This window comes from Delphinapterus leucas, chromosome 7, assembly GCF_059928025.1.
Source record: "Delphinapterus leucas isolate spDelLeu-1000000601 "Yukka" chromosome 7, BTC_Dleu_Yukka2, whole genome shotgun sequence".
Lineage (NCBI taxonomy): Eukaryota > Metazoa > Chordata > Mammalia > Artiodactyla > Monodontidae > Delphinapterus > Delphinapterus leucas.
Window position 1 is genome coordinate 35,770,575 of NC_143135.1, and position 287,089 is coordinate 36,057,663.

Consider the following 287,089-nt stretch of genomic DNA (forward strand, 5'->3'; position numbering starts at 1 on the left):
TAAATTCAGCTCACCTTTGTCCTACTACATCTTCCCAAGGCTTCCCACTCTTCATCAAACCTAACATAAAAACACTCAGGTTTAATTGTTTCTTAAGGTCTTCATTTACTTCCTTATGAAGGCTTGTGTGTCTCATAAAAACTTGTATTAAATACATTCATATGCTTTCCTCTTGTTACTCTGTCTTTTGTTACAGAAGTCTCAGTTGAGAACTTAAAATGGTAGAGGAAAAAAGAGGTTTTCCTCCCTATACCATTTATCTCAGTCTGGAAGAACTGGGAAGCCTTCAAGCTCACGGTGGTAGATAAATGTTTTCCAAAATTCTAATTTTAGCTTAAAAACTTGAAACTAGCAACAAATTCTATCAGTTGTCTTATTTGAAGTGGTAAGTTCACTTTTTTCTTTTGCAGGACAATGTCATAGTTTGTCATTCTTTCAAGTAAAAATGATGTTCTGTGAAAAAGGTGACTGGTTCAGCTCACAACTCAATCACACAACTGCTTTTCCTGCAGACAAATATTGTTACTGTAGTATGCAATAAAAGTGCTTTATTAGTATCATATAGAATTTAAAAAGACATGTACTCAAGGGTCAAGATTTAATGAAATTAATATTTTTTACAGCTTCATGAGGACATTTTAATGAGAGCATGTGGTAGTGAAGAATACAGTGACTACTAGTATAGTTTGGTACTTTGATTTGTGCTAGGGGCCCAGCAATTTTACCCACAATTGCTTTCGCACCATTAGTGTAAATATTAATACAGTGAAAAAGGCAAACACTGTCTTAGTACTATTGCAAAAACAGTTTTGATCTCCTGGACTTCCTGTAAGAGGTTTTTTTGGAGTCACTAGGGGTGTGTTGACCACATTTTGAGAACCAGTGATCGAGATGAAAGATGATAGCAGTTTGGACCAGCGTGGCAGGAGTGGAAGTAGTGAGATCTATTCTGGTTCTGGCTGTATTTTGAAGGAAGATTCTATAAGATTTGCTGCCCAGCTTGGATGTGGAGTGAAAGAAAGGGGTCAAGTTTTCTGGCCTGAGCTACTGCTGAAAGATGAAGTTCCATTACTGAGATGGAGGAAGACAGCAGGGTTTGGGGAAGATCAGAAATTCAGTTTTGAATGTTAATTTTGAGATGCCCATGAGATACCTAGAGACGTCATCTGAGCAGCTGGATACAGACTGCAGTGGAAGAAAGATGGCTGGAGATACACATTTAGATATTGGTATTTAAAACCATAAGACTTGATGAAATCACCAAGGGAGGGAAGATGGACAGAAAAGAGATCCCAGGACCAAGGTGCCAACATGTCAAAGGTGAAGAGAAAGCCAACAAAAGAAACTGAAGAGTGGCCAAGGAGGAAGGAGGGAAAGCCAAGCCCAGCATTTCCAGGAGAGGGATCATCGGCATTGAGTACTGCTAGTAAGGCAAGTAAAATGAGGGCTGAGAACTGGTCACTGGAATCAGCAACATGTTCACTGGTGACCTTGGAGTAGTTTCAATGGAGTTGTGGAGGCAGAAGTTCTGGTGAGAGTGGGCTCAAGAAAGATTTTTATACAAATGTTCACAGCAGCTTTATTCTTAACAGCTTCAACCTGGAAACAGTCTAAGTGTTCGACAACAGGTGAATGGATAAACAAATGAGCAGAATCCCATTTATACAGTGGAATAGTATCCAGTAATAAAAAAATAGACTACTGACACATATCAACATGGATGAATCTCAAAAAACACTGTGCTGAAAGAAGCTGGAAATGAAAGAGTACATACTACATGATTCCATTTATATGAAGTTCTAAACCAGGCAAAACAAATTTATATTGATAGAAGTCTGATTAGTGTTTGCCCAGGGAGGAGAGTAGGGCTAAGTATTGACTGCAAAGTGGCACACGGAAACTTTCTGCTGTGAAGGAAACGTTCTAAATATTAATAGAATGCTGATTATATGCATACATTTGTCAAAACTCATTATACTGTATAGTTAAAAATAATGGGAAGAGACAAAACAGTGAACATCAACAGGTCTTTCTGAGTGGCCTCAATGTAAAGGGGAAACTACAATAGTGACACAACAGCAGGAGGGAGAAGTGGAGTTGAAATGTTTTTTAACGTAGGATAAATAATAGCCTATTTGTATGTTGATCACAGAGCAGTAAAGGGAAAACCTGATGACACAGGGGAGACATGCAGAAACAGTGCTTATAATGATGGATTATGGATTTTAAGGTGGGCAAAGTGGGAAATGTACACATGAAGAGGTGAGGGACAGTGAAAATGTGATCTGTATCAGTGGATTTTGGTCTTGGTGCAGTTGCAGGATTACTGGAATTAGGATACTAAAGAGAGTGAGCATAAAAGATAGGTAGTGAGAATGATACTTAATATTGAGATTGAAGCTGTAGTTTACCGACCCTGAGGTAGACAATGCTTGACTTCAGCTATCTTACTTACCCTGCCTTTCATAACGGATTGAAACTATATGACAGTACTGCATACTTGATATATATTTTTGAGATATTCCACTACACAGGAAAATCTGAACACCTGGACGTTTTGGGTATGTTATGGCCTAGAAGCTTACCAAATGGCCAGTGGAAGCCAAGTGGCACCTCATCCTGTTTTAATTTTTCCTGTTGAATGATCTTAGCTGTACTGTTACCCTGCTTCCTCCACTTGATAGCCTGATTGGTGAGATTAGTCTAGACTGATCTCAAATCAGCAATGTCACACAATACATTCTAAATATTCCTTTTTAAGGAGTGATAGAGGTAGGGACTTCCTTGGTGGTCCAGTGGTAAAGAATCAGCCTTACAACGCAGGGGAGGCGGGTTCCATCCCTGGTCAGAGAACTAAGATCCCACATGCCGCAGGGCAACTAAGCCCGCACGCCACAACTACCGAGCTTGCGCGCCTCAACTAGACAGCCTGCGTGCTGCCAACTACAGAGCCCATGCACTCTGGACCCCGCGCACCACAACTACAGAGCTCACACACCCTGGAGCCTGTGTGCCATAACTAGAGAAGAGAAAACCCGCTTGTCACAACTACAGAGAAGCCCGCACACTGCAACAAAGAGCCCACGTGCCGCAACGAAGGATCCGGCACGCCTCAACTAAGATCCCGCGTGCCACAACTAAGACCCGATGCAGCCAAAATATAAGTAAAATAAATAAATAATAAACAAATCTTTAAAAAAAAAAAAAAGAAGTGACAGGTAGAATGCTGCGAGACACAGGTGAACCAGACTGTTAATCTAGACTAAGTGATAAGAAAGCAAATAATTCTGTGTAGCCTTACCCTCCTCCCCAAACAGAAATTATTTCAAAGTTACCTGACAGCTCTCTGATTCATTCTAAAGTGTGTTCCTAGCAGTTGAGGCTACGTATTAACCACCTTCACTGTGCAACCACTGTACATTCTCAGCTGTTTTCTTGGAACATTCCTTTCAAAATGCTCTTTTTAGAAAATACTGCTCTACTAAACAGAGATGACTAATCGTGTGAACCCCACACATTACAAAATTACAATGTTAGTTTTCACAAAGGAAAATAGGAGAAAAATGTATTTTCTTAATGGGAATAAGATCCTTGGGACAGAGCAAACTGCTAACCATAAATGCCCATCTGCCACAGCATGAAAGAAAATTGCATTTATCACTGTAAGGGCTATAAAGTACTTACTTTCTACAACAGTTTAATGGCTGAAGTTCTAATCAAAGAGTTAATATTTGGACTCTCACATCTCATAAGATGTTTAGTTACACAAATTAGAATGTTCCAGCCTGGAAAGGCTAACTGAAAAGAACAGAGATCCACTAACTATGGTTGGACTACTTATAACCAATAGAAGAAAATCAGTAGAGCCACTGGGTGAAAATCCCCTAAAAATCAAACACGAGTTTTAATAAGAAATCATTTTTGAGAAGTACTCTTTTAAATAGTAGAAAGTATCTGTTATGCACTTATAAAAAAGAAAAAAGTAAATTTTGGTTACTTTAAAAATAAATAAATTAAATAAATAAATAAATAAAATAAATAAAATAAATCTTACGGGCTTATTTTTGTTTTACCATCCCACCCTACTCAATTTGTATGTGAAGCCATTCCAGACAAAAATTTAAAGTACTCTGTGCTATGTTATCAGCACTACACATTTCCAGTAATGGTCTGAATTCAAATCATGGTGAAAACAAGCTAACTAGTTTAGCCCAGTGACAAGAGAAATCATGCTTATGAAGGAAGACTTAGACTAAGATCTGAAATATCATAATTTGAAGGGGTTATTCTTCCCATTGCTATAAGTCCAATTTTCTAATAAAGACCAAAAGACAATTTCTTTTTGATACAGTTTTTCCTACATTAAATATGAATTTCTGTTGTAATCTTCCCACACACGTACTAGTGTAGTATTTGATGAGGTTGACAATTCACAAACTGATCTAATGTCGATGTCATATATTCTTTGGAAGGGGTCCCTGTCTGTATGATGATGATAATTAATATCACCTAGCATGTATTGACTGTTTTCTATGTGCCAGGCACTGATCTAAGTATCAACAGTTGAAATGTATCAGTTTATGAATTGGCAACATTCACGGAGGGGGAGAGAGGTTAAGGAACCTAAGATTACACAGGAAGTAAGAGCTGCAGCCAAGGCCTGAACTGGCTCCAGAGCTCATGCTTCTCAACACTTAACTATGCTGCCTTGTGTGTGTCTTGTTTTGAAAAAGAACCAGCTGGTGAACTGAAAAGAAGCATGTGACCCACTTCTCCTTAAAATTTCCGTTATCTTAAAAATGATTCCTTTGTTAAGACTTGTTTTAAATGCTTCTGATTTTATAAAAGGCTTTAATATATTGAAATGTCACTTTATAATGCTAATAGTTGTTGTATACATTTAATTGAATGTTTTCTGTTCTGCGCTTCAAACTGAGTCAATAATTGTAAATGACACAATTGTATAGAGTGATATAAGTATATTAACAGTTACATGTTTAAATTGCACATAAATCTAGTTTGAAAAAAGTATTAGTAAATAAGTACATATTTATCCCAATCTTTAAAAACTTTTATGAAACCTAGGGTAAATGCATTGAAACTAGATTTCCTGGGCAATACTAGAAAACTATATGACTCAAGAATATTTGCAAAGAGAGAAGAAGCTAAAAAATGAGAACAGAATTATGTGGCAATCAACTAAGCTGTCTTCAAATACAATTTGTGTGGTCCTGTTTCCATATTTTAGTCCCTTATGCTTGCTCTTTTAATGTATTATAGCCTGATATTCTAGCAAATACAATTAAAACTACTCCTCAGAAAGGAAATCTGCAATAAAATATGTAATACCTTGTACACAGTTACTAGTTTAATAAAACAACATCCAAATAACTAATCAATTACCAGTATTTAAAATTTATAGTAAGAAACTTATTTAAAACAACAAAAGACTATCTCTGTTCCAAATTTAGGCCAATTTAAATGACTTTCAATACAGGCAAACTCAATGTAGGGGTTACATTTGGTTAAATCTCACTGACCAGACTTCCAAGAATGTGATTATGGCGGTGGATCACCAGGATCAGGCAGTGCCCTCCTTAGCTGCATCCTCAGATTCCTGCTTCTCTCCTACTGAGGAGGCTCAGGAAAGGACCCATCATCCATGTGCTCACATAAAACCCTCCCTCCCCTCCCTCTCCACCCCTCCCCTACAACAAAAACTGCAAAGTAGTGCTTTTGTGGCCTTTTCACTGGAGACCATAAGTTTGAGTTGAATTATCCAATGTGAGGGTCACAATGAGAGACCGTGGATCTTTGTTATTCTTGTGCACTGTGATCTTTCCTTTCAAGGCTTCACCTATAGAAGAAAGGCAAAAAGAGTGTTTCAGAATTCAAGGAATACAGTGTAGCAGAAAAGTAAGAGTAGACCTAGTATTGCTCTTTTTTGGTGTGAAATGTTTCACTAATTTTTTTTTAACTTAAAATTTTTTAGGGCAATTTTACGTTAAATTTTTGAACAAAACAGATCTAACTTACGCAGCACAAGTGTCAAATGCTTGTGAAAGAGTAAGCAAAACTACAGTGGTCACTGCAGGGTTGGGGGCTGTGTTACTGGACTCCTCAATATGAGCCCTTATGGTGTGTCCTGGGCATAAAAAAAAAAGACATGGCCCCTGCCCTCAAAGAGTTCATGGTCAAGGGTGAAGCGAAATAGCTACATTAACAATTATACAACAGGTATGTGTCTAAAGTGTGCTGGAGGTGAGGATTGGGGATCCTCAGAAGGCAGTAAAAGGCAAAGCTTCACACGAATTAATGGATGAATTAATGAGGACTAAAGTCAAGGTTACCTTAACGAGTGTACATGGAGCAGCTTTTAAGGAAGAGAAAACACATATAGAGAGCCCTTGGTGAATGGCATTTTGGGGAAATGAAAATTACAGCTGCGAAAATTTACATGTGTATTTTATAGAGGCACATGACAAGGCTGTTGGCCTTTAAGGTACTCACACCGTAAACGTAAAACAGAGCTTACACAGATGAAAGAATGAACACAAAAAATACAAGGCAAAGAATGATTCCCTAAAAACTTATCCTGTATGCTCCAAATTTTGTTTCACTCCAAAATGGAATTATATCTATGTGCTTTTCTGATTATAGATACTTCTCATTTTAAGTTTTTTCATTTATTTACCAACAGCCATTTAAAAATAAAAACAAGATTGTTAAGTTGTAACTGATCACCATTCCTTGCTTTAATAAGAGTAAAATCACAGCAAATACTATCAGGTATAGCTTTGAAAATCTGGATGGATACAGTGAGGCTCCATATAAAATGATTGTGGAATCTATATAAAACCATCAAAATACTGAATCAATATCTTATTTTAAAAAACGCTGCAAATCAAATCCCCCACATTAAGGGCTAAAGAATCTGAATGCTTTTCAATATGATAGTGAAATAACACAGTAAAACACAGCAGAACCACCTCATAGTTATACTTCAGAGTATAAAGATTCCATTACTGATACATTCTACACAGCCTGTAAAAAAGGCAAGGCTTATATAGTTTAATACAAAATTAAGGAATTAGAGTAATGGAAAAAATAATGTGGCCCAAGATGCAGTCTATGTAACCTAATATAACAGTGATTTTACGTGTGGGTGTTATGTTAATACGTACATCTGGCTTTCTTTGGCTTCTATATCTGACCTATTCCTCTATATTACTAAGAAAATGAAAAAAAAACTACATCACACGCCAAGCTCATCAATAGCCTGACAAAGATTACCTGTGAGGTAGTTCTACAAACTTTGTAGAAAGTTCAGGTTAATTATTAGACAATAATTGCTAATATTTATTTAACATTTATTTTGTGCTAGCCCTATTCTAAAGCCTTTATGTCATTTATCTCACTTAATGATTACAAAGTATCTCTGTGAGGTTAAGTACGTTTCCCTCACTTTACGGATGAGAAACAAGGTTCAGGAAGGCTAAGCAATTTGCCCAAGGTCATACCACCAGTTAGGGAAGAACCAGGATGTTAAGCAGGGCAGTTTTGATTCCAGAGCCCAAGTTCGTCAACTACAGTCTAGTACCTCCCTATCTCTACCTGAAAATTGATTATTATAGTTTTAATACATTTTAATGGACATGAGACAGTCAAAATTTTACTATTCTATGACATTATTTGTAAAAACATTTAGCCACTTTATAAAAATTTTACTAATATTAAATTTTATATAATAATTTTTATTCTATAACTTTAATAAGCTATAATACATGTTTTCTTGACCATTAAGACATTAACCTAGGGAAGAAGTCATAAGTATCTTCAACAAATCTAAGAGATTTTCCATTTTTGAATATATAGGCAATATTTTCTTGTTTCTATTTTTTACCAACATTTAAAAATTGTTATTTTATACCAACAGTCATATCCTGAACTTATCATTTACTGATACTAAAATTGGAAATGAGTAGCTGCTCTATGATAAACTGCTATTGGTTTTATAAGTATATGACAGAAAAGAGTAATTACCAACTTGGTTATTAGGTTTAAATTACTGTTGCTGAATTATCAACACAAATTAACAAGTGTTGAATTTTACAAATTAGTGGCTTGTTAATTCCTTCCTATTTATAAGCAATGTGTCTTAGTGTAAATTACTTAATTTAGTTGCTTCTCTACAGTAGTTCCTATGTATGAAAAGACAGATAATGTATATATACTTGAGATATAAAAATAATGAAATGATCTCCATAGACCCAACATCAGGCTGGAATCTTACACAAACCACTGAAACCCCGTATTATGTCCCTCCAATCCAATCACATCACTTCTCCAACCTCCAATGGTAACCATGATTCTAATTTCTTGTTACCATTACCTATTCAAAATAGTTCCACTTCACAGAGATGTATCCTGTATTAATAGACTGCTATTTATTTGTTCTTCCATTAAATTATTTCTAGTTTTTTTTATTACAAATAATGCTGCTATGATTACTGCTATATATGTCTGTTGTGTCCATAAGACAATAGTTTCTCTAGGATGGAAACTGCAGGATTTTAGGACATACACATGCTCAAATTACCATATAATGATAAATGGGCTTTTACTAATAAACTTCATCTAGTCATAGAAAAAGTCTCTTATCTACGTAAGAAGTGTAACTTTCTTTATTGAGAGAATATTTATCAAAATCTGAGAGCAAATATAAAAAGAAAACACAGCAGCATTTAGATTAAAGTGAGGACACAGCAAAAATACCACTACCACTACATTATTTAACATTATTCTTGAATGTTCTACACAATGCAATATGACATAAAACAGAAATTAAGAATACAGATGTACTACTATTACGGGGGAAAAAAGAGATACAACTAATTTCAAATGTTATTTTCAGGGAAAGAGTTCCATAAATCTTCACTGAGTTCTCTTGAGACTTTAACTAAATACTGATCTCTGTTTGTGTATGGTAAAATTTCATGATTTTGAGCAAAGAACAACTCCTAGGGAGCAATTAGCCGAACAATTCCCAGAGCTCACACAGGCTGGGAGGTCTGAGTTCCAAGCAGCCAGAATAGAAGGAACCTGCTGAACACTTATGATGATTCACTAGAGACACCAGATTACGCTTTAGCATTACACTACCCAAAGAGTAAAGGCCACACCACTGCTCTCTAACAAAGCTTTAAAACATTTTTTGTAAAGATCAAGGTAATCTTTAAATAACTTAATTGCCTGCCAAAGCAAACTTCACATACTTTTTAAAAGAAAGTAACCAAAATCCAAACATTCAGCAAAATAATGCTTCCAGTGTTTGACATCCATTTTAAAATGGATAGATTTTTAAAGCGCTGCAAATTGAGGCCTATAAGCAGGAAAAAAAAAGTTACAACAATAACAAAAACACAACAAGGCACATCTTAACTTCCTGAAAACCAGTGATAAAAAGAATAATCTGTAAAATATTCAGAGAAAAAAAGACATATTACATATAAGGGAAGATAGAAAAGAGTGATCTCAAAATTTTCATCAGCTGGACACATCTTTGAAGTGATGAAAGAAAACCTGTTAAAAATTCTATATCCAGCAAAAATCCTTAATAAATGAAAAATAAGAAAAAAATTCTTTTTTCAAAGAAACAAAAGCAAGAAATTCTTTTCCAGGAGGCCTGCACTACAAGAAATGTTAAAGGAAGTTCTTCAGACAGCAGGAAAATGACACCAAAAAGAAACCTGGATCTACACAAAGGAATACAGTGCTAGAAAATAGTAAGTACGTGGTAAATATGTTTTTTCCTTTTTAAAATTTATTTAATAGATAATTGACTGTTTAAAGCAAAAATAGTAACACTGTATTGTGGGATTTAAAACATTTGGGGAAGTGAAGTGTTTTTATAAAAATAGCACAAAGGGGCTTCCCTGATGGCGCAGTGGTTGGGAGTCCGCCTGCCGATGCAGGGGACGCGGGTTCGTGTCCCGGTCCGGGAAGATCCCGCATGCCTTGGAGCGGCTGGGTCCGTGAGCTGTGGCCGCTGGACCTGCACATCCGGAGCCTGTGCTCTGCAACGGGAGGGGCCACGGCAGTGGGAGGCCCGAGTACCGCAAAAAAATATATATATATAGCACAAAGGATCTGAGAGGGTAAACAGAAGAGTATTGTTTTAAGAGTCAAAACTACAAATGTAGTGGTATGACATCATTTGATGCCAGTCTGTGATAAGCTTCAGGTGCATGTTTGAAACTCTAGAGCAACCATTATAGAAACAAACCCAAGTGTATAGCTAATTAGTCAAGGGAGGAGATAAAATGAAATAATAAAATATAAAGTCACAGGTTAAAAGTAATAGTAAGGAGAGGGATAGTCTACATAAACATTAATCAAAAAGAGGCTGGAGGGCTGCCCTGGGGGCGCAGTGGTTGAGAGTCCGCCTGCCAATGCAGGGAACACGGGTTCGTACCCCGGTCTGGGAAGATCCACATGCCGCGGAGCGGCTGGGCCCGTGAGCCATGGTCGCTGAGCCTGCGCATTCGGAGCCTGTGCTCCGCAACGGGAGAGGCCACAACAGTGAGAGGCCCGCGTTATCACAAAAAAAAAGAGGCTGGAATGGCTATATTACTTTCACACGAAGTTGACTAAAGGAAAAAAAAATAACCAGAGATAAAGACATTTCGAATTGATAAGTTGTTCAATTCATAAATGAGACATCATAAACTTCTGTGTGCATATAATTACAGAGCTTCAAAATGCATGACGCAAACCTGACAGAACCATAAGAAGAAACAGACATATCCACAATCATCATTGCAAAGTTCGCCTCTCCTTTGTTGATAATAATAACAGCTAGACAGAAAATCAGAAAGAATATGGAAGACCTGAACATTATTAACCAACCTGACCTGGCTGACATCTATAGAACCAAGATGGATCATACACTGGTTCATAAAACAAATCTTAATACATTTAAACATATAGACATCATACAGAATATGTTCTCTGACGAAAACTGAATGAAATAAAAAATCAGTAACAGAAAGATACTTGAAAAAGCCCAAAATATTTAGAAATTAAACAGACTTCTAAATATTCCATAAATCAAAATAAAAATCTGAAAGAAAATTAGACAGCATTTCGATTTGAATGATTATGAAACACAACATGTAAAAACAGGTGGCCGATAGCTAAAACAGTGCCTAGAGGAAAAACTGATAACTTGAAATGCTTATATTAGAAAACAAAGAAGACAGACCCAAAGGTCTTCGTTGGGGAATTCTATCAAATATTTAAGGAAAAGTAATACCAAATGTACAAAAAATAAAGGAGGGAATACTCCATAACTCATCTTTTGAGGGCAGCATTATCCCGATACTAAAATAACTTTTTTTGTTTTGAATTTTAGAATTTTATTTACTTTTTTATATAGCAGGTTCTTATTAGTTATCCATTTTATACATATTAGTGTAAAAGAAGATAAATTTATTAGAAGAAAACTACAGGTAAATATCACTCATGAAAAAAGATTCAAAAATCCTTTGAACATACACTAATATGTATAAAATAGATAACTAATAAAAACCTGCTGCATAAGAAATAAAAAAAATCCTTTGAACAAAAGAGAAAAATCATGATTGTCTCACGCAAATGTAGAAAAAGCATCTGACAAAATTAATTTCTTTTTTAATTTGAGTAAAATTGTGACAAAATTAATTTCTAACAACTTTCAGCAAGCTAGGAATAGAAGGAATCTTCTTCAACCCAATAAAGAAAATCTATGAGAAACTATAGATAACATCATTATTAATGGTGAAAAACTGAATGCTTTCTTCCTAAGACTGGGACTGAGGTAAGGATGCTCATTCTGACCACCTCTAATTAGTATTCTGTTGGATGTCCTAGTCACAGCATTAAGATGTGGGGGAAGAAAAAAATATACAGACTGGGGGAAAAAAAGTAAAACAGTCTTTATTTGCAGACTATATGGTCTTAACAAATAGAAAATCCTTAAGCAATATTCAAAAAAAAAAAAGCTACTAGAACTGAAAGGATTAGCAATCTCAGGATATAAGATCAATATAAAAAATTAATTGCATTTTTACATGTGAGCAATGAAGAATTACAAATTGTAATAAAAAAACCACAATAGCATTTACAATAGCATTGAAAAAGCATGCAATACTTGAGATAAATATAACAACATATATGTAACATTTAGTTACATCAAACTATGAAACACTGCTAAGGATGATCTAAGTAAATGGGGAGATACATTTTGCTTGTGGATGAGAGTACTGTTAAGAAGTCAGTTCTCCCCAGAGCAATCTATGGATTCAACACAATCCCTATCAAAATCCTAGTAGGATTTTTTTTTTGCCAGAAATTAATAAGTTGATTTTTAAATTTATATGGAATTTAAGGGATCTAGAATAGTGAAAACAATTTTGAAAAAGAATAAAGTAGGACTTATATCACCTTACAAAGAAGGTGTCTTACTGGCATAAGAAAAGGCACAGATTAATGGAACAAATAAAGCTCAGGAATGGACCTACGCATATATGGTCAATTAATTTTTGACAAAAGAGCCAGGATAATTAAATGAGAAAAGCATAGTCTTTTCAAGAAATGATGATGAGACAACCTAATACACATTTGGGAAAAGATGAACTATTATTTTTAAAATCAACGTGAAACAGATTATAGGCCTAGATGTATTGACAAAATTATAACATTTTTAGAGGAACCATAAAGGAAAAAATTTGATGTTAAGATAGCAAAGATTTCTTAATTAGGACACAAAAGCACAGACTTCAAAAGACCTTAAGAAAATGAAAAGACAAACTAGGAATTGGAATAAAAATATTAGCACCACATACATCTGACAAAGAACTTGTATGCATATATATAAAGATCCTTATGACTCAATAAGATGACAACCCAATCAAAAATTGAGCAAAATATTTTAAAAGAAACCTCACCAAAAAAAGATGTACAAATGATCAATAAACATATGAGAAGATGCTCAACATCATTAGTCATAAGGCAAATGCAAATTAAAAACACAGCTGTCACTACATATACATGTAATAGAATGACTTAAAATGACTGCCCTTTTATATAAGTGTTGACAAAGATGTGGAGCAAATGAACCGTCAACAGTGGTAGGAATGTTGAATAAGCACAGTCACTGCGAAGAAGTATGCCAGTTTCCTGTAAAGTTAAGTGTATATTTACCATAAGACTCAATAATCCCACTCCTAGGTATCTGCCCAGGAGAAATGAAAACATATGCCCACACAAAAACTTTTACATGAATGTCCATAGCTATTTTATCCATAATGGCGCCTAAATGAAAACGATCCAAAAGTCTAGCAGCAAGTGGATGCATATGTAAATTACAATAAGTCCATACAAAGGAATACTACTTGGCAATAAAAAGGGACAAACTACTGATACACAGATGAATTTTTAAAATATGCTAAAAGCAAAGAAACTGGAGTATATTCTGTATAGTAACTTTGATATAAAATTCTAAAAGAATACTAATGCCTTAACTATTAGTAATACTAATACACAGTGATAGAGAGCAGGTCAGGGGTTCTCCTGGTCTGGAAATTGAAGCTGGGGATGACCAACTCTAGTGGGGATGACTGCCTGCAGAGGGGATCAACAAGGAAACTTTTTAGAGTGATATAAATATTCTATGTCTTAACTAGTGTGGGGTATACATTTGTCAAAATTCATTAAACTGTACAATTAAAATGCGTGAATTTTTTTTTTTTCTAAGAGACTGCAAGTTCTAGAAGGAGGACATTTTTTTGGGGGGTGCTGCGTTGGGTCTTCGTTGCCACGTGGGCTTTCTTTAGTTGCGATGAGGGGGCTACTCTTCGTTGTGGTGCATGGGCTTCTCATTGAGGTGGCTTCTCTTGTTGCAGAGCACGGGCTCTAGGCACGCGGGCTTCAGTAGCTGTGGCTCACGGGCTCTAGAGCGCAGGCTCAGTAGTTGTGGCGCACGGGCTTAGTTGCTCTGCGGCATGTGGGATCTTCCCGGACCAGGGCTCGCACCCGTGTCCCCTGCATTGGCAGGCGGATTCTTAACCACTGCGCCACCAGGGAAGCCCTAAAATGTGTGCATTTTTTCTGTATGTAGATATAAAATAAAGCTGTTTTTAAAATGTGGTGGCTTAGGAATAAATTCATAGATAAATAGAATATAGTAGAGAAACCAAAAGATCCATTATGGAGATTCAGTACATGGTAAACGGGGCATTTTAACTCACTGAGGAAAGGAGTCAAGAGAAATGTGTAAATATAGGAATACAAAATTTTTTAGTATGGAACCAAAGTCAGAAACCAAAAGGAAAAGGTTGAAGATTTGTTTATACAAAAATGAAAAAATTCTATAAAGATACTTTAAAGAAAATCAAATTACAACGTTACTTTCACTGCTTAGAATAGCAAAGATTTTTTAAAAAAGTAAATTTTCACTCGATTCCTTAGGATGGATTATGAGAAGTGGAATACTTTTTAAAAAAAGGAATAAAGTGTGTTCCAGTTTTACACTCCTGCCATCTTCATCAATATTGAGCGTTATAAGAAACCAAGCAACAACAGAAAAAGAATGAAAGAAAATGATAAAAACACATCTTTGTTATTTAGATAAACAACAACCAGAATCTGCTTTGATTTGCAATTCAGTGATTATCAGTAGTGATGGGTATTATTAATATTTCAAATGTTTAACCACCATCTAAAAAGAAATCCTCTGAGCATTTACCTTTAGTGATTTTCTTGTTGATGTATATGAGGTTTTGTTGCAAATATTTCTTTTTAGTGTATGTGCCCTAATGGTTGCTGCTCCTTAAGTTGCTTTAGACATGTTAAAAAAAATGTTAAGTTGGCTAGTTTGTAACTACCCTATTCAATCCTTAGTGTAGGGTCAAAATGGAAATGTTCCCTGGTGCCTATAAAGCAGGTTATCTAATTCTGCATTTCAACTTTAAAGAATATATTTAAGTGGTCTTTGTACCCCTTAATTTAAAATACAGCCCAACTCAAGATGAACTGGCAGTGGATAATTTTGTTAAATTTTCACAAAAGAAAAAATTTTAAGCACCGATGTTAAATTAAAATACCTGAATAATTAAAAAGTTGTAACATTAAGGGACTTTCCTGGTGGCGCAGTGGTTGGGAATCCGCCTGCCAATGCAGGGGACACAGGTTCGATCCACGGTCCGGGAAGATCCCACATGCTGCGGAGCAACTAAGCCCGTGTGCCACAACTACTGAGCATGCGCTCTAGAGCCCGCGAGCCACAACTACTGAAGCCCAAGTGCCTAGAGTCCGTGCTTCGCAACAAGAGAAGTCACCACAATGAGAAGCCCGTGCACCCCAACAAAGAGTAGCCCCTGCTCGCCGCAACTAGAGAAAGCCTGCGCACAGCAACGAAGACCCAACGCAGCCAAAAATAAACAAATACATTTATTTTTTTAAAAAGTTATAACATTGTCTTATAAGCTGATGCTGTAATTTTCATGTCTTAAAATGAAATACCAGTAAAATAACTATTTCTGTAATAACCTTAATTTCAAAACGGGGGTGCAAACAGCACTTATTTATGTTAATTAAATAGCACGAAGGGTCACAGTAATAAATACATAGTTCACACTGCTGCACTCACTTCAGTTGTTCAAGCCTGACTAAAGTACCAAGTCAGTGGCTATAATACCAGAATAGATCAGAGTAATTAATCAGTGTCAAATAGATATAAAATGACTGATGCTGTTAAGTGTGTATACTGTGGTGAGAGCTGAATAGGACACTCTCTATGGAACTGTGCTATATCACTTTGTTTCTATCATCGGCAGACGGCTATTAGTATACCACAAAGCAGCGGTGCAGTTCAATCAAGAACAAAATTGATTTCATTTCAATTCTGTCCTAGTCGTTTTTTAAAATTAAGTTTCTTCCAGACCAATAAAATTTCATTTCCCCACAAGGGGGATAAATTAAAAAATCATTATTATCACTATTAAAGCTTAGAGTTAAAAAGTGAAAGAAAAAAAAAGAAATGGATTCTCCATCACATAAGACCTTACTAATAATAGAGAAAGAGAACTAAACAGCCTGATTTTAATAATATTTTTCAAAGCCAAATCACAAGAAAAAGATCTGAATTTTTAAAATAAATACTGCCACATAAGCTTTTACAATAAAATTGTACATTATTTTGAAAGGAAAACAAATTTAAAAAAATCCTGAATTTAAAGTAAGTGTTTTTTAAATCCTTTAAAAGTATTCATCCTGGAAGTCTGGTCTCTTAACTCCCACAATGCAGGAAGTTCTCAAATGTTGTAGAGTACTTCTTTTGGAACTATTGTTAGAACTAGGCTGTGAAAACAGCAACAACAAAAACCCAAAATGAAGCAAAAACAAACTAGGCTCATCATTTTATAGTTCCCTTGTACTTCTGGCCAAATGTAAAATTCTTAGACTGAGAAATTCCCTATTCACACTGTCTTTTCTTGCTTTCCAAAAATCCAGTCTACCCCCAACGGTAGATTTACCATTCCCAAAAAAAGATTTATCATTACTGAAGATATTAACATACACACACACACACACACACACACACACGGAAGAATAACTGTACAGCTATGTATACAATATTTTATTTGTTAAAAAAATCTTGTCATATTACTTTCTGGACAGTAAAATAAGTGGTACATACACAGCAAATTGTCCTGATTATACTTCTGGCTTTATTTAATTTTATCTAAAAATTTTACATGCCATACAGAGTCAAAAACTACTTTTTAACTCAACAACAGAGAACTCTCTTTAGCCATGCCGAAACTTCTGAGAACATCAGAGCTGACAAAATGGGGCAACCAAATACAGGAGCTAGATAAATGCCCTTGGCGTGTGTCACCCACAGTGATGAGAGGAAATTAATTTCAATGACAACACATATTACTGTACTTATTCATTCGTTCAGCAGGATATTTCTAATATGCCAAATACTACATCAGATAAAAAAGAAGTGAGAGAGGCAAACAACTCATCTTCTATTAGAACCCTTTACCACAGCACACTAGTATGTTCTAACACAGATGTATGCATGAATTGATCTGGAAGAACAAAGAACAGAGCAGTTAACCTTCTAAGGACAAAGAGGAAAGATTTATAGAAATAAGCTGGGTCATAAAGGGAAAAGTGGAATTCATCAAGTGAAAGAGGTAAAAACAGTTTCCTAGGTAGAAGAATACCTTAGATAAAAGCAACGAAGAAAAGACAGGAAAGTTAGCTAAAAAATGAGCAGTAGAGCTGGAGCATATGATGGGCTTATGTGGGGCTGTGACAGGGTGGGGTTGGAAATGATGAAAAATGGTCTGACTGTAAAGGGCCAAGGTAAGGTCTGGATTTTATCCTCGATATCCTGACGGTCCAGTGTGGGTTTTTAAAAAATTAACTTTATTAATGTGTAATTTATATACAATAAAACTGTAACATGTAAAATGTGCAGTTCAATGAGTTTTAGTAATATCTCACTCTCATAAACTTTTGCCTACCTCAAGTCTCAAGATTCTTATGTTATCGTCTAGAAGTTTTACAGTTTCAAGCTTTTATATTTAGGTCTATCATCCATTTAAAATTGGTTTTTATATATTTGGTGTCAGATAAAAACTGAGATTCACTCTTTTCCTTTATGAATATTCAGTCATTCTAACACCATTTTTTGAAAAGACTATCCTTTTCCCATTGAATTTACATTGGCCCTTTGGAAAAATTTAATTGACTATACAAAACTGAGACTCTGGATTTCCTATTGTTATATTAATCTATATATCTACTTTTTATATGCCAGTATTATACTGCCTGGGCTAATGTAATTTTTAAGTAGGTTTAGAATTCACATAGTATAGTAATTCCAATATGCTTCTCATTGCATTTGGTATAAATTTTAGAATCAGCCTGTCAATTTCAACCTTGCTAAATTCACTTACTAGTTCTGTAGTTTTTTGGGGTAGATTTCTTAGAATTTTCTATGTACACATTATCTATAAATAACAACAGCTTTATTTCTTCCTTTCCAATGGCTTTTAATTCTTTTTCATTTCTTATTGCACTGGCTAAGACTTCCAATATAGAAGTGTAGGAGGGGTGAGACTGGACATCCTTGCCTTATCTCAAACTTAGGGAGAAAGCATTTAGTCCTTCTCTATTCAGTATGATGCTAGCTACAGACTATGGATGCCTATTGTCAGGTTGAGGAAGTTCTCTTTTATTTCTAGTTTGCTGTACTTGTCATGAAGGAATATTGAATTTTGTCAAATGTTTTTTCTGCATCCACTGATATGATCATGTGGCTTTTCTTCTTTAGACTGTTAGCATGGCGGACTGCATTATAAGATTTTAAAATATTGAATTAGCCTTGCATTCCTGGAATAAAATGCACTTGGTCATGGTGTGTTTTCTTCTTATACATGTATGCTGGATTCAATTTGCTACTATTTTGTTGAGGATTTCTACATCTGTATTCATGAGGGACACTGGTCTGCAGTTTAATTTTCTTGTACTACCTTTGTCTAATTTTAGGTATCAAGATAATACTGCCCTCATAAAATTAGCTCTCTTCTATTTTCTGGAAGAGACTATGTAGAACTGGTGTTATTTCTCCCTTTAAGTCGTTGGGAGAATTTGCAATGAAGCAATGTGCCTGGAGATTTGTTTTATGGAAGGCTTTTGAGTCTGGCTGCTGATTTTGTAAATAAAATTTAATTGGAACACAGCCACACCCACTCATTTACCTATGGGTATGCAGGTCCCTACTGCTGCCACTGTTACTGCTGCCACCACTGTAGGATTACTTGTGGGCTGCGATATGGCAGAACAGAGAAGAAACACAGAAAAGAAAAATGGGGATTTCCCCCCACTCTCTCTAAGCATTAGGAGACCCTTTCCCCACTCCTCAAGCTAGAATCAGAGGGCTCCTTTGGGAGCTCTTCCTGTCTGTGCTGAGGCCCTCTTCTGAGTTTCAGGCTGTCTGGAGTCCAGGCTAGGGGATACTGAAGGAAAACTAATCACAAATTTACCACCAGTTCAGTGGTAATTCAAATTCTGGTCATCTTCTCCAATTTATCTGCTATTATGTACTTTTCAGAGATTTCAAAGAGCTGTTCCATGCGTTCTGGTTTTAAAGCTGCATTCAGTGAGACAGATGGGATGAATGCACTTACGTCACTGGCAACCGGAATTACTGTCTTTATATTAAGTGTGTTTCCCGTAAACAGCATTTAGTTAGTTCTTGCTTTTATTCTGTTTATTTCTGCCTTTTAATTGGCATGTTTAGGCTATTAACATTTTTTAAAAGACTTAACTTTTTAAAGCAGGTTTATGTTTACAACAAAACTGAGAGGAAGGTACAGAGACTTCTCATATCCCCCGGCCCCCACACATGCACAGCCTCCCCCACTATCAACATCACTCATTGGAATGGTACTTTTTTTTTTTTTTTTTTTAACCAAGGATGCGCCCACATTGATGATACATCATAATCACCAAAATTCTGTAGTTTACCTTAGGGTTCACTCTTGGTGTTACATATTCTACGAGTTTCGACACATGTAAATGACATATATCCTAATTATAATATCATAAAGAGTATCTTCACTGCCCTAAAACCTTCCGTGTTCTGCTTATTTGTATCCCCTGCCCCTGGCAACCACTGATCTTTTTATTATCTCCATAGTTTTGCTTTTTCTAGAATGTCATTACCACATATCACACAGTGTATAGCCTTTTCAGATTGGCTTCTTTCACTTAGTAAGATGTGTTTAAGATTCCTCCATGTCTTTTCACGGGCTCATAACTCATTTCTTTTTAGCACTGAATGAAATTCCATCATCTGGATGTACAGACCATTCATATTTAATATAATTATCAATATGTTTGAATTTAAGTCTACCATCATACCTTTTGTTTTCTATTTATCCATCTGTTTATGTTCCTATCTTCTCTTGAATAGTCTTTTCAGGATTCTATTTTATCTCCACTACTAGCTTATTAGCTATATTTTGTGGTTTAATTTAAAAATTTTTAGCTGTTGCTCTGGGGTTTACAATGTACATACTTAATTCATCAGTTCACCATTAAATTGCTTCATCTAAGTGTAAGGACTTTACAATATATTTCCATTTTCTAATTAATTTCTTTTTTAAATCATTGCCATATATTTTATGTCTCCATATGTTTTAAAACACACAATGCATTATTATTTTTGCTTTAAATAGTCAATTATCTTTTAGGAAATTAAAAGGTGAGAAAATAAAGGCTTTTCTTTGTACTCACACACATTTACCATTTCTGGCATTTTCCACTCCTTCGTTTAGAGTGGAATTTTCTAAATATTGAAAATTTTGGTGATATTTTCTTTCCACTTGAAGAGCTTACTTTAATATATTTTGTATTGTTGGTCTGCTCCTCTCTATATGTTTTCTTTTTCTCTGGTTAAAGTTTTTTTCTTTTTTTTAATTATCACTGCATACCAACAATTTGTTTATGATGTGTCTTGGGGTTGTTTTCTTTGTGTTGATCCTTCTTGGAGCTCACTCAATTTCTTGGAGTTCACTCAATTTCTTCAATCTGTGAGTTATAGTTTTTATCAAATATAAGAAAATTTTATCCATTATGTTTTCTGCCCCTGATTCTTCCATGGACTTCTACTATTATATTTAAGGTTGAATGCTGCATATTTTCCCACAGGTTACTGAGGATACATTAATTTTTTAAAAAAATCTTTTTCCCCCCTCTCTGTGCTTCTTTTTGGATACATTTTATTGCTGTATCTTTACGTTCTCTGATCTTTCCTGCCGTTAACTCCATCAAATGACATTTTCACTTCAGATGTTGTAATTTCCATCTCTAGAAGTCCTATTTGGATTGTAAATATCTTCTCATATTTTCCTATGTTCATATAAAAGTAGTTATAATATATTTCAACATGCTTGTGTGCTAATTCTATCATTTCTGGGTTTGTTTCTACTGACTGGTATTTTCCTGCATTCAATGTTTGATTGAATGCTGGCCCATGTTGAATTTTATGTCATTGAACATCTGATATTATTGTTCTCCTTTGTTGCTATTAAGGTTACATGAAGTTCAGTTTTTCCTCTTAAGACTTGTTTTTAAGCTTTGTTAAGGAGCATCCAGAGTTGCCTTTACTCAAGTGACAGTTTATTCCCGCTACTATGGTCCTTCTGGGATCTCCACTGAATAGAGTCCAGAAAGACGCTCCACTCTAGCTTGATGAAATTTGAATACCCCAGCCCTGTGTAAATGCTGGGAAATATGTGGTTCACAACTACTCCAACTGCTTTGCCTGACCTCAGGCATTTCATCCCACATACACACCATCTTAGCACTCATCTAAAACTCAAGGGCGTATCGGAGATCTCCAGAGCTCTTTTTCTGACTAATGTGTACCCCAATACTCTGCCCCAGAGCTTCTGGCTTCTATTCATCAGTACTACCACCAAAGGCTTACTACAGCAGGGTAAAAAAAAAATTCTTGTAACTGAGAATGACCACATTTTCCTTACTTTGAAATTTCTCTTTCAAACTCTCCGCAGGTTGTGCTATTTTAGGGGAGCCTATTGGCCTTACCATTTAAATATGAGTACACACAATGGCAATGAAAGAAAAAGAGAATGTAGATGGTGCCAGAGGGCAGCATTAGAATCATATACCTTCTTCACAGTATTCTGAAAAAGCTGAATCAATTACTGTAAGGATTACTGGGTAAAGAATATTTAGGATTTCAAAATTTCACTAGGCATCAAATAACACTTTGTTGTAATTAGGCAGGAGAAAATTCAAATGCTATCTTAAACCCCCCTCAAGATTAAAACATGAAAGAATCAGTAATGCCTTTAAAATTTTAGCATTAAGACAACAAAATGGTTACAGTGAGGGAAAAAAGCAGTATTTTCAATTTTCCCAAAATCAATCCAAATACCAGAGCTAAACAAAAAACAAAACAAAGAAACAGAAATGAGGATGTGTTGGCTTCATTTCAGTTTTGCTGTGCTCAAGCTTTCTAGAGAAAGAAAATCACGCCATCAAGGTTTTATTTCCATAGCACTGCAACCTCAAAGTGAAAAAAATGACAAGGTGCTGCTTTACTCTAACAGTGTTTATTTGCATCTACTAAATTCCTTTATGTCTCAACAGTGAAATCAAAACCACATTAGAATTTTATGAAATATTTTCAACACAAAGAGAATGATTTAATGACCTCTACTCAGCTTTGTCAAATCTTAACATTCTGCCACAGTTCCTTCAGTTTTTAAAAGAAATAGTTCAGATACATGGCACTAAACCCCCTTTGTAGCCTTCCCTGATCCTACTTCCATCCTTCCCTAAAGTGAACCACTACCATGAATTCAGTGGTTACCATTCTTAAGTGTTGCTTCTTACTTTTACTATGTGTGTGTGTACATATATTGTAGGAATCATTCTGCAAATTTTTGCTCAGTATTGCTTTTGAGAGACACAAATAATTTGATGTTGAATATCTTTACAATGAAGGCTGTTGTACATTCAGTTTTCCTACAGTCAGAAGGCTTTCAGTGAAGATGGGACAAGAAGACTTATATGTAATAAGCAGTTAAAAAAAAAATTCCATAATCAAATTCTAACTTTTGGAGTTAAATGTGTAGGTATGTAAGAACTATAGGTGCTCGTGTAAGTGAACAATCAATGAGATGAATGTAGAATTGGATCAGTCTTCAAACACTATGTAAGATTTGAGGAGGTGGACACAGTGGAGAGCATTCTAGACAAATAAAAATATATTTTGAATATAATAACTACTGAATGACATTCTCTTTAATTTACACTTTACTTCTTCTGGTGATATTTCTCTTTGGTCACTTGGGAAATGAGAACATTTTCTTTTATTTATATTTGCTACTTAATACATATTAGCTATTGCTTAAAGAAAAATTTTCTGATTTTGTGGTACTCAAAATAAGAGCTACATAATGTCACATATATTTTAACTGGCAGAAATTAAATTTAAATAAGAGTTTTCTTTAACTTACTTCTTTAATGAAACAATATGCCACCTAAAATTTATGTACATGGTAAACTCTAAGAACTTATCTTAGTATGTCATATTGCTTCAAATACAGTGGGCATAGAAAAAGTGGTTGTAGAACGAATGAATATTGTTTACTTCAGAATGGATAAGACATTTTCCCCCTTTTTCTTTCTTACCTGCTTTAACTGAAAATGGCTTTTCCAATAGGAATACTGTTTGTTTCCAGTGTGTTTCGGTACTCTGGGGGCCCGTAGAGAATACGACCTGCATTGGTAGAGTTCAAAAGTACCCGATGAAGTACAAGATTTTTAATATCATGGTACATTAATCTACTACATCTAATACAAGCTCCAACTGCTTACAACAGCAAAATGCTTATGATCAAACACCTTGGGACACAAAAATAAAATACAATGTATTTCACATAATTAATTCTTATGAGACAACTTGTGATACTTACCTTGTTGTGGCAATTCTTCTCAAAATATATATCGAAGTAGCCAGCAAATGCCTGTTTAAAAACAAAGGAATATAAATAATTATTAAACTAATTACATAACAATTGATTATACAGTCTTAAGCCATGGCAAATAAGAAACCATTTCCAATATCAGACACTCTTAAACTTATGGTAGGTCACTATTTTTCCTGGAAAACACGATACTAGTAAAAATAAAGTAATATAATTTGGCTTTTCCCCACAGAAACAACATAATAATAAGGGCAACAAGGCTAATCAAATACTCAGTATGTGTTAAATTAGAGAAATGACCGTGGTGGACCACTGAAAGGTGAGAATCTACATGGAGAAAGGCTCATGCGGCCCCTCGCCCAACCAGACTCTTCCACTGAGATGCTGCCATGTGAGTCAAGCCTCCACACAACTGCAGCAGCATGAAAAACCCTAGGAGCAGAATTAGTATGTAAGTCCAGTCCAGACTGCAGAAACACAGACAAGTAAACCTACATGATTTTTGACTTCAAGGCGCTAAATTTTCGAGTGGTTTGCTAACACAGCAATAAATAACTAAAACGTACTCTTTTATATGAAGCCAGCTCATTTAATTTCTTCTGATCTTGTTCATCCAGTTTTAAAGCAAAGTACTATGATTATTTTTGTGATGAGATAAATGAAATTTTAAAATATTACATATTTTTTTTCCTGAAAATAAAAACAAGACTATTCAAATTAAACGTATGTGTAGGCAAATACCCAAAGAAGAAACTCCAACGTAACTCTCAGGTTTACTGTTAACAGTTTACAAAAAGGCCTCTAGAAGAAATTAACATGTTCAAACAAATAAATAATTTTCACTTATTTTTGTTTAAAATTTGAACGATACCATTCCTGTTTCTTTCACTAGTGGGACAGGCTTGACTTAATCTATTTTAAAACTGGCATTAAATAAAGCTTATAAAGTCTTAAAAACTGGAAACTGATTACTGAAAAATCACTATAAAGCTAATTACTGTACTTTCCTGCTTTTGTTAAGAATGTGGAGTTTTATTGATCCGTAGGGTTAATGTGGATTGGGCCCAAACCAAATTCAATATTTCATTTATTGTGCTGTTCATCGTTGCTTGTTTCCTCTTTAGTTCTTCTAGGTCCTTGTTAAATGTTTCTTGCATTTTGTCTATTCTATTTCCAAGATTTTGGATCATCTTTACTATCATTATTCTGAATTCTTTTTCAGGTAGACTGCCTATTTCCTCTTCATTTGTTAGGTCTGGTGGGTTTTTATCTTGCTTCTTCATCTGGTGTGTGTTTTTCTGTCTTCTCATTTTGCTTATTTTACTGGGTTTGGGGTCTCCTTTTTGCAGCCTGCAGGTTCGTAGTTCCTGTTGTTTTTGGTGTCTGCCCCCAGTGGCTAAGGTTGGTTCAGTGGGTTGTGTAGGTTTCCTGGTGGAGGGGACTAGTGCCTGTGTTCTGGTGGATGAGGCTGGATCTTGTCTTTATGGTGGGCAGGTCCATGTCTGGTGGTGTGTTTTGGGGTGTCTGTGGCCTTATTATGATTTTAGGCAGCCTCTCTAATGTATGGGGCTGTGTTCCTGTCTTGCTAGTTGTTTGGCATAGGGTGTCCAGCACTGTAGCTTCCTGGTTGTTGAGTGAAGCTGGGTCCTGGCGTTGAGACGCAGATCTCTGGGAGATTTTCGCCGTTTGATATTACATGGAGCTGGGAGGTCTCCTGTGGACCAGTGTCCTGAACTTGACTCTCCCACCTCAGTGGCAAAGCCCTGATGCCTGGCTGGAGCACCAAGAGCCTTTCATCCACACGGCTCAGAATAAAAGGGAGGAAAAGCAGAAAGAAAGAAAAGAAAGAAAGAAAGAAAGAAAGAGGATAAAATAAAATAAAGATAAAATAATGTTATTAAAATAAAAAATAATTATTAAGAAAAAAAAATTTTTTAAGTAAAAAACAACAAAAATCGGACGGACAGAACCCTAGGACAAATGGTGAAAGCAAAGCTTTAAAGACAAAATCTCACACAGAAGCATACACATACTCACAAAAAGAGGAAAAGGGGAAAAAATATATATATATAAATATATATATATATATATCGTTGCTCCCAAAGTCCACCTCCTCAATTTGGGATGATTCGTTGTCTATTCATGTATTCCACAGATGCAGGGTACATCAAGTTGACTGTGGAGATTTAATCCGCTGCTCCCGAGGCTGCTGGGAGAGATTTCCCTTTCTCTTCTTTGTTCTCACAGCTCCCAGGGGCTCAGCTTTGGATTTGGACCCGCCTCTGCGTGTAGGTCGCCTGAGGGCGTCTGTTCTTTGCTCAGACAGGACGGGGTTAAAAGGAGCAGCTGATTCGGGGGATCTGGCTCACTCAGGCCGGGGGAAGGGAGGGGTACGGATGCGGGGCGAGCCTGCGGCGTCAGCGGCCGCCGTGACGTTGCACCAGGCTGAGGCGCGCCGTGCGTTCTCCTGGGGAAGCTGTCCCTGGCTCACGGGACCCTGGCCGTGGCGGGCTGCACAGGTTCCCGGGAGGGGAGGTGCGGATAGTGACCTGTGCTCGCACACAGGCTTCTTGGTGGCGGCAGCAGCAGCCTTAGCGTCTCATGCCCGTCTCTGGGGTCCGCGCTGATCACCGCGGCTCGCGGCCGTTTCTGGAGCTCCTTTAAGCAGCGCTCTTGATCCCCTCTCCTCGTGCACCAGTAAACAAAGAGGCAAGAAAAAGTCTCCTGCCTCTTCGGCAGGTCCAGACTTTTTCCCGGACTCCGTCCCGGGTAGCTGTGGCGCACTAGCCCCCTTCAGGCTGTGTTCACGCAGCCCACCCCAGTCCTCTCCCTGGGATCCGACCGAAGCCCGAGCCTCAGCTCCCAGCCCCCGCCCGCCCCGGCGGGTGAGCAGACAAGCCTCTCGGGCTGGTGAGTGCTGGTCGGCACCGATCCTCTGTGCGGGAATCTCTCCGCTTTGTACTCCGCACCCCTGTTACTGCGCTCTCCTCCGTGGCTCCGAAGCTTTCCCCCCCTCTCGCCGCCCGCCTCCTGTCTCCGACAGTGAAGGGTCTTCTAGTATGTGGAAACCTTTCCTCCTTCACAGCTCCCTCCCACTGGTGCCGGTCCCGTCCATATTCTTTGTCTCTGTTTTTTCTTTTTTCTTTTGCCCTACCCAGGTACGTGGGGAGTTTCTTGCCTTTTGGGAGGTCTGAGGTCTTCTGCCAGCGTTGTGGGTGTTCTATAGGAGCAGTTCCACGTGTAGATGTATTTCTGATGTATCTGTGGGGAGGAACGTGATCTCCGCGTCTTACTCTTCTGCCATCTTCCTCAACTCCTCTCCAAATTCAATATTTAACCTTGAGGTTCATTATACTTTAGATACCAAGAGAGAATCAAAATACTATATAATTCTGTCAAACTGAAAAACCTGTATAAGTCTCAGACCAATCCCTAAACTGTGTATGTGCAGGAGAGACCCAAAACAGTATAGCAAACTCTTCAGGAATGGAAATGAGATTTGAACCATTGTCTGCCAAGACACTGCTGACAGAACTTATATCTTGACTTTGGATGGACTGCCTGTTAACAACGAACATCAACACTGCCCAGATGATTATAACCCAACTAAGAGTCCAAAATATCCAGGATACAATCCATTATTACTCAACATACAAAGTCCAGGAAAATGTAACCAACTCTCAAGAGAAAAGACAATCAACAGATGCCAATGCTGAGATGATCCAGATGCTGGTACTATCAGACAAAGACTTAAAGCAAATAACTATGCTGGTATAAGTTAATAGCAATGACGTAAAATAAACACACTGAAATGAATCAAAAGATAGGAATTCTCAGTAAAGAAATAGAAACTACGAAAAGAGAACCAAATGGAAATTTCAGAACTGAAAAACACAATAACTGAAACAAAAAACTTCCTGGGCTGAATTGCTGAATTGCGGAATGGAGATGATAGAGGAGGACAAGGTCAGTGAATGTGAAGTTAGATCAAAAGAAATTATCTAATTTTAAAAAACAAGGGGAAAAGATTGAAATAAAATGCCCAGAGACTCAGGGACCTGTGGAACTAACATACATGTAATAGGAGGTCCAGATGGAAAAGAAAAAGATACTGGAACAAAACAAACAAACAAACAAAAAAAAACCTTTCAAAATTCTATATCCAGGAAAAACATCCCTTAGGAATGAAGATCAAATAAATGAATTTTCAAGTGAAGGAATATTAAGAGAATCCATTGCCAACAGGCTTTTTAGAAGACATTTTAAAGGAAGTTCTTCAGGCTGATGGGCAATAATACTGGAAGGAAACCTGAAACATCAAAAATGAGAGAAGAACGATAAAATCGTTGGGTAAATATAAAACACTATGTTTCCCCTCTGAATTCCTTTAAGATACCTATGATTTTTTAATGCAAAAATTATAACATCATCTGGTGGGGTTTTCAATGTATGCACATGTATGCACAAAGATCAGTGTAGGGGGTGGAGGGGTAGGAGGGAGGAAGAATGAAATCCCACCAGTATATACAAGTGTTTATAAAATCTGGAAATAAAGAAGGTTTATTTTTAAGTATCATAAGCAAAGCAGAAACTTAATAAAGAAAAATTTAAATTGTAGTATCAAAATTAAAAGATGAATAACAGATCTGAGAGTATTTACAATATAGGTAACAAAGGCTCACTGTCCTTTGTACATTAAGCTACTACAAATTAATAAGAAAGCAATACGTCAGGGCTTCCCTGGTGGCGCAGTGGTTGAGAGTCCGCCTGCTGATGCAGGGGACACGGGTTCGTGCCCCGGTCCGGGAAGATCCCACATGCCGCAGAGTGGCTGGAGCCTGTGCTCCGCAACAGGAAAGGCCACAACAGTGAGAGGCCCGCGTACCGCAAAAAAAAAAAAAAAAAAAAAAGGAAGCAATACGTCAAAAGAAACTAACAACAGAAAAGCAGGAAATTTACAAAAGAAAAATCAAATGATTAATAAACACGCTAAAGAAACTGTTTCACCTACTTAGAAAAAAATAAGTAAATTAAGACAACATGATACAATTTTCCTTGATCACGTTGAGGAAAGGATTTTTTAAATGATAATATCTACATTAGTGGGGAAAGGAGCATTCATGCTGTGAAAGTAAACTGAAATAACCTTTCTAGGGGAATTAAGTAATACACATTAAAAGATAAAACATTTGTACTAAAAAGAAGTCAGACACAAAATAGTACACACAATATGATTCAATTCATATACAGGAAATTCAAAGACAGCAAAACTAATTTAGTGTTACAAGTCAGAATAGTAGTTATCCTTGCAATACCGGTAAAAACTGGAAGGGGTTATGTGATAGGCTCCTGGGTTGCTTGTAATACTCTGTTTCTTAAGTTGAATGCTGGGTATATGGCGGGGTAATCACTTTGTGCAATTTTACCAAACTATACTTATGATTTGTGTACTTTTCTGTTTTCATGCACACAACTAAGATTTCATACAATGTACATACTCATTGATCCAGTAATTAAAAACTTCCAAAAATTAAGTATGCTTGCAAAGACTTAAACATGTCAATTTTAGCCCACATTTTCAACAGGTGATCAGTTAATAAAGCATAAAATCTACAAATAATAGAATACCATTTGGCCATGAAAAGTAATCCTGTAGACAAATATTTACTGATTTGGAAAAATAGTTGTGATATACTATTAGGTGAAAAGAATAATATATATTTATTATGGGTACTTATTCTGTGTTACACAAATGTGAATATATACATCTATATGGAAAGATTTCACCAAGCTATTGAAAGTGGATGATAGATTTGGAATATTAATATTCTTTATGCTTATATATAATTTACATTTCCCATAAATATGAACAACTTCTGTGATAAGTTATTTTTAATAATACTTGAGTTAAATAATCTATAGTATTGCATAGAGAGGCATTCAATTCAACTATTACCTTTGTACATTTCCCTTAATGACTCTCAAAAATCACTCGTCTCTGCACCCCAAGGGTTAGGGCAATGTCTAATATATAGTAGGAACTAAATGAATTTGAAGAAAAAGAATGACAAGTTTTCCCCAACTAGTAATTCTACAAAAAGAACATTTTCAATAACTATTTTTCTTCTCAAGAGATTAGCAAAAGCAAATTAAGGGAAAGTAGCAGGTAAAGGAGAAAAGGTGTAAACAGAATAGTAACAGCAATAAAAACTATGGAAACTATATGAAAACATTAAGATGATTTTTTTAAAGATTTTAGTAAGTGGGTTTCATGGGGAGAGAGTTAGTTACCTTATAACTATTCTTTAAGTTATACATATGTTTTTATGTATTCCTTATACTCTGTTACCAAAAAAGAAGGCGGAGGGGAAAAAAAAACCTAGTTAGCTAATAAAACCTTTTGTGAAAACAACAAATTCAGGTTTAAAAAAAGCTCTTACAACATTATCAGAAAATGTGATGTGAGTCTCAAATATATATAAAATACACTAAGTGATATGTCATATATTTAACTCTGATAAAAAACAGACTGGTAATGTTAATATAGTAGAACACTGCAGAATTATAGAAGAAGGTCTATATTAAGAAGGTCTTAACAAAGAGGAGAAGCTGATACACAAGTTTACAACAAAATTAAAAAATAAAGATAAAAAGATTTGAGAATACAAAGATATTTTAGAACTGTCTTCCAATCCCCAAATCCAACTATCTATGAAATTTAGTTAAAAATCAGAAAAGAAATTAACGCTTGCCCAGATACCCAAAACTACAGTGAAATATTGAGTAGTTTGGGGGTAACCAAAAAACAGTTTATAAGCCTGAAGACAAATAAATAAGAAATAAAAATGAACGACAGCTATTTTATAGTTCCCTCTGAAGTGCGTTATAGTATATCCAACTCCTCATGCAGATTTACCCTCCTAATGATGTTTGGTTGAGGGTAGTATTAAAATCCGTTCCATAGCAAATACTAATCAGAAGCATGAGGAGAAGTCAGAAAGAAAATCAGCTGGGATTTAAAATTACATGCAGATAATGTACTCATCAGAGAGGTAGCATTCACTTAACTGAGAAAGTGGAAGATGCTTGCTCTGAAAAACCAAAGGGATTTTCTGGGCTTAAAATGGTATTTACTCTCAAACACAAGCAAGGACTAAAATGCCACGTTAGGGAAAGCGCTTCCTTTTTTTCCCCCCCCCGTATAAATGATCCTTGATAATTAAAATAGATATTAGAAAAAAAGAGGAAAAAACCTTAAACTTGAAACATAGTCATATAAACTAGTGGAACTATGATCAGTGTTTTTATTTCTGCAAGGCCATTATAAACAATCAAATATGTCAGCTGATTTGGGGACAAAACTATTCATTTTGCTGCAGAATATAAACATACAACTATTTTTCAATTATAGTTTCACCTCCTTGTTACCATCACTTTGACAGGCTATCTCTAGGTGTTTTAAATGTTAATTTCAATGAACTTACACTCTGTCTGTGGAAGTCATTCAAATACAAGAATAAACAACCACCACAGGAAATTGAAAATGACTAATTGGCAATGGTAATAAATAACTGCAGCACAACTTGACATGTGCTTGAAAAAGATCAGATAGGTTTGAAGGCCTGACCACAGAATAAATGTCCCTTTTGTTCCATACATATCTCTAGTCAGGGGCAAAGGGAATGCTAAGGAGAAAAATAAGCATTGAAATCAATTATCTATAGAGCTGGGTTAATCTGCAAAGGCAAGGTCACAATGAAATAAATAAAATTTCACTGACTTACACCACACACCACAGTCAGAAAAATTTTAGTTATAAAAGTCACTTAGACTGAGAGAAAGAATGAGTGGTAATTACGAACAATAGTGGTGACGACAGAAGGAAACAGAATGAAAGAAAAATATACAGTAAATTTCTGGGATAGTTTGATCACACTTGTAATTTGGTGAGAATCTTCCATAATTACTTTGAAGTGCACAGGAAAATAATACAGACATGTAGCTTTACTGTGCATCTTAAATATTCCTAAGTATTAGAACAGAGTTTCACAATGAGCTGTTTTGTTTCTGCTTTGTGGATTTCACAAAAAGGAAAAACATAACTCACAGCACTTGTAAATTGAATCATTTGAAAATCTGTTTTAAGCCACGTTTTGCTTTTTCATCCCATACATACAAAGGTAGATGCAGTTCGTTTTATACATGCTCATTTGAAGAACAATGACATGGAATAAAAACGAATTACTTTCTCATGTATTTTGGTGTGATGAGTACTTCTTTAAAGTGGACATATCATGTGTGTATGTAACAGGATGCAGTCAATGAAATAAGATCAGACTACACCTTATGATGAAGAAGGAAATTAAAAATTATCATTATCACTATCACCTGCAGGGAGTAATTTATCATTTCTGTTCTTCATTGGTATCATGTTCCAACAGCGTGTGGTTACAGCAGATACAATTAGGCAGCTGGCCACAGAAGTAGGAGGATAATGTGCTTTTGATGGAGTTTATCCAAGCATGCAGATAGAGTGCTTGTAATCCATGCAGCAGAATCACTATAACAAAAATACAGTTCATTTTTTGTTGGAGTATTTCTTTCAAAATCTTAGTCTGGAATTCAAAAGCTAACTGACGATGAGTCTGAAGCAAGTGAAGAAAGAGTAAGAAGATACTGCATAAAAAAGATTATACGTTTTAAGCTTACATCATTGTCTATAAACCAACAAGATGAAGATAAAAATACAGGCCATACCAAGCTGCTGCATAAAGAGCATGAACTCTGATGGTGATAACTGGTATTTAAACTAAGAAGACATAATCAACAAAAATGAAAATTACATATTATGATATTCTCCTAATGTTAACAATAGCTTAAATTATAGACTCTTCCCTCTTCAATTAATTTTCTATTTTATCCCAAGAGGAAATCTGCATCTTTTCTTTCCTGATTCCTCTAGGGAACAATACACGTTAAGTGCCATATACTTCTCAAGGGATATTGCCAAACTGAGTAGTGTTTAGAAATAGATCAAGCAATATGGAAAGCATCAAAACAGACCACAGTTCTCAGAATATTTTTAAAAGGTACTTTTACTGAAAAACTCAACATAACTAATTTTTGATCTACTTAAAATATTCCCAAATTATAACTGAAATTCCCTTAAAATTTACTTAGATTTCTCCCTTGTAATTTCAAAATTGCTTATGAAAGTGGTTTTACGGAGCAGAAGAGATCACCTCTTCAGAACCTAAAACGTAAATACTTCAATTCTGACGTGCTGTAGATTGATACCTTACGTGGCCTAACTCCTTTACATTTCTTCCTAGCTATAAATAAGATACTATTATTTTATACATTCAATATTCACTGAGATTTACCAATATTTTCACTTAAAAAAACCTTTTAAACTAAAACGGACATGCAGAAAAGTACACAAAAGTGCACACCATGGTGAATTTTCAAACAGAATACAGCTATGATACCCACACTCAGATCAAGAACCAAAACACCCCAGCACCTAGCAGTCCCCCTAGGCACCTAGCCAACCCCAGGCACCCCCACAGGGTAACTACTACCCTGATTTTTTTCCCCAGCTTTATTGAGATATAATTGACATATAACAATGTGTAACGTAAGGTGTGCCATGTGTTGATTTAATGCACTTACACATTGCAAAACGATTACCACCACAGTATTAGCTAAACCCCCACCATATCCCATGATTATCATTTATTTTTTTGTGATGAGAACATTTAAAATCTATTCTCTTGACAACCTTCAAGTATATAATACAGTATTATTAACTATAATCATCATGATGTACATTGGATCTCCAGAACTTATTCAACTTATAACTACAAGTTTGTACCCTTGACCAACATTTCCCCATTTCTCCCATCCCACACTCCCTCGTAACTACTATTCTGATCTCTGTTTCTGAGTCTGGCCTTTTTATTTAAGTTCTATATACAAGTGATATCAAACAACATTCGTTTTCTTCTGACATTTCACTTAGCATAATACCCTCAAGGTCCATCCATGTTGTGGTAAATGGCAAATTTCCTTCTTTTACAGCGTAATAATATTCCATTTATGTGTGCGTGTGCGTATGTGTGTGTATGTACATATATATATGTATATGGCATATCTTCTTTATCTATTCCACTGATGGACACTTAGGTTATTTCCATATCTTGACTATCATAAATAATGCTGCAATGACCATGGGAGTGCAGATACCTCTTCAAGATCCTGTTTTCATTTCCTTTGGATATATACCCAGAAGTGGGATTGCTGGATCATATGGTAGTTCTATTTTTAATTTTTTCAGGAACTTCCATACTGTTTTCTATAGTAGCTGCACCAATTTACATTCCCACCGAAAGCGCACAAGGCTTCCCTTTTCTTCACATCCTGGCCAACACTTACCTCACTAACTACCCTGACTTCTAAAACAGATTCATTTTCCCTATTACATACTTCAACATATATCGTGTAGTCTTTTGTGCCTGGCTAATTTTCTTTATTATTGTTTTTGAGATTCACTTCTACTATTGCATATTACCTACGCTGTTATATGGCTCTAAGACATATGTGACTATACAATTTATTTATCCAATCTACTGTTGACAGGTATTGAGTAGTTTTTTTTGTTTTGTTTTGTTTTAAATTACACTAATGAATCAACAGTTTAAATTTTATTTATTTTTGGCTGTGTTGGGCCTTTGTTTCTGTACGAGGGCTTTCTCTAGTTGCGGCAAGCGGGGACCACTCTTCATCACGGTGCGCAGGCCTCTCACTATCGTGGCCTCTCTTGTTGCAGAGCACGGGCTCCAGACGCGCAGGCTCAGTAGTTGTGGCTCACGGGCCCAGTTGCTCCGTGCCATGTGGGATCCTCCCAGACCAGGGCTCGAACCCGTGTCCCCTGCATTGGCAGGCAGATTCTCAACCACTGCACCGCCAGGGAAGCCCCTTGAGTAGTTTTAAGTTGACACTTTTATGAACTTTTTTTATAATGTTTTTTGGTGAACGTAAGTACTCATTGCTATTGGGTATATCCCTAGGAGTGAAACTATTGCTATGTGCATATATATGTGCATATATAACTTTTGTTAATCTTTATTGCTTCCTTTACCTCCGGTCTTCCATCAGGGATCGTTTTTGTTTGCCTATATACCCTTCAGAAATCAGTTTCCTGGGGCAAATTCTTTCTCTATTTTTTTTTTTTTGCCTGCGCCACGTGGGATCTTAGTTCCTCGACCAGGGATCTAACCCATGCCCCTGGCAGTGGAAGTGTGGAGTCTTAACCACTGGACCGCCAGGGAAGTCCTTCTTTCTATTTGTTCACCTGAAATATCTATTTCAGCTTCATTCTTAAAAGTTATTTTAGTTGGGTAAAATTCAGAGTTGGCAGTTATTTTCTTTCAGCACAGTGAGGATATCATTTAAAAAAAATATTTATTTACTTGGTTGCACTGGGTGTTAGTTGCAGCAGGCAGGCTCCTTAGTTGCAGCAGGCGGACTTTTTAGTTGTGGCATGCATGTGGGACCCAGTTCCCTGACCAGGGATCGAACCTGGGCCCCCTGCACTGGGAGTGCAGAGTCTTATCCACTGTGCCACCAGGGAAGTCCCCGCAAGGATGTCATCATTGAATTATCTTCTGTCTTTCCAATTCTACTGTTCCTGCTGAGAAATCATCTATTTACTGCTCCTTTGAAGGTAATTCCAATGCTCTACTTACAGCCCCACTGAGGCTTCTAAAATGCTCTCTTTGGTTTCTGTAGTCTTAGTAGGATGTATCTAGGTGTGGATTTATTCCCCTCTTTTCAACTGAAATATAATTCACATACCATAAAAATTTCCCCAGTTAAATAAACTGTATAATTCTATCTATCTTTCTATCTATGGCTGCATTGGGTCTTCATTGCTGCGCGTGGGCTTTCTCTACTTGCGGCGAGTGGGGGTTACTCTTCGTTGCAGTGTACGGGCTTCTCGTTGCAGTGGCTTCTCACTGCAGGGCACGGGCTCTAGGGATGCGGGTTTCAGTAGTTGTGGCACGTGGGCTCAGTAGCTGTGGATTGAGGGCTCTAGAGCGCAGGCTAAGTAGCTGTGGCACATGGGCCTAGTTGCTCCGGGGCACGTGGGATCTTCCCAGAGCACGGCTTAAACCCGTGTCTCCTGCATTGGCAGGTGGATTCTTAACCACTGCGCCATCAGGGAAGTCCCTCAATTTTTAAAAAAGTATATTTGGAGTTGTGCAACCATCACCATAATCTAATTTTAGAACATTTTTTATCACCCCCGAAAGAAACCCTATATCCATACTCCTTGTCTTATGCCCTGTCTACAGAGTTGCTTATTCTGAACATTTCATATAAATGGAATCACAGAAATGGAATATCATATAAATGGAATTCTTTTGTAGTTGGCCTCTTTCGTTTGTATAATGTTTTCAAGACTCATCATTTCAGGGTTCATACATTCTGTAGCAGGTATCAGGACTTCACTCTGTTTTATAACCAGATAATATTTCATTGTGTGGCTATACCACATTTTGTTTATTCATTCTTCAGGTGACTGACATCTAGATTGCTTTCAGTTTTTAGCTTTTATAAATAACGCTGCTATGAACATTCATGAACAAGTGTTTGTGTGGATATGTTTTAATTTCTCTGGGGTATATACCCAGAAACATAAAATATCTATCCATTCCTATTCAAGTTATGTTGTACTTCTTAAATTGTAGCTCACTGTCTTTCGTCTGTTTTGGGAAATTCTCAGCCATTATCTCTTCAAATAGTTTGAAATAGTCTCATCTCCTTTCCCCTTTGGGACTCCCATTTAAACATATATTAGACCATTTCTTGTATCTTCTATATCTCCTGCCCTTCCCAATGCTGCATCGTGGCATTCCTCTGTGCTTCCTTCTGGATATTTCCTCTGACATAAAATCCAGTTCAATAATCCTCTCTATACTAGTGATTTAATATTTACCGCTAAACTCATCTTTAGTTCAGTATTAGAATATCTGTTCGGTTCTTTTTCAAATCTATTATTATATCTTAAATATTTCCAACTATTTGTTTGACATCTGTAATTTCTTTTGTCCTTGAACTTAGCAAGCATAGTTATTTTAAAGCCCATATCTATACATCTAACACCTGTAACACCTGGAGCTCTATTTTTATTTCCTGTTTTAGCTGGTTCTTGATTGATGTTGTTTTGTGTCCTTGTGTGACTCATTACCTTCGATTATGTTCTGAACATTATATATGAAAAACTGCAGAAATAATTTCAGACTTATAAAAATACTCTTCTAGAAAGAATCTTTTTTTCTGCCAGGAACCTGAGGGTGCTGGCAAAAGCAAAGTTATCTTAATCTAAAAATGGGGTCTGGGGCTTCCCTGGTGGCGCAGTGATTAAGAATCCGCCTGCCAATTGGGCTTCCCTGGTGGCGCAGTGGTTGAGAGTCCACCTGCCGATGCAGGGGATGTGGGTTCGTGCCCTGGTCCGGGAGGATCCCACATGCTGTGGAGCGGCTGGGCCCGTGGGCCATGGACGCTGAGCCTGTGTGTCCGGAGCCTGTTGCTCTGCAACGGGAGAGGCCACAACAGTGAGAGGCCCGCGTACTGCAAAAAAAAAAAAAAAAAAGAATCCGCCTGCCAATGTAGGGCACATGGGTTTGAGCCCTGGTCCGGGAAGATCCCACATGCTGCAGAGCAGTTAAGCCTGTGAGCCACAACTACCGAGCCTGCGCTCTAGAGCCCATGAGCCACAACTACTGAAGCCTGCGTGCCTAGAGCTCATGCTCCACAATAAGAGAAGCCACCACAATGAGAAGCCCGTGCACCAAAACGAAGAGTAGTCCCTGCTCACTGCAACTAAAGAAAGCCCACGTGCAGCGTCGAAGACCCACCACAGCCAAAAATAAAAAAAATTTATAATAAATAAATAAATAAATAAATAAAAATGGGGTCTGAGAATTTCCTGGGCCACCCAGATGATTTGAAGTGGGGCTGCAGTCCTTGCAAGGGCTCATTTACCTCTGTTTTACCTTACCCTTGGGTACAGTCTTTCTGGGTCCCAATGCAATGCACTGGGGAATTTTTAAAGAGCTCCATTTTTGTATTCCTAACCATGTGAGGCTATCAAAAGGGCTACAAAGTCCTTTAGTTGCTTCCTCTGAACTGGTAAACGCCTACAGGGCAAAAGCAGTCCCAAATGCCAGTCTCATTTCTTTGGATTTTCTGAGTCTTGGCTTGGTAATGCTTTACTAATTTATCTCTCTGGTACTTTCAAACAGATAATATTTAGTATTTTTTTCAGCTTTTGTAGCTGGTCTCAGTAAAAGGGTAACTCCTTTTACACAGTCCACTGTTACAGAAGGCAGATTCATCATTGCACTTTTTTTTTTTTTCCCCCTATCTAAGGTACCCCCTGTAACTCTCTTCCCCATTCTCTAAACTAGCTCCTTCTTACTTGTTATGTCTCAGTTTAAATGTTACTTTCCCTGGGCAGCCTTCCCTAATCCCGCAGAGTAGATTATAATACATCCATTAAATGTCCCTGCATTCCCTGCAATAACATTCACCATATTCATAATGCTTTTCGTTCAATGTCTTTTGTTCAATTGTAAACCCCAATAGGCCCTTTAGGGCAATCTCTCTGCAACTGTGTTCACCTCCCTATCCTCAATGCCTAAGCACAATGACTGGGCATTCAATCTAAACATTTAGTGAAAATAGCCATGCAGTTACAAAGGCATGAAATAGCCTGGGATGTTCAGGGACTAAAGGAAATTAATAAAGATTTGCTAATTGAGTGAACAAATAAAAGAAATGAAATGATACATTATGCTCAACTCCTACCGACCTTTGGGAAAAGAAAACCATGAGGCTTTACTTCTCTTATTTCCTACTTTTTATTCAAAACTCATATTTGATGTCAACTACTCTAGAATATTCCTTGATGTCAGTACCAGCATCAATTAATCAGTCACTCCCCACTAATTTACTGCATACAGTATGAGGAAGGCTTTCTGGAAGAAAGCCATGCCTAATACGGTAAAACCTTAAATATGAGCAAGATTTTCGAGGAAAGTGAGTAAATAAGAGTGTGCCAGGTCAATGCTATCTTTTATATATGCCTGTAGTATTTAAATTCTATTATAGCACACCATAGTACAATCATCTATTTATATGTTGGCCTCTCCTACTAAATGAAGGTCTTTGGGGCCAGAGACTACATTCTTTGTTGTATTCACAGTGCCTAACACAGCACTAGTATCCAATACATGCTGCTTGAATGAGAAGTCATTTTGAAAAGGTGTGTGTGTGTGTGTGTGTGTGTGTGTGTGTCTGTGCTTGCCACTTAAAAACTCTTACAGCCCACTGCTTCTCTAGTTTTCTATCTCCTGCTTCCTCACATGTCATCAGTTTCTCACAGCTCAATGTCAGTGGTTACTGTTTCCTTATATTCCATTTTTCATGCTGATTTCCAATGTTCCTTAAAAGCTATAAGGCCTCTATGGCCCACTTCTCATTCCTCAAATGCCAGGAAATACTATCAATGATAAGTAAACATTATATTTTTAATTTTAAGGACAAAATAGTAGATATATTGAATTAAAAAATGAGTGCAGAACAAAAAAGAAATCAGTTTTGTGACTGCTGCAGAGGTTTAAAACTGAAAACTATTAAAAACTCATTTTTGTGACTAGGAGATCAATCTCTACCAGACGCTTCTTGTCTTTATGAAATTTCAGAAGTATAAACTAGGAGATGGAATACTGAAAGAAATCTTGACAGACAGGAAATAGGGGGCAAGTAGAAGATGTGATACACTTTACCTTCCAGGAATGAACAGGATTTTTTTTCTGTTTTGAAAAGTGAAGTAAAAAATATGGCTACCACCTCCCCGCCTGAGCCCTTCTAAAAACTATCCAACACCTGGGGTGAGAATGAAAAATCTGGCAACATTACTTTTTTTTTTTTTTTTTTTTTTGTCATTTAGGGCTGCAGTTTTTCAAAGGTAATTATACTAGTTAGTAGAAGTTAGGTGTTTTTTTGATTATGATCTCTGAATACTGAGTGAGACAACGACTTACATCTTTCGGGGCCCCCATTCATGGGATTGGATGCTGAATAAAAGGATGACGAGGAAAAGAGAAAAAAGAAATCAGATTGAATGCTATGGTACAGACTTTAGGGACAGCCAGGACATATCACTTGTTAAAAGAACGGGCATGCTGTAGTAGCGATGTCACTGTCTTAGTGATCTAAAAAGTAAAAAATGTGACTCTCCGCAAAATTGTAAGAAGAAAGGAGTGATTTTGCTTTGAGAAGCACCTGATTTGCATAAATGCGGCATTTTGAAAGAAGGTCTCATTTCTTTAATCCATTAGATATTCAGGGATACGAACAGGTCAAAGAGTTCATTGCATATCTTTGCCTGTAAAGAAACTGGTCTTTAAGATAGTACTGAGAGCCAAATCAGTGATGCTTGTTCAATCCTGATGGAGCAAGTAAATCCAATCTATGAAATCACACCATCCTAAATCCCCATAAGGAAATGAATGTTAAAAATAAAACTAAATAATCCTTTCTTTAAAAAATGCAGCAAGATAGGAAAGTGAATGGAAATACTAATCAGATCATTTTATGAGCATTTTCTATGTGCCAGGCATAGTGGTAAACGCTTTTATGCACTATCTCATTTAGCACTCAAAATAATACCCAGCAATTATTGGTGTTATTATCTCCACTTTTCAGATAAAAATTTGAAGTTCAGAGAAGTTAAATACCTCTTCTAAAGTCATACTGGTAAACTTGGCCCACTGGCTTTAAGGCTTGAAGTTTTTTGTTTCTTTGTTTGTTTTTAATAAATTTATTTATGTATTTTTGGCTGTGTTGGGTCTTTGTTGCTGTGTGCGGGCTTTCTCTAATTGCGGTGAGCGGGAGCCACTCTTCGTTGCAGTGCGCGGGCCTCCCACTGTCGTGGCTTCTCTTGTTGCGGAGCACAGGCTCTAGGCGTGTGGGCTTCAGTAGCTGTGGCACGTGGGCTCAGCAGTTGTGGCTTGCGGGCTCCAGAGCGCAGGCTCGGTAGTTGTGGAGCATGAGCTCAGCTGCTCTGCAGCATGTGGGATCCTCCCCGGCCAGGGCTCGAACCCGTGTCCCTTGCATTGGCAGGCAGATGCTTAACCACTGCGCCACCAGGGAAGCCCAAAGTTTGAAGTTTCTAACCACAGTGCTAGATTACCACTGTTTAAACTTTCCTCTTTGATTTAAATTATTTTTAGAAAACTCCCTTCTATTTCAAGATTGGTCCTTTCCTCATCTAGTCTTCTAAAAAAGAAAAAGATAAGACTGATTTAGGTAAACAGGTATATACAACAAAAATTTATTTTTTCAATTCTTGACTCATCTTTGCATGTGGACTGATCTCTCCTGTGAATACATCCATATACCTCTGAAGTCTGGAAATACTAAGTGCTTTAGGATTTTTAGAAGATCTGAATGCTAATATTTACGATGGTTTCTGCCAGAGCATAAGTCAAAGGGAATCTGAACTGAGAAAATTACTTCCTTATAGGTCATTATTCCAGAGATAACTGCCTGAATCAGAGAGGAAAATACCTGGTCAAACTCATTTACTATCACAACCTAATAATGCTAATTGGCAGCCTCTGAGATAAGGCTGGGGAGAACTTCCCTGACATCTCTAATCAAGAGTCCACTATTATTATTTGATTTTTATGCTTATTGCTGTGCTTAAAATAAATATTTTAGTTGGGCTTGAGTATGATTATTTCTCTCATAAATTGATTCTGACCCTGGGCATTGCTGACTTTAAGCATGACCCTATACCTATCTAAAATTAAATTATGATCATAATGTAGCTTAAGAATTTCAACATTCCACTCAACCTGTATTTCAGAACAATTGATGTTCAAATCCTTTTATAACATAACTCAATAGGCGGATTCAGAATCAATTTTAATGAATTTTTAAAAATGCAGATTCAGAAGTGTCATTTACAGCATGGCTTTCAAAGAGGATAAAGCATAGGAATCTCTGTTGACTCCAAGGACTAGATGTCTTACTCAACTTCAGGGTTCCTCATTTTGTGGACTTCTGCATTCTCTCTGCGTAGGTTAAGTAACAGTTAAATACTGCAGGTGATTCTTCCCACTATTCTACTCAATAAACATATACCTCAAAGTTAATATGAAGTGGGAAAGATATCTTTTTAAAAATTAATTTTTTCTTAATGGTACGTTTCCAAGGAGAGAGAACAAAAGTAGGTAAGAGGGCAACTAAACATGGAGAATGAGTTGAAGAAATCCAGATTTTAAAAGGTTAAAATCCTTAGGGGTCCAGTTTAGAAGGATGGACCCTCTGTGGCTGGGAAAAATGAAAAATAAGACAGGATTAAGTGGAAGTGTCCAAAATTTTGTAGGTAATGCACAGGGTACACCTGGACTTTAACCAAATCTCAAAAATATCAGAACTAGCTAGAATCCCTTTAAATATGAGACAAAGCATTCTTTTACAGCAGAGTCATATATTATATAGAGGATAAGTCACATATTGGAAAAATCTCAGATAATCAAAATCACTCAGGAAAACCCCTTAAGGTTTTGCATTGGAGACTGAAATATAAACCATCCCTCAATATGTTCAATACAACCAGTTCTTCTGGCAATGGCACAAATCACCATTTCTTTGGTTGGGCTCCAGATAAAGCAGATGGCTTGCAGAGTGCCATGTTGTATTAAAAATACAGTAGTCCCCACTTATCTGCAGTTTTCCATTCTTTGGTATCAGTTACCCATGAAAATATTAAATGGAGATTTCCAGAAATAAGCAATAAGTTTTAAATTCCATGACCTTCTGAGTAGTGTGGCGAAAGCTCACGCCATCCTGCTCCATCCCGATCAGGTTGAGAATCACCCCTCTGTCCACAGTATCCTTGCTGTTTATCCTACCTACCTGTTACTCACTTAAGTAGCCAACTCGGTTATTTGATCAATTGTTGAGTAAACCTTATTGTACTTAGTAATGGCCCTGAACTCCAAGAGTAGTGATGCTGGCAATTTGAACATTCTCTTATTGTGTCTAATTATAAATTAAACTTTATCACAGGTATGTATATATAGGAAAAATCATAGTGTACATATAGAGTATGGTACTATCCTTGATTTCAGGCATGCACTGAGGGTCTTGGAATGTGTATAAGGGTGACTACTGTATATACCTTTAGAGGCAAGAATCGCATGCAGTCCAGCAAGATGCTCATACTGCAGAAATACTTGGAAGCGGAAGATAACTAAAGAAACAGCAGATGTGTTTCCCACCTCAGGCTCATTTTGGGGCACATATTCATTAAGTAAAATGGAGGGTAGTATCATCTGCACTAATTAGACCATTAATTCTCTCATGGACTCTTCTTCTTCTACCTCAATAGTTAATTTGGATCAAGTTCTATTTGCCCATGATGCTACTCCCTTGGATTTGCCTACCAAAAAAAAAAAAGGAAGAGAGAGAGAAAAGAAAACTTTTAGAGCCTATTAACCTCAAGAAGTAGCACAGGTTAGAAAATACATCCTAGTTCAAGAGTGATTTTATGATTGCCTATACTTCTTTGATTCTACTGTCATATATCATATGTGGACAGAACATGTCACAAGTCTGACTGGGCAAGACAGACCACAGAAGAGTATTCTAATTTCCACTGGACATCACTACTTGCATATCTCAAAGGCATTTCAAATTCAACATACTAATAAACGAGCTTCTTATCCTCCCCTCTAAACCTGTTCTTCTTCCAAGTTTCTTTGTCTTACAAAATAGTACCATCATTCTTCAAATTGTAAAAGGAAGAAACCTTACAGACACCACTGTGACCTCTTTCCTTCATCTCTCATTATCTAATCCATGCTCAAGTCCTGGCAATTTTACCATCTAGATAGCTCTCAAATACATCCACTTTTCTCCATCTCCGCTAAAACTACCTTTGTGCAAGTCACTGTCATTTCTTGCCTGAGGTACTGTAATAGCTGACCCATAGGCCTCTCATAACCACTCTGGTCTCCCTAATAGTTCTCCACATTCCAACCATGACCCTTCTCAAGTGCCCTTAAGGTCATATCACTCTCTTTAAAGAACTTCAATTATTTCCCACTGGTCTAAGGAAAAAAACAAATAGCACAGGTGCTAAATGATCTGGACAGCTTGCCACCCTCCTTCAGCACTGGTCTTCATGCGCCAGCCATGCTGGGCTTCTTTCAGTTCCTTTTACTCACCAAGCTTCTGACCACTGGATGTCCTTTTTTGGTTTGTTCTTTAAGAACTTTTAAACTGAAATTTTTTTTTTTTTTTTTTTTTTTTTTGCGGTATGCAGGCCTCTCACTGCTGTGGCCCCACCCGCCGTGGAGCACAGGTTCTGGACGCGCAGGCTCAGCGGCCACGGCTCACGGGCCCAGCCACTCTGCGGCATGTGGGATCTTCCCGGACCGGGTCATGAACCCGTGTCCCCTGCATCGGCAGGCGGACTCCCAACCACTGCGCCACCAGGGAAGCCCTAAACTGAAATATTATGTACATGCAAAAAAATAGAGATTTTCATTTTTTAGCCAATGTGAGAATCATTTATTTAAAAAATGTTTTATTGAAGAATACAAGTATAAAATATATAACACACACATAAAAGTGAGGAAATCACTGACTGGGCACAGTGAACTTTTTACAAAGTGAACACACTCAACCACTACCTAGATCAAGATACAGACCACTCTCAAGACCCCAGAGCTTCTATTATTCCCCTTCCAATCCAATGATAAATCCTCCCACAAAATGTAACCACTATTCTGATGTTTATCACCATTATACTAGTTTAGCTTGTTATGGAAATTTAAAGACAGATTCTGTATTTGGCTTTTTTTCCTTTTTTCATGAATGTTGTATTCATGAAATTCATAAGATCACCTTTTTTTCCCACTGATGTATATTATTCCATAAATATACTGCATGTATTTATCCATTCTACTATTGATGAATGTTTGGCTTACTTCTAGTTTAGGGATCTAATGAGCAATGCTGCAATGGACATTCTTGTACATGTCTTTTTGGTGAACATATGAAGGTATTTCTAAGAGTGAAAAGGTTAAGCCATAGGGTAAGCATGTGTTCAGCCTTGGTAGCTACAGCAGATAGCTGAGTTTTATGGAAGCAACTTAGCACAGTACATTTGCCTCATCACTCTTAGGCGTTTCTTAGAATACTGTCATTAGTATGATCTTTTAAAAAGATCCGACTATGAAGAACTTCAAACATATACACAATTATAGAACCTCTGAGTACCTATCACTTACATTCAACAGTGACCAGTATTTGGCACATTTGCTTCATCTATTCTCCCTCTGCCCCGTGCCCCTCTTTTTGCTGAACTGTCTTGAAGTGAATGCCTGACATCATGTCACTTCTCCCCTACCTACTTGTTTATGACTCTAAAAAATATGAACATTTCCTTATATAACTACAATGCCTTTATCACATATAACCAAATTCTCATTAATTCTTTGGTATTATCTAATAGCCACAAAGTGAACTTTAATATCTGTCTCCCCCATTAATGCCTCATCAATAGAGGCATTAATGGCTTATTACTATATTCCCTTGCAGCTACATTACTATAATGCCTTATATATTGCCTAATGCCTATTATATTACTATAATGCCTTGCAGCTCTTAACACATAATACTATTCAATAACCAGTTCCTGGAAATAAAGAGATTTAAGTATTCTCAACACCATCTAAGCCTAACTCCAAAGGTTCAGGTTTCAGAAGAGAGCAGAAAGTTCAGGACCAGGCTCTAGACTGTATGGTTATTCATTTAAGTAGAAACCTAAAACTGACTGTAGAGGTGGAGCCTCACAATTAGAAATGCTCTCCCTCCGAGACATAAAATTTACTTAATGAAGCCTGTTAAAATATATACCAGATGTCCCACTAAAATCTATGATGCAAGTTCAAGACAAATCTTACTATTTCTAAGCAGCACAGATGTGTTTTAATAGTTTCTTTAGTTGATTGGCTTTGCAAGGTCAAAATTACATCAATTTACACCCAAAAGTACTAAGAACTGACTTAATACCAAGGAATGAGTTTAAAATTAGTAGGCTTCGACTGTCAGAGATTTTTAAAAAGCTTTGAAAGAAGAGTTAAAGAACACAACTGCAAAGAAATGGGCTCATTTTGATGTTTCTTCTTCAGCCGTCAGAAAAATTTAAAGCTTATTGAAAGCATAAAATGAAAACAAGTACTATGAGTACTCCTTGAGAATCAGGAAAGTTTGAATGGTAAACACTTTAAAGTTTCTTTTAATAACATTTACATTAGCCTTAAAAACTGTAACTCAAGACTTGTTCGGATTCCATCCAAAGCTAAATATCAGTGCCTCTTAAATATATGTTTCTACCATTCATCAAGTATATCATTTTTTTAAAAAAAGAAAAAAAAAACAAAATGAGAATTGAGAGGTAATATATAATTTATTTTCAGTTCACTCATTAACTTTTGTTTATTTTCACTTACTTTTCCTAACTTAAAAATAATCCTAAATGTGTAGACCCAGATTTATTTTCTAGATTGGTCTTTTAAAATAATGCATTCAGGGACTTCTGTTTCTAGTAGGGTATGTTTGCAAAAGACCCTCTCCTTACTCTGATGCAACAACAACAACAACAAAAAAAACCTGGGGAAACTAAACAATTATATTTTTCACTAAAACCATCAAAGAGCCTTGGATGCAAAAAAAAGTCTAAATAAATTATTTCCAGAGAGGAATGAGCCCTTCCCAACTGAGCAGGCAGAAACAGTTGCTGTCACCTGAGAGCATCTATCCAATGCTGGGGCAATGGGTGGGCAAAGCAGTAAAAATGCCACAGGTACAGGAACCTTCCTGGGATAAGGAAAACCCAACCAATTTTTGACCGCCAGGTCTGGGCTAGTATGGTGCACTGGAATTTGGAGAATCCCGAAAGGGATGTCTAGTCATCTCTGCAAACTAAGAAGGCAGATGAAGCTGGTGCTTGTACGACAAAACAGGAAGAGAGAGGTTTTCTTGCAGTGTTTAGATCTTAAAGCCAAAAGCATCTGCAACCACACAGTTCGCTGTCACCATTAGCAAGGTATTACTATTCAGCTATCTGCTATTCCACAAACTCTTGCCCAGAAAGATGAGGTGGTTTGTTTCAGGCACCTCAAGAAAACCCATTTATAGGAACAATAAACTTTTCAGCTAATCCTGAGAGTAAATACGCACCACCCTCTTCTCAAAAGCAGATGGCTCAACCGCACTGTTTACTCTTCAAAACTCACTATGAAACCCACCCCTCACTGTGTCTACGGTCAACTGAAAAAAAAAAAAAAAAAAAAACTCAACGTGAGAGTTGTGAGGTGTTTTATTTGGGGCAAAATGGGGACTCTAGCCCAGGACACAGCGTCTCAGATAGCACTGAGGAACTGCTACAAAGAGGGAGCAACTAATCTCTCATGAAGATTAGTGACCTAATCCTTGTAAAGGCAGACAGCAAGTGACAATTTTTAGTTGGCACTACCAATTCTCAACTAGATCATGAACTGTGCCAAACCCAGATCAGGACCTTTCCTCTCCCCTCTAATCCCTTGCTCTGCATAGACAGACCCTCTGAAAATCAGATCTCTCAAACCTCATAAATAATCCTAACTCTGTTTTCCTCCCTAAACTCAGCTTTATTTTGATGGTCTTTCCAAGAAGTTGGCAAGAGGGAGAGGCCTAATCTTATGCTCAAGTCACAGTAAATTAACTGCAGTGGTACCCAGCCCTGATCAAGCTCAACTCCAGATTAGATAAAAGGGATCAGGCCGTCATCCTAGCTACCAGACAGAGGTAAGTGGAGGCCTGTCTAGGAGAAAGTATTACTTACATAAGACTGTACTATCTTTTATACAATGTCTAGCATAAAATATAAAGTTATGAAATATGAGAATAGGAAAATGTGACCACAGTCAAAAGAAAAAAGCAACAGAAGTAGAATCGCAGGTGGCTCATAGAATTAGCAAACAGATCTTAAAAGAATTATTATAAATATTAAGGAATTTAGGTAAAAAGATTGACCAAAGTGGTTAAAAAGATGAAAAATAATAACTCAATCAAAATATTAATTCTACAACTAAAAAACATGATATTTAAAATGAAAATATTTATTGGCGACCTTAACAGAAAGAATACAAATGAAGAAAAGACCAGTGAATTTAAAAAATAAGTGAACAGAAATTACCCCAAAATGAACTTCCTACATGGCTACCATACTTCAGCTTTTCTGTCAATCTTTTCATCCTTCGAAACAGAATAGGCTTCCCTGTTTAAAACACAAATCTTTTTTTTTTTTGAGAGAGGTAAAGTTTATTATCTTTGTCATGAAATCTTGGCTGTAAAATTTGATTACCAACTATAATTTTTCCACCAGAAAAATACCTCACTTCTGTGCTCCCAATCTCAGACTAGCCTCTTAATATCTCTATATTCCTATCTTTATTATTCATACTAAAATGTCAGTACCTGTCTCCTCTCACTTAAGTGCCTTTTCAGGACAGAGTATAGTTTTATTTGTTTTGTTTTGTGCCCACAGATTTCGGACAAGTATCTGGCACACAGTCAGCATTTAATATTTGTTTAACAAACTGAAATGTCTGTTAATATAAAATTTTACATTATTATAAAGATTTTAAAAGTTATGATAAAAATTAAATAGCTCTCAAATGTCACTGAACTCATATTTATGCACCTGTATAAAATCCAAAATATAAGAGGTTTTTAAATACAAGTATTGAAAAAGTCTGATATTTTTTATTTAATCCACTGGTTCATCTTTAACAACTGCAGTAAAAGAAAAATGGCTAGAAAAAATAATATTCTTTGTTAAATGAGGCTTAAAATCATATTAAGGAAAGTTTATACAAACCGAACACTGCTGTACAGTCATTATTCCAGTACACACTAATAGAGAGGTAGAATAAAAGACAGAAAATATAATGTTGAAATTAAGATAGAAAAATGATTGCTTTAAGAGATGATGTATCAAATAAAAAAAATCTTTACATGTTAAAGACATTACGTATGTGAGCATGTAATCTGATAAAACCCTCTTAAATATTTTCATTCTTAAGGTAAACAACTCACATTTATATAAAAGGAAGTATGAGAAGTCATTTAATGTACACCTAGGATTATGAAAAGGATGCTTGTCTATATCTTTAAGGAGCTTATACAGACAGATGCCAATATAAATGCTGCTGGAACACAGAGTAAGAGAACATTACACAATTACATAAATGACATTAAAAAATAAGCCATAACTCACAAGATAAAACACACTGGTTCTAAATTGTATAGCCTTAAATCATTTGCTTTTGAACACCTATAAACTTTCCATAAAAATAATGGACTTTATTCTTCATTTACTGCAAGGGTAGACAGGCTGATATGATAGATAGGAAGCCAGTTGCTAACTAAAGCTTCATACCTCATCATAAAAGCAAAGGTGATTTGACCTTAACTGTCAATGATATCAACTGATACAGTAAAAAATGGTCAAAAAATTGCTATGTATGTGTTACTAGCATTCACTGGAACATTATCCTTCAACCATTATAGACAACCAAGGCTCAAACATTTACATATAAGTATCACATCATGTTAAATTCCTCAAAACATAAAGTTTGCTAATGTAAAACATTAAATTAGAAATGCCATCAAATTTCTTCTGGGCTGTATGTGTGTGTCTGTGTGTATGTTGGTGGGGGAGACTGCAAAGAAAAGATATTTTTCCATTAAAGGCTCCAACACACTTCACAAAGCCATCTAAAAGCACTATCAGTCTACAGCACACATGCGATCGAAATTAAATTCAAAGAGGGTGTTCTAAGCATCTTGTTAGTTTGAAAAATCCAGTTTCCTCCAATATTTTAATTAGGTCACAAATTTAGAATCTCATTATGAAATAAATGGTTATGCATAGATTTCAAATGGGCTTAACTATTCAGAGAAATCGTCCATCTTATTTTTTAAGCTATTCATTCAAGTTTCCAGCATAAGAAAGAAAGCATTTAATGTATTTGAAGGTTTGTACTTAGCAGTACAAAACTGGATATCTTTTTCTTCACTCTAAGAAAGCCACACCTCTTCCTCCCCAAAGTAACTTTCTCCATCACTTTACCAGGCATTGTTTTTTATTTCTCATATTTCCATTAATTCTTCTGATTATGTAATGGAGAAACAAAGTTCCAATTAGGCATTCATCCTCTTAATACCTTTGCTAATGGATTATTCCCAAGTAACCAGGCAAAAATTCTAAAAAGTAGCCGCAGAGACTAGGCTTGCATAATAGCTCCAGATGGCTGGCAGGGGAGAGTGTAAGGAGCTGGCACAATGTCAAAGAGCAAAAGACAGCTGGAGCAGGTACGGGTGGGTGGTTGGAATTCACAGACAATGAAAATGTAATAAGCGCGTTAGCCCACAAATCTTACTCATGTCAGGCTCATGTTAGAGGACACATACTGGGAAGGAAAGGAAGGTTTTAAGAAATATAGATGATTAATCAAACAACTATAAGCTTACTCTGAAAGGGTGAAGAAATAAAAATAAAAGCAAAAATAAACAAATGGGACCTAATCAAACTTATAAGCTTTTGTACAGCAAAGGAAACCATAAACAAAACAAAAAGACAACATACAAAATAGCAGAAAACATTCACAAATGATGCGACTGACAAGGGATTAATTTCCAAAATATACAAAGAGCTCATACAACTCAACAACAAAAAAACAACCCAATCAAAATATGGGCAGAGGGCCTCAACAGACATTTCTCCAAAGAAGACATACAGATGACCAACAGGCACATGAAAAGATGCTCAACACCACTAATTATCAGAGAAATGCAAATCAAAACTACAATGAGGTACCACTTCACACCAGTCAGAATAGTCATCATTTAAAAAATCTACAAAATACAAACGCTGGACAGGGTGTGGAGAAAAGGAAACCCTCCTACACTGTTGATGGGAATGTAAATTGGAGCAGTCACTATGGAAAACAGTATGGAGGTTCCTCAAAAAAATAAAAATAGGGTTGCCATATGATCCAGCAATCCCACTCCTGGGCATATTTCTGGACAAAACTATAATTCAAAAAGATGCATGCACCGCAATGTTCATAGCAGCATTATTCATAATAGCCAAGACATGGAAGTAACTTAAATGTCCACTGACAGACGAATGGATAAAGATGATATGGTGCATGTATATAATAGAATACTACTCAGCCATAAAAAAGAATGAGATAATGTCATTTGCAGCAACATGGATGGATCTAGAGATTATCATACTAAGTGAAGTAAGTCAGACAGAGAAAGACAAATACCATATGACATCACTTATAAGTGGAATCTAAACTATGACACAGATGAACTTATCTACGAAACAGAAACAGACCCAAAGACATAGAGAACAGACTTGTGGTTGCGGGGAGGGTGGGGTAGAGAGAGATGGAGTGGGAGGTTGGGCTTAGCAGATGTAAACTATTATATATGGAATAGATTAAACAACCAGGTCCTACTGTATAGCACAGGGAACTATATTCAATATCCTGTGATAAACCATAATGGAAAAGAATATGAAAAAGAATGTGCATATACATATAACATATATATACATATATATGTTATATATACATTCTTTGCTGTACAGCAAAAATTAACACAACATTGTAAATCAATTACACTTCAATAAATTTTTTTAAAAAGAGGTCTTTTTTAACTCTCAAGGATTACTAATATCAAAACACAGAGTAAGTCTAGGAGTTAAAGACTTTAGCCTGTAATTTCAATTGACCAAATCATTTCAGTTACTAAAAAGCAGAATTAGAAAATCTGGGATAAACAAATGGGAAGAATGAGATTTTGCTTTTCACCAATTAAATGAATATAATGGGTGCTTAATGATCATAAATCTGGGATTTAGATACTAAACTTTTCAAAATTGTAAGACCAATTTCAATGAAAAAAAGAATTCCTCAAAACATCAAAGAACACAGTTAAACTCATTTGGATATAAAATAATTATTGGCTCAAAATGAACTGAAAAAATTTTAAAGAAATCATAAAATCTTTTGTATGTCAATCTGAGCAAAGTATTGAAAAGAATCAGGTTGAAGAGTCAAAGTTAACATGACTATAATCTGTTTCACACAGTTTCTGACAATACAGTTTTCAATACAAATTTTAATTCTGAAGTTTTAATTAGTATTTTTTAAACAATATAATTAAAATTTAAAATAATATAAATATTTATATCATAACACCTGTGTAAAGTCATACCTTCTTAAGTAAAGGCCTACATTTTATTAACATTCTGAGTCTCCCGGTAAAGGCATATATTGTTACCTTAGTATGAATATACATTTAGAAATTATTTAAGAATTACTATATTTTAATAACATTTCCGGCTACATTGCAGGTGTTTTCACATATTATCTCACTAATCAATGTAACTAGTCTTCTAGTCAGAAAGGATTATTAACATTTTTCTTAAAGCAGTTGATTAGTCTGAGGTACAGATTACCTAAGGTAACTTGAACGAAGTAACAAACTAGTAAGTGGCAGAACCAAATGTGAAACCAGATTTGTCTAACTCTTCTAAAGTGCATACTTTTTCTATTACACCAGGTTGATTCTTTAAGGAAAGGTAAACAATCAGTTTCTTCATTATTTTTCTCACAAGAATATAAAGTATTACACCAAATAAACATCTTATTTCCATCTAAATTGAGTGTTAAGAGTTACTGGGAGGAGCAGGACACTAATTTTTGTCTATGAAGATAAAGTTGAGTGCTCTCAGTTAATTATATGATAGGTAATAATGAAGAATCTATAAAGAAAAATCATTCTGTAAACATGGTTCCCTAATACTTTCTCTTCTGAACTAAACTACCTTTTCTGAAGTCTACTGACCTATTAAAACAGATCTATTCGATAGTCTAACAAAGGCAAAGATAGACTGTCAAAGGCAATAGTCTTTTTCATTTATCACAAGCCTGGTAATTCATTAGCCTGCCAATCAACTGCACTACTAGAGAGATTTGTGAAAGTAGAATGAAATAGCTTACCGTGCACAACGATGTCTTTGTGATTTTTAGGGTGAAATCTGAAGAAAACTCCAAATCTGAGACACATGTTGTATGGCAATCTATATGCTACCCGTGAAAAAAGAGTGGAGGGAAGAACTCAGTAAAGATAGTAAAAACAAAACCAGAAACAAACAGAAAAGTATTCCTTCTTTTTTTTTATGCAAAAAGGTTTACTGTAAACCAATGCTTTGTCAACTTTAATCATTCACACCCCACTTTTGGGATTATTTCTAAATTTAAGGGCTACTAGCACTATTATTCAGTTAATTTTTCTTTAAATCAAATTAGTATTTTTTACTTAGACTTCTTATAAGAATAATATATATCAAATCATGGCTCTGTTGTACTAAAGTTTTTTCTAAGACACATTAAAATACTCTCAAATAAAAAATGTTTTCCTATGTTCCAACTAAAATCATTCTGTATACCACCAGTGGTATACATTTACAATAAATTATGTGTGATAACAGTTAATATTTTTGTAGGAAATGCCAACTTGAAAACATATGCTATTTAAAAGGACAAGGTGTTTTAGAATTCACTCTTGTAAGTGCCTCTGAAGTTTCTTACATACTAGGAAAAACCACAACAATTCCAACCAACGAGCAAAACCAACTACGAAGATTCACTTCAGGAAAAAAATGGCCAAATATCCTTATTTTCTTATTCTGCCCTACCTAGTTCAAATCCTTCTCCATTTCACTATGGAGAGTAGATGGACTCAGCTACAGCAGTGTGACCAAATGATGCTGTAAAGGCTGTCAACATTTGACTTACCATGAGTAGGTATACAGTGAACACAATTCATACGACTACCTGAAACATTACTCTATTTTAAATAGTTTGAGAAAAATTTTAAAACGTTACAGCATGGTTGCCTTTTATTTATAGGAGGATTGCAGAACACAGAACAAACTATATTTACCTAAACAAAGAAAATAAGAGAAAGGGTGTATATATATATATACTTTTTAAACACCTTTATCAGTCCTAAATTTTCTATTTCAACTATTTTATTTATTCATAGAATTTCTGGCATTAAGCAAAGAGATAACTAGAGAGAGAAATTAGCACACCCACATGACCCTCCTCTTTCTGCTCAGTCTTAATGCTGAGTTGGCTTACACCCCTACCCTGAGTCAAAGAACCCAAATAAATCCCTTACACTCAGTATACCAGGGCAGTGAACAGTCCTACAGTCATTAACCAGGCTGTATTTTTTTTTCTTAAAAGTTGAATGCAATTTTAATCAGCTTGTTGTTGTTGAGAAACTTTATGTGTTAACTTAAAATAGTTTATCAATTCAAGAAAATTAATGAACACTAACTGAATATCTACTTTGTGCAGAGAACAACTATTGATACTATGAAAGTAACAGTGGACTAAAAAAGAAGAGACAATGTTCTGAACTTAACACTGAACAGGCTATATTTATCTGATGATACAATTGAAACAGATGAATTAAGAAGTCTTTTAAAAAAGCAACAGGGCTTTCACTCACTGCAAAGTTATTATTCCACCCATGTAAATTCGACATAGCAAAATTGACAATAAAACTAGAGATTAACGTGGTGAAGAGTAAGATTAAAACACAAAAGGAATTAACTAAGCAATGTGAACATAGTAGGGTTTTAGTTTCATGGGCACAGTCACTATAATTAATTAATCTGAAAAGGCTGGAAGAAATCTGGGTGAGAGAAGTTGTGTGAAACATATATGAACGAATAATCTGGCTGTAAACGAGATGCTAGGATAAGGCCAGAATGTGCTGGTGAAGCAGAAATGACAATACAGCAGGACTTTTTGCCTTCGCTAAGTCAAAATAAATGATTCGACCCTTCAGTATAAGGAGCTTCAATATACAAAGAGAAGTGATTCCAAAGGGATGACACAGTGAACTGGCAAATATTATGATATCAAGCTGCTTTAGATTAATTAAAATAGAAAGAATAATTACTGTTTTGAAGATACATATATAAAATCAATATATTCATTTGAAATACTAAACTCATAAATGAAAACTAAGAAAAATAGCCATACTGTTAAAGAAAATAAAATTAGTAAAATACCTACCTTAATACTACAGGGGTCTGAAATAAGAGTCTTTGGATCTAAAACTTCCACCACAGCTTCTGGAATAACTGCTTTCTTCATGCAGGACATGTTGAAGCCATAGACATCATCCCAAAAAGTAATTCTATCAGCATGTTTATTCATATCACTTACTGCCACAAGGCTGATAGTGCAAATATCAGGGTAGACTGTAACAAATAAAACAACGAACAATTTATCATTATCTCTCTTTATAACAAAATATAATTTTTAAAGGCTAAATATAAATATCAAATCCAACAGTACAGATTGCTAGCAAATGATTACTAGCAGCAGGGGATTAACAAAGGTATGGATCAGAGAAAATAACCAAGTTCCATGTTGTGGCCTCTTTAAAAAAATAATAAATTAAAGATTTCTGTTACTGTGATGGTAAGATTAAAACAAAGATTTCAATGATGGGTTCCCACTCAAATTATTTAGAAAGGATGGACACAATCCTGAAATAAACATATTTATTAACATTAAACATGCTGACTGTCAAAGAGGTACTAGATTTTTGCTTTAAATGTTCCTCTGAAACGTGAAGAGGCAAATCCTTTAAAAAGGTGTGTTGTGTGATAGAATTTTACAGTTGTGTAGAAGACCAGTTCATATTACCCTCTCTTATCCATTATGAAAGGTAAACATTTATGAGCACCAAATGTGTGCTGATAAGTTATTCTATTTTACAGACTGTGCATACATGTCCCTACTCAAACTTACATTTACACAATTCTGACAAATATATTAGCAATTATTAGTGATGTAATAAATACTAAGAAAGGGGAAGCACAAGTTACTAAGGGACCTACAGAAAAAAACAGCTAACTCAGAAATCTGAGTTAGCTGTAGCTGTAGCAGGGGAACAAGGATATTGTTTAAGGCAAGAACTGAAGACCAACTAAGTTACCAGTGGGAGGGAAAGAGTGTTCTAGGAGAGGGGGCAGTGGGCATGTAGGGGCACAGTACACTCCAATTTGAGAGGAACAGTGAAACAGAAGTCGACAAAGGAGGGACCAAAGAAGACAGTGCTGAGCAAACCACATTAATAAATTAGACTTTATTCTAAGAATAATGATAAGCCAGTGAAAATTTTTACATAGGGTAGCAACTTCATCAGATTTTGGTCTTAGAAAAGCCACCTTGAGTGCAATGTGGAGAATAAAAGGTAGGGAGCAAGACTAAGAGACAAACTAAGAGATAAATGTAATAATACAGGTGATCTGAAATAGAGTGACGGTTGTGGGAATGGAGAGGAGGAGATACAGTCAAGGGGTGCTTAGGAGGTAGAACTCATAGGGCTGTAAGACCGGCTGGCTGTGAAGGTGAGAAAGAGGGAAGAGTCAAGGATGACACAGTTTTAGACTTAGCAACTGGGTAAACTGTGGTACTAACCATTATAATAGGAAATTTAAAAAAGGGCAGATTCAAGAGGAATATGAGAGTTTAATGCTTATGAGACAAACAGGTAAAAATATCCAACAAACAGCTGACTATACAGGTCTGAAATTCAAAAGCGGTGATCTGGGTTCAATATATAAATTTGGAACCGTGAGCACATAAATGCAAGTATAAGTTATGGAGCTTATGAGGTCACCTAGGGATACATAATGAGTAGCGGAATTTAAGGGATGAGTAGAAGAAAAGGAGGCTGAAAAGAAATGGCTGAGAAGCTAGACCACAGAAGTAAGAAGAAAACCAAGAGAGTAAGTGTTAAGAGAGGTAAGGAAAGAGAGAGTTCAGGGAGAAACTCGCTTTTCATAACTAGTAAAAACCTTTGTAACACAAAATTTAAAAAATAACATTGATGTTCTTTTTTTTGGACTAATAAATAGCAAAATTAACTTTGTCCTTCAAATGTCAACATGTAGGGGATTCTTGAATTAAAATATAAGTTACATACCCCTATACCAACAAACTGAAAGCAAGTACATATGTGCCAAAGAAATGCACAAAGGAAAAAATTTTACTATTAACTAGCCTTCAGACTTAAACAGCAGAGAAATAACCCTCTCCTTCCCCCAAACTCTGTTTCTCTCCACAGCTGTAGGAATTTTATTATTCAACGACAGCAGCACTAAATTATCTTCTAAATAAAGCCCACGATAAGATCTGCTGGCATCAGAGCAATTGCTTCTTCCAAACCTGACATCTGAGATACCCAGAAAAAATAACTGGTGCTATGTCACTGACAAGAAGTTTCTCAAGTCTTCTCTAAGGGGGCATGTAAGGCAGATATGATAGCTGCATTGGGCTGGAGTCGACTGCTGTGTAAACTGAGTTACTTCTACCCTCCTCTTCCTCCACGGACGTGTTAAGCCTCTTGACTGTGTTTAAATTTCTGATCAATACAAATTTTTCAAAGTAAATGATGTGCTACTGTAAATGCTGACCCAGCAAGAGTATCTGTTACAGGAAAGGTATGTATGTTTAGTTTCCTGAACCAGGTCCTTACTATGAGAAGCACTGAAGAAGAAACAGAATTCTAAAGCAACGTTAGATAGTTGGCAACTTCTTCTTGTATACTTTGTCAGACTTAATATGACCATCATGTAAGCTTTCCAACATTATATCCTGTTAATTTCACCCTTAAAGAGGAACATAATAAGGGTACAGATCAGGGGTCAGCAAACATTTTATGTAAAGTGACTGTTTTAGGTTTCGTGTATGGTCTTTATTGAAGCTACTCATCTCTGTTGCTATGATGTGAAAGCCCCAAAGACAATATATAAATACACAAGCATGGCTATTTTCCAATAAAACTTTATCTACAAAAACAGGCAGCACACCAGATATAGATATCCCTGATATAGATGAGGGAAAAATGGATGAGGGAGGTCATTATCAGGGCCATTATACTGCGCTACTTCTGGGAGCACCACTCACAGTGTCCAAATATCCCCTGGAGTTGTACAGTGTACATTCAAGCTACTTAACATGGTTCACAGAGTTCTTCTGTTTTAGAATATTATTAAAAATCTTAGTGAACTTTAAATACTTACTACCTAGCCCTTTGTAGAAAAAGTTTGCTGAACTCCAACTCTGTATCAAGCAATATGATGTACTAGTTAGTAATATTACTAAGAAATAAGGATATCTTTTTCATTCATAAGGAAAAACTATAAAGTTACTAAAACTAATTAAAAAGTTTTGAAAACATGTCGGTAATAAGAGAAACAGACTAAAGAGGAATATGATTTAGCTTTTCCAAGGTTTACTTATTTATTATTAACTTATTAATTAATTAATTTGGCTGCTCCGGGTCTTAGTTGTGGCAGGTGGGATCTTCATTGCGGCACGTGGGATCTTTTACTTGCATGCGGGATCTTTTAGTTGAGGCAGACATGTGGGATCTAGTTCCCCAACCAGGGATCGAACCCAGGTCCCCTGAATTGGGAGTGCTGAGTCTTAACCACTGGACCACCAGGGAAGTCCCTCAAGGTTTATTTTTCAAGCTAATTATATTTCACAAAAATACAGAAAATCAAGAGAATAAAATAAAATATAATACAGGAAATCATGGTTCCTGTATTTGTTAGAATTTAGAAATGAAATTAGCTTTTATCTTTCAGTTAGTAAGATCTATGAATATTTATGAAAGACTTGTTATCAATGCTATAGGTCAATTTGATTCTTTATCCATCTCCTCAGAGCTGGCTAAAATTTTGGGCCACTTGTCAGAATCCTGACTAACCCTCTACCTTCATATTCTGACACATTTGTCACCTGATTTTTGTCAGAAAGAAGCATAATTGAATAATTATTCCTTCTTGTAGGTGAAATTAACAAAGTGTTGATTGGACAAAAGCACCCTCTTAACAGACCATTTATAAATTCATGGCTTTGACATCTGTGTCCTTCTCGATTCACTGCCCAGAATTCATCTGTCACTAGAACAGCTCACATGGTGAACAGATAAAGATGGGAAATCCTTTATCCCTTAGAAATGCCTCACAAACTTTTGGACACTAAAGGATAAGACTGAGATGCATAAAGAAACAATTCCTAGTAAACACTAGCATCACTGCTTGTATATAAATAACCAGAGAGGAAAAAGGTTTAGAATGAAAGGAGATAATAAATAAATCAAAATAGACTGTCCTTTTCACAATATATGTGAACCACATGGAGGTAGACTTCACTGAAATAATAGTCAACAATACAATGACTGACATGCATAAATAATTTGGGAGTTGAATAAGCTTAAAAATTAATTTATATAATAAGGTTATCTTAAAAATTAACTAATATTTATTTGGAAATTGGAACATCTTCTCGTTAACTTATAATAAATGTATAAATAGTGATTAGGCCCACATTCTAAAGCTTAACTAGGCTAAAATGTTGCTGCAATATGCATTGAAAAATTATAATATGAAAAAAAGGTAGAAAATGACACTACTGCAATATCACTGAACAGAACAAAAATAATAAACGTGGGAAAAACAGATCTGAAGATGCGGAAGCGCACAGTAAATTACGGAAATACTAAAGAAACCTCTAGGCACTGAGACGGTGTTAGGGGCTGATTACACTGAGACATGTACTATACAAACAGCAGGTGACAACACCATGATGCCCAAATTCATTTCAAAACTTTTATAAAGTATAACCTTAACACTAGTCTCATGTTTACCAGCTATAACTCGGGGGGGGGGAATTAACATTTATTGAGCAACTATTTTATGTCAAGCATCTCATTCAGACTTTTGACTGATTCTATAAAGCTGGATTATAATCCTCATTTTTCAGATAAGGAAACTGAAATTCAGAAAAATTAAGTAACCTGCCCAAATTACTGGTCTTCATCAGCTAACTAGTAACTAATCATCTGATGAAGCAGGGATTTAACTCAAGGTCTGACTGCAAAATCTTTATGCTTTCCATTTATTCATGATGCCACATTTTATGCTTTTCAAATGGAAAAAAAGGAAAGAGGAACTCGACTATCCCACAGAAAATGAGCACCTGCTGGAGAAGAAAGAGGAAGGAAAAAAGGGTTGAGAAAGTTTAGAGATTAATAAAATTTCAGGACAAAGTGAGGAAAATGGAAACATTCAGCCTTACCCATTCCATCTGAGTAAAGAAATGAGGTGATAAGGTAAAAGAGATCCTAAAAAGGAGAGCAACCAAGCAGAAATGGGGGAGGAGTCAGTAAACTCTACAGCTCAGCTTTCTACAGAGAGGGAAATAGTAAGAAAAGTATATTTGTAAACCTGGACTTTATAACAGAGGCAATTTCTTATTAGCATAGATCAGGTTTCCAATGCAAATTCTAATGCAAAACCTGAGAGAGACAGATCTGTCAGTGTATATAGTACATATCTGCCACTCTATTTTGCTGCCCCCCTCTGAACTGTTTGAGAGATTTCCTATGTTGAGGCAGGGCCTACTTCCCTGTATAAAAGCTGAAAATGACAAAAACTTGCTTTCCCTCCCTCCCTCCCTCCCTTGCAAGTTAGGCATGAACACATGACTTAGGCTCTACTAATGATATACACCTAAACCTGTGTCTACTTTTCAGAGGCAGCAATACCTACTGCTGGGTACATCTTAAATAAATTCTTACGACAGGACTCTTCCCCTAGATTTTGGTTCAAAAGGATCAGACGTGGAGTCTGAAGATCCATATTTTTAACAAAAGGTCCCAGTGACTGTGATGGTCTGCCAAGATTAGGAAACAATGACTTAGGATACGGCTGTCTTAGTAACTTGCTTTGTACTGAACATAGTGCTCAACTTTATAATCCTGACAACTATAAATCAGACAAGATGTACACTGTGAAGGACCTCATAAGAAAGTTGAGTTTTGTTCTGACCATATGAGGGGGGAAGAAACCTTTCATTTTCCTTGCAATGAAAGGCAATGAAAACAACATTCTTTTTCAGTACCATGGAAGATGTCTCCTTTAATGGGCACCTACATTTCTATGCAACAATTACGATTTTACAAAACTATTATCAGTTCTGAGGAAGTTTCAAAGCAACGAATTATTTCTTTGTGCTCCTACAATTTCAATTGGTCCAATTCTGGACAATGTCAACCCTGATTACTTGACTAAAGTGGAGTCTGCTAGGCTTCTACGTGGAAATTTACTCTTTCCTCTTTTGTAATTAGTAGATATTTTGTGGGGAGATTCTTGGAAACTAACTAGGTAAGTATTCCATTCTTAAACTTTCAGATTATTCATTTTATATATAAAAACCTTTTCAGGGCTTCCATGGTGGCGCAGTGGTTGAGAGTCCACCTGCCGACGCTGGGGACGCGGGTTCGTGCCCCGGTCCGGGAAGATCCCACATGCCGCGGAGCGGCTAGGCCCGTGACCCATGGCCACTGAGCCTGCGCATCTGGAGCCTGTGCTCCGCAACGGGAGAGGCCACAACAGTGAAAGGCCCGCGTACCACAAAAAACAAAACAAAACAAAAAACCTTTTCAGTAGCTATGAAGATGGGCATGATTTTGCTCCTTAATGCTAAGCCCTATTCATATAATTATATAATATTTTGCCCAAATTCCCTTTTGTTTGGTACCAATATCATGACTTCTTTTCTATTTGCCTGAGTATCTTTTTTAATCGAAGTTTAACTTTTCTATATAATTTTGTTTTAGGTGTGTCACTATATAGTGCACAGAATTGGGTTTTCTCTTGTGATCTGATCTGAAATTCTTTTTCATTTAATAAATGAATTTAGTCCATTTATATTATTGATATGAGAACGTTTTCTTGTTCACAACTCTACCATTTTATATTATTCTGTATCTGTAGTTTTTGTTTTGTTTTTTAAGTAGTTCAACTACATGGTCTTTTTGCTTTTTTCCTAAGTATTAATTCTTTAATTTACAAAGTTTGCCTTTTTGTTCTAGTAGCTAACTTTATAATTACAACCTTATAGAATATCTTTAGTTGTCTATTTTTAACAGTATTTACTAATCTTCTATTGCGAGTAATGATAAAGTTAGTATATTTCCTTGTTTTTCCCTTTCCTTTCCTCTTCTTAATCACCCAATTATTTTTTTAATTACAAAAAGAGATGTAATGATAATACTAACAACAATTACAGAAGTAGGTAGTTAGTACAGAGTTTTAATGTATTTTTCAAAATAGCTAGAAATCAAATTATGTCATAATTCATTTGACCTGAAGGAGGTGGAAGATGCTGCTGCATTTTTTTTTTAATTAATTTATTTATTTTTGGCTGTGTTGGGTCTTCGTTGCTGTGCGTGGGCTTTCTCTAGTTGTGGCGAGAGGGGGCTATTCTTTGTTGCAGTGCATAGGCTTCTCATTGCAGTGGCCTCTCCTGTTGTGGAGCACAGGCTCCAGGTGCGTGGGCTTCAGCAGTTGTGGCACGTGAGCTCAGAAGTTGTGGCTCATGGGCTCAGTAGTTGTGGCTCACAGGCTCTAGAGCTCAGGCTCAGTAGTTGTGGTGCACAGACCCAGGTGCTCCGCAGCATGTGGGATCTTTCCGGAGCAGGGCTTGAACCCGTGTCCCCTGCGCCACCAGGGAAGCCCTCATTTTTTTTTTAAGTCATCTCTACTGAGGTAAAATTTACACGCAGTAAAACTCACTCTCTGTCCTTTTTGATGTATAATCCTATGTGATTTGATAACCTAGAGTTACACAATCACCACTACAATCATGATACAGACAGGATCAATGACCACAAGCCTCACCATTCAATTTTAATCAACAGTATCATTTTAATATTACCTCTGTAGTGCTAAATGTGCTCTAATGCTATTACTTGAGTTGTCAGCTTTAAATGATATCCCATAAATTCCTATTAAAGATAAATCTGGGCTTCCCTGGTGGCACAGTGGTTGAGAGTCTGCCTGCCGATGCAGAGGACACGGGTTCATGCCCGGTCCGGGAAGATCCCACATGCTGTGGAGCGGCTAGGCCTATGAGCCATGGCCGCTGAGCCTGTGCGTCCAGAGCCTGTGCTCTGCAATGGGAGAGGCCACAACGGTAAGAGGACCGCGTACCGCAAAAAAAAAAAAAATAAAAAAAAATAAATCCATTTAAGTATACACACTTTCCCACCTACCTCCTGCATTCCCTTTACAATTTTTGTGAGATGTGGTATTTGACACTTTTAGGGTATAAAGCATTTACATTCTATGCTGTCATCCTAAAATATACATTGGTTTTCATCTTAATTCCTTGTAAAATTATGCATTGATCTCAACCTAACATTTTCTTGGTTTTACTCCTGATCTCTTGGTTGGCTGAATGTAAAACACAACAATTTCTGATATACAATTAGTAAGTCTTAGCTAATAATAGAAGAAAATAGTAAATCCACTTTCACTAACTTTACAAAACTTAAAAAAATTTTTTTTATTTGGCCGCACCGCATGGCTTGTGGGATCTTAGTTCCCTGACTAGGGATCAAACCTGGGTTCACAGCAGTGAAAGCGCAGAGTCCTAACCACTGGACTGCCAGGGAATCCCCACAAAGCTTTATTTTTATTAGTGATAACAGTAGTAAATGAGTACCTCTAAAGTACTGTGGAATTGCTTGGTGATAAGGAGCATGAATACTCAAGTTATTGGCTGACTGTCTTTTATAAAGGCTTTATTCCATGCCATTAAATATAAAGTGAGACATAAACTGAAACTGGATTCATGTAAAAATAAACTGTGGTCCCTTCATGCTTATATGGTCTCCAATAGTCTCCCTCTCTCATAATTCAATCATTCTTTCTGAAATCCTGACACTGCTAATTGCTTAATAAATCTTTCCTTCAGAAAAACATGAAAGAAAACTTTGTTTACAATAAAAGAATGAGCATCTAGATGATATTTATTCATCAAGGCATACTCAAATACACAAAATAGGCTAAACTACTTCATGTTACTCATTTCTGACTTTTCCTACTTTTCTTGATTCTTTTAACAAGTAACATTCAACAGCACTGCTTATGAAGTTAAATGCTGACCTCTCTTCAATATACTTCCAGATTATCTTAGTGCTAACAGCAGTTATATAAAAATATGGAAAGAGCTAGAATAAAGCCTCCACTTTATCCCTTTGATGATGGGAAATAGCTCTGCCACTGTTTCAGCTATAACCTCATTATTCACATGGCTGTAAGTTCTTAATGAATTTCATCAAGAATTCAATTTAAATGTATTACGTTGCTGTCCGTCCTTCAGTAAGATCAATGAACACCACTCAGGGAAGTATGGAAACAGTTGTCTGAATCTTCCCTAGAACAACTTCAAGACAAGAATTAGATTCAATAAAATGCACTTTAGTAAAGAAACAACAAGGGATACTGAAAAGAACAAGAATACTGGAGTCTGGCAGATCTGAGTTTAGAAAAAAAAAAAAAATTCAAAGCTTGGGCACTTAATATGTACCATCCAGGACACCTATGTTTCTAAAGTCTCACAGGGCTGTTGTGAGGATTACAGCACATGAGGATTACATGTAATAAGATAAATAAAGGTACAGTGTATTATTTGGCAACTATTGCACAATCAACAAATGGTAGATAATATTAGTTTTTAGTCATTAAGTGTAGTTGTCTTTAAAAACAATCACTGCAATTATTGAGAGATACAGCCAATTGTTGCAGGGTAAAATATATCTGAAAATTCTAGCCATGTTCACGTCAGAGATCAGAAGCGTATCTTGAAATGGTTGCGGGAAATACAGTGATAAAATGAGAGCATTTTGAAAAACAAAGGCAATCTGTTTAAATGATATTATAAAAAGAACTCAACTGTACTGGAGAATTTTCTCTATGCTTTATGTTTTGGCCTTACTGATTTTTACTGCCAAAGTAATTTCATAGAACATGGATGGGCAGGAGGCATAAGTATGGTCAAGTGCTTTATGTCACCAGTTCAAAATGTATCCTCCTTTTCACCCACTTTTATATAACAGTTTTATCAATTGTACTCTGACCATGGAAATGATTTATTGGTTCTGAAGCTTTGAGAAAGGGAAGGTACAGGGAAAGGTGAATGAAGGGAGACATGCTATCCAATTCAGTTTTAATGATTCAATGCAAAAAACATGTATGATGTTCTATCTATGTTCCAGAAGCTGTGGGGCTCAGTGAAGAGCCAAAGATGAGCAAAACATAATCCCTGAGAACATTTATTTGTATACAACTGTTCATAGCAGAAAGCCTGTAAAAACACAATCTCACTTTGAGTACACAGAGCTAATATGATTAAAAGTTCACCATGGCCATGAAAAGGAAGCCTTCCAAATTTATTGGGATCTATTTAAAAATACTGATTGGGTATACTGTGGTTTAAAAACTTAGTAGAGGGCTTCCTTGGTGGCGCAGTCGTTGAGAGTCTGCCTGCCGATGCAGGGGACATGGGTTCGTGCTCCGGTCTGGGAAGATCCCACATGCCGCGGAGCAGCTAGGCCCGTGAGCCATGGCCGCTGAGTCTGCGCTTCCGGAGCCTGCGCTCCGCAACACTACCAAATGTAAAACAGATAGCTAGTGGGAAGCAGCCACACATAGCACAGGGAGATCAGCTCAGTGCTTTGTGACCACCTAGAGCGGTGGGATAGGGAGGGTGGGAGGGAGGGAGACACAAGAGGGAGGAGATATGGGGATATATGTATATGTATAGCTGATTCATTTTGTTATAAAGCAGAAACTAACACACCATTGTAATGCAATTATACTCCAATAAAGATGTTAAAAAAAAAAAAAAAGAAAAGAAAAGAAAATCAGGCCAGGGTACAAAGTGGATCCAGAACGTTTATTACAGCAGAATAGAGGCCACAACAGTGAGAGGCCCACGTACCGCAAAAAACAAAACAAACAAAAAAAAAAACAAAAAAAAACTTAGTAGAAACCACTCACTACTTAAATGCTCTTGTTAAATTACAAAGAAGCCAGGTTTATACATTCAGTGAAGTCATGGAATATTTGCTACCAAAGTGAATGATCTCCAACCTAGTATGAAACATTCATTTGGGAAAAAACAAAAACAAAAAAACCCTAAATGTCACAAAGATTAAAAATCAAAGAGTCTCTGTTAGATTTTTATTTGAATATCAAAAAGCTTCCAAATCTAGTCCTTAGTATTTTTATTAAAAGTGTTCATGAGAATACTATTAACTTAAGAGTCCTGCATATCTTCTATAATGTTCTACTATCAACGGTACACTAAACAAATGTCTTAAATCTTCCTCTGATGGAAATGTCTTTCATCTCTATTGGGAACTTTCTCAGTCATGCATAGTTTATTTGAAATCCAAAGGCTCATGTGGTTCTGCTAGACTAAAATTAGATTACTAAAACTAGAATTTTATACTCACCCGATCCTCCTTTTGCCAGGTATTTGTTCTTTGCATAAAGGACAGAATCTAACATGGACTCAAAAAGAAGAAAATAGCCCTGTATAAAAAAAGAAAAAATGGATTTTAGCAAAGTGCAGTATCATCATAAGCAGTTCAGTTTAAACATCGGCTAGTGTTTTAATGGACAATATACTTTTAGTCTCTACCATATAATATTCTGTAAAGTTTGAAATTATTTTTTGCAGTAAATTCTCCACATAATAATTATTAGAAAATCAGGCCAGGGAATGGACTTGAGGACATGGGGAGGGGGAAGGGTAAGCTGGGACAAAGTGAGAGAGTGGCATGGACATATATACACTACCAAATGTAAAACAGATAGCTAGTGGGAAGCAGCCACACATAGCACAGGGAGATCAGCTTGGTGCTTTGTGACCACCTAGAGGGGTGGGACAGGGAGGGTGGGAGACGCAAGAGGGAGGAGATATGGGGATATATGTATATGTATAGCTGATTCATTTTGTTATAAAGCAGAAACTAACACACCATTGTAATGCAATTATACTCCAATAAAGATGTTAAAAAAAAAAAAAAGAAAAGAAAAGAAAATCAGGCCAGGGTACAAAGTGGATCCAGAACGTTTATTACAGCAGAATATACTGAACCTTCTCTACCTGTGCTTCCACTTTCTAGACTATTATTTCTTTCACATAAAAGGAAATTTTCAGAAAGAAATTGCTAATGTATCCTATAATTTCCTGGAATACTGCAATATTAATCTAGAGCAATAGTTCTTAACTAGATTTTGCCCCTGGGGGACATTTTTCATTGTCACAACTGGGTGGGGGGCAATGCTGATAAACGTCCTTCACTGACACAGGACGACCCCCAAACAAAGAAATGTCTGATCCCAAATGTCTACAGAGCTAAGGCTGAGAAACTCTGGTCTGGAACACCTTTTCCCAAAATGTTTCCAGCCCAAAAACATTCTCTTTGAAGAGTTTTTTTTTTTTAAAAAAAAAAAAGGAGGGGAGAGGTGAGAAGGACCAGATGCTATATCATCCTCATATAGAGATTCATAATGCACATCAGCACATTAACAGTTCTGAGAAGTGTTACGGTAAAGAGGATGGTTGAACAAATTCTAAACAGGTATTACCCACTTTTTAACTAGAAATCTCTTTTTTTCTATTTAACATGTATCAACACCTTGCACAACTATGTTGTTTGAAATACATTTCATGAAACTCAGCCCCAGTGTGCTCCAGACTCTGGAGAACACTTGACTCCTCCACCAAGAAAGGCTAATCACAGCACGAATGAAAAGATAATCTGCCACTACTGGTGTCACAAACACAGTACATTCTAATAGTATGCTATACACTTTATTATAGAAATGATAAAGTAATCATGAGTGAGAGATCAATGCCAGTTTCTGTCAGTCTTATTCTGGGGCCCATCCTCCAACAGCCCTGAGCAGCAGGGAAAGTCAAGTGTTCAGCACAGTGCTTAGCACATAATATACCCTATTATGGCTAAGGGTTAACCAACATGAATGTTACCCTCATGTCAGCATTCTAAATCAAAACTGTTCTCACTCATTTGTTCTGTGCACAAATAACTAAGAGGATCAATACACAACACAATGAACTGTTTTAAATGTTTCTCTAGCACAGGAAAAACCTTCAAACCCAGAATGGATAATCTTCCCAAGAGATTAATAGCAAATTTAAATTTACAGAAAATACAGCTCTAGTGCTTGAATCACTTATAAAGGAACCTAATTAAACTGCTGCTAGTAACTCTACATTGGCATTTACCTTCTCCCCACAACACACTAATCCACTGATAAGAAAATAATTGCCTACAAAAGACAGACTTAGCAACAAAACTCTTTTATTACTGTGTTTACATTCGGATAATTAAGGATTTGGTGGAAACTGCTTTCCTTGATAGAGCACTTCAGTAAAATGTGTAACTCTTATAAGTTACTTCCTCATTAATATCATCTGTGTATTCAAAGCACAAGAGCCTTCTGGAATTCAACTAAGATATCTATCAATCTGACATAATTCATGCAGATCTATGCACACAGATGCTTATAAATAAGCATTTATCAGTTGATTAAAGTGAATTATAATTTTTGCCAAAAAAAATTATTTAAAGAGGAGGCATCTATTTACCTAAGAGGAAAAGATCAGTTGGTAAAACATGTTAATAGGTTGGGAAAAAAACGGTCCTTATTTGCAAGATCGTTGCATGTTAAAACATTAAAATAAAATAAAATCACATTTTCGTACAAATTGAGTATTCATTATAGTCCAATCTTTTTTGGAAGGGGGCAAAAAGTATAGTGTGTTACTGATCTGGCACCATGTCAAACTGTTTCTAGTATTATTCTTTCAAAGTAGTTAGTTAAATCTAAGTATTTTCCCTCTGTAAGTTCAAACTCCATCTTACTTCCACATACTACAATCAAACCAAAAAAGTTTTTTCAATCCGTAACTGCAAGTAGCTCCTTCTAGCAACATGCTCGTTTATTGTATTTAAGATAAAGTTATAATTAGCCATTCATCTGAGATTAAATAACCGTATTTTAAATCGGTACTATGGTCAATACCAATAGAACCAATTTAGAGGGTGGACTCTTGGATTTATATCCTAGAGGAGCTTCTTTCTCTATGTAACGTTGGGCAAGTTTACAAATGAAGAAACGGAGACTCAGTGACGTTAAGTGACAATAACAATGGTATTCTACACCATAGAGCTGTTATGAGAACTAAATATGTTAATACATGTAAAAAGGTTTGGAACAGTAAAGCTAATTAGTTTAACTAAAAAAAATTAAGAGCTACTTAAAAAATATATTTGTAAAGGCTAGTGAGAATTTTTAACTTACATTTAATAGAGAATTAAGGCTTACCAGATTGTCCAGAATTATATAATATTTAGTGAATGGTCCTATATTAAAATCCACGAGTCAGAACTAAAATTATTTTTCCCCCCGCCCCAGGAGTCACTTTTTTTTTCAGACCAGCCAAAACTATACGCATTGTGTGCATACAAAAGAAAAAAGATAAAAATAAGAAAACTTTCTTTAAAATTAAGAAACAAAATTTTAAACCCAATTGAAATAATTTGATCAGGTTGGCCAAATTAGTGCCAATTCCAGCTTCAAGATTCTTCCTGTGAAGATAGAGAGATTTGTTTCGCTGCGCTAAAAAAGTTAATTTTACTTAATCTTCTGAACTTTAGTATTTATACTTAAGACTTTCCTATATGTCTGCTTCCATTTAAAATTATAAACACCAATAAGCACTTTTCCACATACCCCATAATGATCACCTTAGTTAAGATCAGAATCCTGATCAAACAATATTAGAGAGTTTCTAAGGTTCTAACTATTTAAACAATGTAATTTTCACATTAGAGAAATGAGTACTAGCAAGGTTAAATGAGGTATTTTAGGTCACGTAGCTGGAAAAATAATACTGGACAATTTTCAGATCCCCTCATAAACACTGGCCTTAAGATTCAATTCCCAATGCTGCTAACTAAACTCAACAAGAGATAAGAGTGCAAATAAGCAAAACAAAGATAATCATCCCCGGCAGCAAAAACATCCTTTCATAAATGCCATGTCTTTACTTCCCATTTTTTAGAGTCAGCTAACATTATGAGGTCAGAGAGTTTCTGAAAGCAAATAATCAAATGTTTTTGTTGATACATGTAAAGGATTTAGCAGAGTGCCTGGCACAGAGTTAACACATAAAACCTACAAAGGACCATTTTTTATAACTCTAATTTGGCAGAAGTCATCATATGGGGTCAGCTACTATGAGGTAGAATTGGGCTAAAATGGATTGAAGCAGAAGGCTAAAGCACGTCTTTCTTTTTTCGTCTTTTCCCATTCCATTTTTTCCCCCTTTTTCTCTCTTCATTGGTGTATAATTAAAAACAATACTTTATTCCTGATAATACCTTTTTTATTTCTGTAGCAAGATATTTCTTGTATATGACAAGGCTTCTATTCTGTCAAAGCAGTTTCTAAACTTTATGTTAAAGAATAACTAAACTAGCAAATCAGTAGAAAAGCATTCCTTCAAAACAAGAATAGATTATACATATTCATATTTAGTCTATCTACTAAATATGCCACATTATGACTATGATTATGATTTTGGCCACACCGCGGGGCTTGTGGGATCTTAGTTCCCCTACCAGGGATCAAACCTGGGCCCTGGCAGTGAAAGCGCCAAGTCCTAACCACTGGACCCCGAGAATTCCCAAGCCACATTATTTATTACTCAATGAAGACTGACAATTTTACTGGTCATTTATTTCACTTAGTATCCAGATATCTGCTCAACTATTACCTCCTCAAAAGGGATTTTCTTAATGTCTCCACATAAAATATCTTCTTTTTCCCCCACCGAACTCTATCTCTTTACCCTGCTTTGTACTCTATCATAGCACTTAAAATTGGTTATTTTAAAATGCTGTTTTGCTTTCTAAAATTAAAATTCTCAAATAATAATAGTGGTGAAAACTGCCAAAGTTCATAGTATTAAGTGTTCTTTTATGGAATATCTTATTTAATTCTTCCCTAAAGCACACGTTATTGTTATTTCCATTTAACTAATGAGGAAATTAAGGCTTAGAAACGTTAAATAACCTAAAATCCTAAGACTTAAAAAAAACAGCTCACAGTCACAGAAACAGTTGAACAAGTCAGAATTTGGAACCTTGGTCTGCCAGACTACAGAGGTCAAGTTCTGAATAACTATTCTATGTTGCTTCTTAAATTGATTTACCGGATTGAAAATAAGACTTGGTATTTGTATTATATTATACTACATTTGTAATTAAGGACTCAAGTGTTCTGAAATAAGAAAATTCCCATAGAGCATATTAAACAAGATTAGAATTTACAATAGGTATCTGATTAACATTTCAGAGTGAAAGCTTATTTGGCAAGTGGCTGTTAGCCACCATTCACTGTGAAAAATATGACTTTAGAAAATCAATGAATATACTAGAATATATGTAGAAACAAAACTTAACATTTGTGAGATAAATGAAAATGTCTAGTTAAAAATATTAGCAGATGAAAAGTTTCATATATGGATTGCTTGCGGTTATTGTCCTTTCTCTCAACTTTCCACTTTGCTGAACTTCATTTTACTATAGGCTCCCTACGTGATAGAATAGGCTTTAATTTCCTGGGAATTGTCCTTGGTTCTGAACCAAGTCATTTATTACTGATATCAGAAGGCTGTGCTCCAAATGCCCTGCTCATCTGCAGTGTAATTCAGACTGTAATTTCACAGGCTGCTGCCTCACCTGTAGGGGTGCCATCTGGAAGAGAATTATACCCAATACTTCTCCCATGATGCTCATGGGGCACTTTTCTTCCCAAACTGACATTCACTTTTTAAAATTAAAATTTGCATTTACACTTCAAAAATTAATAACTACAAAAGTAACACACTGGATCAAATCTGGAACTAGAAGAACCATTAACATTATTTACTGAAATAGGAACCTTATTTTAAAATGCCTGCTCATGGTATCTTCTTGGAATAGATAAATTAATGATAAAAGAAACTTGTGATACCTTCAGAATAAGGTGCTTCCCTTGACTAATTTTTTTTTCAGTTCAAATAACTGAATTACTGACACACGCTTAGGTAGAATTAACTGTTTAAAAAAGTGAGGCAAGGGGAAGGCAACAATAAAATGACGAGTTTATGTGTAGAAAGTCTAGTGACAAACAGTCAATAATCTGGATTTATTTAAAGATAAAAAATAAAGATTTATTTAAAAATATTTAAAGATTACTTCCAACAAATAAATAAACCTACGAAATCTAATCTCAAATTCTTAAGTACATTTCTGAAGCATAATAAATATTTGATGACTTCTTTTTCAATACTCCTCTCAATTCTATAAGATTTACTATAGATAGAATTTTATCCAATGTGACTGGGACTAGTAGTCAGTTAACTGAAAACAACATGTTTTAAGTAAAAACATACAAATGTAGATTTGTTTACCAATATTACCAATATCCACTTGCCAAGTGGAGAATCCTTCAATCCTATAATTTCCACCCTCACTCCTAAGTCCTTCACGATTGTTTTAGTGCTTTATTTTACAACAATTTTTTTCTTACAATATTGTTCAATAGTTTATGTTAATATTAACTGATTTTTGATAAATAAGTAGGCAAACAAATACAGTAAGCTCTTGGTAAACAATACAATCCAACTGATAGGAGCAGAAGAGGAGCAGCACACTAAAGGTACCTCATTAGCCTAAGTGTTCAGGCAGCCATAGGAATCTAGCAGATGTTATACAAAAAGAATGCAAAGCATCATTAATTTGGTGAATTAAACGCAGGTTGGTTAGGAAGCTTCAATTGTACATGCATGTGACAAAGTATACTGTCATGATGTCACCTTTTAAGGAAAAACTTCCTTGATGCCTCAGACTAGGTCAGGTGGCCTGTATAATATCATCTAAGTTGAGGTATGAGTTATTATCAATGCATAGAAATGAGAACTCTAAAACAGGGTTTCTTAACCTTGGCACTACCAACATTTTGGGCCAGATAATACTTCCTTGTAGGGGCTGTTCTGTCCACTGTAGGGTATTTAAGCAGCACTCTCCTCCAGTCCCCATCTCTCCTGAACTGCTGTAACCTAAAATGTTTCCAAGACATTTCCCATTACCCATATATCCCAGGGAGGCAAAATTAGACATGCTCCCTCCACTGCTGAGAATCACTGCTCTAGAGATATAACAAAAATAATTAGATAAGCATCTTCTCCTCATCTACAGTGCTCTCTGCTAGAAATGTACCAAACTTAAGATTTTACAGGATGTGCTCGATCTTGTCTGATCTTAGAAGATTTAAAGGATGTAAAAGAACCTCTATTTACTTCATTGTTATATTTATAATAGCCTTAGACATTGAACATCTAAACTGCAAAGTTTTTTCAGTGATTCCCGAGCCTGTGATTTGACTCTTTCACCTTAAAATGTGCTAATACTAACCATTTTATTTATCACAAATATGATAAGGACGTTACATGAGAATTTTAAAGTAATTATGTAAAATACTTTTGGGTAAGATACTTTCCTTACTGATAACTCTACGGTAACCGAGACAGATTATATTACACTTTCACACACCTGGAAAAATGCAAGGTGTCCGATGATATCAAGCAACAAGAATATCTGTATCCTTTGCACTCATGTGCCATAAAATGGGTAAAAAAATAATGCTTTAAACATGAACACACAGACATCTTTGTTCAATGTTTTATGTATTTGGTTAAGATAAATTTCTTAAAGCAGAATTTCTGCATTAAAGGATATGCACATTTAAAATTTTGACCTGTGTCATAAAACTGCCCCATAGAAAGACTATGACAATTTTTACTACCAGAACTACATGAGTGTACTAAAAACTTAAATGTAAATGGGGAAGGTATGAAGTTTTATACACACACACATATATATCTCCATGTTCTGGGCGGGGGAAAGTACTAACCATAAAGAAAAAGACTAATAAATTTGACATTAAAATTTAGAACCTCTGTTCATCAAAAGACATCAGAAGAATAAAAAATAAGTCACAGAGTTTGGAAAGATAACACACACATTTCCATCTCCAACAAGGAACAGTAATCAACAAGAAAAATGCGGGCAACCCAAAAGAAAAATGGGCTAAAAAAATTATATACAGTTACGAGCCAGGAAATCACCAATAACCATATGCAGACATGCTGAATTTCATTAGTAATTCAAACACAATGAGACTACCAAATGATTACCAGATTGGCAATAATTACAAAGTTATGCAATATCCAGTGTGGCAAATCTATGGGGCAATGAGGTAAAAATACTTTGATCCATCCCTCCTTCCCTTCCTATTCTTTTTATTTTTTGAAGTATAGTTGGTTTACACAAAGTGGTGTTAGTTTCAGGTGCACAGCAAAGTGATTCAGTTATACATACATACATGTATTTTTTTTCAGATTCTTTTCCATAGGTTATTAGAAGATATTGAATACAGTTCCCTGTGTAAACAGTAGGTCCCTGTTATATATATATATTTATATTATATATAGTAGTGTGTATATGTTAATCCCAAACTCCCAATTTATCACCCCTCCTTCCCCTTTGGTAACCATAAATTTGTTTTCTATGTCTGTGAGTCTGCTTCAATTTTGTAAATAAGTTCATTTGTATCTTTTTTTTTTTTAGATTCCACATAAAAGTGATATCATATTTGTCTTTCTCTTACGTGAGTTAATATAATCTCTAGGTCCATCTATGTTGCTGCAAATGGCATTATTTCATTCTTTTGTATGACTAATATTCCATTGTATATATATGCTACATCTTCTTTATCTACTCATCTATCGATGGACTTTTAGGTTGCTTCCATGTCTTGGCTATTATAAATAGTGATGCTATGAACCCTTCGGTACACGTATCTTTTTGAATTAATTTTCTCCAGATATACACCCAGGAGTGGAATTGCTAGACCATATGGCAACTCTATTTTTAGTTTTCTAAGGAACCTTCATTCTGTTCTCCACAGTGGCTGTACCAATTTACATCCTCACCAACAGTGTAGAAGGATTCCTTTTTTCCCCACACCCTCTCCAGCATTTATTATTTGTAGACTTTTTGATGATGGCCATTCTGATCGGTGTGAGATAATGCCTCATTGTAGTTTTGATTTGCATTTCTCAAATAATTAGCACTATCGAGTACTTTTTCATGTGTCTGTTGGCCATCTGCATTTCTTCTTTGGAGAAAGATACATCTGTATTTCTAAAACAATATTCCAATCCTGCACGGTGATTGAAAAAAATCATTAATTATAACTGGAAATTCTACTTTTAAAAATACAACTAAATTACTTGCTAGCACTTTTACTGATGAGAATTAATTAAGTTATACTTATATGTAACATGGTGGTCCTACAAAACTCGTAAACTATAGATGTTTGAGACTACAGGAAAGATGAACTCTATTAACAGTATGATTCAGGGCTTAAAGAACAAGATCTCATTCCGTTTCCTGCACTAATGCATTTTAGGAGCTCCTGATCCTCTAAGTACAACATATACGCCAGAAGAAAAAAAAGAACATCTAGTTAGATGCATCAGTAAGCTGGCTTTCACCTTGAGAGCCATTTGCTAAAGCTAGTAAATAAACATGGAAAAACGGGAGATAAAACCCATGGTCCAGCCAAAGTGAGGAATATAAGACCCAAATAACAAAACAGAGACAACCAAATATATCTACAGAGTAAATGTAAATTTAAAATCTCACCTGCTGCCACCCTGCTCCCTCCCTGACAACCCAGTTTAGAATCTTGGTGCTGGGTGGTCAAACACATACTCCCCTCCACCCCAACCCCGCCTCCAATAATTCTTAACATAAGCCAGTCCTCATGCAAATATACAATCTTAATTTACAATGTCTAGGTGGCAGGAAAAACCTCAGCAGTTTAAAAGTGATTCTGCAACATACTCTGTTGTCAAGACTGTGAAAAAACAGGTATTCTCATATTACTGTTGGTAAGAAAGCAGAATGGTAAAGTAAGTGCTGAGGAGAATTTGGCAAAAACTGTTAAGATTGCATATGCATATGCATTAACCCTTTGACCCATCAATCCCACTTCCAGGAAGATGAAATGAAATATGTACAAGAATGTTCAACACAGTATTAGCTGTAACAGCAAAAGAATGATAGAAATTTAAATGAGTGTTAGTTATATACATTATATTTATCTGTACAATGGAGTATTATATAGCCATAGAAAGGAATGAGGTGTATCTTTCTATAATGATACAGAGTGATGGCCAAGATATAATTTTAAATTTAAAAAGCAAAGCATAGAACAATGCATAGAGTATGTTAACTCTGCGTAACATAGGGTGAAAATATAAATATATACATATCTAATATCTTTTTAATAAACCAAAAGCTAAAAAAAAAAATTTTTAAAGGTTATCTGTTCACTAAGGGACAAAAGGAATGGAACCACATAAATGTTTTTGTAATTAAAACAAAATTAAACTAAAAAAGGAAAAAGAAGCAATTCCCCCAGACTGAAGAAAAGGTAAACAAATAAATCTGATTGTATGTCAAGTTCGTTACATAACCAGAGGAAAATAATTAATTCAAGTAACTTTGAAACACAGTACTTAGACTGTGTATTTCCATGAGATATACTCTAGGACAAAAGAAAATATAGAGGGATCATAAACTGCATTAGAAATCTTATTGTTAGTAGTAAAATTGATATAACAAATTTAAAACTATTATAGGTAATCTATTATATGATAAAGTAAATAAACAATTATTATTTTAAGAATATTTTCTACATAGAAGAAAAAGAGATACAGTACAAAATTAAAGACTCTAAGTAAAAATTCCATAATCTTAAATTGGAAATATCAGTGTAAGCTCATGGTTTTTTTAATATTAAAAAAAATAGCTATACCTGTCCTCTAAGAACAACATACAACCAATGGCAGTACAGTAGCAATGAGCACTCCTAGAACCCAGACTGTGATCTCTATATATACTGTTTTCCAATGAAAGAACCAGGATTCTTTGATTCCATGTTTAGGCAGTATAAAATGACTGTAAAATATCTTATAGTACCAGAAAGTATAATCTGAAACATAAACATACTTATATTTTCTGTTTTTCATTATTATATTGAAGACAACTAGGAATTGTTAAAGGGATATAAGAGGCAAGTTCAAATGTCTGTCATTAGCTAAAAATAGACCAATTCGAACACCAAAAATAGTAATTACAATGGTTCAAAACACATCAAATATGTTAAAAGTCCATGAGTTCATAATGACACTAAAAACAAACCAAAAAAATCCCTTTAGAAAATGCTAGGGAAACAGTTCATTATTCTGAAAATGTTAAGTAGAAAATATACGGCATTTATCTCCTTTTTCCTATATAAACTATAGTTTATAACCAAATGTTTGATGAGAGTACTTACAGAATAACTTCACCTAACAAAGAATAAATGATATAATTAGAATATCACAATTTTATAACTTCTAATGAAATAATGAATCTAAGAAATCATTTTCAATGAATTCTAAAATCTTCAAGTCAAAGGCTGATAGGGAACTTTATAATAAGTAGATTAGGCTGACAACTCCAAAAGCAATTATCAATCTCAATGTAACAGAGATAGCCAAACACGAAGAGTCCCCTGACTCAATACAATAGAAACCAATCACCACCATCACACATGAGGTGTTCTAGGGGGAAAAACCCCTTGAATTTGTTAATCCTCTATTTCTTGACCTTGTATTTCAAGTTTACAAGAAATACAAGGGATAGAAAAACATATTAAATGACACCATGAGGATGTAATCATCAAAATCCAGACTGTGGAAAATTCTACAGGAAAAATGGTCCAGTTTCTTCAAAGAATTGCATGATAAAAAAAAAAGAGGAAGGTGAACCTACAGATTAAGATATTTTAGATACCAAGATTTTGATACCAAGAGCATGATGCATAAAAATAAAAACGTAATTTGTACCTCATCAATATTAAAAACTTTTGCTCTGCAAAAGGCTCTGTTAAGAGGACTAGTTACAAAGTGGGAGAAAATATTTGTAAACTACATATATGATAAAAGAACTGGTAAAAAGAACTATCAAACTCAACACTGAAAAAATGTCCAATTAGAAAATGAACAAAAGACAGAAACACACAATTCACTGAAGAGGAGATACAGACAGCAAATAAATATATGAATAGATGTTTCACATCATAAGCCATTAGAGAAATGCAAATTAAAAGCACAATGAGATATAACTACACATCAGTGGCTTAAATAAAAACAACAGTGACAATAGGAAATGTTGGCAAGGATGTGGTGACACTGGATCACTTATATGTTGCTAGTAGGAATAGAAAATAGTACAGCCCCTCTGGAAAATAATTTGACAGTTTCTTATAGAACTAAACGTACAACTACTATATGATTGGTAATTATACTCTTGGGCACTTCTCTGAAAGAAATGAAAACTTATGTTCACACAAAAATCTATACACAAATGTTCATAAAGCTTTATCTGTAACAGCCCCAAACTACTGGATGTCTTTCAAAAGACGAATGGTTAAACCAACTGTGGTACATCCACACCATAGAATAATACTCAGAAATAAGGAACAGACTACTGACACGAGTCATAATTTGGATGAATTTTCAGTGAATTATGCTAAGTGAAAAAAGCCAGTCCCAAAAGGTCAGATACTGTATGATTCCATTTACATAGCATTTTTTATTTGATGTGGACCATTTTAAAAGTCTTTATTGAATTTGTTACAATATTGCTTCTGTTTTATGTTTTGGTGTTTTGGATGCCCAAGGCATAGGGGATCTTAGCTGCTGACCAGGGATCCAACCCCCAGCCCCTGCACTGGAAGGTGAAGGCTTAACCCCTGGAACGCCAGGGAAGTCTCCTACACAGCATTCTTGAAAAGACAAAATGAAAGAAACTGAGAAAAGATTAGTGTTTACCACAGGTCAAGGCTGGGATTGGACAAGGACAATAGGAGGGCTCCTTGTAGTGATGGAACTGTTCTGTATCTCAATGATATCAACATCAGTATCCTGGTTGTGCCATTGCATGACAGTTTTTCAAGATGTTATCATTCACAGAAACTGGGTATAAAAGTACAGGGAATCTCTGTGTAATTTTTTATAATTGTATGTGATAATCTACAATTATCTCAAAACCAAAAGCTTAATTAAAGATTTATGAGGGCTTCTCTGGTGGCGCTAGTGGCTTGACAATAGTCAAGACACGGAAACAACTCAAGTCCCCATCACCAGATGACTAGCTTAAGATGTGATACACACACACACACACACACACACACACACACACAGAGGAATATTACTCAGCCACGAAAAGTAATGAAACACTGCCATTTACAGCAATGTGGATGGACCTAGAGAATTTTATGCTTAGTGAAATAAATCAGACAGAGAAAGCCAAATACTATATATCATTTATATGTGGAATCTAAAAATTAACACAATTAATGTATATGCAAAACAGAAACAGACTCACAGATATATGAAACATTACCAAAGGGGAGAGGGAAAGGGGAAGGGACAAATTAGGGGTATGGGATTAACAGATACAAACTACCATATATAAAATAGATAAGCAACAAGGATATGCTACATAGCATATGAATCACACCCATTATCCTGTAATAATCTATTAACGGAATATAATCTGCAAAAATCCTGAATCACTATGCTGTACACCTGAAACTAACAGAATATTGTAAGTCAACTATACTTCAATTGAAAAAACAAACCTAGAAGTAAAAAAAAAAAAAGGAAAGTAAAAAACAATGGATATGTTTAACAGATTAAAACTAACTTCAGAAAGAATTGGTGGACTGAACTGAAAAAAATTATCCAGAATGCAGTCCAGAAAGCCAAAACATTAGAAAATATGAAAAGGTGAGGAGGCATGGAAGATGGAGAAGTCTAATAAATATACAATGGTAAGTCTAGAAAGATTTATTAAACAAGATATGAAAAACTCAAACCATAAAGAAGTTTGATAAATTTGATACACAAAAATTAAGAATGTCTATTCATCAAATCATATCAAAAAAATAATGAACTGACAAGCCACACACTGCCAACAAACATAATTGATAGAGAATAATGTATCTGTCAAGACAAGCTGGGTTACCCTGCATTAACAAACACCATCCAAATAATCACCTAAAACAAAAAAAAAAGGTTTATTTCTGGTATTACAGGTTGACAAGAAGCATTGCTTATTATAATCACTAAGGGAGTCAGGCAAGTCATAGGGCCACATCTAACTTCAAAGGAGACAGAAAGATAAATTCTCCTATGTGCCCAGAAACAAGGAGAAGCAAAAGATATGAGAATAGCCCTAGGACTTCCCTGGTGGCGCAGTGGTTGAGAGTCCGCCTGCCGATGCAGGAGACACGGGTTCATGCCCCGATCCGGGAAGATCTCACATGCCGCAGAGTGGCTGGGCCCGTGAGCCATGGCCGCTGAGCCTGCGCATCCGGAGCCTCCGCAACGGAAGAGGCCACAACAGTGAGAGGCCCGCGTACAGCAAAAAAAAAAAAAGAATAGCCCTAGTAACACATTGGTAACTAGAATAAATAAGAAACTCTTTCAGAAAAATAATAAAAAGACAAAAATCCCAAATACAATGATAAGCAAAATAAATGAACAGAAATTTCATAGAAGACAATGCCAAAATGAGCTATAAGCGCATTTAAAACTGTTAGTTCTTACACATTTATATAACTGCACTCTAGAATTTCCCTCCCAAATTACATAAAGAAATGAACAAAAATTAGCAATTAAAACCAGTCAATAATACTGTTTATCTTGAGAACATGTATGCAATGGGTTGTATGTGCTTGGTTATATAAAAGGGTGAGATTTCTTTCTGTTTTTGTAATCTCTTAGTGGATTGCCAGTGATGCAAATCATATTCTGGTTTCATGTTTATTTAATAAAATAAAATTTATTTAAAATTGTGTTCTTTCTCTTTTAAAAAATATAGTCATGGGCTTCCCTGGTGGTGCTAGTGGTTGAGAGTCCGCGTGCCGATGCAGGGGACATGGGTTCATGCCCTGGTCCGGGAAGATCCCACATGCCGCGGAGTGGCTGGGCCCGTGAGCCACAGCCGCTGAGCCTGTGCGTCTGGAGCCTGTGCTCCGCAGCAGGAGAGGCCACAGCAGTGAGAGGCCCGCGTACCGCAAACAAAATAATAAAAATAAAATAAAAAAAATATAGTCACAACACAACTGAACCAGAAAAGACAAAATAACAGCAAAACTGACTTCCATAATAAGAAAAAAATACCATAAAATGTATATTCTTCAGGGGTTTTGTGGTTCTGCAATAAGAGGGTCCCTCACAGCACTTAGTTAAGCCTTAACACAAGAAGTACCAGTGCCTTTGTTTTTTTAATGGTAGATTAATTCTAAAATATGACAGAAGTTTAGTTTTTCTTTTAATAACAGCATTTCAGAAAAAAAGTAACAGAACTATTTTTTTTAATTACTTAAATCAGTACTTAGAAATATAAGCCTCAAATGCAAAATATTAGAAAATGAAAATCTGAAAATCAATGATCTAATAAGCTTCGATTTCAAGAAGCTAGAATAAAAGCAGCAAGTCAAACTAAAAGAGTAGAGGGAAATAATAAGGTCAGAAATAAATAATAGAAAATAAATGTATGATAGAAAAAAATCAACAAAGCCAAAATTTGGGGTCTTTGAAAAGCGTATTAAATGATAAACCCTTAGCAAAACTGATCAAGACAAATCACATTTAATTTCTTAATGAAAAAGAAATTTCATTAAGGGAACAGATTAAGCCTCGGGTTTATTCTTCCTTTTACTGGACCGAAGCACAAATTAATAAAAATAAGGTTGAAGACTGAATTCATGAAAAGGTCAGTTAACCTCACATTCATTCAACTTCAAAGCTGTAGTCCTGACTTTAAATTGGGTATCTCCAAATAAATATTCTAGTATTAAAAAGGTATAGAGAAAAGAGAGTGAAAATGGAGCCAACCAAATCAATGTATACCCACCATTGAAAAATTTACTCAAAACAAGTAATGTATTGAGAGGTCAAGAAAGTCGTTAATAAGAACAGATCAACATTTAATGTTAACTAACTCCAGCTAAAATTTTCATTTCACCTAAATAAATAATTACTTCAGAGTCCTGTCACCTAAATTTTGCCAACTTGGAGGATCTATTAAAGAGAGTATGAAAGATCTATGCTAAAACTAAGAGGACAATTATCTCCATCAAGTCCTTTAAATCAGTTTCAAAAAGCAGTGTAAGTCATGGTTTCTTAAACTTGTCCCTTAAAGTATTTCTAATGGTTAAAGAGAATGAATTGGAATTCCCAAGGAATTAGGGAGTACCTTACTAAAATCAGCTCTGCAAGGGCTCAAAAAAGAAGGCAGGTGTTTTACTTTAAAAATCTGTAAGAATTTTGCATTCCACTCCATAAAAATACTAATAATGCCCCCCTTGAATCTTCACACAGATATAATTTGTTATTTCTCAAACACATGATTGGGGGTTCTCTAAATCCAGGTTGTGGAGCACTGGAGCAGGTATTATTTATTACAAATTGGTGGCATTCATATGATTACTCAAGGCTTGTGAATCAAATATCTGTCCTAAGATAATTCTTAAGTAGAACCACTTCATACTAATTATTATAGTAATTATGACTGAGACAACTGAGTTACATGAAACAATCTGAGTTTGTAATGAATGCCCATCTGTCTGCGAATGCAAACTTAAAATTTAGGAGCTTACTTTCACTCCCAGGTAGAGGTAAACAGTTTTACTGAAAAAAAAAATTTTTAATTGCTATACAATTTTGAGTTTGAAATAAAAATTAACAAATATTTCATGTTCTCTGGCTAATATAGTGAAAAGTTTCTGTAAGGACAGTTGATACATACTCCTGAATAACTTATGCCCTTTATCTTCATAATTAGAATAATTTAAAACTCATTGAGCAAACATTAAGCACAACTAGAATGCAACATGGATTATGGAGAGCCAAAAAGCAAATAAATCCAATTGAATCAATCACGTATGATGCACTGAATCTCTTAGCAAACGCAACTTCCAGAAATGTGATGAAAGAGATATAAAACATCTAAAATATTATGTTTCAAAAGCAAAAAGTTACCCACAACACATAACTGCTTCAACATAAACAACTTTCCTTAAGGGACTAAACATTTTCACTTAAATTTGGTCTCAAGCACAGAAAAAAAATAGCATATATTTGAATATGATACATATTACTATACTTTTCTAACATACCTGCAATATAAAATAGCCTGAGATCCACTTAAACAATTTCTCAAAGGGTTACATTTTCCCTACAGCTACCAAGATCCCACTATTACAAAACGGTCTCATCTCTAAAGTAAGAAATAAAATGGCTGCAGAGTGTCATGTGAATTTTAATTTAAACAAATATTAAGATTAAATAAAGGGGAGGATGGGGAGTGGTTAAGAGTGCAGCTAAGAACAAATGTAAAGATTATAAAACTGAAATAAGTATACATAAGAGGTCTATTTTTTTTGATAAATTTATTTGTTTTAATTTATTTTATTTTTGGCTGCGTTGCATCTTTGTTGCTGTGCGCGGGCTTTCTCTAGCTGCAGCGAGCAGGGGCTACTCTTCATTGCGGTGCATAGGCTTCTCATTGCAGTGGCTCTTCTTGTTGCAGAGCACAGGCTCTACGTGCGTGGGCTTCTGTAGTTGTGGCTTGCGGGCTCTAGAGCGCAGGCTCAGTAGTTGTGGCACACGGGCTTAGTTGTTCGAAGGCATGTGGCATTTTCCCGGACCAGGGCTCAAACCCGTGTCCCCAGCATTGGCAGGCAGATTCTTAACCACTGCGCCCACCAGGGAAGCCCAAGAGGCCTATTCTTAATTACATTTTTACTGTCTTTGTTTTCATTTTATTCTTAATTCAGATGTCAGCACATCTGTGAAAAAATCATGCTTATAAACCACAATTTTCCTTTCAGTGTTCAAATACAGTAACTATCTCTCTGTTAATATTTGGAGTACTCAAAAAAGTCCTACTGAATATGCATTTTATATTTTATGTAAAATAATTAGGTATTATCAGTACTACCTAAAATTTGTTTACAGAGCAGCAAACTGAGACTTTTTCTTGAAACATACATATAATACATTTTAATTCATATTAAGAAAAGTATCAAAAATATCCCTAACCCCAGTAATCCACATCCATCAGCTGATTATACTTCTTTGCACTCATTATAGGCAGAGTCAATTAGTAAATTCTAGCCATGGAAACAGAGGACCTTTTGCTCTTACAAAGGGCTAATAAGCCAAGGCAGAAGCCCCAAGAATGTTCTTCCCTCAAGTATTAATATTCTTTACTTCATGTATATTACCATTCCCAACTTTTATTTATTGAATAACCTACTCAAGCAGCTCATGCACTAGTTACAGATTGCTTAAAAGTTTGTGTAGGGCTTCCCTGGTGGCGCAGTGGTTGAGAGTCCGCCTGCCGATGCAGGGGACACGGGTTCGTGCCCCGGTCCGGGAGGATCCCACATGCCGCAGAGCGGCTAGGCCCGTGAACCATGGCCGCTGAGCCTGTGCGTCCGGAGCCTGTCCTCTGCAACTGGAGAGGCCACAACAGTGAGAGGCCCGCGTACCGCAAAAAAAAAAAAAAAAGTTTGTGTAACTTTCAAAACTGAATGGCTAATTACTGAGGTCTTATTATGTGCCAGAATGTTTTATGACATTTACAGGTATTAATTCCATTTAATCCTCACAAAAACCCTGTGAAGTGGGTACTACTGTTATCATCATTTTATAGAAAAGGAAACTGACTCACAGAGAGGTTCAGTAACATGCCCAAATTAACAAACCTAGGTGCAGCAAAACAGGGCCAAGAATTCAGGTGGTCTGACTCTGGAGCAATATTCTTAACTCTGTCACATGCTACATCCTTGCCTTCCTGTGATGTACAGAAAATTATAAATAAGATCGTGTCTGTGGCCAGTGAGTTTCTATCTGGGAAAGTTCTCTTATGATGTATATTCCCCCATCATTTACTAATGCTGATCCCTTTCACAGAATATGACCATACCAAGTAAATCCTGGTTCCCAGTCTCAAGAGAATTGAAAAAGGTACATGAACAATTAATTCTAATACACTGTAAAAGTGTATAATAGAAGCTTAAACTAAACCACAAAAGAAAGGAGAAAAGAGATTCTATATGTGATCAAGGGGCTAAAAGGGAAAGCTGCGTAAGGGAGGAGATGTCTGAGATGAGTCTTCCAGAACTACTAGCAGTTTGCCAGACAGGGAAGGTAAAACACACTAGAAGAAATAAGGCAGTTTGCTAACACATATTTTGCTCTCACTAATCATCAGTATCTTCCATTAAGGGGCAAACTATTTCTGCCAAAAACACACTAATAAAAACGTGACTTTAGAAATAGAAACAAAAGACTTTAAAACAACAGTAATCTTTGTTATCAAAGGAACATTTTTTACAGTTAATTTTACGTAACACTGTATTTTTGATTTTTAACCTTTGTTATTTTTTACTATTATTTTTTTAAAGATTATTTATTTATTTTATTTTTGGCTGTGTTGGGTCTTAGTTGCGGCACGCGGGATCTTTCGTTGCGGTGTGCGGGCTTCTCTCTAGTTGTGGTGTGCGGGTTTTCTCTTCTCTAGCTGTGGTGCGCAGGCTCCAGGGCACATGGGCTCTGTAGTTGTGGCACGCGGGCTCCAGGGCACGTGGGCTCTGTAGTTTGAGGCACGCAGACTCTCTAGTTGAGGCACATGAGCTCAGCAGTTGTGGCACGTGGGCTTAGTTGCCCCGCGGCATGTGGGAACTCAGTTCCCTGACCAGGGATCAAACCCGTGTCCCCAGCATTGAAAGGCGGACTCTTTACCACTGGACCGCCAGGAAAGTCCCTGTTATTGATTATTATTTATTGATTTTAAAAAATATACCAAAAATCTGGCAGTAAAAAGATGTCTTTTACTCTGATGGACCAACAGAAAAATAAGAAAAGCAAGAAAAAAAATGGCAAGAGGTATAGAGTTGAGGGAAAGTTATGTCTTACATTTCCTTATCTTGAACCACTGGACATATGAGATTATGTCTACTTTTAAGTAGACAAAACAACACATACTAGACATGTACAGTTTTATTTCGCTTAAAATTTTCGCAGTAATAAATATAAAAGAGGAAAAATAGAAGAGTTTAAAAAAATCCTTAAATTCAGGTCATAAGCATATTTCTTGGTATGGACAGGAAAGGCAAAAACACACCTGTACAACTGAAAATTTGTGTTGTTAATTAATCTCCAATACTTTCCCTAGCTCTAAGATTAATTCAACTTATCTAATTTACTGAACTACTTACATAATTATTATTATATCATTTAAGGCAAGAAAGACTGGGAAAGGCCACCTAATCCTTGTGGCAGTTGTCTGAAATGGCATGGTTTCACTGCCAGACCAAACTAAAACCAACAAAGACATTTCAACATGCACCAGTTGAAAATGTGACCTATGACAGGCTTCACGGCCCAGTTTCTGGACTGTTGATAAACCAAATCACAAGTCATGTTTCTAAGTGATAAAAACTATAAAATCCTGAAAAGCTATTTACAAACAATAAAGAATATTAAATATGAACAAAGAATACCCCATCATTGTGGGTGTGGGCCTCTGCATGCATGCACTATACAGACACACTTGTGTTGGTGAAAATGGGATGGGAAAGGTGACAAAATTTTAGGTCACTTCTGTGAAGAGCAAGCCTAGACAGAAAAATTACAAAGGACTTTAGACAACCTGAATGTATATTATAAGTGATCATGACAATGTAAATTCACCTAATGTATAATTTTCCTGACGGTCCTGATGACAGAAAATAACATGTCCAAACAAGAATCACCTCTGGCAGTTGTATCATGCAATGCCAGGATCTTATCTATCTATTTGTAAGGAGGTCATGCTGAAAACTTAGACGGAAAAGAGCAACACCAAATGAGTCAACCTGGCTTTACTGGCTCACAGGACAAGAATTAGGGATGCTTACTTTGAAGTTTTATTAGGTGATCAGAAATGGGAAGTCATAAAGAATGGCTCTGTTGGTACAGTAAAATGTAAAAAATGAGAACAGATACTCATAGGCATGAAAATTAACATCCTATAGAAATTAAACTCTTTTTATTTAAATTATAACAATTTTATCAAATAGAAATTTCATTCAATAAAAATGAAAATGTAAAATTAAATGCAAATCTAAATGTAGAAATGCATATATCTAAGAGACAAGTGATAGTTTATTAAACTGACATGCTAACAGCAATGATTTGGCTTTTAAAATTACATTCTTATCTAAGAACATCTTCCAAAATAAAAGCAAAGTTCATGAACAGCTGTAGACAAAAAACGTATCTAGATTAAGCCATGGATCAGTTAGTGGATCATAGTAGAAGAAAACAGATGTACATCTCTGCAATATATGATGCCTACATTGCTATACTGGATTACACATCCATTAAACATCTGTGTTCAATACTGCAGGGTATTTTCTTTTTTTGGCCCTTCCTTGTTGAAAATGCTTTTAAAAAGAGAAAAAAGTCTATGCTATAGCTTGAACTTGGATTATTCTAGATTTTTGCATCCTGACTGATGTAAAAAAAAAAAATCAAAGACAGAGGATTCTATGCAAGGTATTTTAATTTTAAATGCTGCTTCATGAAAATGTGGCTTTAAAATAAATTTAGAATAGTAAGTTGTTTGCCACTTGCCCATTGTTTAAGCCAAAGTAGGAATATCTGAAAAAAATCTTGAATATATTTTAGGAAGCATACCTTCTCCTTGTTTAATTATGTAATTAGAATTTTCCAGCTTCTCAGCTCAGAAATCCGAGTAGAAGTACCAAAGTTAGGAGGGGACTTACTTATAGAAGATACTATAAATGATACTGCCAAGCCACAAAGATGATTCGGTAACTGCCATAAATTACAGTGTCTAATGCTCCACCTAACACGTTTAACACAATCTGCTAGACTCCAACCTCACTGATGCTTACAAGGAAAAGGCAGATAGTAAGATAATGCAAACTCTTAAGCTACACCTTTGTGAAGAGGAAGAAAGAAAGTTCTTAGTTACCACTTCCTGGACACACATATTTGTTTCCCTTACTGAAGGGTTTCTGAAAGCACCTTGGTTCCAAACAACTGACCCCTTTCATCTCAGGTTCCAGTGACTCAGTATTGTTTCTGTGACACTGCCTTCCCGATAAAGGCAGAGATCATGCCTGACTAATCCTCCAAAATGAAAGGTGTCCTTTACATCAATTAGAGTCTAACTACAAGAGTTAGAGGAACAAAACGAAAAAGCACTGCTGCCCTTCTCCAATCAGACAGAAGAAAAAAGAAGGATGTCAAATGGATCTGAGGGCAAAATAAGCCCAAGACCAGCATACCTTCCAGTAAAGTTCACATCATAATTGTAACAATCTCATAAATTCACTCAACCTAGCTAAGTTATCATTTATTATTATACCAACTGGCTCTAAGATTTCAATTGCATATTAATATTTCTAGACCACATTTCAAGTTCTGAAATGAAAATTCCTAGAACATCACTACCCAGAAGGATAATTCTGCTAGGCAGGGCAAGAACTACCCAGCTAGTTAACTGAGGTAACAGGAAGTTTAGTGAAGTCTATCTTTTAGTTTGCTTCAAGTGTAATTCGGGGTAATTTTAAAGATGCATTTTCCAAGAAAAATAAAATGGTCCCTAGAGAAATGAGGATTATGTCAGCCAACATTTAGTATAAACTACTTAAAGTTGTTGCCAAGCAGATGCCTCAAATGTACTTTCTCCAAAACACCTTTTTGTAGTCTTTAAAAAGATGCTGAATTTTTAATTATACTAACTAAATTCATTCCTTCTCACTCAATTCATAAGGGAAATCAGGGTGCTGATACAAATTATTTGGCATAAGAAGAATAATGATATTGTGATCAAGAATTGTTAAAAGCCAAGCCTAGCATGAAAAAATCAACACACTGTTTCACATGCAAAAGAGTAACTGCCAACAACAGTGACTGTCAATGGGTCTAAATTAAAACCACTACATTAAAACTGAACATTTCAAAAGCTCCCTGAAGTCAGTGCAATTTTGCTAGAATTATTATTTTCTATGTTTATTCAAAATTTATAGAAAATTATAAAGCAAAACTCATTCTTTTCGAGAAGTTTTGATAAATTCATTTAATGAAAATACATGTTATCAAATACTTTTCTTTAAAAAAAGCTTAACAACTTCCAAATGGTTAAAAAAAAAATCTTCGTATATCTGGAAAATAATATATACTTGTCTTAATTGAAGTGGCATATCAGTGAGTTAAATCAGTTGACAATACCATTAGTTTTACTTTACAGACTCTTTAAAATAAATAGTCTTGATCTGTGGTTTCAAAAGCAAATTATAAAGCTATATATTGTACCTTAATTTTATTATCTTAATAATGCGAATAAATCCTATTTTATGTGATAAAGGACACGGATTACATGACCTAACAGATCAGAAAGACAGGATATTAAGTATGACAACAACAGTGGCAACATCACATTATTCTGACATAAACAGTCTTAGGAAATCCTTAACTAGTCCTTATAGGCTTTTAGAAAACATATTTAGGTCTCTACAAATCTAGAAAGTAGAAAAATAATAATTCTTTATTATGACTTTAAAAGCAAAAAGGCTAATTTACCCTCTTCTTTAAAAAATTATAAATGGACAGTAAATAAGTGCCATTTCAGAATAAACTACCATAAAAAGACTAGCTGTTTTTAAAATAATGCTACCATTTTGCCATTTATCAAATATAATTAAACGCAGAAAACCTGCTACTTTATTCATTGCCTTTTTAAAAAATTAATAAAAGTAGTTTTCTCTGCAAACACTTACCATCCACTCGGATATAATAACGTCCACTTTTTCTACAGGAAGACGAACTTCTTCGATTTTTCCTTTAATTAGCATAATAGTATCTTCAAGTTTATTTAGTCTGAAAATTGTCATGATGAATTAAATTAGTATGTTAAACAGATTCTGAAAACTAGTCAAATTACATAATTTCTTGGCAACCGTTCATTTTAATTTATGGAACCCAAAGGTATGTTTTTTCAAAGTTTATTTATTCTCTAGGCATTGTAATTGCTTTTTGGTCACATCATGAACCCCCCAGAATGTTTCTGGTTAATACAATAATACAACTAAACCAGCGTTTAAAACTACAGCATGAAAAGAAACCCGAATTCTAGTCAAAATACATGTCAATAAAGTTAATGGGTCTTTTTTTTTTTTTAAAGGGAGAGGTGGAGACAGACAGACCAGACAACAAAAGTGTATTTTAAAGGGAAGTAGTGTGTCACAGTGGAGAGACAGTTAGGGCCAGAGCTCTTACACTGATTTCCAGGTCCTCTAGCACTTGTCAGGTAAGTGATCTTCACCAAATTATGTAACAATCTCACTGAGCCTGTGTGTTCATGTATAAAACAGAAAGATGATACCTTCCCTAACTACTTCACAGCCTATTATGAGGATGAAATATTTGTGAAAGCTATGTACACATCCTCAAGCCCTATATAATGGTAACGTATTATCATGAATAACAAAATACCGTATGCTGTGTAAAACTTGATATTCTCCTCCCATCATAAATAATTTAACCTTGTCCAATACCATTCATTAGATATTTTTACATGCTTGATCACTAGATTAGCACATATTTTTCACCCCCTCCTTTTAAAATTTCAAATGAACAACAGAGTTAAAGAGATAATTCCAAAAAGCTAAAAGCAAGCTACTAAGCTTGTATCTAATTAAATAAACTCGCAACCTTCAAAGGATGTACATCTGAATTATAAAGGATTTCTTCTGCTAACAAAGGAGGGATTTTCCACCCAAATTTCATTGAGGTATTATATACGTAAGATTAAATGCATTTTAAGGGTAAATTTTGTTGAATTAAAAAGAAAACAGATATACTTGGGTGACCACCACCACAACTATCAATATATAGACATTTCTATTTTCTTACGAAGATTCATTAGGGCTCCTTCCAGAAAATCCTCCCATCCACAGGCAAGCACTGATTTCTTTCTTTTACTACATATTAAAATTTGTATTTTGGGGACTTCCCTGGTGGCGCAGTGGTTAAGAATCTGCCTGCCAATGCAGGGGACATGGGTTTGAGCCCTGGTCTGGGAAGATGCCACATGCCACCGAGCAACTAAGCCTGTGTACCACGACTACTGAGACTGAGCTCTAGAGTCCACGAGCCACAACTACTGAAGCCTGTGTGCTTAGAGCCTGTGCTCCACAACAAGAGAAGCCACCTCAGTGAGAAGCCCACGCACTGCAACAAAGAGTAGCCCCCGCTCGCCGCCAACTAGAGAAAGCCCGCGCGCTGCAACAAAGACCCAACGGCAGCCATAAATAAATAAATTTATTTTTTTAAAAAAGTCTGTTACTTTGTAGAGTTTTACATAAATGGAATCATACTGAATGTACCCCTTTGTGTCTGGTTTCTTTCAAAAAGCATACTTTTTAGATTCATGCATATGTTTCTGTATATCAGTAGTTCCATTCCTAGGTATTGTTGAGTAGTATTCCACTGTATAAATAAAACACTTTCATTCACCCACACACGTGGGGATGGAATTCTGGATTATTCCAGCTTTGTACTATAATGAATAAGGCTGCTATTAACATTTATGTACAAGAACTGCTCTGTTAAATGGAAGTGATAGAACTTTTTAGGAAACTGCGATTTTGCTTTACAAAGTTCATATACAATTTTACATTCCAACAAGCAATATATGAGCATTCCTTTTTTAATTTTTTAATTTAATTTTATTTATTTTTTTATACAGCAGGTTCTTATTAGTCATCAATCTTATACACATCAGTGTGTACATGTCAATCCCAATCGCCCAATTCAGCACACAGCCCCACCCCCTCCGCTGCTTTCCCCACTTGGTGTCCATACGTTTGTTTTCTACATCTGTGTCTCAATTTCTGCCCTGCAAAAAGGTTCATCTGTACCATTTTTCTAGGTTCCACATATATGCGTTAATATACGATATTTGTTTTTCTCTTTCTGACCTACTTCACTCTGTATAACAGTCTGTAGATCCATCCATGTCTCTACAAATGACCCAATTTCGTTCCTTTTTAGGGCTGAGTAATATTCCACTGTATATATGTACCACATCTTCTTTATCCCTTCATCTGTCAATGGGCATTTAGGTTGCTTCCATGACCTGGCTATTGTAAATAGTGCTGCAATGAACACTGGGGTGTATGTGTCTTTTTGAATTATGGTTTTCTCTATAGCTTCACAACCTAGTCATCTTAGTATTGCTGATCTTTTAAATTTTAACTGTGTGATAAGATCTCATCATGGTTAAAAGTTGCATTTTCCTAATGACCAAGTATTTTTTCTATATGCTTACTGGCCATATTCCCCTATCATCTTTTGTTCAAATTTTTTGCCCATTTAAAAAATTGGCTCAGTTGTATTCTTATTATTAAAATTTAAGAGTTCTTTACATCTTCTGGATAAAAACCCTGATGGATTTAAGTACAGCGAATATTTTCTTCCATCCTGTGGCTTTTTCATTTTTTTAATGATATGTTTGAAGAGCTAAAGTTTTTAATTTTGATAAAAACCAATTTATCATATTTTTCTTCTGTGGTTCATGCTTTTGGTGACATATCTAAGAAATTTTTGCCTACATCAAATATTTTCACCTATGTTTTCTTCTAAATTTTTTTTAGTTTCCATTTTAAGTTATTTTTTCCAATATGGCATCATGATCATTATTTTCATATATAATGAAAAAACTTTGCTGGAAAAACTATCACAAGTGATAGTTTCAACTTTGTTGAAGAAAAAGTATTATCAACCCATGGAATTACTTCAGAATCTTTGTCAAAAATCAATTAAACATAATGTGTAAGCTTATTTCTGAACTTCCAATTCTGCCCCAAGATTTAGATGCATATCCTTATGCTAATACAACAGTTTCTTGATTTTTATAGCTTTAAATCAAGTCATGAAGTCTGACAGTGTATGTCCTTTAACTTTATTCTTCTTTTAAAATTCTTTTGGATATTCTAGGCCATTTGTGTTTTCCATATGAATTTTAGGGTCAGCTCTCAGACAATATGTAAACAAAACAGCATTTCTGTGTCCCAATAGGAAGTAATGAGAAAAGAGAATGGACATATCTCGGTGAGTGAATAAGGATCAGACTGTCAAATCTGACTCACATAAGCCAGAGATTTTACCCAGTGTCAGGCTTCACAAATAATTTCAAAAATACGGGCAATTAAGAGGTCCAGACTAATCAAGAAGTCTGGGACATGAAAAGCAACTTCTTTATTCCCTTCCCTGTATTAGACATGCACACTCTGGCCTAGAGTAGACAGGCCTCTAAGTAAGGTGCATAGGTTATTAACTTCCACAGTAAGGAGTCCTGCTCTATGTACCAGATTGCTCCCTGCTTTTTCTGAGTCTCTTGATTGCCTGTATCATTGAAATTATTAATAAAGCTTAATACTGGATAATCTCTCTGGGTAATCCTGGGTAATCAGGTTTCTGTGTGTCTGATTTGAAAATATTTTGTCTCAGAGTAGTGCTGTGAGGAGGACTCATACAGATCCATGAATCAAAAAGGCTGAGGCACTTTTTAGCCAGAAAAAGGAGACTGAAAAATAAGAGGAGGATCTAATCCTGGGATAGTTGCCTACTCATCCTTGGTATGAAGTGGCAAAACTGAGATTCAGAGAAAGTAGCTACTGGCCTGATAGGCAGCAGCAGGCAGAGAGGAAGAGAGTAAAAAATTACACTATCTGGCAGTTACTAGCATTTCTGAAAAAATGCCAGTCTTTTCAGAGAAGAGATGATGGCAAGAGAAAGGACCAGAAGAACAGTTTTTCCTCTCACTGGAAGGCCTTCTTATGCTTATATGGCTGCCTGGGAAGATGAAGTATCCATTAAGAAAGTAATGAACTTAAAGCCTGGGGTTACCCCCAAAGATGATACAAACGGAGGAGGACATGGTCAGAGGAATGAGTGCTGAGAATATTTTGTGAAAGAGGACATTTTTGAGAGACATCCCAGAAAATGCTGGTGAAATCATTACTGGCATGGATAAACAATCAGGAGGATACTATCACTTATTTTACATACAACTGAGTAGAAAGGATTACTTGGGTCGATGATAGATCCCTAAGAGGCTGTGAACAGATGCTTCTAGGTGATACAACAACTAAACTACTACAGTGAGTAAGAGCACGGCTGCAGTTTATCTATCTCAAGAGAGGTAATCCCCTGTCATCACCCCAACCCTCAAGTAGAACAGTTCTCTAAAACAGTAGGCATGTTATGCATGCAAGTCAACTTAGACTGGCTTTATGATAACAATATAATTTAATGCTATTGGCAAAGATAAGAACAGATGTGGAAATCAGCAACTCCTCCTTCTTGAGCACTTTATATAATCTTGTTATTGGGAAGCCAAGAGAATATTCAGGAGGCAGTATCTGATTACTTTGTTCAGTTACCAAGAATAGTACTGCATGATGTTTTTGACATACAAAAGAATGGGGGCATCAACAGGACAAAAGACAGGGGGAGGAAACAAAAAGCAGCTCACTGAGAGGGGAGTTTAGATAGCTTTCGAAATATGATGTGAAAAAGAGAAATTAGATAACATTTCTACTGAGTTATTAATAAGCTTTGTAGAGAATGGTTCAAATCCTGGTAGTCATTAGGGTCTTCACAGGTTTTTTCTTTGCAGAAATCATTGTAGAAAATGTTGTAAGATTAAAGATACCAGAGAAATACATGGCAAGGAAATATTGACCAATGTCAGAGGGTAAAATGGGGAAGAAGTTGTTAAAACAGCTGACTGGTAGTTCATGCACAGCATCTATTGGGGGACATTCATCCCTTGGATGAATTTTCCATTAAAAGTGACTTAATGGGCTTCCCTGGTGGCGCAGTGGTTGAGAGTCCACCTGACGATGCAGGGGACACGGGTTCGTGCCCCGGTCCAGGAGGATCCCACATGCCGTGGAGCAGCTGGGCCCGTGAGCCATGGCCACTGAGCCTGAGCGTCCGGAGCCTGTGCTCTGCGGCAGGAGAGGCCACAGCAGTGAGAAGCCCAAGTACCGCCAAAAAAAAAAAAAAAAAAAAAAAGTGACTTAATGTCCTTGCATTGTCTGGAAGGAGGTTAGAAATATTAACAATACACTTTGATATACTTTAATTTTCAGTGTGTGTTTCATGTTCTTTACAGAAATACAACTGATTTTTATATATTAATTATGTATTCAGTACTATGAACAATTACATGCCAATAAATTGGACAACTTAGAAGAAATGGACAAGTTTCTAGAAACATACAGCCCATGAAAATTTAATCAAGAAGAAACAGATAATTTGAACAGAACAATCACTAGAAGTGAAATAGAATCTGTAATAAAAAAACTCCCTGCAAACAGAAGTCCAGGACCACATGGCTTCACTGAGGAACTTTACCAAACATACAAAGAAGAACATATACCAATCCTTCTCAAACTATTCCAAAAGACTGAAGAGGAGGGAACACCTCCAAAGTCATTCTATGAAGCCACCATCATGACACTGATACCAAAAGCAGACAAAGACACTACAAAAAACAAAAGAAAATATACACACACACGTATATAGTAGGGGCCAATATCTTTGATGAATATGCATGCAAAAATTTTCAACAAACCAAATGGTGAAAAGCTGAAAGCCTTCCCACTAAATTCAGGAAGAAGACAAGAATGACCACTCTCACTGCTTCTATTCAACATAGTATTGGAAGTCCTAGCCATAGCAATCAGACAAGAAAAAGAAATAAAAGGTATCCAAATTGGAAGGGAAGAGATAAAATTGTCATTACATGCAGATGATATGATACTTTATATAGAAAAACCTAAAGCCTCCACACAAAAACTACTAGAACTGATAAACAAATTCAGCAAGGTAGCAGGATACAAGAGTAACATACAGAAATCTGTTGCATTTCTTTACACTAAAAATGAAATATCGGAAAGTAAAAAAAAAAAATCCCTTTTAAAATTGCATTTAAAAAAAAATACTTAGGAATAAACCTGACCAAGGAGGTGAAAGACTTATACACTGAGAACTATAAAACACTGGTAAAGGAAACTGAAGATGATTTAAAGAAACAGATAGATATCCCATGTTCTTGGACTGGAAGAATTAATATTGTTAAAATGGCCATACTACCCAAAGCAAGCTACAGATTGAATGTGATCCCTATCAAATTAGCTATGACATTTTTCAAAGAACTAGAACAAATAATCCTAAAATTTATATGGAACCACAAAAGACCCAGAATTGCCAAAGTAATCCTGAGGAAAAAGAACAAAGCTGAAAGCATAACCCTCCCAAAGTTCAGACAATACTATAAAGCTACACTAATCAAAAGAGCATGGTATGGGGCTTCCCTGGTGGCACAGTGGTTGAGGGTCCACCTGCTGATGCAGGAGGCACAGGTTCGTGCCCCAGTCCAGGAAGATCCCACATGCCGCGGAGCGGCTGGGTCCGTGAGCCATGGCCACTGAGCCTGCGTGTCCGGAGCCTATGCTCTGCAACAGGAGAGGCCACAGCAGTGAGAGGCCCGCGTACCGCAAAAAAAAAAAAAAAAAAAAAAGAGCATGGTATTGGCACAAAAACAGACATATGGATCAATGGAACAGAAAAGAGAGCCCGAAAATAAACCCACCACCTACAGTCAATTAATCTTCGACCTAGGAGGCAAGAATATACAGTAGAGAAAAGACAGTCTCTTCTGCAAGTGGTGGTGGGAAAGCTGGACAGCCGCATGTAAACCCCTCACACCATACACAAAAATAAACTCAAAATGGCTTAAAGACTCAAATATAAGACATGATACCATAAAACTCCTAGAAGAGAACATAGGCAAAACAGTCTCTGACGTAAATTGTAACAGTATTTTCTTAGGTCAGTCTCCCAAGGCAATAAAAATTAAAGCAAAAATCAACAAACGGGACCTAATCAAACTTTGTACAGCAAAGGAAACCATAAACAAAACAAAACAAAAAGACAACCTACAGACTGGGAGAAAATATTTGCAAATGATGCAACTGACAAGGGCTTAATTTCCAAAATATACAAACAGCTCATAATACTCAATAACAAAAAAACAAACATCTCGATGAAAAAATGGGCGGAAGACCTAAGTAGACATTTCTCCAAAGAAGACATACAGATGGTCAATAGGCACATGAAAAGATGCTCAACATCACTAGTTATTAGAGAAATGCAAATCAAAACTACAATGAAGTACCACCTTACACCAGTCAGAATGGCCATCATTAAAAAGTCTATAAATAATAAATGCGGCAGAGGATGTGGAGAAAAGGGAACTCTCCTACACTGCTACTAGGAATGTAAATTGGTGCAGGTACTATGGAAAACAGTATGGAGGTTCCTTAAAAAACTAAAAACAGAAATACCACATGATCCAGCAATTCCATTCCTGGGTATATATCCAGATAAAACAGAAACACTAATTCAAAAAGATACATTCACCACAGTGCTCACAGCAGCACCATATACAATAGCTAAGACATGGAAGCAACCCAAGTGCCCAGCAACAGATGACTGGAGTAAGAAGATATGATACACAGACACACACACACACACACACAATGGAATACTAATCAGCCATTAAAAAGAATGAAATATTGCCACCTGCAGCAACATGGATGGACCTAGAGAATATTATGCTTAGTGAAACAAGTCAGACAGAGAAAGATAAATACTGTATGATATCATTCATATGTGGAATCTAAAAAGTAATAAAAACGAACTTATATACGAAACAGAGGCACAGAAATAGAGAACAAACTTATGGTTACCAAAGGGGAAAGGCAGAGAGGGACAGAGGACAGGGATAAATTAGGAGTTTGGGATTAGCAGATACAAATTGTTATATATTAAGACAGATAAACAACAAGGTCCTACTGTATAGCACAGGGAACTATATTCAGTATCGTTTAATAAATGATAATAGAAAAGAAGATGAAAAAGTATATATGTATAACTTAATCACTTTGCTGTACACCAGAAACACAACAGTAAATCAACTATACGTCAAATAAAAAAAATTAAAGTATTCAGCACCTTGATACTTTATTATTGTAATAACTTATTTATAGCTTATTTCTGATATCAATATTCACAAACATACATATTACTAGGGAACAAGAACAGTCTTGTTCCTTCATTTCCAATTCTTATACCCTTCTTTTTATTGCCTTGCTCCACTGTCTAGGATCTCCTTTACAGTGTTGAATAGAAAAGGTGATGGCAAGTATCCCTGTCCTGTTCCTGAACTTAAAGTGAATGCTCTCAAAGCTTCATCAAGTTCTAGGCTGTAATTCTGGTTTTTGTAGATACACTGTGCCATGTTACAATATAACATTCCAGTTCTAGTTTGTTAAGAGTTTTAATATATAGATACATTGAAGGGATATGGAATTTTATCAAACTTTTTTTCCTGAGATAACTCAAAATATTTTTCTGGTTGATTTTCTCAAATTTAACCAAACTTGTACTGCTGGGATAAACTTTATTACCTTCCAATGTATTGCTCAATTAATTTTCTAATATTTTGTATAGGATGTCTGCACATATGTTCACAAATGAGTGACGTGTAATCTTCTGTTCTACTGCCTTAGTAGAGTTTTGGTATAAAGGTTATACTGGCCTCATATATGGATGCTTGATTCCCAACAAATATGACAGTGCAAAGTAGAGAGGAAAGAATGGTCTCTGCACTAAGTGAGACTGGGACAACTAGGTCATTTAAACAGATTACAAATAATAATAGTAATAATAAAAAGCTGGATCATTACCTCATACCATATACAAAAAACAATGCCTGGTAGATTACAAACCTAAATGTAAAAAACACAACTATAAAATTTATAAGAGAATATATAGGAAAACACCTCCATAAGACTTCTTACCCAACTCACATATAGTGGCAACCATAAACATGAATGATGCTCATGAAAACTGAGAATTTCAGTACATCAAAGACACTATGAAGAGAGTGAAATAGCAAGCAAGAATGAGAACTTTTTCATTACATAAAACCTATAAACAAATAAAATAAAAAAAAATTTAAAGATTGCCTACAGATAATAAAAAGGCCCAACTCAATAGACAAAAGACATAAACAGATATTTCACAGAAAAGGAAATCCAAATGTCCAATAATCACATGAAAAGATGCTCAGCCTCACTGACAATCACAGAAATGCAAATTTAAATTGCAATGAGATACTGCTATACAACCAACTGGAAAAAATTCTTAAAGGTAGGCAATACCAACCAGAACTGTTATCTACTATTGGTAGAAGTATAAATTGGTATAACCACTCTGGAAAATAGCCTGGCAATGCTGAGAAAATCTGAAGATATGTATACCCTAAAGCCTGCAATTTTATATGTAAATATATAGCCCACAGATGTGTGTACCAGGCGCATGTACAGAAAGTTCATAACAAAATCGTTCTTAACAGACCTAAACTGGAAAACACAAAAATTCCCATCAAGAACAGAAAAGATAAATTGGGATATATTAATCAATGGCATTCTATATAACAATAAACATGAATGAACACTAAAAATAATGTTGAGCAAAACAAGCTAGACAAAAAGAATGCATATGATTTCATTGATCTAAAGGTCAAAATTGAGTAAACTAAACTATGCCCATTTAAGTGGTTAATATATAAAGCAATATAAAGGAAGTGATTACCACCAAAGTCAGTATGGTACTTACCTCAATCAAGCAGGGAGAGCATCTGACTGAAAAAGGGCAAAAGGAGGTGGGAAGAATTCTAAAGTGCTGGAAATGTTCTCTTTCCTATTATTTATCCATACATATGCATATTAGAACATATAATTTATGTGTTATGCACTTTTTAATATGTATATCTCACACAAAGGTAAAAAAGAAAGGATGTTTATATCCCGTCTGAGTTTTTTCAAAGAGGTACTTAATAAAACTCTCTATGAAAAAATTGCTGCAGTTGCTTACTATTTACTGCAATATTTAATTGGGCTTTCACAATTACAAACATTTCAAAGGAAACAGAAAGCAATCTTCTAAAAAGAGCAAAATGTTCCCACTGCCGTAGAAATATCTTCAGAATGCTCATGCGAAACAAGGTGTATCCTGTAAAAGGCCATCTGCTCAGGCTGTTTATTGTCTGCTACAAGTCATAATCCTATTTGCCTCAGTAATTACTTGTTCAAATATAAATATAACTGGAAAGATTAAGATTTCAGGGAATACAGAAAAAAAGACAAAGGCCATAATTCCCAATAATTCTGTATTAAAACATCACAACAGGTATCATTCATGTAGATAACCCCTTTTATGAGACTGCTCATCTTAATCACCACCTGATTTACCATTCATGAAAGAAACTATAGATTTTACTTATTTTTCTTTTCTCAAGTGTCCAATCACTAAACCTTAAATTAGCATAAAAGCATTCAAGGGCTTCCCTGGTGGCGCAGTGGTTGAGAGTCCGCCTGCCGATGCAGGGGATACGGGTTCGTGCCCCGGTCCGGGAAGATCCCACATGCTGCGGAGCGGCTGGGCCCGTGGGCCATGGCCGCTGAGCCTGCGCGTCCGGAGCCTGTGCTCCGCAACGGGGAGAGGCCACAACAGTGAGAGGCCCGCGTAATGCAAAAAAATAAAAAAATAAAATAAAAAAAGCATTCGAAATGAATTCTATCTCTGGAAACACCTGCTCAAAAACTAGCATAGATTTAATCTATAGAAATACAACACCATAATAAAAAGAGTACGCTAAGTAAGTCTCTTAACTAATCCAATAAACACAAATTATCTATTTTTCTAAGTGAACATTTTGTTAGAACAACAATCACTATCCTATATTATTTCCTATCTTAAAAGTAGCAATTTAAGTTTTATCTCATGATACAGGGACATCATCATGATTAATTATCTGATACTGGGCATACAGAGATAAAAGACATGGTCTGTGCACTTAAGAACATGGTCTAAGGGATTCAGAGCAGTAAAGAACACAGGGTCCACAGGAGCTAATATAATAAGCCCTTAACTAAGTGACATTTGAGCTTAGTCAGGAAAAAACAGAGCATCCACAAAGACGTATGCGAGCATGGGGGTAAAGGAGGGTGCCTCATCTCTGTGTGCACAAACTGCTTGTGGTTACGTGTGTGTGTGCATGTGTGTGTATGGAAGAGAAATTCCAAGTTTGAAGAGCTATAAATAGTTTAGTATGATTAGAGCAACAAGAGGTAGTATGTAGTGACAAAGCTGGGAGGTAGTTACAGGGGATGCAAAGGAGTCTAGATTTTATTTAGAGATAATGAGGAGACATTTCAGGATTTTTAGAATGAGAAATATAGGATCAAATTTGTAATGTACCTCTGCCCAATGTGATTTTGATAAAAGGCATAGTCTAGGTTCTAAGAAAGAACATAGTCTAGCAGGGAGACAGACGTGCAAACAGCATAAAGTACCACAGGGGTTCATACAATGAACACCTTATCAACTAAATGGCATTTAAAGCTGGTGACAAAATTATTATAAAGTTTACTTAGAAGAATACATGGGTGATAACAACTATTTTTTCAAAATGCATATGGGGCAGGGGGACAGGGAGGGAATACCCTGATATAAAAATATACAAGGTATATATACAAGGTATATTACTTTGCTTTCAGTTAGCTATGGCACCCAAGCATACATACTTCTCTTGTTCCCCAAGCATGCTGAAATGACAATAAAGTAATACAAAATGTAATAAATTTATAAACTCATGGAGATTTTAGAAGGTGATATCAAACAACCAAAGATTCTGATAAATTCAGTGGGGAAAAAAAGGAGACTCAAATCATTTTGGTAAACTTGTGAAGAAGGACCCAGTGCTCAGTGCACACATCAGAGAAGACTGTAGTGGAGGTGGGAGCCATTTTTCACAACACAAATCCCTGATGTCAAGAGGTATACAAAGTGGAAGTGACAAAGGAACTGAAAAATCATAGGAAAAGTGGTGCCCAGAACAGATCTCCCTCCCTTCTTCTCAGAGGGATGAGAGAAAACCCATACCAATTACGTTTATGAAATAATCTAGTCCTCCATTCATAAATGTAAAACAAAAGGAATCCTTAACTATTTGAGATAGGGGAAAGATGTAAGGACATCTCATAAACAACAAGTACTACCAGGCAGATAATTTCAATGCAGGGGCCAGACTTGCAATCAGAACAAAGCTATTCCATGAGCTGCCTCCCTCCCAAATGTACCATTTGTGTTTACAGGAGTGTAGCTGTGCAATTACTAACACTGGGGACATTTATTATTTAAAATTAGCAATAGCTTAGCTTCTACCACAATGAAAAAAAACAAAGAAGGAATAACCTGGATTCAAGCAGAGACAATAGGTTTTCAGTCTTTCGTGTTGACAATTTATCTGGCTTTGAATGTTTGATGTCCTGGATCTTGAAAATACATTCATTCATTCATTCATTGAGTAAGTATGTACACTGAATACCTACCTGTGTGCCTGGTACCCTCCCAGGAGGTTGGGGCACATCTGTGAATGAAATGGAGAAAAATCCCTGTCTAACCTTAGGGAGCTTATATTTTTAGTAAAGCTTACATTTTCATGTATTTCATCTCCTGTAACCTAAGTCTTTAAAAAGCCTTACCAAAATATTCATAGTGAGATCTCATACCAGAATTAGAGGTAATTTTTAGTTTCTCCTTTATTCTCTCATGTCTTCCCAACACAAAAACAACTTTTTACCCCTTTCTTCCTTTATTTATTTAAAGGGGAAGAGAACTGGTAGGAAAGTCAATCTGGCTGCACTAAGAGAGTACATGACAGAAAACCAAATAACTGATACAAATAACCGAGCTACTTATGTGCAGATGTGTTAATTCATGTGAGTATATACGCAATACAAGAATGTGAATTAAGGCATGGATTTAAGAAACATCAACGAGGGACTTCGCTGGTGGCTCAGTGGTTAATAATCCGCCTGTCAATGCAGGGGACACAGGCTCGAGCCCTGGTCCAGGAAGATCCCACATGCCACAGAGCAACTAAGCCCGTGCGCCAAAACTACTGAGCCTGTGCTCTAGAGCCTGCGAGCCACAACTACCAAGCCTTCGTGCCACAACTACTGAAGCCTGTACGCCTAGAGCCCGTGCTCCAAAACAAGAGAAGCCACCGCAATGAGAAGCACACCCACCCCAACAAAGGGTAGCTCCTGCTCGCTGCAACTAGAGAAAACCCGAGTGCAGCAACAAAGACCCAACGCAGCCAAAAATAAAAATAAATAAATAAATAAATATAAAAGACACATCAACTGTAGACAAGGGATGGATTTGAGAAACAGTAAGGCTTTTCAAGAGGACTCTATCTCCAGCAAGTTTGCTGATGGAGACATCAAGTTTGAGTCCCAGGTTTCCATTTTGACCTGTGAGAAGAGTTAATGCAGGTCTGTTCTCTCAGTTCTTACTTATCTCTGTAGCCATGTCAATAATTCTTCATCAAACCCTAAGAACAAAACTCCTGAACATTCATGTAGTTTCTGGTTAATGATGCTATTCTATACACGTGAAGCTGTGGACCAAGACAAATCAGGAGGACAGCATGTTTAACGTAAACATGAAGATTAATGATATGTACCTGGTATCTGACATGGGTTTGTACAATGGCTGGTCACACAACAGGTATGTGCCTACGTGACCAGTTCTCTTTGAGAACTATAGACTCTAAGGCTCAAGCAAACTTCTTTGGGTAGAGACATCTCATAAGAGTTTCTGAGGTTCACAGCTAGAAGGAAAAGTACATCTTGTGTGATTCTTGCAGAGAAGAAAGGATTTTGTGGAAGCCTGTACATGACCTCCTTACCTATGGATATCTTTTTCTTACTGTCCCTGGACTATATCCTTTGCTGTAATAAATCTTAGCTGTGAACACAACTTTATATTGAGTCATGTGAGTTCTTCCAGTGAACCACTGAACTAGTGGGTAGTCACAGGACCCCCAAGACAGGACCACTGAGTTGACACAAAATTAAGGGGATGGTGGGACACAAGAAAAACTGAATTTAGTTTCCACGTAAGGCGTCTTGATCACCTTCATTAGAAGACTCCTGAGCAGCAATTTTTTTTTTTTACCATTTTAGCTTCATCAGTGGTTCAAAGTTCCCTTCAGCTTTAACTTGCTCTTCTATTATTTCTATTATATTTATAAACAAATATGAAGAAACATCCCTTACTTCAAGGATTTATCCGGTGCATTTTGTGATCTTGTTCCAAATATTATATATACCACCATCTTTAAATTCATTAACTTACTTTATTCTTCTCAAAAACCTTTCACTAAGTATCTACCACATATAAGACACTTTGCCAGGTGTTATAGGGATAAAAATATTAAGAAGATAAAGCTCCTATCCTAGAATCCAGAGAAGGACATTTACATAAATATGACAACAGATCTAGGCTTTTCTTAATGTTTCATTTTTAACAGTATTCTAGACACAGGCAATATAAAAGACTGCATCTTTAATGTCATACTGAGATTGAAAGCACTGCATTGTAGCCATATGATAGATCAATCTTCTCATGAAAACTCCTCTGCAATAACATCCAAAAGTCTGAATAATGAGCTATTCCACAGCGGAGTCAATGAGAAACCAAAGGCAGCCAGAGTAATGGTAAAAATATTGCCAGAAGCTACCTCTGCTTCCTGAGGGTGAACACTGGATACAACTGTCTGGCAACTGAATAGCTTTGCTGACCTTAGGTAAGTTTATGTTTCTGAAATCATCATTCACTGGAATGTGACAGCTAGAAAAAGAAACAATTTCTCATTCCTTCCATATTCACTTTGAGTTCTATTTGCCCCTGTTAATATAACACCTTTAAAAATCCATATTCTACTTTATTCATGTCTACAACCTCAGAACTGCAAGCCTGACTTTCTTATTAAGTCCCAATTTATATACAAATAATTTATATATGTATATAAGCCCTAATATATATATATATTAGTTTACATTAAAGCCAAAACTTACTCCGTTCTACACTCATTTCTTTAGAAATGTTAGATCTGTTTTTTAAACAAAGAAAAGAAATAATTATTTTATCATTACTTTGAACACAATTCAAGGATTGTAAGTCGAATATATCTAAAAGAATAAAGGAACATGTATTTTAAAAGTATCCATCTTTTAGAATTTAAAGTACTTTTTTCAGATGTAAGCTTATGGAGTTTTAGAGAAATCCTGCTGTGTATAGATTTCTGACAGAGAAAGAAGCTTCAGAATTGCTAAAGACAATCACAGCCTGCTAATCAGAAGAGTTGCTTTCACTGACTGATGATAGTTCTAGAAAACTCCAGTGCAATAATAGACAAGTATAAGAGAAGCTTAGGGTAGATTTCAAGGGAGGAGAGTGAATACGGAATACAGCTGGCTAATGCCTGAAGCTTTATGGTATAAGAGAATAGACTGTGAAACAGAAAGAATACAAAAAAGAGAGTCATCATATGTTGGTGGGATAGCTGCAAGAAATGATCATTTTAGAAACATAACCAACCAAATGTAAAGTATTATTGGAGGCACTGGTGCCAAGCCAAACATACCACTACAATTATCACCTAATATTATTATAATTACTAACATTTAGTAAGCAGTTACATGTCAGCCACTTGGTAAAGCACCATAAATGGATTCAATCCTTATAATAATCTTGTGAGATAGGTACTACCATCAACCCCATCTTATAAATGAACAGAGCAGGGCTTCCCTGGTGGCGCCGTGGTTGAGAGTCCGCCTGCCGATGCAGGGGACGCGGGTTCGTGCCCCGGTCTGGGAAGATCCCACATGCCGCAGAGCGGCTGGGCCCGTGAGCCATGGCCGCTGAGCCTGTGCGCCCAGAGCCTGTGCTCCGCAGCGAGAGAGGCCACAACAGTGAGAGGGCCGCGTACCGCAAAAAAAAAAAAAAAAAAAAAAAAAGAGATCAGGGTTAAAGAAGTTAAGCAATTTTCCCATTTTCATAAAGCTAAATAGTCAAAAAGCCAAAATTAGAAATCAAGTCATTTGGTTCCGGATGCTGAGAGAAGTATGCTATTCTGCCTCCTCAACTGGTAGAATAATGGGCCAGTAAATGCTGGGGATATTAACATAAACTGTTTCCTGCATATTCTTCTACAGGGACATTCACAAACAGAAGAACAGAGGTTATATCACCCCGCAGTATACATTTCAAATATTCGAATGGAAAACAAAGGAGAGATGCTGAGAACACTGTGGAAAGAGCTGTCTTTTCACAATATAAAAGAGGCAGGGGGTGGAGTCAAGATGGCGTACTAGGAGGACACGGAATTCACGTCTCTGAACAACCAGGGCACCTACCAGGCACCAGTGGGGCACCATGGACACCTAAGGGGATGGAAGGAACCCCCAGCGACTGGGTAGGACGGGAGCTATGGTGGGGGGAGTGAGGGGGGAGGAAAAGTGAAGGCAGGACGAGACTGGTGGTGAGAGGGGTGGCTGGGGGAGGGGAAGGGATCCCATGTCCGAAGGCGGAAATTGGAGACCACTGGGAGGGCAGAGGATCAAAAGGGAGTGTGGCCAGCTTTCCCCTGCCCACTTGGGGCCCCAGGAGCTTGCTGAGATCCCGGGCCTGATCTTCCGCCCACCTAGGCCCCCTCCAGCCACGAGGGTCCTGAGGGAGTGGGAGGGAGGGAAGGGGGAGCAAAAGTAAAGGCCGGACCTCCCGGACGGGCATCCCTGAGGGGTGGCTGGGGGAGGAGAGGAGTTCCTACACCCAGTGGGACACACACACAGTTAGGGGTCCAGCGGGGACCAGGGAGATCCTGGGGGAGACAGTGGGCGTGGGGGGGCATGGAAGAGAACACGGCCAGCGCTCTCCCAGTCCACTTAGGCACCAGGGAGCCTACCTAAAACGAAGATTACTTTACCCAAAAAGGATCTCATTCAGATTTGATGGAGAAATCAAAAGCCTTACAGACAAGCAAAAGCTAAGAGAATTCAGCACCACCAAACCAGCTTTACAACAAGTGCTAAAGGAACTTCTGGAGGCAGGAAACACAAGAGATAAAAAAGACCCAAAAAAACAAACCCAAATCAATTAAGAAAATGGTAATAGGAACATACATATCAATAATGACCTTGAATGTAAATGGATTAAATGCTCCCACCAAAAGACACAGACTGGCTGAATGGATACAAAAACAAGACCTATATATATGTTGTCTACAAGAGACCCACTTCAGACCTAGGGACACATACAGACTGAAAGTGAGGCAATGGAAAAAGATATTCCATGCAAATGGAAATCATAAAAAAGCTGGAGTAGCAATACTCATATCAGATAAAATAGACTTTAAAATAAAGAAAGTTACAAGAGATAAGGAAGGACACTACATAATGATCAAGGGATCGATCCAAGAAGAAAACATAACAATTATAAATATTTATGCACCCAACATGGGAGCACCTCAATACATAAGGCAAATGTTAACAGCCATAAAAGGAGAAATCAACAGTAACACAATCATAGTAGGGGACTTTAACACCCCACTTACACCAATAGACAGATCATCCAGGCAGAAAATAAATAAGAAAACACAAGCTTTAAATGACAAAACAGACCAGATAAACTTAATTGATATCTTAAGGACATTCCACCCAAAAGCAGAAGAATACACTTTCTTCTCAAGTGCACACAGAACGTTCTCCAGAACAGATCACATTTTGGGTCACAAATCAAACCTTGGAAAATTTAAGAAAACTGAAATCATATGAAGCATCTTTTCCAACCACAATGTTATGAGATTAGAAATCAATTAAAGGAAATAACAGTAACAAACACAAATACATGGAGGCTAAAGAGTGTGCTAAATAACCAAGAGATTACTGAAGAAATCAAAGAGGAAATCAAAAAATACCTAGAAACAAATGATAACGAAAACACGACGATCCAAAACCTATGGGACGCAGCAAAAGCAGTTCTAAGAGGGAAGTGCGTAGCAATTCAGGCTCACCTCAAGAAACAAGAAAAATCTCAAATAAACAATCTACCTTATACCTAAAGTAACTAGAAAAAGAACAAAGAAAACTCAAAATTATAGAAGGAAAGAAATCATAAAGATCAGAGCAGAAATAAATGAAATAGAAACAAAGAAAACAATAGCAAAGATCAATAAAACTAAACGCTGGTTCTTTGCGAAGATAAACAAAATTGATAAACCTTTAGCCAGACTCATCAAGAAAAAAGGGGAGAGGATGCAAATCAATAAAATTAGAAATGAAAAAGGAGAGATTACAACTGACACCGCAGAAATACAAAAGATCGTAAGAGACTACTACAAGCAACTATATGCCAATAAAATGGACAACCTGAAAGAAATGGACAAATTCCTGGAAAAGTACAACCTTCCAAGACTGAACCAGGAAGAATTAGAAAATATAAAAAGACAAATCACAGGTAATGAAATTGAAACCATAATTAAAACTACTAGAACTAATCAATGAATTTGGTAGGGTTGCAAGATACAAAATTAATGCACAGAAATCTCTTGCATTCCTATACACTAACAAAAGATCAGAAAGAGAAATTAATGAAACAATTCCATTTACCATCTCAACAAAGAGAATAAAATACCTAGGAATAAACCTACCTAAGAAGGCAGAAGACCTGTATTCAGAAAACTATAAAACACTGATGAAAGAAATCAAAGATAATATAAACAGATGGAGAGACATACCATGCTCCTGGATTGGAAGAATCAATATTGTGAAAATGACTTTACTACCCAAAGCAATCTACAGGTTCAATGCAATCCCTATCAAATTACCAATGGCATTTTTCACAGAACTAGAACAAGAAATTTTACAATCTGTATGGAAACACAAAAGACCCTGAATAGCCAAAGCAATCTTGAGAAAGAAAAACGGAGCTGGTGGAATCAGGCTCCCTGACTTCAGACTGTACTACAAAGCTACAGTAATCAAGACAGTATGGTACTGGCACAAAAGCAGAAATACAGATCAACGGAACAGGACAGAAAGCCCAGAGATAAACCCATGCACATATGGTCACCTTACCTTTGATAAAGGAGGTAAGAATATAAAATGGAGAAAAAACAGCCTCTTCAATAAATGGTGCTGGGAAAACTGGACAGCTACATGGAAAAGAATGAAATTATAACACTCCCTAAAAGCCATACACAAAAATAAACTCAAAATGGATTAAAGACCTAAATGTAGGGCCAGACACTATAAAACTCTGAGAGGAAAACACAGGCAGAACACTCTATGACATAAATCACAGCAAGATCCTTTTTGACCCACCTCTTAGAAAAATGGAAATAAAAACAAAAATAAACAAATGGGACCTAATGAAACTTAAAAGCTTTTGCACAGCAAAGGAAACCATAACAAGACGAAAAGAGAGAATTTCCATTTCTCAGAATGGAGAGAAAATATCTGCAAATGAAGCAACTGACAAAGGAGTAATCTCCAAAATATACAAGCAGCTCATGAAGCTCAGTATCAAAAAAACAAGCAACCCAATCCAAAAATGGGCGAAACACCTAAACAGACATTTCTCCAAAGAAGACATACAGATGGCCAACAAATGCATGAAAAGATGCTCAACGTCACTAATCATTAGAGAAATGCAAATCAAAACCACAATGAGGTATCACCACACACTGGTCAGAATGGCCATCATCAAAAAAATCTACAAACAGTAAATGCTGGAGCGGGTGTGGAGAAAAGGGAACCCTCTTGCACTGTTGGTGGGAATGCAAATTGATACAGCCACTATGGCAAACAGTATGGAGGTTCCTTAAAAAACTAAAAATAGAACTACCATATGACCCAGCAATCCCACTACTGGGCATATACCCTGAGAAAACCATAATTCAAAAAGAGTCATGTATCACAATGTTCACTGCAGCTCTATTTACAATAGCCAGGACATGGAAGTAACCTAAATGTCCATCAACAGATGACTGGATAAAGAAGATGTGGCACATATATACAAGGGAATATTACTCATCCATAAAAGGAACAAAGTTGAGTTATTTGTAGTGAGATGGATGGACCTACAGTCTGTCCTACAGAGTGAAGTAAGTCAGAAAGAGAAAAGTACCATATGCTAACACATATATATGGAATTTTAAAAAGCAGTACTGATGAATCTAGTGGCAGGGCAGGAATAAAGACGCAGATGTAGAGAACAGACTTGAGGGCATGGGGGGAAGGGGAAGCTGGGATGAAGTGAGAGAGTAGCAGTGACGTGCACACACTACCAATTGTAAAATGGATGGCTAGTGGGAAGCTGCTGCATAGCACAGGGAGATCAGCTCGGTGCTTTGTGACCACCTAGAGAGGTGGGATAGGGAGGGTGGGAGGGAGGCTCAAGCGGGAGGGGATGTGGGGATATATGTATACATACAGCTGATTCACTTTGTTGTACAGCAGAAACTAACACAACATTGTAAAGCATTTATACTCCAATAAAGATGTGGAAAAAAAAAAGGCAAAGGAGAACATCTTTGAAGAAAAGTACAATGTTGGCTCATCCAAAACAAAAAGGTCTGATTTTCAAACTCTACAGGTTCTAAGTAAAGCAAACTACTGAATGCAACCAATACATGCACTGTGAGTAGTGAAATGGAGAGACAGCATAGTAAATTGGCTTTGAGTATGGACCATGGAGTCAGGCTGCCTGGGATCTAATCCTGGCCGCACTACAAATAAGGAGAGTTACATAGTCTCTGTGTCTCAATTTCCTAATCTCTATAAAAACAAATATATATATATATATATGTACTGTTTCTGTACCTACCTCAAAAAATAATTAAATAGAAAGTACTAAGTTAATGTTAGCAACTTTTATTGTTAAATTTAAGTACCTAGAATTGAATGTTAAGTCATTTTCAATAAATGCTCTCATGCAAAATTTCCATACACTCCAGCACTAAATTTCATACACAATGAATTTGATTATAATCATTGCACAAACATATTTCTAAAAAGTCACTAGGAATCAGGGCTTCTGTGAAATAAAATGAAAACAAAATAAAATGAGTGCTATCACTATCTTTTTCTTCCATAAGGGAATTAAAATGAGAGCACATCTAGTCTCACCTTACAGAAATCAAAAATGACAAATGAATACATAAATGAACATGGTCTTTCATAAGATGAGAATTTCTAATAGAAATATCTTACTGTAATCTTACTATCACAACAATAAAATTTTGATAATTCATCTAAAACAATCTCTTCTTTGGGACAGTGGTTCTCACATCTGTTTGGATGGTAATGCACAAGCAAGAGAGGGTGCTCTTTACAGAACCCCCAAAATGATGATGTTGTAGTTAATGGCAACATAAGAAATAAAAAAACTTTACTAGATTATGGACTGAATATGCATATGCAACATAGATGCATATTCTCTAATATGAAAATAACCACAAACCTCTATCTATGAAAAAATGTAAGCAAGAGCAATGTCATTTTTTCATTAACATTAATTTGGTACTTGTTAGTAATAACAGTTGCTAACTTCTGAATACCTACTACATGCCAGGGCAGGCAATATGCCAAAGAGACTGAGGTGCATATCTTACTTGTCACTTATTTACCTTACTCATAACCATATGAGGTAGTCATCATTATTTTCATTTTGACAGTAGAACAACTGAGGTTTCAAAGAGGTTAGATATAATTTAACTGAAGTTCAAACAACAGGGAAGGGAAAGAGCAAGGACTCAAACCTGTCTGACTCAAACTTTGCACTCAACCACAACACTACACTTCAATGCAATAAAATCTAAAAATTAAAACATTTTACATAATTAAATTTTATATGAATCAGAAATGATCAATATTAACCAATTTTAAGAATAAAACATATGTATCAGTGGGGAGGACCATTTAAGAATCATTGCCGAGAATCTAACATAAGCATGGCAAAAGCTGTTAAAAGAGTAGACCTTAAATGTTTCCAACACAAAAAAGCAATGGTAATTATTTCATGTGACACAATGGAGGTGTTAGCTAATGCTATGGTGGTAATCATTCTGTAATATATTCATGTATCAAAGCAATACATTTTACACCTTAAACTCACACAATATTATGTGTCAATTATATCTCAATAAAGCTGGGGGAAAAAAGAATCACTAATAAGCCTGCTATTAAAATTATTCTGGAAATTATTCCAAAGTTCCAAATTTAACATGCTTTGGCTAAGTACACAGCTAACAAAATCTAGTTCTAAAAGCTGTAATTCAAATGAAGGTCTTACTAGGATATAAGCCAACTCTAAAATCAATCACGGATCAATTAACCTAACTAACTTAATTCCTCAAAGAGAGGAGATATTTTTAGAGAACATAATTAAGTTTGTAGCCATTCTGGAATTTACTTATTTTAATTTGATGAGGCACAAGGGCTAGTGTTGTCAAAAAGAAAAAGATAATCCTTAGTCTTTTTAGTTGAACTGCTATTTGCTAAAGGAAATACTACTGAAATATTGAGTTTTGTAGCAAGTCTTCTAACACTGCCCTATATGTCCATGATTTCTAATTTCATATTATTGTAATCAGCATATCTATAGCCATAACTGGAAGGACAGAAAACTATATAAAAATAATTCTCATCAATGAGAAGAACAATGAAAAGATTATTCATAGCTCAAACATGTCTAGGTCAATCCAACTTAAAATCTTATTATTCTGGAATGAATTTTTACTAAAAGACAAGTATCTTGAGTCTGCATTGGATAGCTATTAAAGACAAGAAAATCAATTGATATTAATCATTAAATTTAAAAATAATCTTAAGTCAAGCCATAAAATGCATCTACCTTATGATATGCATTGCCTGGTAAAGTATTTCAGACTGATCAACTCCAAGAACCTTCTTTGCCCCAGCTTTAGCAGCAAACATAGAGAGAATTCCAGTTCCACAACCAACATCCAAAACTACCTGGTGTAATAAAAAAATAGATGTTATCGAGAAGGTCTAATACTTTAAATCCTATTCATATACGATGATGTTTCTGGCTAGGAATAGATAACAAAATTTAAACTTTACCAATCAAATATGGTAATAATTTCTCTTTGGGGAAATAGAAAATATAATTACATTAAGTTGTTTTAAATTCGTAACAGTGTTTTGGCCACAGTCTGCTGCAATCAGATGCAACAATGTAAATTTAAGAAATGTTTTATATGAAATAAGCAATTCCCACAGACTTATTAAGGGGGAATTAGTCTCTTTTTTATTTCCTTATTGTATGTATGCTCTAATTTAGGCTTAGTAATTCTAAATTTTAATAGAAATAAACTTTCTCAAGTTTGAGTGGCAGGAATTAAGCAAGATAGCCTGATCCAGTACAATTTAAAAATGGTTATAAAGGAATCATGAATGGAATATTACTCAGCCATAAAAAGAAACAGAATTGAGTTATTTGTAGTGAGGTGGATGGACCTAGAGTCTGTCATACAGAGTGAAGTAAGTCAGAAAGAGAAAAACAAATACTGTATGCTAACACATATATATGGAATCTAAAAAAAACTGGTTCTGATGAACCCAAGGGCGGGACAGGAATAAAGACACAGACGTAGAGAAGGGACTTGAGGACATCGGGCAGGGGGATAGAAGGAGAAGCTGGGACAAAGTGAGAGAGTGGCATGGACATATATACACTACCAAATGTAAAATAGCTAGGTAGTGGGAAGCAGCCACATAGCACAGGGAGATCAGCTCGGTGCTTTGGGACCACCTAGAGGGGTGGGATAGGGAGGGGGGGAGGGAGGCACAAGGGGGAGGGGATATATGTATAAATATAGCTGATTCACTTTGTTATACAGCAGAAACTAACACAACATTGTAAAGCAATTATACTCCAATAAAGATGTAAAAAAAAATAAAGGAATCATGGATATAGAATATTGCCATAACCCCTCCACTTCCAAAATTAAATGTTCAACTCATTTTAATAATACAGGTACAATAAAAACAAACTGGCTTCTAGAACTCAGTAACTTGAGAGCTTAATTTTTAAAAATGATATTATCATTGGTGAAAGAAATAAGAAGAACCAAATTTAAGATGTTATTGGGGATAGGCAGGGAGCAATTATTTCTAATCAAGAATTTCACACGGTTCTTCCCAGAACAGTATAGTGAAACCTGCTTGGTTCATAGTAAAAAACAAAAACTAATTACCAAGGAAACACATTCAGCAAAATACTCCGAGGTACACTAGAAATTACTGAAAACTGTAGTGCCTTAAGTCTTTCATTACCAATGACCTGAAACCCTATATACTTGTCTCAAAATATGAAATTATTTCAGTAGTCTTCTACTATAAGTATTCACTGAGCATTACTAAGTGCAGGCATTGATCATGGTGATGGGGTACAGCAACAAACAAGACCAAGTCCCTGTCCTAATAGAGCTTACAATCTTGTGGGGGAGACAACGAACAGACCAAGAATAGATAATAAAGAACTGAGAATGTTAACAGAGAATAATAGTGTTATAAAGAAAACTCAAGCACAGAGTAGAGGTTAGAGCAAGGGGCGGGGGGACACACTCTTTTAGAATTTTAGATAGGTCTGCGAATACTTCTCTGATACATGTGAGCAGAGACGGAAATGAAGTAAAGGAGTGTGCCAGGCAAAGATCTGGAGGAAGTGTCTTCTAGCCATAGAAGATATTAAATGCAAAGCACAAGATTCCAGGCAAAGCAAGAAGGCCACTGTAGCTGAGCTGGGTGAGAAAGGTTCCTTGGCAGTGAGATCAGGGTTAAGCAGGGGTCAGATCACATAAAGCCCTTGGATTTTATTCTGAGTAATGGGAAGCTACTGCAAGAAAAATAGAACTAGAATTAAGAATCTATTATATTTTTCAACAGTTACTTTTTCACTAGGTAAAACATTCATACAGTTTAAACATCAAAAAGTGCATTTCTTATTTATCCTTCAAAATAATTTTTATGCATATACGATGCAATACTATATATGTATTTCCTTCCCTCCTTTACACAAATGGAAGCATATTATACCCACTGTGCTACACATTGCTTTTTTCCTTAACAATATAATTTAGAGATCTTTCCATATCAGTTTATAAAACTTCTTTCTCTTATATAGCTGTATAGGATTCCGTATCTTGGTTGTACCATAATCTGCTGATCCAGTTCTCTACTGATGGACATTTACGTAGTTCCTGAAATTTTACCATGACAATCAATGCTGTAAATAACATTATACCTAATCCCATTCATACATGAGTAACTCTACAGATGTACAAAGGAGTAAATCTATTCCTAGAAATAAAAACACTGGGTCAGAGAGAATATACATATTTGTAATTCCGCTAAACATAAATTACCCACCATATGGCAATTCTACTCATGAAGACTCAAATCAGCAATGTGTAAGGGCCAATTTCCTCACAGGTGACACTAGCCCATATAATCAAACTTTCAGATTTCTGCCAATATGGCAAGTACAAAATAATGATATACTGGTCTAGATTTAATGTGCATTTCCATTATCATGAGGCTTTGCAACATATTTCACATGTTGTAGAGCCATCTGTAGTTCTATGTGAACCATCTACTTTAGCCTTTCTCCATTTCCCCACCAAGTTGTTAGTCCTTCTCTTACCAAATTTCTCTTATCAAATTTTATCAAATAAGAGTTCTTTGTTAGTTAAGAGCAGACCTTTGTAATATGACTTGCAATGTTTTCTCTCAGCATATGATTTTTCGCCTTTTGATTCTGCTTAAACTGATCTTTGCTATGTAGAAATTCTTTACTAACAGTCAAACTCATTAATTTTTTCTTTTAATGGCTTCTGGATTTTGATCATAATTAGGCCAACTTAGCCCATATTCTCTCCTGTTTCATTCACACTTCCTTCTGGTACATTTATAGTTTCATTACTACAGTTTTTTTTTTTTTAAATCATAGTATACACTAAGAGGTATGGTTCCAACTTTACTTCTGCTCAGAAAGCTAACCAATTGTCCCAACATGTTATTAAACAGTCTGTGTTTGCATCCCCCTGAAATTCACACGTTGAAATACTAACCCCCAAGGTGATGGTATTAGAAGCTGGGGCCTTTCGGAGGTGATTATGTCATGGGGACAGACCAAAACACACAGAAATTTTAGTGAATGCTCAAGGTCCCTGTCTCAATTCATTCAGTATGCTATAACAAAAATACCATAAACTGAGTGGTTTGTAAACAACAGAAATTTATTTCTCACAGTTCTGGAGGCTGGAAAGTCTAAGATCAAGGCACAGGTTGACTCTGGTGAGGGCCTGCTTTGTGGTTCACAGACATGACTTCTTGCTGTGTCCTCACATGACAGAGGAGAGGAAGGGATCCCTCTGGAGATCTGTGTATATTTTGGTTTATTTCTAGATTTTTATTCTGCTCCATTAATCTGTACAATCACGTACCAATAATTATTCTAATTATAGAAGCTTGGCAGAATTTCTGTCTAGTAAAGCTGGTCCACCCTCACTGCCAATTGTTTTCACAGTGTTTCTGGACAATTTTATATGTTTATTTCCCCACAAGAACAAGAAAATCAGCTTGTCTATGGTTTCTTTGTTTTTTTTTTAAGTCTTAGCATTTTTATAGGGATTGCACTAAAATATAAATTTATGGAACACAGACAATTTTATTTTGTGTTTTCCATCCAGGAACATGGTATGACTTTCAATTTGTTTAAATCATCTGTTATGTTCTTCAGGAGTTTGGGGTTTTAAAAAATCTTTTTCATCTAAGTCCTGCACATTAGTTAAGTCTGTTCCTACACATTTTATCTTCTGTATTGTTTACTAGTGTAAGTGAAGTCTGTTCCATTACATCTTTTTTTTAAAATTAATTATTTATTTTTGGCTGTGTTGTGTCTTAGTTGCTGCACGCGGGCTTTCTCTAGTTGCAGCGAGCGGGGGCTACTCTTTGTTGTGGTGCGCAGGCTTCCCATCGCGGTGGCTTCTTTTGTTGCAGAGCACAAGCTCTAGGCACACGGGCTTCAGTAGTTGTGGCATGCTGGCTCAGCAGTTGTGGCTTGCATGCTCTAGAGTGCAGGCTCAGTAATTGTGGCGCATGGGCTTAGTTGTTCCACGGCATGTGGGGTCTTCCCGGACCAGGGTTCAAACCCGTGTGCCCTGCACTGGCGGGCGAATTCTTAACCACTGCGCCACCAGGGAAGCCCTGTTCCATTATATCTTGAAAATATAATACACCAAAACTGACTCCAGAAGAGACAGAATCTAAACAGTCTAATTTCTACTGAAGAAATAAGGTTGCCAAAAGGCTACTGCTCTAAGAAGGACGAGGCCCAGATGGCTCCACAGGGAGAATGTGACTGTTCCTGCACACGTGGCCTATCTGGGTGAGTCAGCACATTTTAACATAACCACTTCACACACAAGAAAGTTTAAAATTGTAAGATGCAATCTATACAACATCACTGCAAGCAAAACTATTTTTTTAATGTTACAAATAAAATATATTAACCACAACATCAAGAAAATACTATAACACAGAGCATATATATTTATAGTATGGTTATAGTATATCAGTTTGAAATATTATGTGGCATAAAATATAAAAATATATATAACATGGGCTTCCCTGGTGGCGCAGTGGTTGAGTCCACCTGCCGATGCAGGGGACACGGGTTCGTGCCCCGGCCCGGGAAGATCCCACATGCCGCAGAGCGTCTGGGCCCATGAACCATGGCCGCTGAGCCTGCGCGTCCAGAGCCTGTGCTCCGCAACGGGAGAGGCCACAACAGTGAGAGGCCCGCGTATCGCAAAAACAACAAAAAAACACACAAAAAACAAAAAATATATATATATAACACAATAGTAAGTGATAACTTCCCAAGAACTTTCATTGAAATAAGATATTTGCAAAATTAAAAAATTAAAAATAAAAGATCAGTGTGGAATTTAGAAGTTTGATAGCACAGGGCTTTGGCAATGGTGTTTGGGCATATCAACACCCACACACTGTTTCTGGAAAGACAAGTTGGCAGCACTAAAACCATCCTGGGTAGAATGACCAAGGGAGGCCACTGCTAGGAATTTACCTTATTATTCTACTCTCATATTTATAAAAAGATTTTTAATATTTTATATTTTTACATGCAGCATTATTTCTAATATAACTTAAAATAATTTATGGACAATTTTACATTGGGTTTTTGAGCCATTAAAATAATGTTAATAAAGGATTATCTTAGAGAAATTGCTGAGCTACAAAAGCTAAGTACAGAAGGGTATGTATCATTTACTCCAATTAGAGTGTGTGTTCTTTTTTAAGACTATACATACACACACATATATAATTTATATATATATAAAATTCTTCTTCAACCTTTTCTGAAGGAAGGAGAGCCTCAGACAAGGAAAGTAACAGATCCAGAATCATAGAGCTGGTAACTTGTAAAGGTAGCACTCAAACATACATAGGTCAATCTGCTTTTTAAAGCCTATATTTAAATTAGATTTTAAATTATATACTAATTATTACTTCTAGCTCAGATTTAGGTAGTTGGGCAAATAAACTAAAACCTGGTAGAATCAAAGAAAGAGGCAGAAATGATAACAGAATACACTAACATTATTTTATAAAATGATGAAGGAATGTGATTCACTGTTTCTAAAAAAAAAAAAAGGGAAAAAGTGCATCAATTTTAACTTAGATAATAATCAAAAGCATAAAAAAGGCACCTAACTGTGAATTTCTTCAATGAACTACAAATAGAAATTAATTATGAGTGAGTGATAACACAATTACGCCACCCAAAGTTAAATTATATCTGAGAAACCATATGTCCTCCACAGGAGCTTTGTGAATTAAAACAATATTAAGAAAAAAATGAAGGAAAGGAAGTAGGAAGGGAGGGATGGAAGGACAAGGGAATGAAGGAAGGAAGACATTTTAAATTTATAAGCACCTTTTTGAAAAATAAATCTCTACCATTCACTAAATAATATGATACAGAAGCTAGTGCTGTGATATGAAATTTGTCTACTTAATGGAGATAAAAGCAAACAAAAACAATGGTAATAAAACTTAAGAAAACATGTTATTTCATACATTTTTTAAAAGAACTATATTTAAATAATTTCATGAACATGTTCTGTCATGGCACACAGAAATTATATGACTTATATATGAAAAATAGTGTTAATTAAAATATGACTAATGAATCCCACCCTAATTACTCATTCTATTTTAACATAACAGTTTCAAAGTGTAGTGGCACAGGGTTAAGGGCACTAGACTAGGACTAAAACCCTCGTTTGTTTGCTTTTTTTTAGCTGCCTGTTTTAGGGAAAGTCAATTAACCTACTGGTTTCAAATTTCCTCATGTGAAAAACAGAGATGAATACATACCTGCTATGAATACACCATATCGGTATATTGTATAGCAACAATGAGACAACATGCTTGAAAGTATTTTATAAATTATCAAATGCTATTTAAATATGTGTCGTATATTTTTAAAATCTGTAGTCATAGTATAATATAAAGAAAAGTATCCCAAATCATTTAAAAATATGAAAGCTCTAGATTACTTAATATTATTAATTATAGAAAATTATATCCTGAATATACTTCAAAGAGTTAGAAATTGACACACATATATTTTACATCACAGTATACTTTTGAGAAAAAACAAATGCCAAGCAAAATTAATTACACATTGATAAATTAAATGAAAGCATCTTAGGCAAAGTACTAAGGAAAAATACTCCCTGTTTATTAGTAAGCCCCTTTCTGACTTGGGCAGATTTAATCTCTTCAGTAAAAGCAGTAAGTGGAACACAAAATAATTAAACATTCTCTGTGCTCCATGGTCACGTATTTTGTCCAAAAATGTATAATATATACAATATTTCTATAAGACTGTTACAAATGAAAAATTAAAAGCAGAAAGGGACTGTGTATAGGTCTATGAACCCAGTAAGATGTGCTTCATATACATAGAAATATTCATAATTACTTAATTTCCCAATGATTAACCTTATGTTTACTAATACTTGTGCCTTTTCAGTATTTTCTTACATAATATAACACAAAAGTCTATTCAGAGCATACTGAAAAAGAAACTTCTAACTACTTTTACTTAAAGAATTCTTATGGCATTCATAACAAAAAGCATTTTTAAAAAGATGGCTCAAAGAAAGAAAATGATAGTGCTTTTATAAAAACAAAAATCATAAAATTTTAGAACCAGAAAGGTTTAAAAAACATTGTATTTTTATTATTTTTTATTTTTTAACATCTTTATTGGAGTATAACCGCTTTACCATGGTGTGTTAGTTTCTGCTTTATAACAAAGTGAATCAGCTATACATAAAAAATCATTTTACAAGTGAAGCCCACAGAGATTCACCACTGTCTAAAATTACTATGTAGATGGTTCCTAAGAAGCCAGGCAGGACTAGTTATTCCCAGACTAGAACATGGTTAATTTCTATACAACATATTAAGGAAAAAATAAAATAAAAATCTAGGCAAAATCGAACTGTAAATATAATTTTTTTTTTTTTTTTTGCAACACGCGGGCCTGTCACTGTTGTGGCCTCTCCCGCTGCGGAGCACAGCCTCCGGACACGCAGGCTCAGCGGCCATTGCTCATGGGCCCAGCCGCTCCGCGGCATGTGGGATCTTCCTGGACCAGGGCACGAACCTGTGTCCCCTGCATCGGCAGGCGGACTCTCAACCACTGCGCCACCAGGGAAGCCCAACAATGTGGTTTTTTAGACAAATATTAAATAAATTGTTTCAGCACTTGGGTGCAAACATAAAAACTATAAAAAAAATTCTTAGTCTCTGCTGCAAAAACATATAAAAAGCATACAAAAAGGTCAAGTATAAAGAACTGATAAAAACTAATACTTTAAAAATAAAATAATCCCACTCCTGACACCAAAAATAAATAAATAAATAAAATAAAATAAAATAAAATAATCATTTGTCTATAGGGGAATTAGCAAAAACAAAGAAACACACACCATCATTACCTCATAGGTAATGCTTTGGCCAAAAGATATCAGAGCACCATATAAATTTCGCAGGTCCAACTTGGCTAGATCACAAGTGAAACACCGCTCTTAGGAAACAGGTATGGAAAATGAAAAGCCAATCTACATGATATTCCAAACAACATACAAATCAGCGAAAGAGCTTTTCAACATATAAAGGTTGTTAATCACTGCTGCAACATCACGTAAAGCTCATGAAATCACCTGATAGAAGTATCTTTTAAATGGAGGTGAAAGGGGAATTATAAAAACCTGATGTTACCAATATACATGTTCTTGAAGTAGAAAGACTGGGGAAAAATTCCCAAGCAAAAGTATATAAGTGACAGAGACGATAATATATTTGACTAAATTAGTGAACTAATTTCCAATGAGGAGGAACAAAAACAGAAAACCTGAACTTTTAGATAACCATGCCAATGTAGAGAGGGAGGGAAGGAGAAAGTGAAGAAGAAAAATGGAAAAATTCACAAGGGAGGAAAAACAAAGGACACATTTTTAACACACCCACCCATATACAAAGTGAAAGATCATCTTTGAAATAACCTGAGGCAGTATTAACACTAACTGTAAAATTTAAAGTAACTCAGGGCTTCCCTGGAGGTGCAGTGGTTAAGAATCCGCCTGCCTATGCAGGGGACATGGGTTCGAGCCTTGGTCCGGGAAGATCCTACATGCTGTGGAGCAACTGAGCCCGTGCTCCACAACTACTGAGCCTGTGCTCTAGAGCCTGCAAGCCACAACTACTGAGCCCACGTGCCAGAATTACTGAAGCCCGAGCGCCTAGAGCCTGTGCTCCGCAACAAGAGAAGCCACTGCAATGAGAAGCCCGCACACCGGAACAAAGAGTAGCCCCTGCTTGCCGCAACTAGAGAGAGCCCACGTGCAGCAACGAAGACCCACAGTAGCCAAGAATAAAAATTTTAAAAATTTAAAAAATAAAGTAACTCATAAAAGGGTAAATAAATGAGGTCTTAAAAGAAAGCACATAAAATAGATTGTACCTTATAATATTTGACCCTACCCACCAATAATGACTTCTTAAAATTATTAATTTGTAACTAATTAACACAAACTAAAATAATAATTAAAAGTGCTTTGATACAGAGCTTATACATTTGAAATGAATAGGAATCACAGTAAATCAAAAATATGGTTTAAGCAAAATTATCTGGATAAGCAAAGTTTAACTAAGCTATGTCACTGTAATTAATTAATTTAAAAATTAATTTTAATTTTAATTAATTTCAATTTAAAAAAAAAGAGTATATTGAATGACAGCACCAATCAGCATTTCTGTTATCAGTATACTGCACCACAGGGCAGCATCATAAAAGTTTTCCATGAAATAAAGCCAGTGTACATGAAATCAACTGCTATCACAATGATGACCTAAAGAGAGGATTTCTGCTGCCCAAGGTCCACATGAAAGGTCCAATTCTGTAGTCTGTGCTACTCACCTTATCTTTGAAGATATGTGGGTTTTGGTATATAAAATCTCGGTAACTTTCTGTTCGTACTTTGTCCTAGGGTAGAAAGAGGAAGACATTGTGTTTACAGGATAGTCTGAACAAATAAAAATATTTAAGGAAGATATTTGCTAATTTATCACACAGTTCTAGTTTCCATAGCTACATTTTGCCTGGAAAAACAAGCCTAATCTTTTTTTCCTAAAAGAAAATAATAAAGAATGGAAATAGCAACAACACACAAAGAAAACGTTTAAGAACAACACAAAGTCAAATAAGACCTAAGTTCTTAAAAATGTACATATTCTCATCTTGACATGCACTGTAAGACTTCAAGTGATAATTAATGCTAGTAGAAGATGAACGTGATGCTTTACTCCTTTAAATAGGGCCTGGAATCTAGAGCCTGATTCCCTGTGGTAGAACTATGTTAAAATATGGGAGGAAAAAACCAAACTAGATAGATGTAAAAGTTACAGTTACGTATGAAAAATGAAGCTCAACTGAGTATAGTTTCCTAAGAAAGTCACTGATCAGCACCTATCTGATTTATAATCCTGTTTTGTTTCTAGAAATGTCTGTAGTAGGAAATGACGCTTAAAAGCCTATAAGCCTAGGGCTTCCCTGGTGGCGCAGTGGTTGAGAGTCCGCCTGCCGATGCAGGGGACACGGGTTCGTGCCCCGGTCCGCAAAGGTCCCACATGCCGCGGAGCGGCTGGGCCCATGAACCGTGGCCGCTGAGCCTGCGCGTCCGGAGCCTGCGCTCCGCAACGGGAGAGGCCACAACAGTGAGAGGCCCGTGTACCGCAAAAAAAAAAAAAATCCACTATGGAGTCTCACAAGACCTGTGACCAAGGCAGGCACTGAATGTTAACATTTATGTTGGTGCATGAACAGAGCTGATTTCCTTTTAAATCACCTCAGCTGAGACACACGCTGACAGCAAATTCAGCAGTAAGGGGCTCTGCTGCCAAGTGAGTAAAATGAGTATGATAAAAAATAACTCAGACCGGGAATTCTAGTTTTCGGTTTCACACTAGGTTAAAAAAAAAAAAAAAAAATTAGTTACACTAAATACTACAACATAAAACTTTACACAGTCCATACCCTCCAAATAAACTTTTATGCCAATACTGGGATTTAAAAAAAACATACAAAGAGGGGCTTAAATTAAAAGGCAAGCTGTTTTACTTAATTGCTGGATCTAAAAAAGGGAAATTCCATAATTAATTCCATGTTTTCTGATGGAATTACTTCTAATTGCTTTACAAACAAAATTTTAAATCACATTTTAAAAATTGAAATCTTTCCCTCAATGTATTTTAAGAATTACTATGGGGCTTCCCTGGTGGTGCAGTGGTTAAGAATCTGCCTGCCAATGCAGGGGACACGGGTTCGAGCCCCCGTCTGGGAAGATCCCACATGCCGCAGAGCAACTAAGCCCGTGCGCCACAACTACTGAGCCTGCGCTCTAGAGCCCATGAGCCACAACTACTGGAGCCCACGTGCCACAACTACTGAAGCTGAGCCTAGAGCCCGTGCTCTGCCACAAGAGAAGCCACTGCAATGAGAAGCCCATGCACCGCAAGGAAAAGTAACCCCTGCTCGCCGCAACTAGAGAAAACCCCTGTGAAGCAACGAAGATCCAATGCAGCCAAAAATAAATAAATTTTAAAGAAAAGAATTACTATGAGAATTTAATGTTTTAAATGAATTTAAACATAGTATTAATTAATTTAAAAACTGTCTTTTTAAAAAAACATACCATTTCATACATTTCTACCATTTTTATACCCTTCTTACACTGTAACCAGTGATTTTTGCTGACACAACAAAACCTACAAAGGGTGAACATCAGTCAAGAAGGCAGTCACTCGGAAAGCTCTCACCAATCACACTGCCTCGCCGCTGCTCTAACTTAATCACTAGCATCCCAACTCCTGTCCTAAATCCATGCACTGCTGCTCAGCTCAACTACAATCCTTCATCCGGTCTCTTCCTACATATCCATCTGCTTTTGCTCATATGCTCATCCTGGTGCAACGAAATTCAAAGTCTACTAAACACAGTGCTGTGGACATAGCAGAGCTTCAATTTAATAAATGAATTTTTGAGAGGAAAATTCACTAAACATGAAAATTCAAACAAATCAAAGACTAGCCCTCAAACCATTTCTAAAAATTTATTCTAACGAAAGACTAACTCTTCAATATAAAATAAGGTAACAAACAGAAATAAAGTTATCTTTTGCACTAACCTAGTAAAACTAAGAAGCACAAAAGAATAAAATTAGAGGTCCAATATTAAGAAGACAATCTTTTAAGGCTAGTACAGTGTCATGGAATAATTCCTACCAATATTAAAACAATTTAAGTATAAGACTAAAGACAACAGAAAAGTTATGTATTATAAATTTTACCTATATAAGTAACAGTATGTTTTAAACGTATAGGCTCATGAAGGTGGACAGAATGCAAGAGTCAGCTACAGATACAATGAGGAAAATGCAGTAATGAAAAATTAATGGTACTATAATCTGTGATAAATGTTCACCACGATGAACAATGTTTTACTTGGGGGGAAAAAAAGGAGAGTGATGCATCTCCGAATTATAACATTAGCAACAATGACTCTTCTTCAGAAAGATAAAGTGGCAAAGGATTCTGAAAGTTAATGTCCACTACTATCCCGTTATCTCTAGAATTCAAAAAAGTTATCTTCACCTTGACTCTGGAAAATAAGATTACAAACTGTCTTTATTTATAATTATAATCACAACATATGCCAAAAAAGTGTCATTAAAATACCTGTGACTAGTAAGTAACAAAAAATCCAAATAATATTGTTATAAAAGCAGGGCCAATTCTAAGCATAAAAATAAGTCCTGTATGCATGGCTTCTCAATTTTACTTTATTTATAAAGATCAGGTGAGACTCCAGTAGTAGCACAACCTTGAACAAATTATGTGTGCTAAGAACTGTTTTGATAAGAAACAGAAGAAATATTGCTTGATATAAGGCACATTTCATATTCATCCACAGTATGTAACTTAACAAAACATAAAATAGACAAATAGTTCTTTTTGAATGAAATATATCCATATTTCCTATGAAGACTTAATCAAGTTATCTCCAAGGAGAAGGTGGTTACATTGTATAACAGCAAAGGGGAATTAAGGCATGGAAAATGACATTAATAAGGAGTCTTAAGTGATTCTCTAAAAGTGAAAACACAGCGCTGGAAACTTCCAGCTGGAACTTCTTAAATATATATGTATATCAAAAGGACTTAAAATATTCCATCAGGTGTAAAGATCCTCTAGTTGTTGATACAGAGCTACAAGCGTCCAGGACAGAGATTTGGAAGTAAGTCCAAACTGGATTTCCCTGATGACTGTACTGAGAGCACTCAGATGTACTATCTTCTAGGAGTCTCAGTAACCTTATCTGTCTGAAAAACCCAATACGATTTCCATATCAAAAGCATTAAAGGTTCATGGCATTTAAATTAATGGGGTGATTTATAACGGCAAACATGGGCTTAGATTAACTCCTTTAAAGGAAATATTCTAGACACAATAAAATTAATTTTAACAGAGAAAATGGAGTATGTCAATTTCTTTTAAACAAATTCACTCTGGACTTAATTTATTACTTAGCAACAGTTATAACTGTTATTTATAATGCTATGCAACTACCCAAGTGACAACAAAAAGCACAACCAACTGTGACAAGTCATTAGCAAAGAAATGACATGACATTGCTTTAAAAGACTCCAAGTAATTACAATTACTATTAATCAGCAAACCTCCACTCTGTGATCCCGCAAAACTGACTCAACAAAATATATACTCATTAACTACCCCTGGTTATCTTAAATGGGCATGTTTCAAGGAACACAGTCTTGGGGTGTCCGTAAAATAAACCAATCTTTTGAGGAAGGATTCAGAAAGGAATTTTTCGTTTGTTGGTTTTTAAGAAAAAAAAGTAGTGGCATCTAAAATTCACAGAGATAAACATAAAAGTTTTCAGTAATTTTTACACTCCAACATTTATTTTACTCGTTAGATATTTTCAGTTTTACTGAATTAAAAAACCATTTTGCTATTTTATAATCTATAATACATGATAAAATGTACATAATATACCAGGTATACCCAGAAATCTACTTATAGTTTATATGGACATTACCATTATAAAACTTAAAACCAACCAAATTCAAGTATCTGATTTAGGAAATTCTTCTATATAGCAATGATTTCAAATGTAAAAAAGTAATGCCGTAACAACTGTGAGAATTATTTATAATTAACTTTGTACCAAAGAATTATTATTCGCCCAAACTAAAGTCAGTACTGCTAATTAAAACACTAAAATTAATCATTTCCTTCACACATTAAAAGGCAAACGTATTTTTCTTCCTATTTAAAAGTTGCTCTTGAGAAGACTAAAATCGTCAGCAATTTTTACGAATGTTCTATTCCCAGCAAAAGGTAATCTCATAATAAAGATTAATAATGATCTTAAACAGAATTTACAGCATCTCTGATGCTTCTATAATCTTTTCAACGCAAGATGAGCTATCAAGCACCAAAAAGATTTAAAAAGCAGTTCTCAAAAAAACCAAAAACCAAAAAAGCAGTTCTCCCATATGTATTAAGAACCTTTTTTACTCTATTTTTCTTTTAGTATGGATTTGGTACATTTGTGCTCTTTCCTAACCTTTAGCATTTCTTCATGTATCCCATAATGCCCGTATGAGCTGAAATAAACGCCATCCTCATCCTCCTGGAGGTCTGCAATGGCAGTTGTAGATGACGAACAGGTTCTGACATCTGCGTTCATCACAAAATCCTGAGCAAATTGTCTGTAATCAATTTGAAATACACCCTTGAGACAAGTTTACTGGACCATGAAAAAAGGAAAGGCTAGAGGCTGAGGAAGAGGAAGGGGGAGGAGGGGAGTGCGGGGTGTGATGAGCCTTCTAAATCACATTCTATCTTAAGCAACGGAAAGCTCCCCCTGCTGGATCTTAAGCAATGGCATATTCAAACCCAGTTGGAAGCATTCCTACAAATCACAAAAGCACTGCCAACTGCAGGCTATGGCTGTTTTATCTTTCAAGTGAACAAAATGAGCACACTATGACTTTATTCAACTTTATTATTTCTATTGTTCCAAAATCTTATTTTAGCAGCTGAATCAATATAGCATATTCCAATGCTATGAATATTCTTTAAAACCATAGTATCTCATGGAAGGGTTATATAGGCAGAAAGCAGACCCAAACTGGGAATTATTTACACACATCAACACCATCCGCTCAGGCTCTAAAACTCAGTTCCTTCTCTGATAACAACGCATCAAGAATCTATGAGGTATATATGGGAGAGAAGTGTAAAGAGGCACATAATAGAGTTGTTGGTTACTAGATTACCCAGCATAAAATCTCAGAAAAAGGGAAACTACAATCAGCTATACTATTTTTCCTGCTGGACATTCTGGCAAACCATCAAAAATGGGTAATTGGGCAATAGCAACCAACTTACAAATCTAACAGATTAAGCTAGAGGTATATACACTTGGTAGTAATGCAGAATCTCAGACACCACGTATTTCAGGCCTCCTGAATCAGAATCTAGTTTAACGAGACACCCAGATGATTCGTATGCACATTAAATTCTGACAAGTACTAAGCCAGCAGAATATTAATTTACTCACTAGAGAAAACCATCCTATGTAGCTGGTTTTCTGATTACATACTTCATCATAATTATATTGTGATTCTTTAAAAACAAAAATTTCAACCCTGTATTTTCCACAAGCCTAAAAAATATTAATCCCTACACTTTAAAAAGTCTAGGAGAGAAAAAGTAAAATGAAGAAATCTATTAGAAATAAGGTAATTCAAAGGAAGGCAATATCAAAGAACAAAAAGCACTCAAGAGAAACACACTCCCCAGAACAATTATCATTAGTACAAAAGTAATTATAAAGAAATATAAGAGGACAGATAAAACTACAGAATTTTATGTTAATCAACGACATCCACAATGTATAAAAAATACTGCGTACCTTTAATATTACTGAAATTAAATATCTACACTGTGCTTTCCAGTATATGAAATATTTTACCATATTCTATCTTTTTATGAATTATATTATTTTGGGGATCTAAACAATTAATTTTCTATAAGATTGATAAATTACTTCATTCTTTGCAGATCCTCACGCACTCCAGCTAACGCAGCTTCAGCAGACAGTGCCCTGGCTTCCATGTGTTTCAATTTTTCAACAACTGATGTATTTTCACTGAGTCCACTGGGGTATGAGAATGGAACTGACACGGGTTCATAAAGATCTTCTACATCTAAATAGATAAATGGACATTTCTATCAGGCCATCTTATAACAATGAAGCACATATAAATGTGTTACGAATAAGTATATACTAAGTGCCTATTATGCGGCCAACTGAGAAAAATTAGTACTTTTAATTAAATAAATATTTAATATCCAAACTATTCCAATTTGAGTTTAAAGAGCATGCTGTTAGTCTAAACTTTTCACTAGTTGGCTAAACTGAACACATAAATAAGCATTAATTGTACTGAACCAAACCCAGGAAGAAACAAAAAAGTAGAAGGAAAAAACTCATATTTATTGATCATCAGGTATCTTTCAAGTTCATGCATTACATCTCATTCCATCTTCAAAACAAACCTAAAATATAAACATTTATCCCTATTTTAAGACATGGGAAAAATAAATTTCAGAGAAACTGACTAGCCCAAAGTCATGCAGCTGTTTAATGAAGGAACTACAATTCAAACCCATGCCTGCCTTCCCAGCCCGTGTTCTTGCCACCACACAGGGCCACCTCCAGCCTCTGGGTCTTTATCTGTAGAGTAACAGGTATGACATTTAGATATTCCTTAAGGACAGTGTGTAGGTAAGGAATTCTGTACATTCAATAACTTTTTCATCATGGGTAAGGTGGTGTGCAATCTATACACTGTCTTATTGCTGACATTATTAAATATCCTAATTCCTAATATTATTAAAAATTTTGATTTAAATTTAATTTCATTATATGTAAATCATTAACTTCTGCTATAGAAGTTAATATATGTAAATCATTAACTCTGTAAACAGAAGTTAATATATGGAACTAGTGAGTTTTACAAAATCCCAATGTCCACTGACAGGTCTAATTAACTGTTGAATCAACTTAAAGCAATAAAAACAATGCAGATATTATACTGTCTCCTCAGTACAGCTCTGAGGGAAACACGACTTTTTTTTTTCCTATTCAGTTTTTACCTGCAACACTTCTTTAGAGCTGGGACAAAATAACTAAGCTTCACAAATACATGATAATATTATAACTTAGAGACTAGAGCCTAAATTGAACTTGTTATAAAAGCAGTATGGTGTGCCACGAAACTCTAAACAGTCTAGCAGAATACTGACTCGTTGCTTTTAAACACTACAGATTCGGGCTTCCCTGGTGGCGCAGTGGTTGAGAGTCCGCCTGCCGATGCAGGGGACACGGGTTCGTGCCCCGGTCTGGGAAGATCCCACATGCCGCAGAGCGGCTGGTCCCATGAGCCATGGCCGCTGAGCCTGCGCGTCCGGAGCCTGTGCTCCGCAACGGGAGAGGCCACAACAGTGAGAGCCCCGCGTACCACACACACACACACACACACAAAATAGTCAATTTATCAGAAAGACATAACAATTATAAATGAGAATAAACCTCACAAAAGAGCTTCAACATACACAAAGCAAAAGCTGATAGAATGGCAAAAAAAGACAATCCTCTAATCACAGCCAGAGATTTAAATACACTCCTATCAACAACTGATAGAGGTAGATTTTTAAAAATCCAAAAAGACATAAAAGATTTGAACAAAAATATTCAGCACCATGAATTATTTATAGAATACCGCACCCAATTACTGTATCCTGACATTTTTGAAGAACACTGATCAGTAATTTAGAATTTAGTAGACTGTCCCTCAACCTGGGATCATCTGATGATTTTTCATTATTAGAATGAGGTTAAACATTTTTGGCAAGAACAGCAGAGAAATGACGTTGCCTCCTCAGAGCATTACACCAAGGGGTTCGTGGCGTCAGTACACTTATTACTGGTGATGTTAACCTTGATCACTTGGTTATGGTGGTGTCTGCTCAGTTTTCCCACTCAAAAGTTTAACAGCTCCTTTGTAGTTAAATTTCTTGGGGGACATACTTTGAACTATGCAAATCCTATCTCACCCACCTAAATTTTCACCTACTAATCTTAGCATGCATGGGTTACTCTTTTCTGCAAGTTACTACCGTGGTGTTTGCCTAATACTGATTTTCTATTTCTCTTTTTCCTTTGACATTTATTAACAGGAATTCTACGCTGAAGCGGAGCTACTCCTTCCCATTTATTTGGTTGCTTATTCATGTCAAGAAGAATTCATGGACATTTATTTTATCCTATGGGTTAAAACCCAATACTGTCATTTTCTGTATTGATTAAATGTTTCTAGCTTTGGCCACTAGGAGGTCCTTCAGGTTGGTTCCTGTGTTCTTTAGGTTAAGTCCCCTCTTCCCCCACTTTTTCTTAAGTACTTCCTAATTTTCTGGAACAAGGTGTCCTAGACTTATCTTGTATTTTCCCTGCCCCACCTGGAAATCAATCATCTCTCTAAGGACTCTTGGTTCCTTTTATTAATAAAGGATTATAAATCAAGATCTGGGCACTAGGTATGCTCATTGCTACTGGGGTTTTTCTAGGCCCTTTCAGCAGAGCTAGGAAGTATATGTATTATACTAATCCCCCCCCCCCCACACACACATCTACATTTCTGTATCTGTCTGTCTGTATAAGAAAAACTATGAATTTACACTGACACTTCTGATTCCAACTTGTCAACACAGGACTCATTTCATCCTTCATTTCCTTATCTGAAACCTCATTCTCCAACTGTGAGAAACCTGGCTTTTATCCATAATTTTTAAAAATAAATGTATTAATTTAATTTTATTTTTGGCTGTGTTGGGTCTTCGTTGCTGCGTGTGGGCTTTTTCTAGTTGTGGTGAGCGGGGGCTGCTCTTCGTTGCGGTGAGCAGGCTTCTCATTGTGGTGGCTCCTCTTGTTGCAGAGCACGGGCCCTAGGCGTGCGGGCTTCAGTAGTTGTGGCTTGCGGGCTCTAGAGCGCAGGCTCAGTAGTTGTGGCGCACGGGCTTAGTTGCTCCACGGCATGTGGGATCTTCCCGGACCAGGGCTCAAACCCGTGTCCCCTGCACTGATGGGCAGATTCTTAACCACCGTGCCACCAGGGAAGCCCCATCCATAAATTATTAACTCACATGTTCCATTCTAGCATACACAAAAATAGTGTCAGAATTGCTAATTCTTACCCTGCAAGAAATGCCTTTTCTTACTGGATTACAACGTTGATGCAGTTCTTTTCATCTGGAGCCTCAGCACAACATCCATTAAAGGTTTCAGTTACTCACCTAGTTCTTTTCCTCCCCACTCCCTGCAGTATGGTTACATTATTCCTTTGTATTACAGTTCAGTTCATCTGTTAGTGCGTGCATTCCATTTCGCACCAGCACCACCCTTGTATACATACATCCTCGTTGTTTCAATTGTTGATTTTTTTGATTATATGAAGGCTATAAAAAACATTACTGGGCTTCCCTGGTGGCGCAGTGGTTGAGAGTCCGCCTGCCGATGCAGGGGACACGGGTTCGTGCCCCGGTCTGGGAGGATCCCACATGCCGCGGAGCGGCTGGGCCCGTGAGCCATGGCCGCTGAGCCTGCGCGTCTGGAGCCTGTGCTCCGCAACGGGAGAGGTCACAACAGTGAGAGGCCCGCGTACCACAAAGAAAAAATAAATAAATAAAATAAAAACATTACTATAGTCCTGAGAGTTGGAGCTATACAAAGAGATATACTCAGCAAAGTGTCACTCGATCCTCATCCCTGTTACCTCAATCCCACTGTGCCCTTCCTTCCTTGTCCCACAAACCCCGTTCAGTAACAATCTCTTCAGTTTCTAGTTTATCCTTCCTGTATTTCTTTTGCACAAATGAGCAGACACATAAGCATTTTCCTAAATCTCTTTCTTTCTTACGTGAAGAGTATCATAGTAGATATTCTTTTGAGCTTTGCCTTTTTCATTTGACAGTATGTCCTGGATAACACTCTGTACCAGTTCAGTTCATTCTTTGCAATAGAGGATAGAGGTATACTACTCCATGGTGTGGACGTGCCATAGTTTATTCAACTGCTCTCCTCTATATGGGCATTTGTCTTATATGTATTTTCAGAATGTTGGAGGTGTACCTTCAAGACCAATTCTTATGAGTGAAACTGCTCAGTTAAAAATCGCATGTTCAGGCCTTCCCTGGTGGCGCAGTGGTTGAGAGTCTGCCTGCCGATGCAGGGGACACGGGTTCGTGCCCCGGTCTGGGAAGATCCCACATGCTGTGGAGCGGCTGGGCCCATGAACCATGGCCGCTGAACCTGCACGTCCGGAGCCTGTGCTCCGCAACGGGAGAGGCCACAACAGTGAGAGGCCCGCGTACAGCAAAAAAAAAAAAAAAAATCGCATGTTCAGTTTTTTAGGTATTGCTAAATCTGCATTCTACTAGCAATCTTAGGACAGTGCCTGTCTCTCCACAGCTTTGTCAACAGAATGTGTTGTCATATTGTAAAAATTTTTACCAGTCTGAGAGGTGAGAAATGGTATCTTGCTATTGGGCTATTTTCCTACCTCTTTTTGGTAGAATTTTTCCCCATTTTTCTATCAACTGTTTTGACCCTTTGTCCCTTAATTTTTAAGAGTCTTTTATGTAAAAAGGATATTAACCCTTTGCGGAGTATGTTTCAAATATTATACCATACTTTAAAAAAAATTAACTAAACTCCATTTTATTCACTCAGATTTCATTAGTCTTCCCCTAATGTCCCCTTTCTGTCCCAAGATCCCATCCAGGATACCACATATGTTTAGTTGTCATGTCTCCTTAAGCCCCTCTTGGCTACAACAGCTTCTCAGGCTTCCCTTGACATGGATAGTTTTGAGGAGTACTGGTCAGGCAGTCTGTAGAATGTCCCTCACTTTGTGTCTGTCTCATGGTTTTTCATGGTTAGACTGAGATTACTGGCCTGGGAGGAAGACCACTGAGGTAAAGTGCCATTCTCATCACATGATATAAAGGGTCCATACCACTGACATTACATCACCAATGATGTTAACCTTCATTACCTGGCTAAGGCAGTGTTTGCCAGGTTTCTCCATCAGTATAGTCACTTCTCCCCACTTACACTGTGCTTTCATTGCCTATTTTCTTAGTTATCCCCTTTTTAAATTTAGTCATCTTTATATTCTCAAAGCCCAATACAAAGCAGATGCTCAATAACTATTTACTGAAAGACAGTGCAGGTCAAATAGTCAGTAATCAAGCCAGGAGCCATGAGAATGAAGAACCTTCTGTTCCATCTCTCTACACCAATGGCCAGGAGAACAGATCTTTTGCTTTTTTTTTTGGCTGTGCCGTGCGGCTTGTGGGATCTTAGTTCCCTGACCAGGGTTCAAACCCGTGCCCCCTGCAGTGGAAGCATGGAGTCCTAACCACCGGACCGCCAGGGAAGTCCCACAGGTCCTTTGAGAGGCACGGGCGGTGCACTAACAAGCATGCCCAGTTCAAGTTCCACCTCCTTTACTAGGCCCCTTAACTGTTCCAGATCTCGGTCGTGACTTCTTCATCTAAACTCCTTAGAACTTATTTACTAATAACAATAAATTCTCCTTCATTAAGCACTTACTCTCTGACAGGCACTGTGCTAATATGCATTATCTTTGTAACAATTTTATAAGGTAGGTGTCATTATCACCTTTTCATAAATTAAAATTAAGTCTGAAAGAAGTTAATATACCTTTGGAGAGTGAAGAGGTCAATACCAATCTGTATCCATAGTGACCAGCAAATAGCACTCGGTATCTGTTGATCTGAGTAATCTCTCCCTCTTCTGAACGGCACTATTTTTCCTACTTCTCATGAAACTTACTATATTCCACCTTATCTTATAATACAGGACAGTCATTCAAAAACAAAACACTCCTACTATTAGATTGTGGGCTCCCAATGCGAAGGATTCATTTCTTCATGTTTCTAAAGTATTTAACATACTACTTTCAACCTGTGAGTGTTCAATTTTGAGTTTAGGGAGTCACGAAGAACACCTAGTGGGCACTTTGTCATGTATCAAAGAGATCACTTTGGTTACTTTGAGGAGAAATAAAATTTAATAGGAGTTGTAAAAATGGGAAAGAATCAACCTAGGCCTCACCAAATTTTAGAGGTAGAAAGTTGGAAATCTGGCCCTATTTCTCATTTTATAGATGAAGACCTAAAAAACAGAAAGCTTAAGTGCTTTGTCCAGGGTCACTTAGCTCCTGAATCCTACATTAAGGTTCTTACTATAGCATCACACTGCCACACAACTTCTCTTGATGGTACTTCTCAAGGAAATGAGTGGTTTTCCACAGTTCCCACTTACCAAAGGACTGCCCAAATACACACTGTCAAACTACTATCTGTGAAGGTGTGTGTCTGTTTAGAATGGTCTTGCTGATCTGAAGACAGCAAACCCCTCTATCTCACCTAACTGGCACAAAAAACATGAAAGAAAGCATAAATTAAAAAAATAATAATAAATCATGAACTCCAACAAATTAGACCTATAGAGAGCCAACAGAATTTTCATAAGATTCCTGTTCAATAAGGAATGAACCAAAGCACAGAGCAAGAAACTAAGAAAGCTACAGTCAAAAGACGAGTGACCCTGCCACAAGGGAGGCTTAAGAGTTAGTATACGTGGGGAATTTTCGTGGAATCTGTCCTGCAGCAAAACAAAAGCTCCATAAATTAGATGTCTTAAGAAAAGTCATGTATCTGATTGTATTATGAGGTAAAAACAGCAATATTATTAAATTTACTTAAATCTATTAAATATTAAACATACTGATTTAATTTTTTTTAATTTAAAATTTCATCGATTTTAATTACATTAAAAATCAGTCTGACAACTAAAAATTATTCTCTCAAGTCTCCCTATGTTTCAAAACATCTTTTACACAATGTTTAACCCAAGCTCATATTCCTCCCTGGTAACTGTTAGTGTGACTCTCACTTTCTAAGTGACTTAACGTTCCTTCTGAAACCAACTACCTGACGAGGTCTTTAGAGAATCAAGGGGATGATATATTTTCCTGTAACACCTAACCACTATTTTGCCATAACAAATGACCCTGCTTTAAAGTAGATACCATATGTTCATCTTACCAAATTGAAGTAAAAGGTCATCTTCTAATACCGGCTTTAAATACTCTTCTTTCTCCCAAGGCACTGGGTTGTATATGGAATTCATATATTCAACTGGAGGATTCTGGAAGTAAAATTAATTGCATATTTTTTCACTGCACATAATCACAAAATCCCCCTACCAAAAAACTGGGAAAATTAAACAAAAAAGGAAATCATGTCTACATCACACAAAATCTCTATTTAAACAGTCTATGTTCACCGGCTATTTCATTAACTTGACTGGATGACTGCTTAATTGTTTCAATGCACAGTTTTATATTGTTTGGATTTTGAGGAAATGGCAATATAAACATCAACTGACTAGAACAAAGTATTTAAAAAACACAACAAAAAGAGTAACCAAAGCACTTAAAAATCGCACTAGAAATTATTTCTGATTTTACAGAAAGACTATCAGTATTCCCCTTTATCTGACAGTGAATTACTCTGCCACATAACATTGATTCACCTCTTACACAAAATTAAAAAACACACTTAAGTACGGTATGTATCCATTTACTTGGTGCTGTATGTTGTGCTAGTTCCTAATGTCCATGATTCCCCCAATATGATGAGTGTCAAATTTAAAACAGTTCCTTATACAGCAGTTTCTCATATTCTTTTAAAAATCGGTGCATTGATAATCGCTGTAGTACTTCTTTAGGTTTTAAACAAAATTGTAGATTAAGCTACCACCTTACCTTAAGTCTAATAAAATTTATTAGTTTAATGTATCCATAAAATTCAAGTCCTAAAAGGGAAAAAAAAAAAATTCACCTTTTAACATAACATGAGTTTTGTTTCATTAACCTGCTCCGAAGATGCTTCTCTGGTTAGACAATAAAATATTTCTGTCCTCTCAACTACTACTTAAAAGTTTTGAATTTTTTATTAAGAACTAGAAACAGTAACTCTGACACTTCAGAATATTTTAATTGAGAAACAGCCAGAAAGGACAAATTTTTAAGTGCTTTTCTTGCATTTCTGAAAAATCGGAAATTAATTTTTAGAATTCTACTCACTTATCAGAACAATACAAATGAGGAAAATTAGGCCCTTGATTTTACCAAGTATTTGGCAGTTAATACTAGAGTTGATACTAAAGTTTCTAAATCCCCAATTTTTATGGTACCTACCAAACTATAATTTTGCCAGGACACAGAGTATACAAAGTATACTAGCTTTTACATTAAGTTAAATGATGCAAATGAAAAAATAGTGAGGTTTGTTATCTGGTTCTCATCTTTTCAGAAATGAAGCAGCATTTAAAATAAGGGAAAGCAATAGCATATCCAACCAATTATTATTTGTCATGAGAAATACTGTTATGAGAACATACCAGCATATAAAAATGTTTCATATGCGTAACAGCACACAAAAGCCCCTATTTGGTATTGAAAAAGATATAAAATAATATAAAGTACGGTTTCGGTTCAGTTTTAAAATGCACATTAAAAACATGAAAAAAAATGAAACTAAGTCACTTATATCTTACAAAAGTAGTTGCAGTTGAATTTATGATTCATAAACATACTGTATGTTTATCTGAGACCCCAGATCTGCCTAATATTTGGTATTCTTCAGTAATGTCCTTTCTAGTTGTTAGTAAATACAGGGACCAAAAAGCCAATTCTGTATTTAGTTAATATTAGTGGGATACTGTAGCTCTTCTATATTCGTTTAAATTAGAAGGCTTTAATTTTCAGTATGTTTAGATGCAAGTTTCAATAGAATCAGCAGCTGAATCTCTGGATTACCACCTTAACTTTAGCACTCGCTTTTTCCACACTCTCTTACCAAACTCCTTATAAAACTCAATCTTGTATGCCTTGAAGTCCATGTTATGCTTTGACCTGATAAGTTGTCTTTTTTCATAATGATCCACCTCCTTTTCCAAAGTCCACCTCTACCCTTTGCTCTCCCTAATTCTAATATCCACGCCCCTTGTCTTCCTAATTCTAAAATGATTAAAATGTAATCACATACCAAGGATTTTTTGGGGGTTTTTTTCCTTTTTCGTTGTGAAGGCAATTTAAGCTTAAATAGTCAATCATATCTAGAAGAATGACTTATTTATCAATCTTTCCTCAAAAGCCATTTGTCAAAAACACGCCATTTTCATAAGTTGTTGTCATGTGTTTCACTATATTGGATTTGTATAGGAAAGGAATGGTCTGGAAAAACATAATGTTTGAATTTAAATTTCTCAACTAAAATTTTCTTTATTCTAAAAATTACTCACCATGTTTATGAACCATGTTATCAATATTAAATTGATGCTCAGACTTACAGTGTGAAAATGTTTCTTCAGCAGATGTAAATAACCTGAAAAACCAAGCAACAGCTTCATGAAATAGTCCCCTAAGAAGTCTAAATATTGACTTCATGTTAGATATAAACTTTTCCCCCTCACTCTGCAGGTTTCCAGTTTTACTTCCAATTAATTAAAAAAAACCAAACACACCTGTAGAGAGGAACCCAGCACTCCTAAAGGGAATTAGTACTTCTGAGTCCCATTTTACACCTAAAACAAACTACCCTTTAAAATGTTGAGCTGAATTTGCCAAATAATAGCACTGAATTTATCACAAGGCTTCTAAGAAAGAGAACTCCCTTTGATAGACTGTGTCTCTTAAGACCTGAAAAATTCACTGCATAAGATTTTTTTCTCCTCTAAGTATCAACTCTGCTTTCAGAGGCTCTGAACTGACACAGCTCAAACTGCTTTTAGAAATAAAGCATAAAATGTATAATTTTATAGCTAGTAAATTCCCAAAGTGCCATATTTCGAAAAGTGGTCTTACAGCGCTCCCCAAGGATTTGTATTATAGACACTGTGAGGGCCAAGCTCCTTTATTCTGTGACCTGCAAAACTGAAGGACGTGTAATAACACACGGCAGAGAGCCTGCATTACCTCTTCTATATGCTTAGCACATATGCAGCAGTTTTCAACAAATGTTTACCGAGAGAGCTTATTTATACAGTATTTACACAGCCTATCACAAAGAAGTACCTCCCTGATGCTCAATAAATATTATTTTTTGACGACTACAGTATATGCAGACATCCCGTACCTACCCACATGAGGCTACACGTGGGAACAATGACGAATCGTCAGAAGCTAATATACCACCCATCAGCACCACGCTGAGACTCAGGGGATACTGGTAAAATGTTTATTAAAGTAACACTGGCCAGTGCCAACCAGGCTTCTTTCACGCCCACTTGCCCAGGACAGCAGCCAAAGTCAAAGATGAAGAGGCAGAATTTTAAGTGGAAAAAACATGTATTTGGTTATAAGACAAACCACAGCTTTGTGACTTTGAACAAGTTACTGGTATTGCAGCGTCTTTTTCCCTAAGTGAAAATGGCATCAATTCCTTTCCCCTCAATTGGGGGGGGGAGCCCCTAACAAAGGTGATTCTTTAAACGGCTCAAATGGAACTATTACACCTGATAAGCTTTCTAACTGTCAAAGAATTATAGAATGGGAGAGCCTGAACGGTTCTAGAAGGTTGAGGGATTAATCGAGTTTAGTGACTCCCAAACTTGTTACTCTTTAGAATCACTTCAGCTAGGGTCTTTGTAGAAACAGATTCCTAGACCCTATCCCTGATTTAGAAGGGCTGAGGTGCAGTTTAGCATCTGTACATTATTTTCTTAAGTGTCTCAGGTGACAGAGGTGCACAACCAGATGTGGGAACCACAGATCCGGCCCAGAACCCTTTCATTTTACACAAAAGGAAACTGAGGCCCGTCAAAGTGAAGCAGTGTAACCTGGCTTCCAGTTCATGGTTCCTCCCTGGAAACCACTGTGGGTCTTCCGGCTCAACAAACCCTCACTCCAAAGCACGGGCTCCAGACTTCCAGGGCAGCCACTTGGGCTGGACTCCAGAGGAGCAGACCACACAGACCCATGGGGCCCGGCCACCCTAGGGCTGGCGCCTCGCGCTGAGGTGGACGAACCTGTCACAGAACAGGCAGGGGGTCTGCTGCTTGTCGTGGGGGAGATCGGCATCTTCCTCATCCTCCCAGGAGGCCTCGTCACCGCTGTCTGACAGTCCTGGCAGGTCCTCCTCCTCCACAGCGCCCCGGCCGCCTAGCACACGCAAACGGTCAGCTCTGCCTCGGACCCCAGTGCCAGGAGGGCGGACGAGGGGCAGCAAAGCGAGAACACTCTGGGCCCGGCGGGCCCTCCCCCCCACCTCCCCCTCCCTCTTTGCAGGGCCCCACCACCCCGGCTCCGCGTCCCGGGCGCAGGGGGAGGGGAGGGGCTTTCACCGGCCCCACGGCGTCGCGGCCTAGGTGCTGAAGGGCCGGGGTACCCACCGTCTGCGCCCGACGCTAACGAACACATGGCGGCTGTGCCACGAGAGCCCGGCGCGCCTGGGGGCGGGGACCAGGCTGGGCAGCGCACGCGCAACCGCCTCCGAGCCTTCCCGGCCCGAGAACCCGGGAACGAGCGTGAGTGTGAGCGTGAGCGCGAGCGCGGGCGCGGGCACGCGGTGGGGCCGAAGCTCCGGAAACCCTGCGGCGCCCGGAAACAGGAGAGCCTGCGCGCCGGCTCGCGAGCGCTTCCGGCCTCGGGGCCGCGGCGTTGTTCACGTGAGCTGGGGTGGGCGGGGCGAGAGCCCGGGCTCCGCCTCCTGCCGCAGGGTTGATGCAGCGCGCGCCGAGTAAGCGCTGAAACCTGGGCTGGGCGTTGCAGGCTTAGACTTGGCTTTTGTGTTCTCCTCGGGCTGCGGCAGGCCTTAGCGGGAGGTCCTAAACCGCGGCCCAGAGCCCAGAGGTGGAAGCGGTTCTGCAGTCGGCATCGCGCCCCTTGTGCGTCCCTTATTCGAGGGATGAGCGGCTAGTGGGGGGGCGACCTGCTCGCTGCGCCCTCTGGTGACGGAGGAGGTCGAACGCAAGCGAGAGGCTGGTACTCCACACTGGTTCCGGGGCTCCCTGGTCCCCGTGGGGTGCGGCTGGGGAGAGGGAACTGCAGGGGCCAGTGGGTGTACCAGGGGCCACAGAGGGGCCAGAGCCTCGAGGACTGTTTTAAGGAGTTCAGTCTTTAAAGTGTATGTCCCAAGTTCTAGTGCCAGGTGCTAGCACTGGGCTTGGCACACGTTTATCCAGTTAAATTGACTACCACGGCCTACCAGGCTCTGCATAATCCGCCTAACATCTCACCTCAACCCTCCACCTTGGGCCCCGTCCTCCAGCCTTTTATTTGGTGCTAATCATTATCCCACCTCAAGGTCTTTGCTAAGAATGTTCTACAAAAGGGTAGATACTTTTTGTCTCAGCCAGAAAGTCTTTCCTCAGGCCATCTTTTCTAAAGTAGTTTCCACTGTCATTCCAGCAGCCTCCTGTTAGTTTCTTTCTTATCACCTACCATTTGCTTTTTCCTTTCTTCGTCCCGTCTTTAGTCACAACACTGTTTGAGCATGAGGGTAGGGCCATGTCTCTACCTTCATTTCTCTGGCACATAATATATGGCCTAACTCATAGGTAGGTACTCAATATTAATTTGCTGAATGAAAAAAAATTGCTGAATGAGAACGATGCCTTGTATTGTTGCTAAACTCTTCTGAATGCACTCCTTTCCCTTGACTGTAAACCCCTAGAGGACAGAATCCATCAAATATTAGTTTGGAAGCCCCCTTATATTGCAGGCCACTGCCAGAGTATCTGCTGGCTTTGCTGGGTTAACTTACTATTCACTGATGTAGACCCACTGCCTACGTGCCCAGTGGCACATAGGAGGCATTTCAATAAGCTGAATGAACTTCAAGGTCATTTGTTGCCTGGGCTCATCCAGCTTTTTCCTTCATCCTTCCAACATACTCTCCAGCAAGGCCCATCTTCTCCCCATCTGCATAACATTTGGAGGGAAACCTGCTAAATCCCATTAACACCCAATCATTCCATGTTAACAGTAGCGAAGTAACACCCAGTCCAGAGGAGTGACTTGGGCCAGAATCTTGTTCCTTGAAGTTTATGTGGCTCCACAATGCTGGGCTTAGGAGGGAACAGCTTTTTTCTTTACTCCAAAGATAAACACAGACCCTCTCCCATCACCCCACTTCACTACTGAGGTCAGAAAAGAATGTTGAACAAGACCTGACAGCAGGTTTGTGGGTAAGGAATTTCAACACAGAGAGAATAACTTAAAACTGGCCACTGGGTTTAGCTGCTTTTAGAGCCCACCAGCCTCAGTATATCCTCATGGAGTCCCCTTAATTCGTGCCTCACTTCTTGGAGCCCATGCTTGTTATCACCTAAACAAACAGGCTCTTCAGAGTCCAGCCCCAAAGGAACCCCACCTGGCAGGAGGCAGATGTTCCTTCCATCTCCTTCCTAAAGCCCACGTTTCAAGTCCTCACCCCATCCTAAAATATGCCTCTTTCCTAGATGACTGACATTGGGAATGTCCAACCCCTTCTAAAAGACAGACAGACAGACAGACAGACACACACACACACACACACTAAAGGAGTCCACTGAAGCTTGAAATTTATTACTTTGCTTCCCCCAGCACAGAAGTTAAGACAAACTTCACTACTATCCTTTGTTCCATGATGGAAATTAACAGTGTGTTCCTCTTAACTTTGACCCTTCCTTCTGCCTCTTCCTTTCCTTTTCCATAGTTTTTAAAGTGAAGCACTTTGAGATATACATTTACTGGCTATGTGAACATTTTGTAGTTAATCATTAGAGGGATCCTAGACCAATGAAGAAACCCAAACGTTTCTATTTTATTCATCCATGGCATGTACTGATCCAGTAACAATTAACTGGAACTTCCTGGAAATATACAGATACTGGATGCTCTTGCAGAGTAGTTAAAAACAGAAGCTATGAAAAAAAAAAAAAAAAAAAAAAAAAAAAAAAAAACAGAAGCTATGGATTCAGGCTCACTTGGGTTAGAATCCTGGCTCTGCCATTTCCTAGCTTCAGGCTTCAGCTTTAAGCCCTTGGGCAAGGCATTTAACCACAGTGAGCCTCGGTTTCCCCGCCTAAGACGGGGATGATAGTACTGCCTGTAAGAATTATAAAGATTGTTTGGAGGGTTAAAGGACAGACATCATGTGTAAAAGCTGGCAATTAGCAAGCACTTGATATATATTAGCTGCTATTCTATAATCCCATTGGCCAAAATACTGCATATTACCACAGATACTTGGGCATTTTCTAACGATCTAAGGGAACCCACGACTTGTCCATTTATTTTAATTCTTCTATTTAATTCTCCCATGAATAATATATGCTCAGTTATATAATAACTTTTATTATATATTCTAAAGAAATAGTAAGGCACAATGTTCACTTACACAATTAACATGCAGTCAGCACTGGGTAACTCAGAGACACAAATGTCGACAATTTTTGTTCGGGACTCATCTGCGTGATACATAAAGTCTTCACTGCTGCTGTGACTCTGCAGACAAGCTTTCAAAGCTGGCCTCCCCACCAGTGGCATCAGAACCGTAAGAGAAGCTTAAATAAAACAACAGATTTCTGTCCCCATACCCCCAAAATTCTGATTGAGAAAGTTTGAGGTAGGGCCTGTGAACCTCTCATTTCTGTGCCGAATACGAGACACTAGACCACCAGGGAGCTGCTGGATCTCTGTTTTTGAAAGGCTTCCCAGGGTAATGTCTACATATGTACAATCAGGCTCTAAAATGCCGATGCAGAGCACGATCATTTTTTGATTGGATCTGGGCGACTGAGAATGGTGAAAGCACAGTTAAAGCACATGTTTTTTTTAGACCCCGAAATTACCGATTAGGTGATGGGTGTTGAGTTTGACAATAGAAAGCATTTCTCCAGTGTGGTCACGGCTTGAGAGAGCCATCAGCTTTCCCCAGGTCGTGGATGGCCTCGTTATCCAGCAGTTCCTTCTTCTTGTCACTTGGTCTCACGGCGTTGTTCAGCACTGCTCTAACCACAGTCATCACTGGCACAGAGTGACCGCTGGCCCAAGATTCTGGTAAGGAGCCAAAGAACTTCCTAATCAACCATTCACCTGGGCGAGATTCTTGCCTATCACATAATAGAACTCTAAAGAGAAAAAGAAGAGCAGAGGAAGAGATGGTAAATTGCATTCAGACCATACAGGATGTTATGGATTGAACTGTGTCCCCCCAAATTCATGAAGCACTAATCCCCAGTGGGATCGTATTTGAAGACACACCTCTAGGGAGGTAATTAAGGTTAAGTTAGGGCATAAGGATGGGACCCTAATCTGATAGGACTGGTGTCCTTACAGAAAAGGAAGAGATATCAGATATTTCTCTCTTTCTCTCCACTCACACAGAAGAAAGACCATAGGAGGACACAGAGAGAAGCAGCAATGAATCAACAAGCCAGAAGAGAGTCCTCACCCGACACTAACCCTGATGGCACTTTGACCTTGGACTTGTAGCCTCCCATTCTGCAGTGTTAGTGTTATGGCAGCCCAAACACACTAAGACAGTGCATAAATGGTTTTATTTGGGCACGAAGAGGATTTTAAAGAAGAAGGCAGCCAAGGCTACCCAGAAAATTTCAGACTATTCTGAACCTGGCACCACCAACCATCTAGCCTTTCCTTCAAAGCTAAAAGTGGGTTCTTCAGAGAAGCAATCTCCCTCCAGCCAACTCTTTCGTATCTTAGAAATTTGTCAGCCTCTTCAAATGAAAAACCAGCTTCTAGGGAATAACCAACAGTGGTGTGCTCTTAGGCAGTAGGAATACTTACCCGGGCCTAAATATGGAGTAACGATCAAAGTTTAACTCTTCAACCCTAGCTTCCACTTCTCCCTGTTAACAAAAAAAAACATTTCTAGTATTTAATCAAGACCAACTTGCTGTAATGCTTAAGAGAGAATAACAAGAAAAACTCGAGGTTTTGAAGACAATCTACTTCTGCAGGTCTCAATACTAGTTAATATCCTCCCCTAGATTTTTGGATTCCAGAGAGTCTGGGAAGTTAAGGAAGAGATCAGTTAATCCTGATATGTAGTAGAGAGTGAAAAAAGATGCACCGAATGAGTAAATGGCTGCATGGTCAGTCCAGCCTGTCATGTGACCTACTGAAACAGATCCAGAGAGTGACATGTTAGGAGTTCAGCCATAAAAGAACTGTCCGTCACTCCAGAATCAGTGCTGCAGGCCAGGGGACCTTAACCTTTTTTGGCTTCCAGGTAGTTTCAGGAGGTCAGAAGAACCACAGACTCCCTTGTATTACTCACTTCCTAACAAAATCCACAACATTTCAAGAGACAGAGCATCTAGATGAGGCTTTAAATTAAATTTGTTGAACAATCCATGAATTTTCACGCCAGGCATCTCTATAAACAGAAATGCCAGGGAAGCTTGGCCACAGGGATGTTTAAAAGGCCTATGAACTAAGCAGCCTGCTCACCGCCGCCTTCTTGGCCTGTTCGTACCATTCATTTGGCACTTAACCTACAGCACTGTATAATCTGCAGTAATACATTTTAATCAATATATTTAAAAAATACATTTTAATCAATGTATTAAAAAGCTTTTTTCAATGAATGATTTTTAATACATTCACAGAGAGTTGTCCCACCTTCACCACAATCTAAATTTAGAATATTTCATCACCCCAAAAGAAACCCCGTACCAATTAGCACTCACTCCCATCCCCCCCCGCAAACCCTAGCCAACCATTAATCTTTCTGTCTCTAAAGATATGCCTATCCTAGACATTTCCTATAAATTAAGTCATGTAAGTTGTGGCCCTTTGTGACTGGCCTCCCTCATTCAGCATGTTTTCAACGTTCACCCATGCTATAATGTGTCATTTCTTTTCACAGTTAAATCAATGTTATTTTGTAGGTATATGCCACGTTTTCTTCATCCATGCATCAGCTGATGGACATTTGAGTTGTTTCTACTCTTTGTCTATGATGAATAATGCTTCTATAAACATTCATATGTAAATTTTTATGAGGGTGCGTTTCTTAGTTGGTTTTTTACAAAGATGTGCTTTGTCTCTATTAGCAACATGTGTACAAGAGTACCAGGCTGAAACTGCTATTCTTAGAAAGGTCTGCTTGCCAGGTTGTCCTTTGGCCTGTGTCTGGGAACTCAGATTTTAGGAGTGTTCCCGTCGTTAGCTAACTGATAAGGGTACTTTACTATGCCTAAACTATTTGTACAAACAGTGTGGTTTATGCTGAACACTTGCTTTCCTTCTGGAAGTCTGTAATTTTTTTACGCTAAGGGTGCCTACGTGACTGACCCCCATCAAAACCCTGGACTCCTGAGCTCAAGTGAATTTCTCTGGTAGGCAATACTCATTGCTGGAGAAATGAAACACGTGTAACTCCACTGGCAGAAGACCCTTGGAAGCCTGAACCTAGATTCCTCCAGAGCTCACTCCATGCACTTCTTTTTCCCTGCACTGACTCTGCTTCATATTCTTTCATTGTAATACAACATGGCTGTGAAGATAACTATATGGCAGTCCTGGGAGGCCTTCTAGCGCATTCCCAAACTTGGGGCTGGCTTTGGGGATCCCCCCAAACAAGACTGTAATTCCTTGAGGACAAGAACCATACCCAATAATAACATTTAATCTACTCTGGAAAAGTTTAAGTATCACTGCCTCAAAGTCTCTTCTAATGCTAAGATTCTGAGCTGATCCTCAAGACCAGGGCTGCAACATCTCATTTTATGATGACTAGATAATCAACAGAGGGGAAGACATTGGAAATTATCTTTCAAATCACTCCTGTTTACTAAGTATATCTCTGCAAAAAAGCAGTCCGTGTAGTTATAAAAAATGCGTAATATAATGCATTGAATGCATTTTGGCATTACTTAGCATTTTGTATTATTTAGTATTGCCAATTAGCCAGGGTTCTCCAAAGTATACAAAAGATAGAAACATGCACAAACCTTGACTTGCAGATATAAAAAACTGCTTGACTTATCAGCTCCCTTAGAGGACAGCAAGTTGAAATGTTTGCACCCTCCAGCTTTTGCCAGCTCCGCAGACTTCAGGACGTAATCTCGATCAACACGAACAAATCCCTCCTAAGGGTGAAAAGGATGTGAGTTATTTCCCAAAAGCTGTGAGTTCATCTTAAAGATTACTTATCAGCTTGGGTGGCAGGTTAAGAGTCCTTGTGGGGGGGTGGGGGGGGGTGGACGAGGATGGGGATCCAAATAAAATGCATCCAAAACAACACGAATGTCAGGCTTAGACCCTGGGAATGACTCCAATATGATGCTCAGGATAGATGTACCAGCTTTAGTAGCAAGGCCAGACTGCAATGAAAAAACAAGGACAATGACACTGAAACACAGACACCAAGAAAATCTGCAAGGAGCAAAAGGAACAATAATATCAGGCTGAGAAACTGGGGTTTTTTGTTGTTGTTTTTTTAATATTTATTTATTTATTAACTTGGCTGCACCAGGTCTTTAGTTGTGGCATGCGGGATCTTCGTTGCGGCGTGCAGGATCTTTGTTGTGGCATGCAGAATCTTTAGTTGAGGCATGTGGGATCTTTAGTTGTGGCATGCGGGATGTAGTTCCCTGACCAGGGATCAAACACTGGCCCCCAGCACTGGGAGCACAGAATCTTAACCACTGGACCACCAGGGAAGTCCCTGAGAGACTGTTTTCAGTCTCACATTTCTTTGTCCTTAATCCTTTACAACCTTACCACCCTCTCTGTTTTCTCTCTGTTTTGTGTGTCAACTCTAACACAGCAGGGTCTCAACGGGTGGCAGGGAACACTACCCACGCACTATGAGAACAAAGTCTATCCAATTTCCAATTTCTGTGTATGTTTTACAACATACTTCCCACGTTAGTAAGGAGTGCATCTGCAAATTTTTTTTTACTGACAGGTATATAATCAAGAGTGTTTGGAGACCCCTGGTCTAGACTCAGTCCAGTGAGGGTAGCGGTTGAGTCTTTCCTAATTCACATCTTAGCATCAGTACGTGCCCACCCAGCACATGGCAGGTGCTCCAAAAATATTTGAATGAATGAATAAAAGTCCAGCGAAAGCAGAGAAAAGGTAAATCCAATTAGGAAAAAAAAGAACTAAGTGGCAATCAAAGGAAGAGGGGAGAGGATGGTGCAAACAAGAGAATACAGACTGGTTTCCAGGGCCTAAGTGAAGGATACCGGCCTGTACCCAGACTAGGGAATTCCATGTAGTAACAGCTTCTTGGGACCACCACAAAGTCTGGCATCCTCCAACTTGGTACAGCTGAAGAGCAGTCTAAAGTCTACTGAAGCTGAACTTCATGGGTACCCACAATTATATAATGAGGTTTCATATAATGAGGATTCCAAATCTGAAGACTGGATTGCTGCCCCAGTGATTTTTTTTAAATTAAAAATCTGCCCTCTGGTAGTTACTGACCCTAAATGTTATATTTTGTATGGAGATATGTATCTTTCATAAGATAGACAGAAGGCACCTTAGGAAACATCACGCCTAACCCCCTCACTGTGGAGATGTGACAACAAGGTCCAGCGATCCAGGAACTACCGGCTAATGAGTGAGATAGCTGAGAGCAGAGTGCAAATTCCTGACTCTCTGAGCCGCGCTCCCCACGGTACTCATGTTCCTTCTTACCTCACACCATCACCAGCTAATAACAGAACTAATTTTTAACTGTGGTAGGCAGAATAATGGCCCCTCAAAGATGTCCATGCCCTAATCCCCATACCTGTGAACGTGTTCGAGGCTACATGGCCAAGGGGAATTAAGGTTGCAGGGGGAATTAAGGCTGCTTATCAGCTGACTTTGAAAAAGGTTATTCTGTAGTATCCGACTGGGCCCAATGTAATCACAAGAGTCACTAGAGTGGAAAAGGGAAGCAGAAAAGGAGGCTGGAGTTAGGCAACGTGAGTAGCACTTGATCCCCCATTGCTGGCCTTAAAGATGGAGGAAGGGACCATGAACCAAGATATGCAGGTGGTCTTTAGAAGCCAGAAACGGTAAAGAAAATGGATTCTCCCCTAGAGCCTACAGAAGGAAATCAGCCCTGTCAACACCTTGATTTTATCTCAGCAAAGTCCACATTGGACTGCCAACCTATAAAACTGTAAGATGATAAACTTACGTTGTTTTAAGCCACTAAATTTGAGGCAATTTGTGACAGCAGCAACAGGAAACGAATACAGAATTCAATTCTAAAACAAGGGGCCCAAGCAAACTTCTCAAACTTTGTATTGAAGTAGATCATAAAAGTAAATATATTCTAAGCATAGAGCTGGCTATATAAGCTGTTCATAAACTAATAAATACCTTCTGCAACCAGCTCCCAGATCCAGAAATAGAGCACCACCGTTACCCCAAAAGTCCGTCTCGTCCTCTCTTCTTATCACTTACGGAGCATTTTTAACGATGTCCACGACCTGCAGGGTAGTGCTGATCCTCTTTCTTTTTTTTAGGTAATATAAACTTGACTCTTAGCCGGGAATCATCCCCATCTGCTTCTGTGTTGTAGACTTTGACATTCAATCCTAATAACGGACTCAGCGACCTGTCCTACGCACTGATTGAAACTCATGTTGTTGCTTTCTTAAATCAGTGTGCAGCAAACCAGTTTTAATACTCAGCACATCCTGAGAGTGGGCTGTGATTGATCTCCTCAGAGCCATTCTCTGGATTGAGATTTTTACATGTGCTCAAAATGGGCCAAGAAAAACAACCCAAAACGACTTTAAAAAATTCTAAAACACTCTATTTGTCTTCCACATCTATTTTCTTCCCCTCACTCCAATTCACCAGAACTCTGATTTTGATAACAGGTTCATTATTCCCAATAAAATTACATTGTTGACTAGTGAAATAGATTCCTTTCTTTTGCTGCTGCTGGTTTAGCACTATTTCTTGGAAGGATTATTAGAGTTGTCTCTGTTAAAATGTTTCTTCTTTCATCGGTGTCTTTAAAAATACGGGAAAGCTTCAGCCAATCACAAGGCTCTAGACCGACGCTGTCCCTCTCACTTAATCCAGGGCCAGTAAAGGGATAATTTGATTAAACTGAGACCCCAATTTATCTGGCTTTAGTTCTGGATCAACCACTCCTTAATAGAGTCCTGCAGTCTCCAATTGTTTGATGAAAATTAAAGTGACATAAATACCATGGGACTTTTACAATCTGATTAGTCAGCTAAGGCACATCAATACCACCCCAGCCATCAGCCTCTGGCGTCCCTCCTTTCACCCGCCTGGCAAAGGACTGACAACGGCTCCGGGCAGGACGAGCACCCACGCTGCTGCAGAGACCCTCACACTTAGCCCATCATCCCTGCTCAATGGGTCCTGTCGACAAGGTGCCCATACCTTTCTTCACTGCTGTTCTCTGGACAAAGCTCAATACTGTTTTATTAGCAATCAATGGCTGTTAATCCAAAACGATTTCACAAATCCTCTGAGCCCTCAAGCTGATTATAAATATGCATCATTCCAAACCCACAAACTTTGAATTTCACTTCCCCCACCCTGATGCGTGGCCTTTTAACTGGTGAATGAAACTCAAAAGCAAAGGGGTCAATGGCTTTCAAGGACTCAGAAGCCAAACTTAAACGTGGATCCCGGACACTTACTCAGAGATACCGACACACACTGATTTTCTCTAGAGTGAGGAAGACTCCCTTTGTAGATAGAAAGGAGCTATCTTTAAGATATTATTAAACCCTTTCTTGTTCTCTAGCAGCTCAAATAAAAGAATAGAAAAACAAACTAAAACAAGTTACTCCATATCCCAGAAACACAATTTTCAGAAAAACCGTATTTAGTTTCCCCAACCATATGGCAGAAAAAAAGATGTCTCTTCTGAGAGCATTAAGTCCATTATGTCTTTGTGTCTTTATGATTCCACAGTTGGTGTGTTTTACTCTAAGACAGGAATCAGAGTCCTTCTAGAAAAAGGAAATGATTAAATAAATTCCCACTATAAATTTCCTTTCCCAGCACCTGCTCGAAAAAATAAACACAATATACTGATATGACACAGCAGAGATGTCTTCATGGGCTCTACAAACATCTAGGTAGACAAATTCTCTAATTACTCTTTATTTTAAGTCTTATGAAAATCCAAAGCTACTAAGTATTCCTTCTAATATTCTTTACCAATGCCTGCAAACTGGGAACACTGTGGCTTAAGAACACCTCATCCTGATAAGGTATTTCAGCATTGACAAGCAAGCAGGCAGGAATGAGTCAAGGTCAACAAGACCCTTTTCCAAGAAGGGAGGATTTCATTCCGCAAAGGGTCCCACTTGGCCATATTTCTGCTTCAGTTCTTTCTCCTTCACTCCCTTTTCAATTCAACCCTATAAATTAGACTAGAAAACAGAGACACTGACAAACAACAAATGGTATGACCTGAGACCCCATTTATTTGTGTCCTGGAGGGCACGTCTATATTTGATGTACAGAGGGGGAACCAAGATCTTGGTTAGAGAAAGAGCTCTGGATAGAAAAATAAAATCTTATAGATGCAGAGGATTCCTGAGTCAATCTCTATGTTATCACACATTTTTTTCCATTTGGGGCATTCCTTTCTTTCTGTTTTGAAAGTCAGAGAGTTCTGCAGGCCAAAGGGGCTTTGGTGGTCACCACCCTCTCAGTACAGACAAGGAGACAGGGGCCCACAGAAGCTAACCAGCATACCCAAGGCCCCACAGCCATTTGGTACCCAAACAGAGGCTATGATCTGGGTCTCACGAAACATCTGGGACCTCACCACTTCACAAGCCCCCTCCTAGACATCAAATAAAATAGTATAGGTGACAACAGGGGTTGGCAAACTTTCCCTATAAACGGTGAGATAGTAAATATTTTCAAATTTGCAGGCCTCTATTGCAATTACACAGCTCTGCCATCATTGTGCAAATGTAGCCACTAATAATATATAAAGTAATGAGAATGTTCCAATAAAACTTTATTTATGGATACTGAAATGTGAATTTCTTATATTCTCATGTGTCATGACACATTAGTCCTCTCTGAAAATTTTTAACCATTTAAAAATATAAAAACATTCTTATTACCACTGATGAATATAGATGCAAAATCCTCAACAAAATACTAGCCAACAGAATCCAACAACACACTGAAAGGATCATATACCATGATCAAGTGGGATTTATCCCAGAGATGCAAGGATTCTACAGTATATGCAAATCAATCAGTGTGATACACCATATTAACAAACTGAAGAATAAAAACCATACGATCATCTCAATAGATGCAAAAAAAGCTTTTGACAAAATTCAACACCCATTTATGATAAAAACTCTCCAGAAAGTGGGCATAGAGGGAACCTACCTCAACATAATAAAAGCCATATACGACAAATCCACAGCAAACATCATTCTCAATGGTGAAAAACTGAAAGCACTTCCTCTAAAATCAGGAACAAGATAAGGATGTCCACTCTCGCCACTATTATTCAACATAGTTTTGGAAGTCCTAGCCACAGCAATCAGAGAAGAAAAAGAAATAAAAGGAATACAAACTGGAAAAGAAGAAGTAAAACTGTCACTGTTTGCAGATGACATGATATATACATAGAGAATCCAAAAGATGCCACCAGAAAACTACTAGAGCTAATCAATGAATTTGGTAGAGTAGCAGGATACAAAATTAATGCACAGAAATCTCTTGCATTCCTATACACTAACAACGAAAGAGAAAGAGAAATTAAGGAAACAATCCCGTTAACCATTGCAACAAAAAGAATAAAATACCTAGGAATAAACCTACCTAAGGAGGTAAAAGACCTGTATGCAAAAAACTATAAGACACTGATGAAAGAAATCAAAGATGACACAAACAGATGGAGAAATATACCATGTTCTTGGATTGGAAGAATCAATACTGTGAAAATGACTATACTACCCAAAACAATCGACAGATTCAATGCAATCCCCATCAAATTACCAGTGGCATATTTTACAGAACTAGAACAAAAAATCTTAAAATTTGTATCAAGACACAAAAAACCCCGAATAGCCAAAGCAATCTTGAGAAAGAAAAATGGAGCTGTAGGAATCAGACTCCCTGACTTCAGACTATACTACAAAGCTACAGTAATCAAGAGAGTATGATATTGGCACAAAACAGAAATATGGATCAATGGAACAGGATAGAAAGCCCAGAGATAAACCCATGCACCCATGGTCAACTAATCTATGACAAAGGAGGCAAGGATACACAATGGAGAAAAGACAGTCTCTTCAATAAGTGGTGCTGGGAAAACTGGACAGCTACATGTAAAAGAATGAAATTAGAACACTCCCTAACACCATACACAAAAATAAACTCAAAATGGATTAGAGACCTAAATGTAAGACTGGACACTATAAAACTCATAGAGAAAAACATAGGAAGAACAGTCTTTGACATAAATCACAGCAAGATCTTTTTTGATTCACCTCCTAGAGTAATGGAAATAAAAACAAAAATAAACAAATGGGACCTAATGAAACTTGAAAGATTTTGCAAAGCAAAGGAAACTACAAACAAGTTGAAAAGACAACCCTCAGAATGGGAGAAAATATTTGCAAACGAATCAATGGACAAAGGATTAATCTCCAAAATATATAAACAGCTCATGCAGCTCAATATCAAAAAAACAAACAACCCAATCAAAAAATGGGCAGAAGAGCTAAATAGACATTTCTCCAAAGAAGACATACAGATGGCCAAGAAGCACATGAAAAGCTGCTCAACATCACTAATTATTAGAGAAATGCAAATCAAAACTACAATGAGGTATCAGCTCACACCAGTTAGAATGGGCATCATCAGAAAATCTACAAACAACAAATGCTGGAGAGGGTGTGGAGAAAAGGGAACACTCTTGCACTGTTGGTGGGAATGTAAATTGATACAGCCACTATGGAGAACAGTGTGGAGGTTCCTTAAAAAACTACAAATAGAACTACCATATGACCCAGCAATCCCACTACTGGGCATATACCCTGAGAAAACCGTATTTCAAAATGAGTCATGTACCACAATGTTCACTGCAGCTCTATTTACAATAGCCAGGACATGGAAGCAACCTAAGTGTCCATCAACAGATGAATGGATAAAGAAGATGTGGCACATACATACAATGGAATATTACTCAGCCATAAAAAGAAACGAAATTGAGTTATTTGTAGTGAGGTGGATGGACCTAAAGTCTGTCCTACAGAGTGAAGTAAGTCAGAAAGAGAAAAACAAATACTGTATGCTAACATATATATATGGAATCTTAAATAAATAAATAAATAAATAAGTTCTGAAGAACCTAGGGGCAGGACAGGAATAAAGGCACAGACGTAGAGAATGGACTTGAGGACATGGGGAGGGGGAAGGGTAAGATGGGACGAAGTGAGAGAGTGGCATGGGCATATATACACTACGAAATGTAAAACAGATAGCTAGTGGGAAGCAGCCACATAGCACAGGGAGATCAGCTCAGTGCTTTGTGACCACCTAGAGGGGTGGGATAGGGAGGGTGGGAGGGAGGAGATATGGGGATATATGTATATGTATAGCTGATTCACTTTGTTATAAAGCAGAAACTAACACACCATTGTAGAGCAATTATACTCCAATAAAGATGTTAAAAATAAAAACTTTAAAGTGGAAAAAAAAAAAAGACACATGCACCCCAATGTTCATTGCAGTACTATTTACAATAGCCAGGACATGGAAGCAACCTAAATGCCCATCGACAGACAAATGGATAAAGAAGATGTGGTACATAAATACAATGGAATATTACTCAGCCATAAAAAGGAAAGAAATTGGGTTATTTGTAGAGACATGGATGGATCTAGAGACTGTCATACAGAGTGAAGTAAGTCAGAAAGAGAAAAATAAATATTGTATATTAACGCATATATGTGGAACCTAGAAAAATGGTACAGATGAACCTTTTTGCAGGGCAGAAATAGAGACACAGATGTAGAGAACAAACGTATGGACACCAAGGGGGGAAAGTGTGTGGGGTGATGGTGGTGGGATGGATTGGGAAATTGGGATTGATATATATACACTAATATGTTTAAAATAGATAACTAACAAGAACCTGCTGCATAAAAAAATAAATAAAATAAAATTCAAAAATTCAAAAGAAAAAGAAAAAGAACTTTAAAAAAATAAATTAATTAAAAATTAAAATACAAAAACATTCTTAGCTCAGGGGCTGTTCAAAAACAGGCAGGCTGTATTTGGCCCACAGTCTGTAGTTTACAAGCCCCTGGATTAGAAGAGTGTATCATTCGAATCAGAGGCCACGAGACTTTAATGATGCCTAATAAGTGTGACAATGGCTGCATTCATCACATTAATGGCATCGTCCACTCAACAGACTACAAGAGCCTGGACTTCTGGAGCCTGTGCCTACCAGGTGAGGAGACAAATGAAAAGGTGAAACTAAATCACACCCCCTCAAACTCACTAACCAAATCCTTCTCTTAATAAGGGGAAAGCACCATTCTCTGGCCCCTGTGAGGTTTTGCTCTTCACTTATGGCCAATGTAGATCTGGTTTTCAAAGGGTATTTCAACCTTCACTAGCACATAAGTTACTTACCAAAGCAAGGTGAAGGCTATCTGGGACAACAGTACCTGGAAACCCAGCAGGCGAAGAGGACTAATACTGTCTAATGCATCCAGAAAGCAGGTCCAACAAGAAGAAAAGGTTGGCTGCATCAGAATCCCCCAGGAAGCATGTTAAAAATAGGCTTCCAACCTTAGAGATTCTGATCCAGTAGATCTGGATTAGGGCCAAGTCACAGTCACTGCATTCATTAGACAACTATGGCTTGTGAATGTGAAAGGAAAGAAGATTAGCATCTAACCAGCTACTGCTAAAGAAAATGGTTTTCCAAACAGCTGAAGAAAGCTAACAGACCTATCCCTAGCACCAGTGTCAAAAGAAATCTGGGTAGACTGAATTTTATGGGTTGCAATGTTACCCCCTCAAAATTCCTGTGTTGAAGTCCTAACCTCCAGTACCTCAGAACGTGACCTTATTTGCAGATGTAATTAGTTAAGATGAGGTCATTCCAAGTAGGGTGGTTCTTAATCCAGTTTGACTAGTGTTGTTATAATAAGGAGAAATTTGGACATAGCCACAGGCACGTAGGAAAAACACCATGTGAAGAGACACAGAGAGAAGGCAGCCATCTACAAGTCAAGGAGAGAAGCCTGGAAAAGATCCTTCCCTCTCAGCCCTCAGAAAGAACCAATCCTGACAACACCTCCACCTCAGACTTCTAGCCTTGGGAACTGTGAGACAGAAAATGTCTGTTGTTTAAGCCACCTTGATTATGCTTTTTTGTTATAACATCCATCCCCAGCAAATTAAACTGAAGGTCATAGGGAAATAAGCAGGCTACTCATAGGATTTCAACACTGAGACAGAAACCCTGAATTTCTTGAAGTTGCTAAAGTAAAATGTGGGCTGCTCCAGTTACAAAACAGCTACAGAATGACACTAGGCTTGCCACCAGCTTTGCAATGCCCATCTGATGCTCACTTTTTTTTTTACAGAGAACGCTGCTGACCAGAATACCAGGTGGAGTGAGCTTGGAAATCCACACACCCTCCCCCCCGCTCAAACAACTATTATTACCTAGCCACTTGTGAACTGTCACCTCTTTTAAACTGCCTGAAGTTATCACAACCTCCAAACTTCATCCAATCTAAATTACCTTCAAATTAAAAAAAAAAAAAAAAAAGACTTTCTGGAGGAACTGTCAGCTTATTTTCTGTCACTATCCTCTTAAACCATTTGAGCTCTAACTTATTTCTGAGATTATACTTGGTTTACCAGTCTTTTCTCTTGCTTACTCATTAATTACTTTTATCTTTCCAAACTGATTTTGGAGAACAAAAGGTATTTAGTTTCCGGGTGGAGAACCAACTCCATCTAACAAAATATTCTGGATAGGGAAGACATCCAAGTCCTCTGATTAAAATTGCGTTACGTGATTTGGATGCAACAAAGCAATTTAGACTTTCCCCTGGAGCGCCCTATAATGAGATTTGCCTTATGTCATGAAAATCAACTGCTCTATACCTAGTGCAGTAGTGTTCTTATTTTGCTGAGTCACCACCAAAGTCAGGTTGGCACTTGAGACAATGTAACCTGCAGTGTACTAGAACAAAAGTTTTTCAATGCTGTCAGAGGGCACATGCCTTGTGACTGTCCCTGGGACAGAAAAGACTGCAGGAGCTGATCAGCAGGAAAATGACCCTTCCTAGGAGAGATAATGTGCCAATTCCCGGGAGAGTCAACTTCTCGATAATCCACACTTCCCAGCACAGAGTTCAAAACTCAGATGTGTTCCCACGGGCGCATGGTAGAACTACAGAAGATTCGGAAATTTGTCCCTACTGAAAGCATAAATAGAATTATTCTTTGGATCACCAGAAAGCCCAGAGAAATACATCTGAGCCTAACTCCTTGGTTGGTATAAACCAATAGTTCTGTGCTCTCCAAATGATTCTGATGCATGGGCCTGTATATAAACCTATGGTAAGCCCCCATGGCAGCATCATGGTTCTGCATGTTTAAAAGACATGTTTAACTCCAGCAAGTAAATTTTGTCAAAGGGATAAACTATAGTCAAGGTATAAATTAAATAAGATGTACGTATTAACACTTGCCCAGGATCTACACAGTAAGCTATGATTTCTAACTATGTAGTAAAATTTGACTTCTATACAGAGGCCAAAGCAATTTAGAACATCATTAAAAAAAGAAGAAAATGTGTGTTAGGACAGTTCTGCGTCAGTTAAGGCTGAATCACCATTGGGGTTGAATCATCGCTGGAGGCTGAGTCATCTCCGGAGGCTAGCTGAATCGTGCCTCTGTTCTGATGTTCTAGCCCAGAAGTTTAAAGCTTGGCATGAAAACAGGTTGAAGCAAATCACTCAAGTGAGAGAGAATGCTCTAAGTTTAAGACATTTATAAAGAAACCAAAATAACTTACTGCTAAGAGCATGAGCCAGTTACTTTTACTCAGACATAATGGTTTGCGTAAGTCAGGGCAAGTAGTGACCACGGTATCTGCAAAAGGCAAGACCATGTAAATATTTATGACATCTCCAGCACACAGGCCTGAACTCAAGGATTATGCTGAAGGAAAGATGAACTTATAAGTACTATTCAAAGTATAGCAAAGGCTAGGGCAGTATATGGAATCTTAAATGATAAGAGCTAATTTACACTTAAGCACAGCATATATAAAGCAAAAGAGGGAGCAAAAATGGAATCTTCGACATTACTGACCAGAGAAAGGGGAAAAGGGTAGATTCCTTCCTTACCGCCCCAGCTTTCTTTCTGGTGGTACCTAGGCAACAGAATCCAACATCATGACCTTGAAAGGCAGAAGCGTAGTCATCCAATTTCTCAAAGTCCACTACTTCTTGATTCTAGACAACAAAGACATAGTTGTATATGACTTGATGTTATTAAAACAAAACAAAAAAACAGACAAAAATACCCCCTCTAGATTTAAAGAATGACAGAACATTACTAAAGAGTCCACCCACTTAACATCAAATTTTGCAAGCTCATTTTCTCCCACCAAAAAGCAATTAATCTGAATTCAAAAATCAACAATGTAAAAAAAAAAAAAATCAACAATGTACTTATACGTCCACAGTACACACAATTGGACTAGGTGTGATCTAGATCTTTAAAGTCAGGTTCAATTATAATTTTCTCTCTGGAAAAATAAAAAGACCTGTCTGTATACTACCAGGAGAAATACCAATGAGATATAATGTTGGGGAAGGAACTGGTGTTTGGAGTCTCAAAACCTAGGCTTGAGTCTTGGGTCTGCTACTTACTAGGTGTGTTAATAATCTTGGCCAAGTTACTTATATGTCTCAGTTTCTTCAGCAGTAAAATGTGAATGATAATCTTTCCCTCAGTCTACACCACGACCCACCTGCATTAGAATCAGTCAGCAGGTGCTTGACAAAAAGGCATATTCCTAGGTCTCACACCAGTACTCCTGAATCAGAAACTGCACTTTTAATAAGCACCCTCGGTAATTCTCACGCCCATGGAAATTTAAGAACCTCCATCTAACCTCTTAAGTTTGTTGTGAAGCTTAAAAATGAAAAGTTTGGGAAGTTCCCATCATTCAGGACTTTAAATAAAACGTTGCTTTCCCTCTCTACTATTGACTCTTTCAAAAGCATTTTCCTGGCATCATACACAATGCTGAAGAAACGTATGTTTACAAAAAGTGCCTGACCAAAAGAGGCGCCACCAAAACTCAACTGTCAAAGCACAGAACTCGATTTCAGTTTCTAATGACCAGAGGTGTCTGACATGCCCCCATGAAGCCAGACGATGAAGATCACATATTACCTGCCTAAGTCTGAACAAAGATGTCCATTTTAACAGAAAAGTCCTGAGGGACCAAAGACATATGCAAAATGACCTGATCATGGACCTGCAGGAGTCATGAACATTTATTTGTGAGACCGTTTGTTATTTGGAATGTTCTACCTGTGGGTCCAGGTTGGGGGGGGGTCTCAGAATTATACTATAGTTTAATTTACTGCAGTTCACAAATAACTCCATTTACAAGGGGAAAGGAATCTCCACCAAGCTCAGGTTTCAAATATTTAGGGGATTAACACCAGACTGAAGTCTGGTCTATCAGTGGGTTAAACACGAAAAGTGTAAGTGACAGGAAAGGGACTATTCCACTTACAGACACAAGCCTGCAGCCCTTAGACGTCAGGCAGGGCAAATTCTTGTAGGTGAATAACCCCACCTCTCAGTGCCATAGACCTTTCCCCCTCTGCAAAGCAATTTCTGATTCGCTAACTTTAGTGTGTAGTGGACAGGTAGACAAAACAAGCAATGGGGTTGAGAAAATTACCCAAGGTCACAGGGCTTTTTTTCTAGAAGCCAGCTTAAAGGATCCTGGAAGCATGGCTCTTCTCTGTCTCCCTAGACCCCCTTACACTTAGGCCCCATTTTATGGGGGCAAAGCCTGAGAGAAGGGCTTTGTCCAAGGCCTGGCAGTGAGGGGGAGGCCCACCTGGACCTACCAACCAGCTTCCAGTAAGGCCTCTCACAGACCAATCGTGGTCACGCTCTAAACACCTCCTGCCTCCATTGCAGGGCAATGTTCAGCCTTGCAGCATAAAATATGCTCACTCTGAAGAACCACTGCGGGTACATTTTTGAGTCCCAGCTCAAATACCCACCACGTTTTTATACGCTTCCTCGTTGAAGGTGAGCTTCCTCCGGCCAATCAGCGTGACTTTGGAAAACAGGCCCTGCTCCAGGATTTCTTTCAAGAGCACTCTGCCGGTTTCCCCGCTGGCACCCAAAATAAAGACGGATTTATTCTGCATCCTGAAGTCTTCCCGAAGCCTCGGTAGTGCTTCTGTCTCAGCCATGCTACAGAAATAACATTAACAGGTGCTGGTCTCGGGATATTTAAAGGGACAGCCCTGCTTACCCTCGGAACAAAGGTTATTTGTTCCGGAGGAAGATACGGTTATTCTCTGCAGTCTGGGCGCGGGGGAAAGTGCAGAGTCACCCTCAGGGCGGGGCGCCGTAGTGGTTACCCGCTTCTGAGCCAACCCACACCTTGGAAGGGGCTGGAACAGGGAATGTGCCCGGGTACCAGGAGGCCTCGTTCCCCCACGGTGTCCCCGACTCCGGCCCCTCCTGCCTCCGCCCGCAGGGGCGCGGAGCCCAGCTTGGTCCCCCACGCGGAGGGTTTACCTGGAGCCGGCCCCCGGCCCCGCGTCCTCAGGCTGCAGCAGGAGCAGCGCGACCACCAGCGCCGCCGCCGCCGCTAACGCAGCGCTCAGGGCTGCGGGCCGGGACATCCGGCCATCCCTCCGCCCAGGCGCTTTCCTCCCCTCGCCCGACTCTGCGGGGCCCTCCCCGGTCCGCGCCTACCCGACTTCATCTTCCGGGTGACTTTGCTCTATCGCTACTCACCCCGCCCACAGGGGCGGGATGTGGAGGGGTGGCCCGCCCGTGGATCAGAGGGTGCCTGGGCGCCGGCGTGGGGGGCCCAGAGCACGTGCGCAGCACCAGGCTAGGTAGGAAGCTCGGAGACCACCTCCTAAATATCGGGAATCTCCGGAACCTTCTCCCCGGCGTTCTTCCTCACCACCTGGGCTGATCTCGCCCTCATCCAAGGCCTCAGCCAATAGACTTGATCTTCGTTGATCCCTTCCTAAAACCTGTAATGTCAACCGTGTGTTGGGACATCTTCATCTTGAATTCACCACATCAAAACGTAACACTTCCCTTTTAACCACCCCAAACAGCAATAAAAAGTCTACTCCTTGCCTCTCTTCAGTGTCACTGTCCCTATTCGTCCGTGCAATCTTCATTCACCCCTTCTCTCTCAAGTCAGAAATTCGGACTGTCACCTTTGACTCCTTTCTCCGCCTTACCACATTCTAGATTAATCACCAAGGCCTACTATCTTCTCTGCCTTTCAAATATTCTCTCATGTAATTCAAGTTCTCTCTGTATCTCACCAGCACAACCGGTTTCCCCGCTCAGGTTCTAGGTGGTTGAGCCAGGGCGACCTTCCACACCTGATCTGTTCACTCTCCAGAGCCAAGATCATGGTTTAGAACATAGCTATCTATACTGGGCCTATCCTGGATCCTGAAAGTCCTGGACAGGAGTTAGGATCACACGCCAGAATCCGAACAACACAGATAGTGTTGTGGACAGTGGTCATTTTTGGCTGCCCAGCATTCAAACATATCTTATTATAGGGAACTCCAAAATAAGTGGGAGACAGGGCCCTACCTGCCACTCTAGAAGCCAAGTGAAATATGTTCCCCCTCCCAACTCCTAGAAGATTATTATATGTAGGTGAGATCTAGACTCAGCCAATCAGACACTCTCATCCAGGATTTTTTACTTTGGGGGGAGTAATAAAAAGATGCAGTGGAAAACTGAGATAGAGTTTGGTTGGGTGGAGCAAAGATACAGGATAATGGCATCGTGGGATCTGCCAGTGATCTGATTATCCGATTGTTTCTGTTTTGCTTCCTTTAATTCCTGCCTGTTTTCAAAGACTGTTTGTTATACTTCCTGTTATTCCTGCAATAATTTCATTTTCTGCTGAAGCTACTTTCTGTTGCTTGCAGTCTAAAACCTTGACTGATACAAAGCAGAGTGGTTTGTTCCACATTGGCCTGCCACAGTGCCTGAACTCTTCCCTTTGAGCTCCTAACGATTTTCTACTAAAATGCAGCTGAAAATCTTGTCAGCTAACACTGTCTCAAAAATTTATTCATCAAATCTGTTGCACTGATCTTCTTTTTTAAAAAATTGTAGCATAATTAATATACAATAAAATGCACGGGGGCTTCCCTGGTGGCACAGTGGTTGAGAGTCCACCTGCCGATGCAGGGGACACGGGTTCGTGACCCGGTCCGGGAAGATCCCACATGCCGCGGAGCGGCTAGGTCCGTGAGCCATGGCCACTGAGCCTGCGTGTCCAGAGCCTGTGCTCCGCAATGGGAGAGGCCACAACAGTGAGATTCCCGTGTACCGCAAAAAAAAAAAAAAAAAAAAAAAGCACGGATGCAAAAGGTTCAGTTCCATGATTTTAAACAATTGTGCATACACCTAGGTAATCACCACCTAAAACAAGATACAGAACATTTCTTTCACCCCAGAAAGTGCCTTCAATCCCTCCATGTCCCAGAGGCAACCACCTTCTGATCTATCAATACAGATTAGTTTTGCCTGTTATAGAACTTCACTAAATAGAATCATACAGCATGTACTTTTGTGTCTCCAGTATGTTTTGCTCAAGATAATGTTTTAAGATTCATCCCTATTGTTTATAGGGCTGTGTTATGACCTTCATGGGTCCTAGGGACTTCATGGGCCCCTTCCTTCATAAAAAATAAAATTTAAAATATATCTCTTATAACTGTGTTACTATGACAAATATATCCGTCTTATGTAATAAAATATTTTCTTCAACCTAAAAGTTCATTTTTTCCTTCTGATTTTAAAAGAAATTAAAACGTTTTCACGGGCCTGGGCTCTGTGCCTACTATGCTGAATGGGTAAGTGAACGCTGGTTGATGTATAAGCAGTTTGTTCATTTTTATTGCTGAGCGGCAGTCCAGTGTATGACTATCCCAACACGATTAATCATTCTCGTATGGATGGTTATTTAGTCGCTTTCTTGTTTTTTGCTCCTATGACTAAGGCTCCCATGAACATTCTTGTACCAGTGGACATGTTTTCATTACTCTTAGGTTAATACCTAGGAGAGGAATGACCAAAGAGCTCGCTAAGGTGGGTGCACTATTTTATTCTCCAACCCACTTGGTATCAATCAATGGTGAAAATCAATCTTGGTAATTTTAGTCATTCCAGTGGATGGTAAGTGGTCAAATGGCTCATCTTTCTTTTAGCAACAGAGTCCTGAGTTTTATCAGACCACGTGGCTATTTAGAGTCTATATTTCCCAGCATCACTTGCAAGCTGATGTGACCATGTGACGATGTTTTAGCCAGTAAGCTGCAAGCAGAGATAATATGTGCATATTTGAATCACATTTTAATAAGAAAGCTACACTGCTTTCCCTTCCCTTTCCCTTTCCTCCATTCCTTAGGCCAGGATGTGAATGTGGTACAAGTAAGCCAGCTCTGACCATGTGGAGAAAGACACCCTACAGGATGTCAGAGTAAGAAGCTGGAACCCAAGTCCCTGGATGACTTCATAGAACAGAGCTGCCTACCTACCCTGGACTGTCCGCCCACCTCTGGGCTGCAGGAGAGAAGTCAACTTCTGTCATGTTGGAGCCACTGTAATTGTGGCACAGCAGCTTAGCCAGCATTTTGCCTAATATAAGATGCTTTTAGTCAACCTTGTCAATGGATACTTACTGATTCTCTAATGTGAGCTAAATACTGTGGTAAGGACTATAGATTTTTCCAGGATGAATGAGATACCAGAAAAACGTACTCTCACCTGAGACAGCAAGTTATGAATACTTGGGGAGCTAAATAAAAGTACAAGTTAACATTATCCAACATCTCCCAAACTTTCATAGGGTAACACATGCCAAATGCCAAATGAGTGGACAGACAAGGGATGGAAACTCAGAAAAAGATAAGCCCATAGCTTTTCTTCTCTGACAGTTGGCTAGCATCAAGGGCCTGAGATAATGTGACACACCCTAGGCTACTAGGGGGACAGGGCCACAAAATTTCAGGGCAAATGGGAAGGCAAACACATAACGGAAAAAGGCAAAGGGAACACAAGGAAGCTGGGGTAACATGGAAAGGTCCTGGGCCGGAAGACCTGCCTGCCAAGCCCAGGATTGACATTACTTTTGACTTAGATGAAGTTTCTTCATTTATTTGGCCTCCCTTTTCTTATCTATAAAATGGAAACTGTTTTATTATGTTTACTTTGCTCCAAGAAACAGAGACTCACTCATGTTAACTTGAGTAAAGACGGTGAATACTGTAAGGATACACATAGTGTGTAAAGGAGACAGAATCTCAGAGAGATCTGAAAATAGGATCTGCTGTAGGATCAGGCCTCAGGGAGACTGGAACTGGAAAGTAGTTCTGTATTTAGGTCAAATGTAGGGTCTTTAGCATCAGGGATCCACGCATCTTCACTTTAGAGCCATATTTTTAGTGACGCCTTAATAAAGACTTTCTGTTTCAAGCAATTGGAACAACAACTCAAAATGTTTTGAGCAAAAAAAAGAAATACACTGACTCATATCGCTGAAAATGTCAGTGTGTGTGACAGCCTCAGACATCACTGGAGTCAGGCGGTCAGCCAGTGAGGCCAGGACTCAATCCCTCCTCCTCCCTTGGCTCTGCTCTCCTTCATGTCCATCTTACTTTAAGACCCCACAACATGACTCGAAGATGGTGGGCAGCTCCAGCCTGTCATCCTCTGTTTTAGTCAAGGTCCAAGATAGGAAAGACATGGCACTCAAAGTGGGTAGTTTAAGGCAAGGGTACTAAATGGATGACGTTTCAAAGAGCAAAGGAGGAGAGAGGATCAGTTACCAAAACTGTGACAGAGAGAGCTGTCTCACAGGACCTGTGATCTTCAGTAGAGGAACACAGCCAGTATGCAGCAACCCCACAGAGGAAGAGTCAGCGGAATAATAGCCCAGCCTCACTCTTCTCCTTCCCTTATCTCCTGCTGTTACTCCTAATTGGCTGCAGTCAACTAGAAGTTAGAAGGAGCTTATACTGTGCAGACCAGTTTTCTTCAGGGCATAGAGCAGGGGGCAGAAATGAAGAGAGTGGATTATTCAAGATATCAGTGCATCCTACCAGACTTAAGTCCAACAGAAAAGGGCACAATTGTAAGCAAAAGTCCCCAGCTGTGTCTCCTTAGTTCTGCCTGAGGAGCACTAAGGAGACCCTCCTGACCATCACTGTGGCCAGAGGAATGAAACCTAGATGGGGCCAACGCCTCCCACATGTCTGTGAGTAGAGAAGGAGGTCGTGCCCCCAAGGAAAGTAGCAATTTGGATTCCTTTTATTTCTTTTTCTTCTCTGATTGCTGTGGCTGAGAAGTAGAGGTCACTATTTAAAAAAAGAAAGAAGAATGGATTTAAACAGTATCTACAGTGGCCATACTTCTTCCCCATTTATTATCCCATTTATTCATATAAATATGTATGCTGAATGATTTTTTTGCAAAGGAGAGTTATAAATAAATGTAGCATGACTAAGGTATCTGGTGGGGCAAAAAGAGTTTGGACTTGGAAAAGGTAGGTGTTTGGAAGAAAATGTTTCTGTATTCCCCTGTTACAGAACAAATGCAACCATGAATGGCATTCAACAATTTAGGTAGCTGATTTGGTATATTTATCATGTTCTTGACAGTAATTTTTTTCCCTTTTGAAAGTTGTACGAGTGGAGAACTGCTGGCATATGTGCTCACATGTTTCCTGCTTCCATGCCAATTTTTTTCATTTTATAGATGGAGAAACTGAGTCACGTATCTGTTAAATATTTGTTCTACGATCATAGAATTAAAGTTTGATGCCAGGACAAGAACCTGGATATCCAGATCAATGACAAAATGTTTAGCAATACCAGTGCAATTCTAGAATAGTCTTCAGGAAAGCATAATTCCTCTTCTTTTTAGCTGATTGTCCTATTTTGTTGTATTATTCAGCTTCTCTAGCATTTTTGAGAGTGTTCTCTCATTGATCAATGCTGAAGAACAACCTATGCAAAGGCACTGTGGTGGGTGAGAGTATGGCTAGTTTTGAGGGGCCAAAAACCCAATATGACTGAAATGGGGGCATAAACGCATGGGGTAGGGGCAGGGGAGAGGACACTGGAGAGGCAGGCAGGGGCCAGACTGCACCTGCCCTCATAATATAAATCATCATTTATAATTATTATTCAATTTTAATTTTTTAAGTTCAGTAAACTTTATTTCATTGTATTAATGGTTTTCCTCTATTTAAGGTAGCCGCATACTACATTAATTACTAGTAATACATTTATTAGTATTTATTACTATTAATACATTTAATAAGGTGTGTAAAAGTGAGGATGTTTTAAAAATATTAAGAATAGGTGAGTGTAGAGTACACACGAGATATGACGAATTCATGAAGGAAATATTTGAATGAGAAGAGTTTGTGAAATACTGGGCATTTTCATCTGCCCCTTCAGATCCACTTTCTACCCTCTGCACCCTTCTCTGTGACCCCAGAGCTGACCTCTAAGGCCCGTATCACCCCAGTTTCCCTTGCCCTGTGGCTTCTAGCTGGATTTGGCCAATGGGAGGCACTGGTTGGATCTGAAAAGGGGAAGAATGTAAGATAATTCCCCACATCCCTTGCAACAGGGTCACTGTGGGTCGGTCCTGTGCCAACTGCTCCCACCAGACCTCCCTCACAGATACAGGTGCTCTCCAAGGTTCCTGTAACCACCTCCCCACCACACCTCTCACACCCCGGCGTGGTAATGCCTCCGGCTGTTGTTACCATTGGGACGCAGCACCACTCCTTGTTGGGTTTTTCTTAACCTTTGTAAATCTTCTCTTATTAAATCCTCCTCACTTATCCCATTTTAACACTCTGCATCTTCCTGCCAGAACCCTGACCGGTATGCCTGATGTGGTGGAAAGCATGAACTTTGAAATCAGACATAAGTAGATTTGAATCTTGGCCACTTAATAGCTGTGTGACCTTGGGCAAGTCCAAGTAGAGAAGCCCAGTATTCATCACCCCAGGAAGACTCTACCCTGTAAGTTCAGGTACCACATCTATCTCACCAATACAGTCCCAGCTCTTGGGGGTAGTGTTTAATGCTTAGTTGGTACCCAAGAAAAACTTTTGTATGGATGGATTTCATCTTTTATGTGACCTAGAAGGAGAGTAAGAGAGCAACTTGTCAAACATTCTTACTTTTCAGGTGATACACAAGTGAAACCAGGTAACTCAGCCTGGGACTTGAAACCACGTGCCAGAACTCAAACACAGCCAAAACCCAGATTGGGACTTGAATCCACAGTCTTTTAACTGAAATCACATACCTGGTCTCAGGACTTAATGAAGCTCAGGTTCTTGCTGTCTCATCACAGAAAGAATTCAGTGAGAGACACAGTGATAGGTAAGAAGTGGATTTATTTAGAGAGAAACACACTCCACAGAGTGTGGGCCATCTCAGAAGGTAGGAGCGGCACCAGGGTATGGGGTTGTCACTTTTTATAGGGGTGGGTAATTCCATGGGCTAATGAGTGGGAGGAGTATTCCAGCTATTTCAGGGGAAGGGGCGGGGATTTCCAGGAATTGGGCCACCGCCCACTTTTTGATCCTTACTGTCAGTCTTGGAACTGTCATGGCGCCTGTGGGTGTGTCATTTAGCTTGCTGATGTGTTACAGTGAGCATATACTGAGGCTCAAGGTCTAGTGGAAGTTGACTCGCCTGCCATCTTGGACCTATTTGGTTCTAATCAGTTTATGTCGTGTCCTCCGGCTAGGTTATGCTTTTAAAGGTTGTGTCCTGCCCCCTTCCCTCCTGTTTCACAAGGCTGAGGTATAACTTGTGCAAGTAGTAAGCCTCAGATGGGCTCTTTAATGGAAGCAGCATAGGAAAGGGTTTAAAAAAAAAAAAGGAGAAAACATGGCAAGTAACTCATGGGCAAAGGGTGCCCTGCCCACTCCACCATCTGTCCTTACAGAGTTCATCTCCTTCCCCACATTACCCACTTCAAAAGACAGTTTCCTTCTAAGGGTAAATTGTGTTGAGATAGCATGTATTCCTTCCAACAAAGAGGAAGCAAACTGAGGGAAGGCACATAAAGGACCCAAGGGTCCCATGCAGAAGACAGTGAAGGAGCGCCAGATGGGGCAGAGGGTTTATTTGAGACACAGAGCCTGATGAGCAGAGAAGCCACAGATGTCACGAACCATGAAAGTCAAGAAGTGAAGAGATGGTGTTAGTGTCCTAGGGCTGCTGTAACAAATTACCATGAATTGGTAATTTGCTTATGATAACAGAAATTTATTCTCTCACAGTCCTGGAGGCTAGAAGTCTGAAATCAGTGTGTCGGTAGGGCCATGTTCCCTCTGGAGGCTCTTTCCTTGCTTCTTCCAGCTTCTGGTGGCTTCGGGCATCCCTTGGATTGTGGCTGCAGACTCCAATCTCTACCTCTGTCTTCACATGGCCTTCTCCTCTGTGCGTCCATGACTTCCCTTCTATCTCTTAGAAAGATACTTGTTGTTGGATTTAGAGCCAACCGAGAGAAATACAGCATGGTCTCATCTGGAGATCCCTAACTTAGCTACACATGAAAAGATCCTTTTTCCAAATAAGGCCACATTCACAGGATCCAGGGGTTAGGATATGAACATACTTTTTTTGGGGGCGGGGGCACCATTCAACCTACTACAGATGGCAAACAGAACAAATGTTAGCCAAATTTTAAGCAGAAGAGTTACCTGATGAGCTCTACATTTAGTGGATAAAAAGGAAGCTGGAAGTAGGGTGCAGAGAAGGGATAAAAATAGAAGAGGATTTTTGGTTGAAGCTCTTGCCAGATGGGATGAAAGCATGGACCAAAGCAGTCACTGCAGGAAAGAGAAGGAGGTAAGCATATGAAAGACCTTATAAAATAACTATCGACCGTGGTTATTTGAAGTTCTCTGCAACAATATAGAAAGAGCATAGGATTTCAAGTTATCAGACCCAGGTGTAAGCCCCAGCTTGTACACTGACTAGCTGTGTACATTCAGTCCAGTCCTTTGTCTCTGCAGCTATAAATTGGGGATAATGGCAAAACCAGTTCACTATACAGATTTATGGCAAAATTCAAATTAGACACCACATGGGAAGGCAGCGTAGGCTGGTAGCTAAGTGTACAGGCCACAGCATCGGTCCACCTGGTTTAAAATCCCAGCTCTGCCACCAGCTATGTAAGTGACCTTGGGCAAATTGCTTACTTTCTATTCCTTGGTTTTCCCATCTGTAAAGGATAGATGATAATAATTACCTAACTCATGAAGTTTTTGTTGGAGGGTTAAAAGAGATGATCCAAATAAAGCACTCAGTATCTAAAATACAGTAAGCGCTGAATAAATATTATCTTCTTATGGGAAAGATCTTTGTCAACATCTAAGTACTTACAGCAGTGACTTGCAGTTCTGGCTACAGATGGGAATCTCTTGAAACTTTAGAAAAATAAAGATGCTTGTGCTTTGCCCTAAACCTATTGAATCAGGACCAGTAGTTTTTAAAGATCCTCAGATGATTCTGCTGCACAGTCAAAGGAGAAATTCACCACAGCAGGACATGTTATTAGGATCCATTTCCTAACAACATCCATCAGGAGAAAAAGCATAGTCTTTATCTTAGGGAGACCATATAGTAGCCTGAACCTTCGCTTTTCCTTTTTTTTTTTTTTTTTTTTTTTTTTTGCGGTACGTGGGCCTCTCACTGTTGTGGCCTCTCCCGTTGCAGAGCACAGGCTCCGGACGCACAGGCTCCGGACGCGCAGGCTCAGCGGCCATGGCTCACGGGCCTAGCCGCTCCGCGGCATGCGGGATCCTCCCAGACCAGGGCACGAACCCGTGTCCCCTGCATCGGCAGGCGGACTCTCAACTACTGCGCCACCAGGGAAGCCCCGCTTTTCCTTTTGTAAAAGTATCAATACTTACATAGCACTTATGACATGCCAAGGACCATTAACTCACTTAATACCCACAATATCCTTATGAAGCAGGAGTGATTATTACAGATAAGGAAAATGAGCCACAGAGAGGTTAAGCAGATCATCAAAAGTCACACAGTTAGAAAGTGGTAGAGCCAGTATTGGAACTGCAGTCTTCTGGCTCAAACAACTAAAGCAAACAGATTCTCTCAAAGCTATAGTGTCTCTCAAAGCATGTAACCTCTACATCTCAGTTTTCTTATCTGCAAAATGAAGATTATAACATTACTTACTTCCTAGGAGACTTGTGAAAATGAAGTGAAATGCTGCCTGTAAAGCACTCAGCAATGTATTTAGTACCTACTAAGCACTAAATGAAAGTCAGCCATTATTAATCATTTTAATATTATCACTAATTATTCAGTTTCATAGAAATATAATGCAGGTTCCAGCTCAAGTCTAACTAATACTCTGAAATATCTGAGCCTGTTTATCGAGCTGCTCGGGCAGGACACCTGGTTTAAGGCAATGCAGAATCTATCACTTACATTTACCTCCTGAGCTTCTGTTCATTTCCAGTGCTCACATGTCACAGTCCAATGGTGCAGGGGAGCTTGAAAAGCTAAAAGGCCTGCGGTACTAGTGAACAAACAAAAACTCAGGAAGACATTGAAGAACAAGCAACACTGCTTCAAGGGGCCCTGTAAGTAAAGGCAAAGTGAAAGCAGAGTGGATATGCTTCTGTCTTCCAAAGAGAATTTCCTACCCTTTAACTTCTTAAGGAAATCAGAGCCCTGACATGAGGATAAGAGAGAGACAGGGAGAGAGTGAAGGAGAGAGAGAGCAATGAGAGCATTCTTGCCAGATAACACATATGACACATACTTCCAAAAAACACATAAATGCATTTCATAGGTTGTGTAAGTCTCTAGGAATAAGAGCTGGAGGAAATTCAAACTGATAAGGTAAATTACAGCCTACTGGGGCTAGGGAAACTCAGGTTACATAATATTTTACAATTCCCGACACAAGCACTGATTAGAGTAACAGACAGAGAGGGGAAAAAAAATTTTAACCTGTAAGAGTGTGTGTTTTGTAGAATTTTTTCAGATCTCTCAACTCCTGGAAGCATCAGCCCTCTTGCTTAGTTTCCACCACAAAGCACAAGAGGGCGCCAGAGACGGTAGAAATTTTTGTTTTCCCAGGAACCACTCAGTGTTAGAAAGTCTTCTCTGATCTTTATATAAGGATGCTTATCATTAGTTCTCTTGAGTTTTAAAAAATGAAATGACTATGTGCATAAGTTTATCGGCTAATACTTTCGGGTGAGGTGGGTAGTTCACAAGTGAAAACGCTAAAGTATGTAAGCAGTATTGGAGAATGCAGAGGGTAAGGAAGATTGCTAATGATGAATCAGTTCACTTGTCAAACATTTATTAGTTGCTTTCTGTGTGTCTGGTGGTTAGATGCTGTGAGTGCAAAGATAAATGAACCTGCAATTTTCCATTGAACTTATTAGTAACATCAGAAGTCAAAATTATCATAACACTTTATTTTTTCTTATTTAAAACTCCCTTTATCCTCTTCATCTGTTCACCCATTAACGTCTTCAGAGGGATTCTGTGTAATGGTTAAGCACAAGGGCTTCGAAGTAAGAGGTAGAGATAAGACAGGTACTAATATTATTTCCATTTTACAGATGAGGAAACTGAGAGTAAAAACCACTAAGTAACACATCTCAGATCACACAATTAATAAAGGAAAGAATCAAGGTCTGAATCCATTTCTAGTCTTACTCTTACTGTAAAACTGACATTTTTTTCAGAAACTGTCATTCCCTGCAAATGACACAAATACCCTCTGGTATAACACATGTTTAAAAAGTATGACCTCAGTCATTTTTGGTTCCATGTAACAGTGACACATTTCCACACCCCTCGAACCTTCAGGGACTTTTCCTTTCCCTGAGTATGGGTCAAAGTCACTATAATCAGAGCCATCAAATGTATCCCTCAATTACCTACTGTGCTATATACTATTTACTAACTGTCTTGCTAGAAAGAACACTCTATGAAGGCAGGACTTTGTTTTGCTCACTGTTACATCCCAACACCTAGGATGGTGCCTGACACAGTATAAGTACAAAATAAATATTTGTTGAATGAATGAACAAACAAGTGCAGGCTGGCTTTCCTTGACGATGCTGGACGACTTGGCGAGCAGAACCCTTTTGAACATTACACACTTGATAACATTGGTCAAAAATCCTTGTTTGTTTCTTCCATATCGTCACATTGTAGGAGCGAAACACACACACACACACACACACACACACACACATTGACTGATAGATATATCAACTCTACCCTTAAAATGAGCTCATTTCCCTCAGATTCCGCAGCAGGATTCTGTGAGCGCCTGGTGAGTACGATGAAACTGAGTGTGAAAGTTCCCAAACTCTGTTCTTGGCTCCATCCCTAAGAGCAAGGCAGGGTCTACATTCTTGGCACTGTTGTGATGGAATTGGCCCCATCATAGAGCCTGAAAGGTCTGGGGTCTCATTCTAGCTTTTCCACTTGCCAGCCATGTGGCCTTGGACAAATCCTTTAGTCTCACTGGACCTTCATTTCCTTGGGTGTAAAATAGAAATAATCACTCAGCTCTTTGTGAGGATCAAATTACATGGTTATGGGGCTTCCCTGGTGGCACAGTGGTTGAGAGTCCGCCTGCCCGATGCAGGGGACACGGGTTCATGCCCCGGTCCAGGAAGATCCCACATGCCGCGGAGCGGCTGGGTCCGTGAGCCATGGCCACTGAGCCTGCGCGTCTGGAGCCTGTGCTCTGCAACGGGAGAGGCCACAACAGTGAGAGGCCCGCGTACCACAAAAAAAAAAAAAAAAAAAAAAATTACATGGTTATGAAAACATGAAAAAGCCAAGCAAGATATATAAGGGAAGACATAAATTGAATTCATACATTTCTAGGTAAAATAGGTTAAAAAATCTCATTGTGATTACTGAATTCCTTATATTGATTGGTCCGGGTGGGTAACATAGCATTTGGCTAAAGGCAAACTGGAAACAATTTATCCAAATACAATTTGGAAGAAATCAGTTTAGTTGAAATTAAATTGGCTCAGAGGACAATTTGGTCAAAAGAAAAGTTTGATGAAAACAATTTTCTCAGTTACTGGTTTTACAAAAATTGGTTATTTTGGTTTACTTTGGGGAGACTCTTTTTAAATCTGTTGGCATTTTTGTCATTTAAAAAAAATTTCTCAGAGTTTCTTTTCTTCTTTCTGTTTAAAGTCATTTTAAGGATGCCTAGAACTGGGTTTTTCATCAGTTTGACCATTTGTCAAATGTGTTTCCTCTCAGGAGATACGATTAACATCGATTAATTATTTATAACTGGGAATTCATAATTGACTAATTATAAAAATGAATTACCAGAACACAGTCAACTTGTCAGTGATAAATATTGCAGTTTCTCTTTCAAACATTTGAGCTCTTGGAAACTGGCTGCTTTGGGGTCTTTTCACCACTTTTATGCAATTTACTGTTAACAGAGAGTAATGAAGGGAAGAAAATCTTGCAGGGAGGAAGCATTCAGGATTCCAGAGTGTACAAAGCCACCATTATCTGCTAAGAGCCTTCTAAAACCTCAATTTAAATTTAAAACTAGCAGGCAAACTCAACTGTAGTAGTGGAAAAGAGAAGATTGGGTGGAAGGAAGGCAGTGAGATTTTAATAATCTTGATGCTGTAAACTTGGTTGAGAGCACGAGAGGGCAGTGCAGTGCTAACTATCTCAGCACCGACTGCCTGATACATACACAGACTTGCATCTAAACATGACATTAAAGAAAGGAAAAAAGTCGAACTCACAGAAACAGAAAGTAGAATGATGTTTGTCAGGATCTGAGAGGTGGGGGAAATGGGGAAGGTTAGTAAAAGGATGCAAGCGTTCTGTAAAATGGATGTATTGGGACACAGGATTCTTGGAAGGATTAAATAAGACAATGTATGGGAAGAGCCTGGGACATAACAGTTGCAGCATAATTGATAACTATTACTATTGTTGAATGTTATTTTCATAGTATTTACCATTTCTGAACAAGATAAGTGATGTACAATCTGATTATAACAGCAGACAGTTTACTTTCATCCTCACCATGGATGAAAAGTGTAATTAGTTTAGCCCTGTCACATTCATTCTCACGCTGAAAAACCATTTAATGACTGTGGGGATCAGTATAACTCATTCAAATATAGAAATCAGAGTTCTTGCAGAGCAGAGCCACAGCAGATGAAAATGTACTATTATGTGTTAAGATGATGCTAAGAAAATTTTCTGAGCACAGCCCAGCAAGCCAAGAATTTATAATCCAGTTTTTCCTGTCAAATCCCAATACCTGATTCAATAACGACAGTCATGATAATGACAGTAGTCCTTATTTTTCCAGTCAACAAGACTGCTAAGCCTTAACTGACAAGAAGGATTCACCTGGGCATCCAAGTCATCCTGCCATAAGGTCAATCATGATAAATCACTATACTATGGATAAATCACTCAGCAAATAAATATTGGCTGGTGAGAGTATGAAGAAAAAAGCACCAAGGAATAGAAGGACTCACAGAAGCTGCCTGGTCCACTAGAGATTATTGTGTGAGAACCTAACACTTAATAGCAGTTCAGAAATATTGCTACCAACCACTACTGGCCTGGACAAATACAGTCTGAATCAAGAACTCGTTTGGAATATTACTCAGCCATAAAAAAGAACAAAATAGGGGGCTTCCCTGGTGGCACAGTGGTTGAGAGTCCGCCTGCCGATGCAGGGTACACGGGTTCGTGCCCCGGTTTGGGAAGATCCCACGTGCCGCGGAGCGGCTGGGCCCGTGAGCCATGGCCACTGAGCGTGTGCGTCTGGAGCCTGTGCTCCGCAACGGGAGAGGCCACAACAGTGAGAGGCCCGTGTACCGAAAAAAAAAAAAAAAAAAAAGAACAAAATAATGGCATTTGCAGCAACACAGATGGACCCAGAGATTGTCATACTGAGTGAAGTAAGTCAGACACAGAAACACAAATATCATATGATATCGCTTATATGTGGAATCTAAAAAACAGGTACAAATGAACTTATTTACAAAACAGGAGTCACAGATGTACAAAACAAACTTATGGTTGCCAGGGGTTAAGGGGGAGAGGGATAAATTGGGAGACTGGGATTCACATATACACACTACTATATATAAAATAGACAACTGGTAAGAACCTATCATATAGCACTGGGAACTCTACTCAATACTCTGTAATGGCCTATTATGGGAAAAGAATATTAAAAAAGAGTGGATATATGTATATGTATAACTGATTCACTTTGCTGTGTTGCTAACACAACATTGTAAATCAACTACACTCCAATAAAAATGAAAAAATAAGAGAGACTTCGGAAAGTGCAGTTTGACCCAAAGACTGAATAACTATTGCAAACAGTAATCAGTGAGGTGGTATCCACTGTAGAAAACACCTTAGCTGGAAATTATTCATGTCCATTCAAACTGGGTTTTCCTTGGTATAGCTCCTGGAAAAGTTTTTTGTATAAATGAATGTTCACTCTGAAAAAAAAAAAAAAAAAAAAGAATTCATTTGGGAATTGAAAAGTGGAAAGACTTAGGTTTACCCCCAAGTTGTATATGAACAAAAAGAAGAGAGTAAAGTCGGCTGATAATATTTTAAGTTTCTTTTGTTGAACTGAATACTCTATGTTATATGCATTTTTTAAATCTTTTAAATTAAAAGATAGCGCTCTGCTTCATATTCTTTTTGGTACAAATCTAGCTATATGTAAAGGAATGAAATTAAATGAAAACATAGTAATTACATTTTAAAATAAACACGTGCTTGTTGTGTTAAAATAATTACATATGCTTATTAAGAGAAAACATCCAAAACGCAAGTATTTATTCAAAGATAATGTAATTTTGGCAATAGCTTCGTTATGCTAACACAACAAAAATAACCCCTATATATAATCCCTGTTACACTGGAGATGATTCACCATTTTCTCCAGTAACTTCAAAACCATCTGCTTTAATTAGCTCTGCTTATTACAAAATCATCCTTCTGTTTTCTAACATGCTATAAAAATGGATATCAAAATTACTATCTTCAAGGTATTGTGCTTTTGAATGAACTATCTGAATTGCAAGGACTATCATATACGATTATACAATAAAAAACAAAAATGTGCTCTTTGTAGGAAAACTAGTGATTTAAATCAAACCTACTGGAATTCAAAGAGAGGGAAGGTTATCAATTGGATAACTATGGTTAGTGGCCACAAGATGAATGACTTCATCTGCAAACCAAATTCCTCAATTTAAAATTGGATGGCCTTTTCCCTTGAAATTGCTTGGAGGGGATCACACACTTTCTACAGAGCCAACATTAATTCATTTGGTTGGTATTACTCTCTTTTTCCAGGATAAGATGGACTGCCTGAGAACATTAGCTCCTTCTGTAGTCATAGTTCAAAAGTGGATCTAATTGTTAGTAAACCATGCTAATTGTCAGAAACAGATGCTTTAATATGGGTAAGTTATTCTTGACAGTGTAATCATGGCATGATGATCTGCCCTTGGTATGATGATCTGCCCCTGAAAAAAAGATTCCAGAATTCTAGAATTTAAGAATTGAAGGAGACTTTAAGTCATTTAGCTCTTCTTGTAGACACTGTTCAGATTAGGCTGGAGATTCTTCTGACTTGTAAAACTCCCCAAGGATGAAGATTCTATTCCTAGCTTACTAATTGATTCTAAGAACTTACTAACACAGATGTCTAAGTCCTTTCCTAGAGCCCAAAGTGAATCTGATATTTTTGTTGTGGTCCCTGTAAATTTCCAAATGTATACGCCATGCTGTTGTAGAAGGAGTACTGAACTTGGAATCAAAAGACCTGGACTTGGGCTTCCCTGGTGGCGCAGTGGTTGAGAGTCCGCCTGCCAATGCAGGGGACGCGGGTTCGTGTCCCGGTCCGGGAAGATCCCACATGCTGCGGAGCAGCTGGGCCCGTGAGCCATGGCCGCTGAGCCTGCGCGTCCGGAGCCTGTGCTCCGCAACGGGAGAGGCCACAACAGTGAGAGGCCCGCGTACAGCAAAAAGAAAAAAAAAAAAGACCTGGACTTGACACTTCCTATTTGACCTTCAACAAGTCCTTTATCCTTTCTGGGGTTCAGTTTCCTCATCTGTAAAGCAAAGTTAATAATCCTTACCTATCTCAAAGGAGGTTGTGAGAATCAAATGAGCTAAGGTATGTAAAAATGTGCAATAATTATAAAGCTGCAGACTTTCATCCTAAGCCTTATAATATTAGGAAGTTTAGAAAGAAATAAAGATTTAGGGCTTAGATCTTAAATAATTATGCTATTAGGAATCTCGGTTATGACAGTTCTCAGTCTACACTACACAAAGCACTCACTTAGGGGTCTGACCCCTAGGCCCCAAATCTACAGAATTTCAACATCCATCCATTGCTCTCAGACCCTTTCCAAGCAGTTTGTGAACCGTAAATCATCATACGAATTAAGCTGTTACAAAAATGACTAGTACTATTATACTAAGAGCCAGTGAGCCACCTGTTTCAGAAAAGCCTCAGGCTAGATTGTCTAATAAGAGCTGGGGTGAGGAGTTTTTTCTTGGAACCTATAAGGCTTATCCTTTATGAATAAATCTAGTTACCAAGGAACTTGACTAGCCAAAGAATCAGATGATCCTAACATGCTAGCCAGCAACCCCAAAGTCAAAGGACCATTGTGACAAACAAAGTAGCAAGGAAAGTATCTGTCATCTGCATAGCGCTTTGCAGTTTTCTAAGCTCTTCCATGTGTTACAAACCAAATGTGTAATATGACTGCATCATGGGAGTAATCTCAGTAATCTGAGAGGTGACAACAAAAAGGAAAGAAATATGAGCTAAACCACTTAAATATCTTAAAACTGTAAAATAGATTAAATACACAGATGTATACCAAACTGAGCTATGATACTAATATCCATCAGAATGTAAACCTGTGCCATTCATACAAAGAAGTAGAGATTTGTGCCTACTCAGCATTTATTTCCCTTTTTCCCATTCTTTGCTCTGGGAAAACATCATTCATGTCCAGCTCTATGTGCTTTAGGTGGTATTGACCTCATCGTTTGGTCTTAGGGTTGGCCCTGATTGATCTAAACCAGCTTGGATAATCTTAATCTCTGTCATTACTCAGGAGCCATCCAATCACAGTAAAACCTAGAACTTTTGTTTGGAGGATATGGGAAGCATCTTCCTCCCCCACCCCCCCCCACCCCCGCAGAATGTGAAAGAGAAAGTCTGTAGCCCAGTGTGCTGCTGGCAGCTATCCTGAGACTGTAGAGAAAAGAATGGCACCGTATCCATCTCAGGGCTTTTGGGTTATGAAAGCCAATACCTTCTCTCTAGATTTAAGCTTTGAAATTGATTTTCTGTTCTTGCCACACAAATCATTTGACATGATATTATTTAATATATAAGGGACTTTGCCATCATATATTGCATAACTGGACACTCACAATGACTCAGTGACTCATCTCCATTTTATAAAAGAGGAAAGAAGTCTCCGATAGGTTCATGACTTGCCTAAGGTCCATACCAGGTAAATGTTAGAGCCAGAAATGGAACTATGTGTTCTGGTCTAAAACAATTACTTTTCACTCTACCCTGTCATGTTGAAATGCCAAATTAAGGGCAGATTTTTAAACTTTCATGACCTAGGCAACATATAAGATTTTTCAATTATTAATGTTATTAAAACATGGTAGACACATATTATAAAATGAAGAATCTTAATTTTGGTTTTCAGCAATGGTTGGATTCCTTAATTTTTTTTTTTTTTTCTGTATGCGGGCCTCTCACTGTTGTGGCCTCTCCTGTTGCGGAGCACAGGCTCCGGAAGTGCAGGCTCAGCGGCCATGGCTCACAGGCCCAGCCGCTCCGCGGCATGTGGGATCTTCCCGGACCGGGACACGAACCCGTGTCCCCTGCCATCGGCAGGAGGACTCTCAACCACTGCGCCACCAGGGAAGCCCGGATTCCTTAATTTTTAAACCTTTTGCATATGGGCCCTAGCCTGTGGTCTGAGTATGCTGTAACTCGCACTGAATGTGTTGAAACTCTTGTCCTGTCCAGTATAACAAGGCAGAGATATTGATGTTACGTTATGTGAAAGTTGGGTTGTAAACATCTCACGGTTATCGCTACTAGCACTGATGTTAAGGGCGTCCAGTGGAACTCTACAAATTGCTGTCGATTTCAAAGCATTATTCTTTGAAAGCAAGATGAGACCCTGTATTAACCTGTTGTTTGTTTTTCAGTGTTTCACTGAAAAGCCCATTCTCCAATGTCATGGGTGTGGAGTTGCATTGTAATAGAAAGTCGTGACTGATATTCATTCATTTGGCAAAAATTTATTGAGGACAAACTATGTGTCATAAACTACTAGAACTCAGTCACACATATGAATAAACAACAGTTTATTCTACCTTTAGGTTACCTGTCCTTTCGTTTTAATTCAGCCAGACAACAATTAGCAATTACTGTTTGAGCATCTTTTAGGGGAATGAGAAGTTAGAGGAAAGAAGAGAAATACTGAAACACTAAAAACTATTTAAGAGTAATTAAATTGTATGTCTGTAGCACTGAATCTGTTTACAGTTGGTAGCCACATAATGGACATGGTGTGGGCCCAGTTTCCAGAAAAGACTTCAGGAAGGTAGTGAAACATGAATCCAATAATAATAGGGGGAAATTTTTTATTTTCCTTAACAGAGGGTCCCTCTGCCTCAATAAGACCTACCTTCATGCATCTGGCTCTATATAATGCTTGAATTTAAGCAAAGATTCCAGCTTTTTAAGCCGGTGTCATCATCCAGAAAATAGGAATAAAACTAAAACCTTCTTCATGGGGTGGTGTTGATTATCCAATCATATGATGTGTGAGGTGGAAGTATTTTTATATCAGTTAGGGTGCTTTTAGTTGTAAGTAACAGAAAACCAATTTTAATTTTGGCATAAATACTCCAAGGAATGTATTCTCTTCCTTAAAACCATAGTGGATCAAGCTTCAAGCACAGTTTGACTGGGGCTCTAACTTTGTTTCTCTCTGAATTTCTCTAATTTTTCCTTCTTTGTGTAATGGCTTTATCCTCAGGCTGGCTTCCAGTGTTTTTCAGGGTATAGTCCTGAGACCACCCTCATCAGACTCTCCTATTGAAACAGAATCTTGGGGTATAGGGTAGGGAAAGAGTGTCCAGGAATCTTATGCTTGAACAATGTCCCAGATAAGTCAGACATGGTAAAGATCACTGGATAGCCCTGAAAGAGGAAGGTAGAAAGGACATAGTCTATTCCAGATTTCCCAATTACAGCCTATAGTGATTTAGCTTTAGCTAACTATCAATATTTGGGAAAGTACAAGTCCATTTATTCTTATTCCAGGCACTCAGAGAGAAACTGAGGTCTGAGATTCTATGAACATGATGTTTAGCTCAAGTCTCTTTTGCCTGTGTCCTTCCCTTCAGACATTTGACACATACACCACTGTCTTCACAGGAAAATCTATAGGGGGAGAGGCAGTTGGAAAGTGAACTTGCAGAGAGTATCATTAGGATTTTTTTATTGCAGCAACAAACACAGATTCTGGCTATATTAGAAAAAGAGGGGGTTCATTAGATAGATATTAGGTGCTCGCAGAAGATGAGAAGGTGTCTGATCAAATGGAAATCACAACTGTTCTTTTGCACATGGGATGGAGGGTGAAATCTGGCATTTGGGGATCCTGGGATAAGAGCTACTATCTTCTACCAAGACTACGTACAAAATGCAAGTATCCAAAGAGGAAATAAGGAGTGGGACCTGCCTACAGTTAAACAACAACAAAAATTACCTGATTAAAACATGGGCAAAGAAAATAGACATTTCTCCAAAGAAGATATATGAATGGCCACCAGGTACATGAAAAACTGTGCAGCATCACTATCAACAGGGAAATACAAATCAAAACCACAACGAGATATATCACCTTACACCCTAGTTAGGATGGCTCTACTTACTAGGAAAAAGAGTAAAAAAATATGTAAAATGTTACCCCTGTGCACACAACCACCCACAAATAAAAACTGCTTCAGCAGAGGGAAAGCGGTTAAAAATTGGCAATTTGCAGAGAAAGGAAATTAAAATTTCACATCCCGTGTGAAGTGAGCAGTCTGAAAACTGTCTCCCCAAAGCCAGCTGAGACTGTGCACTGAGGTTGGTGGCCTTTAAAGGCCTACCAGGGCTGTCTCCTGACCGTCTGTGGAGCCTTAGGCCCCAAACAATTTCCCACTTTGATGGTGATTCCTATCTGTCACTCACGCCGGTTCCATTAAAAAATCTTCTCCAGCTTTTTGTGCAGAAGAACAGTGGAAATAGACTCCTGCGGAAGATGACAAATCTCTCCTATTTCTGGTTGCTATGGCTGATTCCTAGAAAGTTCTATTCCTTGAAATGTCTGGATACTAGGCAGCTGCACATGACCTGATTTTTAAATAGAGTCCTGGACCGTCACTTCCCCAGGGGATTTGCCCTTTAAGCTGCAGAGCCGACAGGCATCAAATGATACCCATCCCAACGCTGGGAGCCCAGGGAGAATTTTTCCGTTTCACAGCTGAACCAAACTTCACAATGCGCCAGGGAAGAATTGGTAAAAGGTTGAGCTGGAGCAACTGTCTTCAAATTGGAATACTAATGATGACCTTTAATGAAGCCTGACAGTACAATCTGTTTCTCATTGTTGCTTAAGTGCCGGCTCCCGAGCATACCCTGGTTTTCAAGGAAGGGACAGACTGGGATAAATGGGCCCTGCTGGTGAGCAGGCCTGAGCACAGCTGATCTTTCAGCCAGGATTAAATTAATTAAAGTGATTCTCTCGGCCACAGAATTAGTCTTTTTATCTGTCATTATTGTATTGTTTATTAATCTCCAATGGAGGCTAATTGGTATCTGAGCTTTTGGGGGCGAGGGATCTGGGAGTGATAGGGATGAAATTGCCCTCATTTGGAATGGGGAGAACAGGAAGGGTTGTCTTAGTTCTAGATGTGAAATGAGCTTGTTAATTTAAGACCTTCATCAAGAGACTACAACAGCCCAAGGCAAGAACTGTAAGACAAAATGAACCTATATGGAGAAAGCTTTAGCTGTGTTGGCTTTGCCCCAGATTAGTAATCAATGGAATAGTCACTAAGAAACCTACTACAAGCATGGCTTTGTGCCAGGGAATTAGAGGGACCCATTCATATGCCATGGCTCCTTAAATAGGGTGCACTTTAGTTAATGAGATGCCTGAGTCCCACGCCCCAGAGGAATCTGGAAAAAATTTGAAAACTCATCTAGTTCAAACTCTCATTTTACACATAATACGTAAGTTACCATCGGCAGTGATGATGTTTCTCAAAGCTGGGGTATTTCTTGGAGTGGGAAAAAGGTGCCAGGCCAGGCTTGGGACATCAAGATGTCAGCTGGGTCCAAAGAGAACAGAGTTTCTCCTTCTACTCTGCTTTCAGTTCTACACTCAGGGCTGGGGTAAACTTGGAAGGATGACCCAAGGAGGGGATACTGGGGCTGGGAATATATGAGCAAAGTATATACACAAGACACCTTGAGACAACTTGCCAGGAAAAAAGAGAACCAAAGTTCTGTCTGTACTAGTAAAGGCTTTTTAAGCTGCAAGCGACAGAAACCCAATTGTCCTTTGCCTTCATGGTCACTCCAGGGAAGTATTTTCTAGTGGAATTCCTATTCTGAAGGCTATATTGCTTTAGCAGTTCTCTCTTATTAGTTTGAGCTCTGGCATCTAGGGATTGCAAAAAAAAAAAAAAAAAAAATGCTGATCGATTTCAAGACATTATTTTGCAAGCTTGGGACCTCCCTGGCAAAAGCAATCCTTAAAACCACAGTTAACTGCTAATCTGGTAGTGTCAGTGGACTAAGGTCCAAAGCCAGAAATCTTGTTCATGATCCTCAAATGTAGACACCACCCTTGCGGTTTCTGTCGCTTAGCAACAGTCTTGCCACTTTAACTAATTCCCACACTGATCATTAGGTACCACTTTGGCCTCTGCTAAGCAAAGTAAAAGCCTGAGGTGGGAAACGGCTGATGCTTTCTTGCCTCCAGGCTGCATCTCAGCCAATGGCTGCCTACAAAAGAGCCAGATAGGGAGTCCACAGCAGGAGGGAAGAATATTATTTTCTGTTCTGTATTGTCTCTCTCCTTTGTTTGTCCTATCAATAGGGTTGATAAGGGATTCATATTTTCCAACTCAAGCAGATACAACCATCTTGAATGACTGGCCACACAGCAAAAAGAGTATCTCAGTAATGTCCCTTTGTTGCACCTGGTATATATCAGAAACCCACAAGGGCTCAGCCCTGTAGCGGCCACCTCCACCACGCTGATGTTGGGAAAGGGATGCCCCTTCATTGCTGGAGCTCACCCCGTAGAGGGTGGGGAGAATCCCCAGAGCTTCACCCTACGTGGGCCACTTCCACTGCTGCTGTTGTCACTGATGGGGAGGGGAGGTCTGCTGTTTCCTTGCTGGCTGTCACCTGGAGTAAGCCGGGGACAGTTAAAAGACCTCTGTCCCGCAGGATTTCCTCCTCCAAGTCCTCAGGCTAGAAAGCATGAGCTTTCCTCAAAGCCTTTTCTGTCTGTACCCGCTGGTAGTTGTAAGTTTCAGGCTGCCCTAGAGCCAGAGACAGGCTCTCTAGGAGGGAAAAAGAGCAGCAGCCCAGGAAGTTCACTGCTGGGTTGTCCCTCAAGGACTGGGTTTCCTACCCAGCCTCCTGCTCTGATCCCCCTCCCGGAGTCCTCTGGTAGTTGCTTTACACATTCTATCCAGGATTTTTAGTTGTAGTCAGAGAAAGCAATAGAGTATAGTATGCTTATTCCATCCCGACCAAAACCAGAACTCTTGTGTCTCTTCATCATGTCTCCATTATTCTTTGAACACATCTTTGCTTTCTGATTCAATAAGGTGTTCCAGGCTCATCTTACATTTTCCTCGTCCAGCCCTTAAATCAGTCATTTCTCAAAGGAGCTCTGGTTCCTTTTCATAGAGAATGGTATTTAGGAGCCAAGATCTGGGCACCGGATTGGTATTTGCTATTGCTATTGCTTTGGGGCTTTGCTTCTTCCAGCCCTTTCACTGCTCTCGGATCTTCTCAGTGGTCCGATCTTAAAAGGAGCAGCCATAGTATCACAAATAATAGTGCTACCTGGCTATTTAAATTTAAGTTTAAAATAAATAAAATTAAAAATTTAATACCTCAGCTGCACTAGTCACATTTCAAGTACTCAACAGCCACATGTGGCTGGTGACAACCATATAAGACATTGCAGGTATGGAACGTTTCTATTGTTGTAGTGCTGATCTAGATAATTTCTGCCCCAAATCGTCTGCATTATGTATTTCACTTTGCTTGTGAAAATGAAACATAAAGCTTATGTCAAATTTTTCATATCTATTAAATTAAATACACAAAAACTTATGGTTACCAAAAGGGAAGAGGGGGATAAATTAGGAGTATGGAATTAACAAATACAAACTACTATACTACTGCTATATCTAAGCAACAAGAATTTACTGTATAACACTGTATAACAATATCGTGTAATAACCTAGAATGGGAAATCATCTGAAAAAATATATATACATATAACTGAATCACTTTGCTGTACACCTGAAACTAACACAATATTGTAAATCTACTATATTTAATTAAAAATATTAAATATACAATATCACCTATAACAGGCATACAAACAACCCAGGATGCGCTTTATAGCAAAAGAATGAGTAATGCCTTCAAAAAATCAAACCGTTCTCCAGGCTAGCAGTTTACCCACTTAAAGTCAGTTTTAGCTCTCAAAGGACACCAGAGATTCTAACTCACAAACTTCTCGAGGATTTAGTCCAAGATATATTACCAACTAAAATGAGAAATTCTTATTTTGATTCTCCATCTGTATTTTTTCCACTGAACCAGTGAGGGAGGGAGGGATACTAAGTGAACACACTGTTGACTATGGAAGCATAATGCCCTTCCTCACTAGAGGACCACAGGATGGAGCCTCCGCTGTCTTGATGAGAACTGCTGTAGAAGCTAACACAGTTCTCACTATTTTAGCATTCTTACTAAAGTGTCATAAGTCCAGGCCTGCTGACAATGATTGGCCAGAGGAAAAAATGATCTCAAAATTGTGTCACAGAGGTATATGTACAATATATATCAATAATATATATTATTATATATAGATATATATACTATTATAATTATATAATTAAATGAGCTAATGCACATATAGAGTTTAGTATAAGACTCAGCACAAATAGTAAGCCCCTGTTACACTTCAGCTATTCTTCGATTCCCTTTTTTAAAAAATGGAAGTTTAGCTTCTGAGTACAAGTATACTTCTCTTCCTCCTTCTCCTAGGCTGACTAAGAGTAATTCTGTAACAATTTGGCAGCCACTTTGGTAAGCACTTTGAATATATTACCTCATTTAGCCCTCAAAACAACCCAAGGAAATAGGTACCATTATTATACTCAGCTCCAGGAAGATTCAATAACCTGCCCAAGATCACATAGCTTTGAAGGTAGTAGAGGAGAAACTCTGTGCATGTAGTCTGGCTCTCAAGCCAGGACTCCTAATCCCTGTGTAAGAAATTCCAAACCAAGTTGCAAAATACTTTCACACCAATTTTGTGTGAAAAGGCTCAGAAAATACTGATCCCAAGCTATGAAGCCTTGTACATCATAACACACACACCTAGCATTCTAATACCTAGTGAAAGGAGAGGCTGAGGACACAAATTCAGAAACAATGCAGATGTTAGCACACACATACAGTCCTCCCCTGGATGCTCAAGTCCCTTATATAAATGACATAGTATTTGTATATAACTTATGCACATTCTCCTGTATCCTTTAAATCATCTCTAGACTACTTATAATACTCAGTACAATGTAAATGCTATGTAAATAGTTGCCGGTGCATGGCAAGTTTAAGCTTTGCATTTTGGAACTTCCTGAAAAAAATTTAATATTCTTGATCTGTGGTTGGTTAAATCTGAAGATGCGGAACCCGCGGACACAGAGGGCTGAGTGTACAGTACTTACTTCGTATCAGACATTGTTCTCAGCACTTTATATATACTAACTCATTCAATTTTCCCAATAACCATATAACTAATAAGTTTTGGATGTAGGATTTGAACTCAGGGAGTCTGACACCAGAGGCCATAGTATATTGTCCCAAAAGTTGCTATCACACAGCTGGTGATGTCAGTTACTAAACAAGTGATCCCACCACAACTACCACTGCCACGACAAACCTAAAAATTCCCAAAAGTTGAAGCTACGAAGTCTTTAGCCTTATCTTAAGAGAAGCATATAAATAGAAAATTTAAAACAGTAAATCCAGTTACTGTAGGTATTCTAGTCCCATAGGCTACTGGAATTCTTATTTGCCACACCACTCCCACATTTTCTTGTTATTAGTTCTTTATCATTCACATAAATACACACACTCACACACACACAGCTCCTTCAGAAATACTCAACTATTATGTTTGTCTTTCTGAATTATTCTGACTCTTTGCACTTGAGACTTGTAGCCCCTTGAGTTGCAATATGCCTGAAACAAAAGAGGAGATCAGTTGAAAAACCTAAGTGGACCTTCTTAGAAAATTGCATGCTTCCATCACAGGGCTGTTGTGAGGATCAAAGTGAGAATGTGTGTGATCTCTCTTTGAAAATTCTGAAGGCCTTCAGAAATGGAAGGGATCATTATTATCACCATACTAAAAACAAAACCCTAAGCTCTCTTCCCAAAACAATTCCTGCAAACACAAAATCAATGGGAAGGCAAGGTTTGTGGTTCATAGTCTTTCTTTTTATTGTGTCAGACTTTAGAGTTTCTGTGGGTCTTTTAGTTGTTAATATTTGTTTCACTGGCATTGCATAAGACCTGCACAAGCTCATGAAGACTGCGCAGTAAGATTCATTTATGAATTGGCCAACAGATGACACAGTTTTTTCAGGGAAATTTGCATTTGTCATTGCAATAATTGAATTCACTGCTCAACACATGAGTAAATTCCTCAAAGAAGTCTTTGTGTTGTGCTTGGGATTAAGAGTATTTCTTTCTGTCAAAGCAAGGCAAGTTCTGCCTGAAATGAGTTTCTTTTTGCAGCACAAAAAAAGTAAACTGGAAAAAGATGCTAAGATGATCCTTTGGATGTGATGACCTCAGTTGAACCAACTTGCCCTGTGGCCTGAGTAAAGCCATACCATTTATCTGGACCTTGGTTTTCCTGGCTACAAAATGGGGAGGGTAAACTAGGATTTTGTGATCCCTTCAGACTCTACTATTTTATGATTCTATTATTCTTCCTTTCTGATGTGCCCAAAAGATTAATGTGGTGCGCCTAGGCCCTAACAATGGATAAACCTTAATGTTCCAGAAGGAAAAGCGACACTTCATTCTACCTTCATTATAATCAAAAATACATTTGTACCACTCACTTTATAGTTAAAGAGTGTTTTCGCATATATTATTTCATATGATCCCTACCATAAACCTTTGCAGTAGCAATTTTTATTCCATTTTACCAGTGATGATGGAATTGAAACTCAGAGTGAGTGGTTCAATGTCTCTTCCAAAATTTCACATTTAATGAATGGTGAGTCCAAGACTCGAACTATAGGTCTGGAGTAGTGTAATTTCCACCACTGATCTGCCTGACCATTTATTATAGGAGGAGATTTTTACTCCCTCCTTATAGAATGCAAATGTTGGTACTGAAAATTACGCTGGTGACCTATATCTTCTCTCATGAAATGATGGTAAGAAACTAGTTGAGCAAGAAAGCTTGAAATCCTATTGGGCCTGTTTCATAAACATTGTGAAGGTAGAAGTCCAACAAAAATACGAAATTCTATGCCTTGACATTCACTCATTCATTCATCCATTCTTTCTTTCATAAATTCAGCACATACTTGTCAAGTGCCTACTATTGCTAGGCATGGTGTTAGGAGACACAGCACCAAATAAGGCCAAGTTCCTGCTCTCATAAAATGTATAATCTAGCAAAAGAAACAGACAAATAGGAATTGTTATGAGTGTTCTGCTAGGAAATGGCTAGGGTGCGACAGGAGCATAGAGAACAAGTTTGTGACTGTCTGGAGCAGTTAAAAAGCTTCCCATTGGGGCTTCCCTGGTGGCACAGTGGTTAAGAATCTGCCTGCCAATGCAGGGGACACGGGTTCAAACCCTGGTCCGGGAAGATCCCACATGTCACGGAGCAACTAAGCCTGTGCGCCACAACTACTGAGCCTGCGCTCTAGAGCCCGCGAGCCACAACTACTGAAGCCCGAGCGCCTAGAGCCTGTGCTCTGCAACGAGAGAAGCCACTGCAATGAAAAGCCTGCACACTGCAACAAAGAGTAGCCCCCTGCTCCCCTCGACCAGAGAAAGCCCGTGCACAGCAACAAAGACTCAACGCAGCCAAAAATAAATAAATAAATAAATTTATTTTTTAAAAAAGCTTCCCAAAGGATGTAGGGTCTAAACTGAGAACTGGGGCAGGAAGAGACCCCTGGTAATGTAAAAGGCAAGGGAGGTGTTTCACGTGGAAAGAAGAGCATGAGCAAAGGCAATCTGGCTTTTTCTTTTGTAAAGTTACTGCCTCCTTTTTTTTTTCTTTTCTTTTGCGGTACGCGGGCCTCTCACGGTTGTGGCCTCTCCCGTTGCGGAGCACAGGCTCCGGACGCGCAGGCTCAGCGGCCATGGCTCACGGGCGCAGCCGCTCCGCGGCATGTGGGATCTTCTCGGATCAGGGCACGAACCTGTGTCCCCTGCATCGGCAGGCGGACTCTCAACCACTGCTCCACCAGGGAAGCCCACTGCCTCCTTTTAAATATGTTTCTAAGATTTTTAAAGTACAAAAATAATATGAGCTTGTTGTGTTATATGAAATAATATAAAGGTCTATAAAGAATAAGTTAATATTCTCTATCTCCATTCTCATTCCATTTCTACCCAACAAATATACATTGCTTTTGTGTGGGATCTTCCTCTTCCTCTCTATGAAACAGTTATGATGTAGCTAAATTGTTTTGAAATGCTTGGATCCAGACAGTGTGGTATTATGTGTGTGTTAGTTGGTTTAAGTCACAAGCCAAGAACAGTCAGTTGCCCTGATCCAGATGTGGCTACTATAACTGCTTCAGCAATCTTCATCTTTGAAGGACACAAGGACATTTGGTTGATTATATAGTGAATGTCAGAAATGGGATTTTCACAGGTGAAATGAGTAGCTTGTTAGCATGATAGATGTTAAAATGGGCTCTCATTGGTGAAACTGGTAGTATTCAATTATATATGGCTTATTTAAACTCTTTTACAGACACTCCACTTCCTTGCATGGATAGGGTTTAAGACTCCAGTAAGGGCTATAGCCTGCACCCTTAGGGATGGTGTCTGAGGCCTGATCCTAAAGGGTACTGTCTAGTTTGTTTTGGGGGATTTCTGATGGCCTGAAAGACCATAAGGGAAATAGAATCCTGCCCCTGCAGTATTGTCACATCTGGCTCAAGGGAACCTGCTGTGCAAGGCAGTGAATAAAGCAACTAGAGGTCAGAGCTGGACCTAATTAAGCTTCCAGAACTGGTGATGTGACCTGTTTGTGTTTGTTTGCTAATAATAAATAAATAAATAAATAAGTCAGACACTTGCTTTTATTACAGCCCAGTAGTGAGATTGTAGGGGAGTAGCTAACTTTTCCTACCTAAAACTATTAAGAAGTTCATATTATTTACCAATATGACCCTAAGAGTGGTGCATGTCTTCACCGTACATACAGATACACACACACACACACACACACACACACACACACACACGTAAAGTTTTAAATAGTAAAAATATATCATACCAGATTCATTTCTCTTTTTTTTTTTTCATTTACTAAATACATCATGGCCATCTGAGTTAAGAGATAAAGATACAACTTTCTTTAGAGGCTGAAAAATATTCTATAGAGTTGATGTACTCATTTATTTGCCATATACCACTATTAATGAATACTTCCAGTTTTATTTTATTTTTGTTTTTATGATGATAAGCTTTGCTATAATAAGCACCCTTGAACACAGAAGTTCTCAAATGCACTAAATCGTCTTTTAGATTTTCTATTTGGCTCCGATGCTTTCGTTTTCTTTTTTTTCTTTGCTCTTGCCAACTCTATATTGTGAGAACAGGAGACTTATGGGAAGTTTTTTCTTTCCCTGGTTAGTTGTTCTTTACTAATAAAAATGAGTCAATCAAATGAAAAAGCAGATTATTTATATTTAAAAAGCTTAGGGAGACTTCCCTGGTGGTCCAGTGGTAAAGAATCCGCGTTCCAATGCAGGGGACGTGGGTTCAATTCCTGGTCGCGGAACTAAGATCTCACATGCAACTAAGCCCGCATGCCACGACTACTGAGCCTGCACCCTGCAAACTACAGAGCCCACGCACTCTGGAGCCTGCATGCCACAACTAGAGAGAAGCCTGCGTAACGAAATGAAGAGCGCTTGCACAATGAAAGATCCTGCATGCCGCAACGAAGATCCACATTATGCAACTAAGACCCGACGCAGCCAACAAATAAATAAAATAAAAATAAATAAATAAAATTTTAAAGCTTATTATTCAGTTGGGAGAAAAAAAACAAATGGAAACATGCAATAAAATCAGTTTCATCTAACCAAGCAACTTTGGAAATGTCCTTTACTTCCCTCAACTTCAGTTTGCTCATCTGTAAAATGGGCATTTATAATTGCCACCTACTCCACAGGTTTATTGTAAGGAACTAAAGAAATTAGACATAGAAAATAGTTTGTAAATTCTAAAGCATGTTGGAGACATCAGTTATTATTCATATATGTTGTAATATGTGGGACACCTATTTCTTTATGGACTATGTTTAAGCATGTAAGCATAATGACATCTTATAAATCATGAACCTACTTTTGTTTCTCCCACTCAAAATAGAGGAATGGCTTACAAGGCCTTACATGTGTTTTCAAAGTCCTGGCCAACTAATTGGGAGGAACTATAGAAAACAAATGGAGATGATGAACAATGCAGTGTGGAAAAGCTGCCTCCCCAAATCCCCAGGTTAAACAGACTTAAGCATCCCACGTTGTAGCCTTGTCTGGGGAGGATTCTAAGAGGATCATTGCCCCATAGCAGGCTGGGTAAAGGGTGAAAGGTTAACAGGCCAATCCCAGGACAAGGTGTTGGCCCAAATTAGGTGTCTGAAACATTTGCTGAAGGACTTAGTCTGCCGAATTCTTTATTTCCAACAGCAAAAGTATTTAGGGAACAAAAAAAGACTTTTGTGTGGAAGAATTCAGGAAATTTAGTTAGGTCCTCTCTTCTCCAAGGAAACCAAAAAGTTTAAAATTTTTCCCCTATTTCAAGGAGACAATTATAGATTAAAAACACTGAAGCTCACTTTGTGTTCTGAGAACCAACATCATATTGGCACAACTCCTTGTTCAGTAACTTTCATTTGGAATTATTTTTCCACTGAGAGAAACAGAACCACCAAGAAGTACAAGTGGTTGCCTGTTACACTGACATCCAGATACTTAAAATAGCTCTTTTACTTTTAAGGGCAGTGAATTTTTCAGTAAAAACTAGGCTTGAGGCAAGGGCAGTAAGAAGGAGATAATTTCAGAGTACGAGGAAAGAAACTCATTGGACACCTGCCCACCCCCCACCCCAAACCCACACATTCCAAGGCCAGAAAAATTGTCTTCATTCATCCTGGGAAGCACTTAAGCATTGACTTTGGCTACGTTGTTATTCAATAGCAATTCTATAGCAATGAGATCATGAATCCGGAAAATGGTATTTTGAACGAAGAGAAGAATATTTCTTTAGACATTTGTACAACATACTCTAAAGAGACCCCTGGTCAAATTTATCCAGAGCCAGAACTCTCATATCACCTTGCTGAATTCTGAAGATGTTGGCAGAGATAGAATGCAAAGGATCACATTAGCAAATCCATATGAACCTGGTACCAATCAAGTAGGAATTTAACTTGATTTTACAATGATTGGCCAGAAAAAAATTAAAACCAAAGTTACTGTACATGAAACTACCTCCAAACCCTGTAAACTACAAAATTTTAAAAATTAAGTGTATGGATCTAGTTGAAAGGTAAATTTGTGGGGAGGAGGGTGCTGGTAGTGGTAGTGGCAATTACTCAGTGTACAGAAGGAAGTGCAAACAGAAGTCGGTTATGTCCATTTTTCTCCTTGCCTTAATGAAAAGGGTAGAATATAAAATTATTTTTATGCTATGATAACAAGTGTGTTATAATTGTGTATGCTTGTGGGCCAACTTTGAGAGAGACCATGAAAAAATAATAAAAACTGTATTGAGGGGGGATTAGAGGTGATTTTTTTTCCTTTCTCTCTCAGTTTTTGATTATATCACAATATTCCTTGGAAAATAAGTGACAAGTTAAAAATGTTTTAAAGTCCAGCTTATTGTAAGATTGTCCTCAGGAGGATAAGAGATACCTCTTTCCATAATGGGCATATAAATTTGCTATTTTCCAGAAGAGACAGTTTGTAGAAAATCAAGTTGTAGCATGTAAGAGCTCTTTTTCTCCACTAAAAGAAAATCAGAGAAATCTAAAAATTAGAGATTTAAAATTTTCTAAGCCTGATTTTACTCATTACATAAAGGCTTCTTCTTTTCTTTCTGTGTGTGCCAAATATCAATTGCATTTCGAAGGTCCTAGCCAAAGAGGATCCTCACAAAGCACTGAGAAGTCCCCAGTTTTGTCCAGTCAAGAGAGTGCGCCCCTTCTGGTAGTGTTCTCAAGTTCACACCACCATGAGGACTAAGAAGATAGCATAAATATGGGGATAGGGGAGTGTAAGACAAAAGGGAATGGTGGGGGGCTTCCCTGGTGGCGCAGTGGTTGAGAGTCCGCCTGCCGATGCAGGGGACACGGGTTCGTGCCCCGGTCTGGGAAGATTCCACATGCTGCGGAGCGGCTGGTCCAGTGAGCCATGGCCGCTGAGCCTGCGCGTCTGGAGCCTGTGCTTCGCAACGAGAGAGGCCACAACAGTGAGAGGCCCGCATACCGCAAAAAAAAAACAAAACAAAACCAAAAAAAGGGAATGGTGGGGCCTGGAACAATCTGGATATCAAATTCCAAACTTTTGAAACACAGTGCCAGCTGAACAAAAATCCTGGAGTTGGGCTCTCGCTCATTAGCCTTTGACCCCTGGATAAATATGCTACAGACCCCAGGGGCCTGAGTGACCTTTCTAAATTGCAGATCAGATCAGATCATGACCCTGCTTAAAGACTTCCTGTGGCTCCTGGTGCCCCCCAAATAAATACAAACTCCTAGGCAGGCAAACAAGGCTCCTGCCTGCTTCTGCAGCTTCACAAGCTGTCCCTTGCCCCCATCGATCCCCTCTTGCCCACATATCTCAAATCCAGGCATACTGACCCTCTTAGGGTAACCCAAGCACATGCCCCCTTGGCCTCACATAGCCTGTTTGGCTTCCCCTTCCCATCATCTCCAACAGGCAAACTCTTACTCATTCTTCAAAACAAATAATAATGTTCTATTAGACCAGCAGTTCTCAAACTTCTTGTTCTCAGGACCCCTGTACATTCTTACAAGTTACTGAGAAATTCCAAAGGTTTTTGTTTATGAGGGTTATATTTCTTGATATTTATAGTGGTAAAAAAATAAAACTAAAAAGTTTTAAAAATATGTATTAGCTCATTAAAAACAACAATATAAATTACGTGTTTTATGAAAAATAACTATTTTCTAAGACAAAACATATTTGGTATGTTTTTGCAAATCCCTTTAGTGTCTAGCTTAGTAGAAGACAGCAGAATTCTCATACCTGTCTCTGCCTTGAATCTGTTTAGATATGTTGTTTTTGGTTGAAGTATATGAAGAAAATTTGGCCTCACCGGTAGGTATGTAGTTGGAAAAAAAGTAATAACCTTTTCAGATAACTGTGGATTTTATTCTTTGACATTATGCCCAAACTAGACAAATGGTGATTTCTGAAAGGTTAGTTGCAATGTGGAATTTGAAACCATTTCAATGGAATCTTCATACTCTGTTAAATTAAAATCCATTAGTCTACCTGACGCTCTGAATGGATCTTTTATCCATGTCTGATTTTTTAACATCAGCATCGGTCGTTTGGAAAATACTGATTCACTAAGTGAAGCAGATCTTTCAAATGTTGACACATTTCATTATACAATATTGAAATGTCATTTTCACTAATATCACCCCTAATCTCACTGAAGAGGTCTTTTTATTGGGATATGTCAAATTCATGATGGGGGGCATACAGTTTTCTGAAATTGTAATTTTTGCTTGAAATCTCAAATTTTATCATTAACAAGTACTGTCAGTTGTTTCCCTTGAAGCGACAGGCCCACCTCATTCATTTGCAAGAAAATGTCTGTCAAATATTCCAGTTTGCGTAAGCATAGTTTGTCTGTTAGTTGCTCTTTCAAGTAAAAACTGTGTTTCACAAAAAAGCAGCTAGTTCAGCTCACAACCTGAACAACCACACAATGCTTTGCCTTGAGGTAATCATGCTTTGGCATGAAGAACTGCTTTATTTATTACTTCCCAGGTCATCACACAGAATGCTAAAAAGACATGTATTCAAGGATCAATATTTAATCATTAGTAATTTTAACTGCTTCATCAAGGAAATCCTTAAAAGAACTTGGAATTTTTTGTTTCCCTGCAAGTGTGCAGTGTTGAAGAAAGACTGTACTAGCAGTGCCAGGCCTTGATTCATGCTAAGCCTCCAGTTTTATCAGTATTGTTTTTGCACCATCAATACAAATGTCGACAGAGTGAAAAAAGGCAAATAGCATCTTAGTATAAAATGAAAATAGTTTTGACCTCACAGACCCCCTGTGAGAGCTACTGCACTGGACTGTAATTAACCTGAGAGCAAGGCCTCATGCTCTCATGTCCAGGGGTGTGCTGGAGCCAGCTTGTATTGGCTTGCAAGAGCTGACTGTTAACTTTACAGGAATTTTTGCAAGGGGGTTGATGTCATGTTGGCTCTGTGTTATCAGCCAGGCAGGACTGTTTAATGCACAGAAGTCATCAGACATTACAAACTGCGGTCTTTTTTTCCTCTTCTGGAAAGCCGATTGTTAACCATCTACCAACACACCACTGTCTGTGTCCCTACTTCTTTGTGAATCAGTGTCTTGCCTTGTTCCTGCCACATGTATGTATTTAATGAAAACCTGTTAATAAACAAGAGTAAATGAATCAGTCAGTCAATCTATTGATGCCACCTCCTCCAGGAGGCTTTCCCAGGTTCTCCAGGCAGTCAGCCTCTCCTGTTCTCACTATTTAGCGTTCTACACTGGTTATACTGAATTGTAATTGTTTTACAGGTTAGTTTTCCTCATGAGTCTGCGGACATCTCTAGAGACTATTTCCTGTAGGGTGGCAACCTGGCAAAATAGTTTAGCACACAGGTACTGTGTGCTGAATTGCCTAAATTCTGATCCCAATTTTGCTACACGCTAACTCTTTGACCTGGGGCAATTCATTTCACCTCTTCCGGCTTTACAATCAGAGTTGAGATCCCGTTAGCTCTTTCTTCCAAGGATTTTTGGAAGAATTAAACAGGTTAGTATTTGTCTAGGAATGAAAACAGTAAATACTCAATAAATGTTAATTAATTCCACCTCATCTATTTCCTCATCCATGCTGTCTTCCCAGCATCTGGCTTACAACAGATGTTCATTAAGTATCTTGTGAATGAATTCCATGTTTCAAGCATTGTACTAGTCACTATTGGAGACACGAGGATAAATTAAGCCTAGATGGAATTCTAATCTCAAGATACTTTATAAGTACACACACATATAATTAATTATGGGAAAGGAAGGAAGAGGAAAGCTCCACAAGATGGTAAACCTGAAGTGCTGAAGGTTGTATTCTCAGGAAAGTGAGAATAATGGAAAAGAAAATGAAAGTAGTCAATTGTCATGAGGAAATAATGAGGCCAAATAACATTCAGAAACAGAAGTTATCCGTAATTGGTCAATGTTTCTGCTACGGCATCCCAGGGAGAGAGGTAAAGTGAGAGTGTTCTGGTACAAGAATTGGGAATTCTGCTGTGAGCTAACTAGAATTTAATATGTTTTACCTGAACCTGGATGAAATCTCTCTCAAGATACTTGCAGGCTATCGGGAGATTACCTCTTTGAGTCTTGGTTTCTCCATTTGTAAAATGGGAATCGTAATAGTACCTGCTTTGGAGATTTTTGTGTATGCCAAATCACGCAGTGTTTGCAAAGCCTGGCACATACTAAATACTTTATGAATATTAGCTACTGTTATTGCTGTTTGTTTGAATTATTCTATGCTTATCCTCTTTTTTTTTTTTTTTGGCTGCTTTGGGTCTTCATGCTGTGTGTGGGCTTTCTCTAGTTGCGGTGCGTGGGCTTCTCATTGCGGTGGCTTCTCTTGTTTCAGAGTACCGGCTCTAGGCGCGCAGGCTTCAGTAGTTGTGGTCGCAGGCTCAGCAGTTGTGGCACACGGGCTTAGTTGCTCTGCGGCATGTGGGATCTTCCTGGACCACGGCTTGAACCCGTGTCCCCTGCATTGGCAGGCAGATTCTTAACCACTGAGCCACCAGGGAAGCCTTTATCCTCTAACTTCTGATTACTATTTTGCTTTCACAGGTAACTTAATGACTAGAAAGAGGCTAACCTGTACTTATTACCAGTATCCTAGTCATTGGAAAATGTTTCCTCTTTTACGTGGGGTTTATAAAGTAGCTGTTTTTTTTGCGGTACGCGGGCCTCTCACTGTTGTGGCCTCTCCCGTTGCGAAGCACAGGCTCCGGACGCGCAGGCTCAGCGGCCATGGCTCACTGGCCCAGCCGCTCCGCAGCATGTGGGATCTTCCCAGACCGGGGCACGAACCCGTGTCCCCTGCATCGGCAGGTGGACTCTCAACCACTGCGCCATGAGGGAAGCCCTAAAGTAGTTTTTTTGACTGTCAAAATCAAGTAGATAATCAAGTAGAATCTTGACTGTCTCTGGATTAACTGGTTATTCAGTTCTATAACTCCTTTCCTGAAACCCTTGGGTCAGTTATATTTCAGGATTCAGATTTTTTTTTTTTAATTTGAGAACAATAATATCAAACATATACTACACATTACATAAAACCCTCAGCAGCACCTCATAATCAGACATATTAACATTTTGGCAAAAAAATACATAAACACTGACATTTGATGGGACAGAAAGATTATAAGAAGCCTCGCATCAGTTCATGCTAGGCTTTGCTGTCAGATGAATTATAAGAAAAAAAAATAACCTTTGATTTTCTGAGCTTTGGGGATTTCAGAATTGCAGAGGAGGAGTATGGGCCATATTAGGCTTTAGGCTGGCAGAGCTGGGCATCTGACCCTGTATGGTAGTGACCTCTCCAAGGAAACTGCCCAGTTGAAACCAGGCGGCCTCTGACTCCTGTCCTCAGCTGCACATTCTGCAGATAGGCTGTACAGGGTGCATCCCTCTGGAGACGGGAAACCAAGTCATTGCGTTGCGTCACAAGAAAAAAACAAATGATGGGCCAGGTGCAATTCCCAGATAGCATTTGCCTGATGGTGTACGGAAAGGCAGTAATAAGCAGTGAATCATGTTAGGTAAATTTCCTCTCAGTGCTTCACAGACGTTTCTCAGGCCCTTCTCCCTGTGCGGAAGAAAGAAAAGCCTCTACCAGAGACCGCTCTTGTGTTGCTGTGTATGCCTAAACACCCAAGAGCCGGATTTATTAACTTCATATCTTTAGTAGGAGTTCACATCAGACCCACCACAGGCCTAAAGATGGCTCCTGCTGAGACCCCAGCAGGAGGACAAACGGTTAGGCTAAGAGTGCAAGCCAGCATGAATAGGCCTAAATTAGGCCGGGCCTAATAACCCGTTTACTAACACCTGTATTAGTCCTCCATCACTCAGGGTGAACCGCTGTCGGACAAGCCGTAATCCCATAAGCTTTTCATTTGCATACCCCTCATTAGCTGATTAAAACTTGAAGAAGGCAGGTTTCTGCAGCTGGTGGGCCCATTCCTTCACACCGCCTGCCTGGGTGGCTTTGGTAATGAAGTCATGTGGGTGGATGGGAGATTTATATGTATGGAAGGGATTAAGAGTATTAGAATTTGTGTGAGCTGATGTTGCCATATTCTCTGTACTGGAGCCCAGTAATTGGATGGGAGGAGAAATGGCAGACCCATTAGTTTTGTCTGTTTACTCAGGAGCAGGGTGCTAGAGATTCAATTTTGCTTTCTTTGGCTCCCTTGCCTTTGTGAAGCAGGTCTGCTTTGTCTCCTCTGGCCCCAAGCACCTCCAAACCCCAGCCCCGCTAAGGCGATTCAGCCACAGGGGCCCAGGGAAGAGAAAATGCAGCTCCGACTCAAGTACTACTTGAAGGTAGCCCCATCCCGCCTCGTCCAATCCTGGGAGAGAGAGCAAGAGATCACTGAAATTTATCAACACTGCTGGGGGCTTTTTTTGGATTATTTTATTAGTTCTCCACATTTGGGATTAACCATCCTCAGCATCAAAGGCACCGCAGGCTCCTTATTTGGGAAATGAATCGTTAGACATTTCGGAGACTTAACAAAGCAATTGTTGTATTTGCCGGGTTTGCATAATTTTAATAGACAAAAAATAACACGAAGGGAAAAAAATCCATTTCCTGTGCTGTTTGTACAGCTGGAGACAGAGCTTCTTGTGCTTGGTGATGTCAGAGATGCGCCATTGTCTCACCCCTCACCCTGACAATGTGGTCCCACTAGTATCGTTCACAAAACCGGACTGGACAATTCTGCAAACTTTGAAGCTGACCATTGTCTCCAAAGTGTATGGGGCGCCACAGACAGAATGATGTTGATTCATCAGCCGGACTGGGGCTTGCAAAGCCTGGAGATGAGGACTCCCACCAGCAAAGAGTGAAGAAGGGAGGCTGGATGAGCGTGAGGCCAGAGCTTGAAGCCAGAGGAGACGGGGGGGGGGGGGTTTCTTCCTTAAAAATATCGGAGAAGTATAGAATATTTCAACTCAGACCCTGTGAAGGTTTATTTTATATTTTCAGTTCTCTCTACTAAAAGCCACAGCCACGGCCACTTCCTAAAAATTCTGATGTGAAACTTAGTTTTATCACTTGCTGAAATATTCCATTTCAATTGGGTTTATGTTTTTAAATGTCTTTAATGAAGGGAAAGCAAAAAGCGTCCACCAAATGCAAGTCTGAGTTAGGTCATTTGCAGGGTTTTTAGTGAAATCATTTATCGGGATCAAGGAATTCAGATGAGACCCCCATAGGCAACAGAGAAACTGCAGTGACAGTTTTTATAAAAGGTTTCCCTCAGTAAAATCCAATCTTTAAAAACAAAACAAACAAAACACCAAGCCAACAAGCCAGGACAACAAATAAATAAAAACACCACATACATACACACACACAAAAGCACCACACAGTAACCATCCTGCACGCATTTATGTGTATTTGATCAATCAGTAAAAGAAAAATTTTGCCATTTCTACCTCCCTCTGTCCTTACGATTTTAATTATTTTTCCATTCCTGTTAAAGCAACTGGATCCCCTGTGCTTGATGCTCAATTCAGCTAACATTTTTGAGTCCCTACTCTTGCTGTGTTTAAGGTAGGGTTAGAAAGAGGGTCACCCAACAAAGCACGTAAGATTTCAACCACTACCCAGAATTACCAAGTGGGCAATCAAGGAAATCTGTTTAGAAAGGTAGTGAGGAAAAGAGAATAGGAGAAAGTTTTATCCTGGCTCATATAATGATTCTTGAAGACAGAGATTCATCAAACATCAAGAATAGGATGAACCTTAAAGATCCTCAAATCCAGTCATGCAATCAATACTCCAAATCCCCCATAGCAAAATTCAGTATACCTCCTTAACTGTTCCAAGCATTTGGGACCTATCACCTTCTTCAATTTTTGTAATTCTGGTCTACAGTTTGATTACAAATTATAATTTTTGTAATCTGATCTTCTAGCCACTTTGCATTCCTCTCAAACTTATCTTTACATAATATATTCTTCATGGGGAAGGAATTTAACATTTTTTGAGGACCTACTTACACCGTGCAGCAGGTGCCAAACATGCACTACCCTGTGAAGTGGGAATAATTATTCTCACATATAGATAATAAAACGGAGGCTCCGGAAGGCTAAGCAGTGTGTCCAAGGACACACAGCCTTTAAGCAGATCAGCCTAATCACTACTCCAAACCTAGTGGTTTAAAACAACAGCCACTTTATTATTTCTTATGATTCTGTGGCTTGGCTGGGAGGTTATGCTGATCTAGGCTGGCATGGCTGGGGCTGGATGGTCTAGAAGGGTCTCACTCACAGGGCCGGGCCTCAGCTGGGATGGCTAGGACAGCTGGCCCTCCCTCCATGTCATCCTTCAGGAGGCTAATGCATACTTGTTCATACAGAGGCAGCCTTTCAAAAGAGTGAGAGCAGAAGCTGCAAGATCTACTGAGGTCTAGGCTCAGATCTCATGGTTACTTCCCTGCATTCTATTGATCAAAGCAAGTCACGAGGCCAGCCCAGGCTTAACGGGTGGGAAAATAGATTCTGCCTCTTGATGGGAGGAGCTGCAAAGAATTCGGGGCCATTTGCAATTGAACATATGGTCTGTGGTTTATGCTCTTTACTCTGGAGCCAGACAGTGTATGTTCAAATCTTGGCTCAGCTAGGTGTTAGCCATGATGTCTTGGGAAAGTTCACTAACCTCTTCCTGCCTATTTTCTCATCTGTAATACAAGGACAATAACAGGACTCTTTTAGAAGGATATTTATGAAGACTGAGTGGATATATATAAAGCACTTAGAATACTGCCTGGTACGGACTCTGCACAATATAAGTATCAATTATTATTATTGTTGTTAACCCTTATGTTATACTGCCTATCTCAATATTTACTACTGTTTAGCATGTGCTAAGGCCTAGGAACATAAGAAAAAGGAACTGGGTGGGAAAGATTGAATATTTATTTACCACCTATTTATGTAGGCCCTGTGCTAGGTGCTTTATATTTTCATTTAGTTCTTATACGAATCCAGTAGGGTAGATGTTATTCTCCCTGATTACAGGTAACTAAGGTGAATAAGACATGGTTCCTTTTCTTAAAAAGTTCACACTCTACTACGGAAGACATTACCAAAAAAAGACGTTTATTTGGTTATTTCACAACACACTCGTGCACATTATTGACTCACTGGAGCTCAACAGCATTTCTGTCAACGCTGTTAAGCGGCTGAAGACAGTGGTGTGCAGAGAAGGTGAGCATCGGAGAGGCCCACAGCCGGGACGAAGAGCCTGGACGTCTTCGGCCACTCTGCTGCAGGCTTCTCCGTGACGCCCCCAATGTCTCACTTATTTAAATCAGAAAGTGGAGGAAATCATTTGTGGAGGAAAAAGATCTCCAGAAATCGCTAAGAAAACCTGGACTAGGTGAAGGCAACACAGCCAAATGCGGCGTGAGACGGCCACCCCTGGTGCATGCCACACCCTGTCGTAACACTTCCAGTCATTGGCTAAAATCATTTTTGGAGCTGGTGGGCCTAGTAAGCAGGTACGGCAACATGAAGCATGAAGTTCCATGGACTAGGGCTGTGGAGCCAGGTTCATAAAAGGAAACCATTCCACAGCCAGCTTGATTTGCGATCAGCTCGCAGATACAAAGCATTCATCAAAGACTAGGATGGTCACTATCGGAACGACTTTGGAAAACTGGGATCCTCTACTTAATTTCGGATTGCCACAGCTACCGGTCAAGACTAGACTGGGATACACGGCTCCCTTCGCACACTGGAGAGGACCAACATAAGCCTTCAGAAAGAGCATGGGGTGGAGTCCAACGGACCTGGATTTTGATCCTGGTGGCACCGCCACGCACTGGGCAAGTCCTTCGCTCGGTGGGTCTTGGATTCCTCGTCAGTAAGAAGAACAGCTTTACTAGCGTGTGGCTGTGTGGACGGTGTGAGGTCCTGCACAAAAAGGGCTGAGCACAGTGCCTGGCACGTGGTCAATTCTCACTGGTGAAGGACGAATTGATAGTATTGGAGTGAGGAACCCAGGTGTTCCAAGTCCTGCCCTGCAACCACCCCCTTCCTTTGAGGGAGATAAACACATGAGGAACAAGAGCTGGATGGAAACTAAACTTCCATTGTGGCATTCCCGCTTGCACCCCCGGTCCTGAGTTCTGGGAAAGCTGTGATGGAGCGCGTGATTTTAGCTTGAGGACTAGACAGAGCCTTCCCACTCTCCTCCTAAATTTAAATCTCAGAATCGTCTACCTTCTGGTGGATTCATGCGGGAGGGAGGTGAACGGAAAGAGGGAGAAAAAGTTGGTCAGGTTTGGAAAGAGAGAGAGAGGAAACAGGGGCAGCAGGAGGAGGAAGTGCAGGGAGACGGAGAACGAGGCGACTGGGCCCAGCTTGCTGTGCCAGCTCCATCTGGATCTGCCCACCATACAGGCAGGAGGAGATGGCAGGTGCTTTTTTTTTTTTTTTTTCCGGTACGCGGGCCTCTCACTGCTGTGGCCTCTCCCGTTGCGGAGCACAGGCTCCGGACGTGCAGGCTCAGCGGCCATGGCTCACGGGCCCAGCCTCTCCGCGGCATGTGGGATCTTCCCGGACCGGGGCACAAACCTGCGTCCCCTGCATCGGCAGGCGGACTCTCAACCACTGCGCCACCAGGGAAGCCCAGCAGGTGCTTTTTAACACAGTGACCCTGTCTATTGATAACCATGACCCAGTCCACGTTTTAGATTCTTGTTATTCATTTTAGCAACCCTTCTTCCTGTGACATCGGTCATAGAAAGTGAGTGGAAGTAGGGCCAGCATTGGGAGACAAGGCTTGAAGACTCACCTACCCGACAGCACTCAATATACCTTAATTATAATTATTGGCATTGTCATCATTGCTGTCGCTACATTTCTGTGTCTCCACTATTAGTGAAAAGGAAATTGAATAGTGAGGACTAAGGTTCTTTCAGCTCTTAATTAATGATAGTAATACTTCAAAAAAACTGCTGATAAATAAAAGCCTATAAATCCAAATTCATTGTCTTCTAATGATACGTTGAGAGATAGTGTGGCATAAAAATAAAGCCCAAAGAGACAGTCATACTTGGGCATATTACTTAACCCCTGTGAGTCTTAGATTTCTTATCTGTAAGTAAGAATTAAAGATAACTATTTCCCAAATTTGGGAGAATTAATGAGCTAATGTAAAATAGAGCCTTGTTAAGTCAGACAAAGAAAGACAATATCATATGATATCGCTTATATGTGGAATCTAAAAAAAAAATGATACAAATGAACTTATTTACAAAACAGAAACAGACTCAAAGACTTAGAGAACGAACTTATGGTTACCAGGGGGGAAGGGTGGGGTGGAGCAATAGATTGGGAGTTTGGGATTGACATGCACATGCTGCCATATTTAAAATGGATAACCAACAAGGACCTACTGCATAGCACAGGGAACTCTGCTCAATATTCTGTAATAACCTAAATGGGAAAAGAATTTGAAAAAGAATAGATACAGGTATATGTATAACTAAATCACTTTGCTGTACACCTGAAACTAACACAACTTTGTCAATCAGCTCTATTCCAATATAAAATAAATTAAAAAATCATTTTAACAATCAAAAATAAAATAAAATAAAGCCTTTTATGTGGCCAAGATTCAAGCAACAGCAGTCTATTATTACTACTAAAAAGAGGATATGCGATTCTTTATTTTTTCTTCAATTCTGACCTGTATTATGCTATTCCATGTACTCCTATGTTTGCAGTTTTAACTTTATTACTCCTCACCCACACCCCCACCACTACTCCACTACTCCGTATCCCCACAGGCCATGTCCAGGCGGAGTGCTGTAATACAAGTGGCATCAGATTCAGATTCAGGGAGAACTAGAGATGAATCTAGGCTCTGTTGTTTTACAGTTTTGTGACTTGGGACAAATAATTTACTTCTCTGAACTGTTTTCTTGCCTAGATAATAATTCTGTGGCCAAACTTCTAGTCGTTGACCCCAGTATCCATTCCCTTCCTTATTATCTGCATATACTGCTGCCTACTTAGAAGACTACATTTCCCACCTCGCTTTGCAGCTAGTCATGGTCACATGACTCAATTTTGGCCAGTGAGATATAACTAGGAGTATTACCTGGCACTTCATTAATCTTTCCTATTTCTTGGAACAAAGGCATAATGGCTGGAACTCAGAAAACTTCGTGGCCCCTGGGGATAATTTAACAGAGAACGGAAAGAGCCTAAATCCTGAGACAGTGGTATTCCAGTACCAGCTCTGTAATGACTATCTCTGAACATCTCTTAAGAATGATTAAAAATAAGCAACCTTGTTTAAATTAATCTTATTCTGAGTTTTCTGTCACCTGCAGCCAAACCCATATAAGATAATGGACGATAAAGCACTTGGCATTTTGTAGGCACTCAATAATTTCAGTTTCTTTCTCTCATCTTTCCAATCAAGTCCATTCTTGTTACTATACTCAGATAGCCTTTCTTAAATTCCAGTTATTAAACAACAAATTTCATACATATGCTCAATTATCCCCATTGCAAAGCCATTAATGGGGTTATGATAAAGGTCAAATGAAATAATTCTGTAAAAGTACTTTGTATGTTGTAAAACTCTATCTAAAAGGGAGGCATCAAGGCCCTTCCCACTATGGCCACACTTCTCTGACCAGCCTTGTTCTCGTCCTCTTCTCTGTCCATCCCAACCCCTCCTTCCATGTACCTCATTTTCCAGCTACACCAAACTGACCACCTCCTACACTAGTCTCAAACTTTTTTACTGATGGCAGAGAAGAATAAGCACAGACCCCAGGCATATCTGGAGACAAAGCCTGAAATAGCTTTATGGAAAAGCCCAAAATTTCTTGGAAGTACTAGATTTTATCTCAAAAAATTAATTTAAATTTTTATTCTCCTCCACAATATCCTATTTATATTAATAAGACTATACTGTTTAAATCAGTCAACCTTGAGTAGCTTGTGACTTTGAGAATTCCCCTCAGATCCAGATCTGAGAAGGAAGCCCAAATCCGTCACATCTCTGTGCTTCTGGAGCTGTTTCTTCTGCCTTTCCTTGAACTTGACCCTCCCAGCCTCCTCTGTAAAAGTGTTCTTGATTCCTTCAAGCAGACTTAGTCACTCTCTAGCATGCTGTACATCCCTCCACTATAGTACTTAAGAGATAATATCTAAACTTGTTTTGGGGGTGGGATGTTTAAAGTGGAATGGGCTGGCTCTTTCATTAGTCTACAATATCTTCTAGGAGAATGACTGCAATCTTGTATCATCATCACTGCTACCACTACCATACCTCCATCCCCATTAGGGCCTAGCACTGTGCCTAGCCCATAACAGATGCTCGGTAAAGACCAGATAGAATGAATAAATGAATGTTCAACCAGTAAGTCAAAAGAAAGAGGAAACTTTGTGGACCTTAACCTTGGATTTCACCCACCATGCGCTGTTCAGTTTGGCTTGGGTCAAAGCCAGTAGTGAGTGACCTCTTCCGTGTATGTGGCTACTAAACTTCTAAACTGGGCCCTGAACCTGTCTCCATGTACAATGGAAAGATAAAGGCAGCCACCTCCAACTCAAGTCAGCCCAGCCAGAAAAATCCACTGCCAATGTCCCAGTGGTCTCTGAAATGTCAATACTGTGAAGGTTGACGCTAAGCCCAGCACACCCCCACGTCATCAAATGCCCCTTTGCTTCATGTTTTGTCTGGTCTGTCAGCACCATTTACTGCTGAGCAGGTCCCTTATCTTTATTGATCACTTAATTTATCTTTTCTTAACTTCCCTTGCACCGTCTGGTGCCGTGTGTCCGTCTGTTGAGGCTGTCATGACTGGTTTACTCTTGACATAATAGGGGCAGCAGGTGGTGTGACTAAGTCGACCCTCGGCAGAATGGAGGATCATTCCCAGTCCCTGTCTCAACCTGCCAGTGCGTCTACACCCTCCCAGCTGTTCCACATTAAAGCAGTCAACTGTGACTTTACAGTCCAAGTTTTACACAACTGTTTTACAAACCGGGAAGAAGGTCTTTTGTCCCAAATCCTTTGTCAGGCAGTAGAATGGGGGGAGAGAAAGCCAGTTCCGAGGCTCCGTGCATTTTAATGACTATGCAGATAGATGCATACTCCTTTGCTTTAGTAAAGGGGTGTGGCTTGGGGGTGGGAGGCTGGCTGGGAGGAGAGAGAGCCACCTGACTCCTTGCTCTTGGGACAATTTAGTAAGAGGAGCAACCTCACTTTCGACACTAATTTCAACTTCAAACAGACCCATGAAAGCCTTCATTCCTCTTGTAAAGTGAAAATAAGGGCAGTGATTTAGAGCCCTGTGTCCTAGAGTCAGTACCCTGGTGGTAAGTGTTGCCCAACTGAGAAAACAGCAAGAGAATTACACTTTTGGGAAGCAAACATCAAGTGTCTTTATTATTTGGGGCTTGTAATCACATGTGAGAAGAAATGAGACAAAGTGAAAAACAGCACAGAGTTTTGAGTCAGATCCAGGCTCTTAAGTCAAATGACTTTTGACATAACTCACAATTAACAAGATGGTATATTAAAATTCCTATTTCTATTTGTAAATGATGTGACTGACAAGGGGTTAATTTGCAAAATATACAAACAGCTTATACAACTCGATATCAAAAACAGGGCTTCCCTGGTGGCACAGTGGTTGGGAGTCCGCCTGCCGATGCAGGGGACGCGGGTCTGTGTCCCGGTCCGGGAGGATCCCACATGCCGCGGAGCGGCTGGGCCCGTGAGCCATGGCCGCTGAGCCTGCGCGTCCGGAGCCTGTGCTCCGCAACGGGAGAGTCCACAGGGGTGAGAGGCCCACGTACCGCAAAAAACAAACAAACAAAAACAAACAAAAACAAACAAACAACCCAATGAAAAAATGGGCAGAAAATCTAAATAGACATTTCTCCAAAGAAGACATATAGATGGCCAACAGGCACATGAAATTATTCTCAATATCACCAATTATTTGAGAAACGCAAATCAAAACCATAATGAGGTATCACCTCACACTGGTCAAAATGGCTACCATCAAAAAGTCTACAAATGGTAGATGATGGAAAGGGTGTGGAAAAAAGGGAAGCCTCCTACACTGTTGGTGGGAATGTAAATTGGTGCAGCCACTATGCAGAACAGTATGGAGGTTCCTTAAAAAACTAAAAATAGAGTTACCATATGATCCAGCAATCCCACTCCTGGGCATATATCCTGAAAAGACGCAAACTCTTATTTGAAAAGATACATGTGCCCCAATGTTCACTGCAGCACTATTTACAATAGCCAAGATATAGAAGCAACCTAAGTGTCCATCAACAGATAAATGGATAAGAAGATGTGGTATATACATACAATGGAATATTACTCAGTCATAAAAAAGAATGAAATAATGCCATTTACAGCAACATGGATGATCCTAAAGATTATAATAGTAAGCGAAGTAAGTCAGACAGAGAAACACAAATATCATATGATATCACTTATATGTGGAATCTAAAAAATAATACAAATGAATTTATTTACAAAATAGAAACTGACTCACAGACATAGAAAATAAACTTATGGTTACCAAAGAGGAAAGGGAGGTGGGGTAGAAAAAATTAGGAGCATGGGATTAACAGGTACACACTGCTACATATATTAATAAAATAGAGGGACTTTCCTGGTGGCACAGTGGTTAAGACTCCATGCTCCCAATGCAGGGGGCCCGGGTTCGATCCCTGGTCCAGGAACTAGATCCCACATACATGCCGCAACTAACAGTTCACATGCCACAACTAAGGAGCCCTTGAGACGCAACTAAGAAGCCTGCCTGCTGCAACTAAGGAGCCCACGTGCCACAACTAGGAAGCTGGAGAGCCACAACTAAGGAGTCCACCTGCCACAACTAAGGAGCTCGCCTGCCACAACGAAGATTTGTCGCAACCAAATAAATAAATAAATAAATATTTGTAAAAAGATAGATAAGCAACAAGAATTTACTGTATAGTACAGGGAACTATATTCAATATTTTATAATAACCTATAATGGAAAATAATCTGAAATATATATATGTAACTGAACCACTTTGCTGTACACCTGAAACTAACACACTGTAAATCAACTATACTTGAATAAAAATTCCTATTACTTAGAATAGAAATCTTTGATATGACATTTATCTCTATCAACTAGAACTTGATTAATCAAAACCTTTAAATAATTAAAATCCACATCTCTCTCTACACACACACACACACACACACACACACACACCTGCATTTTAGTTAGAAGCTAAAAGTCAAGGAAAAGATGATAAACTTAATATTGTGAAAAGAGTACATTAAAGTAAAAAAACCTTTTAGTCTCTCGTTTTATGTATTTATTTATTTTGCTGCACTGGGTCTTAGTTGCAGCATGTGGGATCTAGTTCCCTAACCAGGGATTAGAACCCTGGCCCCCTGCATTGTGAGCACGGAATCTTAACCACTGGACCACCAGGGAATTCCCATTCTTGCTTGTTAATACTAATCAGCTGGTTGAGTTTAGGCACATCACTTAAGCACTGTGAGCTTAGTTAGGAAACTATTAAATGTAGTAGTTTATCTCTAAGGTGTGTCAATTGGAAAACTGGATGGTAATGGGGGCAGTGAAAGGAGAGTGGGGCTATGGCCTCTCTTTCTCCTTATTTATATAGGTCTGTAGACTGGCAATTTCTACTTTCTTTTAGGCATCAGAATGGCACTGTTAGCCCTTCCTTTCATTGACCCTTACCTAAGGTGGGAGACGGCTAGTGTCTGTTTCCTTGCAGCCACTTCTCTCTCCTGGGTGGTACGCGGTGTTAAAGATTGATGTTTCCACAAGGCCTGTCCTTTTCTCTTTCTGATTGTCTGGCCAAAAGGTCACAGGTACAATATTCTCCTTCTAGCCCTCATGTCTTTAGCCATGGGGTAAGAAAACCCAGGTTAGAAGCCAGGTCCCGTCTTCTAAAGCAGAGACACTCAAATGTGACCTGCTGACCAAAATGTTTATGACTGATCCATGATAAGTAATGCAGACATTGTCATTAGTAATTAGAAATCTGTCAATCCATGAAGCAAGCTCATTTTTCACATTAAAAACTAAACATTGGGGCTTCCCTGGTGGCTCAGTGGTTGAGAGTCCGCCTGCCGATGCAGGGGACACGGGTTCGTGCCCTGGTCAGGGAAGATCCCACATGCCGCGGAGCGGCTGGGCCCGTGAGCCATGGCCGCTGAGCCTGCGCGTCCGGAGCCTGTGCTCCGCAATGGGAGCGGCCACAACAGTGAGAGGCCCGCGTACCGCAAAAAAATAAATAAAAAATAAAATAAAATAAAATAATGGAGATAATCAATGAAGTCAACAGTGATTCTCTGAAGAGAGAAATAAAACTGATAAACTTCTAGCCATACTGATCAAGAAAAAAAGGAGGCAAGACATAAATTACCAATATTAACAAAGAAAGAGAGGATATCAATATAGAGCCTTCAGAATTTAAAAGGATTATAAGATAATATCGTAAACATCTTTATGTCAATGATTTTGATAGCTTAGGTGAAATAGACAGATTCCTTAAAAGACACAAACTACTCAAGAAGAAATGGATAATCTGAATTGTCCTTATTTATTAAAGCAATTGAATTGATTATCAAAAACTTTCCCACAAACAATACTTCAAGCCTGGATATGCTCACTGGTAAATTCTACCAAACATTTAAGAAAGAAATATGCCAATTTTATTCAAACTCTTACATAAAATAGAGGAGAAAATATTTCCGAAGTCATTTTATGAGGCCAGCATGACCCTGCCAGCAAATCCAGAGAAGACATTGTAGGAAAAAAAAACAAGCTAATATCCCCCATGATTACTAACAGAGAAATCCTTAACAAAATTTTATCGAATCAAATCCAACAGTATATGAAATATTACACATCATGATTAAATAGAGTTTATTCCAAAAATGCAAATTTGATTCCACATTTGAAAGTTAATCAATCATGTCAATGGGCTAAAAACAAAATGCAAAAAAAAAGCATTTGACAAAATCCACATCTATTCATGACAACATTTTCAGCAAACTATGAATAGAAGAGAACCTCAACAACATTACAAAGGCCATCTATGAAAAACCTAAAGCTAATATTATACTTACTGGTAAGAAACTGAATGCTCTCCTCACTAAAATCAAAAAGAAGGCAAAGATGTTTGCTCTCACTACTCTTATTCAGCATTGATTGTAACCAGTGCAACAACACAAGAAAAAGATATAGAAGACAAACAATTGGAAAGAAAGAACTAAAAATGTCTTTATTTGCAGACGTCATGGTTATCTAAGTAGAAAATGCCACGGAGTCTTTTTTTTTTTTTTAAATGCTACTAGAAGTAATTAGTAAGTTAAGCAAGGATGCAATATACAAGTCAATATACAAAAATTGATTATATTTCTATATACTGGCAATGAACAATCAGAAATTTTTAAAATGCATTTGCAATAGCACTGAAAAACATGAAATACTTATTGATAAATCTAGCCAAATATATGCCCGAATTGTATGCTAAAAACTATAAAACACTGATAAGAAAAATTAAATACCTAAATAAATAGGTATACCATATTGGTGGACTGTAAGATTCTGTATTAGGAAGATATCAACTCTTCTCAAATTGATCTATAGAGTCAAATCAACCTCAATCAAAATCTTATTAGGATATTTTGTATAAATTATAAATTAAAAGCTTATTCTAAAATTAGTATGGAAAATCAAGTATCTAAAATAGCCAAAACAACTTTGAAAAAGTAGAACACCAACTGATTTCAAAACTTATTACAATGCTATACTAATAAAGATGGTGAAATATTTGAGTAAATATAGACATAGACCAATGGAACAGAACAGAGGGTCTACAAACATGTCCACGGATATACAGTCAACTGATTTTGACAAAGATGTCCAGGTAATTCAAAGGACAAAGTACAATCTTTTCAGTAAATGATGCAAAAAATGTGGAACATTTATATGTCAAATAAAATAAAATCTCAATTTTTACTCACGACATATTTGTATAAGTTAACCCAAAATGATCATAGACTTAAATGTAAGCCTAAAACTATAAAATTCCTAGAATAAAACATGGGAGAAGATCTTTGTGATTTTATATGAAGCAAATATTTCTTAAATAAGCCACAAAACATGAACCATAAAGGAAAAAATAGATAATATGGACTTAATAAAAAACTAAACAGACCTCCTCTTCTTTCCTGGCAATAACTCAGCCAATGAAAAGTCATGGATTCTTTGTTTACTATAGCCCTCCCAACTTCCTTTTCCCCTCTATAAAAGCATTCTCCTTCTCTTGCTGTGCAGGGGGACTTGCATGTGGCTCGCCATGGTTGCAGACCCTGAACTGTAATTCTTTGCTGATCCCAAATACACCCATTTGTTCTGGAGAAATAGCTGGTAGTATATTTGTTTCAGGTCAATGCAACCATTAAAATGATATTGTAGAAGAATATGTAACACCATAGAAAGATGTTCAAGCAGGTGTAGTATGTTCCCATTTGTCAAATTAACAACAACAAAAAAATTATTATAGGGCTTCCCTGGTGGCACAGTGGTTGAGAGTCCGCCTGCCGATGCAGGGGACACGGGTTCGTGCGCCAGTCTGGGAAGATCCCACATGCCGCGGAGTGGCTAGGCCCGTGAGCCATGGCCGCTGAGCCTGCGCGTCCGGAGCCTGTGCTCCACAACAGGAGAGGCCACAACAGTGAGAGGCCTGCGTACCACAAAAAAAAAAAAAAAAAAAAAGAATCCGCCTGCCAATGCAAGGGACACAAGTTCAAGCCCTGATCCAGGAAGATCCCACATGCCGCGGAACAACTAAGCTCATGCGCCACAACTGCTGAGCCTGCACTCTAGAGCCCGTGAGCCACAACTACTGAGCGCACATGCCACAACTACTGAAGCCCGAGTGCCTAGAGCCCGTGCTCTGCAACAAGAGAAGCCACGGCAATGAGAAGCCCATGCACTGTAACGAAGAGTAGCCCCCGTTCGCCGCAACCAGAGAAAGTCTGCACACAGCAGCAAAGATCCAACGCAGCCAAAAACAAATAAATAAAATAAATAAATTTTTAAAAAGTGATCCAATTGGTTTTACATTGTTTATCTTGCCTGTGTCATTCATATGTCTCAGAGTAACTATAATAATTATCTTTATGCATATGTGATTCTGTATATCAAGTTTGGTCCATGTTCTTATCATATTGTATTCTAATTATCTGGCTAAATATATATCTCCAGTAGACTTATTCATCATCAATATGTAATACAATACCTGAAATATGTGATGAATAAATATTTAAATTGGAAAAATTGGGTAAAAAAAATTGAACTATTTCACCAAAAAAGAGATTATAGTGACAAATAAATTCATGTCAAGATGCTCACTTTCATTAGTCATTTAAAGAAATACAAATTAAAATGACAATGATATGCCATTTCACACCTATTAAAATGGCTGAAAAATGTTTCACATGACAGTGCGGGATGTTGGTGCGCAATGAATTCTCACTTTGCTGGTGGGAATGTAAAATGGGAAGCTACTCTGGAAGATTTTGGCAGTTTGTTATAAAGTTAAATATGCAATTACCATCAGACACAGCAACTCCGGTTATTTACTCAAGGGCTATGAAATCATGTGTCCACACAAAGACTTGTATGCAAATGTTATAGCAATTTTATCCATAATTGACCAAAGCTGGAGTCAACTCAGATGTTCATCCACTGGTGAATGGATAAACAGATTGTACACACCCCATACAAATGGAGTACCATTCAGCAATGAAAAGTAATGAATTATGGATACATGCAACAGCATGGCTCAATCTTAAAAGCATTATGTTAAGTGAAAAAAGCTAGACACAAATGGCTACATCATATATGGTTTCATTTATATGTCATTTTGGAAAAGAAACATCACAGCACCAGAAAACTAGAAAACCTTGGTGGTTGCCAAGGACTGGGCGTTTGGGGAGAAGGGTTTACTTGTAAGGGGGCACAATGGAACTTTCTGGGATGACGAAATATTCTATATCTTGATTGGTTACATGAACGTACACCTTTGTACTTATCAAACTGTGTACCTAAAAAGGGCGAATTATGCTGTATGTAAATTATACCTCAATAAACCTGACTAATACAAATAACATCGATATATACAACATTCACCTAAAGTGTGCATATATGCATTAAGTGTGGGGAATTGCTATTTCACTCATAATTTTAAATTTTGTTATGCTTGACAAGTGGCAAAAATTATGAGTGTGATAATGATTCTATATGTTGATTGCCTATAGGCACTTTCAATGAACTGTGTATACAGTTTTGTAATTCTTTTTTTTTAACCTGTTGTTTGTTTTATATTAATGGAAATGTAATTTTTTACCTGTTGAATCTAATAAACATTGCAATTTGTGTTTTATATGTCTTTGCTTTCTTCATTTCATTTCTCTAGTAATCCATTCTTACTGCATTTGGCAAATTAATGGGTCTATTACTGAATAGGAATAATAAAAGGAACAACTGGTTCTTCAGCACAGATAGTTCTAGAAGCACTATTAAGGCCCTTGTAATTGATTTGGGTCACTGTCCATCCTGCAGACTCAATCTCTTCATAAGCAAGTAACAATTCTAGAAATTCGACTGGGTCTCAAGTACAAGATCATTTCCCAATTTAGCTCTCCTGGCAGTCTGTGACTAATGCTCAACTCTTCCTGAAATTGGAGCGGAAAGGATATGACTGGCCACATCAAACCTCAACATAAAGATCCTTCCGGTTTTAAAATCCTAAGATTCTACCAGGAGTTTATTTAAAACAAACAATGCTCAGGGTGTTTGCCAGGGTCGTTGCATAGAGAAGTCTCCTTACCCTAGTCCTGTTCACCAATCCTGAACACTTCCCTTCAACTCAGCCAAAGGTAACAGATACCTACTCTCTATTGGGCCCCTACTCAGCCCTATAATAGAAAAGACGAACAAGGCAGAGTCTGCCCCTCAAAAGATTTATAGATCATCTTATAATAAGAATTACTCTTCAGAATGATGATCCCAAAGCCATAAGATCCAGAATTATCAGGAAACATTCAATTGCGTTTTCTTCCTTAGGTAACAAAGTGCCAGAAATGTTAGAAAACTTATATAATTACAAGAGTCAAAAGAAATAGCTCTTTCCTTCAATTCCAGTAAATTAAGCAGTAAATTAATTCTACCCAAATTCCAAATTCCTCAAAGTTTTTATTCCTACTGATTAAGGTCTTCACTGCCCATTTGGAACTGTTATCCAAGAAGGATAGAGCCTCCCTTCCCAAAGGGCCTGACTGTTGTCTGTAAAATCGCTACAGGCAATTAGATAATTAGCTTGATTTTGATACACCCCTGTTCTCTCCCATTGTCTTAGCTTTTTTGCTTAAAAATGTTCTGTATTTACTCATTTATAGGTTTTTCAGTTGAGGTAATAAATGTAACGTTAATTTCCTCTAGTTTGTTGCTATTTTCAAGTAGTGGAATGCAAGGTTTATACAGAAATCCTAATTTCCAGGCTTTTCCTCGGCAGAAATGTGAAGGCCGGGACCTTAGGAGATAATGATCTGAATGGTTTTCATTTTGAAGCTAATAGTTTAAAACCCAACCATCTATAAAGTCCTTTCTAGAATTTTCCCCCCCAGGAAAAGATTTGACTTTCCTGATGAACCCCTGTACTTCCATTTACTATAAAATGGGAATTATGTAATTTATCATATTTCCTTTTGGCTCAAGCCAAATAACTATGTCTCTAGGTCACGTTACTCAACTCTTCCTCTATATGATCTTTTCACTTCTCATTTTATCTGTCTTACAACCTTATTTAAGCTGCCTCAGAACTTCTGTGGAAGTTAGTAGGTATACAGCACTCAAAGGTAAACTGATTAAATTAATAATGGCAATTTAAGAATGGATTCTATTAGTTCCTTCCTCTCCATTCACTACTATTTTGTATAATTACTGGATTTTGAGGTGTTTCAAGAGCCTAGATCTATTTCTTTTAATGAAATCCATGTAATGATATAATCAGGTAGAAATATTTATTAAGGTAAAATTGGATATTATTTATCCTTTCTCTCCTAATAAAATCAGAAATAACTTATTAGGTTTCTGAAGAAGATAATTTTTTAAACAGAAATTTTAAAAATTAGCAAACAACTAAAACCAGGCAGTAGGTAACAGTACTCCCCAAGAAAATACTGATATAAAAATTTGAAATTAGTCTTTAAGAGCAAACATTCAAAACAATATATAAGATATTTGAACAACATGAATAATAAGCAACATGTTTCCTTAACGACAGCATCAAAAATTTTAACCTATGACCAAAATCTGGAGTTCAGGTTTACCTCTGAATAGAATCTCATCAAGGATGATCATGTTTCCAATATCTCGTATACCCCTGCATCGGTAATAAAACAATGTGAGCGGACACTTGAAATGTCCATCTGCCATCCCATTCTGAAAGTTGGTCTTTTTCTAAACATCTTCAGCTAAAAGTTCTCCAGTTGGTATTATTTACTGTCGTCAGGCAACCAAATAGAAGGGTCCCTCACCTCAGGGTCTCAGGGTGTAAATTAGAGAGAAGGCACAAGTGAACTGAGTGTGGTGGTCGTCTGAGACCCTGATGGACATTTGTCTACCTCGCAAAAGCCTCCATACAATTGGGCTCAATTTGTCACAACTGACAGTTTCTGCTCTAAAGAGGCCCAGACCTGGAGTGGCACAGATGTTACAGTTTTCCTCTTTCCTCAGTTTGGACCACAGGGACAAAATTCAGAGTTAATAATTCCAAGCAATCTGCAAAACCCCCAACATGCACCTTTTTCTCTCTCTTGTTTCTTAGCTCTTTGATGTTGTTCTGATCAGCTTCCTTAGCATGAGAGCCCCTTGGCCATTGCCACAACCAACCAGCAGGAGACCTACAGGCACACAATCATTTCATGAATCATTAGAAGGGCTCTAAAAAATACAAACTGAGAGAGCATCTCCACAGAAGTTTCTGAGCTTTGGAATGCAGAGCCCAGCCTCATCCACAGCTGTACCCACCCCACAGTGTCCAACTCAGTGGATCACGCAATAGTCCCTCTGTAAATGTTGCATGGGATTGACAGAGGAGCTTAACATGTCTTAAATGCCAATGAGCCCATTTCGCTCAAGTCTCCCTTACACTAGTTTCAAAGATAAGCCCAATTTGTAACCAGACGTCTAAAGCGGGGCCATTAGAAGGTACAATTGCAATTGATTCTTGTGGCAAAAGTCATCAAACTCCTGTGTTTTTGTCTGTTCCCAGAAAAAAAACACTGAGGAAAACAAAAATTGTTGTGTAGGCGCCTCGCAGTGAGGACGGTTTTCATATAATTGTCTTCAGAGTAATCGAATCTGTCCTCTAACAACTCACCAATTATCTCCTGACAACTTGAAACAATAGACTTCTTTGTTAAAAGGAAAAGCTTGTGGAGACCAAAGGTTAAACAGGTCTTTTCATCATGATAAATCACTGGTTAATGAGGTCACTACTGTTGGGTATTATGACCATTCCCTTTAATGCCATTACCTCCCGGTTGTAAAGCTGACACTACCAATGGGCTGCGTTCTTTGAACTTTTCCACAATATTGACTGGCTTCTCTGAGCAGATGTTCCTTGCGTGTGATTGCAAGAGGTTCTACAATTCTTAGTCAAGGAAAGAGCTTCAGGCAAGCTTATGGAATCCAGGCGGTCCTGGCATTGGCAGAGAGGAGGTAAGAGGTAGCAGAAAAAAAGAACACCAGTTTTAATTCTGTGATAATAATATCAATGTGCAACATGTACCTGAGGTGATATTATGAGGCAACTAGCACCAGAGAGCTTAATGAAATTCATTCGAAGTAAGGTGAAAAGTACGATTAATACTTGGATTATCCCTTACACATTACGACGGCATACATCTTCTCAAGTTGATCCTTACACAAATTCTGTAAGTTCCATTTATTAATGCCACTTTTAATAATGGGGAGACTGAGAACCTGTGGAGAAATCCTTTCTCTAGTTCCTGCAGATACTAGATGATGAGGAAATGCTGACCCCAAACCTCATGATCTCTCATACATACAGCCATTGCCACCAGAAGAAATTAACCAATTATGCATGAGTATTAATAGCCACTTCAGATGTTTCCTTTAGAAACGACAATTCCACAACAAAATAGTCCTTCATTTGCACTCAGTAACTGAATAGAAATAGAGCTATATAATTTTCCCGACAGAAAGATTTTAGAGATCAATTACATAGGGAACAGAGGCCCAGGGGCAAGTAACTTAGCAACCCTCAAAGCCAGATAACGAATGAAGATATCACCATGTCATATTTGCAGCAGCATTCTTAGGGCAGAACGGTTTCCAGGGCACATTTACAAATTTCTGTATCACAAAATCTCCCTTCCTTTATTTTTGCTGTTGGGTTGTGTTGTTTTTATCTTGTTTACCTGAATCAAAAATGAAAAACTGAATTAATAAACCACATACCCTGCTGCTATGAAATCAAATATGTACAATGCCTTCCAAATACACATGATTACTATTATGTAGGCAGGACATCTAGGTATCTTGGCATGAACTATACAGCCTATTCAACATCTGATGCCCACTACCTTTGTGAAAAAAGAGAAAAATGGAACAATGCAATTACAATCACTGGAGAGCTAGGTAGGCACTCAACTGAAAAACATGGGTATGAATTTATACCATTCTTGTTTCATGAAAATTTGAAGCACTGGAATAACTTAAATGTTTTACTTTTTGAGTTGCTAAGAACTTTTCTCATAGGGGAATAAATCTAGAATTACCAATGTTGCTACCTTTTTTCCCCCTCACAGAAAGTAATCACATTGACAGCATTAGCCAATCTTTGCTACTTCAATCTTGAGTCCAGCCAACACACTTTGGGTTTGTGTCACCTTTGAGGGACACTGATGAAATTCAGAGAGGATTAAAAAAGAGATTTAAAATGTGGGGAAGCAGGTTTCCCTGGTGGCACAGTGGTTGGGAGTCCGCCTGCCGATGCAGGGGACACGGGTTCGTGCCCTGGTCCGGGAAGATCCCACATGCCGCGGAGTGGCTGGGCCCGTGAGCCATGGCCGCTGAGCCTGCGCGTCTGGAGCCTGTGCTCCGCAACGCGAGAGGCCACAGCAGTGAGAGGCCCGCGTACTGCAAAAAAAAAAAAAAAAAAAAATGTGGGGAAGCAAGAGAATAGTCTGTATCCAGCATACTGGATGCTCATTAAGGGCAGAGACTATATTCACTTTTGTACCTGGCAGATAGAAGGCATTCAACACGTTTGTTGAATTAACTGAATAAATACACGAAAGTACAAATTCATAAATGAAAACTTCATATATACTCTATAGATAATGGCTTAAGTACTTTAGACTTCCTTTCCCAAAGCTGGCTTACTTCAAATACTTATTGATAGCTTGATATTACAAGTTCCAATGGGTCAATGAGGTGGGGAATCATTTTGCCTATTTTGACAGATGAGGAAATGGATCCACAGAGCAGGCAGCAAACTACATAAAAAGGAAATATTGATTTCAACAGAACCTTGTTCTATCTTTTGAAAACGGCAAAAAGGAAACCATCCAAAGTAAACTTGACAAAGTTAACGCAGTAAGAGGCAATCTTGGTTGTGCATGTTCCTGCAAAAAGGGAAGAGGTTGGGCTTCCCTGGTGGCGCAGTGGTTGAGAGTCCACCTGCAGATGCAGGGGACGTGGTTCGTGCCCTGGTCCGGGAAGATCCCACATCCCACATGCCGTGGAGCGGCTGGGCCCGTGAGCTGTGGCCGCTGGGCCTGCGCGTCCGGAGCCTGTGCTCCGTGGCGGGAGGGGCCACAGCAGTGAGAGGCCCGCGTACCGCAAAAAAAAAAAAGGAAGAGGTTTCCGTTTTTGGAAGAAGAGTCAAAATCTTCCCTTTCACACAACAAAGGATAAAACATGGTATTGAAACATGAAATTAATCTCCTCAGTGCTTTGTCTTTGTACCTCCAAAGACTGATATGGGGGGGAAACTCTAAATGTCTGGAATCCCATATCAAAGAACTAATAATGAGCTGTTTTTCACTTTTTGTTTTTTGAGAACACAGCCCTGGATCCACAGGGGGGTTAGGCAAATGTTAATTAGTAGGGCTTAATTTTCAAACCAAAGCTCTCATTAGGCCTAGTCCACATTTTGATGAAACCTGAAAAAACAAAGTCAGGCACACTTCAGGATGTTTTGAAATATGTCGGTATTAAGTCCTGTATTGGTAAACCAAATAATCTGCTTAATTTCATTTTTTACCACATCCAGGTGTCATTCAGAGTCTGAACTGGAGATTAAACCTATTCTCTCAATTCCAGGGATTACAGGACCTCAATCATCAAATTAGCTTAAATAAGTGAATCCAATAACGCAGGGACAGGTAACTGACAGAGACATAATGAGAGGATGATAATTAACATTTTACTTGAACTCACCACAAGGTTGTACTGTGTTAACTTTGGCTAGCACAGTTATTCCCATTTTAGATGAGGAAAACGAGGTTCTGAGAGGTGAAATGAGAAGTTAGCATGTACAACTATTAGGGAAATAGTCTTGCCTCTCTGCTTCTCTGATTCTGGGACTTTCCTTTTTGACAGTTCAGTGCAGTGGTCAGCAGTATGGGGGTTACAATGTCTGCAGTGCTTTAAAATACTTCAGTATAATCTTGTGATAGTATGGATGGATCAGGGAGCATAAACTGTAACTCTAGGGGCGGTCAGCTCACCTGTCTAGAATGTACTGCCCAGGAGCAGTTGGCTAGTGCTATCTCATAAAAGATACACTCCAGAGGAGGCCAGGTCATTCTTGATCAATAACTCACATGCTGCTAATTGGCATATAGGCTGTCAAAAAAGGGGTATTATGAGTTATGATCCTAGTATCCTGTTAAAATAGTATACATGTTAGAAAATTGGCTCTCATCGGTAAAGTGAGAGGCATTCACTATAAAAGGATGAGCCAAAATAGTTTAGGGTCCCTCCCCGTCCTTGCACGAACAAGGTATATAATCCACTGAGGTGCTGCAGGAGCAAAGGGGAAGAGATCCAAAGACCCTGAGAAGCTTGTCTTCAAGGAGGGGTAGAAGACAGGTACACAATCCATCAAGGCCTCCTGGACTCACCCCATGATCACTGAGTGCCCACCTTTGGTCATACTGTAGCCCCAGTCTATAGGATATGTTCTGATCTTCAAATTCTGAATCAAAAGGATTCAAGGAACCTTAGTCTCAAGTTTGGGGTTTGAGCATCATCACCTTTCCTGCTTGTCTGGTCTTGACCTTGGGTTGCCAAGGTTTTGATAACTTGGCTTCTGCCTTCTTCCCTGGGACTTTGTAACATGATCAGCAAGTTGGCTGCCTGGATAAGGATCCTCCTCAACAGTCAACCCAAACCCAGAGTCCTGCTCTTGAAACACAGCCCAGTGGTGCGGTTCCAGTCAGGAAAGTATAATCTCCATAAGTTTGCTCAAGACAGTCCTAGTTAATACCTATTGAACCAGTATCATTATTGTGTAATTATTAATAGCATTCCCTTTCCCTTTTAAAAGTGTTCTGGTTTGCATAAGAAATTACATGTTCACCCTACCTATGAGAGAAGAGAACCTTATCTTCCTGCACATTATATTCCCAGGGCTTGGCAGGGAAATGGGGTTCAATATCTGTTTGCTGAAGGAATGAATGAGTAAATGAAAGACTATGTCACAATGTGTCATCTGGGGCACATTCCCTGTGTTACCTCCCTGTATTACTACTGCTGATCCGATCTGCAAACACTACTTGCCTTGACTTTCAAATACATTCTTACATTTTCTGCAGCCATTTAAATAAGGCCAACTGGAAGAGTTTTCTACCGGCCAGAGCTGGGACAATATGAATGTCAATGAGAATAACAACATCAATGGGTTGAACACATTAAATATGATTAAATTCATAATTCAAAGTGTTAATCGAAAGATTCCAAAACAAAACTTCATTTGTGATCTTCGGAAGAGCCTAGGGAACCAACTCTTTAAAAACTGATAAAGGGAAAGAATTAAGCACTGATCCTGCCTTTCTTATAGGACTGACTATACCTCACTGTAAATCACCAGCTGCTGAGGGGAAGTTTGTCTTTATAAAAGGACACCAGCTGGTAACTAAAGACTGAATGATGTATTTAGAATATCAACATTTTGCAACCTCTAAGGAAATAATGAGTCTAGGTCAGTGGTTCTCAAATGGAGCCATTTTGCCCTTCAGGGGATATTTGACATCTGAGGCAATTTTGGTTGTCACAACTGGGGAAGAGGTGCTTAAAGCATCTACTGAATAGAAGCCAGGGATGCTGTTAAACATCTAAAAATGCACAAGACAGTCCCCCGCAGCAAAGGAATATCTGGCTCAAAACATCAATAGCACAGAGTATGAGAAGCCTTGATGTAGGCAATAATCCTTAAGGGTTGCAAACATTAGAGAAAAACAGACACTGTGTCCCTCCTGATGGACTTACACAGCACCTCCTCTAAAGCGGTTATGCCAGAAAGTCAATCCTGCATCTGATCAAACCTCTAGTTCAGGTGCTCTCAAACCCAGTGTGCATTCAAATCCCCAGGAGGGATTTTGAAAACACAGACTGCTGGGACTCTCAACTGAAGTTTCTGATTGGACAGGTCTGGGTGGGTCCCAAGAATCTGCATTTATAACAAGTTCCTAGATGTTGATGCTGCTGGCCCAGGACCATACTCTGAGATATAAGTGCCAATTTATAAGAAATACAGAAGGCAGAGAAATATGTTAACTCATTATAGTATTCATCCATTATATTCTGTATTATATTACTGGAATTCATTATACCATTCTCTCTATATTTGTATATGTTTGGAAGTTCCCATGTCAAAAAATGAAAAGAAAAAGCTATCTATGGGGGCTTCCCTGGTGGCGCAGTGGTTGAGAGTCCACCTGCCGATGCAGGGGACACGGGTTCGTGCCCCGGTCCAGGAAGATCCCACATGCCGCAGAGCGGCTGGGCCCGTGAGCCATGGCCGCTGAGCCTGCGCGTCCGGAGCCTGTGCTCCGCAATAGGAGAGGCCACAACAGTGAGAGGCCCGCATAACGCAAAAAAAAAAAAGCTATCTATGGAAGAAAATTTAATGAAGGGGGAGTAGTTTATTTTGTTTTTCGTTTTTTTAAATAAATTTACTTACTTATTTTTGGCTGTGTTGGGTCTTCGTTGCTGCGCACAGGCTTTTTTTTTTTTTTTTGGTTGTAGCGAGCTGGGGCTACTCTTCATTGCGGTGCACAGGCCTCTCATTAAGGTGGCTTCTCTTGTTGCGGAGCACAGGCTCTAGTGCGCAGGCTTCAGTAGTTGTGGCACAGCTTAGCTGCTCCGCGGCATGTGGGATCTTCCCGGACCGGGGCACGAACCCGCATCCCCTGCATCGGCAGGCGGACTCTCAACCACTGTGCCACCAGGGAAGCCCAACTTTAGGAATCTTTGAGTGGTAGAATTAAGGCAATTTTTAAAAACTTTTTTGTTTTTCTTTTTTTAATATTAAAGATGTTCTCTTTTAAGAAAGTTATAAAAATTGCTCTGTGTTCAGCCTGGTGAACTGTACTTCTAAGTGTCTATATCTTTGTCTGTCTTAGTGTCCTCACCTGGTGGAGAGTGCTTCTCCCAGACACAGTCCTTTGAAGGCTGTAGCCACCTGCTGCATTGGGCAGTCCTAAGCTATAGTCATGAAATGACATAAGATGACTATCACACAAGGCACCATGGGAACGCTAAGATAGTGTCCCTGGGGTTGAAAGGAAGGAAAGACCACATCCTTCCTGATATAAGAAATCAGGAAAGGACGCGTGGAGGAGGAAGGGTCATTTGATTCAGAACATGAAGAGAATGCATAAGATTTTGACAGATGGAGATGAAGCAGATAAGGCAGATGAATGAAAGGTCAATCGCAGCAACGGAAGCAACAGGGCAAGGCCAAAGGTGTGGGATCTGGTGAGCTCATAGTCTGCTCACCGTGTGGCAGGAGCACGGGAGCCTAGGAAGCTTGTAGGAGATCTGAGGAGGTTAGAGACACATTATGAAGAATGGAGAACGCTCAGCAGATTATGTGCAGGAAGTGTTTTGCTTTTTCAAAGCACTTGCCTTATTCTGGAAGCCTTACCCACATAGTTGCCTCGTGTGGGTCTGGTTCATGCAGCCTCTTTTCTACTTCCTTTGCTCCTGATACTGCAGACAATGTCCCTCTCCCTCTAATATGGATCCTTCTCTCCTCAATAGGTGAGTGTATTCATTTCATTTCCACAAAGACAGCTGGCTGCAACACTGCCCCCAGATGCACAGGGCCCCAAGTTGAAAAGCCGACTAAAGAGATGGCCAGGCCAGGCCGGTTACGTCAGGTTATCCACTGCCTGCACACATTCTCGCCCAAGGCCGCCCCAGCTGTGTGCCTCGCTGAGGAATGCGGCTGCACTGGCTCAGCTCCTTTATTGGGTTTCCAAGTGAAAGAATTAAATTTTGTAAAAAATGCTTATTTCACGTACAGTGATCAGCATAAAATTGCTCTTTTGTCTCAGCTGCTACAGAGGACAATGGTGCTGAGACTCCTGGCTGGGGAGACAGTCCCTCTCCCTTCCCCCACCCTGGCTCAGGCCACCCCACACAAAGACCCCAGGGGCCCCAGGATCAGCCAGACTTCCAACTGGAAAGGCCAAGAAGGTAGTCTCTGGTCTCAACCTCCTTCATCTCTGGGTGAAAATGTAAAACAGGACCTGGAGACTTGGACAGGACAGAAAGTATTCCTCCCTAAACTGCGGTTTCTACCTTCTTTCAGGGGTAGAAGCTTAAGACGTGGGAACTTCATTCACTCATTTCCTCTTTTACTATTTACGCAGTGGTTAATGCATAAGTCCTGATTTGCCTAGACTCCTGGCATCTGAGAAAGAGATGAGAAACAGCACATAAAGTCAGTGCTTTCTCCAAGAAGAACTTGGAAAAAATTACCAGCCCTATGATGCTGAGATCCAAGTATATATATCTGATTCTAAAATGCACCATTTTCTACATTTTAATATCTCCTAAATAGGCAGAAGTCCTATAATTAATAGCACACTAAAATTATAAATGGCAGGAATTTTTCTTTTCTGGTGGCACATGAAATAGTGTGTGTCTAATAATTGAGGGTATGTTGGATTAGATTAAAAAATCTCATAGTGAAAGTCAATGACAGAATGTTAGAAACTGATAAACAAACAAAATATTCTCGTATTGACAAGCTCTGCCCATCTGAAAGGGATTTCCCTTTCCAACCCAATCCTCTAAAGAAATGTTTTCCAGGAGACAGAATTGTGTTTTATCAATCTGAAAATGAGATGGTCTATTTAAAATTCCCTAAGACTACCTGGTTCCTAGCAAAACTACAAGGAAACAGAATCAACTTTAGGCAGACAGAGTTGGTTCTAATGTCCATTTCTGGTACCTACTATTCCTTTACTTTTTGAAGCTTCACTTACCTGCTCTGTAAAAGGTTGATGACAACATTTCCTTCCTAGCAGTGTTGTGAGATTAAATGAGATGGCGTGTAGGAGATGCTCAATAAAAGTTACTTTTCTATCAACATAGAATTATTCTTTAAGAGTTTTTTAAATTAATTAATTTATTTGCCTGCACCAAGTCTTAGTTGCCGCGTGTGGGATCTAGTTCCCTGACCAGGGATCAAACCCGGGCCCCCTGCATTGGGAAAGCGGAGTGTTAACCACTGGACCACCAGGGAAATCCCTACACAGAACTATTTATGATACCAGATATATAGTTCCCCTCAAAGCTCATGCAATCTGTAAAACGTGCCCATCGGGAATGAAACGGGTAGCTTGACCGAAGTCCCACAGCTGGTAAAGGAGACAGGTCTGGGGTTTCCAAACAGTCTAGTGTTCTGTTTCCCATACAACAGCCAACTCTGTCAAAATCCTCACCGCAGGCCCCAAGCCCTGCACTCTGGTCGAATCCAGAGAATGAAGTTAACATGGCTAGGCTCTTTATAAGACATTGATTGATTCACACAGTGAGCATCTGCGTGAGTTATCGTGTCAAAAATGCAGGGGTCATAATTAGCTCTGATATGATCCGGTGCCTGTGACCCTCTCCCCCTGACATCCTCCGGGGGCCACCAGTCCTGGCCCGACACAGCTGCTCTGCTACCCCAGTTCGCAGCTATATTGACACAGCCATTTTCATGGTAGGCCTGTTGTAAATTTGTTGTTACATGGTGCGTCTGCCCCAAATTGCACGGTGTACGTAAATTTTTGTGTGTGTGGCGGGGCTGGCACGGGGGTTGGGGGGTGGGGTACCGGGGCTGAATGGAGCGTGTGATGAGGCAACCCGCAGGAGACCTAACCCTGATAAATTGTTTACTTGTTAGTGATGGCGCTCAAGAGTGGGCCGGGGGCTGCGGGCTCAGCGGGACAGACGTAGAAGGTGGACCCACGCCAATTACCAGCCATTGTGGCGTCCTACCCCGTGACTGACACCAATGTCTCCCCTCTCACCATGGGTCCTTTTACTATCCCAGACCCAACACAAGCCCCACTGTGCTAATACCACGGTGTCTTCAATTTCCTCTGCTGCCAGCAAAAGTTAACCTAGGCCTGCAGCCTGTAGAAGACCTGAGGCCTTTATTTTCTTATGCATTTTCCCCCCGTTTTTTCAAGGACGGGTTAAAAAACAGAGGTTGCTAAGGCCAGTTGGGCAACAAAGGAAGCAAAGGGACAAACATTATCTTTGGATGACTGACTTCAAAGTTAATGATCTTCCCCACTGAATTGTGCCCTCTGCTCCTCAGTGAGGCCTTTGCCATCAGATAAAGAAGCGCCTTTTTAATCCACTAACACTTCTTTGTCCCTTTGTGGCAAAATGATCATTTCATCAGTTTCGGGCACTCTCTGCTGGGAGAGTTTTTTAGCCTGAGTGATTCAGAGCAGGAGAGACAGAGAAGGGTATTTCTCTACTTCATTTTTCCTCAAGTGACGGCTGAATAACTATGCAAAAAAATTAAGGCATAATGACCCAGCAACAGTGACAAAACCTAATTAGTCACGGAGGCCACTGGGTAATGAGCCGCAAAACCCGGCTCTTGAGTGTGTAATAACTGTATTTTCCTCCATTTCTTCCCCTTTAGTCACAGCCTTGTGTGGCATTTTTAACAAACTAAAATGGCACCAGATGCAACAGGGTTCAGACATTTTAACGTGAATTAAGAAACCATATGTTCCGATAAGTCATGGTCTCTTCTTTCCCACAGACTGGGTCCTCCATCTGTGAGGTAACACTCCAGTGGTGAGGGAACGATGGCCGATGGGACAATCATCCCACGAAGATGACAAGGGGCTGGGGTTGGCAGTGGGGTCTCAGGTCCCTCGCTACAGATACTGGTTCTGACTCCCGTCGGCAACCTGGACATTCCAGACGTGGGGCCCAGACTGTTCCCGGAGCACACAAGGACTGAGAAGCTTTAGAAGGGAAAGAGGGTGGGAGGGGGCAGAGGTGAGAAGGGCTCCGTGTCCAAATAATAGAGTCTGGAATGCTGAGAACTGCCTTTAAGCATTTATGACAACGTTCTCCACTTTCAAGTGATTTAAGACACAGGTTAGCCAAGTCTGAGTCTCACAAAAGCCTTGAGATGTAGGATCGTCCTGATCTCCTCCATCCTTTTGAGATGAAGCAACCAAGGATTAGCGAGGTTAGGAAATTGCCCATTATCACAGTTAGAAATGCAGGAACCAAGATTTGAAGCCACATCTGTGATCATTATCCCAGTGTGCTTCCTGTGTTTACTGTCATTATTATCGTTGTTAATAATAATTTCCCCTTGAAATTAGAAAAAAATGTTAAAGGGTGGAAAGTTTACATAGCATAGTTTGGCATGATCTCTCTCTTCAACCCTCAGATCCAGCGTCAGTTAGGTAACATGTCACTAACACACAATTTTTATTTGGAGCAGGGCATCATCAGAGGTAGGCCCTTGGCCCTGCTCTGATTTTAATGTGAGACACTTCCAATCCCCATCGAGGGAGACACCACCCCACGGTGTTAACTTTCATTTCTCCTCTATTTCCGTGAATGTCGTCTTACTTCTGGATGCCACCAACTTTGGGGCTGCGATTGGGCTTAGAAACAGCAGGCAGAAAGAGTGACAGAAAGGCTGACTTTTCTTTTGTTCCGCCCCATACCCAGCAGAGCAAGAAAAAACTTCCCCAAGATGAATCCAACTCCCCCTAGATTTCAATAAGGACCTCATTTCCTCCTGAGCCTCTGGCCACGGAATCACATAAGGGAATCTCGAATGAGGAATCCCATGTGGAACACAGAGTATAGAATTACTCAGAGAACACAGACACAGGTTTGCACAAAGACTGTTTCCCTCCTCCAGGAATTTTAAAATAGCATGCATTAAAAGAAAATCCAGCACCAACTCTCTCCCTATAATAGGAACAACACATGGAATGAAAACACATGCAAAGACAAACAAAAAACAGGACAGGCTACACAACTGGGGGGTTTATATAACATATATTATATTTTAACTCCTCATATAACTCTGACACAGCAAAGGGCTGGTGTCTGGGACTGTGTAAATGTGACAGCTCTTTGTTTCTCTAATCCAAGACCAGCTACATAATTTGCCGGGCCCAGTGCAAAATAAGAATGTGGGGTCCCCTGCTCAAAAATTATCAAGAATTTCAAGACAGCTATGGTAGAGCATTAAACCAGATGAGGGCCCTTCTGAGCCTGGGGTCCTGTGTGACGGCACAGGCTGCACACCCATGAAACCAGCCCCGAAAAAAAGCTCGTGCGTCAGCGTCCGAGTAGTAAAGGCACACACAAGACAATCATGAATGGTTTAGCCAAGAAGGCCGCCTCGCGTTATCCCAGCTTTTCACTCATAGCGGTTCAAAGTTGACTCCTTTTCCTCTAAACTTTGAACTTCAGAAAGTCTACTTTAGCATCTCAGAAGTACCGTATGTAAAATGCGGAATTTCTCCATGCAGACAATGCCATTTCTTCTTGACTCTTCTCCAAACTTTCATCTATTCTAGTCCCCGGCAAGCTTGGCTGCTCTGTTCACTGGGCCTTTTCCTGCACTCAAGTCATTATCCTCTTTTTATATACTGCACTTCGTGCCCTTGTGAACCTGTTGAAAAATAGTGAAAGAGAGTTGAAAAGTACCACTGGCTCCTAAAAATAGTGCTGACTAGGAGGCAGAAAGGGGGAACCCCGGTTTTATTCAGTGCTAAAGATAACACCACCAGAATGATAGACTCCTCTGAATTGTTTGTCCCCACTGCCCATTGTCCCCCGGGCACTGAATGAGCCTCTTAGCAGCTCTTGAGGGCCTGTCACAGGTAGGCACCCAACAGAGATAATTCCCAGCCTATGCTTGACTGCTTCTTTATAGACACTCACTCATGGTTCTGAAAGGCCTCAGACACTGTTGAATAAACTCCTGCTCGCTTCCATAACCTTTTTCTCCCACTGAATTTTCCGGGGATGTGAGCAGCTTCCCAGCCTTGCCAGAGGATGCTTCTGAATGCACTCCTGTTCTGAATCAAAGCCTGACAGCCAAGCCTCTTTCCGAAACAAGAGGGAAAAAAATGGGGCCATCGGTCCCCAGGAGGAATCTCTGTGCTTTCTTCTACAGGTGAAGGCCAACTCCCAGAGGCTCTGGCCTTCTCCATGCTCTTCTTATGGGTTTATTTATTTAGGTTGTAGGAGGCTTTTTTTTTTTAATGAAGGAATAAACCTCTGTTTGTTGTCTGAGCCCTGTCTCTTTTGGTTTTGAAAATGTAGGGCATCCCTACAGGACATAGACACGCTAGGGGCATGTTTGTCTTCAGAATGTCCTAGAAGAACCCGGGCTTTAGAGCAGCACCAAGCTGGACGTGATTCCAAGCTCTATCACTTATTAATTTGCGGGGTCTTGGGCAAGTCACTTGCCTGTCTGAGTCACAGTTTTCTCATCTATAAATAAGCCTAAAAATAATCTATCTCACAGGTTCTTTTCTATCAAAGGTTAAAATAGATCCATGTGGGCTTCCCTGGTGGCGCAATGGTTGAGAATCCGCCTGCCGATGCAGGGGACACGGGTTTGTGCACCGGTCCGGGAAGATCCCACATGCCGCGGAGCGGCTGGGCCCGTGAGCCATGGCCGCTGAGCCTGCGCGTCCGGAGCCTGTGCTCCGCAGCGGGAGGGGCCGCAACAGTGATAGGCCCGCGTACCGCAAAAAAAAAAAAAAAAAAAGATCCGTGTACGTAAAGTGTTTTCCACGGTGCCCAGTAGGAAAGAGAATTCAATAAATGATAGATTTGATTACTATATTATTATTCTGTTTTTCTTTTGTTATTCTTCTGATTCACCAGACTTAGGAGCCCTTTGAGGCCAGTCTCTGGCTTCTGAAGGATGCTGACCACCTGCCATTCAGATCTTTCTAAGCTGGCTTCTCAGGGAAGGAGACACTACCTCCTCCTATTACTTTATATTTCCTCATTCACATAACAGAAGTGAATATCCCCATGACCTCAAAGGCCTGTTTTAAGATCACTGAGGCTTGAGAACGCTTAGGAAGAAAAGTTTAAGACTTTTCATTGTCGCTCTTTTTATTCTGTACTCTTTGCTCACCTTTTATTTCACTGTGTGAAACAAACAAAATGAATGCTTTGCCCCCTCTCTTCCAGAAAGATAGAGAGACCCTTTTAGAGATTTCTCATTTAGAGGAAAATGAATCTAAAAGTGGGGACAGCCTCCTTTTTTCCCCTTATTCCCCCAGCATTTCCTCTGGAACATCACCGGTACAAAATGCAAACTTCAAGGAGAACCATCTCTGAGGTCTCTGGTTTGAAATATCAAAGCACTAGCAACACTTCCCTGATGATCCACAAGGGTTTTGATCAACATGCTGATTGGTGTATAGATCTTCTAAAATCATTCGGGGGACTTGCCTGGTGGTCCAGTGGTAAAGAATCCACCTTGCAATGCAGGGGACACCGGTTCGATCCCTGGTCAGGGAACTAACATCCCACATGCCGCGGAGCAACCAAACCCGCCTGCCACAACTACTGAGCTCACGCGTCTCAGCTAGAGCCCACGTGCTGCAAACTACAGAGCCCACGCGCTCTGGAACCCACACATCCTGGAGCCTGCGTGCCACACTAGAGAAGAGAAAACCCGCTGCCACAACTAGAGAGAAGCCTGCGCACCACAACGAAGAGCCCACGCGCTGCAACGAAAGATCCTGCATGCCTCAACAAAGATCCCATGTGCCACAACTAAGACCCGGCACAGCCAAAATAAAAATAATAATAAAAAAATAAATCTTAAGAAAAATAAAATCAGTAGGGTTGGACGTTAGGGAGGAGGCTGCCCCACTGAGAGCATTCTTTCTCTTACCAAGAATAAATGCATTTGTGTACTATTCGAGTTGGTCCCCCACTAGGATCAGTGTGAAGCTTTCTGAGGGAAAGCTTGGGGGAAACTGTTCAAAGGAAATCCCACCCTAATTCTAACCCACTGCAGAGAATCCATCACTTTGTGACATCTTTCCTCTCAGCCTCATAAAGTAGGGCTGCTTGTCAGTAATTCACTTATTCATTCAGCAACTGTTTATTGAACATCTACTCTGTGCCTGGTCCTCTGCCATGTGTGGGGATACGGAAATGAGCCTGGAAGAGATCCCCATGGCCAAGAACTCACTCTCTGGGTGGGATAATGAGACTACATACAAAGAACTCTAAGGCATAGTTTAGAAAATCCACTGTGCCACGAAAGGGGTGCAGACAAAATATCGTAGGAGTCCAGAAAAAACAGATTAGTTCAATTTTCAAGAGTAGGGAGGAGAAACGATAGGATCAGGAAAATTGTGCCTTAAAAGCTAAAGCTGGATTTGTCCTTGCAGAGATTGGCTGGGGGAGGAAAAGAGCTTCCAGGTGGAGGAACAGGCAGAGCTCAAAAGTGTGGGACCCAAGGGCACATTCAGGAACTAGAGACATTGCACTGTCCATCTAATTTTCAAACAGGAATGAACTCCGAGAGATAGGGACCTTCCTCACCCATAGCCTCAGCAGTTAGCAGTCTTGTTTGGAGCCACTTTCCTGCTCCTGGTTAGATCTGCAAAATGCTGACCTATTTCCAAAGTACACAAAGCTCCACCAGGAGTTCTGGGAAGTCCAACTGGCTTGGACCAGCATGAGACTTGGTCCTTGCCCTAGCAGGGCTCATAGACCTGCTTCTTCATCCTCTTCTCTCCCAGTACCTAGTGTTAACATCCTTTTTACTATATGAAAATTATTTCCAGGTATTACATTATTTAGCCTACCTACATATGTAATTCCAAAAAAGCAATGATGCTCTTCAGTAATATAAAAGAGAAATAAAGGAAAATAATTTATAATAAAACAGCATGTATTTCAATATGTAAATGCTTAGAAGAAGCTTACACTAGCAGTTATAAGAGGTCAGAAGTCTTCATCTACATATAGAATTATTGTAAATGCAATCACTATAAAAGCAGAACAACGTAGCTGTATTTTGTGGAGACTCAAGTACCACAAGCAGTGTTGCCATCAGTGGGTGCATTTTCCGAAATGGTGAAAAACTCTTGGTCAAAGGCCGTGCTAAACAAAGCATAACTGTCCTTTTTTATTTTTTAACAATGGTTGTTGCATTCCTGGGAAATTCTCCATATGTTAAACTGTGCAAAGATTACTTGGTGTCTATATGTAAAACAGTTAAGTTTGAGCCTTGGATAATCATAAACAAGTTGTTAACCCTGAATGTCCAGTGGAACATCACAAAATTTTGTGAACTGTGGCGTAATTATTCATTGCCTGGGACTGTCCTGTGCATTGCCCCTTGCACAGTAAATGACAGTAGTCCTCTCCAATTAATGTGATCACTGGTCCCCACCCAAACATTTCCAAAATGCCTCCTAGCGGCAATGCCATCCCATTGAGAACCACTGGTTTAGAGCTTACTGGAGGAGGGAAGGTTCACACCCCAAAAGACAATCATATCTGGGCTTCCCTGGTGGCGCAGTGGTTGAGAATCTGCCTGCCAATGCAGGAGACACAGGTTCGAGCTCTGGTCCGGGAAGATCCCACATGCCGTGGAGCAACTAAGCCCGTGCACCACAACTAATAAGCCTGCACTCTAGAGCCTGCGAGTCACAACTACTGAGCCTGCGTGCCTAGAGCCCGTGCTTTGCAACAAGAGAAGCCACTGCAATGAGAAGCCCGTGAGCCACAACTACTGAGCCTGTGCTCTAGAGCCTGTGTGCCTAGAGCCCATACTCTGCAACAAGAGAAGCCACCGCAACGAGAAGCCCGTGCACCGCAACGAAGAGTAGCCCCCGCTCGCCGCAACTAGAGAAACGCCCGCGCGCAGCAGCAAAGACCCAACGTAGCCAAAAATAAATAAATAAAATTTTTTAAAAAGACAATTATATCATAAGTAGTCATTTATTAAATGTCAAATCAGTCATGCAGAATAGACATCAAGTACTATTCAAAAAAGGGCAAGAAAACGGGTTTCAACTCATCAGGAAATTCTTCACGACTAAGCACGGTTTAAGAAAAAGTATAGACTCTGCATCAGACTCTGGGGCGAGAATTCCAACTTTGACCTTTACTCCCTGCATGGATTTGGGTAAGTACTTTAACTTCGCCGAGCCTCCTTTTGCCCACCTGTAGAATGGGAATAATGATACCTACTTTGAAAAGTAAGTAGAAAGGATTAAATGAGGTTATGTATGTAAAGTATCTGGGAGAATACCTGGTTCATGGCAGATGTTCAACAAAGAGTAGCTGTTAGGGGATTCCCTGGTGGCGCAGTGGTTGAGAGTCCACCTGCCGATGCAGGGGACATGGGTTTGTGCCCCGGTCCGGGAAGATCACACATGCCACAGAGCGGCTGGGCCCATGAGCCATGGCCGCTGAGCCTGTGCGCCTGGAGCCTGTGCGCCTGGAGCCTGTGCTCCACGGCGGGAGAGGCCACAGCAGTGAGAGGCCCCTGTACCACAAAAAAAAAAAAAAAAAAAAAAAAGAGTAACTGTTATTGGTATAAAGGAAGAATAACTTCAGTTGGCCTTTGAAGGATGGCAGGGGTGGGGGAGGGAAGGTAGGCAGAGTGTGACCAAAGCCTGGAGGCGGAAATATCTATGGTGGGTTTTGCAGTAAATAGTTCAGTGAGTCTGGCAAAGAGGGTGAGAGTGGGGGGCGTGATCAGCAAAGTGGGCACCTTTAAGAGGGTGCAGCCTTGAATGTGCGGCTAAGGAGGCTAGCATTTATTCTTTTTTTTAAAAATCAATTAATGTATTTATTTGTCTGCGTTGGGTCTTCGTTGCTGCACGTGGGCTTTCTCTAGTTGCAGAGAGTGGGGGCTACTCTTCACTGCGGTGCGCGGGCTTCTCTTGCTGCGGATCACAGGCTCCAGGTGTGCGGACTTCAGTAGTTGCAACGCACGGGCTCAGTAGTTGTGGCTCGTGGGTTCTAGAGCACAGGCTTAGTAGTTGTGGCGCACGCACTTAGTTGCTCTGCGGCATGTGGGATCTTCCCGGACCAGGGCTCGAATCCGTGTCCCCTGCCTTGGCAGGCAGATTCTTAACCACTGCACCATCAGGGAAGCCCCTAGCATTTATTCTTGTTGGCTAAGAAGACAATGAACGTGGAGCAGTCCTAGACACAACCTAGGTTAGAACTGAGTGCAGACGAGCCCAGCAAGAGCTACAGTCCTCACTGTTCTAAAGAGTTCTGTTCTGCGCCACGTGCTTCGCACAATGCTCTATGCCTCAGCTGAAGTGAACTGAGGTGGCCTTGGCCTGGGGAGCAGCCTGTCCGGTAAGCTGTGACTTATGCTTAAAAAACTTGTTAGCAAAACTGAGCTGTGCCAATCCAGATTCTTCTGTTCGGAACAAGAACAAGACAGTAGCTGCTAGAGCTGAGCAGAAAGGTCTTGAGGTAGACTTGGGGCTGCGGTGTCTGCTTGGGACCATAGGTACCCTGAGGCTAGGAGGATGCCGGGTGATAGAGAGCAAGGAGCCTGGATCATACATGGACAGAAGCAGCAACATTATTATGAGAAACAAGAGAGAGACTGAGAGAGCAGCTACCTGAGGCACTGGTGGTTTTCTGGTTCCGGATTCAGTTTCTGTACATCCTTACAAAAACCCCCCTTTCCTTAAAGTTAGTTGAATGGGTTTATGACTTTTAGTTACCCAAACTTCTCTACACACAGTGGTGTTTATCTCTTCTGGGGTTTCTTGGATAAAGTGATTTCAAGCCTTCAGAAAGTCTTATGCATATTAATATCTCAATTTTGGAAACAGCCTAGCAGTGGAGGGGATATGCCAAGTTATCATCTATGACACTCTAAGAAAGACGAAGAATAGATTCTGATTGAAGAATGTGATAATAAGCCTTACGCTTTTTTAAAAAATTTTTTGCCACGCCTCGCGGCATGTGGGATCTCAGTTCCCCGACCAGGGATCGAACCCATGCCCCCTGTATTGGAAGTGCAGAGTCTTAATGACTGGACCGCCAGGGAAGGCCAAATAAGCTTTATGCTTAATGTCCCCTCTCTCAATAAAATTTCTACTAAAATTATCAAAGAAAATCAACTATTATAGGGGAAAAATCCAATTTATCACTGGAAGCTAGGGAAACTTACATGCCAGCAATTTTAAGAAATTTCCACAGATTTTAACACAAGCAGTACCATTTGTCTGGAGGGAGCACCAATATGCCATGAGTTGTCAATGGAAGAAACCCCAGTGGAACCCAAACAGCAATCCCTACCTTGCAGGATTTCTTGGGGGAAATTAGTGCAGGAAGTCAAATTTCAAGCTTCCTAAAGCCTCTAGAAGGGCAGAATGCTATAACGCAAAAGGAATGGGAATCTCGTTGCAACAGACCATACCTAACATGGATGGATGGTTGGTCAAAACACACAAAGGACCTGCCAAAGGTAGATCCTAGCAAGAGCAGTCCTGCAACTTAGAGAAGAGAATGGGTGAGGTAAATTCAGCTACACCCAAGGAAGAAACATCTTACACACAAAAGTCAGTAGCCCTGCTTAGACACTGCTGGTGTGGCTGCTTCCTTCTACCCCAGGAGATGAAGTGATTTCTCTGATCAGTGAGTGACAGAGACTGTGGGTTGCCCCTCACAGCCATTCTCCTCCTCTTTCTAAGTAGTGAAATGTTTAGTGGGGCACATGACTGCTTAGAATAAAATGTTCATTTCCCAGCCTGCCTAGCAGGTAGGATTCAGTCCTGGCCAATGGAATGTAAGTGAAAGTGTCATGTGGTAGCTTCCATAAACTTCCCTTAGTTTCTTCTTTCCCCTTTCCTCCATCCTGCTATCTGGAATGTGGGTGTGATGGCTGGAACTCTATCTTGAACAATGGGCATAGGAAACACACCCTTATGATGGCAAAGCTAGAAGGAGCCTGAGTCCCTCAGGACTCGGAGAGAGCTGCCTTACCAACCCTAGATTGACTGCCTTCAGATCTTTACATATGACACAAACAAATCTCTCTCTCCTTTAAAATACTGTTATTTCTTATCTCGGACACAGTCCAACCTAATTCTAACCGAGTCAAAAAGCAACACTACAGTAAATCTGAAGTGTGTACTTTCCCTTTCATCTGAATTTAAAGCGGTATATAAAGGTCACACATAATCAATCATAGAAACCTCAATACTGGACAAATGGAGGCTTCACACTGTAAGGATGAGCAAAAAGAAAGAATTCTCTGGATACGTAGCAATATTAAGCAATTCCAAAGAAAGGGCCAATATGAAGTATGAGAAGATATAAAGACCTAAAAACAAAAGAGAACTATAGAAACGTCTCCAATTTGTACTGTCAATAAGCTCTAGAAGCTATTGCATCTATAAACCAGGATCAAATTAGCAACAAAAGGGGAAAAAACCTACACAGAGGAAAGTCTTCTTAAACAAGGAAGGTACAACTAATGAATTTCAGAATGTAGTGAAGGCAATAAACTGCAGCAGTCTGGGTACGCCTGGTTACTCCCCTGGCACATTCCAAGCTTCCACTATTCTTCCTCAAGGTTACAACACAATCCATCCTACTCTTTCCAACATCTGACTTAACCTATTTCACCAAGAATATTAAGTATATTAGGTATGAAACCCCTCGAACTTTTCTCTATATACCTATAGCTCATCTCCATGTGCCTGCACTCTCACCAAACCACCCTCTCATCTAACAGGAAGATGGATCTTTTCCCATTCTTAGGCCAATCTCTATCCCTGATCACTTCCTTTTCTGATTTCTCTAAGATCAGGACCTTGTTCTTCCTCTCTCCCCTATATTATTACCCTCTCGTTCTTTGCCAGACCCTCCTGTGCAGATTACAAATATGTTCAAATCACCCATCTTTATAAAAATCCTTCAATTATTCATCCTCTACTAGTACCAGCATCTCCTGTGCGACATGGTCCTCAAAACAATAGATAGCACTCACTACCTCTATTTTCTCACCTCCCAAGCACTCATTTTTAAATAAGCTGCTTAGATAAGTTGTTAAATGAGTTGGTTTTCCTTGTTATATAGTTATAAAAAGTTTGAAAAATGTAAAAAAAATCATCCATAGATCTGTGACTTAGTAACAACTGAGTGAATCTTTTGGAGATTTTTCTATCCATCTAGTCTTTACACATTGAAATATAAAATTGAATCTGACTCTAATTATAATTTCATAGGCTTTTACTCACTTTATAGAATATTTTGCAATTTTTCTATATCAAATTTTCTTTAAAAATACATTCATTTAAACAAAAACTTGCACATGAATGTTCATAGCAGCACTAGTCACAATAGCCAGAAGGTGTAAACAACCCAAATATTCTTCAACTGATGAATGGATAAACAAAATGTGTTATACCCATACAAGAAATATTATTCAGTCATAAAAAGGAATGAAATAGTGTCTATGCTATAGCATAGACAAATCTTGAAAATGTTAAGTGAAAGAAGCCATACACAAAAGACCACATATTATATGATTCTATATATATGAAATGTCCACAAATAGGTACATTCATAGAGATAGAAAGTAGATTAACGGTTGCCAGAGGCTGGGGGAGGGGCAATGAGGAGTAAGGGCTTAATGGGTAGGGTTTTTTTGTGTGGGAGTGATAAAAATATTCTGGAATTACATGAGGATGATGGTGGCAAAACATTGCAAGTGTACTAAATGCCATTATTGTACGTACACTTTATAATGGTTAAAATGGTTCCCCTTAGAAACAGATAAGTGACACAAATACCAAATTAAATCATTAATGATTCATTCATATGTTATGATTCATTAATACATAGTTATTCTTTAGCAGGGACCTGTGAAAATTGGGCATGGAGAAGGAAGTTTTCAGATGGAAAGGCAGAGGGAATTCCCTGGCAATCCAGTGGCTAGGACTCTGCTCTTTCACTACCGAGGGCCTGGGTTCAATCCTTGGTCAGGGAACTAAGATCCCACAAGTAGCATGGTGCAGCCCAACATAAAATAAAATAAAGTGAGGGGGCAGAGAACAGCGGGAAAGAGAGCCTCCTTGTAGTCACCCACAGTGAGTGCATTTTGGCATCTACGTGGCAGGTTACCAAAGAAATGGATGGAAAAAGGAAGGGAGGTTGGAGCAGAGGAAGACTTTGGTTTACTTCTCTATATTCATAGTACAAGTCCCACAAGTGGCTTGGAGAAGATGGTAGGGAAAGCACAAGACACCGACGTGAACTGTAAACTACTGAGGAGTCCATCGCTGTCTTTTTCATTCATTACTGTATTTCCCAGGGCTGGCACAATGCCAGCTACATAGTAGGTGCTCAGTAAACTTTTTAAAGAAATAAATGGAAATTTCATGGCTTCCTAGTCATAATATTTGCTTGTAAAAAACAGAAACTTTGTCAAATTAACTAAGTTTAGTACGAGGATAAAGCGGAATTTCCCACAAACCAACTACAGAATGTACAGCAAGGTCTCATGAGAACAATTATCCATTCTTTTCCTCTACCTGGAGCCCTGTGGATCTCTCACCTTGACTCCTTTGTCTATATCTAACCTACTCTTCTCTTCCTCTTTATGGATTAGTCTCCTTTGCTAAGATTTTAGTTTCTATTCTCCCAAAATTCTACCTGCTTGAGGCTTTGGGTAGCCATGCTGACTACCCTACATGCCTATAGCTCGGATGACCAACACTGCCAGCTGACTCAATCTCTACCTAAATTTCAACTTCCAGGACAGACTCTAATTAGCTAAGCTTGATCCAGGTGTCTACATAAGAAAAGTGGCTGTGACCAGGCTGGAATCATGCAGTTCCTTTGGGCTCCCTCTTCTAGGCTGTGAATAAGACAGGTTTTCTAAAATGGATCATTGTTTGCGGAGGAAACGGTGATGCTATGACTTGGGTAAGAACAGAGTTAAGGGAATTGCTTTCCACCCTCTGAAGCTTTGGGCTACAGTCCATGGTCCCATGAAAATGTATTTAGGATATAAAATGACCATATAAATACCATGAGCACGATGCTCCAATGATCCATCTGCTTTTCAAGCCACTAGTTCAAAAGACAGAGATCAAGCTATAAAGCTAATCACTTAGTCATGACACATACTGTGTCATTCCCTACGCTTCTAATAATTAACATCTCCTCTCTGTTTCCCATGGGCACTCTCAAGACTATTAGGGTCCATAGTCAGCCAATGATCAAAAGCAGAGTCCTTCCCTGACAGAGAAGTGCAAATAGCAATCACCTTTCTTTTCTTTTTATTGAAGTATAATTGACCTATAACACTATGTTAGTTCCTGGTGAACAACATAGAGATTTGGTATTTCTATACATGACAAAATGATCACCACGATAAGTCTAATTACTATCTGTCACCACACAAGTTATCATAATATTATTGATTGTATTCCCCAGGCTGTGCATTCATTCCTGTGACTTACTTGTTTTGTAACTGGAAGTTTGTACCTCTTAATCTCCCTCAACTATTTCACTCATCCCCTCACCCCCTCCCCTCTGGCAACCACCTGTTTGTTCTCGGTATCTATGAGTCTGTTTCTGTGGTATCACATTTGTCATTTGTTTCGTTTCTTAGATTCCACATATAAGTGAAATCATATGGTATTTGTCTTTCTCTGACTTATTTCACTTAGCATAATACCCTCTAGATCCATCCATATTGTTGCAAATGGTAACATTTCTTTTCTTTCTTCTTTTTTTTTTTTTTTTTTGCAATCCGCCTTCTGAAATTTCCAGGACTCCAACCTTCTAGCAACGGGCATAGAAGCACATAGGAAACAATGTGTTAATTTGGATTAATCAGCTATGTTGAGGCAGGAAAAACAGTAGCTTTCTGCAGAGTCCACTTGGGGCTGATGGTCTGGAAGGGTCTTCAAGGGTCCCCTAGTGGCCTGAGGGGACAAAGCTACCTCCCAAGCCCCATCCTGTTCTTGAGGAGCAGGTCACAATGGAAGAGAATTTTTTTTTTTTTTTTACCATTTGGGCCGCATGCAAAAGTTTAACACATATCAAGTTACAAAGTTAGACCTAGAAAAAATAACCTACATATAGTATATTTTAATATTTGCTTGTACATATTGTTATAACAACAGTTGATCAAAATCCAAGTTGAACAGTTAAGAAAAAGACTTGCATTTCCTTCATTCTGGTATTCTGCACTATATTCTAATTAGTGTGACGATAGAACCCTCAAAAGCCATCATGTGGACTAAATTTTTTATTTATTATTGAAAGTCCCTAATGTCAAGTTTATATCATATTAGTTTCCAAAACGTCTATAATCTATTGCTTCGTGTCTAAAAACCCTAGGCAGTCTGGGATAGAGTTTGGTCCTGGAAAAAAAGATAAATCCCAATTCTTGCCTCAAAATACTTTTTTTTTTTTAATTCTTTTTTAAATCTTTAAAGGTCCAGACTGTTGGTTAACTTGAGAGAGCGCCGGGGTTGATTGACAGTATCTGTCATAGGCAATGAACTCCACTCCAATGTTGCCTTTATGCTGGTGTGTCAAGTTGTTCAACTGTGACCCTTCCATCTGTTCCAGCTAATCTGAAAGTCATTTAGACCGGCTTCCCCATTCATCTGAAACACAGCACATTCTCCTGTTAACACACATATGCAAAGTTGTCTGCTGTCAGCAACCTATGGGTTTTTTTTTGAAAAGTCTCATTTACAACATCTGTATAAACATTTACACAACAGAAAATCCATTTATTGCCTATTACTGCCTCCCTAACTTAATTTTTTCAGACACTTCTAAGTATAGGGTCATTCTGAATAGACATTTAGTGGTTTACCTCCCCAAATTAATTTTTAAGCAGGAATCGTCACTTGACTTTGACATTTCCAAAAAAGCATTCTGTGTTATATGTTAAGAGTTCCTGAGAATTCATGATCTTATTTTCAAGGATTCAGTTACAGTTGAAAATCTTTTTTTTTTTTTTTTTTTAAGCAGGTTTAGGAGGAAGTAGTCAAGTTCATCAGATCTACTAAACTGGAATCCCTGGGGTGGGGCTCTGGGAATGTGTACATTCAAAAAGTCCTCCAAGCGATTTTGAGAATCAACCAGGTTCAGAAACAACTGGTCTGATTTACTTATACTTTACTAAGATGCCTGGTAATGCATGATTCTGATTTCTTATTTGTATGACTTGTACAATCCTAATAAATAAATTACTTAGCTAAAGGTAAAAAACCAAGTATAATAAAATAAACAGGAAAGCTTATTTGAGTGATTTACAAGGGTGTTTCCTTGCATTATGTGTAAACTGAAACTGCATTTGGATGTAACACAATAGAAATGCTCATACTAAATGAATTAAGAACTCCTTTGGTCCAGAACTTTAAAAAAATTGCTTTGCTTTATTTTAACCTGATTCCTTCTCTGTACTCTGTCCAGATTTACACTGTATTTCTCAGGTCTGGCTTCAACCCTGACATTGAATCTCTGTGTGACCTTGAGCGAGTTACTTCTCCTGAGACTTAGTTTATACGAGGGAATCAGAGAAAATGGTTTCTAAAGTCCCTTCTAGCTCTGACAGTGTCTGGGCACCTAAAACAAGTTCTAGACATACTTTTCTCCTGATAAAATCACCCCCAGCCTAGAACGTTATCTCCAACCAGACACAATTAGGGGGCCACAAAGGCACAAATTTATCAGGGTGTTTTAGGAAAGTATTTCTGAGGTTCAGGAGCTTAAGGGACTACCCTTTGTGAAATGTTCCTAGAATTTAAAATTTCAGCCCTAGCTCCAAAAGATTTTTTTCATTGATCTATTCACAAAATGTTGCCACTCTCTTTCTTGAGGTTATATCCAAACTTCAAAGGTTCTTTTCGTTACATTTGCTGTGTTTGTCCTTCCATATCCACATCTCCTCTTCATTTTTGTCTCTAACCCTCTTGGAGTAGTTGAAAGAACATATAAGACTTCCAATGAGTTATGTGATTTTGAACAAACCATTTAATCTCAAGTTTTCGTTTTTTTTCATCTGTAAGAAATAATATCTGAGTACAAAAGAAAACAAGTCTTAAGTACAAAAGGAGATAAGTGAGAGATAAGCACTTTCTAAACTGTAACTTGGTATACAGGTGTCATTATTATTATCTTTATTACAGTTATTACTACTGCTGCTGCTGCTCAGAAGTTGGTCATCCTCTGCATCACTATTGTGAGTAAAGTACCATCTAATAAATTTGTTTTGGGACACCTATGGAGAAAAATGGGAGGGAGTTGGAAACACGTGTACCAAAAGCTCTTAAATTTTTGGTACCATAATTTGACTTCTAAGAACGTATCAAATTATATATCCTATTTTTGCATAAAGACATTCATCAAAGCGTATCTGCAATAGCCCATATTAAGACCAATCCAATGTCCATGAGTAAATCATTATCTAGCCATCATTGAAATGCTACACAGCCATTGAAAATGGTGTGCTGGAAAAATATTTAATGACTTAGGAAATGCTCAAACTACGTAGTAAGGAGTAAAAATAAAGCACGACGCAAACTTGCACTTAAGTATAATTGCAATTTTATGGCAAAATATATTATCTAAATATATAGTAAAGAAAAAAGACATTGAAGTATTTACAGTGACTGTCAACAATAGGGGTATAGATAATGTCTGTTTTCTATTTATCTCTGTGTTTTGCAAATTTTCTTTTTAAAATGTTTTTTTTTTTAATTGCAGCACTCCCTTCCCAAATTTCAAATCACATATTCATTCAGCCAACAAAACATTTGGAGAATCTCCTGTGCATCTTTTCCCTCTGATGGACATGGTGGAGACATGAAGGTGTGAAGCATGATCATAGGCTTCTAGGACCCTACAGTCTAGAAGGAAAAATTGTTCCTTATACAAAGCAAGGCAGTAATGACAAAAGGATCCTTAGAACAGTACAAATGAGCTGCCATAGAAGTTAAGAGAGGAAGTTTCTCTGAGGATGTAACAGATAAGCTGTTTATTAAATCCCACAAGAACTACTGATGCGGTAATAAGCAGTTGGCAGAAATACTTTAATATGATTAGAGTTTGCACATGCTATATCTTCTCATCAGGAAATAGAAAGTATTTTAGTTTAGCTTTTATTTATGGAATGCTCTTGTCAAATTAGGGCCCAACCTGGTGAGCCCCATATTTGTCAAAAAAAAATAGATAAAATTAAATGCATCAGCAATCCATTCTTAGGAGGTGAAATACCCAAGAAAGAACCTGAAGAGTCTTCAAATAGCACAAGGTCACCAAAATCATATGAGGGCACCAGGATTCTTCTAGCTGCTCCCACTTGGTCCCCTAAACTCAGGAGTACAACTCCAAATGCAAATAGGCAGGTGTCAATGTGAAGAAGAAAAGAACACTTTCCATCTAGAGTCCAAAATTCTCTACCTAAGGGAGAAAATAAATATAGTCAGAGTCTATGATGTTGGACCCCACAGTAGAAATACAAATAAAACTGTCTACAGAGCTATCCCATCTTCCACTTTCAAGAATGGTGCCCATTCTCTATTTGTGAATAGGTTAGAGTTAGAATATTCCATTTAGATGAGTACTTTATGTCTAAAGCATGATTGGTCATGAACTCCAACTGCTTACCGTGGCCAGGCAGGCCATATAGATGTGTGAACCGGACAGATATAAGACACTGATGCACTGACGTGGTGATGCCATGCTAAACTGGAGAGTACATGTCTCACCTAATGGCATACTATTTAAAATATAAAAAGCACCATCCCAACCCAATATTTCACATCTGTAAGCCGGATCTGCCCCTCTATCCTGTAGCCAGTTTGTGCCCTGCAGAGAGTGGCCCACAGAAAAGCGTATTCATCGGCCCATTATTCACGCTTCCAGATAAGGGCCGTTGGTTTCCCAACCACTTCTCGTTCCCGTTCCTGGAAATGATTCCTCCTCGATGAGGAATCTAGGATAACGAGAAGCTGAGAGATAGCCCCGTGTGAGCAAAGAGTCAAACAGAGCATGAGCTTTAACAAGAGGAATGTAAATGGTGAGGGAAATCATAGTGAAGCCAGCACGGAACTGAATCAGGAGTTACTGGTGCCCCCAGATCATGAGAGAAACACACCAGTGGTCCTCAGTGGGGACCATTTTGCCCCCAGGGGCCACCTGGCAATGTCTGGAGATATTTGGGTTGTCACAACCTTGGGTGGGAGCGGGGGATGGCATGTCACTGGCATCTAGTGGGTAGAAGTCAGGAATGCTGCTAAACATCCTACAATGCCTAAGGACAGTCCCACACAACAAAGAATGTCAACGGTGTGAGATATGAAGTGAGGGAGATATTTAAATTGAGTGGTTAGGACAGAGATCTTTGGAGATGACATGTGTGGTGAAATCTGGTTGATCCAGAGGAACAGTCTTCCCCAGGAAGATCTGAGGGCAGAGTGGGCCAATCAGGGAAAATTGCAGGAGCAAAGGTACTAAGGTAGGAATGAGCATGGTGTAGTATCTTTCTCCACAACCTCACCAATACTTCTTATCTTTCGTCTTTTTGATAATAGTCATCCTAACAGGTGCAAGGTTTATGGTTTTGATTAGCATTTCCCTAATAATTAGTGATATTGAGCACCTTTTCACATACTTGTTGGGTATTTGCATATCTTCTTTGAAGAAATATCTATTTAGGCCCTTTGCCCATTTTTTAATTGAGCTGTTTGCTTTTTGCTATCGAGTCGTATGAGTTCCTTATATATTTTGTATGTTAACTCCTTATCACATATATGCTTTGCAAATATATTCTTCCATTCTGTACATAGCCTTTTCATTTTGTTGATTGCTTCTGTAGTTCTGTTTATTTTTGCTTTTGTTGCCTAGGCTTTTGGTGTCATACCCAAAAACATCATTGCCAAGACTGATTTCAAGGAGCTTTTTCTTTGTTTTGTTCCAGTAGTTTTATGGTTTCAGGTTAATACATTTTAGTTTAAGTCTTTAATCCATTTCAAGTTAATTTTTGTGTGTGGTGTAAGATGAGGGTCCAATTTCATTCTTTTGTTTATGGGTTGTTAGGGTGCAAGGATGATTCAACATATGCAAATCAACAAATGTGATACATCACATTAGCAGAATAAAGGATAAAAATCCTGTGATCATCTCAATTGATGCAGAAAAAGCATTTGAAAAATTCAACACCTTTCCATGATGAAAACTCTCAACAAATTAGGTATAGAAGGAATGTTCCTCAACATAATAAAGGCCATATATGACAAATTCACAGCTAACATCATAATCAACAGTGAAAAGCTGAAAGCTCTTCTTTTCTTTTTTCTTTTTTTTAGCTTTTCTTCTAAGATCAGGAACAAGATAAGGTAACCACTGTTTCACTTTCATTCAGCATAGCACTGGAATTTTGTAATGTATTTAAATGTTGAATCACCATGTTGTACACTTGAAACTAACATAGTATTGTATGTCAACTACATTAAAAAAAAGAAAAAAAACCCATAATACTGGAAGTTCTAGCTAGAGCAATTAGGCAAGAAAAAGAAATAAAAGCCATCCAAATTGGAAAGGAAGCAGTTAAATTATCTTTGTTTGACATGATCTTACATATAGAAATCCCCAAAGACTCACTAAAAATTTGTTAGAACAAATAAATGAACTCAGTAAAGTTGCAGGATACAAAATGAACATATAAAAATTAGTTGTGTTTCTACTATATACTAAGAACAAACAAACCAAAAAAGAAATTTTTAAAAATCCCACTTACAATTGCATCAAAAAAATAAAATATTTAGGAATTAATTTAACCAAGGAGGTAAAAGATCTGTACACTGAAAACTCTAAGACTTTGATGAAAGAAACTGAAGAAGACACAAATAAATGGAAAGATCCTGTATTCATGGATTAGAAGAATTAGCATTGTTAAAATGTCCACACCACCCAGAGTGACCTACAGATTCACTGCAACCCCTGTCAAAATTCCAATGGCATTTTTCACAGAAATGGAAAAAAAAATCCTGAAATCCATATGGAACCACAGAAGATCCCAAATAGTCAAAGCGATCTTGAGAAAGAAGAACAAAGCTAGAGGCATCATACTTCCTACTTTCAAACTATATTACAAAGCTAAAGTAATCAACCAGTAATGGGACTAGCACAAAAACAGATACAAAGACCATGGAACAGAATAGAGAGCCCAGAAATAAACCCACGCATAAATGGTCAACTAACATTTGACAAGGGCACCAAGAATACTCAATGGGGGAAGGATAGTCTCTTCAATAAATGGTGTTGGGAAAACTGGGGTATGGCCTTAAAGGCCAGGGAGGGGCTCTGTCTCAAGCTCACCAAACCCATCTACTCACTCATACTTTGAATTCCTTAGCCTGAGCCACAGTCTGATATTCCAGAATGAAAGAGTAGGCTTTATATTTATTATGTCTCTCAAAGGGTCAACGCAGAGGTCCTTCATTCTCCCGCTGAGGAACATGACAGACAAGTACACCTCTGCCAGCAAACATGGTTTGATGAGTTGGGGAAGGAAAGAGAAGACAGAGCTGCTAAAACTGCAGCAAACATCCCAAATTGATATCTTTTCACCTGTTGCCCCAGAGCAAGCACAGTAAGGGCTCTGTCACTACTGGTAGAACTGGGCGGAATTGCATTGGGTTGGCTCGCAACAGGATCATTACATGTCCTAGAGTTCCTGGTACAGCCCTGGCTTATGTCTGTTGTCCTAGCACAATTATTCATAGCATCCCCTTTCACTCTCACAATTGTCCCAGGGTGGATAATACATTATGCGCTCAGAAGCTCTAGGGTCCATTGGCCATAGGAGCAGGGCAGTCCCAGGGAACATTAAGGGTGGTATCTGGATGAATTTCAGCCCCTCTCCACCTAGACTCTGCCTAGGGGGCAATGAGCCAGCCAGAACAACAGATGAGTAATCAGCCAGGCAGAGGAAAGATTCTCCTCACTATTTGCCACCAGGTCCCCAGTACAGCCATAGGGGATACTTATGGCTTTGTCTTTCAATCATTCCCACACCTTCTGGGAAAGCTCCCCGAGTGTGCTTAGGAAACCCCACTGCCCTCACTATTAAGCCAGGGGGCCTCAGGGACAAACGGGGGACCCAGGCTGGTCAATCACAGCATTTCAAATCCTTGGTCACAGGGGTTGGTTCAGGGAGAGACACGTGACCTAAGCCTGGCCATTTAGAGTTCAACCCTGGATTGCCCATGTCAGAAAACCTGTCTCTGCTACAGGATACCTGACAACCTTGAAAATCAATTCCAGGATATTTTGGAAACTGGTTGAACTGCTGAGAACTTAAGGGAAAGCCTGGTGTCCTTGGCAACTATCTTTCCACTATGAGAGGAAAGCCTACCTAAGAATGGGACTGACACAGAGGAAAGGCAGAACAGATAGAGCACTGAAGAGAAAAAGCTAAATCCTAAGGACAGTGTTTATTATTATTATTTTTAGCCACTGCTACGTGGCTTGCAGGCAAGTTCCCCGACCAGGGGTTGAACCCACACCCTCGGCAGTGAAAGCGTGGAATCCTAACCACTGGGACCACCAGGGAATTCCCCTAGGGACACTGTTTAAATACCTGTATCCAATGAGGCCCAAAGCTAGTATTTCCCTAAATTTTTAAGTTAGGGGTGTTAAACTACTAATTTCCTTTTTTTAAATTGAGTTGAAGTTGGATTTCTATCCCTTGAAAAATAACGAGAACATATTTGCATAACTGAAGGCAGATCTCGTGTCCCCCAGGGACAGTCCTCCTCATATGCCATGGGTCCAGATCTCTACTCCTTTGGGGGTCTCCCAGAATACATTCCCACCCTACAATTATAAGCATTACCATAGCAGCCAGAAGGTATTACGCATTTACTATTAGCCAGGCAACGTGCTAAGCTCTTTACAGGCCTCATCTCATTTAATCCTCACAACAACTCTCTGGGATGGGTACTATTATTATCTCCATTTTACAGATGAGAAAACTGAGGCTTTGAAGATTAAATAACTTCTTAGGGTGATGTAGATATTAAGTGATAGGTCTGCACTCATATCTTGATCTAATTGAATTCATCTCTATTCACTACTACATAATACTGCTTTTATGGCCTGGGACACAGGGTCTTACATTACATATAGGAACTTGGGTAATAACTCTACACCATATTGCATTTGTACAGATGGCTATACAACACCAATACAATATCTGTGAGAAAACACATTTCTGTTGTTTTAAGCCACCAAATTTGCAGTAGTTTGCTTCAGCAGCCACAGGAAACTAATGCAACTGCTGAGTCGTTTTGGATCTTAATTCCCTAAACCAATGAATAAATTATATCTCCCAACCTTAAGCCCCCAGCAATGTAAAAGATATCATGCCTTGATCTTGATCATGCCCTCTACATATATACTCATGTAACTGCTAAAATGTAGATCAGACACAGGACCATCTATTATATTGTCGGAATGGGACTCTGGTTTCAAAATAGGAATTACCAGACAAAAGGGGCTTCCTGGTTTAGTAAAGAAGTTTGGGAAATACTGGATTGAAAACATTTGTAAAAGTTTCTCTACTACAGGACTTCTCAGAGCCTTTAATATGCTGATGGACATTGTGAATCTCCAAGGAGGGATGTGATCTTCAGTGTTCACCAAGCTTATTTGATTACAATCATCCCGCCCCTGGGAAAGCACCTATAAGGACAAGTGTTACAAAGACCACAGTTAGGAGAAAAATATATCTGGCCCAACCAACTCACTGTACTGGTAACATAAGTTCAGAGCAGTTGCTCTGCCACAATCCCACTGCTGGCGGGGGCACATTCAGGTTATCACCCAGGCCTCCTAACATTTTGTCTGGTGTTCCTTCTACTGAACATGTTGAACATGTAAAAAAGCAAGCACTGAATGTCATCTTTAAACTGAAGGGAGGAGGTTCTCTAAAGACAACTTCATTGAAAGGAAACATTTTCTGCAGTGAGTTAACAGCTTATAGAATGCAGCAATGAGATATGAGGAAAGGTGGATTTTTCCTAGCTTTTGTTATTGGCATTGACCCTGAAGGTCCTTAGTCCTCCCCCAGAAGCTTAAGGGGCTTAGATCAAGGGCAGATTTTGAAATTGAATGTATTCAGATTAAGCAAAACCTTCAGTGAGAGGATTTACTCCCCACAAGCTGTTGCCAAGTTGGGGCTGTCCGGGCCAGGCCCATTTTCCTGAGCTGCAATCGACTGGTCCCCTAGTTGCTGGCAGCGTCCAGGCAGCCAGTTTCCTGGGACATTAAACATTCAGAGCTTCATCAGCCTCCTGGATCCTTCTCTATTTCTCTAGTATTTTTCGACAGGTTTTGGGTAGGCTGCAAATTTTCTAACAATTATCCAAGGAGATGATCCTGGGGAAAGTAGCCAGAGATTCAGAGTCTAGAAAAATGCTCCTGTCTTATCAGTTAGCATCTGACAAATCACAATGAGATTGTCCCTGGCAAGGAGGATATTCTGCCATGATAATCATCTAGAAGACAAAAGGCAGCTGGGAGCCCAGGATTATAAGTAGTTGTTTATTTGGGGAGTTTTCTTTTAATGCCGTATTCCCCTGGTTTGCTGGATGCTACTTTTATTCCTCAAATCTGAAAAATTACCACCCATTTTGAGAGTCCTGAATGTGGCAGACATAATAGTTGTCGAGTGGATTTTCTACTTCCGGGGATGTAACATTATCCACCTTCTATTTCAAACGTGCTCTGCCTTTAAGACCGAACTCCTCTAAGCATTTAGAAGGCCCCCAAGTTTTTCTCTTTTGTGTCTATAATTTTAAAATAGCTTCTATTGCTTTTTTCCTTATAAAAATAATACACATTTGTTTTAGAAATGTTGGAAGTATGAAAAAAGCATAAGAAAAGAAAAGAAAAATCTTCTGTGTTCTCACCACTGAGAGATAAAGGTTATTAACATTTTTGGCTCTAAGTCCTTTTAGAGTCACTTTAAAATACCTTAACAGGATGCTGGTGAGCGTAAAGTTTGAGGTTAGTCCCTCTAATCCCCACGGGATGGAAGGCAGCCTCTGTGGTTCAGTCCTGCATCAAGCACAAAGAGAGTCAATCACCTATCACTTACTGAGCTACCATTTCAAGAAAATCATAGTTTGTCAGACTGCATGGGGTCTGAGAACCCCACTGAATAGGTAAGAAAACAGCACCAGAGAGTAACTAACTTCTCCATAATGCCTGGCACCTCAGAGGTAGAGCAGGGACCAAGAAAATCTTCTGATTCTCATTTTAGTGTTTTTTTTCCTCACTATACCAGCTGTGTCACTAGAGAAAGAATTATAAAATTCAATTTGAGTAAGAACATTTAGCTATGCCAAAACTCAAAGCATGAGGAATTTTTATGTACTAATTATTTGGCATTGTGGAGAGAGAAATAATCTCCACATAAATAGTAATTTCCAAAGTACTAAAGGTCAGCTTTTTAAGCACAAAGACTTGCATCTTAATATCAATATTAGCCAATTCCAGTGGAAATTATTCTACATATGCCTTTTTAAAGGCAGGCGCATTCACATTCATGACAGCAATATATGGGAAAATGAATGCCTGCACGTGGGCAGGATTGAAACATGACTCTGGGGCTATACATAAAGATGACAGTTACTGAGTTCCTTTTTCTATCAAGTTAAGTGCCTCATAAACACTGGCTATAGGCCTCAGATTAAAAAAAAAAAAAAAAGACAGGCGCATTTAACAACACAATCTTTTCTTGATGACTCAAAGTCATGATTATGAGCATCAGTTTTTATTCTATGCCATGACACAGTGAGACCTTCTGGGATTGGTAAACTGTAAAACCCTGAATGGCTCCAGACTGCTAAGCTTTCACAGTGTTACGTTTGCTTTCTATGGATTTTCTGTCTCCCCTTCACAATCAAGCTGTCAGCCATTATTTCTTGCTGCTTCCAGTATGTCCGAGATCCTCTCCTCATTTGTTCCCCATCTGCTATGCTGCTTCTAATCTTTTATGGCTGGAGAAGCGGATATCCATGTGTGTTAGAAGTATTTGTAACATACGAGTAATTAGGCTCTGAGTGAGTATTGAGGGGCTCTCTTAGTCATAAAGTTAGTGGGCAGACTTAAGGACACATACTTTTATTGCTCAGAAGCCTTCTTAAGTTTGTTTTCTCATAAGACTGGCAAATAAATAACACCCAGATAAATGATACAGTACAGTACTTTAAAAATAAATATAAACAGGATGAAGAATTCAGAAATCTTTTGCTGATTTTACACACATCATTCTTTCCTTGGGAAGAGATCCAAATCTCCTAGCAACATAGTGCGTCCTGAGTTCTTATTTCCGTCATTTCTTTTAAATTTCTAAAATTTACTTTGCAACATAAAATTGGTCTTTTCTAATGCTAATGGAAACACAGCCAGCCGTGGCATCTCTCATGGGGGCCTGGCAAGTACAGAGGACAGGCTTCACTATGGGGGCTGTTTCCCAACCCCTCCCCGCCACTGCCTGACTCCCTTCCACCCCCAGCTGCTATCTTCCTCTCAAGTACAAAAGTTGCCAACGTTTTCACTTCTTCACTTGTTACTTGCGTATTTTTGAAAAGATTAAAACGGTTTTCCCTTAATTCAAACTTTAAAATTCCTTTAAATGATCAATAAGACTGATTTTCCTACTGTCTCCCAGTGTTTTCTCCCAGATTTAAAATTTCTAAAACTTTTATTGCCAAGAATAAACAAATAACTGAGATGGACTAGTAGGAAACTAATGTCCCAGCTCACATGATGCTGAAATCATTTTGAAAGCTACCATTAGAAATGGTGCTGCGGGAATGGCACAGGCTGTATAAACCAAGCTATTCGCAAAATTATGCCAAGAGGAGGAATGACTCAATGCAAGCACCTGCTGCGGAGTGATTATCAAATTATCCACAGAGTAACTATGATCCTGCAAGTTGACTTTCCTTCCCCTCCGGCCCCCCCCATTCCATGGTCGTTTGTATTTACGAGTAAACACCCACAAACCCACCGCACTCTGCTAAACCAAAAGGCCAAATTAAACGACTCACACTGGAATTAATGAGGGGCTGTAATAAGAACAGCCCAGCCACATATGAAGGAGACATTAACCATTTGCAAAGGACTTCCACACACCGGATCTCACAGCTTGGAATAACTGCCCACTAAGGTGGTTTCCAGGGAAAGGTGCCACCGATGGGTTTTCCCAAAGAAAGTGCAAAACTTTAAAATAAAAACCGAAGTTAAGATATACCCTAACCATCCCTTCTACTTCATCCTGCCCCCCCTCCACCACCACTTTTCTTTCCAGCTGTCAGTTTTTAAAGTGTATGTTTTAATTTTCCATGGTTGACCACAACCAAAGCTTTTTGAAAGGAGCATGGGATTCTATTCTTCTCTAAAATCTATATGCAGCCATGGATTACCACAGCTGGCCCTGGTAACATGTGCAAAGTCTAACTTACTATCTGAGACTATTTCTAAGGCTATTGTGAGTGACATTAGGCCTGTTTCTGGCAAGAAATCCTCTAGTTGTAATGTATACCATCTTAAATGGTCTTTTTGTGATCAGGGTCTCTCTCTTACACAAATGCAGGGCGTATTTTCCCCGATGGGTGTCCCAAGGAGAGCTTGGGAAGAAATCATCATTATCAAGGCGGTTCACACAGACACACAGACTTGCTTGTTACCGTATTTAAAGAAGTGGCCACAAAGAAATAGTCATTGCATTTACAATAGGAGAAACCTAGTATGCATTTCCAAGGAATCACATTTTGGGGAGAATTACAGAATAATTACACATATGCTTAGATCACTAGCATTCAATGAAGCGGACAGTATTTTGAGGATTTAAGATGTTGGCGTTTTGGTCGTCTCTAAGAAACCGGGATAATTCAGACATTCAAATGCAAAACCACACCATTTGGAGAGTGTAATGCGGTCTGTTCTGGTCACTGTTACAAATTCGGAAAGGATTCCCTGGCTGCAGACATTAGAGGCACTTAATACTTAAATCTGTTTCCAAATGTAAAGCATAGAACAAAAGTGCTGGGCATTAATGAAACGTATCCTAACACTGGTGTGCTGACACATTTCATTAAAGTGTCACTTTGGGAGAGTAAAAAATAATGACAACAGCTTTGCTGTGTGCAACTTGATAAGGTCCTCAGAAGAAATATCATTAACTAATAACACATTAAACATCCATTTTAACACTATCAGGGTTTTCAGATCGGGCTGGAATTAATTTCATGCCTAGGATGTTGTCTATAACCAATTACTATAAATGAATCTCTTTTGTAGGTCTAAATACTGATTGTTTATTCATGTTAGTTGTATTCAGACTGCCAGGAAATGAAGTATTCTTGGAAGTTGCTGCAATGATCTTAAGAGAAAGATCTTAAAACATCAAATATCTTGTTTCCTTGTAAATTAGTTATTTCCTGAAGGGATGTATTGTAAGTATTTTTTAAAATACACACCTTTATCATTTTTTGTTGGGTCACTGGCAAAATACTTTTCTACTGCACTGTAAAAGTTAAAGTGGTCCTCTAAGCTCAAAAGGGTTTTTCTTTTTTTAATTAAAACAAATTGGATAAAAATAAGAATTCAACAAATGTAGACCAAAACCTCAGCAGTTAATGAATTTGAAAAGATTTCCACTCTAATGTTCCAATTTAAAGCTAAGTAGTTTTCTATTTAGGAAAATTTTCCATGTGTAAATACATGCAATTTGTATCTTCAGTAAATTTTCAAAACGTCTTCTTTGAAGATCTTGTGTTCAAAATATCAGAATAGCGAGAACTTTGCAACTCTGGTAGCCACCTGGAACTCTTACCGGGCAGATTTAGATAGGCTGTTTTCCACCATTTATAGATTTGTTTGATTTTTAGGTATAAGAGTCATTCTATAAAACCTAGGAAGGCAAGAAATTCTCCCAAGCTGGGCCTACGCAGCCAAGAATCGAGTTACAAAGTAACACAAAACAAAAGAGATGAAATAGAGAAATTAGTCTAGAGCAAAACAAGAGAAGTGTGCGAGAAACTTGGAGCTGGCAATCTCATAATGTGAAAGGTTAATCACAAGATTTAAAATCTAATCTTGCTCTCAAAGGCAGCTCATGTAATTGCATACATTGTAAAGGGACATGAGAACAGTGGGAACAGAAATAAAAAACTTAAACAAGTGAGCTTGATATAAACTGTAAATTTAATATGGAGAAAAGTAAAAACTTAGCAAAAACAGGCACAGACCTCGGGAAGGGGTCAGCTGGGGAACTAAGACAATAGAAATGGCTACAAATAACTACTTCTAAAGAAAAGACAACCTTTAATTTTGGATAGATACGTATTCTAATGGGATACTCCCTAAAGACCCTTTAGATTAAATTCCATTCATCTATGTTGCCTAGCAAATATCTATAGGGGGCCTATCATGTGCTGATATTGTGGGAATACAAAGATAAATCGGACACAAGAAGAAGAGAGTCATAGCTCCCTAGAGTACCAAGCAGAAAGTATTAAGTGAGAGTTGAGAGGTGGAAGAAATTACTCCAAAAAAGGGCTGGCATTTAAATTCTGCCAGGAGGAACGGGCAGGACTCGGCCCTATGCAGGTGGGGATGGGAGGGCACAAGCAGAGACAGGAAAGCCTGGAGTATGTGCAGAAGTCAGAGACAACTTCAGGTTGACTGGCAGTGCAGTCGACCGACACAGGAGCAGCGTGGGCATCATGGGATCTGGAGGAATCTGATTGATTTCTATGGAAAGTGGGAAAACATTGGAGCTTCTGGATTCCAAGAACGGTCTGATGTAAGGGTACTGGAGAAGGTTAACCTGTGTGGGGCAGCCTAGAAGAGGAAGAAGAAAACATAATCTCAGCAGAATATATTTCAGGACAGCAAATATGTAGAGATTTGTGTTCTTGGGTCAGAGTACTGAATGCATATTTATGAGCTATGTGTCTCTAAATTTCAAGACTGTCAATTCTTGCTAATTTGGAAAAGCAATGAGAGGTGTCACTGAGGAACGTGTAATTTTTCAAGGAACCGTGGAAGACCCAGTGGGTGTTAGACCAACTTCCCCAGTTTTTCCAGAGAGATCTCTGGGTGTGTGTTGAATGCCAGGGACTGAATGGATAAAAAAAAAAAAAAAAAAAAACACGCCAAGGGTGTATGTAGTTGCCTATCACAGCAGGAATATGGATACACCTCAGGCCCAAGCATGACATACAACTACCTCATGAGCAGCCCCTGTGTCCAGGAATGTGCTAACCAGGATAAAAATTGTTTCTGCATCAACATCAGGAAGGGGAAGCAGACACACACATTTAGAGGCCCTTGGCAATAAGCGCATCGTGTTAGGGCTTGGGTCATCATTTACCGAAGAGGATAATGGACCGGTGAGTAGAACATTTTGCAGGTTTGTTTTCATAGGGACATTTCATTACCTGTCATATTTGTATAGCATTTTATATTTTTCAAGATCCTTTTAAATAGATTATTTTATTTCCCCCAATAACCCCATTATTCTCATTTTACAGAAAGAGTTACAAAGCCCCATCAGGCTGTGTGGCTGTGCTTCAGATCTCACAGCCACTTGGTAGAGGGGTAAGCACCCAGAACCCAGCTCTCTGGATTTCTCCTCCACTTCTTCACCTGGCCTCTTCCTACTTATCATCAGCAAATATTTATCAAGCATCTCTTCTGTAGAAGGCATACTTCTAAGTGTGAGGAAAGCCTCAAGTTTTCCTGTAAGTGTTAACACAAAAATCCTAGAAGGGTTTTTGGTGCTGAATAAAAACCTAGCTCATCTTCCCTGCATAGCGCCCTCTGGTGGCAGTAAGATATAAGTTATGAGGTAACTGAGTTTTTAGGATTCAAGATGACTTGAGTTTTTTTTTTTTAATATATTTATTTACTTTTGGCTGCGTTTGGTCTTCGTTGCTGAGCGCGGGTTTTCTCTGGTTGTGGCGAGCGGGGGGCTACTCTTTGTTGCGGTGCGTGGGCTTCTCATTGCGGTGGCTTCTCTGGCTGCGGAGCACGGGCTCTAGGCCTGCAGGCTTCAGTAGTCGTGGCTCGCGGGCTCTAGAGCGCAGGCTCAGTAGTTGTGGCACATGGGCTTAGTTGCTCTGTGGCATGTGGAATCTTCCCAGACCAGGGATTGAACCCGCGTCCCCTGCATTGGCAAGCAGATTCTTAACCACTGCGCCACCAGGAAAGTCCCTCAAAAGTCTTTACAGAATAAATCTGATCTTCCAGAAAATTAACTGCCCAACAAAATTCAGCATGCTTTAATGGGAGATCAGAAAATCCAGACTCTCAAAGATTTAGAACCTACAATGTCCGGAATATAACTTAAAAATTACTAGCCTATGAAAAGTCAGGAAAATATGACCTGTGGAAAAATAAATCATTAGAATAGACCAAAAATAAGAGAAACAATAAAGTTTTAAAAAAGACTTGAAAAACTTATTATAAATATGTTCACAGATTTATAAAAACAAATACAATGAGGAGACAGATGGAAACTATAAAAATGAAATAAAGGGAACCTTTAGATCTTAAAAATACAATTTCTAAAATGAAAAATTCACTGGATGGACTTAACAGAAGATTAGATATTGCAGAAGAAAATATTAGTGAATTTAGCATGGCCTCATAAGTTATCTAAACTAAAGCAACAGAGAAAATAGGCTTAGAAATATAACAGTGCCTCAATGAACTGTGGAAAAACATCAAGTGGTAATTGGGTTCCCAGAAAGGAAAGGAGTGTTTGGAGAGGATAAAATCTGATGAATTATGCCCTGAAATTTTCCAGATTTAATGAAAAACGTCCATCTACAGATCCATAAATCACAATGAATTCCAAGAAGAATAAACATAAAAACACACATCAAGGCACATCTTAATTAAATTGCTGAAAACCAATCATAAAAAGACTATCTTAAAAGTAGTCGTAAAGGAAAAAAAAGACAACACATATAGTTGAATGAAGATAAGGATTATCACTGATTTCTCAAGCCAAACAATAATGGAATGGCATTTTTTCAATGCTGAAAGAAAAAATGACTTCGTATTATTAATATCACATATAAAGGCATCAAAAAATATGAAATACCTAGTGATAAGTTTAACAAAATATAGTTAGGAACAGTATAGTAAAAACAAACAAAAAAATAGTACTGGTAGAAATTAAAGAACCCAAATGTTCATGGATTGGAAGATTCAATATTACTAAAATGTCTATTTTTCATAAATTGATCTATATAATTCAAAGCAATCTAAATGAAAATCCTTAAGATGAAGCTGTGATTTCTAATTCTTCACTTTCACTGATGGATTCTTCATAATCTGTAACGTTTGCCCAAAGAGAGGCTGGTGTGCTTTCTGCTTTGAGGCACCCTGTGCCTTTCTCAGTTTGTCACGCTGGTTTTGTGATACTGCAGTCACCATGGGAAATACCTCAGGGTGAAGAGTTTGCTGGTTTGGAACCTTGTGCCTTAAAAGTACAGGGAGAGGATCATCAAAGAGATCACTGTTTTCCTCCTGAGTCTAGGTGGATTGTTCTAGCTCTCTTCAATTTTCCAAGTGGTTTATACTTTGGCTCCATACTTTGGGGAAGACCGGCATGAAGGCTTGAAGATTTCTTTAACTTTATCCATAGTTGCGCCTTCTGGAATGGCATTTGGATATGCATCCATGTGAGCAGCTCTTTGCAGGTAACTGCCCTCAGCAGGAAGCCCCTTTGCTGGTCACTTTAGCAAAGCTACATTGTAACTAATTTTTTTCTTTTCTTTTTTTTTATAGCGCACCTTGTCTCTGCCACACTACACAACTAGAAACATTGTAAACAATGCATGGGGCAGCATCTGAGGACTCTGAAAAGGAAATCATAGCAGGCTGATTGGAAAAAGAAGAAGAGGAAGAAGAAGGAGAAAGAAAGGAAGAAAGGAAGGAAGGAAGGAAGGAAGGAAAAGAAAGAAAGAGAGACGGAGGGAGGGAGAAGGAAGGGCAGGCAAGAGAGAGAGAAAGAAAAAGAGAGAGAGGGAGGGAGGGAGGAAGAAGGAAGGGTGGGTGAGAGAGAGAGGGAGGGAGGGAGGGAGAGAGAGAGAGAGAAAGAGAAAGAAAGAATGAAAGAAAGAAAAAAAGAAAGAAAGAAAGGAAAGGAAAGAAAAAGAATAAAACTCAAAGCAAGACCAATTCAGCAGTGAATTATTGGGATTTTTTTTTTTCCACCAGTATCTCCAGCCTGGACCCAGAGGCATGCAAAAATCCAGAATTAGGCACTGGTGCAGACAGTAAGAGCTCCAAGAGATCTCTCATTTTAATCTAAGAAATGAGAAAGGGTGCACCTAGGGGTCCAAGAAGAGAAAATTGTAACTAACTTTTTTTTTTTTGCGGTATGTGGGCCTCTCACTGTTGTGGCCTCTCCCGTTGAGCACAGGCTCCGGAGGCGCCGGCTCAGCGGCCATGGCTCACGGGCGCAGCCACTCCGCGGCATGTGGGATCTTCCCGGACCGGGGCACGAACCCGTGTCCCCTGCATCGGCAGGCGGACTCTCAACCACTGCGCCACTAGGGAAGCCCTGTAACTAACTTTTAAACCAGGCACCCCCAAGATCTGCTCATCTCTGGCCCAAATACACCTTTCAAATCTTTTGATCACACAATACCTTGCCTAACCTGTTGGTTCTTTCCTTAGATCAAAAAAGTAGAGATGAAGAATAAGTAATTAACTGAAGACCAGGTCTTTTTGCTAGTAGCTTCCCCTTCAGTAATCTCACAAGCCATGGGAACAAGACAGCATCTAAAGAAAGATCACAAGGCGTCGACAAGCCTGCACACAGTGGGAGATGGCTACGAGTTTGATCCCCCATCTCAATGATTAACTGAGATTACTTCCTCTTTAAAATTTTTCATGGCTGAGCAAAATCTTTGGAGTTGGTTTTTTGGGGGGACATGAGTTCACCTTTTCCCCAGATTGCTGGCATTCTGATTAAAAGCAATTTTCCTTTCTACCAACAACTGCCTCTCGGGTACTGACTTTCGAGTGGTGAGCAACCGGACCTGAGTTCGGTAACATTCACAGGACAGATGTGGTTCAAAATATCCTTAATCTCACTGTAGGAGGAGTTAAAAAAAAAAAAAGTGAGCTCTGTACAAACTCTCTCCAATCCTCACAATGACATTGTTTTTTCTGGTTCTTTCTCCAAACCACATAGTGGATGGCTTCATGCCGACTGTGTGAAGTGGAATTCTATTTTTGGAACTAATTCTGTAGGGTAACTTATTCCACTGAAAATATTCTTCTGCTTTTGGATGCCGACATGTGTGGATCTGAGTGCTACAGTCTGTTATGAGATGATGAAGAATGTCAGGTATGTTTCTAAATGTCTCGTTTATCCACAAGAACCTGGACTCCTAACTCCTCACTAAGGCTGATTAATGCTCCTACCCGTAAGCTGCTTTGCAGTTCAGCCACACATCATGGTACAGACTCTGAACGATCCAGCTTCAAACCAGCTCGGATATTCCACTCAGACACTCCACCCAACTAGGAGTTTAATAATATTCTGGACTGCGGAAAGTAGTATATAAGTACACACTCTAAGATGTCTTGCAGTCTGCCCCCAGAATGCAAGCTTCTAGCAGCTTCTCCTTTTGCGAGTCTGAAGTCTCCCATGTACAAGACAGTTCTGTTATTGCCCTAAAATAAAAACGTAATTGATCCTGGGCAATGATCAGCTGGTAAGAGAGTCACAACAATCTCTCCCTTCTCTCTTGATGCTTCATTGACTAAAGATATCTGGGTAGGAGTTTCAATTTCAGTTGATATAATTCGTTTCTCCCAAAATCTTTAGTTAACAACAACTAGTTGACAACTCTTTAGTAACAGCAAACAGTATAAGTAAACCTTCAAGCTGGTGGAAATCCTGGTCTTGCCATCTACTGGCTGTGTGACCTTGGGAAACTAACTTAACCTCTCTGATTCTTCGGTTTCCTCGTCTGTACTCCAACCCTCTTTTCAAAGTAGGGCCTCTTAATCCTTTCATGTGATCCTTATGGCAGCGGGACAGGAAGAAGGTGTGGGCCCTCAGGTTCTCCCTGTCCAAGAAGTCAATGGAGACTGTTGGATACTCGACCATTTGCCCCTTGAAGAAGCTCACACCACCAGCCAACCACAGTGAACTGGCCACCCAGCCGGGTCTGGAAGCCCAAGCCACTGCTGACTGCACCACCACATCTGGGAACCTGCCCAAAGATTTCTTAAACATGATAGAAAAGCACTAGCAATAAGAGAAAAGTATTGACTAATTGAATTTTATCAAAATTAAAAACTTTGTTTTTCAAGAAACACTGTTAAGAGAAAGGTCAAAAATACTCACAATACATACACCTCACAAAAGGCTTATTTCCAGAATAAATACAAAGAACACTTGCAACTCAGTAAGAAGACAGCAACCCATTTTTAAAATTGCCGGGCTTCCCTGGTGGTGCAGTGGTTAAGAATCCGCCTGCCAATGCAGGGGACACGGGTTCGAACCCTGGTCCAGGAAGATCCCACATGCCGCAGAGCAACTAAGCCCGTGTGCCACAACTACTGAGCCTGCACTCTAGAGCCCGCGAGCCACGACTACTCAAGCCCGCAGGCCTAGAGCCCGGGCTCCACAGCCAGAGAAGCCACTGCAATGAGAACCCTGTGCACCGCAACAAAGAGTAGCCCCCGCTCGCCACAACTAGAGAAAGCTTGCACACAGCAATGAAGACCCAACGCAGCCAAAAATAAAAATAAAATAAATTTAAAATTGCCAAAATATTTGACTGTCATTTCACAAAAGGATATATTCTTGAGAGAATACCTGTGAGGGAATTTGAGGTGATAAAAATGTTCTACGCCTTGACTAGCAGGGTGTTACATATATTTGTCAAAACGCCATAAACTGCACGTTTTAAATAGGTGTATTTTACCTAAATTATAACTCAAAGTTTTTTTTAATAAAAGGGAAAGGGAAGGAAAAGAGGGTTGAAGTTATAGGACATTATGCATGGGTAGATATCTATTTCTGAATTTAAATATATGATATCAAGTGAGAAGTTAAAGTTATTGAATACTACCATTGAGCTCACGTATTTTTCTAAAACGTAGTCTCTCTCCCCTCCCCCACCCAAATATATGTATTTGCTTATATATACCCACACAGAATGGATACAGAGAAAAAGCATGTCAAAAGTTACTTTGTAGAGCATCAGAGGAAAGGGGGACGGCCCTTTTATTTTCATTTTATGCCTGCCTATACTTCTCAAATTTTCAATTAGTCCATATTAGTTTTAAAATAAAATAAATTTTTAAAACTTTAATGCCCTCAAAGACCTGCCTTCTGCTCTCTAAATGATACAGTTAAAAGACAAGATAGGAAGGTATCTATTCTTTCTGAGTATTTTTATTATTCATACTTATGACATGTGTAGAAACCTTCACTTTTTTATTGTAGAAAAATACACATAACGTGACATTTACCATTTTAACCAATTTTAAGTATACAGTTCATTGACATTAAGTGCATTCCCACTGTTGTGCAACCATCACCACTATCCATCTCCAGAACTTTTTCATCATCCCAAACTGACACTCTATACCCCCTAGACAATAATTCCCCGTTCCCCCACCCTCTAGCCCCTGGCAATCACTAATCTACTTTCTGTCTCTATGAACGTGACTATCTCAGGTACTTCATATAAGTGGAATCATACAATATCTGTCTTTTGTGTCTGACATTTCATTAGCATAATGTCTTCAAAGTTCATCCATGTTACAGCACATATCAGAATTTCACTCCTTTTTAAGGCTGAATAATACCCCATTGTTTGATCTAGTCATGCATCCATGGGCATTTGGGTTGTTCCCATCTTTTGGCTATCGTGACTAATGCTGCTTTGAACATTTTTGTACAAATACCTGCTTGAGTTCTCGCTTTCAATTTTTTCGGGTATATACCTAGAAGTGGAATTGCTGGACCATGTGATTATTCTCTTTAATTTTTTCCTCGTCTGTAAAATAAGTATGATTATCCCTGCTCTGTCCACACCTGTGGGGCTTTGCGAACCAGATAAGAAATCCTTTGTAACTTGGTAAACGTCAAATTCATGCAAGAGATTATGAGAAAGTTTTTATGAGGAAGAGTATAATCTTAAAAACAAGATATGTATAAATAATTTTTAAAAAAAAATTAAGAATAACAACTAAATGAACAGTTATTGAATGCTTCGTGTGCCAAGCACTGACCTATGCATTTCACAGGTGTTAGCAAACTTAAGCCTCATAACAATTTGTGAAGTAGGTATTACTACAGTTGGCCCTCCGTATCTGTGGGTCCCACATCCACAGATCCAACCAACCATAGATCAAAACTATTCAGTAAAGACACAGATGCAGAGAATGGAGTGGAGGACACGGGGAGGGGGAAGGGTAAGCTGGGACGAAGTGAGAGAGTGGCATGGACATATATACACTACCAAATGTAAAATAGCTAGCTTGTGGGAAGCAGCCACATAGCACAGGGAGATCAGCTCGGTGCTCTGTGACCACCTGGAGGGGTGGGATAGGGAGGGTGGGAGGGAGACGCAAGAGGGAGGAGACATGGGGATACGTGTATATGTATAACTGATTCACTTTGTTATACAGCAGAAACTAACACACCATTGTAAAGCAATTGTACTCCAATAAAGATGTTAAAAAAAAACTATTCAGGAAAAAAATTTTCCACAAAGTTCCAAAAAGCAAACCTTGAACTTGCCACACACTGGCAACTACTTACATAGCATTTACATTCTATTAGGTATTATAAGTAATCTAGAGATGATTTAAAGCATATAGGAGGATGTGCATGGGTTATGTGCAAATACTATACCATTTTATATAAGGGATTTGAGCATCCACCGATTTTGGTATCCTTGAGGGTACTTATAAACAATCCCCCATGGATACTGAGGGCTGACCGTATTATCATTTTACATGTGAGAAAACTGAGGCACAGAAAAGTTACATAACCTGCCCAAAGTCATACACCTAATAAGTAGGAGACTCAGAAAAAACTTCAAGGAGTAATGAACTTCCCCACATGACAGAGTTCTTTCTAAATTTAGTAGGTTTTATCATAATTTACAATTTCAAATTTTGAAACAAAAATGCTTTTATCTCACTTCAAAACCACATGAGTAGTCTAAGAAATACAAAGGGAAATAAATCTGTTATAAATGCTACCTAAGTTTCCCCATAAATGGCTATTTCTTTGATACTGAAAGGAAAGAAGAGTCCAGACTCTATAAGCACCACCATGTGTAGGTATCACAAAAACTGGCTTCTGAAAAGGTTTTGACCTCCTTGTTACCAGCAGGGACTGGGCAAGGGGACGGGCAGGTGGAGAGCAATGTCTGCCATTGGCATCAACACGAAGGAAAGAAAAAGCAAAGGAAAGCAGGTGTGAGCAGGAGACACACCATATTTCTAATGAGGTCTTCATGTCTTCTTTGTCTTCAAATGAAAACTGAAGCCATGTAATTTCTTTTTTGTTAACGTTAAGATGTGGTAATGCCAAGCATTCATGGCCATAAGCATGGAAAATTGATGAAATTACAGTCTGTTCAGGGAAATAATGTAGTGATGAGAGAAGAAGATCCTCACCTATGTCAGGATCCTGACAGCAGCTTTTTAGAACCGGTGAACATTTCTTTCCCCTCTGCAGGAAGACATCCCTTTGTAGATATGCCAAGTAGATGCTTATGGAAAAAAGTCAAAGAAAAAAGAGACTGACACAAATAATTGAGATATTTTTAAGAGCATGTAAGTCAGTGAGCATTTCATTAGTATCATTTCAGCAATTTTCTGCTCTCAAAGAAGACGCCAAATTGAAATCATATCCTTCTACTTAATGAGCAAAAGAATGTGATTATGTTGCCGTTACGTTAAGATTTGAGACAGTCATGGGATGGGCATGAAGAAAATCAGAGTTAAAGAATCTAAGTAAAATTAACCTGGCCCTTTCCCATGAATGCTTTTCATCAGAATACACTAAAAATAATCACTTCTTTATGAGCTAATAACATCCACAACTCAATGTTCAGAGTAATGCATTTCTAGCATATGCTATATTGAAGCTCCAAGTAATTGAAAAAAGTATTGCTGTATCTAATCATAGCGCATTCAGCTTCCATCTTAAGTACCATCTCCGAAGGTTCAAGGCTACATGACTCTATCAGTTAGTTATTGCTGGTAAACAAGCCAACTCAAAACTTTGTGGCTTCAACGACAACCACTTATTAATCCTCATGAGTTCTGCTGATCTGGATGAGACCTGGCTGATCTCAACTGGGCCTCCTCCTAGGGTCAGCTGGTGTACTGACTGTGGGCAGATTGGTCTAGGATGGCCTTGGCTGGCATGACTTAGCTCTGCTTGCACGTGGTGGCTCATCCTCCAGCAGGCTAGTCCAAGTTTATTTTCATGGCAATGGCAAAGTTCTGAGAGAAAGAACAGAAGCAATCAAGGCTTCTTGAGGTCTAGACTCAGAACTAACACATGGTCTGTACTGCATTCTATTGTCCAAAAATAAGATATAAGATCAGTCCAGATTCAAAAGGTGGGGAAACAGAGTCTGTCTCTGGATGAGAGGAACTGCAAAATAACATTGCCAAGGGGAAGAATGGAAGCCACTATAATTATCTAATTGTAAATGGATTGCCTCCAATATACAAACAGATTGAAATGCCAAAGTACACTAATACTCCATTGTTTGACTCTTGGGACACATATTCCTAAAGCCACAAATGTTAAGTTAGGTTCCCCAATTTATCAATGAGCCTATTATCCCACAACATTGAAGGAACAACTATGCATTGGCAATGTAATATAAAAATTAATAATGTATTTGCTAGGAAAATCACAACAAAGAGGAAAGCAACAGCATTAAATCAGAAATTACTTTCAGACAAAGGTGCCTTAGAGAAGCAAGTTTCATTAGAGGATGATGACTGTATGGATATTTTGAATCATGAGATAGTCAGCGACCTGTGAGGAAATTAGCAGTGACTTGTCTCCATGCCCTTCTTTACCACCTACTGCCCCACAATTCCCTGTCCACCAAACACGTGTATTTTGGGTTCTAAACCCCCTCCCCACTCCAATCTTATTCTTATACTTACTATTGGGAAATTCAGGCAACTGTAGTAAAACTTTTCAAACCAGTTGTCTAGATGTACTCCTGTTAATCCCCCAATCCCTCTTCAGCCCACTTCCATCTGCCTACTGTTTCCACCGCTCCACTGAAACTGACCTTGTCAAAGTCATCCACCAGATATGGGCTGCAGAATTCAAGGTCAGTTTTTAGTTATCGTCTCATATGATCTTTGAGCAACACTGGGCCCCACCGACCACACTCTCCTTGAAACGCGTTTATACCTTTGCTTTTGTGAAGTTAGACTCCTGATTTTCCTCCTACTTCAATGGCTCCTCCTTCTGTCTCCTTTGTTGTTTCATCTTTTTTTTCCACGTAACTCTCTACATATAAGAATGCCTCAAAGTTTGGTCCTAGTCCTTCTTCTCCAGCTGCACTTTCTTCCCAGGTTATCTCAGCCATTCCCATAGCTTATAATCAGAGGGGTACCAAGGGCAGGGCGGTGAGAGCTATCCACCTCTGGTTCAGGCAATGGGGATGCATGGTCTGTAGAGATTATTAAAACAACAATAGGACCAGCGATGTGTGGGTCTAATTTTCATTATCACCAATTCTAAACAGCGTCAGCAACAAAATACTCCTAAGGTGGGAGGGCGTATCTTTTATTGATTTAAGTTGTAAACAATGGCTGCAGTTACTGTTGAGTTTTAATAAAAATATGTACGTTTCAAGTTAGCATATTTTAATTACTTATTCTTTAATAAGCATTGTATTGGACATGGAAGTTCATCTGGAGAATGCCCATTTATGCAGTCAGCCCTCCCTCTCTTCCACAGGACACGTGCAGACTCCGCTACATGCATTCATTTCAAGAGAGGTTAGTAATAGTTTGAAATTATTCAATCTTGTGTCAGGTACAGTTCACGTCTGTTCCCCCTGTAGCACTACATATTCCCGTGGTTAGGCAGTCGATTTAAAATAAACAATGACAGCACAGTGATTGTAAAATGGTAAAATCAAACTTGAGTTTTTCAATCCTGTCATTCTACGTGAACATTTGGAGTTTTTATTTGTCTTTAAAACAGCGAAACTGAGTGTGAACTTCAAGGTGTAATATTTCTGTTGGTAAGTGTAAAATATATAACTCATGCTGAAATATTTCACTAAATTTGAATAATATCTTTAAAATGAAAATGTATTGCTTTTAATTGTTAATTTTTCTTTTAAAACTAAAGTATTAATCAAGAAAATTTGAATATTACCTATTATTACATGACTATTATGAAAAATATTTTGTCATATAGAGGACGGGGTGTTTTAAAATGATCGACTTGGGGGTCAAGCACATTACATGTGCCACCGCTTGAAACAGTGGTCTATCTATGCACTTTCAAATTTATGTCTCTAGTCTAGATCTCTCTTAACAGCTGCAAATTAACATATCAGAGTGGCTGCTTGACAATTCTGTTTGGATATCTTACAGATAATCTCAAAATTAGTCATCAAATGGGCCTTGATTTCCTCTCATCCCACACCAACCCATGTCTCCCTCCAGGCTTTTCAGTAAATGATACCACCATTATTCATCCAGTTACTTAAGCCAAATTCCAGGAGACATTGCTGATTCTTCTTCCCCTTCCCTCTCTTTCCATATCCAAGTAGTTGCCAAGGGACTAGTATAATCATAATTCAAACCATCTAGTGACAAACTCTCCCAGTCTCCCAGCATTTGCACTCATCTCTCCAACCCACGCCTCCCATATAGCCCCTGGACCAGGCGATGTTAACTCCTCTCAAAATCTTTCAATAACTTCCCACTGCTGAGTATCATTACCACAGCCCACGATCCTCTGCGTTTCCTGTCCAACATCATCTCAGAACACTTTCATCCTCACTTATTCTCTGTTACATACAGAGGGCTTGGTTTTGACTCTGAAACACCTCAATCCTTTCCCCAGGTCAGAGCCTTTGCACTTGCCCTCTCCTCGTCCCAGAGGAGGCTTGAAAGCTTTTACTCCAGTTCTCGCAAAAGCTCATTCATTGTTACCCTTTAACTTGTAGTTTAAATGTCACTTCTTCAGAGCAGCCCTCCTTGGCCCTATTCATACCCATTATCAACCTCATAATTATAGTGTTCATTTGGCTCCCAGTTAGTGATTTCTTTTCCTTATTATAACAGAAGCTCCGGGAGAGCAGGTCAGCTTGCGCACCCGTGTGTCTTCTCTTCTAGCACAGTGAACACACATTGCGTACATAGTAAGTCCTCGTTGAGAGTGAATTCATGACCTCTCCTCTCCTGGTCAGCCTCTATATGACTGCTGCAGAAGCTGCCATGCTCTTACATGACATACCTTCACTGGTCCAGGACAGTACATCTGTCTCACATCAAAACACGGAGCCTCTGCCTCAGGATTTTGGAACTGGGATTGAGAGAGAGTCTTTCAATCCCTCTCAGGTAGATAAAGTTGCACCATAAAAACTTAATGGGCTATCAATGACTTTGTTTTCCACCACGAGTCAGAAAAATAGAGACAACAAATTTTCGAAGAGATAAGTAAAGCAGATGCACCTAGAGCAGAATGTAAGAGACAGAGCGTGTCCTGATTGCATTCCTGTGCCTGGTCCAGGTGTTCTGGGGCCCTGGTGCAGCCCTGTCCTTGGAATCCACTAGACACGGCAGAATCCAGACACTAAAGAGCCCTTTCTCTTAAGTTTGTTCAGGTTGAGTTTTTATCACTTGCAACCTTAAGAATACCATAAAAGCACATTGTTTTTGGTCAAAAAGGCACATGGGTAAGTGATAGCTATAAATTGCTGTGCCCACCAAGTGAGCAGATCAGGAAGGTAAAGTTAGACAAGTGAACATAAGTCAATGTCACTGTGAAAAAAGACACTGACAATCTGAACTGGCATTTACCAGCCAAAAGAGACAGTAAGAAAATGAAATAGATGACCAAAGGATTCACTGGGAAGAGTCCAGTGTGATGGGGCAGGAGGATTGGTAGCAGCAAGTATTTAAGGTGTCCTGGGAGAGAAGGGAGGGGCCGACAGAGGGGGCAGGGTGATAGCACGTGCACTTTGGTAGCAAGCGTGTAACAATGATGAGACTAAGCTAGAAGACATTCATCCAACAGTCATTCACCCAGGATCCACTATGTGCAGAGTACTGGGTGGCCTGCACCTTTGGTTTGGTAGGCAGTCTGTGTGCAGAACAAAGGATGGACGGGAGTAGCGATCTAAAACGCAGGCTAAGCTCCGCTTGCCCACCGTGAGCCTGTGGGGGTTATAACTGCCCAGAGGGGGACCCCATTTAAGGTTCACACAAAAATCAGTAGCAGTCCTACCTGAGGTCCAAAGCTTCCTGATATTGATCAAGTACAACTCTTACCCTCAGGGTTCTCTTAGGCTAAACCCATAGTTATTACACTGCAAAACTCCTCCCCAGTAGGGGTCATTTGAGCTAAATCTTGAACGATTTCAGACAGACAGACAAGAAGGCTAAGCATTTTGAGCAGGAGAACAGCATGCGCAAAAGCGTGACGCATGGTGGTTCAATGTCAGGCACTGCAAGCAAGTCAGAGAAACTAGAGAAGTGGGTGTAGAGAGGAAATGGGTGGAAGGATGCTGGAAGCGGAAGAAGCCACCAAGAAGGGCCCAGTGTCCTACACTAAGGAGTTTGGTCTTCTTCCTCCCACCCAGAGCCACTGAAGGGATTTAAGCCAGGGAGCGACCTGGATGGGAACGGTGGGCGGACTGGAGAGGCCTGGAAGCAGGGAGACCAGTTAGGAGGCAGTTAGTTAGTTTAGGTTGGGGCCGGTAAGGGCCTAAACCAAAGCAGTGGCAAAGGCAACTGAAAGAGGAAATAGATTGAGTGACATTTAAGGATTACAATGGAGATTATATGTTACCTATGGAGGCCATGTGTTCCAGTTTGCTCAAGACAATTTCCGTTTATACCATTGTCTTGGCTTAATTATTAACAGTGCCCCCTTGCACTTATAAAAGTGCCTTGATTTGAGTGATTAATTATATGTTACCCTAGGTGTAGGGCACAAAGGAAAGAGAAGAATGAAGATCCTTTGGGATCTGGCTTGGACAACTCTGAGCTTCGTGGTTCTCATTACTAATGTAGAGAACACAAAAGGAGCAAGTTTGGGCCAGAAAGTAACAAGATTATCACATACTGGCTTGAAGGTGCTCATGGGACATCTGAATGAAATTACCAAGTAAATAGTTAAAATATACTAAAATATTGCACATAGAATGTTGTAACTCGAAAGATCATAAGAGACTTTGAGACCAACTGCTGCTGTTACATAATTCTTCCCCCTAAAATTTTCCTCTAATCCTCAAATGTATGAAGTTCTACATCAGAAGCTGAAAATCACCAACAGAAAGTTGAGGGTACATCCCGCAACACATGGAGGGAGGAAAACCGATGGATTTGACCAACTGACACTGACAAAGGAAGTCAGTTTCTGCTACCAAATCCCTTCCCAATGGAAACCTTCCTGCCTTGCTTGGCTAGGAATATTTTACAAATGTCTGTATACTCAGGGTCCCAGAGAAGGGATTTAAATTATAGATAATAAATCAATAGAGGAACTTTTGATTTTTCATCTAGTCACTTGAGGCCAAAACATAAAGTGGAAATGTGCACAGACTGTGATTAATAACCACTTTTTGCATTCTGAATTTAAAATTAAATGAGAAGGGCTTCCCTGGTGGCACAGTGGTTGAGAGTCCGCCTGCCGATGCAGGGGACACGGGTTCGTGCCCCGGTCCGGGAAGATCCCACATGCTGTGGAGCGGCTGGGCCCGTGAGCCATGGCCGCTGAGTTTGCGCGTCCGGAGCCTGTGCTCCGCAATGGGAGAGGCCACAACAGTGAGAGGCCCGCGTACCGCAAAACAAACAAACAAACAAAAAAAATTAAATGAGAAGAATGACATAAGATAAACAGAACAAGTTTCTTTCAAGACCTCCAGCACGCATGCACTCTATGGCATCCTAAAATTTAGCATGCTTCCTTAACCAGACCCACCCTTTGCCCAAATACACATACATGCACGCGGGCACACACACACACCCCACTGATACCTGGGCTGAACTTCAGCAAAGAAGCAATTTGTCACAGCAACAGCTGAAATAAGAAGGGTCAGCAAGATTGATCAGACTTATCATTAAGGCTCCAGCGCCCATCAGAACTGCGATGACTCTGCCTTCTTCTTACAGCCTGGGCTGGGGAGTGATAACCAGTCAGAACCCACAGTCTTGCAAGCCCCCAGCACTCGCTTTCACCTGGTCCATTGGAGACAGCCCAGCTCAGCCAACAGTGTCTCCCTGTGACATGACCACCCTGCCCATCCCGCCCTATTACGAGCCTCATGCGGCTCTATTTATGCCTGTACAATCCAAACATCATGCAGCAGCACCATCGTAATTGACGAAAGAGACCCACCAAAGAGCAGCTTTACCTGAAGAAATGTTTTTTGAATTCCGGTGGTGCACCCTCGACAGGGAGAGCATAGAGTTGGAAAGAGCGTGCCCACTTCTCTCTTCCTTTTCTTTGGTTGAGGTTTAGAGGGGAAGGAAACCAGGGGAGGAGGATGAAAAATGTCTTATTCAGTGCAGTGGAAAGCAAACGAGCTCGGGAACACTTACTACAGATGCTCTGCTGTCACCAAGCTGTGTGACCAAAGGCAAGTCCCTGCAACGTTCTGATTTCCTAGTTTCTGAGCCAGAAGCTTGCACTGAATCCTTCTCTTCATTATCCAACCACCTCAATTTCCAACGACACCTTTAACATTTGCCTTGGCTTCTGTTTATGTCACTCTCCAACTCAGAATCATCCACTGGTTTCCCAATGATCGTATGATAAAGTTGAGCCTCCACAGTGAGGTATACAAGCATTTAGGATCTCATCCCTATAACAGAAATATGAAAATGATGGCAAAACCAGCTGGACTTTCTTAACATTGATCCTTCTCCTGGATTATGCCACATCTGACTCCACAGCCTCTGGGTGCTATGGTCCACCCATGTGGCTGGATCCTACTCATCCCTTAGTACCAAAATGCCCACATATACCCTCCCCCTTTTGGCCTCAAGATCCCTTTACAATCTTAAAAATTATTGAGAACTCCAAAGGGATTTTGTTTATGTGTGTTATATCTGTCAGTTATCATTCTATTAGAAATTTAAACTGAGAAATTTTAAAAATATTTGTTAATTCAATATTCCAAAAACTGTAACTTGTTAACATAAATAACCTATTTGGGTAAAAATAACTCTATTTCCAAAACAAAAAAATAGGGAGAAGAGTTAACATTGTTTTTCATTTTTGCAAATCCCTTTTAATGTCTGGCTTAATAGAAGACAGCTGGATCTTCAGAGCTACTTCTGCCTTGAATCCATGGCAATATCACACGTCACGTAGACTCTGGAAAAGTCCACTATACACTCATGAGAGAATAAGAGTGAACAAATCAAATACCATCTTAGTATTTTTATGAGAATAATTTTAAGCCTCTGAAAGAGTCCTGGAAGCCCCCAGGAGTTTCAAGATCTCATTCTGAGAGTCTCTGATCTAGTGTGAGTGCGATGAGTTCAATTTCTTGGATCAAGGGCCAGGGGAAGCTGTGGAGCCAACTGGTTAGACACAGACATTGAATCAGGCAGACTTGGATTTGTATCTCAGCTCAGCCACTTAGAAATATGTTGTATAGGTTATATGAGTCTTGGTTTACTCGCTTCTGAAGTGAGAATAATGCCATCTATTCCATGGAGCTATTGTCAATATAAAATAGCACAGGGACTTTCCTCATGGCGCAGTGGTTAAGAATCTGCCTGCCAAAGCAGGGGACACAGGTTTGAGCCCTGGTCGGGGAAGATCCCACATGCTGCGGAGCAACTAAGCCTGTGCACCACAACTACTGAGCCTGCGCTCTAGAGCCCACGAGCCACAACTACTGAGCCCACATGCCACAGCTACTGAAGCCCAGGAGACACAACTACTGAAGTCTGCGTGCCTAGAGCCTGTGCTCCGCAACTAGAGAAGCCACTGCAATGAGAAGCCCATGCACCGCAACCAAGAGTAGCCCCCGCTCACCACAACTAGAGAAAGCCTGCGCACAGCAACAAAGACATAACAAAGCCAAAAATAAATAAAATTTAAAAATATATATAAACTAGGGTATATATGTGCTTGCCACAGTGCCTGGGACATGGTCATTATGGGGGGTGGGGGAGGGGGGAGACAGGAAGAGAGACAGAGAAAGTCACTAAATGACTTTAAAAAGTTATGTGCTGTCCTGACACACTTTGGCTCTTACTATCTAATTTGAAGAAAAAAGGTAAAAAATAAATAGTATATTATAGGATGGTATGAATGGGATGATATGGCATGGTACCCTCTCCTATCCTACCATATAGTGGAAGCTCCCGCAGGCGGGGCTGGGAGTTAGTTAGCTAGTTGAAGGTGCAGTTAAAGCAGGAGATCAGGGACTTCCCTGGTGGCACAGTGGTTAAGACTCCACACTCCCAATGAAGGGGACCCGGGTTTGATCCCTGGTCAGGGAACTAGATCCCACATGGATGCCACAACTAAGAGTCTGCATGCCACAACTAAGGAGCCCACCTGCCGCAACTAAGACCCAGTGCAACCAAATAAATACTAAAAGAAAGCAAGCAGAGGGTCAAGCAAAATAATACACACTGACCTAAAACATGTTATTTTAATCTAAAACATGTATATGAACATCAATGTGCCAAGCTCCTGAAATGAGGCCTATGCTTTTCTTTGAGGACAAGTCTTATAATCGGTGCTCTGTGTCATCTTTCTTACAGAAACCACACCCGTAATACATCACATATCATTTCCAGCTTCATTTTTATTTAAGTGTACGGAGAACTTAAAGACACTTGAGAAGCAAGTATAAAACCTTCCGTTTTTACTATTTTTTCCCCAATAGTCCCAGTTTTCTTTACTTGGATAGCAATTTGTTTTAGTGATCATCTTTGAACTTAATCCCAAAACATCAAACTTAGTTTTTGGAGAAACAACAGCTCTCTTTCATTTTGCACTGAAATATCATTGATTTACCTCACATTTAGTTAAAGCATATAACTACAGTAGCAAGGACAACTGGCATAAACAGGTTTGGGAACAAACAACTCAACTCTTGGTAAGCATACGACTCAACCCGTGAGAGCAGACATGCCCGGTGGCTACAGAGTGACCTATTAGCTAAGAATGTTTATGGGGCCTCAAGCATGCATCTGTATGTTTAATAAAGAGAATGGAAAGTAGTGGCTTATCTGAATTAGTGAAGTGGAAATTGTTTAAGGGTGCTCTGTAGATCTGTATGTACTGTCATGGAAAGATATATATAATATGCCCCCACTTAATCGAAAAGAAACCCCCAAAATCTATATACGTTCACATGTTGTAAATGCATGGGAAGGATGTCTGGGAGGATGTACACCTCATTCCTGGTAGTGGTCACTTCTGGGGTGAGCAAAGATTTAGTATTACAATAGAAAGTGGGTTTCACTTATTTTTCCCTCTATATACATCTATACTGACTGAATTTTTACAGTGATTATTACTTATGTAATAAATAAACAAACAAATAAATCAGGCAAACCCTTCCCCAAATAGTGAATTTAGGGGGTGAGAAACAACTATCCTCAATTGGTCTAAGCAAAACCAAGGTGGGGAGCATTTGTCCTTGGGGCTCCCCTCCTCCAACTTCATTTTGTGGTCTCCCCCATTTTGGCCCCGTCGAGCTCACGCTGTCACTGCCACCTCTCACTGAGGTTATAGGCTGGCCAGGGAAGATGACGGTTATCAACAGCATCCTTTGATAAGGGCTGGAAAGGAAGAGTGCTATGAGATCATAGAAGAACCTGATCTATTTGGGGAAGACTAAGGTGAGCTGAGATCCGAAGGATGAGAAGGAATTAGCCCAGGGGAGTAAAGAAGGGGGTGGGAAAAGCATGCCAGGAAGAAGGAACAGCATATATAAAGACCTAGTGACAAGAAGGGTCACACATATTTGGGTATTTGAAAGAAAAGCAAGGCAGTATGGTAAGAGAAGCAGCAGGCTGAAAAATCTCGTCTTTATCTAATGAGCAATAAAAAGCCATGCAAAGGTTTTAAACAAGGGAGTCAGATGACAAGACATCATCAGATTTTTTTTTTCCGCACAGGACCGTCTGAAACACAAAGAGTTCATACTGAACGATACCATTCATAACTAGTGAATAACTAATTGAAGGGAAGGTTAGTGATTGAAATGGGCCACGAGGGGGGCTTCTGGGAGCAGGTAATGTACTGCTGCTTAATCTGGACGCTGGTTGCATGAGTGGGTTCAGTTTGTGAAAACTCTTTTGAGTTACAATGTGCTTTTTGGGAATAAGAGATGTAGAGAAGTGGGTGGATTTGAGAGCTACTGAAGAAATAATGATGGGGAACAGGGAGGGATGTGAAGAATGTCTCCTAAATTTCCACCTCGTCCAATTTGATGGATGTGGTATACCATTCACTCAGAGAAAACAAAAAACCCTGGAGGAAGATGAAGTGAGTTTTCATTCGTGCTTTGCTGTTGTTTTAAGGACAGGGGCTGTGGGGATGCGTGGGATCAAATTTAGAAATGTTGAGCTTGAGGCAGCATCTAAATGGAGATGCTAGCAGGCTGTCGGATATACACGACCGGAGCTCATAGAGGTTATCTGTGCTGCAGGTTCATACTGGAGGATCTTTTGTGACGTGGAAGCCATGCAGAAGATGGCTTCACTTAGGGAGAGAGGATACGACTAGAAGAGAAGGGGGCTCTGAACTTAGCAGAATGTCAGCATTTAAAGGACTTGGGCAAGGGAGGATGAGCCAGTAAAGGAGAGTGAGAAGAAGCCTTCAGAGAGAGGGAAGAGGAAAACCAGATACATTCTATTTGTAGTTCTGGCATTATCTCCTCACCCAGTCACCCTTCTTTCTTCCTCCTTTCTCACAGGGGTTCCACCTTTTCTCTTATGTGTTTTTACCTCAAGATGGCCCAGCGTGTTCATGCCTTCTCAGTGTATGGACACTTACTGGATGCCAACGGACTGTACTAAGGCCTAATCTCCAGAAGGTTCCTTTGTAGGTACCTGATGAATATTCCTGAGTCTATGCAGGGTCCTGCCCACGCCCAGGCCAGCACATGGTCACTGAGAGCCATTTTTAGGAAAATACAGCAATTACTGTCACAATACACTTGATGGCTGTAGTGACATTCTGCAGCCATGGGTCACAATCTCTTGGCTTTAAATAGCACCTCTCTGCTGGGCTTCAATCTCCTTATTTGTAAATTGAGGGGCTTGACCAGATCATCTTTCAAGCCCTTTTCATCAATATCATCCTGTAAGTCTATGCCTCTTTGGCCTTGACCTTCAAACTAGTTTTTCAGTGGGGGCAACGTCCACAGATACGCCAGATCATTTTAGAAAGAGAAACCAAGGTCAAAAATGATGGGTTTTTTCCCCCAAAACCTAGAAGATTGCAGAGACTGAATCAAAAGTTGGGCCCAGAGGTTGCTGGCCTCTTAGTGTCTATAATGGTTGATTTTATGTGCCAACCTAGTTAGGCTAGAGCACTCAGTTATCTAATCAAATACTAATACAGGTGTTGCCGTGAAGGTGTTTTTTCGATAAGGTTAACAGTTGACCTTAAGTAAAGGAGATTACCCTTGATGAGGATGGGTCTCATCCAATCAGTTGACGGCCCTAAGAGCAAAAACTGAGGTTTTCTGAAGAAAAGGGAATTCTGCCTCAAAATTGCAGCATCAAATCCCACCTGGGTTTCCAGTCCGCCAGCCTGCCCTACAGATTTCAGATTTGTCAGCCTCTACAATCATGTGAGCCAATTCTTTAAAATAAGTATCTTTATGTATGTATATATACACATACACAACACATGTACACACACATGACACTCATTCTCATGTTAGACTTTTAGTTTCCATCAGAAAGAAGCAAGAAGAGAAGGCCAGGGGCTTTGACTCTAAAACTCTGTAGGGCTTAAAATCACTGTTACATCCACTTTTGTTACTTCCTGCCTGTTTCCCACATTATCAGACATTAAATGGTTCAATGCCAAAGTGTCACAGCTAGTTTCAGAGATGGCATAAAAGGGGCCGCAGAGCCAGTGTACTCTACTCCCTAGTTGCACTTAGCATGGGGAGAATCCCAGTGGGAAGAATTGGGGCAGGACCCAAAGTTACAAGAGCAGGTTGAGTCCCAAAATCCACAATGAGGAGGAATAAAGCATACAGGAAGGCAAATCCCACTTGAGGTTCTAAGAAAGGCCTCTGATGTCTCCCCTCTCCCAGGAGCCCATAATTTCCAGCAGTTAGGGGGTATATAGAGATCGCCTGAATGCCTGGCACACCACCCCCTTCTGTGCCGATCTACTGCACCAGTTTACAGGATAATAAGCATCTAGCAGAAAAAAACAAAAACAAAAACAAAACAATACACTAGCAAGGCTGACAGGTGTGCCCACAACAAATTTAAGCTTTCCCAGGCAGTCAGTCTAGAAAAGCATTTATCCGCCAGGGCCAAAGGGACATCTCTAGCAGGTGACCCTTTCATTTCCTACTAATTCAATTTGTGTAGAAATAAGCATAGCTCATTGACTAAATCTGCCTTTCTCTTAGAGAGGAACTTGATATGGCTTGAAGTTGCTCACTTAATTCCCATCTCCTGTTACAATCAGGAAGCTATATTTTTACTTGATTAAAATTAAGAAATCTGAGATCTGCAAAGAAGCTCAGAATACCTCAAGTTTAGCGTCTTCATTTGATGGTGAGGACCTGGAAGGTCACAGAGAAACACTCAAATAAGACAGATCAGAAAGTGAGTGGTATGGATCAGAAACTACCAGGTGAGAGGGATCCAGGGTGCTCTAGTAGAATGCCCACACGTGTGGGGTCAGGCAAGGGTGAGGTTGGATGTTTGGGGCGGGGTGGTGACAGGGTGGATGCCCCATTTCCCAGGAGGATGGTACTCTGGTGACCTGGTGCAACCTCTCCCAGGAAACCGTTGCACCATTTCCTACCTCTGCTTAAATACTTTCAGTGATGTGAAGGGGGGCAGAGGGGGGTTATCTAACCACTTCATTAAGCAGACCCAAAACAAAAAATGTTTGTTTTTTGTTTTTCAGTCAAACTAAACTGTTTCCTCGAAACTTCTACCCATTACCCCAGTGGTTCTCACCTTGGCTGATATTTAGGACTTATCAAAAAGTCCTGATGGGCTTCCCTGGTGGCACAGTGTTAAGAATCCGCCTGCCAATGCAGGGGACGCGGGTTCGAGCCCTGGTTCGGGAAGATCCCACATGCCACAGAGTAACTAAGCCCGTGAGCCACAACTACTGAGCCTGCGCTCTAGAGCCCACGAGTCACTACTGAAGCCCGTGCGCCTACAGCCCGTGCTCCGCAACAGGAGAAGCCACCGCAATGAGAAGCCCGCACACCGCAAGGAAGAGTAGCCCCCGCTCGCTGCAACTAGAGAAAGCCCGCACGCAGCAACGAAGACCCAACGCAGCCGAAAATAAAAGAATTAATAAAATAAATAAATTAAAAAAAAAAAAGTCCTGATACCCAGGCTACACACCAAGCCAATCATATCAGAATTTCTGAGGGGAGAAACCGAGCATTAGTACTGCCTAAAGCTCCTTGGATGGTCCCAACGAGGGACCAAGCTTGAAAACCTCTGCATTTGGCTAAGTTCTTGCATTAGTCTGCTAGAGCTTCCATAATAAAATACAGCAGACCAGGTGGCTTAAACAACAGAAATTAATCTTCTCACAGGTCTAGAGACTGGAAGTCCAAGATCAAGATGTCGGCAGGTTCGATTTCTCCTGAGGCCTCTCTCCTTAGCTTGTAGATAGCTGCCTTCTCACTGTGTTCTCACATGGCCCTTCCTCTGTGCTTTGCGCATCCCAAGGTGTGTGTCTCCCTCTCCCTCTCCCTCCCCCTCCCCCTCCCCCTCTCCCTCCCTCTCCCTTCTTACCAGTCATAATGGATTAGGACCCCACCCTTATGATTTCATTTAACCTTACTTACCTCCATGAAGGCCACATTAGGGGTTAGGGCTTCATATGTGAATGGGGGCAGGGGAGAGGGGGAACGGGGCAGGAGACACAATTCTGGTTGATTTAGAGCCCCTTACCCAAAGTACCATAGCACCCACGTGTGTCACGAGGTATCAGGTTGTGAGGGTGGCCAGTTGGAGTCTGGGGCCATCAGAGGCCCTGGGATAGCTGTCTCTGGCCCTATGCAGCTACTCAAGCATCCTTTGAAAGCAGCATCCACTGAGCACGGCCAGATGCCATGCCCAGCAGTCTCATGAATGCCCAGATCAGCAAACAAAATGAGCTATGCCTGGCCCTCACTTATTTGGGCAAGTAACACCCTCAGGGCTACTGGAGGAGTTTCAGGTGCCCAAGGAGCACAGAGCACAGGATAAAGAGACAGAGGTTAGGGGCCACACAGGTGGGCTCCGGCTGGTGGCTTTTACTCTCTCTCTTCACATAAATCAGATGACATATTGTGACAGATGAGCTACTGGCAGGCAAGCAGGTTCTGCAAATTAGGGCTTAATCATTATTTTGAAAGACTTGGTATTTAGGTGTCTAGAACAGTACCTGGCACTTAGCAAGCCTCAATAAATACTTGTTGAATGAACAAATAATGAAAATGAAAATATCTGATTGGACTTGAAATCCATTAGAAATATTACAAGAGATTTCAACATTAAAAGTCCTTACATTTGGGCTTCCCTGGTGGCGCAGTGGTTGAGAGTCCGCCTGCCGATGCCGGGGACACGGGTTCATGCCCGGGTCTGGGAGGATCCCACATGCCGCGGAGCAGCTGGGCCTGTGAGCCATGGCCGCTGGGCCTGCGCGTCCGGAGCCTGTGCTCCGCAACGGGAGAGGCCACAGCAGTGAGAGGCGCGCGTACCGCAAAAAAACAAAAAAAACCCAAAAAAAAGTCCTTACATTTAACTACAACTCTTGAAGTTTTTGAATGGTGAGAAAAATATTTCTAATTTTGTCTCTGTGAAAAAAGGTTTTCATTGTTGTGATTTTCAAGAATTGGAAGAGCTTATCATTAAACAGTCTTGATCAGAATTGTGTGTAGCTACTTCAAGTTTAAAACCTGACATTAAAAAAAAAGTCATGTTCATTGAAGCAATGTTCCAAAGCAAGTTCCTCATTAAATTTTTTTAAAAATTTTAAGAGGTATTTTTAAAATGTATTTGCTGGGCTTCCCTGGTGGCGCAGCGGTTGGGAGTCCGCCTGCCGATGCAGGGGGCACAGGTTCGTGCCCCGGTCCGGGAAGATCCCACATGCCGCGGAGCGGCTGGGCCTGTGAGCCATGGCCGCTGAGCCTGTGCGTCCGGAGCCTGTGCTCTGCAGCGGGAGAGACCACAGCAGCGAGAGGCCCACGTACCGCAAAAAAAAAAAGAAAAAAAAAAAGTATTTGCTAGATCCTCCCTAATGCTTTGTATTCTAGTTTTTTTATCATTATAAAATAATATACAAAGAAAATATAAAGAAAAATTTCACCCAGCCTCATACAGACATCTGCAAATCCCCTCTAGTTTACTCACTGAATCCTACAAATATCACCATTTTAAAATTTTTTTATTTTATTTTTTTTGCGGTACGTGGGCCTCTCACTGTGTGGCCTCTCCCGTTGTGGAGCACAGGCTCCGGACACGCAGGCTCAGCGGCCATGGCTCACGGGCCCAGCCGCTCCGCGGCATGTGGGATCTTCCCAGGGGCACAAACCTGTGTCCCCTGCATCGGCAGGCGGACTCTCAACCACTGCGCCACCAGGGAAGCCCTATCATCATTTTTTATATGCGTTACAACATGAAAAAAGGTAGGAGGCACTGCTTTCTACTTCTCTCAGTAAATGGCACCACTATCAAAATTATTAAGCCTAAAACCTGGGTGTTATCCTGATTTCTCTTTTTTCCTCATGTTCTAAATCCGATCCTTCAGCTAGTCCAGATGTTGCTACTTTCAAAATTATCCCCTCTGTCCACTTCTTTCCTTCTCCAATGCTTCTACTTGCAGTAAGCTACCATCATCTCTTGCCTGGACTATCGCAAAAGACTCCTATCTGGGCTTCCATTTCCTGTGTTTCTTGCCCTTCCCCAATTCCTTCTCCACATGGCAGCCAGAATGTCCTTGTGAAAACTTAATTAGACCCTGTTATTTCTCCCCAACTCCTTACACCCTTGAAGCTTTCCAATGGCCCTTTAAATAAAAACTAGACCCCTTCCTATGGCCTAAAAGGGCCCTAATGATCTGGCCCTGCCCTCCTCTCCAACCTCACCTCTACTGCCCTCCCACCCTTGCATGCTCCAGCCACAATGGCCTTCTCTCTGATGCCTGAGAGAAAATTCTAGGACAAAGGTCAAGGTCAAGTGGAGATACCAGGCAAACAATTATATAGATGGAGAGTCTCAGATGTCAAGCGACATCTGAGCCGGAGCTGTAACTTGGGGGTCTAGTAGAAAAGCCACAAGACTTAGATGAGATCACCAAGGAAGGGGGCTTAGAAAGAGAAGAGGACCAAACACTGGTCAGTGGAGCTCTCTCAACATTTAAAGGTCAGGGAGTTGGAAAGAAACCTGTGAAGGAGACTGGGAAGCAGCACCTCCGTAAAAGAAAAAACAGGAGATTTGGGGGCCTTGGAAGCACGCTGAGAAGTTTGTTAAAAAACGTACACTTTCAGAACTATCCACTGGAGTTTTCAGTATGAAGATGTACACCCAAAGTCTGTTTGGTTGGTTTTCTTAAACAAGCTCTCCGAGTCTTGTTATCATCAGAGAAACCTGGGAAACACTGCCCTGGAACTTGGCCCAATCAGAAGAATCACCTGCCTGGGGCCCTTTTTAAACACATACTTTTCAGAGACTTCACCCCCAAATACACTGAAACTGAATCCCCAAGGGACTTGGAATTTGGAAGTTCATCATCCAAACTTATTATTTCTTCTTGGGACTTGCTCTAAAACAACCCACCACAGTTTTGCTTTTGAACCAACGAATCAGTAGTTCTCTCTTCATTGACAAAGGCTGATACACCATTTCCATCATCTCTTCAACTGGAGGTGCATTTACTAAAACCATATGGAATTGATTTTAGCGAATGCTAGGGTCTTGGCAAAGAGTCCTGGGTTTGAACTAGAATTAAAATCACCTAATAAACAAATGGGAATTCCCATGTCCAGACATAAGTCAAACTACAAGTTAGAGCTCTCCACCCAAATGTCTTAGCTGATTTAACTCTCAAAGCACACAGAAGCACTTTCTCCGAGTCTCAGCAACCACATCTACCCTCCCCAAGTGATCTGATGGTGGCCACGTCTAGATGGCCCGCACACGGCCTCTGTTACTGGTGTCCTCACGGCTGCCTCCCCTAATCCAGCCTGCTCCATCAGGCTTTTCCAATTCTGTGCTCAGAGACTCTTCCTGAATTTCCTTACTCTGAATGTTAAAAACTCTCCCGTCCATCTGATCAAAATGGGAAACTTTTTGCCCTCTCTGACAGAAATCATTCTGTGTTGGCCACCTGATGGGTACTTGGGGTTAATTAGAAAATCCCCATCAAGAGTTCAGAGGCCAATATCAGCTGTCAGAATCCCACATTCCCCTCTCTCCCCTCTTTCAAGTGCAAAACAACCTGTGTCTGAAGATGTGCGGGAGATAAAAGGGCACACACAGCGGCGCTGGGGGCTTTGACTCAGTCCCATTCATGGGCCCACCACCATGAATACTGCAAAATCTCAAATGAAAGTTTTAATCTCCCCACTGCATTCAGCCTAAAGAGAAAAGGGCTTCCTTTTAACAATTTCCCCCCTTAAACCTTTTGTGTTGCCATGCTCCCGAAAAAAGCGGAGATTTCACTCTGACCCGGCGAGGGCTTTACGCCAAAGAAAGCAAGGCACCTCAAACCCTTTGTGCTGAAAGAAGGGCTGGCCGGCCCGAAGCAACCGGCGGGAAAGCAGCAACCCATGGTGGGGCGCGCGGGGGACCGAGGGTGCCCGCGTCTCTGCTGACGCCGGGCTCTGGCCTCTCGACCGACGGGCCTAATGGAACGAGTACAGTACGCCGCGGGCCCCACTGCTCTCAGCAGTGCCGAGTCTGACGTGAGAGCGCGACAAGGGTGGCTGATTTCGCAGCTAGGACACCGGTCTGAAACGCAACAGCACCCGCAGACCAGGAGGCCCAATTTGGCCCTTTGTGTTCACACTGCAAGGAAGAAAGAACGGCTCCGCTGCAAAGTTCCACCCTCTCCAAGCCACCCTTTGCGGAGAGCCGCGGACGGGGGTGTTCACAAGACCCTGGCTGATTGGTGGGAAGCAGATAGCGGCGGCCTCTAGGTTCCTACCTTTGGGTGCAGACTCCGGGCCACTCCGGGAACAGGGGCTCCCGCACCCTGCAAAACGCCTTTGCGCGGAGGGCGGTTCCCGCTCGCAGACCCGCCGTTCCCGAGAGGACCTGGAGGAACGCAGAGTGCTGTTTCGATCTTTGCCTGCCTTCACAATTACTCCCTCCGCACGCAGTTAATGCTACTGGGGTGCTTGTGATAAGAAATGCAATGCCCACCCCCCACGCTCTTCTAGCATTAAAAAAAAAAAAAAAAGAAGTTTAGTAAGTATGACGTTCCCTTCTTTATCTCCTCCAAAGGGCTGCCCTGTTTGAAATTAACACCTGATATTAATCCAAAATGTCGGGATTAAAACCAGAGGCTCTGTTCTGAGCCCAACGCGGTCTTATGAGCGCCTTAATTCGGTGTCGCTTAATTCTGACAGCCCAGTGAACACCACCTTTTCAAAAGGGTATTTTTGTCGAACGGCCAGAGTTCAAAAGGTCCAGCGCCCAGCTCTCTGCGCAAAGTACGTGCAGGGGCAGCCTGGCGCGGTTCTAAAGCAGTCCCTGCCGGTCCCTCCTTAAATCTGTAAAACGATGAACGCGCCCCTTTCCTCAAGGGTTCTGTTTCCTCCTGTTTGACAGTTTGCTTCGCTAGACTTTTCACCATTTCTGAACATGATTTTTATTGGGGGTCATAGACAGCCGGGTAGATACGTTGCCACTGCCCACGGCAAAACTGTCTTTGATTTGATATTTTTCCTTTTTAAAATGTTTGTAAAATGTCTCCCCTTTCCTTCTCTGGCCAGTGTGTGTGGCCCGAGAGTGTGCGTGGTTTGGAGTGTGTGTTGTCTTCAGGATAGCGAGAGGGGGGTGGAGGGGGAGGATTTCAAAAGGTTTCTCAAATTCAGACGTTTAAAGAAACAGCGATGAGAAGGCGGTAGCGCGGAGGTGAACAAAGGCCAAATAGCATTTAAAATTATTACATTTATCTGTGCTGAATGACATGTATTTTAAAAATAAAAAGCGCATATAAAGACTTTAAAATCCCTTCCTTTTCATTTGCCACTTGCTGAATAAAGGGTTGTAGAAAACATGCCTTTGATCATTTTTGAGCTGTGAAATTTTGGCCAACCTCTTACACCAAACACAAGCACACATACATACACACAGTTCCAAACTGAAAGCAGGAATAATTTGATAATGCTGGCCAACTTTTCTGCATCTCCTTTCTAACTGCGAGCTCAACAATGAAAAACCAAATGGACACAGGGCTCTACTAAAGTGTTTCTAAGTTCCTTTCCAGTTCTAATGTTCTATAAATAATATTTCTCAGTTTGTGGGTAGTTCAAGTGAAAGTACAGCTTTTTTAAAAACCATAATTATCTGGGTAATTAGACTAATGCAATAAAATTTAAGTACTAATTTTAACACTAATAAATACACACTTCTGGAAAGAACTCATTTTATATAAAATCATATTTCAAACGCACAAATACTGCTGCATTTAAAGGAACTCAAGTGCAAATTATTCTGTAAAGTGAAGAAGACTTTTCTAATGCGAATAAACACCCCCTTGTTAATGTTTCATATGTCTGATTTTTCTTAAACCAGACTCTTTAAAAAAAACCAGTCATAGTTTCCTTAGATGGCAGTATGGCTATATTCATAGTATACTTAAATTAAAAATTCTCCAGAACCAAATACAAACCGAAAGGTTTGTAAAGACACTTGACATCTTTTCTCATTAGGAAAATGACAAGAGATATAAAACCTAGAGATATCTGTTTGAGCAATGGAAAAAAAAAAGAACATAAAACTATTATTAACTCCTCCACTAAATAGATGTGTTTCAAATTTACATCTTTATGAAGAGGAAATAAGATCATCAAATTTAAATATTCTAAATTTCAACTGAATTATGAGTAATGCATCTTTTAAGTAAGTTATTTAAATGTGGCTCTTTGAGGAAAACTTTTCATTTGATTTTGATGCTTTCTCCAGAAGTTTCAGAGAAGGAGAAATTGAAAAAAATTCATGCAATTGCTCATAAATTTCAGTTAAGCCAAGGTAGAAGAGGAACAAGTCGCTGGAAACGGGGATATCTGCATTTTTGTCTTCTAACACTAAAATCTCCTTCAGAACTCAGCAACTGGAAAATTAATTTGTGAGCCTTGTGATAAACCGGAATAACATTTCTCACCTAAACATTTTCTCCACTTGTCTTAAGGTAAAGAGACAACCTGGTATAAACCACCTGTAGTCCAATTAGACAAGTCATTTGCCTTTGTGGGAATAATGACCTACATGAGTCGCTACTTTCAGACTAACCGAATCTGAAAACCCTGGTCAGAGTGGTCTTTTCATGCTCACAAAGTCAGCAGGCATCTTGCCTCTCATAAAGCTTAAAATCTATCAAGCACACGCAGAATAATTCACATCACTGCCCCTGAAACCCTTTGAAGCAAATACACAGAAAAGAAAAAGATTAAGATTTGATCTCAATTTAAACATGTTAACAGTAACCCTATATTATTCCAGATTTTACCCAGCTGTTTTGGATCTTTAGTGGATGTGAACAAGAGAGCAAACCTGTTTCAAGGATTAGGGAATATAAAGGTTCAAAAGGAGTCGAACCCTTTTCTGAACTACACATCTCCTGCGCTGGCTTCTTGCTAGGCAGACTTTTAGAATTCAATGCCACTGGGTTCTTTCTCATTTTCTTTCTCTGCAATCTGGCTTTCTTATAATTACTTCCTAAACCAGGTCTCTTATATTCTTAAAAACCATAAACATTATAGGTCACATGGGGTGGGCTCAAATAATTTGCCTCATAGGGCACTGGGGTTTGTTTCTGAAGTCATTCATAATCATCTATGTCAAATTCAACGAGGGAGGACTTATTTAGTTTTACTCTTTTCTTTTTCAGGAAGACATGAGCAAGAAAGAGACTAAATATGACCACATTTAGTGTAAAGTTGCAGCCAGTTATCACATAATCACTTCCCTTAAAAGAATGAATCTAAGTTTTCCCAGAAGTTGCAGAGAGAAAAAAAGACATTTTCACAGACAGGAAAGCTTCATGTTTAATAGAAGCTGATTCTGCCAATTAAGTTCAACTGGAGAGTTAGAGGGAAATGTTTAAGTGTAACAGAAGAAAAGTCTGAAAATGAATAATAAATCAAAGGGAACTATTTGTATATAGCATCAGTCACTGTAACTTTGCTGATCAGAAGGCAGTTTGTCATTGCAATTAGGTTAACCAAGTTCCATAGAAGATACTGCAGGACCTACAGGAATGAAGTGCCTGGAAAGATACACTTCATTTGCCTTGGGAAAAGAGAAATAGGATTTGGAGGTAGAAGGGTAGGAAAATATTTATTGAACAGCGCTATTACAAAGGTAATCATCACAAGAACTCTTACTAGTCCCCATTTTTACAGATGAGTAAAATGAGTTTAGAAAGTTTCAGTTTCTTGCACAAGGAAGACAGCAACTATTTGGTGGGGCTGAAATTCTGCTTCAGGTCTACTTTTTAAAAATATGCTGCCTCTCTACTCAGGAGCAGGAAGGCACATTGTAAATGTTCATGGAAGGTAGTATATATAAGATAGTAGATATAAGGCCTCTCTTTTCCTGTTATCTGTTTTTGCATCATTCATTTCAACAAGGTAATAAATATTCATTAAGCATCTTTTACTAACCACCACTCCCAAAAGATACTTGGTACGGGTTAAATGCCTTGCCTAAGGTTTTACAGAACCCAGGCAATCAGACTAGAGTCCATGCTCTTCATTAAGCACCATTCTTACTGCCTCTTGCAAAATAGATGATCTGGCCAAAAGGAGGAAAGAACGTTGCATAAAGGTAATGACAAGAGCATATGTGCCTCCTAACTCATGAGAAATACGGCATTGGGCAAGATTCTAGAGTAGCAAAAATAAATCATTGATCCAATGGGAAGAAAGCAACAAAGAGTTTTCCAAGAAAATGGAATTGATTTTCTACAAAGAAAAACAATAACATCACTACTTCTCTGTTCGACTAAGAATAAGTACAAAACCACAATACATACAAAGGAATAACATTTATTGTTCATATAGAAAATTTAGAAATTATAAAATAGAAAATAAAAATCATCCATAGTCCTGTCACTCAGAAATACTATTTTTTTGTAATATACACATTTAAATATACCTATATAATACACATACATAAGGACATTTTTAATAGAATTAATCTTATGTATAATTT

General features: G+C 39.0%; 2 protein-coding genes and 1 pseudogene across 13 annotated transcripts; all 3 read right to left on the reverse strand.

Annotated features, from left to right (window-relative positions):
* Positions 1-1,563: 1,563 nt before the first annotated feature.
* PRMT3 (protein arginine methyltransferase 3) lies at positions 1,564-143,160 on the reverse strand. 10 transcript variants are annotated; one of them, XM_022583760.3, is made up of 16 exons: positions 140,357-142,367; positions 139,994-140,126; positions 138,269-138,351; positions 136,728-136,777; positions 136,006-136,108; positions 128,858-129,017; positions 127,370-127,514; positions 122,639-122,704; positions 112,949-113,070; positions 89,821-89,920; positions 66,207-66,285; positions 54,890-55,077; positions 52,796-52,882; positions 23,571-23,621; positions 23,287-23,374; positions 1,564-5,857 (listed from the first exon to the last, which is right to left on the reverse strand). In XM_022583760.3, the coding sequence occupies exons 1-16, from the start codon at positions 140,382-140,384 to the stop codon at positions 5,748-5,750; spliced, it is 1,593 nt and encodes a 530-aa protein (XP_022439468.1). In that variant the 5' UTR covers positions 140,385-142,367; the 3' UTR covers positions 1,564-5,747. The 10 variants fall into 10 exon arrangements, with proteins under 10 accessions (XP_022439468.1, XP_022439469.1, XP_089771166.1 ...); XM_089915037.1 differs by lacking the exon at positions 1,564-5,857 and adding an exon at positions 5,866-13,218 and having other exon boundaries at positions 140,357-143,160; XM_022583761.2 differs by lacking the exon at positions 140,357-142,367 and having other exon boundaries at positions 138,317-138,351; positions 139,994-140,050.
* Positions 143,161-143,283: 123 nt separating this feature from the next.
* HTATIP2 (HIV-1 Tat interactive protein 2) lies at positions 143,284-161,440 on the reverse strand. Of its 3 annotated transcripts, none has more exons than XM_089915045.1 (6): positions 161,355-161,440; positions 160,250-160,445; positions 158,342-158,449; positions 146,930-147,067; positions 144,759-144,820; positions 143,284-144,079 (listed from the first exon to the last, which is right to left on the reverse strand). In XM_089915045.1, the coding sequence occupies exons 1-6, from the start codon at positions 161,396-161,398 to the stop codon at positions 143,854-143,856; spliced, it is 774 nt and encodes a 257-aa protein (XP_089771171.1). In that variant the 5' UTR covers positions 161,399-161,440; the 3' UTR covers positions 143,284-143,853. The 3 variants fall into 3 exon arrangements, with proteins under 3 accessions (XP_089771171.1, XP_089771172.1, XP_022439471.2); XM_089915046.1 differs by lacking the exon at positions 161,355-161,440 and adding an exon at positions 160,956-161,080; XM_022583763.3 differs by lacking the exon at positions 161,355-161,440 and adding an exon at positions 160,776-160,918.
* A 93,406-nt stretch (positions 161,441-254,846) lies between these two features.
* Positions 254,847-265,869, reverse strand: LOC111179763 (protein artemis-like; annotated as a pseudogene).
* Between the last annotated feature and the right edge of the window lie 21,220 nt (positions 265,870-287,089).

Coding starts and splice junctions, on each gene's coding strand:
- PRMT3 (XM_022583760.3), bottom strand. CDS start 140,384: ATGTGTTCGTTAGCGTCGGGCGCAGACG. Junction 140,127..140,356: donor GTTAGCGTCGGGCGCAGACG/GTGGGTACCCCG, acceptor TGCGTGTGCTAG/GCGGCCGGGGCGCTGTGGAG. Junction 66,286..89,820: donor TTATTATATCCGAGTGGATG/GTAAGTGTTTGC, acceptor TTTTTTATACAG/GGCTATTTTCTTCTTTTTGA.
- HTATIP2 (XM_022583763.3), bottom strand. CDS start 160,882: ATGTCCCGGCCCGCAGCCCTGAGCGCTGCGTTAGCGGCGGCGGCGGCG. Junction 147,068..158,341: donor CCAGAAAGAAAGCTGGGGCG/GTAAGGAAGGAA, acceptor TTTCACCCTTAG/GAGGGATTTGTTCGTGTTGA. Junction 144,080..144,758: donor TACTCCATATTTAGGCCCGG/GTAAGTATTCCT, acceptor TTTTCTCTTTAG/AGTTCTATTATGTGATAGGC.